The sequence below is a fragment of the Camarhynchus parvulus genome, chromosome 10 (genome assembly GCF_901933205.1).
Source record: "Camarhynchus parvulus chromosome 10, STF_HiC, whole genome shotgun sequence".
Taxonomy (NCBI): domain Eukaryota; kingdom Metazoa; phylum Chordata; class Aves; order Passeriformes; family Thraupidae; genus Camarhynchus; species Camarhynchus parvulus.
This window is the reverse complement of record NC_044580.1, coordinates 10,783,193-11,030,092: the sequence shown is the minus strand read 5'-3', so window position 1 is coordinate 11,030,092 and position 246,900 is coordinate 10,783,193. Positions and strand designations below refer to the sequence as shown.

The 246,900-nt window shown below is 40.6% G+C and overlaps 6 protein-coding genes across 14 annotated transcripts; 4 read left to right on the top strand and 2 right to left on the bottom strand.

Annotated features, from left to right (window-relative positions):
* The first annotated feature begins 90,275 nt into the window (after positions 1-90,275).
* BNC1 (basonuclin 1) lies at positions 90,276-111,586 on the top strand. 3 transcript variants are annotated; one of them, XM_030955667.1, is made up of 5 exons: positions 90,276-90,439; positions 102,676-102,778; positions 102,940-103,175; positions 104,392-106,313; positions 108,355-111,586. In XM_030955667.1, the coding sequence occupies exons 3-5, from the start codon at positions 103,029-103,031 to the stop codon at positions 109,034-109,036; spliced, it is 2,751 nt and encodes a 916-aa protein (XP_030811527.1). In that variant the 5' UTR covers positions 90,276-90,439; positions 102,676-102,778; positions 102,940-103,028; the 3' UTR covers positions 109,037-111,586. The 3 variants fall into 3 exon arrangements, with proteins under 3 accessions (XP_030811527.1, XP_030811526.1, XP_030811525.1); XM_030955666.1 differs by having other exon boundaries at positions 90,276-90,458; XM_030955665.1 differs by lacking the exon at positions 90,276-90,439 and adding an exon at positions 90,469-90,719.
* A 101-nt stretch (positions 111,587-111,687) lies between these two features.
* HDGFL3 (HDGF like 3) lies at positions 111,688-178,440 on the top strand. 2 transcript variants are annotated; one of them, XM_030955673.1, is made up of 8 exons: positions 111,688-112,056; positions 112,181-112,237; positions 131,437-131,469; positions 158,563-158,639; positions 161,851-161,989; positions 163,240-163,398; positions 164,962-165,105; positions 172,169-178,440. In XM_030955673.1, the coding sequence occupies exons 1-8, from the start codon at positions 111,889-111,891 to the stop codon at positions 172,172-172,174; spliced, it is 783 nt and encodes a 260-aa protein (XP_030811533.1). In that variant the 5' UTR covers positions 111,688-111,888; the 3' UTR covers positions 172,175-178,440. The 2 variants fall into 2 exon arrangements, with proteins under 2 accessions (XP_030811533.1, XP_030811534.1); XM_030955674.1 differs by lacking the exons at positions 111,688-112,056; positions 112,181-112,237; positions 131,437-131,469 and adding an exon at positions 136,382-136,824.
* Positions 173,015-194,786, bottom strand: TM6SF1 (transmembrane 6 superfamily member 1). Of its 4 annotated transcripts, XM_030955669.1 has the most exons (11): positions 194,559-194,696; positions 192,530-192,633; positions 191,965-192,062; positions 190,625-190,728; positions 189,691-189,773; positions 188,218-188,339; positions 183,671-183,775; positions 181,546-181,638; positions 180,475-180,594; positions 175,448-175,503; positions 174,860-175,049 (listed from the first exon to the last, which is right to left on the bottom strand). In XM_030955669.1, the coding sequence occupies exons 1-11, from the start codon at positions 194,648-194,650 to the stop codon at positions 174,962-174,964; spliced, it is 1,065 nt and encodes a 354-aa protein (XP_030811529.1). In that variant the 5' UTR covers positions 194,651-194,696; the 3' UTR covers positions 174,860-174,961. The 4 variants fall into 4 exon arrangements, with proteins under 4 accessions (XP_030811528.1, XP_030811531.1, XP_030811529.1 ...); XM_030955668.1 differs by lacking the exon at positions 175,448-175,503 and having other exon boundaries at positions 173,015-175,049; positions 194,559-194,786; XM_030955671.1 differs by lacking the exon at positions 175,448-175,503 and having other exon boundaries at positions 173,015-174,929.
* An 8,487-nt stretch (positions 194,787-203,273) lies between these two features.
* Positions 203,274-214,889, top strand: BTBD1 (BTB domain containing 1). Its single transcript, XM_030955512.1, has 8 exons — positions 203,274-203,789; positions 208,066-208,222; positions 208,469-208,574; positions 209,992-210,189; positions 210,450-210,642; positions 211,167-211,254; positions 212,736-212,882; positions 213,759-214,889. The coding sequence occupies exons 1-8, from the start codon at positions 203,707-203,709 to the stop codon at positions 213,915-213,917; spliced, it is 1,131 nt and encodes a 376-aa protein (XP_030811372.1). The 5' UTR covers positions 203,274-203,706; the 3' UTR covers positions 213,918-214,889.
* A 381-nt stretch (positions 214,890-215,270) lies between these two features.
* On the top strand, positions 215,271-218,095 carry C10H15orf40 (chromosome 10 C15orf40 homolog). Of its 2 annotated transcripts, XM_030955392.1 has the most exons (5): positions 215,271-215,385; positions 215,465-215,591; positions 216,297-216,424; positions 217,284-217,425; positions 217,803-218,086. In XM_030955392.1, exons 1-4 carry the CDS (start codon positions 215,314-215,316, stop codon positions 217,374-217,376), a joined length of 420 nt encoding a protein of 139 aa, XP_030811252.1. In that variant the 5' UTR covers positions 215,271-215,313; the 3' UTR covers positions 217,377-217,425; positions 217,803-218,086. The 2 variants fall into 2 exon arrangements, with proteins under 2 accessions (XP_030811252.1, XP_030811251.1); XM_030955391.1 differs by having other exon boundaries at positions 217,284-218,095.
* A 16,659-nt stretch (positions 218,096-234,754) lies between these two features.
* Positions 234,755-238,925, bottom strand: RAMAC (RNA guanine-7 methyltransferase activating subunit). Of its 2 annotated transcripts, XM_030955254.1 has the most exons (3): positions 238,883-238,925; positions 237,420-237,594; positions 234,755-235,897 (listed from the first exon to the last, which is right to left on the bottom strand). In XM_030955254.1, exons 2-3 carry the CDS (start codon positions 237,584-237,586, stop codon positions 235,708-235,710), a joined length of 357 nt encoding a protein of 118 aa, XP_030811114.1. In that variant the 5' UTR covers positions 237,587-237,594; positions 238,883-238,925; the 3' UTR covers positions 234,755-235,707. The 2 variants fall into 2 exon arrangements, with proteins under 2 accessions (XP_030811114.1, XP_030811113.1); XM_030955253.1 differs by lacking the exon at positions 238,883-238,925 and having other exon boundaries at positions 237,420-237,604.
* Between the last annotated feature and the right edge of the window lie 7,975 nt (positions 238,926-246,900).

The following is a 246,900-nucleotide window of genomic DNA, read 5'->3' as shown; positions in this document are numbered from 1 at the left end:
AATAAGAAGCATTTCTCCAGTGCATGAAGGAGACTATTTGGCAGACAGCAAATGAAAGCCCCTGCAATTACAGATTACTGCATTTAGCTTCTGCTTTTTTTTTTTTAACCAAAATATTACAGCTGTGTGATCTCACGCAGACTTAAATTCTCAAGTTCATAGGTAAAAATAATTTCACTGAACCCAATCCTACACTTAGATATTTCAGAAGGAAATAGGTTCTTTTTGGTTCTGCCCATCAGTTTCCTTACTGTGTCAAGTATAACATGGCAGAAATAGAAATGCAAGCTGCCAAATCACTTACCCTTTATGGGGACACTGGAGTGCTTTTAATTTGCCAAATCTGTGATTCTAATATTTTTTAATGTTGTCAGATGGGCAGTAATTTCAAGAATTCAGCACCTATTGAAAGAGGTTAAAAAATAGTGAATGTTGTGTCTTAATAATGGATATCTGACATGTTTGATAAACATTTTTGTTACCATTAAAAACTTTCTATCTAAATCCAGAAGATACAGGATGGAAGTTATGAATTTTATTATTTTTCCTTTTTGTGGTTATATTAATTGCAATGTATTTTGATAGATTGCAGATATGTGGTTCTTCTACAATAATAACATGAAGCCTTATCAATTTTCTTAATCCCTTCTTTGGAGGAAGAAAATAAAAGAGTTTAAATTGAGATTAAGCTGTATCTCTGCTGTTCCTACAGTGCCATACTTGCTTGTCTTTCCTGATGTGTCACCTTGAAACCATGACCCAGGCAGTGGAACGTGGAAAGCAGGTACCCATTTAGTCAATCCATCTACACAAATGCTCACAGAGTTTGCTATTTCTCTCAGCTGCTTTCTGAGTAAGCTGTAAGAAGCCATTTATAATTTTGACATGTATACCAAATTTTGACAAATATAATAAGTAATGGAAAGCACATTAGTGAATCCTGCCTTTTTTTTTTTTTTCTTTCAACTTTGACTTAAAACATTACAGGGCTTCTAAGATTCTTACGGAACCATGCTTTTTCTTTAATGAGGGTGATTATGATCAGGGTGCCAAAGAAATGATAGCTTGTGTTGGGTCACTTTGTGGGGTATTTTAAGAGGAAGGCAGGGTTGAGGAGACAAGTGCTCAAGGGAAAAAGAGAAAAATGTTCCAGCATGAAACTGTTCCAACAATTTGCTCTAACATTAGTGATACTATCTCCTATCTGTAGATGGCAGTGATCTCCCACTGCCTGCTTCAGGAGGAAAGGGGGAATGGTGGTGGTGAAATCCCAAAATTAAAAACCACTGTGCTAAACAGATGTGAGGAAGAGGAGTCATAAGGTATGGGAAACTATATGCCTTATTGTATTTAATTCTTGTGATGTGTCATGTCATTGAGAATTTATTAATTTCTGAACCAAAGGATTTTGACAATAAATTCCAGAATACTGTGTTTTGAAATCTATGATTAAAACCCTTTGTTGGCTTTCTGGACTTCTTGTACGCACCTTAGACACATTTCATTATTTTAAACATGTTTATTCAAATAATAACTGCTGTTTTCCTTCCAAACCCCTCTGGGTACTTAGCTACCTCCTTCACCAGTTGTTCAGCAGGTCTATTATCCATTTAATTTTTAGCTGTTTTTCTCTTGACACTTGCATTATTTTTCACTTTCATTCAAATAAAATGCAGTAAACAGTGTGTAAGTCTATCTGGATATACTTCAGTGAAGGGTGTGATGTGAAGCTCACTGAAAGGAAAGAGTTTTTATTAATTTCAGTAGCCTTATGAGCTTGTCTCACAAAATCTACTATGCTTGGTCACCAGCAGAGAGAATCTTCAAAATACAACATAAAGTCACTATTTTCAGTTGTGGATTGTTTTTATCTTAACAGTTCTGCCTGAAGAACTTCAAAATATAATACTTTTCATAAAGATCAGACTATAAAAACTACATTTTTGAAGTTCTATTTCAAGTGTCACATAGACTTCTAGCATCAGATTTTAAATGGAATCTAGACACACAAATGCAGATGAGGAGCCTGAGAGGATTTCAAACACCATCTAAATAGCATTTTAAAATCTGCTTCTGAAGTCTATAAATATCAAGGAGATTTTGGGTATTGTGAGGCTGAAGATGCCTCCAATGCATGTATATGCAAAGTGGACACAGAGAAGTACCTGAGACAGTGATTTCTTGTGAGCCATTGTTTTCAGTAGAAAGTGAATCACTGCAAAGAGGAAAAAAAAACCCCAAAGTATTAATCTGCTTCTAAGGCAGCCCAGCCTAGTGTAAATGGCATGAGCATTAGATACCTTAGAGTGACTTTGAGACATTCCTCAGCAAATCATGAGCAGCTATCTGTTTCAGCTCTTTCCATTTAACCCTGAGTCTCATTCCTTGCTGCTGAAAGAGGTTTTGCAATATCAGCCCAGCTCATCTGCAGCCACTGCTGTTTCACTGCAGTCGAGCAGAGGCTTGTCATTAGTATGACCAGTGGCAATTTTGACCTCTAGTGCAGAAAGCCAGCATAAATTACTGTGCATTGCCTAAATCCTTTTTGGAAAGCTTAGCTGGGAGTTTTGTCCTTGTGCACAGGAATGTATCACATCCAGTATGCTCTGGAATAAAAAGGACACACACTCCACATCCCAATGGCAGGATTTCCACACTTTCCAGTAGTAAAACAAAACCATCTACATGGCATCACTGTATTAAAACTTTCTATACATGAATCCTACATTTTCTCCTCTGAGTTTTGTCACCTCTTTCTTGTCATGCCAAATGGCTTTTACTCTTCTTTACTGACAACACTCTTCAGTTCTTTGAAAAGCAGTAGCAGTTTCTCTGCTACTGCTGATCTGTCATATTTGCTAAACCTGCAGTTCTAAAATTGAATTTGTTTTTTTTTAATGAAAGAATGGTTAATCTTTATATTCCATTGTCTGAAAAATAATCCATTAATCTGTTCCCAGTATGCAGTTTCATCATAATACGCACTCTCAAAAAAAAAAAGGAAAAAACAAAAAAAAAAAAAAAAAAAAAAAAAAAAAAAAAGTAAAAAGAGCAGCTAAGGAATTGTGTATGGCCTTATTGCCTATCATTTACAGATCCACACATGTCTACATCCAGACTTGCCTTCTCCCTCACACCACTGGCAGGGCATAGTATAGAAAACTAATTTTCTTAGCACGCTTATATTGTTCTCCCTCTAAAAAAGACTATTGTGAGATAGTAAATAAAACCTAGGTTTAATATCTCCACTTATGCTCTAAATGCACACAGTAAGATCCCTTCTTTGGGAGTTTCCTTTGGTCACTTCACAAAAATGTCAACACTGGAATTTTGCAAAAAATCTCATTTACTAAGCTGTTGGCTCAGTTTGCTTTATATACACTTGCAAGAATATTTGCAGTTCGAGCCCAAAGTGTGCAGGACTCAGTGTAATTCTCCCATAGCTTCCAGTGACACTTGCAGAGTTTCTGTCTACCCTTCTTCCCTTCTGCTTCTTCCCATCCTCATTCTTTTGCTCCCTCTCTTCATCTTTCTAATTCATTCCACATGCCCTTGAATATGTACCATGCAAGCTGCTGTTTTGCATTCAACATTTGTTTATCCTGGGACTTATCACAGTATCTGAGAATCTCATAACTTTCACAGATTTTTATCCTCCTGAAGCCTTTGTGAAACAAGGAAGTGTGTGTCAATTTACAGGTGGGGAGTGGTCACACTGCAGATTAAGTGAGGTGCTCAGAGCCCTGCTTAGCCGTGGGAGCTCTGTTCAAGTATTTCTTGGCTCCTGATCTGCTGTATAGATTGAACATTCCTGTCCAACTACATCTCCTGCAGTGCACCACAGTCTCCTTTCAAAGTGAGGACAGGCCATCACTCCAGCATTTTTGGCTTCTGGGAGATACAAATTGGATGGGGAGGCTCTTCTTACATTAGAACAGGGACTTGAGACACAAATTCAGAAATTTCAGAAAATCCCAGGGCAACTTTTCCAAATCAAAATTAATGGATGGATAGAAAAGAGAATGTGTGTGGGAATGGGTTCAAATGTCTGACCTATATTTCCATTCCCCCAAAAGAAACCAAAGCATCCCAAAAAAACCCCCCAAAAACACATGCAAAGCAGATACTTTACTCATAAACAGGTAATGATCTAAAAATGCTGGCTTCTGAAAAAAATCCTGTAATGGCCCTAGTTGCATCTCCTAGTCTGGGAGAAAAGCACATATCTAAGATTTCATTAGACTTATCTTGTCTTTCTCATTTCAGAGTATCTGCTGTAGATGTACCCAGCATGCTTTTTGCAATAAAATTCACCTACCTGTACATCCACACAGTAAGTCTCTTAATGCTGGTTCTAAATTAATTTTTTTTGAGTTGTCAAAACATAGGACTGTGTATCCATGTTTTCCAGCTCAAAGGGGAAGCTTCCAAAGCAGTGAAAGGAAGGCTCACATAAGGACTGAGGCTGGCAACATGTGAAATTTGGGTGCTAGGTTATTAAGTATTCTGATTTAGCCATGATGTGAAACTCCACAGTGAGCTCTAAAATAGCTTTGCTGATACTGAGGTAGTGACCTCTGAGGCTTTCATGTGACTGTGCTGCCAATGGGTTGTCTGGTCCACCAGGGTGCCACTTTCCTTTGATTTATTTTGAGTCTGAGGAATTTTTTTTTTCTGTAGTAAGAAAATCCTATTTCAAATTCATTATTAGAGCTGGCCCCAGTGGATAAACCCTAGTAACTGGATATTTATTTTCCACGGCTATATGTACTGACTTTAGAACAAGCCTTATGCAGATAGATGTCTGGTTTGCCTTATTAATTAAGGGAGTTGGGGAAGGGAAGAAAAAGGGGAATATAAAATAGCTCACTTACCTGAGAAAAGCTGTGCAGCTGGGTGTGATCTGTTGTATAATTCAGAAAATATGCATCTAATCAATTGTACTTTCTTGGAACCTAAAAAAAAATTGGTTTATAGCAAACATTGTCATACAAACTTGGTGATAAAATAAACATTCTGATTACTTCTGCACATTTCTGCAGACCAAATACAGTCACTATAAATGAAGTTTAAAAAATAAAAAGAAAGAACAGAAAAGTAACAAATTAAATGTTTGTGTAAAACTACTCTGGTACTGAGCCCACATCTCCTATTCTTGGGATTCAAACTGCTTTGCCTAGTGAAAATGTTTCAAAACTGACATGCAGAAAGAGCTTGCATTCTGCTGCAAGCATAACTTCCACTGAACTGTGCAAAAATAAGGCAAGATACAATGTCAACACCGAGAAAAAAAGGTTAAGTTACAGTCCTTGCAAATTTGATAGGTACTGCATAAAAAAAGCCTTTTTTCAGTAAATCAGTTTAGAGCTTTTTTCTGTTCAGTATTAAAAACATTTCAGCAAAATCAAAAGTTTCTAGATCTATCACAGAACTGTGAAAGTAGCATTTCTACAGGCTACAAAAGACATTTTAAATCTTATCAGAAATCTCATCAGGGGACTTATTCTGCCTCCTGAAATTTTGCAGGAACTGGCTCTATTGCCTCTATGCCCAACTACCTAAAGTCACCCACAAAACTAGAGATTAATTTTTAGAGATGCTCAATGTTTCATGCAAGAGAGACAGTAAGGAAAGGAGTGTCACCTCCACCGTCCCAGCAAATCCAGCTGCTGACTGCACAGTCAGACGCTGTGCCAGGAGCTCAACCCAGGTAGTTTCAAGAAGTGTGCTTCATGCTAAGCACTAACAAAAAATAACCAGTATCAGCTGCTCATACCCTGAATATAACACAAAGGCTATTGCACCTTACTGGATTTTTCTCCAAAACTTCCTCAAATTTACCTTTTGCACAAAGGGAATCAGCAATGCAGTGGGTGTGCAAAGGCTGAGAGTCTCCCACACCAAGCTAGCCTTGAGACGATGCCAGTTGCTGCCATGATGGGGTTTTTCCTTACGTTTTTCTCGCTCTTTTTCAACATTTTTGTTCATGTATTTTCTGCTTCATATTTTCAGATACATAAATACATGGAAGCATTTTACAGGAGTTCCAAAGCCTCCTGAGAAGTGACTGACCTTTCCAACTCCTGGAGTATGTGCACTTAATTGAAAAGTTCTCCCCTCGATATATTTTCTCTGAACAATGGAAAAAATATCTATGTTAAACAGAACTCCATCGAGGTATGTGTGTAAACTTGAGAGAAGAATGCAAGGCAGTTATTTATAAAAGAATGAAAATATGAAGTATTATTTATTTAGTGCCAACTATATTCTTGGTTCTTATCTGTTCTTACAAGCAGCACCCTGTTCATATGGAAGATGCAATTTGAAGCCACAGCATCTGAGCTACAGTAATTTTGATGTAATGGCAATGAAAAGATGCCAGCAAAGTACCTTTTATGTGTGAGTTAAACTTAGCTTTGGTTGACAGTGTGCCCACTGCAAAACATACACAATACCTATAGGAATGATAAACAGAGCTTTCGCCAAAGAAAGATTTTGTTCCCTGCTGTTGTAACTTAGCTATTAATTTAGTGTATAATTTAATCTATCAATTCCTTATCTATAAAAGGGATGCATCAGGACTTCTCTGAGTCTTGTTCAGGCACATTTCAATGTCTTGTGAGAGGAGCTACCCTGCTACAGGTGTTGCTCCACCCCTGCTACTCCACAGTCCTAGTCAAGACTGGGGGCTCAAACTGTAACTGTTATAGCCAACATTAATTTTATTATGGTAGCTGCAGGCATTAAGACTTTAAACAAGAAATAAAAAAATTACTACTGTTTGACACATAAAGAATAGCAAGGAAAGAGTTCTGGAAATGTTTTAAAATACCTTAGTAATATTTTCTGAAGCTCTAGACGTACTTACTATGATCACATCTCTCTTTAAGTATTGTAAGCTAACACCATCTTATTAACTTTTAATATATGAAAAATATGCACTACAGGAAATGCAATGTTACTAATGAGGTAAAGATCTCCCCCCTCACTGTTATTTCCTGTCCATCTCCGTGGTAAGTAACCATGTATCTTTGTATATGGACATGCACAAGATAAGTGAGATAGCTACTTACCCATCTCCAGTCCCAGTGGACCTCGATTAGCCAGTGGAAAGGCAGAGGCCACATCAAACCAACGCTCTGCAGAACAAACCCAAAGAAGTGCATTAAGATTCTGCCCTTGTAATGCCAGCTAGTGAGATTTTCACACATGGGGAATACTGAATAGGACCTTCTAAAGCTAAAAGATCCTGCAATCACATTTTGTCCCATCAACTAGTAGTTCCTGCTAAGATAAATACAGAGAAATCTGCAGTAAGAACATAGAGAAATACTCCCAGAAAATAACTCAAACTTTTAAATCACAGCAATATTGCCCTTGTTAAAAAGCAGACGAAATGTATTTGCTTGTTAAACATTGCATTCATAAAAGAAAACTTTTCTTTGCTGAGGATTGCACACAGATTTCAAGTACTTTTCTGCAAGCCAAATACAGACATCATTTTTTTTCTGATATAAAATGCAACCCTTCTGCAACCTAATCAAAAGTTAGACTGCCAGATCCCAAATGATACTCAAAAAAAAGGTCACATTAAATTTCTAAGGGTCATTATTAAAAACATGTGGAATGTTCCCTCCAGTACCTTTGGAATTTAATTGCATGCTGTCTGGACACAGAGTATTCCTCTTAGGCAAGGAACAAAACACGCTGATGTTAGAGGCCACACTGAAAGCACACCCTTGCTTCCCCCTGCCCATCCTCTTGTTCCCAGACCTCCCTACCCCTCTGGCCAAAGCCTGAGGACAATCAGCACAAGAAATACCATGATCATGGAGGAGTGCTTGAAAGTACTGTTAAAACCAGATTTTCTCAAGAGTAACAAGAAAAACTCAAGAAAAAGCAGTTTAACTGATTGGTCCAAATTTAAACAAAACCCACCCAAAGCAGCAAACCAGGCAGAGCAAAACAGGCTCTGAATTAAAGCCAATTCCTGTGAACTTCAGGTCAACCAATGGCTAACAGCAGCTCCACAGGGATTAGGAGCTCTGCCTGCTACTAAACTGGGCAACCCTAAATGTAAACTCACTCAGGCCTTGTAGCCATGTTGAACATCTACTGGAGCGTGACTCAAATCAGTCCATAGAATTCCAGTAGAATTTGATTTAAAGGGGTTATTCAGATCTCCCTGATACCTCCTCCTGTTCCAACTTTTCTGGAAAAGCTGATTCAATACAAAACTTGCAGCACTTCCCTGAGCTTTAGATTTCCTGACCTCCAGCAAGTGGGAGGCTTATTGCAGTTTCCCTGGAAGTCTCAAAACACATCCTTTTTTGGAGGGGCACACTGAGCATTTTGTCACTACGCAAAGTGCAGTGCCGTGCTGAAATTTAGTTTCCATAAATGAAATAACATCTGAAAAGTGCCAAGAATATCAGGGGATGTCCATTCATGCAATGTTACAGCATCCTTGCTCTGATTTACTGATACTTAGTTCCCCAAGATTAGCCTGTTGGAACTATTTAAGGGGTATGGAGTTTATTTATAAGCTCTAGTATACCTGCTCATAATTTATTTAAAAAACATTCCAATCATTTATTTTATAAATCAATTAGCTTCTACTGATTTCCTTCCAATTTACAGTGAAATATCTTCTGCCTGTTGTTATTCAGCTTATTCAAGTTGGGTAAATGTCCTTTAAATCTAGTTCTTATGCTGTAGGAAGATGCCCTGAAATAATTTTTCAATAACAAATTTATTTTAAAATTCCCTTGAAAAGTTTAGTAAGAGGATGATGAGAAACCAATTAGGACAATGCTGATGAATTAGGAATTATTATTATTATCTTAGCTTTGCTTTGAAACAAACAGAAAGAATATGCAACCAAGCAGATAAAAAAACCATCCACAAGGAAAACAATTTAAAAAGGTAGAACTAGTACCAATGTACAGAGTGTTCTGTGAAATCATATTTCTGAGCTTAAGGAAACTCACTGGGATCTGGGTCACTGGGTTAGAAAGAACTGTGTTAGCAAAAGAAAAATTATTGTCTTTCTAATTTGGTTTGCTAGACAACTAGGGGAATTGATTTCAATAAAATGTTTCTGATATTATATAGCATGAAGTTATGCACACTGCAGCTAAAAGCAAGTTAAATTCTTAGCAAATAAAAGGGGAGAAATGTAAATCTGTCCTCTATGCCCTACTTCTTCTGCCTATGTACCACATAGTGGGAATTCTGCAAGGACATAATATAAAAATGTATATATCTAGGCTCTGCAAAAGCACTACATAGAAACAATACATTTTTAAAATTCAAATAAAATTTGCTTTTAATATCCCTTTATGTTTCTTATTAAAAAGAGGAAAATTTGAAGTCTTCAAAAATTAATGTAATGACATCTTAGAGAAAAATTAGCTTACTATAAAAGACTCAGTTGAACTTTAAAATGTATAGCTAAAAGTCCTGAAATATTTTATGGTTTACCACCTAACATAAAACAACAACACAGAAAAACAACAGCAAACACACTCTGCTGCCTTAACAAGCAGATCTTTTCATGTAAAATAAACCCATGCAATGAGTGCTACACTGCATTAATAGACATGAAAATCAACAAGTTCTCTTTTCTAGGCAAGAATTCCTTGTAGCTTCATGCTAAAATCTACTGCAAAGAAATTAATACTCCCATAAGAAACTTCAGATGGCATAACAGTAGCATTGCAAGGACATTTGAAATAGACTGGAATGGAAATTTATTCCCAATGATAATACTGGGTATTCCTACTGCATGGAAGGCTTTGACTTGGATTACCTTGTATTTGGATTATGTTTTACCTTGCAAGACTCTGATCTCACAGTGAATGATTACAAGCATTCCTAAGTGTTAAGGATGATGTGAAATTTAACTGATTGTGTAGTTGGGGAATATGAGCCATACCTCACCAGTAAAGGGATTGAGATACAGACTGGTTAAAGGGTTTGACCCAGAAAATTCTTCAGAAATGGGCACAGAACATCTCTGTCAGGTTCCACAGCTGTGCCTTAGCCAGATGCTGTGTGTCTGCCTGGTGTTCAGACCACACCTCACTGACAGAGTGTCACAGGAGTCTTCTGTCACCCTAAATACATGTGAAATTACAGGTAAAATTCTCACATTTTGAGTCTGCAGAGACAATTTTGTAAGGCATTTTGCCTCAAAATTCCTTTCACTGATATTTAAACTTTTTTTAATCTTTTCCCTAGAGGGGAAGACAATCCTACTTCAATATAACTTGCTACACAGGACAAAAGCAATAATTTTTCTTTCTCTGTGTTTGAAATCACCTCTGCTTGGATATTCAGATACAACTACTATAAACTTACAGACCTAAATAAAACTATATTTCAAACAAACTGGTAAAATTATTTTGATTTGGCTTGTATAGACATGAAAATCAGATGCACGTGTAGTTCTTCTGCTCACTACAGGAGAAAGGCTGCAGATGGGTGTATGTTTTAAAGCATTCTGAGATTATAAAAAAAAATAACGATTTCAGCTCTCACTAGATCAAGTCTGTGACCAACAGGGTGCGACTGAAGGTATTCAATTTCTGCAAAGCTGCAGGGACACAATCACTAATGAACAATCTGGTCCACCTTGGGCAGCTGGGAATTTTGTAGTAGCCCTCACCAGGGCCAGCATTTTTTATGATTTCTCTTTTCTTTGGTAAGGTCCTCAAAACCTTACATATTTTGATATAAACCCAGTCCCTTCTGCATCATCTCACATCTGAATCAGTCCCTCAAAGAACACTGCATTGGCAGTAGGTACTGTGCACAGAATAATCTTTGTTCTCTGCCATATGCCCCATGTGGTATTTTAAAAAATGACTGATTGCTGCATGATTGTTCTGTTTTCCCCTGTAGCTCTTGGGCTATATATCTTCAGGTGTGTTAAGGTACCCATGGTACAATGCCAGACTAAAATTTGCCTTAAACAAACTCCCAATAGCTCTGATATCACTTTTAATTTATATTATAATTTCTAAATTCTAGCTGTTCCCTTGTGACCTTTTTTTTTTTTTTTTTTTTTCCCCACAAGCACATCTGGAGCTGAGAAGCAGTTCTGTGCAGGAAGCAACCATGTGTATTAAATGACACCCTTCTGTGGGACTTGTGTCTCAGTGCAATCTGACCTCTTTCACCAGAGTGGCCAGTTGAGTCCCACAGGTTCTGGGCAGTTCTTACTGTTTTACCTAAAGCAAAAAATTCCTGGGAGTCTCCACAAATCTGAACCAGCATCTGTTCTTTTCCTGTTGTTTCTTCTTTGAAAATATAAACAGAATGTTAATTACCTTGCCATGATTTTATCCTGCTGCTCAGTTTGTTTCCTTTTAACTTCTGAATCTATTACCACCTGCCAATTTGTCTAATCCTCTATTCTGGCAGAAGTAAGGTTTTAGCTGAGATTACTGCAATGATCCTGAAGGAAAATGAGCCATATTCCACTAGGTCAACAAGACTCAGAAAGACAAATCTGTTACAAACATTACTTCATCATTTGCAAGAATTGGAATCTACACACAGAAACTTATTTCAAAATTTTGTTCATGAATGTATTCAGAGGAGCTTGATGATCTCTCACATGAAAGAAAGTCACAAGATTTGTGCCTCCAATACTTTAAGTCTCCATTTTATTTTTGTCATGTTTTGTTCTTAAATGAATAATAAAATAAAACTTTAAATACTTGGAGATTCTTCCCTAGTTCTCAGCATACACAGAAAAAAAACCTGAATCAGCATTTTCACACGTGCTTAACTCCATAATTATGTGCTGTGCTAAATTAGAGAGCTGTGCTCAGGTTTCATATTACAAGGATTACTTTAATTCTGTACGGGAAAAAAAGAATATTTTACACTATATTTTAATAAATAATTAATATTAACCTGCATCTATTAAATAAAGGTTCAAACTTGCACAGTGCCTTAAGCTCCCACTGGATGGTGTTTATCGACTTGCAAAATCAGGACCTGGTACAATGGTATTTGGAGAGAACTTCTGTTTCATACTGTGCCAGTTCAATATTGCTAACTACAGGTGTTTAAAAAGCATAAAGTGGTCCATCAAATATCAAAAGATTAGCTTATGCTTGCCAAATCTTCAAAAAATAAATAAATAAATTTTGGGCTCTGCTTATTTGCCTTCTGGTTTTTGACACTCCAGGGTTCAGCTGGCTCATGTTTTCATGTTTTATCTCTAGCCATAAAGGCGAGAACTCTTTTTTGATGGAAGCTGAAGTTTGCATCTACTCACTAGCCTGCAGGAGCAGACTTTAGGAAAACATCAAATATCATTAACGCTCATGGGAAAATCGTGAAAATGGGCTTTGCTGGTTGATAACTTACTAATTTACAAATTTTAGTAATAGGCATTGGTGCTTTGAACTACTGATGTGAATTAGCCAGGTTCTACAACTTACTTAATAGTCTGTGTTCCTTGTGGCATTGAAATTTCTGTGGCTTAGAAACCTACTCTACAACTGAACACAGAGCTGCTTGCCATGTGAATCTGGAACAGATTTGCTCGTAGAGCAGTGGGGGGTTTAATTTTATGCTGGAATAGAAACAGTATTTTAAGAGTTGATGGAGTATCTTCAGACATTTACTCCAATTGTTTCGATAATGAAACTGCTGGTTTCCCCTCCTTTTACTGTTCTTTGCCTCCAACAAGAAGCTCCACAAGGTGTAATTTCATCCCATGGATTTTCATTGCTTGCTATTTGATGGATGAGACATAGTCAGAAGTGTTTTGTGAGCCATTTTCAGGATGGAACTCAAAAACCCTGAACATCTACATCTTTTGGTCTGTCTTAAATGCAGGAGCTACTGAAACAAGGTGCAGATTGGTTAGAGGAATGAATAACTGAGTAGATTAATACACACTTGGGTTCTATTGCTGATGTATCACAACATTGTTCCAGTAATGAACTTCTCCAAAGAATTAAGACTGCAATTTGAAGGCTCATTCCCCTGTCATTTTTGCACCTGCCTAAATTAATTGCCTCAAGAACTGAAAACAAATACAAATACCTAAAAATTTTGGACCCAATTTTTACCCTATGTGCTATGACAAGAGTAACTGAGTTATTTTCTTGTATAAATTCTTTAATTGGCTGTTGGGTGACATAGAAAATATAAAATCTCATTCTATACCTCATACCTTACAACCTATGAATCTGTCAGTTCAAACAAGACTGCCGTGGTAATCACAAAACAAGATTAGCTGAGAATGAAAGGGAAACCTTTTTCTCATTATCTTTTAAAAATCTCTTGTGTTGCTCTGTAGGTGTAGTAAGTAGAGAAGAACTACACATAAACCCACCTAATTCAAATGTGGTGCTTTTATGAATTGAGCTAATAACAAAAAGTATTTCAAATTATGAGTTAATTAAATGTCTAGATATTCTCTTTACTGTTGCATTCATTTTTACCCGATTTTAGGATTAACAAACTGCCTTGCTCAAAATTACAATTGAGGTACCAAATCACTATTTATGTACCTCATACTGTGACAGTGCTTTGTGAAGCATTCTCAGTATATATTCCTCTATTGATAGGTGTAGCATATTTGTTTCTAATCCTTTGTAATTACTATTAGCAGCTGAATAAGCAGAAAACTATTCACTCACCTAATAACTTGCAAATATTTAGTATTTTAAATATTAAGTATTCTAAGTATCAGTGACTGAAAACCCCGGTACATTCAGATCATGCAGAATTATTTCACTGAGGAATGAATAACCTTGCCTTCAGTTCACCTAATTGCCTCTGCTGGACTCCCTGGCTTTGCAGCCAGACATCTTTAGCAAAATGTGCCATGGTCCATCACTGCAATCACACTGGAATTTCTGTTAATATGCAGCATCTTTTGTTGCTTATTTCATACTATCCATGCTAACACAATTAGTAATTTTATATGAATATTGAATTAGTGGGATTTATGCTTCCTTACAGTATTATAAAATCTACATTTATTATTATACATAACATTCAAAATATACATTTATTATTATACAGTATTTTAAAATCCACATTTGTTCTTTGTAAGAAAGTAGGACACTTTAGAACATTTTTGTTTGCATGAAGTCAGCAGTAGTTTGGAATGGGCAGAATGCAGGTTTGAATTTTTGCTTTAGTAAATGTTAATTACACAGGCATTTCCTGCATGAGGAATTACTCTCTCAGAAATACAGAGCTGTGTTTTGAGAAACAGTATTTTTAAGAACTTGTTTTTTTGCTTTCTTAACTAAAAAGGATTTTTTTCCTCCAAGTTTATTTATTGCTTTGGTTTTTTTACCCCCTGAAGTACATTCCCAAGATTTTGATTTTCAATCTGGAGTCCTACTGGGTTTAGAATTTCACTGAATATTTGAGAAGTGTCCTGGCCAAGGAAAGATTGCAGAACTAGACACTTTTAAGCATGGAAGTATTTTTAGTTGCAAATATTAAAAAAATGCACTCGCAGCTGTTCACACAGCAGTGATTGGAGTGGTTGGAGTACTGGAGAATGCTGATACCTTGATCTGTTTTATGAGTGTAATGTAGCTGTGCTTCAGGCAGAAATTCTTCAGAAGAATGAGGAAAAAGAACATGAAGGGAAGCTGCTTAAATTTTTAAAAAATAGAGTTACATTTTTGTTGTTTTTAAAAGGAACATAAATAATACTGGAGTTCAAATACATATATACTAAAATGGAAATACATTTTCATTAGGGTACACTGTGCAATTCTGCTTTTATTAAAATTATCTCAAGTAAATGCCATAACATGAGAATTACATACAATACTGACTTAGAACTGATTTTGGTTTTTTTTTTCCATACTGCTCATGATTATCAAGCTGTCAATTGATTGAAAAAATGAGTGTAAGAACACAGGCAAAACTAGATTTTCCAGGGGGTTTAGAGAATGTAATCTGCATGTCTACTTGCCCAGTGCCCCCTTCCACCTTTCCTTTGACCCATCCGAAAGGAGCATCTGCATTTCAGCATAAATGTGTTCTACCAAAACCCAGCCAACCCAAACAGCAGCCTTGTTGTGCATCTGATCAGTGTCCCATCAAGCCCAGCAGCCAGAAAAGCCAGTATTGACTGCAAGGTTTTGAAGCCAAGCAATTGATTTCCGTCTGCAAAGACCTCCTGAACTGAAGCTGGCAGTATCCATGAGTCTTAGAAAATCTGGTTTCAGACTTTAGAGATTTAAGACAGCAGTTGGTTCAGAGAAATTTGTTAACATTTGGGTACTTTACACAAATAGAAGTCTCAAGTTTAATTTATTTTTACTTTTTTTGTTTGATTTCTGCAATACCTGCTTGGAAGAAATCATGACTGCCAAGACTGAGCACTGATACTAATTAATAACTTCCAATGCAGTATATATCAAACACTGAATTTAAAGAAAATCTTCTAGTTTATTTGCTTTTATTTCAGGAAGAGAACACATAAAATAACTGAACCCCGTAAATAAAATAAAATTATAAATTAAGATAAAATACCATCCTTTTTCTTTTTCTCTATAGCCTCATGCATTCCCTTCAAACATGAAATAACTTCTGAAGGAAGGATGGCTGTGGTGAAAATCAATATTTTTCCTCTAGCTGAGCCTACTTCAGAGAAAAGTCAGATCCTGCCTATACCCTCTGCTTGCATCTAAAAATTTTAGGTTTCATTCCCTGTGGTAACTATCATAACTATACAGCTACTTCATACAGTATATATTGACTTTGTAAACTGTGGTTGTTCTGTGGTGTGGGGATCAGTATTCTGGACTGAGCATTCAAGTGTGGAAACAGGAAAATTCTGACATGTTATTAGATGCGTCCTTACTCATGCTCTTTGTAAGACTTCCTACATATCCCTGGATAGAAAATCAAGGGTTACGTATGAAGTATCTGTGGTTACCTATTGGAAAGCAGCAATATGCTTCTTGAGCTTGTGAAAGAATCTTGGCTTTCTTATTTAGCAGTGAAGGACTGCAAAAGACAAAAATAAAGTTGACTAAAGAATATCATAATCCGTAGTTTATTGCAAGAAGCACCAAAAGACACAATGAGCAGGAAGTGAAGACCTACATGGCAACAGTCCCCTGCTAACCACAGCAGAAAGGTTTGCCTTTGAGCAGAGCAGAATCTACTGCTTCTGCAAAAGAAGAAAAAGTTAATGAGGTAAAATAACTGAAGATGAAAGAAAAGTGACCAAGAAGAAAATTGGAGAGAAGAAAGGTATTTATGAACAAGAATTAATAAGCCTCAGAACTTAATATAAGCTATGAACATTGTTTGCACTATTCTAAGTTTTTAAAAAATCATTAAACAATCTAATAAATTTTCAGTAGAACATTAGTTAGGAACAGGGCCTCATATAATTATCAAGTAAGAGATGATTTCCTGCTCCAAAGAGCTTTCTATCTAAGTTTCAGTCAAAAAAGTCAGACAAAAATATACTGCTAAGTGGTCAGTTGGGTTTGTTTAAAGTTCTTAAATCATACTGGTCTTAGCATGTGCAGGTTATCATGTACCTCACATAGAAAGGTCACAGAGTTGGCAATTATTGCTTTGTAACACAAGGTCTACTCCCTCACATTTCAGATGTAAAAACAAAGCAGAGGATGTGCCCTTACAAGGCTGTAGTGTCTAGTTGAGGAATCACATCCTAATAAACATGATAGGCCAGATGCTGCCCCTGGTTATGTGCCTTTGTCAACCCACTGACAACATTAACTACAAAATAATATAAAGTGACACAGGGATTAAGCATTTTTACAGCTTAGAAAGCAGCGAGCTCACCTTAGAACATCCAGGTATTCTAGGCTTAATGTACTTACATCTTGCAGCTGCAAAATGTTCTTTCTGTAGAGGATACACATTACACAGCATGCAGGTGGCAGTCAGATCCTATCACTGTTGGAAAAGCAGTTTATTAAGCATACACAGTGTGACAGGGAAATGGAAGATAGCCAGGAATTTGATCTTACCTGGTGCTCTGTGCTGCTGCTTCACGGTCTCTTGCCATGCTCAGAAGTCCTATGCTCTGTATTTGCTTCAGGCCTAGAGCGTCAAAGTGTATCAGTTCTTTTACAAAGCCACACAGCATCAGTATGACATGTGAAACTAGCCAGTTCTGCAGCTCTTTACACTTCAAATGTTTTCATGATATTGAGCCTTACAAGAAGAAATGTCAACCCAGCCTGATCTTTAAGCCTTTCACCATTGAATCAACACACGTATGTCACAGATATTTAACAGTAACTGTAGAGATGGATGAATGAGTTTGTGGAAAATCCTGACCCAGCATGCATTTGCTCCAAAAGCCTTCCCAACCCTCTCTAAAGTTCCTGTCACATCAGTGGAGATCTTATTTCTATGTTACTCCTTACTAATTTCCTGGTCATCATGCTGCTTGCTGCTGATGTGGTAAAACCACATCCATCATCATAACCAAACCCTTTAGCTGAGTCTACACAGCTTAATTATAAACCCTCATTTTGGTAAGGTAGATAAGCAAATACATACTGTAAGGAACAACAGGCACTCTGCTGAAACAAGCAGAACATGCTAGAAGTGAAGAATGTGCCTAAATACTCTGCTGTATTTTTGATCTTATATAACAAGCTATTTTTTCACAGGAGGTAGATGAACTCTGTAAATGAGGCAAGAAGAGGAGTCGTGTTTTGGGAAGCATGGGCCAGCAGTGTATCTGCTGTCATTTCTCTACATTCTCTATTTTAGTATTACATATCTTCCCTTTTCCACTACTTTTTTCCTCAGGTTTTCTTCCCCTTTATTTTCTGCTTCTCTCCTTTTGCTTGCAGACTCTGGATCTATAAGGACTTTGTTTCATCACTTTTTCTTGTACAGAAATAATTTAGTACTTATCCATTATTTTGTGCTATTCTGCTTAAAATGTGTGAGTTCCACTGTCCAAGCAGGAGCAGATGACCTGAGTGAATGCTGGTGAGCACCTTGCTCTCTGTGGTTGACAGGGTATAAAGCCCGTCACTCTTAATTGCCACCACAGATGACCTTTCAGCCTGAGTTTTGAAGTTCAGTCATGAGCTATATGGTATTTCCCAAGCTATTTGCACATGTTTTAACTGAAGGCTGTGTGTGTGTGTGTGCAGCCATGGGTCATTACACAAAGTGAAACCACCAGCTTGTGTGTCGTAGGCCACCAAACAGCCACCAGCTGATAACAACTCAGTTATTACTAACCAGGGTCAAATTCATGCCAGTGACCGAGGAGAAAAGGGCTCCATATCTCATTACTAACAGTCTGAGCTCTCCAGTCCCTCTGACCACTGCACTCAGGTCTTTAAGGAAAAAAAAAAAAAAAAAAAAGAAAGAAAAAAAGAAAAAAAAATCAGGAAACGGAGCCAGGTATTTCAGTAGAATGCATGTGTGGTATATGACCACATTAAACACCATCCAGAGAGTGAAATTCTTCCACTCACAATCTGATAATGCATTCTCAGCACACAGATACCTTCCCATACAAAACAGCTGAAAAATTACCAACTAGGAATTAGTATGATAGAGAAGCATCTCCAGTCTGATGAGTGAATAACAGGCATTTAGAGGAATCCCTAAATACTTTTTTACTTGATAGCCCCTAACTTTTCTGAGTCACTCTGGTGTGCTCAGTAAATAAAAAAAGATTCACAGAAGCACCTCAAGTGCACTTTAACAGAAGAAAAGGCATTTGAAAGTCTTCGTTAACTCATACCAAGATAAACTGTAAAGTTTAAAAACATTTCTTTTTCTTAAATCCTAGGACATTAATGAAGTGCATTTCCAAATATCAAAATAGGATCCCATTATTCAAAATGGAATTTTAATTATTTTCCCCCATTTCAGGTTCTTGTGCAATATTTTTGTTTTCTATTTTGGGATCGTAAGTAACTGTTGTAAAGTTTCAGGATATTTAGACAAAAAGGACTCAAATCTGCAGGACACCCTTAATGTTATAGTGATCCAGCAAAGAAATTGCGAAAGCATGCTTCAATTCAGTTAAACTGCTGATTGCCAGAACACATTTTAGGATTAGTTCTAATAGATCTAGGAATTTGAGGTCTTTAAAGCCTAACTAATTTAAATAATGTATACACTCAGCTCTTTACTTTCCTTAAGATGATAAATAGTACAAAATTATGAACTCTCTTTCCCACGTTATCTGTACTACATATAAAATATTTCTAATGTAAATGTCCTAAAGTTGACAAGATACTCATTAAAGTAGGAGAACTCATAGCCCCTAGCATAGCAGTTATGCTACCCTTGTATTTTTTGAAATACTAATTCTAAACTCAGGCTTGGTATGTAAGTAGAGAAATTAATTTTTAATATTTTAGTTTACTATAGATTTGCATCATTTGGTCCATGAAGAGCACATTATTCAGCTATTTATTTGGGCTTTTATATGTATTCCTTCTGTAGCAGGCTATTAGCCACCTTCAGTGCAAAAAAATGTGTTCAAATATTGTGTCCAAATTAGTTCATTTGCCTGAAAGGGAGTGGGAGGGGAACAGTGATAGTAAGAAAACTCTTTGTGAGTGTTGTTCCAGGCATGATAGCAGCCTTGCCAAATCCAGGTGTTCAAAAACCAGAAGACAGTTAGCAAAGCACAAAATTGGATCAAACATCACAAGATTAATATCTGTTTGTTTTTCTTTTGATTTACTTTATGGCTTCTGAGATTTAATTTTTAAATGAAAGCGGAGATTCTTACCTAACCACAGAATTTTGGAAGCCGTGAGTAAAAGAAGAAAATTATACTGAGAAGCTCATCTGCTCCTGCTTTTTTAATGATACGGCGCCCACCTTCTGTTGCTCAAGATCTACACTAGAACTGCAAGGAAGGGACTACACGAGCCTTTTCCCCAGAGCTGCACCACCTGGACTCCCCAGCACACTGTGAACCTCTGGGCTGCCACTTAATGTAGCATCAAACCTGCTTTGTGTAGAGGAAATGAATGAAAATTAATGGCCCAGTGAGTTTGGGCCTGCAGGAATCCAGTAGCAGTAGCACATCCTGAATCAAGTGTGCTTATTTGGGTTATTATATTAATAGATAACATAATTATAGTAAGCGTGATTACTTGGATTATTCAGAGATTTCATTCTATTTCTTCTGTAAAGGACAGTCTGTGAATTCTGAGTCTAAATTTCACATATTTGAATGATTTTGCCTCTACATAAACTAAGCTGAAGGAATAGGCGAGACTTCCCATGAGTTCAATATAAGCACCTACGAGTTTGTGATCTGCCTAAGAGAATTCCACTGCACATCTCCACAATGTCAACATTTTTCCCTGGATGCTAGTGAAATTAGCCTTAAACACTGTTCCAGATTCAAAGTCATTTCCATGATGCAGAATGTGGAAGGAGAGGCAATGTGAATATGCTGACACAAGCAGGTCTCCTTGACCCTTTCCTGGGATAGCATTATTTACAGCATTTAGGAAACTATCTGATCTCTGAATCTGTTTGTCTCCTTCAGTCTAGTGAGTACACACCTAAACAGTGCACTAGTCTAGTCTGGCACTCAGAAAGCATTACTTTGTTCCTAACCTGATCATCCCAAGCTTATGCAACTCTGTTTTCTGTCTTTCCCACTAACTTTTGAATCTATTGGTCAATGTCAAATAAATTCGATAGAAGGGCAGTGATCTCAGAGATATTAAGTCCTACCCAGCTACATGAAAACTGATGACTAGATAGATGATGACTGGCCTCATTAAGAGAAAAACTGCAACGTGAACTTAAAAGTTCTGTTTTGTCTGGCTCACCAGCTGGACAATCAACACACAAGCAGCCACAGGACATGCTGCCTCTTGCCCTGCAAGTAATTAGGCACAGCAATGAGACCTCAGGATACTGTGTATGGACAGCAAGAGAGGACAAGAAAGCACAGGTGGAATATTTGAGGTCCTGGATAGAAGAATCATAAGGTACATGAGAGGAAGCAGCTGATATTACTATCATGGAGCCTCACAGAGACATAAGATTGAAAGACCAAAGTGTAGGTGTTGACTCATAACATTCTTCATCACCAGGAAGGTGTGTAGTTGGTGCTTATCAATAACGTGCAACTCTTCCTTTCTGATTTTTAAGACAAGAATGCATATCTGAAAATCAGGTCTGTTAGATGCTCAGTCAGAAGTCAGTGCATCTATATCCATCAGCAGAAACCAAAGATGGCACAAGTGGAGCTAAGACAATACCATCCACAAAACATTTATAGCCTAAACCAGGGATTTTCCATGGTGCACTTTAAAGGCAAATCTGCACTGACCATGCTATGTCAACCCTGCTACAAACTACCATAGCAAAGATGTCACCAAGAACAGGACTGGAGTTTAGAACATTTTGCAACTGCAAAATAGGGACTTTACACTGGCATTCACTGTGTTGGACATCATATACACAGGTGGCATAAGTTACCTTCTAGGTTAAAACAGATGCTTGAAGCTACAGTAAACCACCTATCTGGGTATTTTAAGAGAATAAAACAGAGTCTACCTGAAGATCGTAGAGCCATAATGTTCTGTGATAATATAGATGTTAACACTATGGAACTTAAGAGCTCTTCAGCAATATGTGACTTATTAAGGTATTTGGTGTATAAACTAAATACAGGAGTCACAAAGAGAAAAATAAATTTCCCTCCTCAACTATTAAAGCACTGTGCATTTTCATATTATTCTTTATTCTCTGACAACTGTGGATATTCTTATCTCTAGTTAGTTTTGAACAGGACTGAGGAAAATGTGCTAAGATCACAAAGGTGAAGTTACATTTTCAGTTGTTACCCTTTCGCATCCAAAGCTTCAGCAAAATGCTTCCCAATAGAATAAGGAAAAATTTAGAACTATATTCTTTTATTTGCCCAAAGATCCCAGGATGCAGATGAACTGAAATATGAAGAGCAGAGCCACCATAAAGGAAGTGGTCATGCATGGGGTTTCTTCTGAAAATAGTTCTAGTGATTTTGAGTGGGGCACCCAAGTACAAAACTGGGTACTGTAGTCTCTGAGTGCTCTTGAAAAACACTTCTGATACACATCATGCTTTGGTAGACCCATTATACTACATGATTAAACAGCAGGGATAATTTTCTTATGATGACTTTAAAAAATTTGTTTATCATCATGCTATTTTCTCCATGTAGAAGGAAAGCAATGACTGTACAAATTCTTCAGCATACAGTAAGAGAATAAAGGCAGGAGTTTTGATCTACATCTCTGACTCATGATCATGAATTCATTAACCTCAGTGGACTCATTCACCTCTGTTTTCAGAGTAAAAACCATTCTCAGTGAAAGATGAGTCTGCAAATGGTAACATTTCCCCAAAGTCGTGGCTGACAAAAGCCATTTCTTTGTCTGGTATATATTAGAGTGCCGCTAGGGTTGCTGTGAATTCAATCCCTCTACCTATAACCATCAAAGGACTGATGCTCCAGCTGGAGGTCAACAGCCATGCACAGCAGTGACACTGCTGGAAATGCTGTACAGGAAAAATTCTTATACCAGAGGAATTGACATCTGGAGGTACCTACAAACTCTCTGGTCCTTTGTACCCCTGGAACAGCACATTCCGCTCAGAGCTCTTGAGCAGGAATTAGCCCCTGATTAATTTATCCATCACAGTATTTCTAGTGGGTTCATCAACAAGATAACTTGTTAAGAAGTGTTTAACTGCCTATTCAGTTGAGCATTATTATTGACATCAACATTTCTCATGGATCTTTCAGTGAATTTACAATTAAACAGTCCTCAGCTTGAATCCACAAAATCTTGGCATGTACCAATAGCAATGGGGAACAGTTCAAAATCAACAACATTAAACAAATATCCAAATATCACTACAGTGCAAAAATCTATATTTTCGCAGAGCAGAACAAAGAGCATAACCTACACATTTCTTTTTATAGTCCATTAAGTCTTATTTCATGTACTTCCCTATACTAAAAATATTATCTGGTAACACTTTCCCTAATAAATAGCAGCGCCCTCAAGAGTCTTTAATAAATTCAATGTCTGTAACAAACTTGAGAAAACTAATAATGCTATAGCTTAAACACTAGTGGCATTGGTCACTTCAGAACTGGTTTGCAGCAAAAGCATCTCCTCAAAGTATGGAGCACCACAACTCCCACTGAGCTCAGTAAGGTTGGCAGAGTTTTAAAACTTTTGTGTATGTGTAGGAGAAAAATAGATCAGTCTAACCCACCCACAGCTTATATACTGTTTTCTTGAGAAAAGTTCAGCTCACACAAATAAATGTTTAAATTTGCAGGCTCTTTTCTAAACCGTGTTAAAGCAGATCATATTCTGACATTTTGCTCTTGGTGCTTCCTGATCTTTGAGTGTTATTTTTGATACACAGCTGCAGATCTCATTTATGCAATCTCAGTGTTTTGGGTTTGCATTAATGAAAGCTGTTAGAAGTAATCACCTGCCTTTTGCTTTTCTACATCTTGATCTTGTAGATTATCAGCATGAAAGAGAAAATATTGACGCAGAACTACTGATGCAAGTGATTTTTGTCATAAAGTGGTTTTTTGTCATCAAGAGCCATCGATCTCTTTCTCTGCAATGAATTCCTGTTGCTTTCTAGATTGTGACAACCAGGGCTTGTCAGGACTATTCCATGTATAAAATATTTGTGCCAGCTGGCAGTTCAAACCAACATAGCTCATTGTGAAAATGTTTCGCCTGGATTTTAAAATCAGATCTAGGGTTAAACTAAAGATTGTACCAACTGTATGTCTTAAATCCATTCATTCCATCTGACCTGCAAGTACACATCTGCTGCATGTTAGCCTTACCCTGCTGTCTGACAGTGGCACACATTTGAATCCTCATCATTTTGATTAAAGACTTGGTTTTGTTAGGATGTCATGTACAGTATATCAAAGGAGATCAGTAACCAGTCTGAAAGTCAGATGACAAAGAAAACAATCAGCACATGCACAGTTAAGCAGAGTTTCATGAAAAGAAGGCTTAACATAATGAGTCATAATTTGGAAAAGTGTCTGTAAGTGGTCTCAGTACTCCGAGCTCACAGTGGACAGTTTAGGATTTTAGAAACAGTTACTAAGTACAGAAAATCACAAGAGGTGTGCTGTCATGGGCTCTGTACTACTCTTAGTACAAATTGGTTACCTCAGATCATCAAATTGTACAACATTCAGACTTAGGACAGGCAAAGCACAATATATTTCAACACATTTGGTAATAATCTTTCTTAAGTTTTGGAGATTTGTCCAGCTGTTCAGTAAATTAATGTAGAATAGAAAACCACCTTTCCTTTAATCAATGGATAATGAAGAGCATTTGTCTCTTACTTGTAAGAGTATCTAAAATACGAACTCTGTCTTTGTTTAGTGATTTTTTTAATTTTTTTTTGCCTATCACATTAAAAAAAATGGCTGGTCAGCCTTCCCAACTGATTTCTGGTTTAAATATCCTAACCTATTATGTTTCCTATTTGTGTTTATTAGTGTATATATAAGTGTATATGTGCCTGTGTGTCAAGATCATTATTAATCATAGTAATGGCAGGGAGAAAAAAGAAAACTTCTAAGCCCAGTGGAGGAGCAATAGTGTTCCAGTAAGTTCAAGGTCTGCTAGGATTAAGGTTTGGCTGATCTGAGCCACCTGTTCTTCAAGTGAATACAAAAAGATGTGAGTGCAGCTCCTGAAGAAGAGAGCATGGATTAGCTGGTCTTAGGAAAAGACAAATCCAGATATTTGCTGAGCAGAAATGGTCAGTGTTAGCTGCCAATTCTACCAAAACAAAGTTTAGGATCTGCTGTTTGTAACACTTCCTTTGATGGTTACCTCTCTGCACGTCTTTATCTGGTATTTAAAAGGTAACAATTATTTATGTAAGCTCTTTATAAACATATACTATTTTTTTTTCTCAAGGTATACAGGATAATGGGTTAGAAATCTTTCAGCCAACTTTAAAACTTTATTATTAAATGCACTAAATTGTTTTTAAAACAGAAATCAGGGTTTTTTAATGATTCACCAGTCCTTTTGTTTATATCACTCCAGGATTTCACAAGTGAGTAATTCATAATCACTTGAGCTGTCCACTGAAGGATCAGGCTTCCATCCAGTGTACATATGGCACTTGTGCCTTCAGGCTTAGGGTTTTAAAGCCTGTAAAGAAATGCAGTCAGGCATAACGTGGACTACCTGTGACCGAGAAACATGCGCTCATTAAAGAGCACCTCTGCAGGAGAGGAGCAGCACAGAGGCTGGGAAAGCTGCAGCAGGGTGGATTTCCTCGGATCACTGTGCTAAACGCATTTGGAAGGCAAAAAAACACAAGCAGAAAGATATTACAGGAACACTCCTACCAACTGGGAAATGTTGATCTTGAACATATGATCAATGCATTTCCCAGATTTCCTTTTAAAATCATCTGTGTTCTTTTAATGCACTTTAAGGCATCCTGTGTTGTATCTTCTGCACTGACGCCACCAGAAAATTTTCCATGGTATGCCAGTATTTGTGCATGATCTTCAGCAGGAAGCTCTCCTTTGGTCTCCTAAGCCATGTGCTATTTATTATAGATCTAGGATAGCAGCTGATATTTTCCCAAGCAATTATGTGAATGGGGACCACAAACTCTTTTGACTTTCAGTAAAGCTCATCTGAAACATTTAAATATTTTGAAAATTTCAGCAACCGAGTTTTGAAAAAGCTTTTAAAATAACATGAACACAATTCTGTACTTAATCTTTACAAAATAAATATTTGAATTATTTTTAATACCCAATCCCTCTGTATTTTAGACCAGGCTACAAGCAAAGATAACTTTTACTTACCAATTTGAATTCACAAGGATTTGTAAACATTAATTTACTAAGACAGTTATAGTTTAACTGTGATTTCCTTGTAAGGACTTACTGAAAGTCTTCACAGTCATAAGAAAACTGAATTGCTATATTGCTGAGACCACCACATCATAAGTGATTTTGACTTGTCTTGTACATTTCATTGCCCTAAAAGACACTCAGTGATCTTATCAGACCAGAATCCACTGATTAATAGGATGGCTGTAGTAACTTATTTTTCTGTTAGTGCTTGTTTAAGCTCTGTTAAATCATTCTCTCTTCAGTCACTGGATTAAACACTGGGAAAAGACAAATTGCTCTTATTCAGCATAGTTTTCTTTACTGAACATTGCAAAAGAATTAAGGTGATCTTTATTGCAATGGACAGCATCAAAAATTATAATACAGTTTAGGCTCTTATTCACTGTACTTTCATTAGCACTTTTCCCTTCCTCCTCAAGTTTTTGTTTCTTCATAGTGACCACAATCAGACGTCTGGTATACTCCCCCAACATACATCCTCTCCCAACATTGTTTTTTTCCTTTCCCAGGTTGTTTGAAAGGTTTTGTAGAGAATATATTTTTATATGTAAGATATTTTTAAATATCATTGAAATCTATTAAAGACATTTTGCTGTATTAATAGATAAATCACAGGTTTATAGTAACAGAACATTTTTAGGACAATCTGCAGATGCAATATCAGATTTGTGTTCAGTTTCAGTGATGCACAAGAAGCATGTGCTCATAATCTTTAGCTATCTTGTAAGCTACTTTCTTTATATCCCTGTAGAACAAGTAGTACCATGGCTATACACGTAACATCAAAAGCTTTCCCTCAAAAAGCAGCACAGAGTAGTTCCATTTAAAAAATGAGGGGATGAATCAAGCCTCCCTCATTATTTCTGGGAGATCTGTCACATCTATTTCCATTAAAAGAACACTAGAACATGAAAATGAGCCTACTGAGCCACATCAAGAGTCTCTCCTGCCCTGTATCCTACCTTGTACACAAATGGATGCCTAGGGAAGAGCAGCAATGAGACAAACTCCAGAACACAACATAGTCTCAATGCTACTGATGCACTGCATCTGAGGGCAAATCTTTGCTTAGTTCCTTTCTCAGTGAGCACTTCCATTTACATTTAATCTTATATTTTCTTCCAGTTTCTACAGTTTCACAACTTTTTGTTTTAGCAAAATGTAAATTGTTTCAGGAAATTAAGTTCCTACAACAACAAAACTCCATCTTTATCATTAGCAAAAGCAGACTGACACGGGCAGAAATTAAGAACTTTGCAAACACAAAATGAACTCCACAGCATTGTGAGATAATATGCACCTATAAAATGCAGTTTTCCATTTTTCTCTCTTTTGTCTCACTTAGGAAAAAACCAGAACATTTCAGCAGCAAGTTTATGGAAGCCCTGTTACAACAAGAGGTTTTCAAAGGTACATGCTCGTTCTCGTACCTGGTGCTCAGCCAGCAGATGGGGCTATTAAAGTCACAGGAATGAACCAGAGAAACACTGTAATTTGCAAAATTAATGAAAGTCTCTGAGTACTAAAGGTCAGAATAAAGTATACTTTACAGCTTAGAAGAGATCCAAATGCAGCCAATGGTACAATAATTTACTGTATTTTTTTCTAATGTGTACACGTGCCGGACAGTGAACCAAAGGTACTGTGCATATTAATTTCTTTTGAATGGGTGGAATTTCATTGCATGTGATGAGGCCCACTTACATCAATGTGACACTTCTAAAGATAAAAATAAAAAAAAACAAAAACGTGTCATAAATGCACACCAAGTACTAACTCAGCATAATTTCAGTGTTTTCAATTGCCATGGGAATAGCTGAGTTCCCATCAAGTTAAGTCTTGCAGAGGTAGCAGTCATGCTTCTCTTTTCCTAATGGCGCTACCATCACTCCCTTCCCCGTTGACTATTGTTCATGTATAATTATAATGTGCCTGCAGAAATCCCATTAAATGTCTAGCTTTTGTTTGTAAATTATATGTATTGTAAGCTTTATGAACTGATTTGTGTGTTAAAAATTCACAGAAGAATTCCAAGTCAAGAGCCTTAGAGTATTATTTTTCAGTAAATGAAAATAGTATGTCAGTATTTTAAAACTGAGATCTGGGCCCTTTTCTCCAGCTCAACTGAACCTGCCTTTCAAATATTACAAAGGAAAAATGGGCATTGCCCAAAGGCTGTTTGCAAGCAGCACAGCCAGTGAGCAATTTATTTATTAAGGGCACAGCAAACATTTCATTCAGCTGTACACTTTGCCCAAATCTAAACACAAAGATCCTGCTGCAGATCTTAAATTCTTGAATTGCTCTTCATCCTATCAAAATATATTGCTAGAGTACACTTTTTAATCAAAATAAATCTGAAAAGTGATATAAGCAGAAAGAAGTTTCTTGTTTAAAAATAAAATTTCATCTGCTCAGAGATCTGAACTCACATAGGATGCTGAAGAAAAGCATTAAAAAGAAAGCAGCCAAGGAGAAATGAAGGGATGTATTTCATAAAGTATGAGGTCACCCTGCTGTCTCAGCAATCTTGTCTGTCTCTTTTTATCACTGTACTTAGGTATTACTTTTCCACATATTTTATGTCTGGAAGGTTAGGATTAATATTTGCTGAAGGATGTAGGGTCTACCAAACATTCAGACTGCCCAGCTGCACAGTAGTCTGCAGCTGAGATTTGGACTTTTATAAAATTTAAGCTATCAACTGTTACCTGCTTTCTTAAACGACAAGGAACACACATGACAATTTTAAGCTCTGCTTCTAATGTCTTTCCCTTACATGAGTTTCAAAACATTTGGCTTTTATACATCAATTAGTCTTTGTATATTGAGATGGAGAATTACGTCCAATAAATCTGGAATTAGTACATTATTAGACATAAGACAAAACCCTGGCTTTACTGTAGTGCTCTAAATTTTACCTCACTCTAGAGCTGAGAAACATGGAAATGCTAGCACTGGTACATCAAAGCATTGGAAAAATTTAATCAACGGCACCTTCAAGCTATTATGCATATCAAGTGGCAAGATAAAATCATGAATAACAAAGTTCTGCAAAGTGGTTGCACAAACAGTGTTGAAGCAATCTTATAAAAGCGTATTTCTGCTGGACTGGACATGTCCTTTGCATGGAGGACACCAAGCTCCCAAAGGAAAAAACGTGTAGTAAACTTTTAATGTGTGAAGGATCAAGAGACCAACTCAGGCAGAAGTAAAAAGACGCCCCGGAAAAAAAGAAAAATTACCCTCTCCCATTGTGACACAGGTAGCAGCACATGTGGCAAACAAAACATGTTGGCGAGACCCACTAACATCTGCTGCAGAAAGCTTGGAAGAAAGACATGCAAGCCAAGAGGAGAATAGGGTAACTGGCAAGCAGAGAGAGTGTGAGAGTAGGAGCACGTGCAGGGAAACTGCAGAAACAGCCAGGAAAACTGATCCCAACGTACGGAAGCTGATGTCACACAAGCTTGTGCTTCTTTCATCTTCAGAACAACAGGCACCAACCAACGATGACAAACTCACACTTGGACCTTCATGCCAACCCTTAATCTGCGCTGCAGCAGCTAATGTTATTCTTGGAGCTAGACACAGCCTTGCCTAAACAGCAGTAACCTAAAAGAGTGTGTTCACTTTAGCTCCATTAAAAAATGTGGGTGGGGTGAAATACATGGGAAAGAAGCAATCATGAAAGCGATCCATAAGGAAGTTCATTTCATGCTTCTCAAAGGGTTTGGCAATAAGCAATTGGGGATTTTTTGATCAGGGAAAGGTCCTTGTACTAAAAAAAAAGAGAGAGTCCATTTATTACAGTAGATTTGAGAGAGAAAGGGTTCCAAGGCATCCATTTTTATAAAAGAAATCATCTAATTTTTGTATTTTCTCCTTTTCCCCTGGCAATGTCTGCTCCAATTCTTTGTTGCCGAGCTTAGGAGACTCTTACTTTCACAGGAGACATGAAAGAAGGACATTAAGTTCACGTCACATCTGTGAACATGTTGCCATGTCAACAGGCAGTACTTTGTGGCTTAATTATTGATTGACTCATGTTCCTTTAGGACATAACACAAGCAATAACAGCACACTGAGCAGCTTTTCTAACTTAGATACCTCTTTATGCCATCTAAGAGGTGTGGCACTTCCAACTTAGGCATGGGTAAAGTCTGTATTGGAGCTTTAGCATAAAAGACCCTACCACAGCCATCCTGCATAGAGAATATGCAAACACACATAATTACATTAATGACATTGATAAGGAACTGGGATTAGAGCCTTTGTTGTTTAGATAAAAATCCTCAGCATGCACAACTCCAGCTAAAGAAGAGATTTTATAGGTAATGCATGGATTACCTCCTACAATCACTCAGTCATTCAGCAAGTCAGATACAGCAACCAGAACAAGCTATTTCCAGGCATAAACTGTGAAGTAAGAGAAGGTAAAAATTACAGTGCATTATGTAATCCATGGCAGCTATTCATGCACACATTGCTCTCCTGTGGTGGGTACAAGGTTGATTAGCCCACTTTCATTGACCATCAAAATGCCTTAACTTACCTTATGTTTACCAAGATGTAAAAGCACATATGCTAATTATTAGGTACACAGTATCAAATACTACAAACTACCACCCTAACTTGCCTCACAGGAATTTGTTCCTACAGCTACATTCCAGTTAAGTGTCTATATGCACAAAGCAAGGACCTATAAACAGGCAGAGAGGAGCCCTGAGTAGTTCCAAGAACTCTCAGTAAAGTTTGAGGGAGATAAGCAGAATGGGAAGAGAGATGAGATATTTTTAAGATTAAGTTCTTAATAGTTCAATATGTTCCATTTCACAGTTGGGTAAATCAGTATTATCTATGCTGGAGTCTTATGAAGCTTCCTTTGCAAGAGTAAATTCAGATCTTGTATTGGAAGGATAGTCAGGCTGGATTCCTAGGGACTCAAAAACAAAGCAGAAGAGTAGGGTCTTGTTTTTTGAAAGAGGATATTTAAACTAGGAGAAAGACATATAGAAATGCAAGACACATTCCTAATCTAAAAAGAGAATTTTTTTTTTTTTTTTACAGTATAAGTAATTCCTTTGAAAATTTCACCTATCACTTACAATTTTAAGCTTAGCATCCTGGGAAGTGGATGCACAGAAAGAGGTGGGCAGCATCTTGGAACATCCTTTTGATGTGTGTGGTCATGTTCACATCTTGCTAAGCTTATTATTTCAAACCCAAGTTGTAGACACAGTGGTGCTCACACTCCATTTGTCACCGCTGTACCATTACATACATCCGTGGGCCAAAATAAGTGCTCCTTTCTGCTTAGTTCTTTTTCTGTAACATATAGAAACAATTAAGATATGGATTTTATTTATAAAATTATATTTGAACTAAGCAAATTTTAATTAGGAATGTTGCACCATTTTTAATAAATCATGGAAAGAGAATTCTTCTAAGTATGTTCTTTGAAGTAATTTCTATATAAAATTGTATTTCTTACAGATACATAAGTTATGCTAAAAGATACCTTTTACAAAAAACTTTAAATTTCTTTTTAAACTAGATTGTATATTTATTTGGAGATGCATTCCACATTTGCTGACCAGCAATATTTGCTTTTCAGTACTTCAGTGATTATTGGAATTTACTGTTGTTTCCTGTGAAGTATCCTCTCCCAGTCAGAAATCTCATCTCATGACTAAGAAAACACATTCACTCATCAGATCTACTGATTTTCCTCTGTGGCTTGGATCAAGTCTGTCCAGGCCTCAGAACCTCCCCTGTGTAATCAGGAAAACAACACTTGCCTTCTGCTTTTGTTCCACAGTGTCTAGAATGGGACTGGGACAGTCTCAAATACAGCACTCAGTGTACTGGGATTACAAATGCAGAGTTTCTTAGAGCAATAAATGAATAATAATGAGCCTGTTTTAGTTCCAGAGGAATACATCCATCCAAGCCATTTATGTAAATAAGTTAACTTGATACACAGAAGCGCTGCAACCTTACAAATTCTACTTCTCCCCATCTGTAAACATGACACTTCTAGCTCCTCACTGCTCTTGCTTAGAGCTACTTTTCAATTTAATGAGCAAACTTTTCTCTTGCCCCTTAACTCCCCTCTCTTTAAGCATTAATCTCTTGGGTAAAACATTGTCAAATGACTCCTGAAAATCTAAAAATATAATGTCCATGCTACACCCTATCTTGGCAGTGTTATCTTCAAAGAGTTCCAGAAGGCTAGTGAAGCATGACTTTTTTTTTTTCCTAAACCATGTGTATACAACTAATCAGGCTGAAGGATGCTTTTACAAGATACTCCTTCCCCTAATCTGTTAAAATTCTTTCAAATGTCATTCCTACAGATGAAATTAGCCTAACTGGTCTAATGCCACATGGTAAGATCTTTATTAAAGAAAGCTCAAAGTGAAAGAAAGTAATGATAGGGAAGAGCATAAAATTTGTGAGGGCTTGACATACACTGCTTGTGAATCTGTAACAGTCAGAAAAGTCCTCCTTTGCCTCAGAAAGTGTTACCTGAGTTATCATGTCATGATGACTCAAACTTTCTTCTGTCTTTTTAAACACTGGAATTACCACGACTCCTGGCCACCTTCAAAGGAGCCCTTTGACTGCCTGGGCAGAGAGAAGCCCCCCAGGAATCTCAATTGTTTTATATAACCTGAAGAAAGCAATATTCCAGAGTACTCCTTTTGCTACATTTGTTACAGAGATAACCATTAGAAAGGAAAAGGGTTGTGGACTTGTTAAAAACTAATCAGTAGAGTCAGCAGCTTAAATGCAAAATGCCTTCTGCTTCCTCTGAATTGACACACAATTGACATTACCCAAGTCAAATTAGTAGCATTGAAAAGCATATATTCATACACCTTAATGAAAAGCACCATTCATTCATACTTTCTTGTTATGCACCTTTCTTCTGCAATTTGTATGGCCCACTGTATGATGCAGTATTCCATCTGCCAACCACTGAATGACAACCCAAAATTCTGTGTTCCTGCAATTCCAATTTCACCACTGCCACATTAATGCCCCCACACGAAGAATCTCTCAGCTAGCTCAACACAGTGACTCTAGCTGGTATGGCCTTTCTAATGAATGGTATCATAGCCTGACATGTTCACTCCTTAACAGAGGTACAGAGGAAACAATTTGAACCAGAAGTGAAACAGAACCATGTCATTTTCAGCAGAATGATTAGATTGCTTATTTCTTTACAGCTGGACATGTATCCTTCTTATCTACTCACTGTGCTGAGCCAAAATGCCAAAAACATAAAACATAGCTGTATGAGGTCACTGTGGCCTTAGTCAATTTTTTTACTGAAGAAAAAGAAAGACATGCTGTTCATTCTATTGAATTTATATATTGATGCATGATAAAAATCCAGCCTCAACCAAAGATTCATGCAGGGAGACTGAACAAAAACATGCAGCTGGCACACACCACATGACTTTTTCCCCTAGTGGTTAGAACTGTGATTACTCTTAAATGCATTTTCCAAAGATTCTAGAACACAAATAACTTACAACTTTGCTTATCAAATACTATAGCTGAAATTTATAATAAAGTTACAATACAGTAATTATTACATAACATGGCTAACTGATTCCCAACAGAATTACCCCTGTACCTTTCATTCTTCTGATAAGTACAACTCCTCTTTTTTCTAAAGCAGTTCTAAACAAATTATGGACAAACGTTGCTTCTCCCATATGTAGTAGGCAATAGCATCTGAGTGACTATGATTGAGTGAAATCATCACAGCTGGAGAACAGGAAATTATCTGAGGGTGAAGGGAGTCAGAAAGTTATCTGTTCCAGGGCCCAGAAGGTCTCCTTGGCTGCTGGGGTCTGCAGTGGCTGAGTATGAATGAATTAAACACAAGAGTGAGAAAAAAAGGCAATGCTCTTGAACAATACCAACTAATGAAACCTCTGGCCTAGGTCTTATATATCTATGTGTTTGTACTTCAAAGTCGTATTTAGTCACACTTAGAGTTCAAAGACCCTGAAAATAAAGAATACTTTATCCAGGATTGTATTTAGTATTGTGTAATTTGAATCCCTACATGACTGAGAAAAGTTCCAAGTGATTATTGATGAAACTTGGAGTATAGTTCCTCACATTTCTTCCTCAGCCAAATATAAAAATGAACCGTGAAGTTTGGTTATTTATTTGATATTGAGTGTTATATTAAGCACTCCACTAGGCCCAGCTGTTCTCTCAAATACTTTTAAATGGGCTTTCTTTGGCTTATCAATTTACTGATTTAGCAGTCAGTTAGTTTACTTGTTCATGTCTCTAGGTGTATGACCATGTTATATCAACAGCTGTAACTGTTGCCTGTGGATATTTTCTTGGACAAAATGGATGACTCAATGCCTCTTCTCACATGAATTCAAGGTGTGGTCACCTACTGCAGTGTGTTTCTGTCTGGAATAGCAATCTCTCATGATATGCAGCATAGAAGAACAACTTGTATAATACTTTTATAATGGTCTTTCTGACCATTCTTTCACATTCCAAATATTTGTGGTATCCTATGCCAGCTACTTCTGACTAAGAACATCAGTTAAGATTATAATTTACTCACAGTTTTGCTTAGGAAAAAATTCCTCCTTCATCATTGTTCTTCCTGCTCAGTAATCTAGCAAGAAATCAGTACACCAGAAGTTTTTAGCTTCTTTTCCAGCTGCCCCAGAAAAGGTATGGAGATGTCATCCTCTTCACAATGAATGACAAATCAGAATTATCTCAGTAGGATGACCCAATATACAGATTCTGGTGGTACAATCCAATATACTGAACCAAATACCTTCAAGTGATCAATAATAAAAAAGCCTGAGTTTTGTTTGGTTGGTTTCTTTTCTTCTTTTCTTCTTATCCAGAAATTCATTCTGAACAGTCAGCAGTGAGCTACAGGAAAACAAAAGCCAATTTAATAACACTTTTCTGGAAACTTTTAAAGAAACAGTTTTCAAAACTGGTCTGGAACTCTTGAGTGTCCTCTCCTAACCACTGCTGGCTAATGAAGCTTGCGGAAGTAGATTCACTGTCACACCTTCACTCTGTCTCTTTTTATTGATCAGGATCCCTTGAAAAGTAGAAATAACACATATTAAGATTACACAGAACACTGTGGAGATTACAACTGTGACTGCACCTCAGGCAGAGCTCCCTAGTGAGGGGATTGTGGTTGCTAGCACACACCTCTCCATTTTAATACATGCATGTTTTGAAATAAACAGAAATGCTCATAACATATTTGCATTCCCAAATATTCACATTGATTTTTGGCATACCAGCACCAGTATTCAACAAAACACTGGGGGAAAAAAATACAAGTAAGCATCTCAAACATCCCATTTTGATTTACTTTCTTGTGGACTAACATCTGTAGGTGGTCCTAGTGCTGAATTGAGACTCTCTGTTGTACAGGCTAGCTCATAACTCCAGGGTTTAACGTTACACTGCACCATGAAGGAAACTCCAGTTCACATTCCAGCCCTTTCACAAAATAGCATGGAAACTGTATACACTCATTCCAGGTATAAAATTAATCTCTTCCTAGTGCTCACTGGACTATTAGCTTGGCAGCCTTTCAGCACTATGTTTTTAGAGCATCGACACATTTCAAAGAGGAAAGTAATGTGTCTTTAAATTCCTGTTTATAGAATTGAAGATTCTTTGATTCTGTTTCAAAATCATGATGATCATGACATAAAACAGGAGAGCTGTGTGTAAAATTAGTTGTCTGTAAGATCTCTATTCTTCACATGCATTTTAAGCCTTCTGAATTTGAAAAGATCCATTTACTTGAAGCAGCTTAGTGAACTTCAATATTCTGGTAATTGTATGCTATGCATTTACAAAAGATTCATTTAAGAGACTTTTTCTGTTTGTATATCCCACATTTTTCTTGCAAGACCAAATAGAGAGTAGCAGTAATAAGTTCATGCATAGCATTAAATCAGTATGATGTTTTTTCCCCCAACCTGCTTCCTTTCTGAATAGTTACAACATTTGGCATTAAAGAATTTCAGTATAGAAATTATACATATCAAAAAACTCATATTATGTTCTCAGATTGCCTGCTGTAATATGCTTCATTTATTTAATTATTTGAACTTTTTTGTCTGATTAATAAGTTCGTTCTGTAAACAGTTTCTTATGTGATTAACTGTGGACAGTTGGCTGACATTAGTTATCGTTTCCACTAAGACTCAATGAAGATTGCAAAGGGCACAGAGTGATTAAAAGGTTCAAACGCTATACATCATATAAGCATTCAGTTATATTTGCTTGTTGCTATAGGAAGTCATATACAGTGGTAATAATAGAACTGTAAAGGTGTAACCACACCTTTCAAACTGATCTTCCAGAACTGTGTAACAACCTTTTAGCCTGGGTTACAAGATGCTAATTATTTTGGCAAAAAAGGTGCTAAGGCATTTTTCCCCTGTGTTTTGCATATACAATATGCACAAATATAGTTTGTGTATGTCGCACAATGAATGCACCATAGTCTCTTTTTCATACAGAGTGATTCATAGGATCCCCACCTTTGAGTCACTACTTTTAAATGAGTTTATCTTCTTGGGAAGATAAGTTGAATTCAGACAACTATTCAATTTTCTGTTTCTGTCACTGGTAGCTCTTAGCTGTGAAAGCTTCTAGAAAAAGAGAAGGAAAAGGTCCATTTTCTTGTCACTTGCCCAAGTTTTCCACTGATGTAGCTTTGCACATTGCTGTGGGATCACTTCCCCTTTCCACCGTGTTAGAAGTTTAATTCAGACTTCCCATGGAACTCTTGCCATGCTGGCTGACAGCAAAGGCCTCCTCTTGGCTTCTTGGAGCAGCCAAGGACTGCGCTCCTCTCGGCGTCCGAGCTGTGGCCTCCTCCAAGGCCGGAGCGCTGCCTCCATGGGCGGCGGGACTCCCCAAGCCTGCCGGGGCTCCCCAAACCTGCCGGAGCTCCCCGGGCCCGGCTCCTGCCCCTCAGCCGGCGCTGCCAGCGGCACCGAGGGACGGGGCGGACAGGGGGCCGAAAAACGCGCCCTGGTGCGGCAGGGCGAGCGGGGTCACAGCCGGCAGGTGACAGCCCCGCAGGTGACAGCCCCACCTGTGACAGCCCCGCAGGTGACAGCCCCACTTGTGCCCTGCCCCTGGGCCGGGGCGGCGAGCGTTAAATACCGAGCGGGCAGAGCCGCCCGCCCCGCAGCACAGGGGGCGCCGCCGTCGGTTCGAGTCGCCTCAGGGCTGGCCCCAGCGCCGCGTGCCTTGTGGTGCCGTCAGCCATGGAACCTGTGAGTACCTTCCCGGCGGGCGGCTTCGGGACCGCGGGGTTGTATGGTGTTGGGATGAGGGGCAGCCCCGCTGGAGCCTCGGGGCCGGCCGGGCGGCTGGAACGGCGCCTTGCGGGAGGCTCCCGGGCTCCTGAGGGGGCCGTGCGGCGAGGCCGGGCCTCCGCCGCTCCCCGGCGGCCGCACGTGGCAGCGCCCGACGCCGAGGAGGCTCCGCGGGGCGGCCGGGACCGACTGGCCCCTCACGGGGAGCGGCCGCTGCCCGAGCCCCAGCAAGGACGGGGCGGCTTTTGGCCTTAACTTTTTGACTTGTTTTTGTGTGGTTTTGTGTGTGTTTTTTTTCGTAAGTGCCAGAGGGCACGATTTTTTGCCCTTTCTGTTAGCAGGCTTGGGCGTTGCGCATTGAGGTGATGGTTAATTGCAGCCTTGTAAAGCTTTTGATAGCAGTCAGGGAAGTGTTTTTGTGGTTGTGACTTATTGAAATATACATGTATGTTTACAAGATCGCTGAGAAACTGACAGCAGTATCACAATATCCTCTGAAGCCTTCTGGAATACTCTCTGGTTTTAACTTTGATTGTTGAATTTTAAGTGAGTTACACAAACTGTGTTTTGTGTCATGTGAGTTAACATTTTAAGGTTGATTTCCTCCTCTGTTTAAACCTCCATACCAACTTGGGTTTTGGCAATGCCTTTGGTTTTTCAACTGCCAAGAGTCTGGGACATGGTGGAGCTCTTGAGAGCAAGCATTCTCATAATGCTTCTTACTTACAGGTGGACGTGACTTTTTCTCAAGTGTAATGATGTCTACAAAAAGGCAGCTCTAAGGGTCACACAAAAATGTGTTAATGCCTTTCTTCCTTTGCACCATAATACATTTGTTCATATAGTGTTCTCTGCAATTCTTCTTGTGGCCCAGTTGAGAGTAACATATCATTTTCAAAAAAATGAACTGCTTATCTATGAAATAGATTGTCTTAATTATACCATTTCCTTTGATGTGTGTTTCCATGGGACAGTTCTTCAGTTGCTATATGTTTGCTTTGAAGGACAGTTTTGAAATAGTGAATGTTTTTTCTAATCTTTCAGGGATGCTGGATGCTTCTAAAAAAAAAAAGGGGGGGAAGAAACACTCCTTTGACTCTGTCATTGTCTCATGTGAAAAAAGGAGTGGATAAAAGACACTTAATCGGCTGTTGGTGTGTATAACGGCTGTTCTCATTCTAGGTTTTTCTCCATTCTTTATTTTTAAACCATTGTAATTAGATAAAGAGAGATGGTATTAATTCCAGTTGGGATAGCAAACAAAAAATACAAATATGTGTGGGATTTAAGTATTTTATGTAACAGAGGAGTCTGACAGCCATATGTGTAAACTTACAGCTGGACTAGAACATATGACAGATGAATCACAAAACTCCATTGTTCAAAGTGAGAATGCCAAAGATAGCTTTGAAGGCCTTCAATGAAGGAAATTCTTAGGTGGGATAGAAGACTGGATGTTAGTTTAGAGCATTTTGTGAATGCCACAGCCCATTCCAAATATGTGACCATCTTGCTAATGCAGAAAATTTTGCTTGAGGGAAGGCAAAAGCAAAAGGCTGCAAAATCAGGTTCTCAAGCTAGAAATGGTGTTTGCCTGGGCAGTCTTGAGTCTGTTACCCTGTGTATTATGGAATTCATTTAATTTTTTCTCATTATGTGCTTTTCCAGGCACATGGTTTGCTCATCTCACATAAAAGGGTTACAGTGACATGCTGGGATCTTTGGTTTGTCTTTTGCTCTCTGTAATGGGATAATCAGATAATCTTACTGTAAGACATAAAACTGAGCTGTGGTGCACACATCCATGCAAGTGCCTTGGCATTCCTTAATGGGATGTTTCAACTTTTCAGTCTGCTTTATGTTGTTTTGGTTTTTTTTTTTAATATGTATTTTGATGTTATTTTTCATGCAAGCAAAAAAAACTACAGTAAAACTCATAGAACCATGCTCCTTGACAATATGGAAGGATTCAAAGGGCAGGGCCTGTTGAGGGATCATCACACATTGGATCTTCATTTCACTGAGCTTATTGGTAACAAAAACCAGACTACTAAAAGGATAACTGGGAAGAGAGCAGACTTCTGTTTTTTAAATGGATTTTGTAGCTGTTTGCTGACAACTTGTTTGAGAAATCTCTATTCCTGAGCTCTTTACCCTTTTGCATTGGCCTGCATCTGTTCTTGTCCTTCCTATCTCCCTTCAAATCTGTCACCTAAGTATGTTTCTTGTCCTCTGTTCCCCAGGGAGGCGGGAACTTGCAGAAGGAATTTTATTTTTCTTCTTCTGCGCCATCGGAATGTTTTGAATACATGGCGTAAAGGCATTCATTCTCCTCTCTGTTCTGGTACCTGTTGTTACACTGGCCACTTCCTTCAGCTACTAGAAATATTTTGATTAAAATTTATGTTCAGTTGTAGCATACCCAGCAGTCCAGAGCTTCTGCAGGCTCTACTCCTTTATAAATGTTTATGACTTAACCCTTGCTGTACCATGGTGCCAAGGAGGCATTCCTTTTCCCACACAGGGAGGAGAGGGAGGAAGGTGCTCTGATGATTCAGAGGTGTGAAGCCCTGGCAGGACCTGCACATGAAACCCCTGGTGTCTTACAAACAAGTGTTCTAAGATCACAGAGGGAACTGGGCCAGGGGCTTGGATGCATGTCTTCAGCTTACATCTAACAAACACTTCTAGTGCAAAGCACTCAATTACATTTGCATTTCTTTCATTCTAGTCCAGTTGTCACTCAGAATATTGATCCTCACAGTTGGTCTTTTATTCGTCTTAATATGCATAGAATTTTTTTATATATACTGTGCCCATTTTTTAAGTACAAGAATATTTATAAATATATGTATCTCTGTTTTGGTATAGACTATTTAGTAGAGGATGATGTGATTCATTTTTTTGGTCTATCCCACATTGTTTCATACTTCCAAAGTCAGTTCTTACACCATGACTGGAAACAAATGCTGCTTCCTAGTGAAAAGTAATGTATGATACATGAAGTGTCAGGCAATTCATCAGGAGTAAGGAGGAGATGGCCCTAAGGCAAACAGTTTGCTCTTTAGAATATAATGGTTACTTAACCCTTTAACTTAGTGAGCACGTGTATGAAGAACAAACTGGGGGAAAAAATCCTTCTCAAGAAGAAATACTAATTCTCTGTCTTGAGATGTTTGTAAATGAGAATAAACCCTCAGCCTGTCTGTGCTGATATTTATGAGCAATTGATTTAAATTATAAAAACTGCATCTGAATTTCTTTCTTGTGGACTGTGGATAGCTATTTCAAGTGGCAAGTTTTCAAGTTTTTAGTGGCATGTTCCCTGAATGAAAAATAGTGGCAGGCATTTTAGTGTCTTTCTGCCAACCTTGTTTATTGTATGTTTGTTTTCAACAGGAGCTGCAAAAACTGTATTGCTTTCAGTGTGATTTCTTCCACAGATGGAAACCTAAAGTGTTTTCTTTAAATTGTTTAAAGAAATACTGATGGTCAACTTGAATCCTAACCTACTGGAAAGCAAATTGGAAGTAGTTTTAGGAAGTGCAATATTAATAAGTACATTTGTTGATAGTGCAAGCTTTGCCTTATTTTTTGCTGCTTTACTTTTTTTATGAAAAGCCACACACAGACTAGAAATTTGAACACATTTTGCACAGGAGAAACAAATGAAATTGCCTAGATGTCTGCTTTTAAATCCACAAAATAAACCTGATAAAGAACAGGGACCAGCCTTACTCTAAGAGCTGTGACCATTTGCTTGCTGTTATAGCCACAGATGCTTTTACCTGCAATAGTGTACAAAGAATCTTTGATACATTTCACATCTACTATTGTTATTATTTTGAAATAAAATTGATTCTGCCTTTTTGTATGAAGTGGCATGCATTTATATTTGCTCATGGCTTTTTAGCTGCTGTTTAACTACTGGTAGGTCAGTATGTGCTTCTAGGAATCAGTATGTTTATTTTGTTGCCTTTTTTTTCCTTTGGTACAATTTTTACAAAGGAAAAATATTTTTAACCATGTTATTCTTTGCATGGCTGCTGTTTTTATTTTGAAGTAGCTGGTTTAGACCCAGACTGAACAAAGTACTTAAACACATGTGCAACTTTAAGCCCGGGGACTATTCACAAACTTAGAAGTTGCATGCAAATTTTTGTCCCTGGGGCCAGATCAGACCCAGAGAAAGAGTTGTGGAGTTTGCTGTACGGCTTTTGGATTAGAAATCCTGTTGATTTAAGGCCTGAATAGTTTGTTTGGCTGAAGGGCAGTTAATGGGTATTCTGATTGCAAGAGGGTAGAGCAGTGCCCTGGGTCTGCAGACGTGAATATAAAACTGTTAAAGTTTTTACTGTCATTTTAGGTATGGGACCACAGCATGGTATGAAAAGAGGAATGTTGTCTGATGCTAACCCTTAACTTCTAATTCCTGTCTTTAAGGAAATACAAGAATGGATTTACTAATTGTCACTGATAGCCCTCTGTCTGTGCTTTAGTTAGTTAAAGTTTCTGGAAGAAGAGCGTTGTATTTTTTCGGTCCTTCCACCCCTACCACCCTGCAAAAAAAAAAAAAAAAAAAAAAAAAAATAAAGCAGTTACTTAAAAAAGGTTCAGCACAAAGCTCTCAGTTACTCCTGAAGGGGTTAACGCAGCAAAACTCTTGGAGACATCTGGCAGAAGCTGTGGGTGTTGGGTGTGGCAGATCCCAGGGCCGTACCAGTCTCTACAAGGGAGCTGTCATCCTCCTTGATTTATCCTTCCCTAATGTCACGGGGTATGGATGTTGAAACTGTGGCTAGAATGTGAAATACGAAAAACATGAAGATTATGATTTAGTGTCTGGGGAGGCTCATTGTTGGCCTCTGTTCACAAGTTGTAAGCATCGGAGGTAGCTTGACACAGGTTACAAAATCTGGTATGTAGCACAAAAAAAAGGCAAGAATATTTTGGCGTTTGGAACTCCTACATGTGTTAGTGCACAAAAATGAGTGACGGCAACAATTAAATCAAAGGCTGTGCTGATGATATATTACATTGGAAACACATTGAAGGTGCTTGTAAATAACATTTAAATAAATGTACTTTCTGGTCCTTCATTTGCAAATAAATATAACAGGAACAGTAGATGAAAAAATAAGGAAATTACTGTCTTCAGTAAAGACAGTTTTGATAAATAACTGATAAGTTAATAGAGCTCAAATATAGGAATATTGTGTTCATGGTTTGGCATGAGCACATTGATAAGAGGCTACGTTTTAGTATAAATTTACATGCAGTTTTTTGAAATTGAAATAATGAAATTGGTTTTGTTCTTTAATTTCTTATATTCTGACACAGTTAAATATTCTGTAATTACAGTAGTTGGATCAAAGTGACTACCATGGGGTTTTTTTGTCAAAATATCCTGATATAATAAATGTTAACTAACTGAAACAAGTTTATTGCATAAAATTGTTTTTCTTGTTTCACTTTCTTAAAGCATAATGATGAATAGGACTGTGCTTTCATGATGGTAGAATGCAGATGTCTTAGTCATAGAAGCTGTTAATACTGAAGTATCAATTTACAAGTATCAGCTACTCATATCTAGTGTGTAAAATGTTTTCTGATACAGTGTGATGTATGTAAAGTTTCATGGGTGAAGTTCTAATGGTTTGGACATACATGTAATATTTGGTTGGATGATAATTTCATTATTATCAATAAAAGTAGTGTATTTTGAATTAAACTCCTCTCTACAATTCAGTTTCTAAAACAGCACTTTCTTGAAAAATATCTAAGAGCGTAACGTAAAATCTGTGCTTGAAAAAGCTGTAATTTGGCCAGTTGGTGCAGAAATTTATAATAAATAAGTTCCAGATTGGGAAATGCATTTTGGTGGATTCAGGTATGAATGACCAAAGGAATAAAGGGTATTTGTGCTGAGGAGCAAAAACAGTGCTAAATTTATATTGAGGGAAAAAATGAATCAGGTTTTTAAAATACTAGTATAGCATATAAAACAATATGTTTTTCAAAGCCATATTTGTGGTTTTTTCCTGTTTGCTACTTTTTGTTGTAGTTTGGGTTTTTTGTCATCCGATTTGTTGAGTTTGCAGTTATTTTAAAGAACAGAAGTAGTGTTGTGCTGTTAATGAGGTATTTTAAATTGGTTGGGTCTTTGCCAGAGACAGTTCCTCACATTGACAGCTGGGAACTTGTTTTCATCATAATACACCTGGATGTATGAGGGAAATGCTACAGATCAGTTTATACACTCAGGAATATTCGTGAAACTGCTGGTTTTAGATGTGCTTTATCAAATGCGCTAAGAAATTTGCAGGATTTTCTGAGGTTTGGAGTAGGCTTGTGTTTTGAAACGTTGCTGACATTGTATTCCCTAAGAAGATCCACAGCTGGAATTGTTTTGGGATTCCATACTAACTTGCTTCAAAGCCAGAAGTAGCTGCTTTTCTGATACCTTTGTACATTAGAGTCTGTCTTGGCGTTGCTTTGTATTAACTTTGCACAGATCTGGGTGATACAGCTGGTGCAATAGAAGCTGAGGGATGGTGAAGACTTAGGTATCAAATATGTGTTACTCAGTGGATTATCTTTCTGAATATCTCTGCAGTCTGAATCTTGTTTGGATTACCAGGTCATTTTGTTTCAGTTATAGTGTTGGGATCTTTGTATAATCTTATCTTCCCTTTTTGTGTTGTCATGTAGTACCATCTGTGCTCATCAGCTGTAACTGTCTGAAGAAGTCTGGAATAGTGGAATATGGAGCCAGTAAGATTTTGTTAGAACAATGTACCAGTAGTAAAAAAAAAAAAAAAAAAAAAAAACAAAAAAAAAAAGTAGGATCACAATATTGTAGGTATTCTCCCTAAAGATAATGTATGTTTAGACTAGTCAGGATATCTGGAGGGAGTTTGAAGCCAGAGAAAATGGCTCAGCTATACAAGGCTAAATGAAAATATGAAAGGCAGCTACATGGATTCATTATATATGCATAGACCAAGAAATGAACCAAGTGATGATCTGTAAGATCAGACAATGATGTGCTAATAAATGTCAGCCTACCCAGCATCTTTCATAAACATAGTATGTTTATAAAAACATAAGGATTGGCATTTTTCAGAAACAAAAGCCTTAGTTTTGGTATCCTGCTGTCTGCATGAAAGTAAAAGGTTTGAGAAACCCTTTACCAGCAGAGTCTTCTGCTTCCTTGTTTCCACAGTTGTTTGTATGAATGGCACTAGTGTGTATCAGACAAAAGTTGTGACTCATGTCTTGTCATGATCAGTCAGTTGCTCTGTTTAATGCCAAAGAGAGTTTTCGTGGTAAATACAGGTAAGGGTTTCCAAGAACCAGGCTTCTCTGCTGTTGTGCATCATACCAACCTGCAAAAATGAGATCAGCTGCTTTTCCACTTATGGATGCCTTCATTGAAGAGATACATTGAAACAAACTAAAAGTTGTCATAGAGAGAAGGATTGTTCCTAATAGGTGCAGAAAGTCCATGGGCTCACAGTTTGAAAGGCCCTTTTAATTATAGAAAAGGATCTAGGCACACACAGAAATTCAAATATGTTGGAAATAGGTTTCCCAAATCTTTGGATCTTTTCAAAATTGTATTTCCAAAGTGAGTACACCACCTGAGGTAGTTTCATGCATTTATTAAGAGCTTAGTTTCAGATTATGAGAAATGTGTTTTTGCTTCATCTTTCACTGAATCGTTTTTGTTTATTTAGTCCACTCACTATCTTACAAACTGGTAATGAAGAATCTAGAAATCTAAAGTGAAGTTGTCTTAATTCTTATACCTATCTTCATACAGATATGAAAACTTCAGAAGGATGACAGCTGAGAAGAGCTTTTCATTTGCAAAAATATTGCACACATCTCTGAATCTTGCTGTACTTAGCAAAGCAGCTTTATTTGTGCAAGGAAGGGTAACTTTTTTTAGAACACAGGTCATTCAAGACCATGAGTATTACTGCTGGCTGTGAATAGGCTTTCGATCATTTGAGTCTTAAGAAATTAATCCTGTTTGGTTTATTCATCCTTTTTTCAAAGAGACTGAATCACATGGTTAATTTGGAACATCCAGTTATTTTTTCTCATAATGATGCTAAAAACAACTTGTTTTGTTGTTGTTTAGAGTACGTCTGTGGGAAAGTATACAGGAAAGTATAGTATATAGCCTGCTTCAAGTCTAAACATGATTGCAAACGTATATACAGTGAAATGAAACACCTTCAAGATTTGACTCTAACCTGTCTGTCAGTTGCCACATTACAATAATCTAAAATCCATCGACCTTTCTTGGGCCAGTTACTATTAATAATCCAGAATTTGCTGTGAACTTAAGCTGAACGTATTATCTTTGGTTTTTATGGGGTTATGTATTTTAAGATGAAACTTCACTGTAGCTGAGAATTCCACATTTCAAGCAATAACACTTTGAACTTAAGTGCAGGCATTTGGGAACTTCTGGTGAGCCATGATGTTCGTGACCACTGTGATAAATAAGATGCAGGTTGGAAACTACTTACTCAAACTGGAACTGTTCCTCCATTAAATCAGGGAAATTATTCCTTGGAGTAGCTGTTCAGCAGTGTAGATAAGAGATTCACAATCTGTCCAAAAAACCACATGCATATTTTCCAAGAGTGTTACACGTTAGCTTCTGTTCGGTCAAGCAGAAGCTAATGCTTTCTCTGTAGCTAAATCCTCCTTGGTTTAAAAACAATATTCTTTGCTTTCTGTCCTAAATATTATGTAGGAGTTCTGTCTGCTGTTAAAAAGCTCTCGTTCTCCACCCAGATGTAGCTGCATTTCAATGGAGAGGGAAAAGATCGCTGTGTATCTCTTTCCTCGCTTGCCATGGGGGCAGGCAGGGGGGGTACTGAATTGCTTGTAGAGGAGTTTGCAGTGCTTACATGAAGTGTGCCGCTACGGAAGTTTGAAGTTATTTACTTTCAAGATGAATAGTTCTTTAAGAGATGGGTTAAACATTCTGGCTAATATGCAAGACATTAAGTTTCTAAGAAGTCATTGTACATATCATTTGAAACAGCATAACCCCTCCCTCCATCTTAAGTTTATAGCAACAATAAGCCTTGCAGATGCTTTTCCTGGGAATTAAGGACCAGCTGGGGTAAACAGACCTCAAACTATCCTCTTAGCCAGTCATTAATCTTCAGGGAAAGCCTTTGCTTTGATCATTATTGCTAAAATATGCCTAGTGCAGCCTGGGCTTACATGCCAGTAAAAGCAAAGTAGTATTTTGCCAAAACATGAATATTCTTTTGTTTGTCAAGTAGCCCTATGTCTTGGACTCATTTTTGATGTGTATAAGCATGCTTGTGTATATGTGTGTGCACACAAACAGACATGAGGGCATGAGTTTCCCAGTTAAATTATTCATCTTGCCTTTATAGCACTCTAAATTAAGTGGGGTGTCTGACTCAATGCTGTTGTATCGATCAGTTTTTCAGTTAGCTTTGCTTTGCCTCAAAACTTGTGAAAAGTCTTGAATCATGCATCTTTGATTTTGAAAATTAAGAAATTCTTTGCCCCCCCGCCGATTTTCAACCTTATGAAGACCCAGTTTTAATTACCCCAGGGTATCTCACTGAGAACCAGAAGGAATCAGGAACTGTGCAGCATAATCTACCCCAGCCTGGCCCTTCTTGGTGCAAGGTGATTGAGAGTTGTGTTGGTGCTCAAAATTAAATAGCTGACAATTAACAAAATAATTTTTTTCTTGCCTTTTTGGAAGGGACTTGTTGCTGTGCAGTGTATCTAGTAAATAATCACAGGTTTCAGAAGTCAGCTGTGGTACAGTATTTCTGTATACAGGTCACAGGGCTGAAAGTCCAGCAGGCAGTCTTCCTGACCTTCGAGGCTTTAGATTTCCTGAGGTGTGGCAAATACAGAACTGAGATTGGAGGTGCCATGAATCACTCTTTGCTGATGAGCTTGCCATGTGTTATGTGTTAAGCAGTGTCTTCTAGTCAAGAACTAACAAGAAAACAATCTGCACTTCAGATATTTGCTGCTTTTTGCAAAATTACCTGTATTACTTGTATATACTTAAGCCTGGATTAACGAAGATATTCAGTGTTAAAATGTAAAGTTTCACCAGAGATAGCAATTCTTTGTGAATTTCTACAAACTTCCCTGAATTAAGAAAATATTGATATTTGTTGAAGGAAGAAAATTCCCAAATTCTGTAATTAACTCTGCTGGTGGGGTGGGGGGTGTTCGTTATTTTCTCTTGTGTTGTTCTCTGTCAGAAGTAGAGGTTGTTGCATGAGACATCAGGCACTGTAGCAACATAAAAGGAGGTGCATGGAGTTGACAATTGGATTGTATTGAACAGATCCAGAAGAAGGGAGCTGTTTCACAACCTGTGTCCTTTGCCCTAAAAGACTTTTGGATCTTCCCGCTACCGCCAATGTTGATTTTCTTTGTTCTGTGTTCCCTAAGGGGAATCATCAAAGTAGCAAGAGAAGGAAATCATTCTTATATCTTCTTGCCAACAGCATTTTCCCTATTTTACTATAAATGAGCACTGTGGAGGAAGTGGAGCAGGGGAAAAAAATAATTCTGCAGACCTTAAACACCCTGAGCAAAATCTCAGCTGTTGCAGAGTGTGAAGCTTATGGTTGCTCTTGAGAGCCCTGATAGGCCTTCTTGCAAGAATCAAGCAGCTGGAATGAAGGCTCTCACTGGTAGAGGGCTGGTTATAATCAATTACTCTATGGTCTGATCAAAGATAAAAGTGTATTATGTACAACATATGTAATGTGAACTTAGAATATTTTTTTCTGTGTTTAAGCCATATATTTTAAATTACAAGAATTCACCTCTGTGATACACTGCAATGAGCTTCAATGGGCAGAAACCCATTGTGCTTCATTTGCTCCCCAGTGCAGTTGCCCATGCAATTTTTCATTATTGTTGAGAAGAATATTTCGGAAAAGCAGTCGATACAGTTGCTTGATCTTGTGTCTTGGTATCAGATTTTTTTTTTTTCACAACCTCCTCTCCCAAAAGTACAAAGCAATAAATAGCTAGGCATGATGCTCTGTAAAAATAGGTTTTTGACCTCTCCATTTATTGGTATACCTTTAACCTTGCAGGTTTCTAACAGTCTCTGCTTGGTCCCACTTTACACTCTGTAAAAAGTGAAGTTACTGTTAGTGTAGCAGCAGTAGTGTTACTTTATTTTCTGAACAGTTTTTAAACTGTTTCTCATGTATTAAGGGAGTCTTTAATTAAAGGTATTGGTTGCAGTTTCTCTCTTTGTTATTTCTGCTCAGGCTGACTATTTTCTATTTAAAAACTTGTTTTTGCTGTGCATTATAGATGTGCAGGCTATTAGTATTTAAGTAACTTCTCTGCCTCTACAGACACTTCAACTACAGTAGGTAAGTAAATCCAAGTGTCCAATTTAAATTCATTACAGAAGCTGCATGATTATTGTTTAGCTCATTCCCATCATCCCTTGAAGTTACTTTGCTTTTCTTGTTTATAGACATCCCTGGATGTCTAAAGCCTGAGAAGTCACTTGAGAATTCCTGTCTGTTTTCCTGTGCTGCAGGAAAACTGCCTGCATGTTCCCCAGTTCCACAGAACCATTGCCAGCATTTTTCTTTTGCTTCCTAGCAACTGCCAATTTGGCAAAAATGAATGTGTGGGACCTGGAACTTTCTAAACTGCAGGAGATGCAGAAACAAGGGTCTGTTTGTATTGCATGAATGTGTTTTATAGTACTTGAATAGCAAAGAGGTGTCAGTGTCACCAGTCTGCCAGCATGATAGATCAAGGAATAAATTTTCAGGGCAAAAGATATCCCTTCTCTGTAAGAGGTGTTTGTAGAAGAGAGCGAATGCAGCATGGGGAAACCACGACTGTGCAATGTGTGATACCATTTGTGTTTAACTAATGGCCTTCAGCCTGGGACAGTGTGCCCTCACTGCAGTCAGAAGCAGGGATGCAAATTTAACGAGAATGGCTTTAAAGAACTGCATTACACAGATACAGCATTTTCAGATAGCCATGGCAAGATAATCTTGTCACTATAAAACAGCCTGCTCACTTGAATTTTGCAGCCCACACTCAGCTTTGTGCATCTTCCACTACATTATTTTTGGTTTAAGCTTAGTCTGAGGAGTGTTGACACTCACTGCCAGTTGAGCGGAATACAGTGTGCACGTGTGAAAACTGTCACACCTGTGCCTCATCCCTCATTCACTGTGGGAAGCCTGTGTTGTTCTTGTGGTTCTTGTCCTACTTTTCATTTCTAAAAGGTGGCTTTTCCTCCATCCTTAAAATTGCATAGATCAGTCTCTTTTTGATCAAGCTTGTTGATTGCTAAAAAAAAAAAAAGCAAAAACCTGAGCAGTACAAAAACACCCCCAAACATTTGGGATTTCATTCTCTGCATTTGTCTTCTCTACTTGCCCAATCTGCAGACATTCTTCTGTGTAGTACTTCTGATAGGAACTGGGAAGCAACTTGCTCTGCACTGCGAATTCTTGACTAAATGTTCTTTTTTAGTGTTTTGCTTCTTTAAGCACATTTAAATTCTAACATTTGAAGCACCTGATTAATTTTTTCAGAATGCTGGAAACAAGTTATCCCCTGGCTGAGATCTTATACAAAACATTTCAGCCTGCAGCAAGCTTTTCTGTTTAATCTGGAGTTTTTGTAAACCCTCAGAAACTCAGGTTTATAATTGAAGTGACAGCACAACCCTAATTGTAGCACTACTGGCACACCTCCACAACTAAAAGCATACATTGCTGCCATTTTTAAAAATAAAATTAAGCCCTAGTATGTTAGGCAGTGGCCTTTATGCTTCCTGCAGTTTTCTGCAATTTTAGAGAAATCTGAAAGTTGCAATTTGTTGCATTGAGGATGGACTATCTACAATTGGCATAAGGCAGTGTGATTCAGTTGGAGGCAGTCATACTGTGTAGATTAGCCTGAGGTGACAGAGCAGCATAATAAATTTTAAAAGTGTGTAACGTGTAGGGAACTTGTGTTTTCTCAGGTGGAATAGCTGAGTATTTTTATATGTTTTGAGGGCTTTTTTTTGTGTACAATAACACTGAAAGTGTCTTGAAATTTCCAGTCACATTTTGTACTAGGAAACATCTTTTCAGAAAAAAAAAAAGGAGCTGCTTTCTTAACCACATTTCATGCACAACTTATTCTTTCTGTGAATTGTTGAAGAAAAATAAAAATGCTCTGTAATCTTACATCAGACCTAAGGGGCCTGAGCTGCTGGGTGGTCCCAAGGACATGATATCCTGCCAGGCACATTTTGCATTGTATAGTGACAGATTTGGGCGAGGAGAATAGACCAGTGTCATCTTCCCTTCTCATGCATGTCTCATAATTCTTGTTAGCATATGAATGTGCAATTCTTTATATAGTCACCTGTAATTCTCTGTGGTGTAACACATCTAGCCTTGGGACTCCAGGTCCTTGGCAGGCACATAATTGCACATTAGGTACTGCCTGTTACTTTCAGTTGTCAGGAGTGACAAGTGGAGCAGAGTATCAAAACAGTCATATCTTAACAAGTGGGAGGATGAAAAAGCACATTGAAATGGCTTGTATTCAGCTCAACAGCCAGAAGTCATGACTGTGTGGACAATTTAGGGCTCTCTGCTAACAGTTCTCAATTAGCTGAGGTCTACCCAGACAAGAAAAAACACTTTTCACACTTTTCCAGGGCTACTGAACTTTGCCTCGCACTTCTGTCACTATAAACCTTCTTTGCCCCTGCCAGCAAAGCTTCTGCTGCCCCTGGTTCAATGTGAGGAGAAGGTGCAGCCACCCCCAGCCTGGCCCCACGTGAAGCCAGCACAGGTCCAGCAGGGCTGGCTGTGTTTGGGCTGTAAGGGCACAGCAGAAGGTGCCCACTGCACAGATGCTGGATTTGCAGCTCTCCCAACCTGTGTCCCAACCCTCCCTCCTGTTTTTCCAGAGATGTGCCAGAGACACAAAGGCACAATACTGTGTTAGCAGTTGGACACCCCTTCTCCCTGTGACAGAAGGGAAGCTGATGAGTGAGTGTTTTACAAGATAAATGGTGACCCTGTCTTGGAGGAGTCTTCTCTGACCCAGACTGAGGTCTGCCTGTGCAAAGAGAAACTTAAATCACAGATACTATTGCTTGTACTACTTATGTTGTAGGGACTGATAAACAGTTTGTCATTTAACATCTGTTAATCTAAGACACCCTGCAAGTATCCTCTTAAAAGGGCACATAAATGACAATATAAATTTATGTGCTTAGCACTTCAGGCAAGCCTGCATGTATTTAATAGCTTAATTGTACAATTATGAATTTAATATTGCATTGCTTAACATTCTTGATAGTTATGCAGTAAGAGTCCTGTCCCTCAGATCAAAGAGCTCCCTATTTCCCCAGAGTCCCCATGGGGAATTGTTCAAACCAAATTTGGTTCTTCCTTGAAGAGTAAAGGGGGGATGCACATGGCAAAAATGACTGTAAACATACCAGTCTGCATCACTTCCACCAGCAGTTCTCACTGGTGTTATCTCTGACACTCAGGCTAACTTTTTGTAACCATCATGCAACATCATGAGTAATAATCTGTTGTTAACACACTGTCCATCAGACATGTTTACTCACAGAGTGACAGCTAACACATCTGGACTACATACCATGTTTGATCTGAAATACCAGACTCACTCTGCTGTAACAATGACAAAAGCATTCCATGGCTGTCCAGTTTAAAGCATAAAATATAAGGACTGTGTGATGTCTGATGTAATTTAAATATTTAGAAAAATACTGGCTACTCTAAAATACATATTAACAAATATTGTCTAAAAATAATTACAGTTTGTAGTATGTCTCATAAGTGCATTTTTATGGTGTGATTGGTACTACAAAGTTAGAAAAGCCTTTTTTGAACCAGGTTTTCTAAGTGTACTGTTTAGTGAATGTGCTGTGCAGTAGAGCATAAAATATATATAAAATCTATCTTAGTGCTTCTAGTAGAGGTCTTGTGTCAAAGCACTCAGTTTTGAAGCCCAAGTATCTCCATTGTCATCAAAGCTGTACTGATGTAAATCAGGGATAGGAATTGCTGTATCCCATGCTTTATTGCAGTGAAGGCTTTTCAGATGTGGACTAAATCTTTTGCAGCTGTAGAAGGGGACTGTAGAAAGCTCTCTTACCACCTGGGTGCCTCACACAGGGCTTTCCTCAGAGAATATTGCATCCATCCTCTGCTCTAGGTGCCTTTCCAGGTGACTTCAGCACCTAAAAGGGAAGGGCAGCTCAGCCCCTGCCTGCCTCAGTCCCTCTTAGAACAGAACCAGAGCAGTTCACTTTGCCAGTGAAAATTACCTGTTGTAGGCTTGGACCAAACAGAAAACATTTGCCCCCAAGCCTATTGAGTGGATAAGCCAACCCTGAGCATTTACCCTATTCTTACCCCTAGTACAGTCAGAGCTGCAGGTGCATTTCCTCTGGGAAAGAGCCACAACCTGTATCTTTCTAAGCATAACCTGTATATTTTCCAGTAGGCTATTGTACCTACAGGATACAGGTGTAATACTTGACTGTGTATACAAAAAAGAGCTTGCAGTCTAGTAAGATTTGTATTTGAAGAATTTTTAACACTCAATGAGAAGATCATCATCTTTGATCAATTAATTCAGTAAATTGTTTCCTAGGACATAATGGATTTGTTTCCTTCCAAAAAACTAGACCATTTATATGCTTCAAACTGAGAGTTTGTGTGACTTCTCCTTATTAAAACTCACAGGCAATGAGTTTTCCTTTTAGATTACTCATGAAGTTTTCTCTCAGGATTCCCTATCATAAAAAAGACTCCTAAACTAGATATTTGTTTTCAGAATGTAAATGAAGGAGATGACAGTAGGGATATAGCAATAACTGACATGGGACAAGATGGGAGATAATGACTATTTCTCTGGATCTACTTTAGCAGGATACTGTTTAATGAGGTTTTTTTGTAGGCTGAAGAAGTCTGAGATGCAGATGTGTCTTGTTTAAGGTGAAAAATCAAATAGTGCTTGGTGGTTTATTTAGAATGATGCTGTAAGGCAAGAAAAAGCACTCTTGCATATCACATGAAAAAAAGATCAAATAGACATTTCATGACTGGAAAAATGAGTACTAAAGGGGCTTATAAGACAGAAAAAGTGGTTATGCAGAGTTTTCTCTCAATTCTTCCTTTAATGATCACCTGATTCCTTTAATGAATCCTCCTTGTGAGAGGAGCTCCACCTTTAGACAAAAATAATCATTAAAAGACTGTAATTGATATAAAATTATCCCTGGAATCTACTGTTCTTCATAGGCCTAAGCGTGTCTTCTTGCAATTATTATTAATTCTAAGAGGAAAGGATATTTGGGTTTTTTCCTTTGGTCTTTTACACCCCAGGGGAAGAGCATGTTTGGGGATTTTTACAGCACTCAATGGTTTACAAGGTGCGCAGGAAATATTACAGAGAAAAATTTTAAACTCATTTTAGCATCTAATGGAAATTAGAGCCTTACTTTTAAAGTGATTCTGAATTATTAAATAGCAAGGAAGGTACTTCAAAATTAAGAAATGGTGTGTAGGTATTCCCTGGAAGGACCTGATTCATTGTCACAGGCTGAAATGAGATCTTTGGAAAACTGGAGCCCTCTTCTCCTAAAGAACCTTGAAGCAGTGTCATGGGTTTCCTACCTGTAGTCATGATTGCTCTGGCAGGAACTTTCAACCTATCTGCCTCCTTCCAATTAGTAAATAGAGTTTTCTAGAGTGAAAGAACTGGACTTGTGGATTCTCCTGCATCAGAGGAGCCAGTTGCACTCTAGGTTGTCTGCGGGTGATCTGTTTCTAGAAATTTCACCTCTCAATTGCTGTCTTAGTGTCTTGTAGTTCTAAAATTGTAGATGACTGCATGTCTTGTACTTTCTCTGGTTTGTGCAAAGTTGATTGCTCTTATCTGTGAGAAAAGACAAAAAACAGCGAACACTTTGATCTTGAAGTTCCTGATTCTGAATTTGCAACATTCAAAAAAAAAATGGAGCACTGCCACAGCATTTTGATGACCTCTGACTTGCTTTCTGCAGGTTATAGTGGTTAAAGTAATGAGGAAGCTGAGAGATGCTATCTTTTATTTCTCTGCACAGAAGGTAGTCCTCATTTTTTATTCAGCTGTTCACTTTATAAGTAGGTGAACAATGTATGCATTAAAGGCATACATTTGATAAATGTAGTAAACTTAAAACTAGTCTTGAGAAAATGACTGAATTCCCTGGGCTAACAAGAGTCCTCTTGTTTATGTTTTCATATATTTCATTGGACAGTTTTTATTTTAAAGCCAGCTGTCACAACCTGATGTTTCACAGCCTTCACTGTTGGAATGCGCGTGAGTTCTGGCATCAGTCTACGTGGAATATCTGTTTGAACAAATGTAGGATCAGGGCATGCCAACTGTGGCCAGTTGCATTTAGTTATAGCAGTTGCTGAATGTACCTGGAGGGTCGGCATTCAGAAGGGAGTGAAGTCAACTTTGGCATCTCTCTAATAATGCTTTGACTTCAAAACTTGTACCTCATCATGTATGTGAGGAAAAAATGACTTTTCTCTCAAAGCTGAGATAGCTTGCTTGGCTGTGGGACAGCATAACTGTGAGGACTCAGTTTGCACTTGGGTCATGAAGGACACTGCAAAGGCTTAAGTGAATTGCAAGTCAAACTGAAACACTGATCCCTAAGGCCACTGTAAAAGCCCCCAAACCATTATCTGCTCCCTGACTTGTTTCCTTCCACAGATTCTTTCTAGTTATAAGAGCATGTCTAAGGCAGCAGGACAGTTTCTTGTTGCATACAATGCAATTTTGACATTTTGAGGGAGCAGTTTGTATATAAGGAAGCAAATAATTTATTAGAAATACTAAAATATATATTGGGCCTAAGTGCAGCCCTATAATTCAAAAATATAGAAGGTTCCCCTAAAATAACCCTGTGAAGTCACAGCTTCTTTCATAGGAATTAATGCAATTTATGGTCCTTTCTGAAATATGCAGTGTGTTCATCTTCTTTGCAGTTGTGACTGTTGGAAGTGAAAGAATCCAATAGTCTGTACTAGACTATTTGCACACAAATCAAGCTGTCATTAATCACACTCTGAGTGTGCCCTGTGTGGAGTGAATTATTGTCAGAAAACTACAAAGCACATCCAGATCATTGTGCAGGAATAAAAAAATCTAAACAGTAACACACACTAAAATCTAAAGAGTAACATGTAAAGTATTTGGAAAATCAGTAGATTCCAGTCAGTGAGTTAATGTGGGTTTTAAAAGAAATACTCTAATTAATTAATTGAACCTGTTACAGATGTTATGTATACGGGTAGGATAGGTAAGAAGTATTAGAGAAAAGGAAATACTTCCTTCCACAAATGTAGGAAGGCTGGTCCTGACAACTCCCACTGACCTCATGGTCATGTTCAATGAAATAATGGATCACAGTTAATTTGGGGACCTGTCTGGTGCTGGGAACAATATGGAGCAAAGCACCTCAGGGTGGTTCTGCTGAGTGTTGTTTGAATACTGTCTGACATTCCTGGGAAGCACAAGTGTTGCTCCATCTTCTGTCTACTTTTGTAGTTCTGGTGGGATGAAAAATTAGATATATTTATATCTGATTGTAGCACTCCTCTTGGGGTGCAAGGAAGGAGTCCTCAGAAGAGTGCAAGGGCTGTAAAATCTTAACTGGTCCATTAATGTGACAGAAGGCTATAAAAAGTCCTTTTTGTTTCCTTCCCATTCCAAATGATAAAGGGAAATCCATCTTCATCTAAGCATGTTGAATATGCTGAATCATGACCATTGTCAAACCACTGCAAGGGAAAAAGCTGAAGCTTCAAAGCAAGCTCTGGAATTGCATGCTGCAGGCACCAGTCTATATCCGAAGATGCCAAATCTACTTTGTGTTCTGGCAAACACAAGAAGGACCACTTACAGCAAAGTTACAAAATTCTGCACAGTTATATATAGATAAAATCTTAATTTGAATACCAATATACTGCTCCTTGATATTTGGCACTGCCTGAACCAGTTTGGGGCTGATTTGCTCTGGGGAAGTGGCATAGCTACCTTTGCATAGCTTTGTCCTGGCTTAAACCCTGTGAGGAAGACTCAATGCAAATGTGACTTTACTGCTTCCAGGCTTCAACTGGTACCTGCAGAAAGGTCTGCAGAGCTCTGTGAAATCTTGCTGTGTGAGTCAGCACTCTGCCCCATGCACTGCTATGCACTTTTGATATGAGTCAACATTTATGTGGACTCCATGGGCCAGGAGCTATCTTGCAGGAGTAATCCCACCAGCTGTTTGCTTGGCACTTGTGCTGTAAGTCCATCCTCAGAAGTATTGTTCCTATGTGAGTGGAGACCTCCATGGTACACCTTTTGTGAGCAGAGGTTATTCATGGAAGAAAACATTTGGCAAGATCAAGCCCAAAGACAGGAAACTGTGTGGTCACACTGAATGTAAGCTGTGAAGGGTGTATGTGTTACACTAAAGTTGTATTGGATATGGCATTACAGAATGAAAGCTCTGGGAAACAGAGCACTGAGAGGTTCCAACACTGGCAGCAGTTGGGTCTAATGTCAGTCTTTAAACTCTTTCTGTTCCATTGCCATGTAAAAATACTGTTTTACATCCACGAGTAGGACAGGCACTTAAAAATATTTATTTGGTATATTTCAGAGGCCTCTGAAATAATGTGGAGTTGTGTACACACGTTACCAGGTTTTGACTGGGATGCAAGAGAGACAAGTTTTGAAAGGACTTTTTTTTTCTGATGAATGGAGAGAGATTTCTTGCACTGCAGAGTTAGAGGATTCTGGTGGTGGATAGAACATAGTGATACATAATGGCTTATTCTGAAGAAGCAGAAAAATTATGGCCATGTTTGGTTTTTTTATTAATTTGTGTACATTGCAAATAAAAATTATATAGTGAAATTGTGATGGGAAAGTGAAGAACTTTGTCAAATACAGTTCAGATATCTTTTGGCAGCCATGTATTTTCCCAAGTTCAAATGACAATGTTTTGTCCAAGGAGAAGTCTTTAATTTTCTATCTATCTGATATGAGTGATTTGCATACAAAGGATCTATGGCAAAAAAAAACCACTTAAATGTTGGTATTTTTATTGGTTTAAAAAGACTTGCGTCTGCACCCTTCATTTCAGAAGATCAACATCTCTCTCAAGATCTGTAGGTAGATAGCAATTACAAAAAGTGGTTCGCCCACACATACAGTGGCTTAACTCTTTAATTACAGTCATTTTTGGAAAAAAAACCCCATGAAAATCTCTCAATCAATACACTTTTGTTGTTCTGCAGAATTTCTTTCTTAAGCTCTTCAGAAGCATGAGCTGATAGCAGGGTCATAGCAGTACATCTGTGGTGCTCACTCACTTGGGGAGGAAGAAATAGTAAAGCCTGAAGAGCTCTAGTTTATTCTCTCCATTTTCACCCCAAAAAAGAAATGAGCAGTGAATGCTTTGACAGCACATAGTAAAGAAAAACTATTAATATATTATGAATGAATAATAAGTTAATTTTACCCTAGCTAATACTGAGGGTAGCATATGGTTTTATATGGCTTTATATGGTTTTATGTGGGTTTTTTAATATGGATTTATATGGGGTTTTAATATGGTTTTATATGCTTTATATGAGGCAGCATGTATGGTTTTACATAAGCCATGAAAACAAATGCTATCATGTGAGCTTTCAGTGGTATTTAGGTAGTGCAGAAGTATAGTTTGTCTTAAACTACAAGAAAACTCAGCTTGATAGCTGCTATTTCTTTGTGTTGTGTTGTTTCACTGCTGTCTTTTCCTTCCTCTGTTTACACTTTTGTTAGGTTGCACAAGTATTGATATTTTTATTTTGGCTCCTGTGGAGTCCAGTCTTACCTCAACAGCCAAAGACAAAACCTTCAAGCACCACCAGGGATGTCTTGAGCACCCTTCACTTTCATTCCTCTATTAGTCTCCAGTTACTCCTCTGTAGGAGTCACAGCACATTATTTATTCCTCTAAGGAATAAAAGCTTTTTGAGTAGAGAAACTAGCATTCAGCAATTTTTTTCACAAAAGACATCAGAAAAGAAGTTGTGAAAAACCATAGTTCTGGAGCTCTACTTATGTTTTACTCATTTTCTCTTGGAACGTTCAACTGTTCTCTCCTATTTTACTTTTTTTTTCTCACTAATTTTCCAGCACCAGAATCAAAGAATTTGCCCTGAAACCACTCCAAAACGTGCTTTGGTGGAGGAAAAAAAGCCTCTGAAGCTGTGGAAATGTCAGATGGGTGCTATTGAGGTGAAAGGGCAAATTTGCTAATGAAGGCTATGGATGATGCAAAGTATTGCAAAGCTGACATGCAGAAGGTATTTGGTGTAAGGGCAGTTGCCAGGAGTCTTTTTTAGCCCAGTGTAACTTCCAGGTGAGCACAGCAATGAAAAAAATCAGAAAACTGAAAGAACCCCAAACCCCAGCCCAATTAATTAAAAACCTTTTTATAAACATAGTTTAAAACATTCTTCATTATCTGGATAGGATCAATACAGGGGGCACAAGTGTGTGTGTGTTTATGTTCACTTTTTTTTGCTTTTTACTTCTGTTCCTGGCATTGCCATCTGCGTCCTGTGTCTCTTGTTGCCTTTCATCCTGTACTTACGTAGATTTTGGTGTTGTGACCTTGTTTTTGTCATGCACATATTTGATTCCTGGTGCAGTCTCAGGCTTAGTCCTGATCTTAGGTTATGGGAAGCCCCTGCTGTGAATCAGTGGTAATAATCAACACTTGTAAATGGAGAAATGGGGGGGACATGACAAAACCTCAGATACACTGTGGGTGTTTTCCCCCTTTAAGCTAGCATGAGTTTTCATATTTTCATAGCTCTTACCTGTAGTGGTTCCTAAGAGTTAACTTTTAAATGACCAGCTATCATGTTTTGCAAAGTGGATTGCAAGATGGACTTTTCTTAAGGCAGAAGAACCCTGCCTTGTTGTTTGAACTGAATATTATTTGAAGTTGGGTTGGGTTTTTTTTGGCCTCTTGGGCATAAATAGAGCAGGTGTGTGTTTGCCACAGGCCACAGCTCAGGAAAGCTATGTCAAAGCACAATGAGGTCATTGTGAAACATCAGTATTCTTCCAGAGACCTGGCTGTTACAGACAGGAATACTTAAGAAAGATCTGTAGACTGGATTGCAGTTGATAGACAGAAAAGACTTGAAGAAAAATCTTTGTCTGCCTAATTGTGTTTGCCCAGTGAGAACTACATCTTATCACCCACCTCTGAACAAGCTGTTTGAAGCAACTGTGTTGACAGTGAAGTGGGTTTGCACACATCCAGTGTTGGGTTGAGCTCTGAGTGCTAAGGAGATCTGGTTTCTTTAAACAAATCATTCTGCATGTGAACAAGGTGAATATTTTTGTGAAGTGTGCTTTGACTTTGAGTGTGTCGGGAAATACTGTACCCACTAAATGATTATTAAATGGAAAGGAGGGAGGGGTTCCCAGGCATTATGGAGCCAGGTTCTACAGCTGGACTCCTAGCTGACACCGACAGCACTTAGCCAGGAGTGGAAGAATATGTTGTATAACTCACTGGCTCTACCAAGTACGTCGTGGTACTCTGCAAATAAACTTTCTATCAAGGTATTTTTGGACTTCTGCCTCAAACCAAGCGGATAAGGAGCATTTATAGCTCTAGCAATAAAATTCTGCAGATGTTCTTTTTTTGTATGTGCAGTTCTAAAAAGGAAAGCTGTGCTATGCTTTTATCAGATCAACTTGAAATCAGTACAAGTGTAGCTTAGGGTTGGGATTTATGTTTTTGCAGCAACATACCTTTTTACTCCAAGAAGTCTTTCAGTGTTTGTGCATAAAGTCCCACATTAAGGCCCCCAAAGTGACAACAATATGGTTTTCTTTGTGAGATTTGAATGTCTGGATTAGGTCACTTCACTCTTTTATAGCTTTAACCAGCTTCAACTTGTACTGTGGTGACACACATCTGCTGACTCGATGGATCAGTGCATTAAGCTTCAGGCTGACTGGTGGGCCATGCTTGAAAGACTTTTGGCATGTGCTGGTGCCTGCATTTTTCACCCTTGACTGAAAGCATATGCTTCATACAATTGAGACAGTGTTAGCATGTGGGTCTCAGGCAGCCTCCTACACATCTGGCAGAGCCTGGCCCTCCTTCCAGGTGAATCATCTCTCCTGGGAGGGTGGCTTGCAGCACTGTGGCATCTGCAGAGTGGCAGGAAGTGTCTGAATTCATCTGAGAGTGATTTTTATCTTCACATGCTTTTCCAATTTCATCAGGCCCCTCATGCTACATTCCAAGTGACATGATTAAACCTGCCAAAGACAAAGGGAGGCTGATTGATAAAAATTATCTCTGACCCTTCACAATCTGTCATAGCTTAAGATAGTAGTAATAATAGCGGTAATGATGGAATGAAATAAGTGTTATGCAAAGGAAGTTATTATTGTTTGAATAATATTCTGTAAAACAGGATTACTTCCTTGCTTTTGTTTCCCTTTTATCAGCCAAATTAACTTGTCATCAGCATAATAGAAGAATGGACTCTATAGGATTATAAACTTTACATTGACTTTAAGTGGCACTTTACTGTGATTTCTATTGTCTTGTTTTTTTTTTAACATTTAAGTTTGAAAGCACAGTAAAGATGCAGACCAACACCAAAGGATCAGTTTTCACAGTGGAGGTCAGACATTTAGGCAGAGATGTTTTTTAACAAGGAGTGTATGGATCTATTTTTCTCAATATGAGAAGAAAATCTTTGAAGGATGGTTCTAAACATAATTGGTCCTACACAGCAAATAGAATATTTTATAAGCACAGAACATAAAAATATTTTTATTCTTTAGTCTGGTGTACTAGACCAGGCACTTGGATTATATTTCCTTCCAACCAAGCATCTGGACTGATACAGATGATCTGTAAGAAAGGAGATTAACTCTTTGTACCCTGAGATGTGTTACAGATCTGTTGCATTTGCTGCCATTTCAGTATTGCCAGCAACAAAAAGTTCTTATAGAAATATCGTCGGTCTCTTGTCTTCTTTAGAAACTACCCTTAATTTTGCCAGAGGAAAATGAAAAATACTTAGGCTAAAAAGCATATAGCTAATTTGAAGTACAAAAACAAGCACATCTGTGTAAGTTACAGTGCAAAGACAACAATGCAAATTTAGTTATTGGCTACGGTAGTGTTAATGATGGGTAATTCTGTTGATTTCATTTGAGTTATTCTGAATTAATGTATCTTGTGGGGGCAGAACCTGACCCACTCGACTTTGATGTGTGCTCTGCTCTGTCAGGAGCTGCGAGGTTCTTTTGAACAGATGCCTGTGTTCCGCTGATACGCGGGGTCATTAAAAAGATCAAGATGACCAAGGCTGAGATGGTCGGATGGTTGCAGACAGCTGTGCTTTGCGTCTGCTGGCTACACGGGCTGGATTCTCTATGAATTTTCCCCCTGAGGTGAAGTGTGTGGGAGCATTTTTCATACTGACCACTGCCAAGCCCCAGCCCCATGTCTGGATGTACAAATCCGGGTGAAGATTACAAGTGATGGATCTTCCTGAGAAAGCAGTAGGTTCCCATGTGTCATGTAGGAGGAAATCCATGCAGGGCTTTTGCTAGGCAGGCTATGAGAAAGTTGCAGGGCTTTTCCCAGAGAGACAAGGTAGCAAATAAATAGTTGCTGAGTGTGTTGTTTCTGTGCCGAAAGTACTTTGGTGTTTAGTGTGTTCTGTACGTACAGGACTTTGCAGTTTACTGCTACCACAGCAAAGCAGGTGGTCACCGAGTAGCTGAGTCAATGTTAGCCTGAAAGGCTTCCTTACAGATATTTTTATGGAGGAGTTAAAATTGCCCAAGATTCTAAGGTATGATCAAATGATTGCAATGAATACCAGCTATCAACTAAATCAGGATATAATATTTCAAATCCTGCCAACCTGCTAACAAGAAGCTTCTTTAGGGCTCTGATGGTCATACCTTGCTAAAACCCAAAGGTTTAATTTTACCTATTCAGTGTTGTTTTCATGACTTTTTATCTGTCTACTGCTGTAATAGGTACTTTATTGCAGTGTATGCTTCAGTAGAGTGCACCAGTGTGCATTTGTTCATTTTTGGATTTTTTTTCTTTCTTTCAAAGCCTATTGGAGATAAAAAGTGAATGATGTTATTGCTTATATACAAGTACATATGTAAGCAGAATGGCATCATCCAGCATAATAAATACAGGGTTTGTTTCTCAATGCAAATAAAGTTCTGCAGCTAAATTTAGCTCAAAATATTGAATGTTTGAAATGAGAGTAGAATAAAGCTGTACTTCACTGTTTGGATAGTGAAGCACAACCTGCCTTTTTTTTTTTTTTTTTTTTTTTGGAAGTCATTACACACTTGGGATCTTTCCCAAACATGTTTCTGATTCATAAACTCTGTTGGTGAAGGCATTGAGATGGGCTCTGGAGAGCAGAGCTAGATGTGGCCATCATCTGGATATGGGTTGGCAGAGCTCCTTAGCTGTGACTTTTCCACAGGAGCCCAAACACAAGCAGTGCCCTCAGCAGTGCTGTGGGGTGGGAGGAAAGGTTGTTGAGCTTTCCCCCAGCAAATCCATTCCAGCTGAGGAGTTAACAGCCTGGTGATGAAACAGGGCCACATTCAAAGCACTGTGGTAGGGTCCTGTGGCAGGGCAGGTAAAGAGACTCTCATTTCAACCTTTATGGTTTTCCAGAAGAGAAGAAGGACAAAGTTGGCTGACACTTGATCCTTGTCTTGGAAAGCCTCTTTCATTAAGTAGCTGCTGATAGGAAGTGTCATTCAGCAGTTATGAAGGCTGGCAGTTGCAGATAGGTCTCTGCAAAGGCTGTAGGCCAGAGGGAGCCCAGGAAGGGATGCAGGTGCAGGCGTGCTGAGGCAAAGCCTGACAGGACAGCCCTTGGCAGTCTGACCCGAGTGCCACTTGCCTCTCTTGTCCATTCTGCAGCCAGGCATGTAAAACTGTCTGATCTTCAGAAATGCTGCAGTAACTTGCATTTATGGCAGTCTGTCCATGTAGTAGTAATTGCCTTTTTGCCCCCACCAGTTATGGTGCAGGGGATTTTTTTAATGAGTCAGTATTTCTTGCCAGTCAGCTTTTAGCAGCTTACACAAGAATGTAAAGACATACAAGCACCGTGCTTCTTGCATTCATTCAACACTAATTCTGTTTGAGATAATTGTAGTAAGTCATAGAGATACACTCCATTGTGGCAGAGTTGTTCCAACCTGTAATAAAAGAAGTGGAACTCCACTTTTTTCTCTGAAAACAGATAGAGTTGTTTCAGAATTCCTGTTTCCAGTGTTCCTGACCTGGCTTTCTGGGTTTTTTTGGGTCTTACATTCAAACTTGGAATCTCCGTTATACAACAGGGCTTTCCTTCTTTCCTTGTATGCTTTAAGATGGTCAAGGTAAGGTATTTTAAATTAGGAATGTTGGGATATATACAGTTTTTCATATATATTTATGTGTGTAAATTTAGATGTCCAGTACTACATGCTATTAACAATGAATATGCTTCTTTTTCTTAGTCAGTTGCATAGGCTGAGAAATGAGTGTTTGTGAATGTGTAATTGTGAGGTAATGGAGCAAAATGTAACATTCTTGCCTTATTTCTTGGCATTTGTATTTAATTGTAACCATAACAATGAATTGATTAATTTGCTAAGTGCAAGGACTGTGCTAAAACTTACTCCCCCATGTCTCTGAGTGCCTTTGCCACTCGGAAACAGTCTTTTTCCAGTTTGTCTTCTCCTTGTCTGGTAAAAAGGTCTGACAAATAGGTGCTGGGTGTGTGTGTGCATGCATGCACATGTGCATGTGTTTATTTTACTCTCATTTAGAGCCATTAAGAACTTGATCCCATACGGTTCTGAGCATTTTTATTTCCTGCCGGCTTTTCAGGGGGAACACCTTGTAGAAGGCATTTGGCCTTGATGATAGCACTCATTGCAGAAGGAAAAAAGAAGGTGGGGAGGATAAGGGTAGGGGGGGAGATGGGAGAGAGTGAGAGAAGGACCAAAAGCACTCAATCCACCATTTTCTTTCTGCCTGCCTGGTGTGTTTGCTGCCATTAGATTCATGGCAGCCAACCAGCTTGGAGACGGGACTTCACACAGTTTCATAGGTGTGCATGGCTTCTATCTGCCACTGCCCTCTACTGAATAGAATACAAGAGATGATCTTTCATCTATCTGCTTCTGTAATAATTTCAGTCTTGAGGTGTCTGAGCCTTCATTAGAACAGATGGTAGAGGTCACGTACTTCTGGACATCTTTAATTTTTTGCAGGAAGTGATATACAGCCTTCTGTCATGTAATGCAAAGGCGTGGACCTTGGAGAAAACACTCCTACTAATGTTCAAATCACAACATCATTTAAACCCCTTATATCCTGCACAAGTAGAATTAATAGCTCTCAAGTCAATGCATGCCATGTATGCCTAGCTTTAGGAAATGTCACCAGCTCTTGTTACATAAAAAACCAAAACAAAGCGCTAGGCAGCCTGGAAGTAGAACAAAGTTTAATTTTCATGTAATATTCCAGTTTGTAAGAAATTATTTTAATAAATTAAAAAGAGAAAAAGCAGCAGTTGTAGCTTTTAATTTCTTTGCTTTAGAGAGTTCAAGACAAAAAACTGTATTTGTGTTTTTTTAGCATCTGACATGGAACAAAATAGTGACTGGAGCTAATTGTGGTCCAGGCCTCTCTCAATTACTGGGGAAAAACTCTTTTGGGCTGTCTCACTATTTCATCAGCTTTCCCCTTAACTAAAGCAAGGGACAAAGTTTCTTGGTGAAACAACAGAAAGCAGTAAGAGCTTAACAGGGCCCTCCAGGTAACATGAAAGAGTGCCTCAGTCATCCTCTGTCTTGTTACTCTAAACACCAACTGCATTGTCTCGAGTCGTTTTCCCTTGCGGGAACACTTAGCCTTACCAAACACAGCTCAGCCTTACAGGTACATTCCCACCAATTAAAGAGGAGGGGTTCCTCACAAGTGCTGCCAATGCACCCACCTAGCTTGAGTGAGGATTGCCAAGTACAACAAACAGTGCCAAAGCGTGTGGTGGTTTTGGGCTCTGCTCCAACGGGGACCAAGATGAGACACTCAGTCACAACTTAGCCTTTACAGAAAGCCAAATCTTTGTGTATTCCCCTGGATTATACTTGGAGCCATCCTCATAATGTGAGGTATAGCTGGGCGGCTTCTGGCCTCATCTGCTGGCAGAGCTCCAGCCTGGGGTAGACTGGGCAGTGGTGCATGCTTTGAGTTGAGGCTTAGTTTGGGGCTTACCAGTTAGGTTAGCAAGTCTGGTTTGTGGCTATCAAAATTGAGATTCTCTCAAGGTTTTCAGCTGTGAAGCATATGAATTTGGGGCCTTGCAAAACACCAGCCTCTCAGAAGAGAGAAAATAGGTACCTTCCAGTCTTGGATCTAACAAAGAACTGAGGGTGGGGTTTGGATGAAGGTTCAAATCTGTGTTCTCTGTTTAGTTTTCAGCATTGTGGTTTTGGACCATCAGTAGTGGTAACATACAAATGATTTTTCACTCTAAAGAGCACAGTAAAATGCTATTATACTTGTTAATCTTCTTTTTTATATCTTGCCAAGTGAGGACTGCTACACTGCAGCTGGCATAGTGGAGGTGCCTGTGTTTTTGCCACTCTTTGTTCATGGGCGAATGAGGACAGTTTTCTGTACACAGTATTCTGCCTTTCCCTTAAAACATCTGAGTCACACAGCTGTTTCCCAGTTCAATCACAGACTCAATCTCACTGTACATTAAGTTGTGTTATGCAACACAGGCTGGCAAACTTGTCCACTGATACAAACTGCACAGAGGAATCTGAAGATGGACAAAATCCCATTCCTCTCAGGGATTTACTCTTTCTTCTTTGTGTCAGTGACACTTCCCTTATAAGCCCCTACCTTGATTTGCAAGAGGTTTGGTTACAGTACGCTCTGCCAAAGACTGCCTTAAAATCTCCTTAAACCTCTGTAACAGAGCCCGGAGTAAAAGATGTTCCCACGTGCACACCATGACACCTCGGGCTGCCACAGCTGTGAACCTGCCTTGCCAGGCCTCTCCTAGTGCTGCTGCCACTGCATTTAGACCCCCAACAAAGAGGAAGGCAGTGGGTGCTTTCCACTGCTGCTGCCTCTCCCTGCTTTGCTGGCAGAGGCCACGTGTCCTGGTTTACATTGGCAGAAGCCAGCATAGCTCAGGGATGAATTTAGCCCTTGGCACTCCTTAGAGAGCTGACTCAGATGACTGCACTTGAAAACTACAAGCTGGTCTCTTATTTAATTCTCCTGAATGTCCAGATTTTATTATTTTAAATTTTACTTCTTGTAAAGCTGTTTTTGTGTTTAGTGGGACAGCTTTGCTGTTTGACTCCCTGGGCTGTCCTGGAGTTATTACAAGAATAGAGTAGTAATAGTTTTCACCTATACAGCACCTTATCTCAAAGGATATCAAGTTCTTCACAAAAAATGAATCCAACCTGATCAGTGGGCCAGATGATAGGTAATATCTATTATTTTTTATACGAGAAAAGGAAAGTATGGAAATTTTAGGTGGTGTGCTCAAAAGTGCATAGCAGATGAATTTCACAGCTAAGATAGAAGGTAAAATACCACAGTTACTTCCTCTGAAATCCATGGGCAAAAGGATGACCTCTGGATTTCTTTTCTTCTGCCAGCTGCTTCTGTGAATCACATTAAGGTGCAACTAGATCCGTTTGTGCCTTGTACTTATTTTGAAATTGAGTGATTGTCTCTGAATTTCAGCTCATACTCTGAATTGAGTGTCCTTCTGGTCTTTGCTTTGAGGGGGAAAGCTTGAAAATGCATCCTGAGTATAGATTTGGAAGGTGTGGTAGTTTCCATAGCAGCAATTCATAGGCAGTAGCTCTGGAGCATACCTGCACTGCTCAGTGTGCTGCTGGCAGTGTCCAGTGCTACTGAGGGCTTGATCCACAAAATCCAGCAGCGGGAAGAAGTGGTTGGAATTTGGCCAGCCTGAACAGATACCCTGTCTGAACAGATACCCTGTATCTGTTGTGCCTGTGTTAGTCAGGGCTCTCAGAAAGGACAAAGGAGCCCCTGCTGACAAATCTACAGCTAGAAAGGAATCCTCAGTTAAGTATCAAATACCCATAAGGACAAGCTTGGGAAGACTCTGCTGTCCCAACTAGGTGCCAGGGTCATGTTGTATGCGTGTTTTGGGAGGATTACACATTACATGTTAGGAGGTGTCTTTTCAGCAGCCAAATGTTATCTGTGCCTGGGTCTCCACAGAAACAGAGACTCCTTCCACCGTTTCTGCTCACTTGCAGTTTTGCAGCATGCAGCACATTCCTTAGATTTTGAGGCAGAAAAACTGGAGTTTCTTTCATACTGTGTGAATTCTTTGGCTTTTTAAAGAGCTCTAGACAAAGACAGGAGGAAATAGAGATTTGCTTCAGAAATAAAATTCTGCTGTCCTTGTTGCCATTTTCCTCTGAAACTGCCTTCTGCCAACTCTCTGCCTGACGCACAGTTTATATCGGATGCAGAATTGGTTGGGGCAAGTTTGTGACTGTAGCTGGCATTTCTGTCATGCCATGTGCTGAATGCACAGCCTCTCCCTTCATCCCGGGTGTCTGAACACATTAGGAGCACTGAGGGGAGGAGGGCTTTGGCAGCGAGTGCCGGAGAGGGAAAGCTGCAGGCACACAACTGCACAGCCCTAACCAGCGGAGTTCACTGGTGCTCCTCTTGGAGGACACTTGTTAGAGCTGTGGTGGACATGCCTGAGAGACACCATTGGCTAATACAATATATGAGTTAAATCTAGCTACTAATATGAGATTTCTGTGAAGCTATAAAAGTTTTTTTTATCTAAATTGGTCTTGCATGCAACATGTAAGCACACCAACTTCTTAAGAATCTTAACAGAGGAAACAGAAATCGCTGGATTCGTTTGCAGTATAGGGACTCCATTAATTGTTCTAATAACATTTGACTGAAGAATTACCCTGCTATTCAGTAGTGCTTGGCTTTGGTTCTTAATCCAATTGCCTCATGACTGCTCCCTAAGCTTTCCCTTTCCTTTTCTATTCTTAACATGCAATTAAAATGAAACTCTCCTGTATTACTGTAAACAAGATGGAAGAGAACATACTTTAAAAATGTCACTGCTTTGCTCGCTCCTGTTAGCTGAACTGTATTGCTTTGATAATTTAGTTGACTTAATTGAACTTATGACAGCACATGGTTTTTTCCCCTTACTAGTAGAATTAGTAAGTGTTCAGTAATGAATAGATCTAATTTTGATTGTCACTGACATAAAGATGCGGTTTGCTCTTGCTTTAAATAGCCATGCGGGTCTCTTTGCTACATCTACTGAAGAAAACATAAACAGGTATGGGGAGGCTGCTAAGCTACAGAAATCTTTCCTTTCTGGAAGTTTCCAGGTTTCTACCACAACTATTTCTCAGTATTAAATATAATATATAATATAAAAGTTCAAATTAACTGGGGGAAAAAAGGTGCTTTCAAAACAACATTTATATTCAAGCTAAGCGATTCATTCCAACTTGTCAGTAAGGATGTCTGATGTCATGCTGCTAAAACATTTGGTTTAGACTAAGTTCTGCTAAAACTCTTGCAGTTTAGAAAGTTTTTGTTACTTCTGTGACCTGCTTTAGAAACTTACTGAAAAGTTTCTGTAATTCTAAATTACAGAATTCTATTGCTCATGAAGTTTGAACAAATGACAGTAGCTGGATCGTAGGCAGGCCATGCTGCCAAACTGCATAAATGTCTTCTGAGCCCAATAAGCCGTGACTTGGACCTCCATGGGCTCTGGAGCAGACTCTTTATGTGTCTTAATTCAGGGCAGCAAAGCCTTTGCAAAACTCTGAATGGGGTTCTGTAAAGATGGCTGTACACTATGACGCTGGCCAGATGCTGTGTTTTTTGTGATGAGGGTAAATATCTGGGACGAATTAAGGTGGATTAGTCAAACTACCTTTATACAGTTGCCAAGCTTACAAAAGTGAAAGGCTGCCATTAAGCCACAAGACCCTTACCACAGGCAGCGCCATGCTACAGTAACTGTTTTTTAAATGATTGCGGTGGGATGTGTCTCTTAATAACCATAGTAGTACGGAGTTGCTTAATGACTTCACATGCAAATAGATAATTAAACCATTAAACGCTATAGAACTGAGAACCATGTCCCCAGCGAACTTGAAAGTTGTCTGTCTTCTTAATGGACTGTAAAAGCCAAGCCTGGGTCTGAATCACAATGTGAAGTGGAAGGAACCATTGGAAAATATGGATTTAGATTTTAACTTGAGCATTCTCCTGATTAGTCAGGTTTTTGAGTTATCTGCTCTGTAAACATATACCTTTAGATGTTTAGACAAGAACAACTATTTCCATCAAGTATTGCACTATGAGGGGGCTTCTGTGTATATAGCGGTTTTTATCTTTGCTTCCATGGGAGAATAATATAGAGTTTAATGGGAAGAAACTGTGAGAGAGAATTCTAGTGGAGTCCTACTTCTGGACTTAAGGGCCCAAGATTTCTAATACTGTAGAGTTTTTGTAGTTTTTGTTAGCTGCATTTGTATTCTGAGATTAGACAAAAACTGTGTTCTGAAACTGGCCCACTGAAAGGAGAGGTAGGGGTGTCTCTGTGTGTGACATTGAGAATGGGATGAGGGGGACACTTTAGTAAGTACTTCCTGGAACTTCAGACATATGTAATACTTCATCTTGTAAACATAACACAAATAGCAACTAGAATGGCAAATGGCATAAATCTCAGATTACAAGATTTTCAGTAGTAGGGATTTTGTAAGAAAACAAGAAGCCACACATTTGGTCATGTCATTGGAACACATTTAACGGACGCTTCTGTTCTAGTATATGCATGCATCTTTTTTTGCAGGCTAAAATTGAGCATTTTGATACAGAGCTTTAGCAGACCACAGTGTTTGTAAGATTAAAGACAAGGTCATCAGGCCACAGGGCATCTTCAGTTTGATCCTCTGAAAATAGGCGAACATAGAAGAAGTTGTAGGAGAGTTTTTATAAGTCAGTAAATTTTACTTGTGTAACAAGACTTTCATTTCTTGTCACTTGCTTTTATTAGATATTTCAGTTTTCAAATAACATTAAAAAAAAAATAACCTGTGAAAAGGACCCTTGCCTGTAGCAGGAAGCATAATCTCCCCATTTCTCTCCTTCTCTCTCTTTCTCTCATTATATGCTGGCATGAACACTCTGACATTGCTAATTGCCTCCACATTACGCTGGCTGAATTCCAACAGTAGTGGCATAAAAATTAATGAACAAGACCGAGCTCACACATAAGGAACATATGGTGCAATAGCGGTCAATTGCATTCGAGTTTAAAATAATGTCTTGAGAGAATCATGATCAAAGCAGTTTCACAAAATGAAAAGGGCCAGATTCTACTTGTGCTATGTATCTATGCTACCTCACTGTCCTCACTGAGAGTGTGAATGTGAACAAGGAGATTACCCAAACTGTAAATAGAGAATGCCAAAAAGTTGTTTCATTTGAAAGTGTAGTAGGAATTTCCCCCACTACTCTTACTGTGAAAAATAGCGTGAGTTAATTTTCTGCTGGGGAGCAAAGGTAGGGAAAAAATGTTCTTTGAAATGGAGAGAATTCTTCAAAGATGTTATCACTGTCTCTGCTAACAGTGCCTTCACAGTGCAAGCTATGCAGTTTATAGAAAGGTGACACAGTTATTTCCCATTATCCTAAAATGTGCAATTTAAAGTTAACACAAGTCAGTTTTATCTGTGTATATGCTTCTCGCAAAATCCAGATTTCAAGGCAATTAAGATAGTGTTAATACAAGGTACTCTCAAGATTCTTTCAAGTTGAAAGCTTCCTTAAGATTAATGTTAAAATTCAGGTTTTATTCTCTTGCCAAAGTACATGCTAGGTAACCTCTTGTTAACATTAATGGGAGTTAAATATTTGCACTCAGAGGAAAATAGACCCCAGATATGATACAAACTGCTTATATTACATAATGTAAATAAGCACTGCTTGTTTAATAGCTTTTACTGCCTTACTGTGGAAAAAACTGTTACAGTAGTATTGCAAGGTCCTACAATATAAATTATTGATTTTTATTATGCCAGTGATTTCCTACCATGTTCTTTGTCTCATGAGATTTGAGCACTAACTTTAACTTATATGGGACAAGTCCTACAAGAGTTTAATGAATGACCCAAATAAATCACTCTATCAGTGCAGAGTTCATATACATGGAAAGGAGCTGTGTATCCCTTCAGTGCCGGTTTCCTCAGCCAGATGAGGTACTTCAGCCCATTCCCCAGGTTAGAGCAGCCTGGGTGTTGCCCAAACTGAAATGTGGCTGCAGATGGCCCCGCTGGGTCATTACAGCCACTGGAGAGAGCTGGAATGCAGAAATGCTCAAGCCAGTCCCCAGTATGCCTCCTGCTACTCTGCAGGAATTTCCTTGGGGCTAACTCACACTGGCTCATAGCCATTTCTACTTTAACTCCTAGCAGGATAAAGAAGAGTTAGAACAGCTTATTGGGGCACTGGGAATGACTGGTAGACAGCTCTTTACCTGTCTGGATATAGAGTCTTACCTGTACTTGAATTTTTCTCTGCTACTTAAAGAAAGTGTTTTTCAAAGAATTACTTAACTATCCTTGTGGTAGTCTAATACTGAAGCAGCAATTTCTTCTCATCTGGATTCTCAGAAGATGATATAATGTTGATTTCATTTACTTATTTTACAGTTAAATAAAACAGTTGATTTTAAATTTTGAGCATAGTTTTGGGTTTTGCTTAAGACACCTTACAAACGATATTTTAAAGGACAAATCATGCAATAGTTGAGAGCTGAGTTCAGTGCAGTATAGTGGCTTCAGCATAACTATTTGCATTTACAATGCAATTAGGTGCTATATTCTCCCACAATTAATGGGCCAAATGACACTCCCACTTACTATAATAAACTTCCCGATATGAATCGGAGATAACTGAGATTGATACTGAGACTTGTGGAAATGCCCTGTTCTGCAGAGATGCAGCAGGGAGAGAGCAGCATCTGCTGAGTTGCTGTTTCTGCTGCTCTTACCACAAGCTGGTTTTGGCCCACTGTGTCTTGGGCTATACATGAGGAAGCAGCCTTTCTCTCTTCTCTCCCTTTTCATAAAAAGAAGGCAAAGGGTACCAGATGGCATGTGTTACAGAGCTTTTCCTTCTAGCACAGAATTTATTTCCAAGATGTAGAATTGTGAGGATTCCTTTAGTCATCCCCCCAGAGTCACAGGTTTGGTATCTCGCCAATGGCATGTAATACACTTCCTGGCATGCTGTAGGAGAAGTAAAATTAGTTCAGAACTTCACTTTACTGTTGCGGCTTTTTTTTTTTCTGTGCTATTTGAACATGCCTGGAGAAGGATCAGTGTTTAAGATTTATTAACCATTTCGTTTCTGAGTGGGCCATAGCCTCTCAGCCTGGTTGTAAACTTGGACAGTTGTCAAAATCTGTGAACACTGAGTCTTGTTGCTTAATGCCACGTGCAAATATCTCTCCTGCTCTGTTCTGTTTCCTTGGTATGGACTAAAACATTGAGAGATAACTGAGAGTGACCTTAAAAAGATCCTTCTTTTATGCAGTTTTTCTTACAAAAATATTACTGGTAAAATTTATTTTACAGGAGTTGGGACTTCCAGATGTGGTTTCAGGGTTGCTTTTGTAGACAAAAGAAAAAGAGAACAAACCAGAAAGTTCAAGTCATTATTGTAGGTCCTTTCCCTTAACAAAGTGAAGTGTAGTTAAAGCTACATGAAAAAAATCCTTGTGAAATAGTTATTGCAAGTCATTGATTATTATATACTAATAGATATTTCTCTGGTTTGCTAATTTAGTTGCAACTTAACAAGTTGAGTGTCGAAAAGTTTATTTCAAGGGACTTAAGCAAAAAATTTCATTTAGGTATTGGGACATCACAAATAAATTCTTTAGCAATTTGCTTGTTTTCTTTTCTTTAGACAAAATTTTTTAATTATTTAATCGGTATGCGTATTTGTTTAATATTATGAGGAAAACGATTTATGAATTTTTTTTTTTTTTGCTATCCCTCTTACCCATTCTGTTGTCATTTTATGGTGTGCTGCACTGTTATCTCAAGAACAGCACACATCACATTGTATGCATGTAGTTGAGGGCATGTTTATATGAAAAAGGAGATTGTTTCTGTCTTGCTATAATCCATGTTTGTACAATTCTTTCAATGTCTTTTAATTGTTTTGAACTCTAAAATGAAATGACTTCTAGATAAAATGAGCTTTCAGCTCTCTCCTTTTGTGACAGATTCCAGAGCATCTCTACCTCAAGGCACGTTTGGTCACCATTTTGCCTTTGTGACCCTTTCTAACCTGTACCACTCAGCAGGCTAGCACTAATGTCAGTACTGTTTACTTGGGCAAGACTGATAGCATCCAGGTGGAGTTTCCAGTCCTCTTTTTTTTTCCTTTCCATTTTTTCCCCTTTTTCTTTATACAGCCGTGAAATACATACCCTAACCAAAGAGTCAAGCAGCAGAGCATTTTGCAGATCTGCCAGGTTTTTACTTTACAAATTAGTTGACATTGTCATTTTCTTTTGCACAAATGCAGGACAAAACCCCCACTCAGTGGGAAACAGCATGATTTAGTTAACTTCAGTGGTGTTACACCACTCCGAGGTGTACTAAGGATCTGGCTTTTAAATCTGAATTTTTCCCTTTATTTGACCTTTTCTAAATACATTTTCTTTACACTTTGTGGTCATCTTGTAATCCTCACTTCTCACTGAAATACTGACACCAGCACACTTCATTGAGTTAATCACTTGTATGCTGGTTTAGTGACACCAGTTACTCAAATGCCTTTTCCCTGCTTTTGTTTCATTATTTCATCTAGATGTTGTTCAAATTAGTATAAATCAGTCCACTTACAGCTTTTGACACTTACAATTTAGGTACTGAATTACTGTCCTTGACAGCTGAAAGTTGCACATTCTCTGAATTTAAGACTGGAATGTAATTCTTGGCAATTAATAATAGATCATTAGAAATACTCTGAAAGTATCCACAACTGAACTGTAAAAGCAGTGTGACTGATCAGAATCCTGCTGAGTGCTGCAGCAGCGCCTGTCGGGGAGAGAATATTTAACAGCGAGAGCTTGCCTTCCTCTGCAGCAGCAGCTCCTCCAGCCAGCATAAAAGCAGGGTGGGAAAAGTCCCCGGTCACGTCTTCAGGGACCAACCTCTGCAAAGAGCTGAAATACCATTAGTGTGGCAAACTGTGCCCGGTACTTCTCATAGTCAAGTACAGGAAGTCCAGTCTAACCCCAGTGCTCAGCTGAGGTTACATTTCTTTAATGCACAGAGATCAGGAGCCACTGGAATGCAGCAGGAGGCTCCATCCTTTGGCTCCAGCTGCAGAGCTCGTGATCTTACCTCATTTCCAGATAACAGCTAATGTGGTGGTTGCTTTTCCAATGCTGATACCTGTGTAGGTTCCTGGAGGAGATGAGCAGATGCAGCCCCCACTGAATTTTAGAGAGAAGTTGCTGAATGATTTGCCCATTCAAAAAAACACAGATTTGTCAACAAGTGCAAATCTCTAAAGATGAAGCTTTGTAAACATATTTTACTTCCACCCCTTTGGTCTTGAAAGTGATTTCCTGATTGCAGGAGTGGTGTGCGGCACTCCTCTTGCCTGTGCTCACCTAGTAGCGCTGCAGCATCTTTGTAACTCTGCCACTGAGTGTTTGTGCACTGATGACCTAGGGCTGATATGTTAAACCTAAACAAAGAACCCCAAAAATAATAATTTGCTGTTCTCTAGTTTTAAAGCAAAATGTCTGAATTTACTTGCGATTAGTATTGCAGAGCTGTTTTACACTTAGGTGAGTCTTTCATTGTCTGTTCTACATTAGCGTGGTGGTTGGTTTGTTTAGAAGCTGGAGGTCTTTGCAATAGGAGAAAAAACCTGTTTATTGTGCATATTTTCTTGTGAAAGTGAGTCACATGTGCTTTTGTTACATTTATGTTACAGTTGATTGAAATGCAGAGCAAGAACTCATTTCTAAGGTTTGTAGCGTTTGTGGACTTGTTATAAAATACCTATCCAAGAATATAGTCAAGATTTAAGTCTCAACCTAAAATTTATTTACCACAAAATAACACTGTCTTATTATTACTGACTGTGTCTTTGTGCAGGTGCACAGTTGCTCTTGCTGCTTTTATTGCTGATAACATACTAGGAGGTAATTTTAAATAATTTTGAAAGGGAATTTAAACTAAGAAAGCTGAAGTGTTATGCTATTGTCTTGATCTGCTAGTATTTTCTTCAGTATGTCTAGAGGCAAGAGAGAAGGAAGGGAGAAAAGATGATGCTTACTGAAGCTAATCTTCCTAGGCCCCATGTATCAACATTTCTGTAGAGTCCTGTGCAGAACTAGGCAGAATATCTGCTTTAGGCTCCTGCTTTGAAACACCCACAGAAGAAGCCTCTCCCTCTGCCCTGAAGATAGAGGAAGCCTGGACAGAATAAACTTTCAGAATATCCTCTGCTGATGCTTACTAATTGTTAAAGAAGTCGGGAAACTGTTGTTCTAAAAAAAGATTACTCAAGTTGCATTCATTTGAACGTATGCTTTTCAAAACTTAACAAGCAGTTAAGCAATGGCACAACAGCATGAGGCTGGCTGGCTCTGAAACAGCCCTTAGTGCAGCCCAAGGTATTTCTTGCTGCTGCAATAGGGCAGATCCCTGCACAGGCAGTAGGGTGGAGAGAGAGGTATCCCTGCCTATAGTCGCGCAGTTGCCTGGCAGAAGGTTGGGAATATGGTCTAAAGTCAGCATTCAGCCCATTAGGCCAAATTCTTTGGAAAGCTGTCTAATAAATAGATACAAGTCCAAAGGTATTTAAGCTTAAACTTGCATTTAAAATTCTTCCTTTGTTATGTAGAGAAACATTCCAAAATTTTGTAGTTGACTGCTGCTGAGGTGAGTTACATTTTCACATGTAAGATGGATTCAGACAATGTTTCTGCAAGTTAGGTGGTTACTTGCTATGCTAAAATGGACATTTGCTCAAAAGAGGAGACATTGTCTAGTTTCCTTGCTACTTCAGAAACTAAAAAAAAGAAAAAATATAAATTGCACCAATAAAAGGTCTTGCATCATGCCTAAGGTCATTAGCATCTGGCTTTGGGAAGCTGCCAAAGGGAATGAATTTCAAAGACTGAGACTATTAGCTGAGAGCCTGCCAGTCCCAGGAGGTCTTACCTCAGTCTTAGAGCAAGAGCTTCCTGGCAGATCTTAATAGCTGTGACAGTACTTTGAGTGCGGGGATATCACTTAGGAGCGAGCCTAGGACAATGTGGGACTTGGAAGGAACTTTTGTAACACAGTGAGTGGCTCCAGGAAGTCACCCGAGCCCAGCAACCGGGCCATGTGCAGGTGTTGCCTGCTCAGAGGTTCTCTCTGCTCCGGGGAAAACAGATGCTTTTCTGCACCTGCTCTGCTTTCAGCCCAGCTCAGAGGAATGCACTGCATTAATCTTGTACAGAGGTGACCAAGGCAAGGTGAATCGGCAGGGTCTCTTCCCAGCCATGAACAGGCAGCTCTCTGGATGAGCACTGCTGTATATAAACCCTCAAGCCAAGAAAAGGCAGTGCATATGTAGAGCAGGCACTGCTACTGCTCAGTCCTCCAAATACTTTTCCAGCCAAAAACCCCAATCTCTTCTAGCTAACCTGAAACGAGTCACAGTCAGGCTGTTTCATCAAGTCCCCAGTCTTTGTCAGGCACTGGAAATGGATCTGTGGTTGCACATTATCTGCCTGTTAATGTGACACTGCAGATCAAAATAGGTGCCCATCCCTTCCAGCAGCCTTTAACAGACACAGTAAGGGAGGTCAGAGGAATGCAGGCTCTTCTGGGGCATAAACAGCTGCCCAGGAGTGTGCTTTGGAGCACATGCATCCATTTTAAAAGGGGAGAGAGTGTGTGTGTGTCTGTGTGTGTTTTAGCACATCCATAAAACCAACAAGAGCTTGGGCTGAGCCATCCAGAGAGTGAACTACCAAAAAACCCCCAAGAAATAAACCTCCCAAATAAATGAGGCAAACCTGCAAGCCCAATTCATAATTGGTGTAATTCCTTTCCTTCAGTGCTTTGTGTCCCTTTTCCAGTATGCTTCTCTACTCAGTGTCAGTTATTGTCCCCAGACATTAAAAAGCTGATTTTCTCACCATGCTACTGATGGAAGTGATGGAAGTATTTCACTGATAGTAAAATGAGTGAGCAGAAGCACAAATGTTCATCAAAACCTGCCTTGCTTCACTTTTGAGTTTACCCTCCTGTTGTTCTCACCTATTCTTGATAGATCACTGGCAATCCAGGTGTAATAGAAAGAAGTGCCTAAAATCACTTGAATGGCTATATTAGTGTACAAACATGAGGCAGTTGTTCCAATAGCATATTGGTGTTGCAATACATAAAGATGAAATGCATCTTCTTCAAATAAGAACCATTGTTGTTCCACAGAGAACCTGTGGCTCATCACTCTTCTTCTACATGAGATCATTGCACAGCAGAATGAATTTTGCAAAACATAGTGCAGGTAACTCTAAAATGGGATGGATTACTGCCTTGTTTTAACCTCAGTAATGATGGCTGGTCTCAGTTTAGTTCCCATATGGATTCAGTTTAGTTCTCACATTGCTAAAACTGGCATCTTTTTTCTTGGATTTTTTTTCCCTGATAAATGGAATCATATTCAACAGGATCAGGGAAAGCAAGAATTTGAGTGAGCTGTGAAAAGAAAACATGCTTTTCTACAGTTGATCTCTCCAGGGCTAGATTTGGGTGGTAGATGGGACAGGGTGGGAAAGCACACGCTGATTGCAGGCCCCTCAAGTGTCTGTGTGATGCCTTTCCTCAGTAGCTAAAATAAGACATAATTTTAAATATCTGCTTGTGCTGTCGTAGGCCTGGTGGATTTTGTTGTATGAGTAGCCAGAGAACTTTTTGCAGGAAAATAGAGGAAAACTTTTTCATATGGTTCAGGTTTGTTCAGTTGGGTTTTAATTGCAGGTTCAGTGGCATCCTTCATGCAGTTTTATCTGTAAAGTGAAAAAAGTTCAAAAGTGACACACAAGTCACTTAAGTATTTTAGAAATGTTAGCAATCTGTTTGTGCTTAATTTTAACTTCAAAGAAACCATCTGAATCTAAAATAAAATATTTTGACAAAAACTAAGCAGTTTGATCCAAAATAAATTTGTGAAGAGCTGCTCAAATACTTTTTCCAAACTGTCCTTGAACAATAACTTGTCCATGTTTTTGCTGTAAATATTAAGTGAAAGTCTAGTTCATTGTTCTTAAAAACACAATTTCTTTTTTTAAATTCTGAAATACTGATAGGCTATCAGTAGGAGAGATCAGGGCTCATGCCACTCCTGCCACAGCTGCTTGGGGCCAGGTACTGGCATTGCTAATTGGGTGTGTTTTTGCCTAAGGCAGCACAGCAGGATGCTGGACCTGGTGTCCCCTCCATGTTCCCTACATGTGGGCTTGAGTGATGCTTGTGCTTCCTGGTACAGAAGTGTTTGATTTCAGAGAGGAGGAGCAAATGCTCTTTAGTGTGGATGTCTTTCTTTGCCCAAGATCACAGTTCCTTTATTGGCTCATTTATTTGTCAATTGTGATTCAAAGTCCAGCTGAGTGTTCAGAGCTTGGTAATTTCCAGTCCTGGTTATGATTGTTAGACACCTGAGATTGCAAACTGCAGCTCTTTGGTAAACACTTGTTTCAAGCTGCATTTATTTAGTAGAGAGATAATAAAAGCAGGTATCTGCTGTACTCCTGGTCACAAATGTTGTTTACATAGGCTCCTTGGGCCAGTTTTTCTGATTATAACTGGCTAGATGTGATGCAACACTTTAATTGGTACATAAAATAAGCAGTGTGTTCCACTGCTAATGGCTGGACTGTATAGAGCAGTTTCTAATTAGGCTAAAGAAGCTCCAAATACTGGCATTGTCACAAACTGGCTTTCCAGCTGCTTATTTACATCACAAAATCTCTGTAATGAAAGTAGCTTGCAAACATGTGTTTCTTATTCTGTGAGACAGATGCCTCAAAATGAATGTCATCCAGGTAATGTAGTTTGGAGAAAGCATCTTGATAAACAAAATATGAGATTTCAATGGCTAGAAATGAGTTTTTAGAGCTTTCTAAAGAAGCCTATTTTTTTAAATAGACCTGTTGCAAAGGCTCTTCTATTTTTCTTTACTGGCCAGTATAATATGATGTTTCAGCACAAACCCAGCTTTTTCTAAGTGTATTGAGCAAGAGTTTGTAAAGGCAATGGGAGCTATACCTGTACTCTGCTGGCTTAATAAGCAGCAGTTGCCACTCACTTCCTAAAATGGAGCTCAGGAGAAAGTGCTGTTCTTGGGAAGAGGATGAAGCCACAAAACTGACTGAATGACAGGTTGTCTCTGTCCCAGGTTTATTGCATAATTTTTGGGCAAATCGCAAATTTACCAGATTGATCAAGGGAGATAATGCTTTCAGTGAAGGTTGTGATGTTTTATTGGTGGGGTTTTTAATAAAATGTGTTGAAATTACTTGAAAAGAATGGTGTCAGAGGTATATGGAGTTTATTACAGATCTGGTATAAATTGTATTTCTGGGAACTAAACATTTATAGCAATGAGGATTTGAATGTATTCAGAGGATGCCCTTTTAGTAGTCCTTCCTTACTATAGGGAAAAATTAAAGATCACACCAAGTATTTAATTTCTATTTGAAATTGTAACATTGTTTTAATAGAGGTTGTGCTGACAATACCACAGCTTCATTTTACCATGAGGGATTTCAGAAGAAGATAGCACTAAATGCTCAGGCTGAATTTAGTGTTTCTTCCCTCTTCAGGTTTTTGTCTGTGGAGTTTTAGTGCTCCTTTAATCAGAAGTCACAGAGGCTGGATGCCAGCTGCATCTCCTGTTTGTGGAAGAGACAGTTCAAAAAGAATATTCTCTAAATAATCTGTTGGACAAGGAGCTTGTGTTAGAGCCATATCTGGGTGAAGAGTTTAACACAGAAAAATTTATGACAAGCTGAGGGCTTTGGAGCAAAGCATGTGGCTGGACTAATAAAAACGTCTCACTCCAGTTACTGCTGGAGGGCTTGATCCTGCTTCCCTTCAAGCAAGCGACACAAGTCACGATGGCTGTGCAAAGGCAGGATAAAGTCTTTCAGCTTGTGGACACCCTCAGCAGGAGGGAACACCTGTCCCAGCCATTGAGAAAAGCATCAAAAGTAATCCTGGGCTGCCATTAACCCCCTGCTGCTCCAGTATGGGCTGTTCCAGGGTAGTGGCCTTAACATCTTATAGGGCAGTGACCATTCAGCTTCTCTCTCCAGGAGCCCCAGGCTCCTTCTTACCACCACTGTATGGTTTATTTAAATATTAGGACAACATAAAAGAGAAAAGGAGGTTTGTGAAAAGTCACACAAACAGTGTGTGTGTTTAGTATACCTGAAGGCTCGTTACTTCCTTGTGCTAATCCTGCCAGGCCTCCTCCTTCAATCACTTCAGTGTCGGTCTGGCAGTCAGCTTCCTGCAGATATTTTACCCCAAACCACTGCTCCATAAGAGACTTCTGTTTTACACCTGCCACCCTTCTTATGATTGTATGATTTCGCACCTTGTTCTAGCCCTGGCACTCCTCCAAGCAGTTCCCAAACGTGCACTAAAAAGTGGTTGGTCTTGAAGCACTTTTCTTCTTTTTCACTTTTTATGCTATGCATACTTCCCTATTATTTTAAACCACGGTATTAATGGAGGGAAAGCCCAGGTAACCAGTCCAGGGCTTCAAAGCTATTAACAGGGCAGCTCTGGTTTCACCCTAAAATAGGTTTGTGCTTGCTCAAGTGCATTTCAAGAAGCATCAGTGATAAAATTTAAGGGACTCGGTAGCCAACACAATACTTAATTCCCATCAGCTTTGTGTTTCTTGAATTGCTTCTCTCTGTTGCAACGCTCAAACGTTCCCACAAGTTATTTACTTCCCAAAGTTGCTAGCTGTCTGTGGCATCCCAGCCACTTTAACCAAGTGTCCAGATCACCCAGATAGATACAGCTTGAGCTGACAGTTTAGCTCCAGTCTGAACACATTTAAGCTGATAATTTCTAGTATGCAAGTCTGTTTCTAATGCTGCCTAAATACCAGGTAGGAGAGGTTCTGTTTTTTCTATACAGTCTCCTGTCAGAAAGTTGAGACAAGGATTGGCAAAAGGAAGGGAAGGGGCTGGAAAGCCTGTAAGCAGAGAAGGGCTCTGTGCTGGAAGTCTGCTCTGGGTTCAGAGGAAGGCAAAGTGGTGAGGAGATGAGAGGAGGGGAACTGCGGAGGCTGCCTGGGCAATGGGGCAAGGCAGCGTCGGAAAATAAATGAGAGCTCACGGCAGATGCCAATTCCGCAGCCAGCTATTCTTGGCATTGAATATAAAGCTTAAAGCAAGGAAAAGTTATATTTATTTATATATGTGTGTGCATGTATATGTATATATGTATTTTATTTTTAAAAGGTTTCTCTTATTTCCAGGTTTTAAATTATTTCAGATGCTGCCTCTATTGGAGGTGCCACAATAATTCAAAGCTCCACAGAGACAAATCTATTATAGCTTATATCACAGGAATGCCCAGAGGCCTCTGGTAGGGACAAAGCCCCATTGTGTCAGATGTTATGGAAACATTGTGTATATCTTTGATTTATAGTGGATTTTGAATCACCCTTAATAGTTTAATATTTTTTACCATAGTAAGTTTCAGTTTTCATGCTTTGAAAGGGGCTTTGAAAGGACTTTCCTAGGTTCAGGCAAAAATTTCTGTAGATCACTACAGCCACGTCTGCATACAATTTCTATATACCACCATTTCAAATACCAACAGTAGGCAAAACATTAGATATAAGTGATTCTGAAGATGTATCACAGTGGTAGATTTTAACAGTAACTGTAAAAAGAGTAGGAAAATGAGAATTTTACCTTTTTTGTAAAGTAACCTTAGAATTGAAATGTCACTTTGCTACAGAGTATTTAGACATTCTCTGACCAAAAATGGAGGCAGAAATGTGATGAAAACACTGAAGGATCTTTTGGAAAAACTTGGTGTGATATTTTCAGTTAAGTATTGTCAGTTTTGTTTTTCCCCCAGTAACAGCAGGATTTATCCTAGCTGTTTGTTGGTAAGCTGTTTCTTTGGATATGATAATCTTACAGAATCTAAGTTGGCTGTATGTATGGTATAAAGTTGTTCTATTGAGCATACCAATAGTGGGATAGTTGCTTGCACAATTTAGCAGCAAACTCTGCAAATAATATTTGGAGGCTATTAAGACTGTTAATTTATTTTAACAAGTGCTTCTGTAAAGTTATAGCTTTGACCAGGAATGGTAATTTTATTCAATATGTGAACACAGTAATTTTGAATTTGTTTGGCCTAATTAAGTAGCATCTGCTATGCATGAGTGTTGGAAGACATTTGGACTGTGACTGCATAAAGTGATGGTTTGTTGTAGCCAAAGTTCCAACATTTTTGCTAATGCCACTCACATCATCAAGGTATATCCAAAGCTACCACCAAATAGCCAGGCAGCTTTCACTGCAAGTTTCTCACATATTATCCTCCTGAACTCCACTTCTAAAGTCTTATCTCCCTTGTCCATAGCCAAAAGCTACTAACTTGGAACAAAGTTCAATCAAGACCCAAACATAATGAAGAAGGAGAAATCACAAAAGATGGAGTTAATGGCTGCAGCTACCACTGTGGATCCTTTTGCCACAGGCTCTGAAAGTCTGGAAAATTAATCAAAGTTCAATCAAGGATGTATGATATTGCGGCTGCTGCTGCAGCAGTGTCTGCTGTCACCTGGGAGCTGTCCATTAAAAACAGCTCACTGCAAACCGTCCTGGTATCGACGTCTATCCCGGTCGGAGGGGGTAGTCAGATGCTACTCCAGGACATTGCTATGCCTTCTGCTTTCACTCCTGGGTAAACTTCAGAAGTTTAACACATATTCTAGACATAAAAAGAACAGGCACATGTCTGGAGTAAGTAGAAGAGGCAGCTTTGAAGAAATCTACTAATGGAGGATGGGTAATGCTTTCAGGGAAGTTTTTTGGAATGTCACTGTAAAATAGGAACTGAAATTTTCTCCCAGTCAATTAGAAGAGTATGTAGATGGGAAGAGAACTGATAATTAAGGTTTTGGTTAAAGCATAAAGCTGTAAGAAAAGTCTTCAGCAGAGTGGGAGACCTGGTAAATAAGCCTCTATGACAAGCCTTGATCGTCATAGAAGTGACAGTACTTTAAGTATGGTTGTGAAACTCAACCATTTGGTCAGATATTTGTAGCTGATGAGCTTGCAAAAGAATCTTCAGTAGATAAATTAATAAATTTTTTTGCAATAATTCTTCATCCAAAATTTATTTTTAAAAATACAGACTGTTTGCTTTTTATTTCATTGCCTGGGAAAAGCGTGTCCTGTAACTTGTTTGATGTTTATGATTAAAACTTGGCAAGAGTTGTAGGCAGGGAAAATTCATCTTTCATTTTATCAGTCTGCCACTGAGACATGTCCTAGTCATCTCTCTAATACTCTAACACTCCCATGAAACAAAGCAAAATTGCCACCACTGGTATTACTGCTGTGTTACTCATCAGTTATTATATGCCATGGTTTAAACGGTCAAAAACCACTACCTGGGATTACAGAACAAGAAGGGCAGAAAAAAGAGGAGAAAATAAAAAACAAAGCCATAACCAAAAGGAAGGAAGAGGCTGGAGGCTGTGAAAATAAATACAAAGCTCCACAGAGTAGGTGAAGGATCTCCTGTATTGGTAGGATTCATCATCTTTGGGGAAAAAAGGAACAAAGAACGTTACTGTTTCAGGTGTTATATTGCCAACTCTCTTTAACCATGTGAATATGAGTGGCTACCAGTTTTATGGCAGGCATTTTATTCTGTCTGTGACACACCTCTGGCCCAATGTCACACCCTTTGGCCCCAGGGCACAGTCGTGGTTCCTGACTGTTCCTCTTATGACAACACCAAGGCTCTGGAATTCTGTCTCAGCCCTTTCAATCAGATAGCATAAACATGTCTGTCTCCCCATTGTATTTCTGCCTGGTTCATCAGAATGGCTTGACTGAAATTACTGGTATTCTTTTGATAAACCATTAGTGTTAGAATGGGGTTTGAATTTTTTTGTCAATTACTAAATCTTGGTGAAAGGCAGAAACTGCCTGTTAAAACTTGCATCGTAATTTGAGGATTAAATGCTGCTCCTCTGAGAAACATCAGTATCAAAACTGATTTGCTTTAAGAGACTTAACGTTGTTAGGAGCTGCATTCTGACAGGGTAGATTCCTTAATAACAGAGTTAGCAATTAAATGTTTTAAACTCCTCACAGGACTTGCAAGATTAGAGGGTAGTTGGTAGACTTGTGCAGAAAGGGACAAGTGTAGCCAATAGAGCATCCACCTTAATCCCTGGCAGTGAAAGACTTCAACTCCCATTATTGTTTGGTTATTAGATAGAATTGGAGAACTGCATTTTGCTTGCTAACACCTTTCTCGTCTTTGGGAAGTTCTCAAAGAACTCAACTTTGCAAATTCTCATTTTTTGCTAGCACTTTCATGCAAACCCACCCCAAACTAGACTGATCATGCAAAGAAAGATGGACAAAGCTGCCAGAAATCTTTGGGGGTGTTCTTGCTGCAGCATTCCCATCTCACTCTTTATAGCCCTATCTCTAGCAGGGTGGGTGTCTCATATATGTATATAACATGTATATGGAAAAATGATGCAGTCTTTTGCCATCCATTTAGACAGAAGCTGCGTGTCATTGTAGGTAAAAATGTTTAGAAAGGTAGAGAACAGAGCCAGTAGTTAGCTAGGTTTCTATCTCAGCCCAGAGTGGGGAGCAGTGGGAAGAAGGAGCAAAGTAGTCTTTTAGTGCATACTCTCCAAAACTATTTAATAAACCTAATTTGGAGATTTTATAAATGCTCTCAGGTTCTAGAATGAAATTGTAAGCATTCAAGAGCAAGCCCCAGTTATGACAGAATTGGGTGAACTCACCACTGTGGCATATGTGAATATGCTTTCATTAGGAGTGATAAAATGCTTTACTTGTTTCTCATCAAGTGTATGCTAAATGTCTTTTATTCAATGCAAAGCAGCTTTGAAATGAAGAAACTAAAAGACTAGAAAATGGAAGAGTGGAGTAGAGTAATACTTCAAGGTTAATGCTATCAACAGGTCAAGTGGGGCAGTTTATAATTCTGGTGATCCTAAGAAACCTCCAAACATATTTACACAAATAATGAAGAATCCAAATTGGAGAATCAAAGTACACAACTACAGAAATCATTTGGAGTGGGGGAAGGCTTTGGTAGGAGGATCATCAGCAGGAATATCTCAAGTAGTGAATAATAATTAGCTATGACATGAACAAATGTACTGATTAGCTCAGAGGAGTCAAACCAAGTCCTTTGGTTTATTATGTTTCATGGTTTAAAGCTATATGCTTTAACACCTGTATACTAAAAAGCTTTTGCTGTGCAATGCGTAATTAAGCCACATTGTATAAATATGCTACTATTAGTGCTGAGAGATTTACCTTTAAAACAGCTGTAACTTAAAAACACCAAACCTTATTAGATGTAAATGTATTACATAATCAAATTTTTGGCAGCAAATACACTGTGACATAAAGCAACCATTAATAAGAGTTAAAAAGAAAATTACTGTTCAGGCCAGTCCTAATTGTTAATTGCAGTTTCTTGATCTTAGTGGCAGTCAGTGGAGAGGCCCCATTTCACAGGGATGGGTCAGTGGTGCTGGTATTGGTGATATGTCTCTGGGTTTGCCATATACGCTATTTTAATCGTTAGCATTTTGTAATGACTTCGCTACTGGTTTGGGCTACAGAAAAGTAATGCAATGAACAGTTAGGTGAAAATTACTGCTGAAGCAGGGGTGCAAATGCAGAGAGTATTCAATAAACTTAGCTTGCTGGGTTGAATTTGTCTAATTACCCTAAAGGGCATGTAAACAGCAAGACAGGGTAAACATTTAAACTCTGCTGAAACTGTTAGCAGCAAACAGTTTTTGACACTATAGTTTGGGCTACCTTACAAAATCAGCCTATGTGGAAATACTGAATGGGAAATTTGAGTTTCTCTGTTTCTCAGTGAGAACTGGAGAGATCTAACTGGCCTTCCACACATCTTAGGAAACCTTATCTAATACTTTATGCCTTTAGCAGGCCTGTTTGTAGTTTGACTAGTGCTCAAAATCTGTGCTAGACTATGCACAGACAGCACACTAAGTTTAAATCTCTTTTCCTCTTCATGTGCTAGATTTTACAAAACATTGAACTTGCAAGTTGTTTGAAACCCACAACTGTCTTTGTCTTGCTGACACATTATCAGTTCTCCTCATTTTCAAAGTCTGTTTCTTCTTTCCCCTCCTACTTCCCAAAATCTTGTGTCCCTGTAGTTCTGGACAGCAATTCTTACTCTGTTGGCTTTTCTCCCTGAAAGGTGACCTGGGGCCCAGTGGTACAATCACGGGGCTGACCACTGCCTCACATTTCTTCTGAGAAATGTTTAATCTACACATCTCTCCAAGGCAAGTGAGCAAAGCATTAAATTAGTAGGAAGATCTTTGCCAGCACCAATTTAAGTAAGAGGGACATAGTGTATTATGTGATTGGAATTTAGGCCAAGCAGGCAGGACATGGACGTTAATGTCATTGTGCAGCCAACTCTGGGAGGAATGGCATGAGGCAGCAGCATGGGTTTGGGGAATTTACATGCCCATTTGCGTAGAGAACATGGTGGCAGAACAAACCTACTCCCAGTGTTTAGTCAGTGCTTGGTTATTTTCCTGATACTCTTTAGAATGATTTTTTTGAATCAAATACCAAAATTCAGGTCATGATTGAAATTTAAGACTCAGGAAAAATCTTTTATTAGGGATTGTATTGCACTTCGTGCTGTATGACTCAGTTTTTGTTTGTAGTGATTCCCTACAGTTAATACCCATTTTTAACATACCCTAGAGAATAAAATCAGTTAAGAGCAGCAGCTTTTTGTTTATAGTCAGTTCCATGTGTTGGAACTCTTCTCAAAACCATGAATACTCTTGCATTTGCTTAAGAAGTTTTAGCACTTCATAATCTGCCCTACATCCCCCTACATTCATGCTGCTCTGAGCACACAGGCTGGGACATGGAGGAGTAGGAACAGGCTGGGACAGGTGGGAGGAGAAAGCTGCTTTCATTGGGCTGCATTGTTACACTGTGATTTTAGGTATTTGTTATGACATACGCGGAGTTCAGACCTGGGGACCCTTCTCCTTTGCCCTCAGCACTGTCCCTGTCCCTAATGAGGCGCTATAACTTCTTCAAAGAGCTTAAAATTTACATACATTTAAAACCAAAAAAAGTAACTCAGAAGCAAGGAAATATAAATCAATTTAAATCACTTGCCTGAGGTCAAATAGCAATTCAGTGGCAGAGCCCCAAGTGAAGTCCAGGACCTCTCTCTCAAGGCTGGTGCTCTGTCCCAGTGTCTGTTTCTTTTCACAAGAAGTTGGTTTTCCAGGAAGCTGGAAAGAAGCTTTAGGGAAGTCACCCTCTGCTTCCCATTTTTTCTTAAGATACATCTCAGTAACTGCTCTGTACAAGTAAGCTTGACCATGAATCAGCTGAAATTACTAAAAATGCTGTTAATGTACCAATATTCCTTTAGAAGTTGACCTGCGGATACAAATTGTGCCTTGCACATGTCACGTTATGCTAGGGATCATTGGATTCTGTTAAAAGACACACAGGTAGTAAAACACTGAAAAATTGCTAATCAGAAATTGTGAACAATTTTAAAAGAGCATGAATATGCTTCCATTAAATATTCATTGAAAAAGCTTGAATAATGAAAACAATGCTTAAAATAAAAGACTGTTAGTAGATAATTAATTAAGAAAACAGTAAATTGGTCCTAAATTGTTTGCAATGGATAGTTAGCCCATTTAATAAGAATTATCATCTACCAGGCAAATTGCAGATAGCTGGTAAATAGGTTTTTCCTGGGAACTTGCTAGAGGGAAGTGCAGCTCTCCACACATCTAAGTTTTAGTCACTTATCATTTTGAAGTCAATTCAGAGCTTCTGGCAGTTTATGTAATCTTAAGCCACTCTTCTCACCTTTGTTGCAGAATTTTCAATCATGGTGAGTCCTTTTTAACATCACTGCTTTTTTCATTAAGAAGGAAATATAATTTTAGTAACAAGGTGTGCCTTTGGCTTTGAGTTAACATCTTGAGAGAGAAGCTAGGTTTTGTGCCCATCACAGAGTAGATGCTTTTAAAACACTGCTGTTAAGAATCAGTTCAAATAACACCTTTTTGGCCATGACTTCTTGGGCACTTTTTCCCACAGTTTACCAGACCAGTGATAATTCACGTGTCCTGCCTTGTGTCCCCAAGAGAGAAGTGCCTGGGGCATCTTGCAGGGCCCAGAGGTGGCACTGGAGCCTCCATGTGGTGCTCTCTTGGGAATGGACCAAGTCACCACTGGTGGTTGACTCTTGGCACACTTGAGTGCTTTTTGCCAGGAGGATCTGGCAGACCATTCTAGGAAACTCCATCCCCCTCTCTGTTTTCCCATCTGGTTCAAGAGCTTAGCAGGAGAAATAAGGTATAGATGGAGAAACCTAAGGATTTAGGAAAGCGTGTGCTTCTTGTCATGCTCTGTAGGACCAGATTCTGGGATCATGTTGGCCTTATCCTGGTCTGATTCCAATTACTGCCATGCACTTAACATTAACTCTATGCCAGTATTTAGCTAAAAGTAAATTAGGTTCTCCTTAAGCCTTGTGCGTTTATCTAGTGAATAGTAAACAGGATTAGCAGAAGACAACTAATAAACTAACAATAATAATATGTTAGCTGTCTTCTCCCTACAGCCATCTTATTTCCTACTGCCTTTCCTATGAGGATTACAGGTACTCATCTGGTCAGATGTTGTCCTGGTATGTTCCTACAGGGATTCCCTCTGAGTTCACTGCAACTTGCTCATGTCTCTGGTCTACTACAGCGTATTCCTGAGTTAGCAGAGTGCAAAGAAATTATCTACAGGAGTTAAAAGGCGAGGAGAGGAGAAGTGTTTTGTCCTGGGGGTTTGTTTTGGTTTTTTTTAAATAGGTGAGAAAGGACTATGACAAAAATCCTGCTCTAGCTCATGAATGCAACCCAACACCTGAATAACTAAAACCAGATTTTGACCCAATTACTAGAAAGTAATTCTTCTCCTGTCTTTATGACCTGTACTGCTGTTAATAGGAAGCTTCAACTTAATAAAAAGGAATAAAATTCAGCCCTAGCTCAAAAGTCAGTTGATAAGGGGAAATGTTTTAACTTTAAAAAATACACACCCCACTCACAGAACCTTTGACCTGCAAATGTTTAAAAAGAAAAAATAAAACCTGCAGCAGCTGCAATTTGAAAAACAACACTGACGCTAAAAATAAGTAATTTTACTCGTAAGTACCTCATAGCTTATTTGCAGATAGTTGTGCACTCCGAGAAGAAGAAAAAAAAATTGTAATAGGCCCTAGGTCAGCTGCATTGATTTAATGCATTACTTAGGCTGCCAGAGCAGAGGTAGAATCTCCTCGCACTGCATTAGGAGCGCCTCAAGCCTCCGTGACTCCTTTTGATCAAATCTCTGTGAAAGATGAGTGTCATGCCCTCTCCAAGCCAGCTGTGAGGGGACTGCCCTGCGACTGAGGAGCGCGCTGGAGCACAGCACTCCGGGGCAGCGAGGTGAGAGCTGGCTGCAGAGGTGAGAGGCAGACACAACTTCGTACTGTAGGTCTGGAGAACACCAAGGGGGAGGATCTTATTTCACTCCCCTGTGCACAGCCTGAGCATACATCAGACCTTGAGGTGCTCAGAGTCAGACAAGAGTAAAGAGGCGTGTGATGGTTCTGCCTTAGTACTTGTACAGGCAGGAGTGTTTCCAGTACTTCTTTGTACAACTCACTGAGGGAATGGGAAACTGTTTTATAGCTCTGGAAACATAAGCACAGTAAGAATGTCTGAGGTAAGGAAAGTTCTTTGCAGTTCTCTATGAATGTATGTTTTTACTGTGCAACTTTTACTTGTGGCTATGCACTGTGGAGATATAAAAAATGTTGCAATGGTGTTGTTTTGGGTAATGAACAATGGGGATGAGAGCTGTAGGGAGCTGTGCTCTCTATTTCTTAATTATGAAAAAATACTGTAAAAGTAGCAAACTAGTTTCTGTAAAAAAATAATCTGTCTTTTCTTTCTGCTGTTCACTGTAAACAACTGTGTGACTTTCCTGTTCTACAGTAAGTAATGCAGAATTGCAGGCTGATTATAAGCAGCAGAGCCATCACTTGTGTAATTGTTTTCCAACTGAAGTAGTAGCATGTAAATCATAAATACTTGACAATGTTTAATTGTACAAGTCCTCAATATGCATTAATAGCAGTAAAATCTGTGATTTGTGACTCAGATGTGTTTTGAGTCAAGTGCTTTAACCAGATACATTATCATTATCATGACGTATAAATGCACTAGAGAGCAGACAACAATGTAATTTCACTACGAAGTTCTTTAGAAATTACCACTAAAGTGGAGTGTAATGTATGCCCTTTATGTACAGTTTATTTTTGACTATTTAGCATCCAGAGAGTAAGGCAAGCAATTATTTTCTTAGGATCAGTCTGTTTGTGTTTTAGTCGGGGGGAGCCAGGGTGGGGGGGAGGAGGTGGGTGGGTTTAAGTATGAGAGAGAGTAGGGGGGTCTGGGTTTTTAAATATATTGTGCCAGTTAAGTGTCTTGTGATGCATTTCATTTATTTATTTGGATTTTTTTCATCACATAGAAAAATAAACATGGTTTAATTGTTAGCTCATACATAATGAGGTTTTGTTAGATGTGTTTAAGATGCAGCATTTTACTTTCTGGTTTATTAATTGGTCAAATATTTCCAGTTGTCTGTGTAACGAATTCTTGGTTTAAAAATGACGAGAGGGCAGATCACGAACCCAGGGGAGGACTACTGATATACACAGGCTGTGGTTTATCCCTCTGTAAAATCCTATGGATAAAAAGCGACACTTTTTTCCTCTTTCCTTTTCTTTTCTTTTTTTTTCCCCCTTTTCATTTTTAGATATTTTTCAGTTTGAATAACCTGGGAGCCAGGCAACATTCTGGTGTTTTGGGGATGTGGGAGAGAGAAAATAAAATAAACTAGTTTTGTTTTAATTTAAAACAAATCATTGTTTGAAAGGCATTTAACAGTTTTCACATCTGATCTGAAGTTGGATTTTATTGTGCTCGTTTAGTTTAGATTGTTGTTCAAGCAATTCCATATAAATTTTTGTAATTCATGTAACTACTTGGCTTCTTGAACCTCAGGAGCTGATTGTTTGTCTTATCTTTTGGTGAGCTAACTCTGCGTTATGTTGCAAAACCTTGGGGCATGTTGTGTTTCTTCGTGTTCCTGCAGTCTGCAAGTGAAGTCAGCTTCATTAGTTTCATGATGGCACATCAGTACATGGCTGGTGTTGCCGCTTCCTTCAAGCTACTCCCGGAGCATGATCTGGGCTGCCTTGGTTTGGATAAGCTTGTAAGGATTTGTCAGCCAGATGTGACAAGATTGTCAAGAGGCAAGTAAAGAAGGAGATCTGATATTAATCAGTGCATAGCTTGGAGCCAAACTTTCTCAAATGCAGTGTAGTAACATGTTCTTCTCATTTACTGCTTCTCTTTGTGGCTATAGAACTGCCACTGTCTGAGTTTGACGGTTAAAAGGGATGCCAGCTAATAGTCTTTAATTGTCAGGATACAATTCTAGGTGGGAAAAGATCATATGCTTCTATTTTTAACATCTTTTTGGAAAATAAGTGCAGTTTGTTGTAAGATATGCAAGCTTTATGTTAGACAAGAGTTTCTGTTTCTGTCCTTTGGTTTTAAAACAGTGAAATTGTGGCTCACCTCTCAGTGCTAGAGGAGTGGGAGGTGGGGGAGTCTCACTCCACTCCAGGTCATGGGGCAAAGTGGGTCCATCATTATTTTAACTGCTAACAACAGTGCGTGTTGGTTTGCTTTGTTCTAGTGATTAGAACAATATACACTGAAGAATACCTTTCTAATTGCTCCTTTTACAGAAAAGGGAAAAATATGGACTTATGAAGAACGTATTAGATATTGAACTAGATTATTTACCATTATATGCTGATAGGGTTTTTTTTAATTATCAGTGTAATTGTGCAATTCTGTTTGAATTAAGCGTTAGAATTTTGAGCCGTTTGCAGCTTTATCAGACTTTTAACAATAAGTGAACACGTAAAAAAAAAACTAATCTTATGGAAAATACATTTTTGTTATACTTAATATATTATATAGACTTTTGCTTGATTGATTTCTTAAAAGTAGTTATCTGTTTATTCTTTGAACTACTGAACCATCTGCCACCTATTCAGAACCCTAAGAATAATGGTATCTGCAAACATATACAAACATTTGGGAGAGCTGAATCTTCACAGAAATAGGAGAAATTATTACAAATATCGGGTCACTTCACGGGTTTTTCTTTGAACTTCTGCCTCCTAAGTCTGAGGTGAGCTTTGGCCTTTTGATACCAAATGTCTTGACTTCCAGCTTCCGTGTCTGTTTGTGATACTGTTAAAAGATCTGTTCCTACATATTGAGCGTGTCATTCCATTTCCAATCCAACAAGCCAGTGAATTATTTGGTTTGCAGTAATAAAGACTTCCTTACAATGATGCTAAATACACCTCTGATAAAAGTAGAAATGTTCTTGTTTTGGTTTAGATTGCAGCTTTTGTTCCAGGTACGTGCTCTAAAAGCATTTTGGGATGATTTGGCATTTAGCAAACATTTTTAATGCAGATTTGAGCTGAAGTTTAGGTATGGATCTAGAATTCATTATTCCATGAAATATCCACCAAAAGTAAGGGATAAAAATTGATTTTGCCCTCTGGGTCATCTCCTGTCCTTTCTGGCTTCAGTGGTGCAGTAACTCTCACAGTTCCTATGTGCTGGAAACGAGCAGGTTTTGTCCTAGCAGATGCTACAGTTGAAGTTTTACAGCAAATGTCATTGCCTGTCTTCTTTTTAGTTTTTATTTCTTATTATTTTTTTGCTGTCATTTAAAAAAATCCTAGAGATTGAAATTTCAGTATTGAGACTCAAAAAAATATTATTGAGGGAATGAGCAAAAGTGGCAGTTTTTAACCGACTTCAGTAATTTTAGTAAAAAGAACAATATTTCATTCCACACTTTAAAATCATTAGAGAATTTAAACAAAGGAGGAAAAAAATGCTATTTTTTAACTTCAAATTTCAAATATAAAAGATGATCAATGAAAAATAGGTATTTTTTCATGTGAGAGAAACTGATGTCTGAAAGCCAGGTGAAAATTTCCTCACCTGTGTTCAATAAAAAGGAATACTGAATTTTAAATTGTGAAATTACCAATGGAGCTACACTGTTGCGTAAAATATTGCATAACTGTAGCACCATAGATAATATCGTGTATGTGTACAAATAGTGTTTGGGTTTAAAATTTATGAAATTGCATTAAATGGAATTGTGTAACACTAAATATTTCAGAGAGCTGTTATTTCACTTTTATTCTTTAATCCCTGTATTCAGTCCGTAACAGGAAAAAGGAAGAGATTTTAAGCATGTATATTTTATGGCTTTGAGACTTAAGCAGCGGTGCGAGGAGCTGAAAAATTTAGGATTGTCTTTAGAACATTAACTCATCCACATTGCACACATGCACCATTTTATAAAACACATGAAGAGTTAAAGACATATTTTAAAGGCCTTGAAATTGATATATTCTAATATTCCTCATTTCTCTGATACTTGTGCATTTGTGTTAATAACACTTCTTGCTAGCACAGGGCTTGGAGTTAAATATTTAATTCATCTGCAGTTCGTGGCTAGATCTGTAGCTTCAGCATTTAGTGTGGCATGCTTAGCATGTCAGTATGGATAAGCAGTATGTACACAACTTACTTGTTAGATTAAGTAGCTTTATTGCATAAAATTTCACACCCTTTCTGTCCAGTGACTCACCTTTACCCCTAAAGTCTGACCAGTTTTTCACATCAATATGCAGCAATCTGTTACTTATCTTTGAAATGCACTAATAAGAACGATTTTTCCCTTAAATTTATTAAAAGGGGACATTACTTTAGTATCTTGTGATAGATACACTGCTTAATACCAGCAAAATGTTTCTGACCTATGCAGGCTAGGGCAGGTATGCTGTGGGAACTGTAGCGTCGCAGTCTGTTTCAGAATCAAAAGTAAATAACTCTAAGATAACGACAGCATGATGGTTTTTCCTTCCTCAATTTGTATTTCTTGTTTTCATTTCCAAACTAAACTGTAAAAGAGGCTCTGCCTATGTCCCTGAGGTGGACCAAGCTGTCTGTCAGCACTTACCTGTTGTTAACAAGTGAGATTAATTGCAGCATAAGCCAGTCTATCTACAGCCATGCTGCTGAATGGCAAAATGAAGTTCTACTGTCCGGTGCTTTTTGTTTAGAGTAGCACTCGAGTGTGTGTGCTCACGCTCACATACACACACACACGCGAATTCTTCTCTCTTTATAATTATTTTGACAGTGCCATTAACAAGAGTTGCCCTAAGGGGCCCTGTAGGGTAAGTGACATGCATGAGGAGTGATTTTCATCCCACAAGTTATGCTGTGATTAAAGCCTGGCCTTGCAGCGTGGCTGCCTCTCTCAGAAGCAGCTCCTTGTGCTTCCTTGCCTGCCGCAGTGCCCGGGCTGCCCCGAGCTCCTCTCCCTCTGCCATGAGAGCTGCCACGGGGCCCCAGCCGGCCCTGGGTTGTGAGGAGTGTCAGCTCAGTCTCTTGTCTCAGCTCCTCACTCCTAGGACTCTTCTCACATATCAAAAATTTTTAATGAAGTGGTGACATGTGGACTGTCTTTTAAATCCGCAAGAAAGGTTGCTTTGACAGAGTGGTGCCATCCTGTGAAGGTATTGTCTAATTTCACTTCTATCTTACTGAGCTCATTCACTGTCCTCACATTTTTGTCTGTTTTTTGAGGACATTTTAGTCAATTATTAAAAGGACAATTAAACATTCTCAATTTAAAGTGCTCAGTTGCCCCCACAAGAGAGATTTGGTCAAATTCTAGGCCAAAAATTGTTTTGTTCAGTCCCACTGAGGGGGAGGGTAATGGAGTAATGCAATTTGCTGCAGGCTCAGGGTTGTAAATATCCTGATTATGTGTCGTCTTAGGCTGTGGATGTTTAAAAGGAGGTCAGGTTTTGGTATCTGACCCCAAATAAACAGTATGGATATATACATAAGGATCCAGATAATTAATGGGTTGTATTCCATTGTCTTATCTAGAAAATGTATTCAGCTTGTGGCCTTTGTGTACTTCCAGAATAAAAATCATAACATAATTCTTCCACAGAACGGGGTAGTGGGAGTTGAGTGGTAGCTACACCAGCCAAAATTTTCAGTAGAATAGGGTAAGATCAACTTCTAAATCAATGGTTGGCCTCTGAAACAAAAGCTTTTTGTCTGGACATTTCAAATGTTCTTGCACCTCCTAAGCTTGGTAGGAATAAATGGTTGGTGTGAATGAAAACCAGCCAGATTACCAAGGAGCCATTGTCAGATTAGGAACTGAGCTGTGAGTGTAACTTTGTGTTTAGTGGCACTATAAAAAGCAAATTATGGCCCACCTCCACCTTTCCCATCTGTCTCCTAATCGGTCTCTTAAGCAGGAGACAATTTTCCTAAATTATTTTACTTATAAGAAGTTTGTCATATGAATCATCTCAGGCCAGAATTTTTAATGTGTCTGAATGGAGGAGGTTAGAGCTATTTGGGCAGCTCTTTACTCTGTCACATCTATGTAAAACTTTTCTCTACTTAATTAAAAGCTCAAAATACAGAAGATATCTGATATGTTTTCTGGATACAACAGGCTGCAGAGCTGGTTTGCTTTTTAGGAAAGTTATTTTTTGTTACTTATGTTTATTAAATAAGTATTAACAGCAGCTGTTACATTGTAAGAAACAGGTTTTTGATATAAGACTGTGAAAGTAATGTGTGCATTCAGTCCAATATAATTAGAAATCTTATAAGGACATTTTTCTTATTTTAATAATTTTTGTGTAATTATTTATTTTAAATATTTCTAAGCTTTAGTATAGAAATAATAGAGCTTGCATTAAGCAAGTGTAGTGGATTAGGTGGAAATGTACTTGAATGGAAATCCCTTTGTTTTGGGGGCTCAGACTGTGAAAGGCAGGCAGTGTTTCTGTGCTGTGGTGTTGAGGAACTTTCCAGGACTTTAAAGACATGACAGAAGGAGCCACCACAATCCTGAGCTGAACACGTGCAAGTTGTAGCATGGGCCAAGTCTTTGTGCAGAGTAACTCTCAGGTGGGCCTTGCTGTCAGACCTGTGCATATCAGTGTGCTGCAGTGCACTGTTCTTGCCTTTCCCCATTCCCAGTGTGTCATCCCAGCTCCCCTTACAGGCAGCACAGGGCTTCCATATTCTGTCCATCCTCCAGGCATCTTGTTACCTCTTTGAAGTGAGCATGTCAGGAAGAAGAAAATGGCCCAGAGCCTTTCCTTGAAGATGCTGCAGGGGCCCTGCTAATGGTCTCCACAGGCAGATGGGATTCACAGCCTTTCTAAGCTGGCAGTACATTGAAACTTTAAAGGAACAATTAGAGGTACAAGGTGCTTAATCTAACAGATTTAATATCAACATGCATTTCATGCCTAATTGTTGGGCTATGTCTTCAACAAGTGCTTCCACCATCTAGAGCAGCCCAGCACATTTTTTAATTGTATGTGAAACACACTGGCATATATTTTAGTTCCAGTAAACTACGGAGAACTCAACAGTGTGTTGAAAACTGAAGTCTGTCTGCAGGAAGAACAGACACAAGGACTAAATATGCACTATAGAGTGGATGGGGGGATACAAATACATGTGGGATGGATAAAACCCCAGATATTAGTCCGATATGGGTAAGCTGGATTGTGATATAGTGAAAGTAAGGTGAACAAAATGTAAATTGAGAACTTGTTTTAAATCATGACAAAACTGACAGACTGTGTTATTTATCAGCAGAATATATCCCAAGGGAAAGTGGCAGAAGTTGCCTGACAAACAATGGACAAAGCAAAGCTTTGCTCATTGTATTGTGTGAAAAAGGATGGCACTGAGAGAGCTGCTTATGATAAGGGATTTTTGATTTGTCTCTGCTTTCAGTGATTGTGCAAAAGATTCAAGCACAAAAGTAATCAAGTGTAACTCAGTGAGGAAAAAGGAACTTATTTAAACTCTGCAAACACAAGAAAGCTGGTGGGTTATAATAAAAACTGGGAAGAAAAAAATATGGACCAGAAGGGCAACTTTGCACTCATTTATAGTTACTGTTCTCTGTGAAAGGTGCACGCTGATTTGGATTTAGCCTTTGAGGTAGCTCTGGCTGTACTTTCAATTTAAGAGATGGAAAGGTCTCTGTCCCTTTACTTCCTTTGCAAATATTTTACAAGGAGCAAGCAAGAAAATACTTCCAAATAACCAGACATATGTCCCATGTTTAATTTTATTTCTTCCCCCACTGTAAATCATGCCTTTCTCCACAAATGTTGTTACTGTGGAGCCACTATGGGTCTATTCTGCATATATGGCATTTGTCCCACTTCTTTCCTATAGGATTAGTGCCCACCAGAGCACATACCATGGTGGCTTACACATATTCAGTGGGATTACCACTGATGATGATGAGATGGCCGTAGGAGATGCAGCTTGTTGCTAGAAACCCTCGAGAGAGGGCAAGGAAAGCAGTATCTGCTATAGCTCATCTAATGAAAGTTTCTCTCGTGTATTTGTTTCATTTAGCTCCTCTTCCTTCTTCAAACTTGCATTTTAAACTGATAAAAATTTCTAAGCCCTGCCTGCAAAATGTATTCCTGTACTCTGGCATCAATGACACCATTTTGTCGGTAATCCTTGTAGCAGAGCAGGGAAGCTCTCAAGCTCTTGATGTGATGGCAGTGGCTTGAAAAAAAGCAGCAGTTTTTAAAGTGGGGAGAAACTTAGTGCAAAAAGACAAGGGTTTTTCTTAAATGCCAGAAAGTGCCAGAAGTGAAGGTGCTATCCTGTGCATTTCTGTGGTTAAATAGCACCAGGGTAATGTGGGACTTGCTCTTCCATGTTACTGGTGTCTGCACTTGCAGCCCTTGCTGCATGCAGACACCCAGAGCAGCTTAGCAGCATGAGCACAGATCACCAACTCGGTCCTGACAAGGTCTTCAATATTTCCTTGCTTCTTAATTTATTTCCCAAGCCAAAGTGCTGTCAAACCAGAACCCTCTTAACACTGAATGAGATTGGATACACTTATCGTGCCCTTCTTGTCTTGCTGCTTTTTTTTAAACCTGTTGTATGTTGCAAGTAAGCATAGATCCCGGGAGACTTCCTCAAACTTGCTTTGTGAAATGAAGCCTGATTATATACCCAGAATCAGCATGAGTATGTCCCATTAGCCTGGGCTTTTCCTTAGCTCTGAGGGCTGTGAGTGGGTTGCAAAGAAACATTCAGTAACTTTTGAAGCATAATTGAAGCCACATCAATATCTGGCAAAAAAAGGATGTGAGCAGGCGTGACTTTCAGGCAGCACACGTTAAGATGCAGTGATTAGTAGTCAGATGCTTTTCAGTGACCAGTTCAATGGTTAATGTCTGTCTTGTAATGAGGGATCATTTTTATTTAAAGTTCAGCATTCAGATTCCCACGGTCATGCTGGTAAAACCACAGAACATTTTGATCAGTCTTTTCAACTCTATTTTTTAAATGAATTAAGAAAGTAGGTCTGCTAATGGATTAGGAAAGATCCATTTGTGAAGGAGAGAGTGACTGGAAAGCAATACCAAGATCCTTGATGATAGCATAAGATTTAGTTTTTTAGACCATCTGCCTTCTGTTTCTAGAAAATGAAATGAAATAAATAATGATTGGAATGAAAGGGTTGCACTTTAAAAAATTTCCACTGTAATTTCCTTCTACATTTCCAATCCTTTAATTATAATTTTCAAGTTTTGCATCTATGCAATAGACAAAGTTATTTCTTTGTTCTGCAGAATGAAATTGTGTGTACATTCCACTTGTTGGGAAAATAAAGCTTATTAAAAGCCTTGATATAATTACAGTACCTTAGAAGAGGCTATTAAGGACAACAGGATTAACGGGCAAAAGACAAGGGTATTGTTTTCATGAAGTATTGCTAAATTTATTTTCAATAAAATCTGATATGTGTTAATTTGGAAGATAATCAAGGTGCATATTTTACAAATACCTTTTGAAGTTGAACAGTGACAATTAATTGTTATTCACTGATTATTTCAGAAGTTGATTTTGCTTTGTTATATATTCTGTGTCTATATATATGATTATAAATGTTGCTAGAAAAGCTTTAGGAGACATGGACTGTGACAAGCACAAATGGAGTGCAATGCTAAAAACCTGAAAAATCAGTTGTTTCTTTTCAGGGATTCTTTCAAGTAATTTAAGTCAGCACAGATCCCCCATTCAAGGGTGCACCTTTGATATGCACCAGGATGCAAGCTAACTCCTTCTAGTTTCCAGAAGCAATAATGTGACTTGAGAGAGCTTCAGTTCAATATTTGGAATAGAGGGGGAACTCTACTCCCTTTGTAACAGCTGCTTTCATATATGTGAAACAAAATGCCCTCTTTTTACTTGTTCCTGTTTTGGCATGTGCAGTCTTCTACATATACACAGGAAAGCAAAATAAATACGTGTACCATATAGAAGAAGACTCTTACAGAAAGCTATGAAATGCAAAATTTGATGTGGTGTATCTTTCTTGTCCAAGTACACAAATTAAATAGAAAAAGTAGTTTTAAAGGTCAGTGATTTGTGGAACATGTCCAAAGGAAAAGGAATGAAAAAAATTTTGAAAACCTCAATTAACTTATCATCATGACAGCTTTTTTCATTGTGCAGATTTCTGCTACTTCTTGCAGAAAAAGGAAGTACTCTTTTGTAATTTTGTCTGAAGGGAATGTAAAAGATGCGTTTATGGAATGCGCTGCACCTTACTGAACCTAGCAGGGTTGCCTGTGGAAAGGCGTCAGTCCAGGCAAGTCACAGAATATTATGTATGGAGAGAGGCAGAAGACTCAATCTGCATTATTGTTTGATATCTTGTGGTAGAAATGAATCCACAGTCAACTACACCTTTTCTCCCCCCAACCTTTCCATAAGAAATTTATGGCGTTTTATTGTTATATGGAAGTGTTTTAGGATCTAAGAGAAAATACATCCTCCATTAAAATGAAGCAATACTGCATAGGGTATTGATGTGTATTTTATGACTTTATGAGGAGCAAGAGCTTTTCTCAAGAACACAGGATTTTGCAACAGCTCCTTTAAAAGATTAAAGGCAAAGTGATTCAGAGATTTGAAGAGCCCTGTTGCCACTTGTTCCAATTCTTCAAATAGAGGCAAACCTCAGCATCAAGTCACTGCAGTTTGGAGATGTGCATGTAAGGCAACTCCCGGATAAGCCGGATACTGAGATTTTTAAAATCTCACTCCAAATCCATTACTGTGAAGTACCAGACATCCAAATGTCATGAACATGCTTGTTTATATGTTTTATATGCAGTGTCCTCTTCTGCCCTGAGTCAGCCAGAGGCTGTAAGTATAAAGAAATGCCCATTGCAAATCTCAGTGAAATTAACTTTCTGCCATGTACTTTTGAGTTCAAATGTTTCTTGCATCCATCTTTCATAGCAAGTTTTCAGACAATCAGGCTTCCTTCTCTGTTTCCTGAAGTGCCAGTGCGGGAATGCAACATTTCAGTTTTTCTTCAAATCTTATCTTACTTTCCTATGGGTATTTTGAGGAGTGGAAGTCCCCATTTTGCATAAAACCTTAGGAGAGGAAACATTAATTTAAAAGAAGAAAAATGCCAACATTTTACAATTGCATGAACTCTTTTTCTTTATTATTTCAGTGAAGATATTCTGCACATCAATTTCTTTGCTTTCCTTCCCTCAATAAATATTCTGTTTATGCAGGAACTATTCTCAGTGCCAGATTCAAGCAGTGCAGAATTCTGCAAAAGCTTTGCTCTGTAGCAAATCCCTCTGGAGCTTTAACTAGGACCTTCAAGTTGTCTGTTTGCCTTCTCCAGCAGATGGGCACATACAGAAGAAATCATATATTCCAGGAAGCAAGTTTGTATCACCCCATTGATTAGGGACATCTGAATACTAATTTGATTTGCATTATAGATGACCTTGGTGAGACTAAAGTGATGTACAAATTGAACAGTGCAACTGGTGTTCTGTGTGCTCTCTTTTGCTTTCAAAATGTGATTGTTTAGACTTTGAAGAGTTTGGAGACTTTGGAGTACTTTTTGGTGAACTTTGTCACTGAGGAGCATTGATGAACTCCTTTGTCTTTGACAGAATACAAATATTCCATGTGAATTCTGAGTGTGTAGGGCATGGCATCTGTGCAGAGCTCATTAGAATTTGCTATATTGCAGTATGGAGTGCCAGCAAAACTGCGAGAGGGGATCTTTCCTCTGTACAGCTTTGTTTTCAAACCTTCCTGAGAAAGTGATCATACATGAGGATCATAGCTTAGATGAGTACATAATTTATAACAATAATTGTTATGAAGGTGCTTCAGCCTAAGTAAATCCACAGAAGTGTTGCTATGTATACTGTTCAATATTCTGCTTCCATTTTACTGTAGTGTTTTTGCTGGTGACTTGTATAACTCAGGCTTTGCCTGGATTATTTACATTGCACATTGATAGGTCTGTGTTGGTATGTTAATTCTGTCTTCATGTGGATTTTATGGGGGTACTGTGGATGTATAATCTGCACGCTCTGAACAGTGCTCATATATTACCTATCATGCTTTCCATTGATCTCTAGGCTATCCGGTGCACTCTCGTGAACTGTAGTTGTCAGTGTTTCAAACCTGGGAAAATAAATCAGCGACAATGTGACCAATGCCGGCATGGATGGGTAGCACATGGTAATATTTGTTTTTACAATCTATAGAAAACCATTTACGATCCTCATAACTGTTACATGCTTTTTGTGTCACTCCTCACCCCCCACCCCAATATTAGTTGCATTTCATTTTCTCTTTCTCGGGACTCAAGCTTATTTACGTTTTGTGATTTTTATTTACAGCCCTGAGCAAACTAAGGATTCCAAACCTCTACCCATCAAGCCAAGTAGAAATAGTTCAATCCAATGTTGTCTTTGATATCAGTAGCCTCATGTTGTACGGAACCCAAGCCATTCCTGTGCGCCTTAAAATTCTGCTCGATCGGCTTTTCAGTGTTCTGAAGCAGGAAGAGGTGATACAGATTCTCCATGCTCTGGATTGGACACTGCAAGATTATATACGTGGATATGTGCTACAGGTATTTAGTGGTGCTTTTAAAATAGAAATATGACAGTGAAGTAGTTTTCTATCTTAGTTTTCTCAGTGGTTCACAGTGTTAAGAGCGTGGCACATCTGAAAGGCAGTAATAGACATGTACGAGCTTAATGCCTGAAAAGAAAGGGTGGATTTCTGGTGATTGGTCTCTTTTTTTAGTTGGACTTAATTGAAATCTTTCTACTTGCTCAAATCTAACAACAAAGGTAAGCAAAAATAAAAATCAAAAGTTACTGGTAGTGTATCAAAGTAAAGGCTTTAGAAGTTGTTCCAGTATTATTTAAACAGTGAGTTTGCTTTTATACAGCAGAATAATACATCAAGAAATAAACTTACCATTATTTAAAACACCAGGGACAATATTAATCTCTGGTAGTGCTATCGACCTTACTGGAGCAGCAGCCAGAGTGTATTTGGCCTTATGTGCTTACACTGATGTTAGTCCTTGCTGCTGTGGAAGTTACCTTTTATGTAAAGTAACATTATGATCTTACATTATGACATGAATCAATATTTAATGGTCTTGATAATCTTGCTTTTTAGTGTTAGGATTAAAAATATGGAATCAATTACCTTGAACCTCTATCACATGAAAAATTTATAATGTTACGTTCTTCATCGTCTTAGAAACTCTTACATGCACTGTGAAAAATCTCAGTAGGCCATCAAATACATGTTCTGTGATAAAATATTTATTGTAGTTATTGGGAAAAGTTAGGCATAGCTAGAGTTTGAAAGAACTCCAACACTAGTGTAATTACAGCTGTGCTCTGTGAAAACTGGCAATAGATCAATATAGGTTCATTTGTTCTCTGATCTTAGTTGCTTGGAAGATTATTAAACTTGCAATGAAAGAATACTTGACTTAAATGAGGAGCTAAATTTTGGTCTGATTGCTCCATCTCTCCTGTCTGTACTTACAGGATACTATCTGTTGTTCAAATAACGTGTCTTAATTTTTGTGAAAAAAATAGTATATTGGAAAGTATTACTGTCAGTTCAGGAAGAAGTAATATGACCAATGTGATAAAATTTGCAAGGAATTATCACAGAATTCACATTAATCTCATTAAATTGAATGTTTTTAATTTTTGCTAGAGAATGAATTTTAGTCCCTGAAAAACATTAGAGATTTGAGGGGAAGTATTTTTTGTTTGCCTTAACTAATGTCTAACTCATTTTAATATTTTTGGCTTTAGGATGCTTCAGGAAAGGTGCTGGATCACTGGAGCATAATGACCACTGAAGAAGAACTGGCTACTTTGCAGCAGTTCCTTCGCTTTGGAGAAACGAAGTCCATTGTAGAGTTAATGGCAATTCAAGAGAAAGAAGGGCAGTCGATCATAATACCACCACCAACTGCCAATTTGGATATTAGGGCATTCATTGAGAGCTGCAACCCACACAGTCCTAATTTTTCTGCTTCCTTGGACAAAATGAGTCCCACCAACATTCATCCTTTTGAGAATCTTGTAAATAACATGGCTTTCATGCTGCCGTTTCAGTTTTTCAGCCCAGTGCCTCCACCTTTGATAGGTTCACCACCAGAAAGACATTTGATTGAGCAAGGTCAAGAGCATAGCAACGAAACCAAACAAGATCTTCAGATACCATTTTCTGAAAGCAGTTTCTTAACTTCTAGTTCTGCACCATTTCAAGTGGAAAATGAGAGGAGCATAAATGGTCCAGATATCACTAAAACAGAAGATGATGCCCTTTTAAGTGATTCCAGTTCACACAATACAGCAGCCAAGCTTGAAATGACAGCACTATCTCCAGAAAACAAAATGAAATCTGTTGAAAAAAATGCTGGGCCTAGGAAAGGGCGTGTCTTCTGCACTGCATGTGAAAAAACATTTTATGATAAAGGTACTTTGAAAATACATTACAATGCTGTTCATCTGAAGATAAAGCACAAATGCACCATTGAGGGCTGCAATATGGTGTTCAGCTCTTTGCGTAGTCGAAATCGTCATAGTGCGAATCCTAACCCCAGACTCCATATGCCAATGAACAGAAATAACAGGGATAAGGATCTAAGAAATGGTTTGACCATTGCTGGACCTGGAGATAGTAAAAGGACAGAATTCACAATTTTAACTCCAGATAGCAGAACTATTTCCAGCTATGCCAGCTCTTGTACAGATTCCAAAGGCCAGGCTGGATTTTCCAGTATTGGACATAATGGTGTCCTCTTTCCAAACCTGAAGACAGTACAGCCTGTTCTTCCTTTCTACCGTAGTCCAGTCACACCAGCTGAGCTTGCCAATACTCCAGGTACTCTTCCTTCTCTGCCTCTTGTTTCTTCGTCCATACCAGAGCAGCTTGTTTCCAATGAATTGCCATTTGACATGCTCCCCAAGAAGAAGTCTCGTAAGTCCAGTATGCCCATTAAGATAGAGAAAGAAGCTGTTGAGACACCCAATGAAAGTAGCGATGTTGCCAGCTCTGAAGATGAGTCACGCCTGCAGGGGGTAAGCGATGGAGAGCTTGAGACCTGTGAGCATAAGATAGAGAAGCGGGTGACCGACAGGGTGGAAAAGCACCCCCATTCAGGTAATTCATGGAAATCTCTCTCTGGGGTAGAGGGCCCAAAGTATTTTGAATCTGTCTTTGCACCAAATAACAAATACATCGAGGATATCTCTGAGAATGAATTGCAACACTGTGAGAAAGAGGTTAAACCAGAAGAAAACCAACCATTAAAAATAGTTTCCCATGAGATAATGTATGAAGATCCAAAACACCACCACAGTGATGTTATAAAACCAATGACTGAACCCCCCATGTATATTAAAGAGCAGTCAAAGCACGGGATTCCTAAAAATGACTGCCCTGAATTGCAACACCACTTGCTGACCGGGGGCTTTTTCAGCACTTTGTCAAACAGGGGTGCTGCCATTCCTTGTTTTGAAGACTCTAAAGATATGGATCATGTCAGTCAACATGCACTAGGGATTCAGAAGGAAGAAAGCCGCTTTCATTGTGACATCTGTAAGAAGACTTTTAAAAACCCTTACAGTGTAAAAATGCATTTCAAAAATGTACATCTCAAAGAAATGCATATTTGCACAGTTGAGGGCTGTAATGCTGCTTTCCCTTCTCGTAGAAGTCGAGACAGGTAAGAAAATTATAAACAAAATTGTATTTATTTTACCATCACAATGGAGCCTAATTTGAAATTAAAATGAGTGTTTGAGGAATGGAGCCTACAAATATTTTCTGTGTATCCTCGTATAACAGGTATGATAACTTATCAGAACGTTCTTGAAATGAAAATCCATTGAAAGAAACATTTCCTTTCCACAAGACTACAAGGTATTAAATAAAGCCATGAAAATTTCATAACTGATGAAGACTGCAGTAGCTGAAAGAATACTTTAGTACATAAAGGGAAAGCCATAAGGGTATGAATTCAGCAATTTTCCAGTAGATGCATGTGTGGACTTACATGTTTAATATGTACTTTCACGTATATTTTAATGTATACAATGTTTTTAAAGAAAAAGCAATGAGATCAATTTAGGAATCTTCACATGCCCTTGTCCTTTCTTTACTCAAGGATTTGGAACAGACTGGTGAGAAAAAGCCCATAAGAAAAGCAAGATTAGTCTTTGTCAGCCCAAAATTAACCTTATGCGATGGTAGTCAAACTAACAGAATCTGGTGTTTATCCACATTAGTAGTGCTTTTCTGTGAGATTAAATACTAATTTCTAAACTAAAGCATGAGCTTGATTCAGTTTAATGCTCATTTCAGTACTGTATTGCTGTAATTATTTTATTTCAGCCTATTATGCACATAAACTGAGCAACAAGTGACGAAGCTTTGTTGTTGACCATCAGTAATGTATCTGAAGCAGTCAGTGATAGGTAACTAACCTATTGAAGTGTTACAAGTTTTCCAAGTGTGCAGCGGTGTTAGAGCAGCTTTTGGCTGCAGGAAGCATGCCTGGATAGTAGTTGAGAGTGACACGAGGTTTAGATTGTCTGTAATCTGCTAGGAGTGCTGGAGCCAGCTGATGCAATCCAGAGAGAGGATGAGCTGGTCTCTGAGGACTGGCCTCTGCATCTGAGATGTGCAGATTCATCTGCTGCTGGCAGGGCTTCATACCCTGCTGCCTGCATCTTTCCAGATGTGAATTCCTCTCCACTGGAATTGCGATATGGGCCACAGGAAAGAAGGCCAGCAGTAAGATTTGCATTCACATGCCACAAATTCCTTCCCACACCAATATGTTGAGATAAGTTTTCACATAGGTGCTTTTGGAAGATGGGTTAAAAAAAAAAAGGCAAGCGAGTTCAGAAGTCATTTCACAAGCTTTGTACAAAACAATAGTTATTTGTAACAACTTCACAGAAGTTTCTAGACATTAACATAGAGTAGCATGACTACAAGTGCTAAATATTTCTGTGCCTTTTTGAACAATTCATGGCTCTGTTTAAACCATGATGGCAAGAAGAAAGACAGATGTTTTACCAGTATGACAATAATACCTTCAGCCTTCTAGACAGAGCCTGTAAGTTCCCAGTGAGCTGATTAAAAATATTCAGTGAGGAACAGTGATTCTGTATGTTTTAGTGGTTTTAAACTGAACCCAGAGGTGCCCATTTGAAAACTGCAAGTTGCATATATTTCAATTTTCCTTTTTCAAGGAAACTCCTGTCAAGAAAAGGCTCTGTACTGATGTGTACAGCTGCATCCTGGACATGGTTAGAGTACATGGGGTCATCAACATTTTTTGCAAACTCAAGTGTCAATCCTTTCCTGCTTTGTCCATTGGGAAAGAATCTTGTTTCTTACCCACCTTGGTCCATTCTCTGATCTCAGTTCAGTTTACAGGTTTTTAGTCTGCCTCCACCTCTATTAGGCTTAGCACTGGATCTAGCAGAGCAGACAGCTACCCCCAAAGCAAGTGAGAATCTGAAACATTGATTGTTGTAGAGTTCTTACATAGAATCTGATATATGCCAGTGCAAGCAAGTTCAGAAACCCAGTCACATGTGTAAATTGTCCGTGTGTGGTAGTTGGTCAAATCTGAAGTATACAAGTCATGCATGCTACTAAATATTGATTTTCCATGTTTTTGTTTAAAGTCATTGTGAAACAGCTGCTAAGTGAGGTGAAACACTTTCTTGCTAAGCTTGTCTTTGTTCTTCTAGACATAGTTCAAACCTAAATCTTCATCATAAACTTCTGACTAAAGATACACTGGAATTCAACAACCATTTCAATGCAACATACCTCTTGAAAGACATGGCTAAGGAGTTTTGCCAAGATGTCTCTTTAAAACAACACGTTGGACGTACTTCTGTAATCTTCAAAGGAGTGAACAGAACAGGCAGCTACATTTTTCCAATGAGCAAAATTGCAGAACCCTGTTCTGAGAGTTATGGATACGATCCATTAAATGATGGAGCTGTTCTGGATCTAAGCACTACTTCCAGCGTTAAATCTGAGAGCAGTGCTCATTCTTCTTGGGATTCTGACGGAGGAAGTGAGATATGCACCATGCCCTTGGATGATAGTGATGAAAGCTGTGAAGGACCCAGCCTAATGCCCAATGATGAACTCTACCAAGACTGTTCTCTAATTGAGAAAGCTAATCAAAACTTTATAAACTTGCCTTCCAGTTTGCCAATAACTTGTCACATATGTCAGAAAACATACAGTAATAAAGGAACTTTCAGGGCTCATTACAAAACTGTGCATCTCCGCCAGCTCCACAAATGCAAAATCCCAGGTTGCAACACAATGTTTTCATCTGTTCGCAGTCGGAACAGGCACAGTCAAAACCCCAATCTGCACAAAAGTCTGGCTGGGTCACCAACTAGCTTACAGTAAGATCAGACTGATCTAATTTATTTCTGCTAAGAATTAATCATTTCAATTAAGGAATGTGTTAACATTAGTTTTATTTAAGCTCATTTGACTTCTAGCTCACTCAACAACCACAGTCAAATTCTTTTCTCCTGTGTGCTCTCCAGCAGTTTCAGTTAGCAAAGCTTGGTGCTGTAGTTTTTGTGCAATTGTTTGATGTTGAACAGCTAAAACTTCTGTGAGGAAAAGAAGACATCTTAGAAAGGGGGGTAGTAGGGAGACATTAATTTAAGTGTTTCTGATACCTGTGAAGTATTACTTGCCACAATAGGAGCTTCAAATGAGAACCATCATTGCTTGTGTTTACATGTTAAATGGATTGTTGTGTTGTGTAAGAAATGAGTAATGATTGGGATGAGTTTCCTCTGGTTGGATTGAGAATTTTGAGGCTACCATTTAATTCCTGAGACCTTAGTCTGAAGCTGACTTGCAGTGTTAGTGGGACAGAGTATATGTACCTAACTATATCCCAAAATCCAAAGGAGAAAATACAAATTTGGGAAAACTGCATAAAGTCCAAATCTTCTGAAAATCCTGCAGTCCTTACTCTTTAAGTTTGCATTTCACTTCAGTAAATATTACAGTATTTTGGATTTCTTAGAATTTAATACCATTTGCTTTGCAGGAAAAGGGGCTATTTAACTTGTTGGCAGAATAGCCTGAATAAATCTGAGACATTCTGATAAATTGTAGTGGTAGAAAGAATTAATAGGTTAAGCTAAAATTTCTAAACTGTTGCAAATGCATCCATAAAATAAGGGGGAAAGTAAGCCCTTTAATTTAAAATGCACTTTTTGAGTTCTACTTTCAGAAAGAGAAGTTTTGTTAAAAATAGGAGGGGAAAAAAAAAAGGAAAAAATCCCCAACCAAATATCCAAACTTCTTAGGAGTTTGAGGGTGCAGTTCTAAGCCTCTGAGAGAAAGTGATTAAATGGATGCAGTAGATAGATACATCTTTGATGCAGCAGTTATTTTCTCTTACCAGTGGGGGATAACATGTGTTGATCTTTGTAACAATGGAAGAATGCTTATTCTCATTCACACCTCTTTTAATAAGAACTTTGTTCAATATCTGTTAAAATGTTTCATATCTTTGAGGTTGCCCCAGTAATTAACAGTATTCTGCATTACATTCTATGCACTTAAGAAGACTGGCCTTGCATTGTATTTAAAAACACTTTAATATTTAATTTGTAGTCACATCATACAAATGCTGTGTGTGTACTTGTGGTGTGTCCTTTTTCAATCATTTGCAAAGAGGAAAAGAAATAAGAAAGCAAGTCTTTTACAGTCCCTTTTTTACTTTATTCCACCAGTGGAATTCTGTTGATCAATTCTAGTATGCAAGCATGACATTGACAGCACAATCTGTACATATTATACCAAAGTGCTTACAGTATTTGTGGTTTCTAGAACTAGCCTAGTTTTCCAGTATAACTGGATCTTAGTCTTTATTCATTTTTGTGACTGAATAAAAATAGACTGAAATTCAGGATTTGATATGTATGTAGAAAGAATAGTACAATGCTATTGCCATATGTCTTGATGTTTAACTTATTCTAAAAAATACTATGGTATTGTAACCATTTCATATTGTATAAAAGAAACAAATGTGGACTGATTATTTCACCAATTCTTTTGAAAACTGGTTTGTGTGTGAGTATGGGTTATGCAAGGAAAAAAACATGACACAGTTGTAAATGTTTGTGCTCACTAGAAATGGTTTCCATGCGTTCTGTAAAGTAATCTTCTATTTTTTTAATTTACTGTAGGTTTATGTGATATTTAAAATAATCCATTTGTGCTTGAAGCCGTCAGGAAAAAAATATTAGCCTGCGGAACATTGTGCCATTTCTTTGAGGTTTTGTGTTCTGGGGGAATCGGTGTTTTGGTTTTTTTGGGGCGAGTAGAGTGGTGTTTGTTTTGTTGAGGTTTTTCATTGTTGTTTTCTTTGGATTTTTAGTAGAAACTCATATCAGTGGGGGTCATAGTTTGAAAGCTAAGGGCACAATCACAGGAGACACAATTGCTCCCAGCCTTTTGATAGTATAAATCAATTATTTGTTATCCAGCTATTTCAAGCTCTTTTTTTTATACATATATATATACATATATATATAAACCTCTTTGTTTAATCATTAACTGGTTTTTTGAAACAAAATGTGATGTAAACAAATGTAATGCCCATTTATTTAGTTTTCACTGTGTCAAAAAAAAGAAACACATTTGTATACCCTAATAATTTTGTATGTGTTAATAAAATCCAATAATAATGCCTCTGGTTGATTCAGAAAAGTAGGCTTTTTTGCTTTAAAATACTGCTATTCTTAATTTTTATTAAAAAAAAAAACAATTTCTGAGAACACATTCTGTCTGTAGAGAGCACTGGTTTGACAATGATACTAACTTATTCCATAATAAGGAAGTGTCATTATATTAATGAGCCATTAGATGTAATGCAATAAATGTTGTCAGATATTTTATTGGTTTTTTTTTTCTTTGTGCAGTAGGCAAGGGTAGAGGTTCGTTTAAAAGCTGTCAGCTAAACGGAAGGTAAATATCTCATCACTGAGAACTACACTGAAAGATATTTTGTGCTCTCTTTATTCTATATACTTTGGAAGGATTTGGTGGGGGTTTTTTGTTATTTGTCCAAAATCTGGACAGGATGGGAGATTTCTCAGAACAGGCTAACCCTTAGTACTCCTAGAGCAGCATATGTATCTCATGAAGCGTTTGTGTAGCTCCCTCCTCCTAATGACCACAATGTGGCTGGACCAAGCCTTGACATCTCCTGTTAGTTTTAAATACGTGTGATGCTTATAGCAGCCCGTATCACATATTCACCACAGATGTTGAAGGAAGTAACCTCACTTCAGAATAGTAGTACCATTATTTTTGGAGCTTTTCAGAGTCGCTCTGGAGAGCTGAAGCAGCTTCCCCTGGCTGGGGCTCAGTTCCAGAGATGTTCACATCTGCAATCTGTGAGTATGTGCAGTTGGGGGATCAAATCTTTGCCTGAGACTTGAACTGGGCCTGGGCATGCCCACCCTTGCTACTTGAGTATGTTGCTCCTTTTTTATTGTTCTCTTTTTTCTTCTCCCTTAGAAAACAAGAACCTCAAAAACTAGATCCTGTCGTCTTTCTGTGGCTCCAGAGGAGAAGGTACGGGTGCACACTGTGGGGTAGCCACTCCGAGCATCCAGTTTCAGAACACAGGTATTCTGAATAGTTTGTGGTAGCAAATCTATGTCCCTCTGGAACAATGAATGTCCTGGTACTTACAGGAGTATTTGCAGAAATCTATTTTGAATGGAGTGTAAGGAATCTGTTTTTACAGCCCCAGTTTTCTAAGTACTTTAAAAAGAACTGTGGCAAAACCAGAGGCTGTTGTTTCTAGTGAATCTTTACTGAATTTATACACTGCAAAACCCAGCAAAGTGGAGAAACAAGTTCTGAAAATACCTGTCTGATGCCTTGCATTGAATAGGGAAGCCTAAAAAACAGCTAAACTACTTGGACTTAATCCAGGGATTTTTAAGTAGAGTGCCAGGTCCTTCTTGAAAAAGGCTCGAGCAATTTCTGATTAATCAGCAAGCATAGATTTAAGAAAAGCGACTAAACTGAAAACACCTTTAGAGTTTGAGATACAGCCCATAAGGATTCCATTCAGCCTGCAAGTAAGCATTCATTTCCAAGCTGAAATGAGAGTTTGAACTGGGAAGGAGACAACAGTGCAATAAGAGGAGGAAGGTTGGATCAAAGGTTTTGTTCAGAGCAGCATTTACTGGCAGTCCCCCTGATTTGAGGGAAGGGCAAGACACGGTTTGAAGTAGAATTAAGTATGCATAGCATGACCGAGTCAGCTTTGAATGACTTGGAAAACTCTCGAACAGATTGCTGGCTAGAGAAATTTCCACATAACCTCAGCAAGCATGTTTCAGAAGGTAGACTGGCTTGTAATTTCCCCTTGCCTTCACCCCTCACCCCCTGGCTCCCCTTGCCTTTTGGCACTCCTTGGATGAGGCGAGGTTGCTAACTTGGAAATGTACTGTTGAAACGTCACCCTGTTAAACTGGAGTCCTGTCAGCTCAGTTGCCTGTGAGCACCCTCCAGCTTTTATGTGTGGTCTGTAAAGAGGCAAAGGAAAGGTAACACCGTGAGGTGACAGTCCCTCTCTGGTGAGCACTTCATCTAATTCTACACTGGTTTAAAGCTTCATGGCAGCATTTGTAGCCTTTTATATTGTGTCTCTGTAGCTCCTACCCTAAACTGGTAAAACTTACTGTGAATTACTATCCATTATTGCCTGCAGATGCTTGTGTTTAATAAGCAGAGAAATTGCTTTGACTGAGGGTTTGTCAAACTTGTGCTTGCCAAAGTCTCTAGCAAAACTCTTTGTAATTTGGACTGTGAGGAGCACCATATATCAGCATCATTCTACAATTTTTTAATTTTTTTTTTCTTTTCAATAACTTAAGGCCAATTCAAACATGTCTTAAGTGTGAGCTGATTCTTTGCTTCAGTCTTTTAAATCTTTGGTCATTATTCTTCTTGTTCTGTAGTTTCTGCTCATTCAGTGTAGCGATTTACAAAATGTGTTATTTTTACAATATTGCTGCTATTGTTAACTGTCCTGCATCTGTCACTCTTTAGAAGTTTGCAAATTTAGGTAGAGGCAGTCATTGATGACTGTATGCTCTGCCAGTGTTTTCAAGTCTGAGAAACTGTCAGGACTGTGAAATTAGTTACCACTTTTTGGAAAGGCATGTTGATGGCTGCTTGAAAAAAAGTCCTAGATGGACATACCATGTACTAGCAAAAGCTCAAGCTTCCCTGTCATGTGATGATATGAGAGAAAGAACTCTGTACTTTTGAAGCTTCTTTGCCCTTTTTCAGTCTTTGAGTCAGACTGTGACACATTTCCTATTCACTCCCTGTCTGTACATCTCCTACCCCAGACCAGTGTCTCTCAAGAGCAGAAGCCCAGTCTGCCCTTCTCACTGAAGCCTAAAGCCAGTGAGGGGACTGTCAAGGATGAACTGAATTATCCTGGATTGTTCTCACCTCCTTTTTGTATCCCTTCAAATTTAGAAACAGATAGTCCTAACATTTGTTCAGCAACAACAATAAATTGCAGTGGCTTCCTGATTTTTTAAAAAAGAGGATCCCATAGTTGTAAGTAATATATTACTGTTAAGGTATGTACTGAGCAACTTGCACTGCAGTAAAACTGAGCAGATGAAAAGATTTCAACTTGAGTTCTCATTTTAATTCCAAATTTATTATTTTTAACTATAGTCATTATACAAGCTGTTTTCTAGGAAAATATCTTATTTGAATCTGCTGATTTATAAGAATGACAATATGTATATGCACTTCATGCATAGGTGATTTATGCACACATATATATCAATACATAGTAAAATTGCATATGCATAGGGCTGCATATTCATGTTAAACCTCATTCTGTTCTCATTTATGGTAATGTAAGTTGGGAACAGTTTCAATGAATTTAGTAGAACAGGGCTTATAATACTGGAATCATGTCTCAACAAGGATCATTAGCTACATGTGTGAGTAAATAGGCCCATGTTGGCTGCTTACAGTGCTTTATAACTGCTAACTTACTAAAGCAGGTCAAAATATTACACTATGAAAGAAAAAACAAGTTTTTACTCATTTCTACGCCCCCATCTCCACAATAAATTATTAGTTTGCGGGCAATATTTCGACATGACCAACATAACAACTGTACTAGTGTTATCTTTGCTGGTAAGAGAGCATGAAACAGATCCTGCCTAGATATAAAACACTGACTCTGAGTGAGCTTGGCCAGTTTAGTCAAGTTCAAAATATGGACAGATATGCCTTATGACATTCCGACAGTCTCCAGCCAAAAATTCTCAAAGAGAACAAAATGTGTGAGTGTATGGAGTGTAGAGATGTGGAGGAACCAGGAGCAGCCAGAGTGACTTCAGAGGAGACGCTAGGAAAACAACATAACTTACTGGAGAGGAGACGTTATTGCTGCTCTGGGAAGCCAACATCTGCACCTCTGTGTGGGATGATATAAACCTTACGTTGGATTCCTGAGCACAGAGAGGCCATGTGCAAGTGAGAGGTACACACAGGCTTCTCAGGCTGTGAGCAGCTCCAAGGGAGTGTGCCCCAAGCCAGCACTTGCCTAAAGCTATCCTGTGCAAAGTTATGCAAGGCTTGGGAATGATAGCTACAAAAATGGGGGCTTCTCTCTCTACAGAAAGGGCTGAGCTTCCCCTTTTTGCAATGGCCTGTAGATTGTGAGCCCCTTTGCCTTCCTGAGCATATCCAGGAAAACCTCCTTTGAGTGAAACCATCTACTTGGCTTTCCCAGCACTCTGCCTCCTGCTTTAGCACAAAACACCTTCACCCTCTGACTACAAAGGGCAGTGTAGCTGGAGCTTCTGCTGTACCCACTTATCCTTCAGCTGTTTCATCTCCTTCCTCTCCAGGGGAGGTGAGGGGCCCTGGTGCACCTAGGTTTTTCTCACTTCTGTGGAGTTTGATGAAAAACTCCAGTCTCTGTGTTTCTTTTTCTCTGTTTTACCTTGCACAAACAAGAATGAAGAAGAGCAGTAGCTGAGCATGAAACTGAGGCACTGTAATTTTGAGAGCAGCCACAGGATGGTTCCCAAGGGGGAAAGAGTGCATGGAGCACTCTTAATATTGTGGGTGGCATTTGTGCACTTTTTTGGTTACCACCATCCACAGAGAAAGCATCTTTGATGAAGAGCTCCCTCTTGAATATTATTTGTGGCAGAAAGGGAGAAGATCTTTCTTTGAAACAGTAGGAACTGAATGGAGGAAGAACCCATTTTGGAAGCTATGCAGGCATGAACAGCTACTGCCAGTGAGTGGATGATGCCAGTGTGTGGGAGATGAAGCAGAAATGGAGGAATATCTGCATGTTGAAACGAATGGGAAAATTTCTGTTTTCTCTGTTCCTACACTTTTCCCTGTTGCATTTGGGAATGCTCCTCTACCTTATTTTTCCTGTATTCTGCTATGATTGTATGAAGAAACCTCTTTAAGGCTACAATAGGAAAGCAGTCTCAGTTTCCCACTTGTGTCTTTGTAACCTGTATCTAACCTATCTCTGTATCTTTATCTTTTTATGATAAAGGGATGGGGGTTTCCCCTGTATTCAGACCATGCAGTTCAGCTGGAAACAAAACTCCAAGAAGCAGTGCCTGTTCTCACATGGAGCTGCCAGCACTGCATTACACACACTCTGCTCTCTTGCTAGAGCCCTTGAGCAGATGTAAGATTGGTCTTTTTGTGTCCCCATGGAGGATTATTGCAAATGTAGTTTTTGCATGATGTTATATTCCCCAGTCTAATTTATTCTTTAACAATCTTCAGTATTCACAAACAATCACTTCCTCCATTACTAGTCTTTTGTCTACAGCAATGTAAATTACTGGGTTTAGAGTTAAGGAGCAATAGCCATTGTTTGGTCAACTATCCTCTTTCTATTGCCCTTTTCTGTGACTAAAAGAAATCAATTTGTTGTTAACTGACATTTATTTTGTTTTACATGTCAGGCTATTATTGTAGGGAGTGGGTGACATTTAAAAATTTTTTGGCCATTTTCTAGGTCTGCCCTGTGAGGACATGTTCAACACAGGTATGTCCTGCTGCACTCTTCTGGCTGGAATTAGAACTGGCCAGAGCAACCTTTTCATTGCTAACAGCAGGAGGTGATGCTGGTTATGCCACATGGTAGATGCCTGTGTAAAATCTAACAGAGGCATGCTTTAGAAAACTAAAATCTAAATTTTCTCTCCTTTTGTTTCAAGTGGTTCATACAGTCATACCCCAGGCAATGCCTCATTGACATGGATTCCTTACAGCACCCTGCATTTTGTCCCGTGAGGCCTGTTGGTCATGGGGACCAACCAAGGTCATGGAGTGGGCAGCAAAAACCAACTGTTACTGCCTCAAACATTGGGATAACAAATACCCATGATCATGTTAAGTAATGGAAATATATCCAGTGTTGCACATCTGGTTTCAGGGATGCATTAACCCAGACAAAAACAATAGTCAAATAGGGAAAGTAGAATAATTTCCAGGTCAATAGTAATAACTGTTCACACAGCACTCAGGGGAAATCAGACACATGCATTTGCATTCAGATATGTACTACAAACACAAGAAGTCTGCATATTCTTCTAGAAAAGCATGCCAAATTTTCTTTGAAGAGTTGTGGTTTTAATCACATTAATTACATGTTGGATTTGGGCAGAAGACCACCATCATGACATTACATCAACAAATTTTGCACTAATATAAATACCACAAAGAATCCTGCAAACTAAAGGGAGCACAATCTATCCCAGAAATCCCTGCAGAACGTGGTTTAGCAGAGCAGGCCTGCAATGTCACCCTGCTTGGCACCCTGCTTCTGAAATTTAGAGTGCCTTATGATGCTAGTAGTAGTGATGCTTTTCTAGAAGGGAAGATTTCTGATTTCCAGTTTCTTGGTTTGTATTTACACTTTCTATCTTCATATTAAATCACAGCCGTTTCTTGGATGTATTTCTCTTGTGCTTTAACATGGATGTAAGTAGAAAATCCCAAAATTGCACAAATTCTGTGAGCAGCAAAGAGTGCACTTTTTTCCTAATGTAACATCACAGGAAAGTCTCAGGGCATTTTAAATGAAGATGAAAATGTTTAATTCTGCATACAGAAAATGCTTTCAAGTGAAACATAGAATGCAAAGAAAGTGTTCCTTCCCCAGAGTTGTGGCCTTGCAGCCTCTCTGAAGGCCCAGGAGTGAGTCACAAGGACAGTTTGAATGATGTTTTGTTGCTGTATTTGTTAGAATAATTATATGCTGCCATGTTAGCAGAAGGAGGTTACCATATGGAAGAAGCAGCTAGGGGTAAGTGGATATTCAAGACAGTTGTAAGCTTTATAGAAGCTGTGTTTGACCTGCAGGATAGTCTAAGTTTTTGGATCCAGGTGGGTGACCCTGTGTCCATCCTGGTGCAGGTTTCAACTTAGAGCCTTGTTGTGTCTTAAGGACTAGTGCCTTAATGCATACAAGGGCACTTTCATTGCAAACTTCAGGGCTTAAAGTGCACCCACAGTGTGGTTGGATTGGTTGTACTTTGAGGTTTTTTCTGTGTGGTACAATGACTTTTTCATCCCCCTTTTCCAACTTAGGATCCTGGCACAAATTTCTGTACTCTTCTTAAGCAAATATGTGGCTTCTTGGCACCAATGCAAAACTTCAGAACTATAATTTGATTAAAGGAAGAAAAAGGGATTTTACTTTTAGTCCTGAGAATTCTTACAGAATCTAAAGCTAAGTGGGGAAGAAAAATGTGAGAAAAGGACCCAAACTTAGAGAAATTAGCGCCACCAGCTCCTTACAATAAATGTGATTTTGGAAAGTTCAAATATTCATCATCATATTCCACCAAGCAGCCAGCCCAAAACATAATGCATTATAATTCCAAGTGTTGCTAGTATTCCATTTTTATCTGTTGTTTACAGTGTGAAAACCAAGCCCAGTTTTGCATCCTTACACAAGGACCATGTTGCAACATCTTTCTCACGTGCACTGTGACATAAGGAATTATTCACATAATCAGATGATGGCCTTCCTATTTCCTCAGGCCTTTTTGCCCTGAAAAGGTGACTCTCACTTTTAGAGTGCTAACTTTGAGTAGCAGCATACAGCAAAAATACATTATTTTTTAATTTTTAAAAATTAATACTGTCTGTGCAACATAATCATGCATGAATTGACAGGGACTGTTAGAATTACAGTGTCTCATCAGTCAGAAGCCTTGAATTCACACCAGCAGGTAACTGAATTAATGGACCTCAGTTTTGTAAAACAGTTAAATAATGGCAGCATTGTGCCCAATATCTGCAGGTAGAATAAATATGAGTTTTCTTCTTCTGAAAGTATCGAAATATTTGCTGAGATCTTAATGTCTGTGGCTTCAAAAGCTGAGAGTAAAGAATTTTAATCTCATTGCTCACATGAGAGCAGTGAGACAAATCTCCAAATTGTTTGGCAATGTTTTTGCTATTGTTGAGCTTTTTGTCTTTTGTTTTCTTGTACTTTGTTAAAAGCTGGACCACATTCCAAGTTTATAAGTGAAGCTCTTGGATAATTTTGCACTTCTGTCTTCTGTTATTCTCAGATTCTGCTCTCACACAGTAAGTGTGTATTTCTGCTGAAGTCAATATCTTGGGGGGGAAAGTCTTTTTTTCCCAGGCCAATAGCAATCTCTCCCAACAAAAGGACACTTTTAAATTTTTTGCTATAGCAGATGCAAAGCAAAAGGATAGATGTTGGGAAAAGATATATGGTAAGATGAGTTTGAACTTCTCTGGTATGAAAGAATATTCCTAAAAAGACAAGGGGAAAATACTCACAACCCCTTTTCACTGGTTAGATTATGCCTCATCTTCTGCTGGGTCCCTGGTCCATTCTTGCCCTGTTTTATTTTCTTGAAGGTAGCTGTAGGCTACTGAAAGGCCATAAATTTTAGAGCAGCAGGAAAGGAGGGACCTTACTCTATTTAGAGACTAAAAAAGGACAGAATGTTCCTCCATCTTTCTGCTTCTTTCACATGAAGTGAACATAAGAGTCTCTTTTGGACACAAAACAGGACCAAAGCATCTTTTAGTCGATACATTTCTTCATTCTGGTCCATCATATGGGTCAAAGCTGCAGAGCTTTCAAGCTGTAATGAAATAGTCTTTCAACATTGTTGGGCCTAAAGCAGAATATTGATGTCCTTGGCTTTAGAGGAGGGAAGGACAGTCTCCTCAGATGGAATCTCTGATACTGTTGTGACTTTTAGATAATTTTTAGAGATTCTCTACATCCATAGCTTCAAGTTAAATCCCTGTGTTGTTCCCAGACAATCCTCTCTCAGTCTGTAGCTTCTTCCAGGGCTTTTCAGTTATAACATGCTCTGGCAGAGCAGAAAGAGGAGGGAGTTGTACCTTCAATGTCATCCAGGCCCGCAGCAGCTGTGGAGGAGGAAAGACTCAAACTGCAAAGTATCAGAACTGGAATTGAACCCTGATAGCCAGGTCTGCCTGTCATCTCACCATTATTGTAATCACAACACATTTCTGCAGCTGAATGTCAGGTAGAAGGAGAGGTTAGATTAAGGTGCATTCCCAAAAAAAATGAACACACCATCTTAAGTTAGAGACAATACTGACAAAACAAGGATCAGCTTTAGCTGGAATGTGGGTATTTGCTGGAAAAGAGTGAATGAAACACGAATCAAATTCTACCCAGAGTTTGCAAATCAAAGAACTACTGAATTGCAAGTGATTTTTTTCAAAGGACTGCAAGAATTTCTACCAGATTACCAAGGGACTTCTGTCTCATGGTGAATTACAAGCAGAAGACAGGTGCAGGCATTGATTTGACTAAAATATTCAGTTTGAGACACAGTGGAACTTCCTGCTGTTTGGTTAGAATTCCTTGTCCTAAATCACAAGCAGTTCCTCCTCTTTCACTTAATCCCAAAGGGATTGTTACAGCAGTGGACACTGAGTAAGTGAGCACATTATCAGTCAGTTCATCCAATAAGTACCCCTTCTGCTATCTGTGCATGAACAGAAGGGAGTGAGTCAAAGCTGAACAAAGAATTACAGTGCTCTTGGAATTCAGCCTACAATCCTTCCAAATAATGCCACCTTTACTCCAGTAGGAGTTCTGTTGTAAGTTGGAGTAAATTTTGCTCCTCCGCTAAGGTAAGCTGCAGGACTTGTGCCAGGTGTTGCAAAGACCATTAATACATTTTCTCATCTTGCAACTGTTGTTTGTTGTGTTCTAAGGCTGAATTTGTTTTCAGTATTTTTTTCAGTGCAATATTTGCAACTTCCAGTACTGCTTCAATGCCCCAACTTGTAATATTTTGCAGAAATGAAGGGGCTGAGAGCAGGTATGTATGTATATGGCATTAGCATATAGTAATGGTATGTTTTATGACATGGGTGAGAGCTACTAAGAAATTGGCTTGTAATTCTTCAGGCATTCCCCACAAAGACTACTGCTGTGAGTCACCCCACTGAGATGGGCAGGATCAGACCTTGCTCCCATGGTATTTGTCCAGTTGTCTTCTCTTTAGAGAAGCTGCTGGTGGTGACACAGATGTGCTGGACTGGTCACTGGCCTTGTTTCAATTTCAGATATGGAGCTGTGGCTTTCAGACAGCTGGAGATGAAAGGAATGTGCACCTTTCACATCTCAGCTGAGAGGCTACACCAGGATATGTTTGAGATGATTTCAGGGTGAGCAGCCACCAGCAGCATTTTGTTGCCTGTAGTGTGCCACACAAGCAGGTGGTGTGGTTCTACTCTGAGCTGGGGAAATTGTGTTGGTTCTGCTGCAAGATTCTCATGTCACACCATCCTCTGCCACAACAAAACACCAGCAAATGTCTTGGCACAGAGAAGGATAAAGTTCTTTCCTGAGGTGAGGGAAGGGAACTTGCCCCACCCTGATGATATTGTTTGAGCTTCAAAAGAGCCTCTCTTTGAGACTTCTTAATGTTTCTTGGTAAATTGAGGTGCTGCACAGAGCAATTAGAGACCAGACCTCAAGGCAGAAATGTTTAATCCTTATTTTTAGCACCTTGCATTTTTTGAGTGCATCCCATAGAGTGAAGTAGGTTAGTAAATAAAATAAAGACAGGAGAATGTAGGCATAAAAATAAATAATTTTGTCATAAGCAGATGATACACTTGTATTAAAGCCAGATGAGATGCAAAGATATTGTAGCATGAAAGCTAAATGTCTCTTGGAGCAGTTCCCCCTGAGCATAGTTATATCTGAATTTAGGGATCACAGTACACTCTGAGAAGACAGAAGTTTCTTTTCCTTGCTTCAAATGAACTTACCTGTTTTGCATGTAAAAGCAGGATATTTACAGTTTCTGCACTCTGATGAAGTGCTCTTAATTCTTAAATCCATTGAAATGTTGGTTTTGATAGATAGGCTACATGTGCTCAAGAGAGTTATTTAAATAACTTATATAAGGAGACCTTTCTTGAAAATCTCTGTGTATGTAACAGATGGATATTACTGCTCTGTAAAGTAGATGATGATTTCCCAGGCACTCAGATTTGGGAAATCTTGCTTTTGTTCCTTATTCCTGTGAAGAGACAAAGCCTAACACTGACTTGGGAACCCTGCAGTGCATAAGCAATCCTACCAGACTGGAATTATTAGTAGACAGAGACCTCTGGTGGAAATTGTTCAGTACTTCAGGGAAATACAGATCTGTATTTTGGAACAAAGCTTGGAAAACCCCCCTGGTGAGAAAGGTCAGAGGCCTGGGAAGGACTACATTAACAGCAGCATTGATATTTTTTATGTGGCTTTTCTCTCTGTCCTTTCTAGCAGAGCTGCATTACACTCTTTAAAGAAAATAAACAACCTAACTTGGATCTGTAGACAAGTACAACAATGGCAACCCTCCAAGCAGCCTATGGGAAGCAGCAGTCCATTTGACCCAGCAGTGCCTTGGCAGACAGCAGTGTGTCCGTGGTGTTGGTGACAGCTGTGCTGGGGCACACCTTTGGCTAACACAGGGACCCTAGGGAGAAGAGAAAGTCCAGGTGGCCAAGTCCTGACATCTGCACCATGGTACAGCACCAACACGTGCTGAGGAGCTTCAGAGAGAGCCATTCCCTGCATCAACAAATGATCAGTGAGATGCTGAAGCCACAATTCCTGTGCTAGTCTGTCCTGCAGAAGCTTCCTCATGGATATTTTCCTTTATCAATAGTTGTGCTTTTGGACACAATGGACAGATTGCAGTACAGTGTCAGTGCCTCAGCTCACAGCAGGTTCAATGAAGCTAAAGCAGGGCTTGACCCAATAGTTTTTCCCAGTAGTTTGCAAAATTTGGTAGCTGTCATAAGCATTGGCCTCCTCTTTCTGAAAAGGAAACTGCTTTTGCTGTGGGACAGCAGGAGAGCAAAAAGAACAGCAAAGCCCTCAAGGTTCAACAACTGTCCACCACACACAATGCTGAAGAGTCCCAAGTTCATCTCTTTACAACAGGATTCAAGCTTAAAAATACAGGAACTCTTCTGAAAATCCAACTCACAAGCATGTGCATTATTTTCTCCCCAAATCTATAAGAATTTACAACAAAAATGTCTAGAAGTGTAAGCTGATCAGTCAGTACATTGGTACAGAGCTACAAGCAGTATAATCAATGCAATTTGGAGTAAATTATGCTGTAAAATGGCCCCTGTGAAAAGTTTAGAAGTTAATGGAAAGATTTCTACTGCCTTCAAGTTTTTGGTCATGCTCAAAGAGAGCATCTCCACCAGCTGCATAGTACACATACATTGTAGATGCATTTCAGCAGTTTCCCTGGACATTTACAACTGCAGTTTTCTCTGCTTTAAACTCAGCAGAGTGTAGCTGGTGGCCATGTGTACATGGAATGGTGGTGTACTTTTCAATGTGAGTGACAGTTTGACAGACATCTTATAGAGGTTGGGATATTAGTTTCTAAACTTAAGCTTCTCAGTGGAATTCCCATTTTTCTTTAAAAAAAAAATCTGCAAAAAGTTTCTTGTCTTATCCTCAGACCAAAGCCCAGTTTAGGAATCTCAGTTTGGTAGTATTTTATAGTTCCCTTGGTTAATGTTTCTATCAGTTAATTTTCATACAAACACATTCTTGCTCCTGCTGACACAGTCAATACTGAATACTTGTGAACTAGTTCAGTTCACACACGTCTTTATTTAGAGAATACCAAGAGTCGCATACTTTCTTCTAAAAGAAAAAATCAGATAATCTTGGCCTAAAGCTCTCTCATCCAGCAGCCAACCACAAACTCCAGCCTCTGTATGTAACTGCTTGTACAAAATTCCTTCTCACTCAGTTTTCGGACTTCAGTTCTGCCTCATTATTTGAGAAACCACTTCTCACACTAATCCTAGATATATCTTAGGAATTCCTGGGCTGCTTGACTTGATTTTCAGAAGAAACTATGGGTTTTACAATTTTTGTCTTACACAAAGAGGCCATTGACCCAGGTGCTGATATTTAATTATGTCCTCTAATACCTCCTTCCTAAAACATTGTTTGACTTTTCATGGATCTACACTAACACTAGTTTTCTGTGGTAGATAGAATATGCAGCCTGGAATACTTAAAATAAAAAGAATGTATTCCCTAAAATACAGAGTTGCATTCATATCGATTAGTTTCCCTGTCATGCCAGAATAAATCACTCAAAACTATTTTACATTATTTCTCACTAGTAATAAATAGAATTCACACTGTGATAATGCTTGCTGTGATATTCGGCCTGAATATTGTTCATTTCTCCAGATACCATCAGTTTTTATAACCTGTCTGTACTTAAATTTTGTGACAAACATTTGTCACAGACATAGGCTCCACTGGGCTGTGTTACACATGTGCAGAACAAATTTTTTAAATTTTTCATATACTCCACCATAACATTTTCAAAACCATGTCTTTACTGAGTTTTCTACTGCTTATTCCTGTGAGCATTCAGATCTGCATTGACATTTTTGGTAACTTAAGTACCATGGTGGCCATTTTAGTGTCAAAGGAGAAAAATTAATATAAGATGTTCCAAGTGCTTGGTTTCCATGTCATCCTCAGAAAATATTCTAAAAGGTTGAGTAATTCAAACTGAAAATAATTAGAGCATTTTTTGGCATTACAATCAATGTTCATAAAGAAACATGTGGCCAGCTTAGGATGTCAGTACAAAGCAGCAAATTGGCTCCATTATTTTACAGAGGATCAAGCACTAGGCAGAAGTTTACTTACATCATTGTGCTCAACTCTGATGAAATAATTGAGATTGCAGATGGAAGGAACATGTAGCCCATCAAATTCTTTTAAATACCCATTTTTAATAGTATTTTTACCTGTTATGCACATCATTAGCATTGTAAGGAAAGCAAGAGTCATAGTACATATATTCCTGAAAGTAAGCCAGCTTTAGAGAAAGCCAACATTATCTTCCTTTCACCCTACAAATAAGAGGATTAGAAGTACAACGGAAAGCAAGAATGTTTAGAAAGCCTTGGAGGCCACTTTAAAGTGTATGTATGTTACAAATGATCACAGAAGTGAATATTAAAAGATACATAGCTGAATTTCGAAATTGTAGAGGTTTTGGCAAGCAAGTAAGAAGCCCTTTTCACATAGTGTCATCTGTTTTTACTTTTACACTAAAACAGCCCTGCAGTATCCTTTTAAATAGTGCAGGAGCCCTCAGCTGGGCCTCCCTGACTTATAGTACAAAACCCACCAAAAGGTAGGAAAACCTTACCCTCTCCATAGCAGGAGCCATGGGCCAAGAGTGCATGTGTGTATGCCATAATATAGGGCGGAGCTGTGGGATTTGTGTAGGTTTTACAGATGAGAAATTAAGCCAGTTTTGTCACCATATTGGCACCTTCTCCTAGATGAAGAATTCAGACCAACCCAAAAACAAAAGCCCAGCACTGGAACTTCAAAATTGAATAAATTAACATTTTAAAAGCAAACCTATCCCCAGCAGTCTTGTTAGCCAGGAAAGGGAGGACTCCACTAAATCCAGTAGAGATTCAGCTGTTGACACTGCCCAGCCATATCCCAATGCACAGTGACACAAAGTCAAGGGATGGCATCTTCAGCCTTTTGAAGTAACAGTGTCTACATTGTCTCCATGGGCTGTTTCAAATGGAGATGTCTCTACTGCAGCATTCATTCTACTCAGTCATTTATTTCTGGAGTTTCCTGTAGGACATCTGAGTGATTCAGTCAGTATATGGATAGACAGTGACAATACAGCTCCAGGCCTTAGGGGCATCACAGCATAACCCAGAGTCCCATCAACTGCAGTAATAATTGTACATGTTCTGACCTGGCTTCTGCTCACTTCTGCAGCAGCAGCTCCAAATGCCACTGCCCATTCCATGGAAGACTGGAGCTGACCATGCTGTGTGGTGAGGCAGCAGCCTTTGACTTGCCTAACAATGAACATGCCATGAATCTGAAAGCAAATATTTAGTTGCTCAAAGCCCTAGTTTTTAAGTGTTTGAATCACAAGCTTCCAACAAATGAGCTTGCATGAGTGCTTCACTAAAAAATGAGGGAATTGGAGCATTTGTCCTTAATCCAAACCAGAGTGGTTACTGACATAAGGACACTTGTAAAGGATCAAAGCTATTGCCAAAAAAAAAGGGGGGGATGAGGGGTGTAGTTAAAAGAGAGGGTACAGCAGTATCCTTATTCCAACTTTTTTGTCTGGAAAACAGTGAGAGAGACTGCACATAAACATTTTTATTGTCATGTCACACGATAGTGCTGCATTGAAGGTGATAGATTTCCTAGCAAATGTTTTTGTGGAAAGGCAAACATGCGGCAGAGTGAGCTACTAGGACCTTTGGACCTTGCCAGCCCCCCAGAAATGCTGGGGATCTGTGAGGACCAGTAGTTTCCTTACAGTGTGAGTGTGTGAGAAAGTGAGTTCACATGCAGTGAAATAAAGGAATGTCTGAGGCTTTACATGTGTGTATATACTTCACTGCATACCACTTTACATCATATATATACACACAGTTTAAACAACATGTAGTATAAATTTCATCTACCAGTTTTTCATTAGTAGTCTATAAATGTGCAGGACTACATAGTATTTTTAAGGCTGGAATTCTGTCCAGAGAACTCGGAAGCAGGATCTTGCTGGTTGTGCAAGAGTGCAGTGAGCATTTATGGGAGCTTTGCACTCAGCAGGCTTGTGTGAGTGTGTTTCCTTTCATTGCCTTGTGCAGCAGAGAACTGGGTACACCAGATACACAGTGGCCAAATTATTTCTTGTATTGCCCTCAGCAAAGTTGCACCAAGACAGGGCCATTTGGTCTATTGACCTTTGTTACAACTACAATTATTGTAAACTACATATTTGCTGAAAAATTAATTCCTTGCTTTAATTTGACACTTTATTAACCTGAGGAAATTAACACAAACTACAACCATCTTTTTCCTGTTAATTTGAAGTCCCATTGCTGAAACAGACAAACAAATTGCACAAAGTTTATATAATGGCCAGTACTAGATGTAAAATAACTTACAGCTTGTGGTTATAGAACAGCCTGCTGTTACTTGTTTATATTACTGCCTTGAATCTCAATTCTTCTTATCCTCTGTTAACAATGTTAATTTTATGTTATGTGGACAATACTGACATGCATGTAAATAGTTTATATTGGTTTGAATCCTTTTATATTAGATGCTGAATTCTATATCCTATGGGTTCCCTAAGCTACAACTGTAAGGTAAAAACTGTCCTGGAAGACTGGGAGTGAGAAGAGGACACTGCATGGGAAAGCAAACTGCAGCTCATTTCAGTTTCATACTATTGCTGCCTGAGATTTTTCCTTCACACAGACGTATGGAAAAGTTGATCTTTTCCTGTAGCAGGTCAAAAAAAAAAAACCAAAAACATGTAGGTCCAGAGCTCTGCTTAAACTGAGGCTTGTGGGGCAGCACACTTTAACTAGAGGTCTGTGGTGCCTAACCACTTGTATCAACTCTTGCCTTTCTACCCATCTTCTGCTAGCCATGCTCCAGAAGTTCACTGTTGATCACTGGATGGCAAAAAGCAGCTGTGAATGTTTAGACTACTTCTCCTGTTTAGGCACCATGGCCCACTTGGCAACAAACTCTGACTTCTATCTTCAGAGGGCTAGCAGCTGCCCAGCAGAGAAGCTGCCAGGCCCATGAAGCTGCAGAGGGAGGATGCAGACCAGCAATTAACAAAGGCCTTACATGAATGGACAGAAGATTTGGGTTTCACTTTTGGTCCCAAAGTTCCTGCTCAGCTCTGGACTGGCATTATGCCCTTTGAAAGTTTTAGTGGGAGGTTTGCCTGATTAAGATAGGAGAATCATGTCCAGTGGGAGTAGCAGTCTATTAATACCTCTCCCTTATAAGACTATCCTTGCCAATTCTGTTTGGCTGCTTCATCTCATGACATTCACTTTGACTTTCTTAATACTAACCAGCCTAAATATTTTATGTTTGTCTTCCAGCAATATACTCAGTCCTTTGCTGTCTCTATTCACTGAAGATCGGTTATAATTTTTCTTCTGAAACATTGTATTTCTCTGAGCTGCAGTGGGAAGGTTTGAACTGGGGTTCATGTTCAGTAAGATAGCATCCACTTAAATGTGACAGCTAAGGAAGAATATAAGTAAATGGACAGAAACAAGCCATTTCCTTATGAAGCCTCTTAGTTCTAATTACATAGTAATGCTGTCACTTGTCTAGAAATAGCTATGTTTCCTGGCTTATAATGTCATCTCTCCAAATAATCCACATCTGCTAGGATGTGTATTATTTTGCAATATTTATAATTCTATTTTAATATTTATATTATATTTATATTGCAATTTTACATTTTAGCAACTCTGTTTTTCAGTGATACAAATCAAGAGCAACTTCACTACATCAAATTAGGTAAAGTGGCACAAACAGCAGCAGAAAAGACCTCTGACTTCCAAGAGACCTAGTGCATATTGGCTGTTTGCTAGCAAGTGCAGTAGCCCTGATTTTTCATTGTAGTATTTATTATTTATAAACGTGTAACTTTTCAAACTCAGAAGAAGAGGCCTTCTTTGAAGAGGGCAGTGTTGAAAAAAACAAAGTCAGACTGTGGGGAAAAAGATACATTATACAACAAAGGCTCACTGAAACACTGGGCAAGGTAATATTAATTATACATTTTAATCTTAATTGTTATTATTAAGCATACTAACTAACTTCCTTTCCTCCTCCACAACTTACTCCTGACCTTTTAAGCCTCTGTACCACTTAATTCCAGGCTCTGATGCCAACCCTCACTCATTAGAGGTGTGGTAGACCTAATCAGCTATCCTAGGTTTTCTGGGAGAGATGGAGTTTTGAGAAAGGAATTCAAAAGAAATGAGGTTACAATTCTTAAAAGGACGTCATGAGCAGGAGTACAGATCTCTGAGAGACAAATAGGTGAGCAGGATATTAGGTTTGGTTAATGGAGAAACAATCAACATGTGGCTGCCACATGACAAGATGTAAGTAGGAAGGGGCAGACTCACAGGCCATCACAAGAAACATGATCTGGAGGTAGAGGCTATGTGGAATGTGTGAAGAAATGTGCTTTTAAGAAGTTCTCATGGGAAGCAGCTGGAACCAGTTCTTGCATTGTGCAGGGTGGTGTGCTGATCTTTAAGGGTACACCACAAGGTTTAAGCAATAGCATGTCAGACAAAGTGTGGTGGTGGTGGTGGTGGATTCAGCCACTTTGGTCCCTGCATCCCAGCTTCCCATGTGCCTTGGAGAGGAAAGGAATGGCTGCCCAGGGAACTGTGTCTTTATTTGTTGGGAATGATGAAGGGAGAGAAGGTAACTTGCCATGTTTTCTGCCTGATCAGTGATGACTTCCCTTGCAACCCATCAGGTGTAATATCATCTATATCCACTTCCCCGGGCACTTCTTCATGCCTGTTTTCATCCTGGCACCCAAGGTGGTCATCATCCTCAGCATCACCACAACGACAGAGCCTGAGGACTCTTCTCAATGCTTCAAACCCAGCAGTATCTCAGTCCTTACCCCCAGGTCCCCTTTAGGACTCATCATCCAGGTGCCAGAGGGATGATGTATTAAGTCTGGGCAGAATGGCGCTGGTAAGGTGAAAAAAAGTTCTGGTTTTGGCTGGGATATAGTTCATTTTCTTTACAGTAGCTTTACAGTGCTGTGTTTTGGATTTGTGACCAGTGGTGCTGACCCCACAGGGATGTGTGGGACTTGGCTGCCTACTGGAGTTAACCCACAATGAAGCAGCAGCAGGATGCTCAGTCCTGTGGAGCCAAGGTGTAAAACACAGGTATGACAGGGAGAGGATGTTTCCAAGTGACTCTTGAGCAAAGCAAAGTGTTTATAAAGAATGGCCACATCCTCAAAGGCACTGCTTCACATGAACTGGAGAAAGAGGGCATGTGGATGGGAAAGGTCAAGAAAGGTCTACAGAGGTCATCTCTGGAGAAAAGTGCCTTCACAGAGATGAAAACTGCTCATGGAAAAAGGAAGACAGTGAGGTTTGGATGTGGCCTAGGTAAAAGACATGGAGGGAGATGGGCATAAGACCCAATGTAGTGATTTGAGTCACTGAGAGTTTGCAGATGTTGCCCATGGAATAGAGAAGGATGATCTGAAGAAAGTTTCAGAGGGCACATGCTAAGAGTTTTTCTGCTGATTTCAACACGTTTGGGATCATAGTCTTGTGTCATTTAGTTTGCCTTCTATTAAACTCTTGCTGATGCCAACCTATCCAGGAAGAAACTCCTGACAGATATTTTTTATTTTTTTCCTGTGATAACACACATGTATTAGACTGCAGCACAACACATGATATTCAGGGCTTGGGTTCTGGAAGTGTGAATTCTTGAGCAATAGGCACATCCCATCATCAAACCCTGCTGCTCTTGAGAGGGGTTTTATGGTGCAAAGCAGCAGCAATCTCCAGAAATTGCATGCTAGCTGCATTATTTCTTTTTGTTTCCTGCCTTCTGACACTGTCATTCAGGTGATACAAAAGTGAAGTTACAAATCTCCTTATATAAATATGTTCTGTTGTCCATGTTGGGATGTAATTATTCATTAATTCACATTTCAAAAGGCATTTTGATGAATGTACCAGAGGGCATGTGATAGAAATCCTTTTCTCCAGTATTTATGAGGGGAAACTAGGATGGGGTAAGTGTCACGAATCTGGCACTAAATTTATTGTTCTTGTCAACTCTCAACATACTTCTCACCCAATAAATCTCTTAGACTTTAGACAGCACATCTGAAATATTTGTCCAGAGGAGAAATATCTGTTGCAGGTTTTCTTTCTTAGGTATTATGGCTTTATAGTTTTAAAGGTGAAGTGTCTCACCTGGTCATTTGAAGAAGGATTTTATAGATTAGCAATCAAGTGGAAATGAGAGTCACTAGTTTCATTGCAATGAATAATATCTATAACAAACACATAGAATTATGGGAACAGCAAAGTAAATTGTGCAACTTCTGTCCATCAAGATAATCTTCATAGCATGCAAAATGCTTTTGGAAGAACTAGAGTTTTATGAGTGTTTCTCAATAAATGGCTGCTAAAACATTTCACATGCCACAAGAGAAAATTCAAGCAGTGAAGTTGCAAAGTCAGGTAGTTAATGTTGGGAAATACTCAGGTTGCTGGAAAGGTTTGTGATACAATCTTTAAAAACTTCCTTCTGATTTGTTTATTTTTTTCCCCCACAGAAAATCTCAGGCTGGTTTCCACTGAAGAGACTGGTAAGTCATAAAGTCCAATACCTTTGAATTGAGTGTGGATTTCCACATAAGCTGATGAGCTAACTGACAGCACAGTGACAGGTCATTAGTCTTTGTATGGAGAACTTGCCAGCAGAGAATGAGATGTACTGGGCTACAGAATTTTGTTAGATGATGTGCAGGTTTTCTTGATTTATACTCAGATACACTGAAATCTTTGTGTTCTTATACACATGTCTGCTTTTACCTTTCTTTCTTAATCCCTTTCTGCTTTTCTCACATCCTTTCCAGGCTTTAGTTCCTGTTTCCCTTGCAGCTTTCCCCAGTTCTCTCATGGAGAGCCATTTTTTCCTCTCATGAGCTTTGCTTCCACAGTCATCTCCAGCATGAGCTGAATCACATTCACTTTAGCCTAGAGCATGTTTAGTCCAGACAGAACATGAGGCTTGTTTATTAATCGCTGTTGAGTGTGTACAAATGCTTTTCAGACACTTAAAACTCAGCTATGTTTATATGGTACCTGGAAATTTGATAATTTTACAATTATTTCTTTTACTGTCATTGTCAGAAGAGTTTTGATTCATTGAAAATTTCAATTCTAATAGTTAAATTATGAAAGATATGCTAGAAACTAGAAACAGAGGTTTGAGTTGGAACATGTTAAGCAGCACTGACTGTAGGCATCTTTTGCCTGCTGTAGCTTTAGCTGAAATGCCTGTAGAGAATAAGGAATGGCAGCAATGCATACTTGCTAATAACATTTCCATCCCATACAAACCTTTCCATCTTCAAGTGGAAAGCTCCCAGTCAGAGAGAAAGTTAATTTTAACTGAAGTACTTCTATCTCTTCTGCCTCTAGGATAGGTGTTCACACCTCTGCAACATGTAAAGCAATCACCTTAAAGATTGTCTAATTTAATATGATTAGGAGTGTATAACATAAGAAGATTCATGAAACTGGGTATAGATAACTTGCTCCAGCTATGATACATGCCCTTCTCCCTTCTAAGCTTATTAAAGAGAAAGCTTGAGATCCCCTGGTGAGCTTCTTATCTCCAGTAATTAAGAATATCCTAATGGGCATGGTAAGTGGCTTTCTTTGCATGTTGGGATGGACATCAACCATCATGGCCTCTTTCTGCCTCACATGAAGTAGCTCTGTGATTTCAGACAGAGCTCTCAGACATGTCTTGCACAGGGGGATGGTTCAGTTGTGACTCAGAACAATTTCCTATTAAAATATTTAACAGAGAAGCACTACTTTACCGTGGTCTCATAGGCAAAATACTAATCATGGTAATCATTACTGACACATTTTTACATACAGGAAAAGGAAATGCAGAAGGAAAGAGAATTATATCAGCCACAGGTAGGTAAGTAAAAATAAATAGTTTTATTTCATTATCTAACAGTAAAGTTGATTGTACAGATGGCCATGCTGCAGAACACTTTCAGTCTGATCTCAGAAGATATTTCAGCAGGGAAAGCAAAAATTGTAAGGTGGTCAGGGACAGAATGTTAGAGGCAAATGTAATAATCCACATGGCTTCGACAGACACAATATAGGCAGCTTCTCAAAAAATGGCAAGTGCAGGAAACCAGCATGAACAGGATTCACATTCCAGACTGTCTGCATGCAAACAGGTGTGTGCAAAACCATGGTCATGGAGTATTTAATGCATAACTTAGGTATGTTTAAAAATTTATTCAGGACTTTGGAAGGTTTTTTTGAAATTAGGTCGTTTTTGTCCACATGCTCTCTTCTTAAAGATTGATCTACACTTTCAAATCAATGAAATCCTTTTACTATGAAAGTTTTCAACCAGGAGTGTATAGTTATTCTTTTCCTCATGTGAATTGGGGGAAAATTATCAGAACTAGCTGAAAGATTCTCAATAGCTTAAGAACACTGTTTTCTGGAAATTATGGGGAAATCAAAATTCAGTAGTGTGGTGATGACTTCAGAGCAGTTATCTCAGACTCCATCTGTCCTGGGTGACTCAGGGTTTCGCTGCTGACCACACTGCTGGCCCTGCCATCTCCCTCATGGTCCTGCTGGGCCTGTCATCACAATCTCCCCTGCTCATACTCGTGTATACTGCCCTGCTCTGGGAATAGAGCACCTGGCTGGCAGAGGGGGAAGTGAGAGAGGACTTGGTATGGTCATGCTGGGCAGTTTAGGGAGAAGGAGACACCCATCCCTGCTCAGGTCTCTCTTGCTCTGTAAGGACACGGCTGCTGCTGCCTCTGTGACCTGCTGATCTTTGTGCCCAAAGCAGACCCAGCTCTTGGCTTCTGTAGACTTAGGACCTGGCCCATGTATATGCAGTACATCTATAAGCAAGCCTCTGCACCCCTCCACTCCCTGTTATGATCTGAAACTGCTCTTGAAGTGTTTGGAAGAAACTCTCGTCACTCTTCTTTTCCACTTCCATACGGAAGAAGTAGATGAACTCTCCTTTGTAAGGGAAGAGAAAGGAACAGAATACAGGTGAGCTAGCAGGAGATCTCAGGCTTTGTATGCTGTGATGAGTGGCTGAGGGGGTTATGCACACTACCAAAATCCTTTGAGTTTCGTGCCAATGTTCTTTACTTTCCTCTTAATGTGTGGAACATTTGATTTGCTTTTTCATTTGTCAGCAAGGAAATTTGCTTTTTTTCTTCTCCATCTTTTCCCAGCATCTTAACCGTAGCTTGATGGAGGAACTATCTGCAGAGTGTTTTAAGAGTTTTCAGCTGGCCAAACCTGAACAAAGTTTTTACCTTAGCAACTCATTTATTCTTTGCAGTCTATTCACAAGAAAAAGAGAGCTGCATCCTTGCATGTCCACGGGATGAATTCTCTTTGGAGCTCTAGTATATGATTATCTTCCCTGCAGACTGGAAACCCTTCACTGCATTCTCTGCAGACACCAGTGTTGGGACAGAAGGAAATACAAATGTGCACATTGCCATGAGATGTTTCAGTTCTGTATCTAGTCACTTCAAATGTTGCTATTTTGACATTAGCAATACATTGTTGTTTGGGTGTGTACATAAAGTGCAGCGTTTCCCTTTTGCAACTAACTGGCACACATCCTGCTCCTTTCTGATTTAAGGTCACTAAATAAGTTACTAGAAAGAGCTATTCATATGAGATGAAAAGCAAACAATGCATTAAAACAAAAGAAAAAAAAAGGCAGCTCCACCTCTCTAGTAAATATTCTGGAGGGAAGACTGAAGGCTGGTTTGGGGAGGTAATCCTGTGTGTGTAAGACAGCACATAGAATTATTCTGGAGAGAGTCAGATCAGAGTCCCAGCTTCTATAGTCAGAGATTTTATATTACATTTTTCTGAAGGGAATTAGGTATCAATTTAAGAGGATACAAAATCCTATTTGATATGAAAGTGAAAGTGAGCTGTTTGGCCAGATGTATATACTGCAGGTGGCTGCACTGGCAACCCTGTCACTGATCAGTATTTCAGAATAAGTAACAGCACTGAGCACAGTGCAGGATAATTATCTGAATGTTTATCCAGCTTTTTGGAATTCTTTTTCCATTATTAGTCTGCTACTGATACCTGAGCTAATGATTTTACAGCAGTGCTTCCACCAGCAGTGAAGTGCTTATCCTTTTTTATGACCCAGAGTGAAAACTTTCTTGACTTACATACTAGCAGCAGCAGCATTTGGGCTCCAGAGCCACATCTGGGGCTACCATAAAAAACAAGTCTTCTTGGTCCTGTGCCAGCCCAGGAACAGGTGCTAGAAGAAGCATTTATTTATTTTTCTGCCATTACCAGCCATTGCAGACTGGAAGTGCTTTCTGTGGTCCATCTACTCCCTCCCCAAAATGTGACCCTAGAGTCTTCAGCCATCTATTTCCTTCTTCATCAGCAGGAACTGCCTGTGGCCAGGTGCTTTCCTTGGGAGTGGGGAAGTGTCAGCCAGAGCTGTCTCCCTAAACCCAAAGAGGACAGTTGCCATCTTAAATGTGGGAGTGGTTGGGGAACCTATTGCTAGAGTTTCAGCCAGACCTGCAGAAAAACCTTTCCTAAACTTTATTGCTTGTGACCCACCTGGCAGGTGCTTATCTAGTTTTACTAGATAAAGTACTTGAGTATAATAAATGTCAATAATAATTGATGTTTGAACATTACAGCTGAACTGATAACATTATGGTAAAAGCAGCAATATCTGGGATTTGTGAGTTACCAAGGCTTCCCTTCCACGGGGAAAAACTGGCATCACCTGGCAAGCAAGAGATCCCAAACACCCTGTGAGGGGACATCACCATTGTGCAGCTCCTAGGTCCATGGCTTGGTGGATGTGGGTTTTCGTTTCAAGCCGAGAAGGCAGGTGGAGGGTCAGGCAGTGGAGGAGAGGCTGGGTACAGAAACTGGGACAACCTTGTGCTTAGGAGCCAGGCTGCTGCCTAGGGTGTGCTCAGGCTGCTTGGCATGGGGAGGGCTCAGGATGGGTGTGCAAGTACCCGGAGGGGCCGGTCCGTGCTGGGCCTGGGCCTCCGTGACAGCGGGGCCAGGGCACTCCCAGGCCCAAGGGCCGGGCCCTTTTGCCCGGGGGAAGCGGGAGTGCTGCTGCCAGCCCCGGCCGGCTTCTCCTCGCCGCCCTGCCTCCATGTCGGGCGCGCATAAAGAACCATGTCATGCTTCAGCGGGGAAGGGAGGGCCGGGCGGGACTGGAGCGCTCTCTGCTCTCCTATTTTCATAGAAACCGATCTGTGTACCTAGAAAATAACAGGAAGGGAAAGCGCGGGGGGAGGCGCGGGCGGGGTGGGGGGGATAAGAAGATCCTGTTTTCGGTCGCTGCCCGAGGAGTAATTCGTCGGAGACGGCTCCATATTCCCGGGGCCGCGGCGGCTGCGGCGGGGATGGAGCGGGCGGCGCGGGCGGCGTAGCCCAGCGCGCACGGGGGGGCCGCGGGCAGCGCCGCGCCCGCCGCCGCCGCGGGGCGAGGGCTCCCCGGCCGCCCCCGCCCGGCCAGCCCGCTCCCTGGTACCGGGGGCTGCTGGGGTTGTGTCCAAGGCCTCCCCCTCCCCCGCGTACACACTCACACACACAGACACACGCACACACACTCACACTCACACACACACATACACACACCCCATCTCCTCCTGCCGCCGCCGCCGCCGCCGCCGGAGAGATCGGGGATCGCCCGCGGGCCCGGCCCCGCTCCCGGCTGCGCCCCGTGCCCGGGCGCATCGCACCCGCGGGGGCTCGCCCGGCTGCCCCCGGGGGCGGCGTGCGGGAGGGCGGGGGACACACGGCGGCTCCCGCGGCGGCTCCCGATGGCTCGTCCGCGGCCCCGAGAATACAAGGCTGGAGACCTGGTGTTCGCCAAAATGAAGGGGTACCCGCACTGGCCGGCCCGGGTGAGTACCGCGGCGGGGGCGCCCGGCCCCGCGCCGCCGCCCCCATCGCCCCGCGGCCGGGCGGGCAGCGGCCGGGCCGCGGCCAGGAGCCGCCGGAGGCCCCGGCTCCGGCCCCGCCGGACGGGGGCCGCGGTGCGAGCCCACCCCGCTATTATTGTGCATCTTTTCTTTGATCTGTAGATTTCTCCCCGGCCCCCGGGAGGAGGAGGAGGAGGAGGTGGAGGAGGAGGAGGAGGAAGGGGGAGGGAGGGGGGCGAGCGCGGGCTGTACCTGGGTTGTTATCGCGGGGAGGAGGCTTGGGGAGCCGGCAGCCCTGCCTGCATGAAAACGATGCTGTTTATTATGCGCCCTCCCTCGCCCCGGCCCGCGGCTCCCCGGGAGACAGAGGGGCCCCCCGCCCCCCCCGCGGCCCGGGCAGGGCAGGGCGGCCGCCGCCCCGCGGCCCAGGGACCGGCCGGGACAGCGCTGCGGGCCGGGCCGGGGAGCTGCGGGGACGGGCACGGCCCGGGGCAGGGACAGCTCTGCAGGGGGCGAGGCCCGGGGTCAGGCTGTGCGTGTCCCAGCGCGGCGGAATCAGCCCGGCCCGGGGAGCTTGGGTGAGGTGAATCGGGTCTGGCTCGGGGGCAGCCCCCAGCCCTGGTGCCACCCCACTGCACCCCGGCTTTTGGGTCTCCCGCACCTCCCGCCATACCTTGCCCTTTACTGGGTTGACTTTCTTTCATAGGCCTTTGTCATTTTTTGTTTTACACTGCTGTGATGCAACTGAGATGCAAAGGCACCGTGGTCATTTGACGGTCAGATAAGCGCTGATTGTACTTGAACATCCATTTCTGGTGCTGCTACAATAACACAGGGCAGAGCTTTCCGTGGGGGGTCTGGTGCTGGCACGCTTACATGGCCTGTCCTTTCCCTCCTCTTTGGTCACTGTTGTGTAAACTCACTAAGTAACACATGTTGTGGGAACTCTTGGCAGGCATCAACCAGTGAGTCTGTATTTACTTGTCTTCCCCGGCCTTGCTGGGATGACTGGGGAGTGCTTCATGCCATTTCCTAGTCAAGGAAAGTTGCTGTTCTTTACAGACTGTAAAGAGCATGAAGATAGTGAAGAGTTGTGTGCAACCTGCAGGGAAACGTGGATGAGCAGGGCAGAGATGGATGACATTTAGCATTAGCCTTGGCAAGACAGCCCTGGAAAAGGATGGGTGCTGGGAAGGTGTCCTGGGCAGAACTGGGAAGTAGAAGTGTTGTTGAACAGCAGACACTGTGCAAGGAGGGAAGGCCAACAGAGCAGGCTTAAGCAAAGGTCAGTGAAAAAAGAATAGTGACAGGGTTCTAAATATCCAGAAGCCTGGTAATGAGGTGGTGCATGCAATTATTTTGGCAGAGCAGGCTAAAATTAGCATGCAAAAGGCCGAACATAATCAACAACGGGTTGTGGTTTTGTAATTCTATCATTATACAGGTTGGTGGATATACTACCTAAAAAATGGCAATTTATGTCAGCAGAACAGCATGAACCATTGAAAATTGACTTCTTTCCTACCTCTGTCATGGTTTAATTTACTGTGAAAATTTTAATGTGAACTGTTGAGACCATTACCATGTTGAAGCATGTTAATCCCTTTCCTTTTTGAGCATTTGTAAAACTCCCATTTGTTTACTCAGAAGCAGAACAGGGCCTTTTGTTTTAATGGCATTTTCTTTCCTTTCAAAAAATCATTATATGCTATGCAGCTGGTCATAGTTTTTGACTGGCTCACTGAATAGGCACCTGAATGGCAATAATATCCAACAAAGTACATCTTGACTAGGAAAAAATAGGTGTGCTGTTCACATAACTCACTTCCTTTGCGCAGACTAACAGAATGTAAAGTTCAAGTGAAGACAAAGCAGTCTCTAGTTTTAACATGACTTAGCAAGTAGAGGCAGAACCTGCAGAGAGCCCATAGTCTACCACCAGGTAGGAAGAGAGCTGTCAGGAGAGGGGAGCATTAGTGCTGGGTGTTAGTTCAGCAGAGTGTGCACAGAATGTGCTCCTGTGACTTGTGATGCCATTACATACAACTCCATGGTAGATCAGGCTGATGTTTGCCTGAACCTTGTTAAAAATATAGTTCATGCCATGCTAGGACTTTTCATCATCTTGGTTGCCAAGTTTTGCCTGATGCACACTTTCTTCAATGAAGGCAAAACCTAGTCTTTATTTTGCTTATGGCATACAAATAAGAAGCAAATAAATATTTGAGTTGAGAATGCAACTTCTGATTAACTGAATGCCTTTTATCCAGGAGATTCACTTGCTTCCAGATCCTTGAGTGGTTGCTAGCTACTTCTCTATTCATTATGCAATTAGCATATTTGATCTTTGTATTCTCATAAAAACTTCTATATTTCATGCTAATATAGTAATATAGTAGCTTCAGTAATACGAGTAACAATACATTTAAATGGCAGTGTTATTGCCCCTATCAAGTGGTGTTTGGCATCAGTGAGACCTTTGGCATGAATTTCCTGTCTAGGGACAAACTTCTTAAACTGTGTTTAATAAACCTGTGAAGTGTTGGAGCAGGACAGAAGTGATCTGCCTGCCCTTTAATGAAACACAGACATAACTGCCCTGGCTCAGAGTCAGCCATGTATTTCTGTGCACATGGGTAGTGTCGTGCAGAGGAGGTTCCTCTGATCCCAGAGGCCCCAGCAGCAGAGTGCAGACAAACCCAGCACAGGCAGCCCTCTCAATCCCTGCCTCAATTCCCACCCCTCTCTTTGGAGCTGTGTTGATCCAGTGATCAGTAAGAACAACCCTGACAAACCATCTCTATGAGTAAAGAGAGAAAAAAGATGCAAAAAGTGGCAAAATAGTGATGAAATTACAGGGCACCATGGAAAAATTGTGTCTTTTAACTGATGGAGTGCTCTAGCAGTCAAACTGCATTTAACATTTCTTTGTGGATTGGTCTAGAATTCATTTGAGAAGGACTGGATTTGCCACACTTGGCCAAAACAATAATGGCCACATACCTGATGGCTGAAAGAGGTTACTTAGGTCTTATTACCTGGATGGGCTGCTTTGCTTTTTGGTATCACATTTTCTTGTGCAAAGCCAAAGTTTCCTTTAGCTTGACTGGAGGACAACAAATAGGTTTAGAATTGTATTCAAGTTTAATAATAATGGTAAAGGAAATACTGTTTGGTTAACATGGTTTTTATGTTTGTCTGTGATGTCTGTTGTCTTCAGATGCTCATCAAAAAAGCAGAATAAATATAAACTGGCCAGGTCATCAATCCAACAAGTAAGCAATTGTGTATCCAGAGAGCGTGCAAAAACAGAGGGAAGATGCCATTGTGGTTAAAATGTAGAAAATAAGAATTTAATTTGTTGTACATTTGATGAGTGGTCTTTGCCTTTGAAGCACTAAATCCCCCTGTATCTTACTTCCTTGTTTGTAAAAGACAGTTAACAACTCTTGTCCCTTTAAAAAGGTGTTGTGGAGACAAAATCCCTAAGGGTTTATGAGTTTCTTTGATACTGCTGTGATAGGAGCTGTATTAGTACACATAGACAGAAAAATCTCTTCCTTCAGATACCCTAGTTTATCTAGGATAAATGTCCTGGTTTATTGAGAAATTGCCCCTTGAATAGTCACTCAGATGAGATAAAAAGGAAAACTAGTGGTAGATTCAGAAAGATCAATAATGGTGTTTGTTTTATGAGTGACCCTGAAGAAACAATAGGCACTTAGTTGCTGAAATTAGCTACTGATTTAAAAATAGGAAGGAAGCTGTTAATGCAACTGTAGAGAGCAAAGAAAAAGTCTGGAATGACCTCAATAAAATAAGAACATGCCCAAATAAATGGCTGATGCCATTATTGAACAGAAGTCTAGGATTGTGCAGCTGGGGAGACAAGAACTGTATTTGGATAAGCAGCAGGAGTTTGTGTAGGGATGGCAAAGTTTATTTGGGATAATACAAGAGACTCAAGCAGGTAAGACAATGTATTTTAATGTAAATAAAATGGATTTTAATGTAAATAATGGTTGTTTAAAGCTGTTTAGAATGTTGTGCTGGGAGGAGAACACAGCCTTTAAAGTGTTGGTGTCACAGCATTATGAAGGTGTATTTGCCATCTTGTCAGGGTGAAGTTCCCATTTGCTGGACTCCTGTTTGTCTTGTCCAGTTCCTTTATTGCTACTCTGAATTAATATGTACTTTAACTCCAGATTTGCTACTTAGCTAACAATGAATGAATGCCACTCTTATGAATGCCACTGTGAAAAAACATCTGCCAGTAGCAATGGCAGAATGGGATTTGGGGCACTTCAATGTATTAGTTGCAAATGGATGTGAAATGTTCAGTATATTGCTTAGAGTAATACATAGTAAATGCTGTCATTTTAATGGGAACTAGTGTCAGTGGCAGGCAGAGCCATCATCATGTAGTGATTACATGGGAGTTTCTAGCTCAGTGTTTTCAGTATTGTTGACTGTGTCCCCCTCCAACAGGGCATGAAAGTAAGGCACCTCAAAGTATGAACTAAAATAATTCAAGGGAAAGGTTTAAAGGTAAGCTTATGCCTAAAGACTGTGTTAGATGACAGCCTAGAAAGGCTCATAACGCTGTGGTATCATAATGTAATATAATGTTAGACACTGTTAAAAGAAATTACAGAGTAACAGAAGACATTCAGTATCAGCAAAAAAAATTCAAAAATATATTTTGGACACTTCTGTGCAGACATTTTAGTAAATAAGCCTCTGTCATCCAGTTCAGTGAAGTGTGGATAGAGCCAGAGGGTTGATTTTGGTGCAGTTGTAGAAATAGGACCAAGGCTTATATTCTGACATCATTTTATAAAGTACAAGGTACAGAAACAACTTTGGTCTGTTATAATGGCCAGTATGACAGCTTGCAAATATTGAACTCTCCAACACATCGTAGAAGAAAGGTTCTGTGTTTTAGGTGTTTGATATTTAAAACAGACCATTTGTTTTTGTATTAATATAAGAATAAGGCAAGGTGGGTTTTTCCCTGGCAGGGTTTATCTTTTCTGGCAAAGAATGACAGACAAAAATCAGATTAGATCCAGAAAACTTCAAAGGGTCCATCAAAATAGACAACAGATCTTTCTCTGTGTTTTTCTGCCAAAACTTGGTCTGCAGTCTTTTGAGCTTTTCTCCTTGGCCACTTGGGACCTGTCCAGTCCTGCACCATGTGCTTTTCTCCTTTTCTCCTTTTGGTTGCTCCGGTTTATGATCTCACTTTTGCCATGTTACTAAATACGAGTCCCCTGTGACTTCTGCTTTACCAGCTCAGAGCTTCTTCAGTCTCTCTCCCTCTTTAATTATGGACCTCATCATACATCAGTCCTTGGAGATCTGCAAGCAATTTTTCCTGGCAGGTCTGTGTTTGTTCCTTTCTGAGATGAGACGTGATTTGCTGATCACTGCGCAGGTCTGGTTTATCCTGGGAACTGATGGTGAGGCCGTGGCTTCTTCAGGCAGCACTTCCATGAGTTCTGCTGTGGTGCATGGGAGAAGAGCACATTTAAGGCAATGAGTCCTTTATGGAATTGTTTGGACTTTCTAATTCCTCTGCACCCGTTGACACGTGTTGTTTAGACAGCATTTAAACTTATTTGCAGATACCTGGTCATATCCTAGAGTACAGGTGAATGCATTTTCAGTGACTTAATCAGTTCATTGAGTAATGATTCCTTCCTTTCCTGAAACAAAAACAACAAGGAGTGAAGTATTAATTCTCCCACTGTTTGGAAAGTAGGGAACTTAAGTAGCTGATGGTCTTTTTCTGTCCTCCTGCAATCAGTTTGAAGTGTGAATTAAAAAGCTTTCATCTGAGGATTGTAGCATAAAATGTCATCATTTTTATACATGAAGTTGAACCACATCTTACAGTAAAACCTTTGCTCTTGTTTGGCAAACAAATCATTTTGGGGCCAAGATGTTCCATGTTTGTTGTTAGCACAGCAGGGGTATAAGGGGAAACATCTTTAAAATTCAGTTCTTTAAGTCTCTCTGCTGCTTTTTTCCCCTCTTTAATTAGTTTAAATAATTAGCCCCAAATGTGCAAGTCTGATCTTTTTGTATAGATGACAATAGATGTATTCATCTTCTCCTGCAGTGTCACAATTTTAAGTCCAAATGAAGCTAACAGTTGTCTCAGAAGTTTTGAAGCAATAAGCAAAAAAGTTTTTCATACCCATACTCTACAAATTTTTTGTTAGAGGCTTTCCTTATTACTTTGGAGCCACTGAATAATTTTCATCAACTGATCTCATGGAAATCATTGGATATATATTTTGGATGAAGGAATAGTGCCCCTTTCAGTGAAATCTGTAGCCTGTCAAGTCAATCTGTATGTTGCTTCTACAAAAAGATAGGAGAAATATTAGTTTCTCCTCATTAAGTGACAGATCTCTTTTTTTATTGGGTAAAGAACCTTTCAGGATTCCCAACTGGAATGAACTTTTTGTAGGCAGCAAAATGAAGGCAGAGTTTTCAGCCTTAACTCTTCATTTCCCGATTTTCCTGTCATAATAACACATTAACAACTCTTCCTGCATTTAGAGTAATAAAAATCTTGTAAGCAAGTGGTTGCTGACAGTAAGTATATACAATTGTCATTTGAGGATAGATGAAAGGACTTCCTGATAATGCTGGAGAAGGGATAATAATGGGGAGAGGTTGGGCATTTTAACTGTTCCAAATGATGGTGCCTGAGCAGTAAAAACCTTTCCACTGTGTACTTGAGAGGCATAAGGGAGAATGAGGCTGCCTGAGGCCTCTCAGTAATACTGCAGTTTGAGTGGTAAATACAGCAACAATCACTGGGAAGGAGTCTGTGTGGAGCAGGCAGGAAGAGGTTGTGGAGATGAGGAGGAGATTGAGGAGATTAGGTTAGGGGTTAGCTGAACATCAGCGCTGTGCTGTTTCTTTAGGCACCCTGGTACTTTTCAAGGCTGCCCCTGTGCCATCCATCTCTGATCCCAGCTCCCAGGATGGGTCTGTGTGTGCAGACACACCTGCCCTGTGCACATGCTCCCCTGGCAAAGAGCAGATCTGAGAGCACAGGAGGAGCACATGGGCAGGGCATCAGCTGACTCTGGACTCCAGCAGAGGCAGCAGCAGCAGCCAGTGGTTTGGCTGAAGCACAATGGAGCAGTGAGAATGAACCATTATTTGAAAGATTCCAAGAAATATTTGGCAAACAAGGCAGTATCATGAGGTAAAGCTTTTAAAAGTTAAGGAAGGAAACAGAGCCTTGGTTCCTCCTCTTGGGAAGGTCTCTGTAGTACTGGCTTTGCACATCTGAGATTGTTTCATTCATTTGTGTAGCAGCCAGTTCTAAACCTGATACTGAAATTGGATATAAACTGCAGATTCATTTCGTTTTCCTTTCTTCTGCTCAAACTGTTTGACATGAGAGGCTTGATAATACCTTTGCCTGAAGGGTGTATGAGACCTGGCTTTGGGGATTGGTTTTGTTTGTTTGTCGGGTTTTGGTTCTAGAAAACAAAAGGAGAGTAAGAAATTTGAGTCAATACTGCAGTATCTTAACAAAACAATGAACTTCCCATGTTATGAAGTAGTCCCTGTCTGAAGTTCCCCATCCTTCAAGTGGTCTCAGGTCAACCCAAATATTATCCTTGGCATCAGTGTTTCTCCAAAAAGACACGTAATGTCCTTGAATTTCAGAAGGATTTTATCTCTGCCTCCTGGCCTTTTGTGAGGCTCTGCTGAAATCTGAAAATGCCTTCAGAGTCAACATAAAGGGAGGACATGACGTACTCTGCTCTGGGCCACACAGAGCCCAGCATTAGAAAGGACAGGTGTCCACAGACTTTGGTCTCTGCCTTAGAAAAGTACATTTAAATCTCTTTCAGCTTTCCATCAGCAGATTGAAAGGTTAATTAGCATACATCTGTAGCCCTGACAATGCAAACTGGAAACAACTGTTTATTTTGCCTTGCAGCAATGTGTAAAAAACCTAGAGAGAGGCTGTTTGCCAGCTCTGGTTTGGCTGCTTGAATAGAAGACATCATATAACAAAAGAGGAAAAACAGAGCAAGGAATATCATTTACCAAAGAATTTCCTTAAGACAATCAGTTAACAAAACATCCTACATGCAGCAGAGTAAGTAGGGCCAAGGAGGAAGGAAAAAATTCTGGACTGTAAGGACCTTACAGATGTCACTGTGGTGTCACTGATGTCAACTAGGAAACAGTGTCAGCCTTTAGAGTCAGGAACTTTGTCCTCCTTGGCCTTGGAAGGCACCTACCTATGAAGCCACTTAAAATACAAAGAGTAAAACTAAACCAAAGGCAGAAGAAACTCTTAAGTCTGGGAGAGCTCAAGATACAATTGCACAATAATGCAAACCGTTTCTGGGAATCAATCCCATATCAGACTGGATCACTGAATGTACTAAATATAAGTACATATTGAAACTTAATAATAACACAGGGAGTGACCTTACAGAGATGTGTAGCATCAGTCTGGAGATTCAATCCAGGTGGGAGAAGCAGGAAAGTGCAAAGAGAAGAGCAAAAGCTATAGTTGCAAAGAACAATTCTGGAGTTGCTGCTGTTTCCTTGATCTGCTGATGTGTTTTGCATACAAAGTCATTGGAACCAAGCAGGTCTTTCTTGCTAGTTTCTCTTCTGCTTCGCAAAACTTATATTTTACAGCATTCACACCTCCATAAAGGGTTACTGTCAGCCCTTTCTTTTAATTCTTGGAGGACAGTGTACCTTCCTCATCTGGAATCTCTTCCGCATGTAGAAAACAATAATCCAGGTCTCCATCCCTGACTGTTACCCCAGTCTCTGACCTGTTGTTTGGTAACTAGGAGGCAGCTCCTGCTGCTCCTTTTCTGCTTAATCCTCTGGGAGATGCTTGGATGTAGGGCACTTACAGTTCACCTTTTCCATGGCACTGTGGGGTGGGAGCAAGGGAGGGGGGTGCCCGTGGAGCAGGGTTTGGACTCACTTGTGCCTGGGTTGTCTGTCCTGGCACAGCAGCATAAGGGGGTGCCAGAAAGCAGAGCACTGCACCTCGAAAGGAGATTTGTCTCCTTCCTCCTCTTGAGTTTTGCTTTTTCCTTTCCTACCTCTGAACACTAAATCAATCCCACCAGCCCCACTGAATGCTTTTGGTGTGTGCATTGCCCTAAGCATTTAAGATGTTCCAGGCCGTCCATCCATGTCCTGCACAAGGGCTGGACCATTCTCCCAGGTGCAGTTCCACCCTGTGGGGCTCTGCCCACGCTGGCAGGATGTGTGTTTGTGTATGGGATTGCTGCAGAGCGCCTTGACCTTTGCAGCACACTGGTTATTCAAATGTAACTTGTGGTCCACTATTGGCTTCCTGTAGTATTGCTGCTTCCAGCTTTCTCTCTCTGACACTGCCAATCCTTTTTCCCAGCTGTGTTGTGTTTTTCCCTGTGCAGACTGAATTTCAGTTTACGTGCAGCTCGTATTTCTCACAGACCCAGGGCTGTGAGTCAGTTGTCACTGGGTTTACAATCCCTGGGTGTAGGGAACTGACTGCACACCTACGAGCCTGAGACTATCTTTGAATATTTGCAAAGGTTCCTACCTTGCTGTCCCAAATGCCACTTCCAGAGCCTGGAAAAAGGAGCTGAGGGAGGCAGATCCTGGCAAGAAATACACCTAAACAAGGCATCTCATGCCAGGCACTGTGTCCTACTGTAGTGGCATGTTTTTGTCATCTTTTTCTTAAACTAATTAGTTGCTTGTTGGTTTTCAGCCCAGATGTCGTAGTTTCCATCTGAGCCAGTGTAAATTTGTATTTCTGTAAGGATTTCTTATTATCTGGAATCCAATTAAGTAGCATTCATTCAGGATTAATCACATGTGGAAGTGTTTGCAGAATTGAGGTTCCTGTGTTCTTAGCAGCATAGTATTGCTGCTGTATTTCTTTATCCCCCAGTAGGAAAGGGCTGTGGAATTTCATGTGTTAGTTGCCCTGCACAGATCCACTGCGTGGCTGTCCTGGGTGTTATGGAATAGCAGAAGGAAGATGATACCTTATCCCAGTGGTTTGCTCTCTAAAGACCATGTCCCACAGGCAGCGAATGAGTTTGATTGCATAAAGATTCCTTGATTTCAGTAAAACTGCTTACATGTGTGCTGACATGCCTGTAGAAACATAAAGTAGGACCACAGCCTAAGGGAGAAGGCAGACATTCATCTTAAAAGAAGAAAAAATAAAATCTGACATTCCTTACTGCAGTGCCTCTCCAGATACCAAGACTTTTGAAAGATATTATTGGTGCAGCAAACTCAAAAGATAATTCTTTTCATATGGTGTCTGGATCAGGTGACTTGCATGTGTGCAGGTACCCCTTTTGCTGTTTTTTATCAGAAGTTCTTTTTCAAAATCTTCCTCTTGTGCAAATTTTATTTTCCTTTGTCACAGTCAGTATTTCTGTCACAGCTTGTAGAAGAAGGTAGCATAAAGCTATTAAGCCTCATGGTTAGAATTTTAATGTCTGCAAAGTAGTAAGTTTGCTTTATCTGATAATATTTTGTTTTCTTTGCATTTATTTGTGTGACTCTGCTTTAGAGCTTTTTAATGTTTGTAAGGTAGTGGGTCAGTTTTGTGAACAGATTTTTTTGAATTGGTACTTCTGGTAAAATGACGAGAACTCCTTGTTAAAAGATTAAAACATTAGAGAAGACACATTTGTCAGATGGGGCTCTTCAGCATTAAAATGCTGTGAATGTTTGCTCCTTATCTTTTAGAGGATGCTTTATGCCATCTCCTGCCTTACAAATGAATGGATTCACCTGTGTATATAATTGCCATGTCATTGTGCTGGATGGGATCTGATCATACAAAGACAATGGCTTTGTTTATGCTGCCAAACTGTATGCCCAGCTGTGCTCGCAGGATCAAGCCTCTAGCTGTTAACTTTCTAGAAGGCCATAATAATAAAGATTTTAGTGGCAATATGTTCAGAAGAAATGCCAGCTTCTTTAGCAGATGTGGGAGCAAGGGGAACAAATTTTTACTGAGAAGTTTATACTTTTTCTGAAACATTTGCTGCTAGATGATGGTGTTAGTTTGCTTGTTTGTCAAATGTCAGCCAGGCAGTGACCTGCTGTAATGACAGGGGTGTCAGGGTTGGAACCAAGGCAGATTTATGGAAAATGATGCCATCCTGAATGCTGCATGTGAGGCTGAACTGGGGTGAGCTAAAACAGTGTGGTTGTGGAGTGTGGTTTGGAGACATCATGTGTCATCACCTGTGCATTAAAACTAAAGGCAAGTGACAGAATTAAAATTTTCAGTACTGAAAGAAAGGCTTTGGGTTGGATTTTCTTGATTTGTATGAGGTCTGTATAAACAATCTGTCTGGATCCCAGTATAAATCTGTATGTGCAGTGTTCCCTAATGCCCTTCCTAGTTCCAAATACATGTATCACTAACCAAGTCCTCTTTTATTTGTAATTGCCTTTTCCATTTATTATTTGCACAACATGAGTTAGAATAGTATGCTGTTGCTTCATAGTTGCTTTTTAAAAGAAAATAGAAACCTGATTTAAAACATGCTTAGTATGGATGCCATCCCTGATTCATAGGTTTTAAAAATTTAATATTAATGCATGTGAGAAATAGTTAGTACAGTTCCACACATGTAATTTGTTCCTTGACAGGCTAGATCCTTAAAATTAATCTTCTGGTTACCTCTCCCATTCTGGGATAGAAATGAGAAACAGTGATGGGCAGAAGGTATAGAGATGGAAAGTTAGAGAAAATTAGAGGAAGAAAGCAGATTATGGAGTAAACTTTGTGACATAACTGCAGCTGAGTTATTGGGTTTTGTAGGTAACTTGTGTTCATGGCAACACCGTATTCTGAGAGGTTCTTTGAGGGTAACACAAAATACTGACACATACTTCATACATCTATTCAGCTTAACGTACTGGATAGAAACAATGGATATTAAACAGTAACTCTTCATCCTACACAAATATAAACATATAGGCAACTTCAAGCCCATGATTAATCCATGTGAATTAAGAGTACTCACATGCTTAAAACTCCTATTTAGTGGTTTTGATGTACATTTTTTCTTTATAATTATGGGCTTCCACCCTAAGAAATCTGGTCACTACCATATTGGTGTATTCATCTTGTCTCTGACATTAATGCCACTTATATTTCTAAAAATACATCTTTTTGTCTTTCATGTTTTCATTATTTGATTTATTTTTTTCTAACATGGATTAGTAATTAGGATCTTTCATAGGTCTACAGTACATAATGGAGTGCTTTGTATATTTTAACATAGTTTCATTCCTGTAAGCTGCTGCTTGAGTTTGAGGAGCTGGGTTTGGGGAAAATTAATAAATAAAGTTGTTATTCTTTTAGGGACTATCTAAGTAAATTTCAGCAGCATTATATTTAGAGTCAAAACTAAATGAAAATTCTCATTCTGAGATTTTGGAAGCAAAAAAATGGGCAGGTGGGGAGGGGTATGACTTGACTTGGAAAAACTTGTTCCCGAGTCTCTTTAGGTAGGAGGATTAAAATTCCTAAGAGTTTAACCTAGGCTGGGGGACTTTGCAAAGGAGGTATTTGGCACCCCAATGGCAGCTCCTGGAAATGCGAGCACAGACTGAAAGCAAACGCAGTAAAAATACCAAAGCTGGGTCCAAGTGCTGCACAGAGACCACTGTGACTCCATGGATCTTTTTTCATTCCATGGTTTTAGCAACCCAGTTGATGCAGGCAGAAGTTCCATCTTAGCAAAATATTTTGGGGGTTTAATGGTTTGTTTTGTGCCTTAGAGGGTGGCTGAGGCTGTGGGAGTAAAGGAAACAATTAACTACAGGCAGACAGTTGTGAGGTTTAGAGCAACCAGGGTCTTCCAGAGACCCTGAGCCCTCCTGCAGGTAGGAGTTTGCAGTTTGGCAGCAGAGTAAACAGAAAAACCTGCCTTTGCAGAATTATTGCAAATCACTCCATTTCATTGCCTTTGCAATTAGATTTCATTGCTTCTCATTTCCCCAGCCTGCGTGCACGTTGCTTTTTACGTGTCACTTGCATCACAGCAAAACAGCTGCCCTGTGTGCCAGTGATGTGAGTGATCAGACTTATCCAGAGCCCCGAGTATGATGTGAGGCCTGTGCACCACGAGCAGGTGCGAGCTGCCCCTGGGGGCTGTGATTGTGGCAGTGCCACTGTGGCAGCCCTGTGCCTGCAGATGTGCCACAGCTGGGGCAGGCTGCCTGTGCCTGACAGGGCACATCAGCTCATGTCCCAGCAAACAGAGCTTGGTGTTCGAAGGAGTTCTGAAATCCTGTAAATAGGTGTTCTGGTGTGACACATTGAGGCTGTGAGGTTTTATGTTCTGTGAGTCCACAGAGAGCAGCATAATGCAGACAAATACGTGCTTGGCTGTGGCTCCGTTCCCTCTAGAGGACTGGTGGGACACTCATAGTCCCATCTCAGCTGCTGCACCTGAACCTCAAAGGGTTGCAGGGTACTAAAAATGCTCTGTGTTTTCAAGGGACCAAGATTTTGTGTTCTTTTCCCAGGTAACAGTAAGCATTTTCTGTATGAGGCACTTGTTCAGTGGCAAGGAGTGTTTTAGGCCCCTGATGTTACCTCCCTTAGCTGCAAGTAAGAAAACAGGTCACAGAGGAGACAGGAGGGTTTTCTGTACCCAAAATCCCAGATAGTATTGGAATCTCCAGAGTCTCGAGCTTGAATCCTCCCCAGCAGGAGCAAGTGGCTGCAATAAGTGAAGGAGACTGTTCCTTTCTTTGTCTCAGGTGTGTGTCCACCCTGGCACAAACTGGAGAGTTGTGTTCTCCATCGACCACATTTCCTTACCCAAAACAATCTTGGGCACAAGTTGTAATGTCAGTAAGGTTTTGTGTATTTTTGGGGAACCTCTGTGTTCTTCAGCCTAGAAATACTCTGTACATGTGATTTTTTCAACTGAGTTTTTGGGGTAGAAAATTATACTGAAAAATAAATAGTAAATTAAGCCAGCCAAGTCTGGGAGACTGCAGTCTTCTGGAAATTTGCTTACCTTTTGGCTTTAAGTGTGCTGATAGGAGTGTAAGGAATTGCAACACTTCTTTTAATAAAAGCTTGGACTGGAGAATATGGAGCTTTGGGTGGAACAAATGAGCCTCAATTATAAATTCAGTTGTGTGTGTTTGACCAAATGTCAATGCTCTAGGCTGGCTGCATCTAATTGAAAGTGTTTTGATCAAGTTAACTGGCAAAAAAAGTCCTACCTCATGAATATAACATTCTTCCTTAAAACCAAACAAAATCAATGAAGTAGTAACATTCTAGGGTAAATATTGGGAGGCAAAAATATCTTTCTCAGTCTGAAGGGTTCTTATACCATCCATGCACTCTGAGGAGATGAGATACAGAAAGTGGCAGGGTTTATCTGAACACTTTGGAGAGGAAGGTTATATGACTCTTCATGTATCTTTGGTTTTTAAGAAGAGAGTAGGAGGACAGAAATACAGTGTTTGTAAATGTCCAGTCCCTAAAATTTCTCACTTATTGATGTCTTGACTGGTTATTTAATTTTTATTTGCTGTATATCTTCTAAACACATTTTGTATGTGCATTTCTTTCACACTTGTATATTTCAAGACTAAGATATTTGAGGTAAGATGGTAAAATAGGATAACCAAATTCTGTCGTCAGAAATTGCTTTCATTAGGTATTAGTGGGCCCACTCTGATTTTCTTTGGTGGATGTACATTGCAAACAGTATTTTGATATCTGAGGAATAATTCAGATGAAGGGGAAGAAAGCCTTCACTGTGCTTAAAGGGAAGAAAAGTAAATGTTAAATGCCTCAGAGCTGGCATTATTTGTTTAAAATAAACAAGCTCTCCCCATCCATACACAAATAAAAAGTAATTTTGTGAGCCATGAAACTTAAGAAGTTTATTTTTCTCTGGCTTGCTTTTGTGTGGATTTCCCAGTGTCTGATGTTTTGATTCAGCCTGCATTGCAAGCTGTCTCTCAGCGTATGGACTGCTTGTCTGCTCATCTTCTGTTGGACAGCCTATTTATCACAAAACATGGGGAAACTTAATATCTCTCTGGCCTTTCTCCTTTTGTCTGGTTTGGCAAAATTGTCTGACGTGTCCCTGAGTTATTGCAGGTAAGAGTCAGGCTGAAAACAATGTGATCACATCCTTTTCTCTCCTTGGGGAAGAGACTGGGAAAAACAGAATCCTAGTGGTAGCACCACTGCTTCATTCACAGTAGCAGGGAAACACTTCATTGGAGAAAAGAGAGCATTTCTGCAGCAGCCTGGCTTTGGGGTGTGCTCAGTGGGAGGATTGCAGTTTCGTAACCTGAAATGCCACTCTGACAGAGCTGGAAGTGTGCATTATTAGGAATTCCTCTCATTTTAGCGGTGGACCTCAAGTGCTTTACAAGAGCAGTCCCATAGTCCCCATTCATAAAAGTGAGGCTGGAGGAGACGCAGTGATTCACGTGGCCAAGGTCATCCCAGGGGCCAGTGGCAGGGAGAGGACTTGTCTTTGTATTCCCCAAGTCTCCTCCTCTGCCATCTTCCATCCAGCAGCCCCAGCAGTGCAGAGAGGACTTGAATCACATGAACAGATCAGTTATCTACAAAGTCATGCATATAGATACCAGTCACGCAGAACTAAGCTCTGGCCCCATTTTCATAGTGGAGATTAAAGCAGCTCTGCAGAAAGTGTATTTCAACTTTCTGTCTTAAAAATATGCTGCTAATTAGGGATGTAAAGGGGCTGAACTCAGCTGCAAGACTGCTGATCTTTCCTAGTGAGACATTGCTGCCAGCATTGTTTGGACTCCAACTAACCCTTCATTGTCTTCTATCTCGTTGAGGTCCTGAGCATGCACAGGAAAAAAAAAAGGAGGATTGATGTCTTTATATTGTCATTTCTGGCTGTCTGCAGGATACCCTTCAGCCATTTTCAGCAGTGTTCAGAAGTATGCTCTGCTGGTTTTAATCTTGTTTTGCTTTTTGTTTTTGCTGGTGGCACTCTTCCATGCCCAGAGACTTTTTTAATTTTTACTTTTGTAGCTGTGCAATTCCACCTTATTAAGTTGGATTCTGCTTCCAGTCTCACCCTTCACAGGGTTATCTTTTTTAATGGGTGAAAAAGTGCATATGCCAGCATTCTACACCAGGAGTTCAGGTATGTGATGTACATTGGGGAGTAGTGCTCTGCTTCAAATATCAGTCTTGATACATGAGAGAAAAAGTCAGCAGTCTCCAATCAGCTTTAGTTGGATTGCTCTTCAATTTTAGCACTATAGAATTTGAGTCACAGGTTTTAGCTTGAAGCAGGTTGGATTTTTAATTTTTTTTTCTTTTTTTTTTTTTTACATTTTAGGATCCTCTGGGGAAAAAAATTAATATTTTACATCTTACAGAACAGTATTTCAAATAATGGTTTAGAAAAGATGCTGCTATACTGCTGACTCCGAGTAGCATTAGCTATTAAAAAGCATAATAAATCCATTGGAATAAAAATGTTGTAGTAAAGCAAAATATCCTATTTTAATAATGGATTTTGAAGGCTATTGCTTTTATCCATCTAGAGTTCTGCTAATAAGCTAACTGCAAAAGATCAAGCTGCTTGCATGTGTTGGGCAATAATAAGCAATTTAAACCACTTTCCAGCAAATACTATAGGCCTCTGCTCCACTGCTGTGCAGCAGCAGCTCCAGGGATTTCAGTGGGAGATGCGGATCTCAGCAATGGCTCTGTGTGCTTTTGCCAATCAAAGGCATTTACACTATCTCAAAACAATCAGTGATTACTGCTCTGCAGTTTTAATTCCCTCTTTTTTTGCAAAATAAAAGGAAATCTTGTGGTTTTTGCTACCCACATAAGCATCCCTGCATGCTGATGTAAAGTTTTTGTTTCTGTAAATGAGGACCTGATAGGTATTTTGCATAATACCTTTTTTGTGTGTGTGTAAAATTCTGCTGGAAAGCAATAGGACAGGGTCTGGTGGGAAGCCACCCTGACAGCCTGGAATTCCTGAGCAGCAGCTTTTCCTCAGCACGGAGGTTTTGTGATGCATGGAACAGGACACCTGCTGCCCCCGCAGCGGGAGGGAGATGCCCCTGGGATGCCCGTCCTGCCCTGGGGGGCAGCGCTGCCCCTTCCCGGCCCTGCAGGGACATCAGCCTGCCCGGAGCGTTGTGCCAGCCCGGCAGGGACACAGCTTTGTGCCGCTGTCCCCTGTGTGTGTCACAGACACGGTTCCCGTTTTGCAGGGAATGTGGAGCTCTGCAGAGCCCAGCGCCCGGGAGGGGGTGCAGCTCCCTCTGCCTCTGCACCAGCGCTCCCAGCGAACTGCTCAGCCTGTCAGGAATATGGCACGTTATCCCACGGGCAGGCACGGCGATGATGTGTGCTTGTGCTGCCGTTGTCCTTGTCGCTGGGCTCTGCTCTGCAGCGCCAGCCCAGCCCAGCCAGCCGCGCTCCCCAGGGTCCCCGAGCTCACGGAAGGGAGCACTGCGGTGCCAGGGCTCTAAACCCACCCGACAGACAGCGGGGACACTCCCTGAGAAGTCAGAGATTGCTCGGCACCACCGAGAGCAAAATCCTCGGGCTGCGCACCCATCCTAGCCAGTAAAGCACAGTGTAAGGGTCTGACGGGCTTCTTGCCTCCACATTGGTAGTCAGTAGCAACACGGCTTGATAAAGCCCTGCTCTGGTTGGAGAGGAGCGAGCTGAATTTTCTGTTCGGTGTTCTTGACCCTAGAAGCCTGGCGTTTGTTTACTGGAAAAAAACCTCGCAGTTACATCTTTAAAGCTCTGCTGCTTGGTTGGCAAACAAACGCTGGGCAGCGCAGCTCTGCTGAGGTTGTGCAAAAAGAAAGCAATTGTTATTCATTAAGCAGATGACAGCAACGGGAGCTAAGGGGATAAAACTCGAAATCTGAAACCACCTGCTTTAATTTTAGCCATAATTGAAGCGGCTGCCCATGGTGCTGCTGATGCACATGTCAGATTTGCACCCATGTGCTGCTCACACTGATTTCTGTGGCAGCAAGCTCCAGCCCGCTCTGCTTCAGGCAGGGATGGAGCCGTGTTTGATTGCAGGTTATAGTGGGTACTTGAGAATCTGTTTGTTTCCTTCCAGGAGCAAAACACAGTCGCAGTCTGGCTCTCTGATAGACAGATGCTTTAGTCATTAGTGAGGTTTCTGTGACTACAACACTGTGTTCTAGTATGGGTGCTCTTTCCTCTTTTGTTCCTGGTTCAAGGCAGCGATGCTTTTTTCGCTCTTGTGCTCATGCGCTCACTCTCTTCCTCTCCCTCCCTCCCTGCCTCTGTCTTTGATCTTGCTGATATGGGGAAAAATATCGGATCCAAATCTGCAGCATATTTAACCAAAACATCCTGTAGAATGGGAATAAATTGTGACTGAGTGCAGCAGCAGGAGATTGCAGTATGGATGCTTGTACTGCTTGCTTTCTGCTACACCAAAACAACAGCAATTGTCATGGAGTGCAGGGGTTGTTCTGCAGCTAAATAAGCACGAAGGGACTTCACATTCACAGAGGGCTAAGGTGGCTTTACTGGGAATGGGGAGACTGGGCAAAGCTCTCCTCTTGCAGTCTCTAATGCAGGGATTTGTGTGAAAGAGGTGAAACGAGATATTTCCTAATGGCAGAGAGGGTCTCATCCTTCACTAAATTCCCTGGAGTTTCTGCCACAGAGTTCAATGGCCCTAAGATAACACTGTCACTTTATATCCAACCTTGTTACAGTACTAGCAACATAAGCCCCAGAGCTGGGGAGCTCGCAGCAATATCAGTGAAGGCAGGAAAAGTCTTGACCTCTGCTGCAGAGTGAAATGTTAGAGTGGGAGCATTAACAGTCTCTCCTTGAGCTGTTTGGTGCAGATTTATACTGCATGTGTTTGTCTGTGTATGCCAACTCCCAAAAGCTATGAAAAGCTTTTTTATGGTTTCCTGTGATGATACATAGTCAGAAGGGATACTTGGATGAATAAAGAAATATGCCACGGAATGGGGAGCAGGTGAGCTGCGTGACAGATGTGTGTTCTGCCCTTTGTTGTTGGTGCTGCTCCTTAGCTAACAGCATTAAGTGCTGGGAATGAGACAGAAGGCTTAACTCCACTTGGGATTCTGCTTAGGAGATCCTCACTGCTTTAGAGCATAGCACATTGTGTGATGTAAGATCCCCAATCCCTTCTGATCAGCATTCCCTGCTAAGCATGTCTTCATTCCCCCCCTTTACTGATCATTTACAGCTGTTTACTTTATTTCATGAGAGATTCTGAGGGGGCTGAGGCAGTGACTGGGCTGTGCTGCTCTGTAATGCAGCCCAGGGCTGGCGCCGTGTTTCAAGTGGCCAAATGAGATTTGCACTCCAGTCCCAGCAGACACTGTTTGTCTCAGTCAAAAGAGTCCACATTTTCCTGGGCTCTGGCATCTGGACATCCTCCTTGTCGCAATAAAGAGGAGGATGGCTGTGGCATCCAGACAGTGGAGGTGTGTTACCTCTCCCTGCACTTGGTAAACTGCCAGCACAGCCTTTTTTGCTCTCACATGTGGATACTTCCATCTTGAAGGAGGCATAAAATATTTTGCAGACATGCACTATCTCCCTGACTTGCTATCAGTTTGGAAAGGGAGTTGCAGTGGTTTTGACCTGCAGTCTTTTTATCACTCTTAAAATAAGTCTAATACCTGTACTTAAATAATGAATTGTGAGCAAATAGCAACCTTTCTTAAAAAACAAATAGTTAATGTCAGAAAATGGTGAGCTCTAAAGTAATATAACAGCCTTTTCTCTCTGTAGTCCTGATGATAAAGAGGACACCAAAAATCCTGTCATGTTGTTTCAGTTCCTCCTTTCACACAGCTGAGCTAAAAGGGAATGCATGTGTTCATCCTCCACCAGTGTGTGTTTTCCTTCTATGTGCATTTAAATAATAGATTCTCCTTTTATTTATCAAATCATTAGCTTTGTTAAGTACAAGAAAGAAGTAATTGCTGTGCCCACAAGACATGTGACACCTGTGACAATCCCGGATTGTCTCCTGCAGGCTGTGCTGGGAGGTGGGTGCATGGTGACACATGACCCCAGTGGGTGACACCCAGTGTGCCAGAGCCCCACCATGCACAGCCCCGAGGGAATGCTTTGGAAGTGCTCTCAGATCTCCAGATTTTGGTGCAGCTTCAGAGAATGTTCCAGTTAGACTGAAAAGATAAGCATCCATTTCTTCTGCAGAGAGGAGTCTTGTGATGTTACAGTTCCACATGTGGCTCTTGTTTCTCCATCCCCAAGGGGTGTCCTTGCAGAAAGACCAAAAGGGTTTGAATTCTTACCAAAGCTCATGCTCCTTTGAAAGCTACAGAGCCAAGCAGATGCTTTACCGTGAAAGAGGACATCCTTTGAAAACAATCTGGTGCTTATTAATCAATAAGAATTCAGTGTTAGGGGTCCCTCAGCAAGAACGGAGAAGGAAAGCACATGTGGGTCTGGCCTCCTGAGTGAAAACATGCAGGTTGCATCCCTGTGCTCTGCTGAGGAGCAGATTTTGTATAGCATTGTTATGTCAGCACTTTGCTCTCGGTTGCAGTGACATTTGGCAGGATGCTGATGTTGAGACTGAGTTGCCTTAGAGCAGGCACCAGGCCACTCACCTGCTCACTGGTGCTGCCCTGTAGATATCTAGATTCATTAGGCTCTCTCTCAGCCAGAGAGTTCTCTGGACACTTAATTTCACACACCCACATATGCTCAGAAGTGCCATTTCTGGGAAGGCAGGCTCTTGGATGTTATTTAAAGCTTTGCTGTGTTTCTGGTTTATGTGGGTAGGCACCTGGACTCCCTTATTTCTGTTGCAGAGGACTTCAAAATTAGGCATAGACAAGATTAAGTCCTGGGCCTCACCCTCTGCCTCACAACCAGTGCTCTCACTCAGACATTGGGAAAAGGGGTCTGGGAACTGCTCAGCCTGAGGGGTTTGTTCCAGTACAGTTTGCTCTCTATCTCAGGAGAACACCCTCAGCATCCCTCCTTTCACTGCTCTGCAGCTCTATCCTGAGAAATACCAGGCCAGGATTAAAATGTGAAAGAAGAGAGAGGGTAGAGAGGGGAGTGGTAACCAAATCCAGTTATCAGGGTGTTGCAGGGGAAGGAGAGTCCCTGCCCTCCTCCCTGGTGTGCATTACACATTTTACACTGTGTACCACCATCACCACAGGAAGCACCACTGGGAGATTGTCCTGTCCTCCAGCTGCTGAGTCCCAGAGTCCCATCTGTTCCCCATTTGTTGCAGAAGTTATTGAGGTGGCTGTGTGAGACAGGCAGGATTACCCTCTGGGCTCTGATGCCTTTGATGAGGCAGGATCTGAAGTTAACACTTAAATTAAGCAGAGTTGATTTTATTGCCTTTGTGTATTATAATGCCCATGAAATCATTAAAACTTTGTGCGTGCTCCTGGGTCTTCTGCTGTCTCCCTGCAGTATTTCAGTCATATGCTGACTTTGCCTGAAAAGCCAGCAGCTGTCTTCCCTTCCCCACCCCAGCACACAGTGGGACCTCCCAGGGCTGCAGGATACCTCTGCTAGCACCTCCATGGCTTGGTGGGATGCTTGGATGAGGGACACCACTTTTGGGAATAATCTTTTTTCCACTGCTTTCTGTCTTACAGATTGATGAACTTCCTGAAGGAGCCGTCAAGCCTCCAGCAAATAAATACCCCATCTTCTTCTTTGGGACTCATGAAACGTAAGTGAATGACCTGTTCCTTTGGAAATGCCTTTTTCCAGCACAGCTAACATAATTTCCTCTGATTTCATTGGGACAAATCCTGGCTGAAGCCATTGGGAGCCTAGAGAAAGGTCCTGCAAGCCCAACTCATTGGTGTTAACAAATGGGAGTGAAAGCTGAGAGTAGCTGGGAATGCTGCTGCCTTCATGGTCTGCCATGAGCTAAACATAAAATCCTGTGTATCCTGTAAAGGAATGTGTGGGCATGAATTCATTAAAGAGTCTGAAAAAGCCCTGAACTCAGAGGCAGGGGCAAACATTTTTTGCTTGGATGTCCATGATAGCAGAGATGAGGCTCTTGTGTTTGGACACCTTTGAGCTCATGTCCTGTGTGAGAGCTCACTTGGTGGTTTGTGATGTGAAAGGAAGCAGACCCCAGAGTCTCAGCAGAGCTTCCAAATATGTGCATTCCTGGGAGATCTGTGCTGGGATATTGTGGGATGGAGCTCTCAGAAGTGATAGAAGAACTGAGCTGGCTGAGCTGATAGGGAAAGAAAGGAATCAGAGCACAAGAGGTAAGTTAGGTCTCATCACAGAGTTTCAATATTATAATGTACATGTCTCTGGTTTAAACTATGTCTGAGATAGCTAAAAAACAAGCCACATTCCATTTTGCAAAATATTTTAATTTTAAAGCTTTTCCTTCCCTATTTGCAGGTAACATGTTCTCTAGAATTCCTTTAAAACTGGAAAAATGAAATTCTGATGATATTTTAAATTCAATGTTAGAGGCTTGAAGCTTTATTAAAATTTTATTGTTTCTTTTTGAATTTTAATATTATTCCAGAATATTATAAGCTTCATAGCTCATACATCACTTTTTTTTTTAATCTTTAAAGGCAGTTTCTGCTTTATAAAGTTCATAATAGCCTCTCTTTAGTTAAAATAGTTCTTCTATTTTTTCTAGTTTCATTGCTAGAATGAAACAACTTGATGTTTTGATATATTGCGGTCTACTAGTACTGTCACAAAATAATCTGAAAAGAATAAAATTTAAATAAACTTGCAATGTTTTCAGATCAGAAACCAAAATGTAATTCTTTTTTGAATGGAATGTCATTTTTGAAAAACATTTAAGAAAAAAACTGACCACTTTTATTCCCAAACTGATAATCTTTTTTCATTTGGACTTTGTGAGCTCATGATCTTACTGTAGCATCTGAAACAGAAAATCAGTTTGTAGTTCCTACGTTATAAATGTAAAAGCCTGACTGTTAAAAATGAACTCTAGATTGCAGCTCCTTAGTTTTATAGCAGAGCAGTAGAAAGTTATACTCTCCCAGTGGCAATGAATGCATTTCAAGCAAAGATGTAGACAGCTTTTCAGTGTTTACATAAAAGGCTGTAGAAACATTTCCCTACATTACTCTTGAGCTAAGTTAAGGGAGCTCATACTAAGTTTCAAACAGTTTTCCTTTGTTATTTGTGTTAGAACTGTTTGCTTATATTTTTGACAACAAGGAGACATCTCCTGGTATTAGCAAAGGCATAGATAAGATAATTTATTCAGTGTAGCATTTAATATTAACATGACATCTGTTAGTCTGGAAATCACTGTTTGGCTTTCAGGTAGAAATGCATTCTTGGCTTTGTAATTATATAATAAAGATATTTCTCAATATCCAACGGAGTGTGGATCCCATGCTGTCTCAGGTGGGGTTAGAAGGAAGCTCTTTCCTCAGGGATTTGTCATCTGATGACTTTTTAGCAACCAATTGGCTCTGCACTGGCAAACTGCTTGGCCAGTGGGATGATTTAAGTGAATGGAGCTTTGCACATTCATAAATGCTGGGCATAAATCAGGCATTAATCTGAAATAATGATTGCAGAAAGGAAGAAATATTATCCTGTGATTAAGATATCAGACTGAGACTGAAGAGAGCTGATTTTTCCTCTGTACTCTGCTGTCAGTTTGAGTTTGACCTTGGACAAATCTTTGTGCCTCAGAATCCCATCTGCAGAAAAGGGCAAACTCCCAATGTCATGGTGAGGTTACAACAATAAATGTGTTTAATCCACATTCCCACAGTAATGGAGACCAGAGAGTTAACATGAATTGCAGCGATCATCAGGAAAGTAGGACGGTGATTATGGTGAAGGACACTGGGACTTGCTCAGCTCTGGTCATTGATGACACAGAATCTTTACATCTGGGAATGAAGGGGTCTTTTTGCCTTCATTGTTTTAATTTGACTTGTGATTACAATCTCAATGTCACCATGCAGAATAGAGTAGATATAGATATCCAACAAAAAGAGAGTTATGCTTCCTTCAGTTTAGGAGTTAAGAAGACGTTAGAGTTTTACTGTAATGTGTGTAGAAAAAGCAGGACAAATCATCACTCTTCTTTTTTGTATAATTATTTTTCCCTGCATTGTGGTGCTTGTGCCTGAAATTAGTTGGCCCAGTGTGCAGCTGACTTAGGCAGCAGCAAAGCACAAAATCCCTCCTTTGCTGTGCTGTCTAAAAAACTATTTGGCCACAAGCACCCTGTGTGTCTCATTGTTTCCTTGTATTACTCATCTGCCTATATTCATCCATTGTTTTTTGTTCTTATATGAAATTATAAGATTTTTGGAAAAGAGCATTCTTATTGTGTTTGTGCAGAATTTAGTATGTGGGGGGCTAATTCCAAGAAAGCAGCTCCCAGGCTTACTGGCAGTATGGATGATAATAAATGCCACTGCATTTTCTATCCCATAGTACAAGGGACAAATTTTGGCTCGTGGGTCCTAAGCACTCCTTACATGCTTAACTTTTCATGTGGCATTTTTGAGGCCTTTCTGGATTTATAACTCTAGGATTGGAAGTAAGTTTGGTCCCTTGCTATCGCAAGCAATGACATCATAAACTGTTTTATAAACTTTCATAAACTGTTCAAGTGCCAGTTCCCAGCAGTAGTTAATAAAATAGAGATGTTTCAGTTGTTTCTAGAGATACCCAGCATGATTTTACTACATCAAACATCAGGATGGTGAGCCAGTCCATTAAATCAGACTCGCAGCAGTAACTCAAAGCCAGCGTGACCAAAAAAATAAATAAATAAAACTAGAAAATAAATGCTTCAATGAGCAGAAGAATAGGGAAAGCATTTGCACTGTTAATGTTATGATTTTTTTGAAGAGGAGAGTGATAAATCCTTTTTTGACTGTTCCCTCTGTTAAATGCAGTGCGTTCCTGGGGCCCAAAGACCTTTTCCCATATAAAGAATACAAAGATAAGTTTGGGAAATCGAACAAGCGAAAAGGATTTAATGAAGGCCTGTGGGAAATAGAAAACAACCCTGGAGTAAAGTTTACTGGATATCAGGTAAATGACTTTCACACCTATTGCTCCTATCTTTCTTGTTTTCTTCTTTTACTGCTTGTCAAAGTGAGCATTTTAAAAGTGACGTGTAAGGTTCTAGTTTTGATGGAGCAAGAAAGTTTCACAGCTCTGGTAATTGTGTAATGTAAAGACAACTGTGGTCTCACACTCTGTGACAAATGGAATTTTAATCATACTGCAGAGCCTTTTGCTTTCTGTGACATTCTGGGGTGGCGAAGTGGAAAATTCTGCAACACATTTAGCTAAATTAAAAATGGATGGTTTTATTTACTCCTGTACAAACATGAATAATTTCTGACTTCTTCTTTCTGTTGTTTATTTTTATATCAGGCTCCATGTATTTTACACAGACCTTAAGGTCACTGCACTTTTGATTTTCACATTTGGCAGTGCCAAAGCTAAGAGGAGTGAGGAGGTGGAGGGTTAAGCTGCTGTAGGAGACAGTTGCTGCTGTACAACAGCTCTCCCTGTTGGGTGTCCAGAGCAGAAAGTCAGTGAAGCTGGAGGGGGAGCAGAGTAGTTGGTGGGCTGTATAAAACAAAGAACTTTTCTCATTTAAAAAATGTGGTCCTTTGAAGGCAGGAATCACCTCCAAAAGCAGGCAAACACCTATTACATTATTATCACAAAACACTACAAGCCAGAGATACAGACCACCTGCAGAAAAGCTGCTGCCTCTCTCAGTTCCTGTTTCATATTTTCAGCCCTACACATGTTTTGCATACACTTGGGGATTTTAAAAAAATCCAGTGAATAGTCTGTGGGAGATGGGCTGTCAAAGAGTGCTCAGCCTGCTGGTCAGGGTTTGCTCTTCCAAAACACAGAGATCTTGCCCTTTGAGGGGAATGTAACAGCCATCTTCTCTCATAAAAAAGTCTCTGCTATTGCAGCCAAGTCTGAAAGTTTCAGTAGTTTTTCCCAGAGCAGAGCATGCCAGGTCTCTGCACTGAGCAGCCCTTAGTTCTCCTCCAGCAAACACATTTTTGTTATTGGATCTTCTGATCCTAGAATCTGCATCTGATAACTGAGTTTAATTGGTGACTGAGAAAATTGCCTTTGCAGCCCTTTTTCCTGACAATTGCAAAAATAACCTGAGCTCTTCCTAACTATAGCAATTAAAGTGTAAGCTGTCCATTTCCATCTTTCTATCTTCAATGCAGAACAAAAATCAAGTAATAGGTATTACTGATATTTTTATTGTTGATGTTATTATTGCTGTTGTTATTTTAAAGGCAATTCAGCAACAGAGCTCATCAGAAACTGAAGGAGAAGGAGGAAATACAGCAGATGCCAGCAGTGAGGAGGAAGGTGATCGGGTAGAAGAGGATGGAAAAGGAAAAAGAAAGAATGAAAAAGCCGGCTCAAAACGGAAAAAATCCTACACTTCAAAGGTTATCTTCTGACTTTTCCTGTTGTTATCCATGGGCATTTATAATTGGAATACTGTTCACCTCGTGGAAATTTGTTCTTCCTCCTTTAGCATTTTGATTCTGATACCATGACAGTGGTGTTCAGACAGGCAAAGGGGAGTGCTCTTACTTTGTAGGCAGCCTTGGTGAGACACCACTTGAAATACTCTGCCCTGTTCCAGTGCCCACACACTGAGAAGAAGGTGAAATTATGGGAAGGAGATCAGTAGGGCTGGGAAGAAAATCCATGCAAAGATGGATTGATAGGTTTGATCCTCTCAGATAGGTCTCTCCCCAAGAAGAAGAAAAAATCCTTATGAGTGGGCCTCCTGAGAGTCATGAGCTCAGGTTTGGTTCCTGTCCAGGAGAACTGAAGCTTCCCCCTCCCATCTCCCAGAAGGATCTGGTAGGGCCAGATGTGCTCAACTGCTCCTCTTGGAGCTGAGTGTAAAATACTTCAGTCCAGGATACAGAATGGGAAGGTGGAAGAACTAATTCATTAAGCAGGGAGTAGGATGTTCAGTTTGTGGATATCAGACCTGCATGTAGTACCTACCAGCCCTGTTAATATCTCAAGTAACAGTGTAGATCAGGAAACTAAGAGTGATGTGTCTGTCTCACAGTGGCTGGTGGACAAAATCCCCCGAGAAGTGACACCTTTGGGTTCAGACAGACTTCTCACTTGTCACCTAGGGTGAGGGGCAGCAACATTATAGTCACTTCCTCTAGTTCTGTGTGTGCCTCCAGGGCTGCACTTCCCCTGAAAAATTGTGTGAAGTGTGGCAGAGTCAATTTAGTCACATTCATGTTATTCTTCTCTGAAAGTGAAAACTAATGGAAATGATAAGAAGCAATCAAACAATCTGATCCAGGCACGGGTTGGGGGAGAGTGTGAATTTTGTGGTCGATCCACCAAACAAAATGTATTTTCACCCCTTTTGTGTGTTTTACATAAGAAATTCAGGTCTGGTCTACCATCTTCTTTCCAGAAGACTCTGGACAAACAGAGGATTATGAAAATGGTGGCTTAATGCCACAATTTATCCTTTTGTACTGTAGAATTGCATAACATAAAGGGATGTAAAGGAAAAGATGTATTGGTTCCACATGGCTCTAATGTTAATATATTAAAGCTGACAACACAAAAAAAAAAATGTATGGAAAGCAGCTCTGCTAATGTTATTCTCATTTTACATCTCTGTATTTAATCAAAACTTTTGCCAAGCTGGCACCATCTGTTTCATTAACTAACAAAACCTACAGGTGACCCGGCACTAATACCCAGCTCCTATTACTGTGTCTGTCTTTCAGTCAATTGAGCTGCCAACCTGTGCTGAACACAGAATTTCAGAGAAACTTCCTTTACTTGTGACAGTAACTCCAGCGACTTCACCTGAAAATTGCTTTTCACCCTATGTATCCTCCCCAATATTCACCTTGACCAGGGAAATGCATGATCAGACAGCATCCCACATACATTTCAGAAGTGTCTTTCTATGGCTGAAGCTCAGGTTTTAATTTTCACTTTGTTGTTGATCATTTTAGAAATCCTCCAAGCAGTCACGGAAATCTCCTGGAGATGAAGATGATAAGGACTGCAAAGAGGAAGAAAATAAGAGCAGCTCTGATGCTGGGGACGCAGGCAATGACACAAGAAACACTTCAGATTTGCAGAAAACCAGTGAAGGGGTAATCTTCTGTTCCTGTCATTCACTTCCCTTGCAGTTTGCTCCTGGGGGGCTTTGGAGCCAGGGGTGACCTGTGTGCACCATGTGCCACCTTCTTGGGTTACTTTTCAGTGCTCAGAATGTGTCTAGAACAGAAACATGGACTTGGTGCCTGCAGTGTACAAATTTTGCTCTAGAGAAATGACTGAAAAAGAGCATTATTTTTGTTCTGACACTTGCATAGATGTCAGCTGAGAGGAGCTACTGAAAACCATGAGCTGGAATGATGCAAAATTGATGTGAGAGCAGAATCAGACTGTTTGCATAATGCATGTTGGCTCACTAACAGAGGGAGCCTGCTTTCTCTGTCACACTTGTTTAATTTGTGGGGTCCCAGTGTCTTCTTTGGGATTCTTGAGGGTTCATGTGCTCATGACAGACTCTGCATTCTGCAGGTTGCAGGGCAGATGCTGCCCTGGGCTAGGACCTTCCAAGGACTCTGCTCCAGAGCAGCTTCATACAATCCCCTTGTGTGTTTTGTCAGTTGTGTGTTCATCTCAATATTACTTTGTTGTGACCACAACAACAAGAGGGGAAGGCTGAGCAGGGGGATTAGCATGGCAGCTGGTTCCTCAGCCACCTTTAGCAACCCCTGCTATTTCTGAGCCTTTGGAGCAGCACAAGCCTCTCTGCTCCAGCACTCAGAGCTCCAGCTCAGAAGCAGCCCTTGAGCAGTGCCCATGCCAAGGCTCTGCCACGTGGGCAGCAGCCGGGCTGGGCTGTCACAGGAGCTGAGTGACACAAATCCCCAGGTGTGAGAGGAGGCCAGCCAGCACAGCTCTCAGCTGACACTGCTGAGGTGCCTTAGCACCCAGCTGCGTGCTCAGCCAAGCCCTTTCTCACAAAACACAACCTCTGGGCAGCTGCTGCTGCTGGCTCCCACTCAGAGACTCCTCCCAGAGCTCCCTTTCCCTGTGTCTCTCTGCAGTGCACTGTAGTTGTTTTGTGACTCTGCTTTATAGAGACTTTGACAGGTGGCTCATGGGGTCACAAGGAAAATTCATACTCCCATTGACTCTGGACAAGCTGCTGGCTTCAGCCAGGGACTGATGCAAGGAGGCACTGCCCAGCTGTGCCCTCCCAGCCTCTCACCCACAGAGTGTCAGAGGCTGATAAGGGTGGCCCACATTCTGCCTGGTGAACCCAGTGACACTTCCACATCTTTAAATAGGTATTTGGGTGAGAAAACTGTTTGTAAGATGCATCAGAGGTAGAGATGCAGGCCGTTCTGTGTTTCCCATGTTTGTGGCAGTGACGGGATATATCTGTGGACTTCAGGCACATTTTCCATGTAAAGACAAAATGCTCACTGAGTTAGGTCAGTCACAGACTAAGTGGCTAAAACCTCACACGGGATGTTGGCTTTGTGGCTGTTGACATTCATATGGCTCTTTCTTGTGGGTGTGACAAGCTTGTGACATGCTTGGGAGGTGGAGTCCAGCATACTACAACATCATGGTGCTTCTCAGCATTTTCAGGATTACAGATAGTTTAGCCTCTGTGCTGAAATACTGTCAATAGTCTTATCCTTCCTGCTAGCATGAGTTTGAAGCAATATCTAGAGTCAATATTGTCATACCCATGTGGGGAGGTGGCTCTGCTCTGACTTCTGCAGCTCCACCATGCAGCCTTGAACTCATGCTTGAGCAACCAGTCTGTTGCTAGGTCTTGGATGCTTTTTAACGTTATGGAAAAGGTGGAGTTTTAGTAATACGGATTAGAGAGACAATGGGGATGTGGTTTTAAGGGCAGCTTGAGATAAAAGCACTGATAAGTTTGGTAAAGTTCACATCCTGATCCATATATTTCACCTTGGCCATTTCTGGTGCAAAATCGTCATTTGACACCTGAATCTCTTCAGCGTTTCATTGAGGTTTTGTCAGTAGTGCAATTCTCTTGGAGGACCAGGAGGGGACACTCCATCTCCTGCTGCTCCTCAGAGCCAGACAAAGTGTCCTTTTAGAAGGTCTGCCTTTAGAAGACACGGGGCATTTGGGGGAAGAGTAGCAGGTTCTTTTTGAGTTGGTGTTAAACAGCCAGCCCTGCAGTGTCCAGGCTGGCGAGCTGGGGCACGGGGCCAGCTGTCTGCTGGACACCCAGACTGAGGCTCTGCTGCAGGGCACCGAGCCCCAGCCCACACTCTTGGGCTTCTCTGCAGTAGGAAGGAAGGTTGAAAAAGACTGACATGCACCTGGAGAGTTGGGATGTGATCCTTCTGTTCGCACACATAAATTCAGACAAATGTCTCGACCTGCTAAAGACACCACCATAGATGAGATAATGGTCTCCTCAGAGTCACTGAGCTGGTGAGCAGAGCCTGGCCAGGCAGTGTGCAGAGGATGGGGTCCCTCCCTGCGGTGTACAGAGCCCAGTGCCCCGCTGTCCCCAGTCAGCCACTCCAGGACATTGGTGTGGCCATGAGATGGCGCCAGGAGCCTCCGGAACGGGCGCGGGTGTGAACCGCTGCTCGCTCAAAATAAGGTGTAGGAAGATAAAAGATACCCTGAGTCAGACACCCAACACAGGGGTTCAGGGCCCTGGTCTCCAGGACAAGTGTGATTCATTGCCATGGTTTGCCACTGTGGCCAGCTGCTCAAGAGCTGCCTGCTCATGGAGGCTGGGCCGCCATGGAGGCACACATGGCTTGGCCACCCCAGCCAGGGTGCTGCCCTGGGCTGAGAGTGCCTTGGGCCGCCATGGAGGCACACATGGCTTGGCCACCCCAGCCAGGGTGCTGCCCTGGGCTGAGAGTGCCTTGGGCCGCCATGGAGGCACACATGGCTTGGCCACCCCAGCCAGGGTGCTGCCCTGGGCTGAGAGTGCCTTGGGCCGCCATGGAGGCACACATGGCTTGGCCACCCCAGCCAGGGTGCTGCCCTGGGCTGAGAGTGCCTTGGGCCGCCATGGAGGCACACGTGGCTTGGCCACCCCAGCCAGGGTGCTGCCCTGAGCTGAGAGTGCCTTGGGCCGCCATGGAGGCACATGTGGCTTGGCCACCCCAGCCAGGGTGCTACCCTGGGCTGAGAGTGCCTTGGGCCCTCCTGCTCTGCACCTCCCAGGCCTCAGACTGTGCAAGAGTTGCCTGAAGGAGACAAGCTTTTCTCTTAATAAAACTACTAATAATGAGGTAGTAATTGCCTTTTCTAATGCCTGGACTGCAGGCTGAAGACCCATCTCTCCTCCTCAGATCAGATGGAATCCTACCTTTTAATCACACTCTTACCCTCAGCATTACAGAGATCTTCTTGAAAGGCTAACAGGCAAAGTCAGATGATTGCAGGAGCACCTTCACCTATATTTTTTAATGAAAATTCTAACCTCCAGGTGGTAGAGGTAAGCTTGAAAATGTGAAATGATGGCTTCCTGAAGACTCAAACCCAGAGCAAATAAAAGTACTTTCAGAGCTATTATATTTTTTTCAACCAATATCATACTGTTCAAGGGCTCAACTTGTGATTTTCTTTTTATCCCTTGGGTAGACAAAGGTGCTTTCTTTTTTTGATCTCCATCCCTTAGTTTCTGAGCTATTCTTGAGTACTACAGGCACTCTCAAGAAAGAGATGTTTCCTCAGTCCCAACCATAGCTGGGTATTGTGTCCCATCACTACATGTTTTTCAAGCTCTTTCCCTAACTGCTGTTCTTTGTCTGATTCCTTCCCCAGAAAGATGCAGAGCCTGAACCTTAGGGGTTAATCATCCCATATTAATTAACTAATAGTGTATTAGCTAAGACAGCCCATCCCAGAGTTTGCTCAGATCTTGAGTCACAGAATCTTCCCAGAACTGTTCCCTGCTGTTAAATACTAAATTGTTTTGGCTTTCTCAGAATACCACGTAAAGAGAATTTTCTGGTGGAAAGGTATTCATGGCTCTGTGTTGTTTACTTTCATGCTATTATATTAGTTCATAAATGAGTGAATTCATGGCAGCAGATTTACATTCCTCATTTAAATCTCTGATGACTTGTGTCTTTAGGTCTTAGCTGGCATAACTCTGAGTCTTTGTAACTGAACATCTAAACTGCTTTTTACTTTACTTTCTGGATGGCCACGTACTCATGTTCAAAAGCTGGCTGTGGTTCTGGCCTTATTAGAGAGTGTTTGAAGGTCAGGCCAGCACACAGGGTATGTGGCAAGTTTTCATGTTGGTATTCACTGGTTTAGTGACAGTCTGGGCAGTGTATTGGTAAAGGAGGCATTTGCTTGGTGTTCAGGTGCAGGAGGTGAATGATTTTACTGTCTTCAAAGAATAAATTTGCTGGAAATGAGATACATTTTCTTGCTCCTGGTACAGCCTGAATATTAAAATGGAGTAAAGGACTGTGATCCTTTTTCTCACACTGACAATCAGTTACCAACTGAGTCAGTGGATCTATTTGTGGAGGCAACTGCCAGCATGAATAAGGGGATCAAAATCTGGTCCAAAATTATTGCCATCTGACACCATTGCATTTGGGAGAACATATTTAAAACAGCCTGTGTCCGGGCTTTTTTGTTGTGGCATTCTTGTGGGGTAGCAACAATCCCAGTTACTGCTGTGAGGTACAAGTGGAATGGCCAAACTGGCCAGAGAAGCACAAGTTCACTGTGTCCTTCTGATGGGGTTTTGAGATGTTTCGTTCCTTTGCTCTTCTTTACTTATCAGGAATAACACTGGTCAGGCTGCATAACAGGTTTGGGGGCCTGTCAGCATTGAAAGCATACCATTTAGGGCTTGGTACAATGTAAAAGCATTTTGTACAAAAAATGAAAACAGAGTATGTTTTTCTGTCTGATTTTCTTTTCCTGCAATTTGAGGCATGCTAAAATTTACCCTTCAAAGCAAAAGATAATATTTTTTAGAATGTGTCTAAGTATTGCACGGTAAAAAATCCTATGTAAAAATCAAATAGTGCCATAGTATATGGTGTAAGGAGTTGTGTTGTCTGCTGCCTTCAGGATAACAGCACTGCTGGCTAAGGACATGGGATATAACTCAGAGGAAACATAAATGTCTGAATGCAAGTTGAGATTAAAGCAGCCAGTACAGATGAAATATTTGCAGCTCTGTGTACACTGAATCCTGTAACCACTTTGACCTCAAAGGAACACGGAATAACAACTATTGTACAGAGCAAGTAAACAATTATCCTTCTGCCCATGCAGTTTTACAGTACAGGATGACTGAATTAGTTGCCAGACACTGTTAAGGAAGTAATCTTCAGTGCCAGAAAAACAGACAGCAGTTTGTGGGTTTAGTTTTGTTCCCTGCTCTGTTTTCTGTGTGCTGCCACTGATAACAGAAACTTTGCACTGGAATCAGTCAGATCCTGCGCGCTCTCCTTTGTGTGCAGCACAGCCCACGTTGTACCACAGCTCACAGTGAGGCTGAGAGACTCGTTCAAACAAAGATGTTTGAGAGTTGTGTTTCTGGAGAGACGTGAAACCATGGAGACCAGGGGAGGTGCTCGGGCTGCCGCATCCCCGAGCTGCGGGCAGGGAGGGCTCAGCCTGGCCAGAGCCCCTGCGGCTCTCCCTGCTGGGGACAGCGACCTGCTGCCCTGGGGCACCTGGCACTGCTGCCAGGAGGGGAACATGCCGCTGGAAACTGAGAAGAGCCTAGAGGATCACTTGCATTATCTGCCTCTTTGTTGTCCCTCCCGTGCCACAGCAGCTGTGTCTGTGACACAGTGTGGAGGGGAGGTGTTCACGTTCCCAGCACCCACGTAAGGATGATCATACCCAATCTTCTGGACCTAGCCCAGGAGAGAATTGTGGTTAATAATTGCAAAGTTTCATGCTCCAAAAGGACATCTTTCTGTACTGGATCTGAGAGTTCCAGCACAGGAAGCAGCTGTGTTACCCCATCCTACCTGTCAGTGCTGGGCGGCCACTGCCAGTGGGAACCTCAGCAGAAAGCAGGGTTTGATTGACTGATCATGTGTAATTGTTTAATTGGGTGTCTGAGTCTGAAGGGAAAGGAACAGCAGTGAATCCTCCCAAAGCATCTCTAAGATCTCCCTGACTCTGAAACAGGAGAGAGGCCTCTGAAGGGTGGTGTGCTGGATGGGCAGCACATGCTTTCCCCTTTTGGGGGAGTCAGGGCTCTGGTAGTTCCTGTAAGCCTGAGCACTTGATAATAACCCCTGATTGTGTGTCCTTAGCCAGGATATACCAGGATCTCCCACACAGACAGCACAGGTTTCCATTTTTACTCTTGACAAAGCACTTGTCGTAGGAGAGAACTGCACTGACCAGACAGGGAAGGCATTGTTGTGTTGTAGGAGAAGGGATGCCTTGCCCAGAGGTGGGTGGTCATGGTGCACTGCATGCTGTCATGTTGCTGGCTAATGTAACCTGTCCCAAGGCCATCAGGTGAATTTTGCCATCTCTGTTCAATTGGAGGAAACCAAGACTTGTATCTCTTGCCGTGATCATGTGAGGACAGTCTGATCCTGATCCCACTAATGTCAGGGAAAGCAAGGGCTGACCTTGACTCACCCGTGGGAGTTCCTTTTCTGTCATCACCTTACAGTGAACTGGAGCCAAGCCGTTTCCTTTTCAGAAGCAGCACTTGGATCCCTTAGAGATGAAAATGTTTATCTTTGCTCATGCTTGCTAAGCTTTCCTGTATCTGAACAAGAGGGTGTTCTTGTGGCTGGACATCCAGGAATGCAGCAGTGCCTGAGCTCCTGCATGAAGCCCCTCAGTGATTTTGTGCAGTGGAAAAAAACAAAATGTGGTTGTGCCTCAAGCGTGCTACAAGATTTGTAATGGAGTGACTGGGGGAAAAACCCACCCACATATATTCAATATTACTGAATATAGCCCTAAATGTTTACTTTTAAACTGTGCTCATTAATATTTGTAGTGGTATGTTCAGTTGATGTAACAAAGCAGTTTTCTCTAGAAAAAAATTTGTTTGAACAGACCAGGTGGCTGCTTGTACCTGTGACTAAGTCTGGAAATATAACATCAATTGTATCAAGTTTGATGCAGCATGCTATTTCTTGCATTAAATGTGACTTCTTTCTCTTTCTCTTTCAGACTTAACCAACATAATGACTGCTGAATATTAAGGGAAAACACAAGAAGGTTACATGTTTGGTTGTCTAATATTCTTGGATTTGATATGAGTCACCACATCTGTTCATTAGTACCATCAACAGCATCCCAGTTTGTATGCACATTATTCACATTCCTATCTGTTGTGTTTGCAGAAATGACATTTTTACCCTTTTTTCTAAGGGTTAATTTTTGATTTTCATATTATTTGGTTGCATGAAGTTGCCCTTTTCCAGTGGCTGAGGTTTATGAAGATATCGCATACTTGAACGTGTTTTAGATTCCTTTTCGAGACAGAAAAGGCATAACTCCAATTTATATCATTCTAAATCAACATTTTTTAAACACAACTAAATCTTAGAAATGAGTCCCCTCCATACAATGCTACAATAATCTTCCACATACAGACATAATTTTAAATTTTCCTAGATCCATTCTCTCTTGGGTTTTGATCAGTTTACAACATGAAAGAAAAATTCTTCTTCAGTTGAAATCACCACCAAGTTCAATAATGTAATAAAATACCTTTCCTTATTAGAAGTACCTAGCTAGTTATACTCTTAATACTTCTCCAAACCATGATGTAATGTACACTATCTGACTTAGTTCCTATATGTGGAGTTAGTGAAAGTCTTTTTGTGTTTCTTTAGATTAATACAAGGATTTTTCCAATGCCAACACAATTTGAAATCATTCATTTGGATGCTTTCCATTTTTAAGCTTACTGTGATATACAGCCCTATGGGAAACCAAAACAAAACATCAATTTTAAATAATGAAAGGCTTAAAAAAGGATGCTGTCATTCTGGCTTTTTTTTTCCTTTTGGAAATAGAACTAGACTAGTAAGTAAGCATTCCAAATCCATTACTCTGTGTACATTATTGTTGCTATTGTGATAATAGAGATTTTTATTTATTTTTATGCCAGCTTTTATTGTGAAAACATATTTAGTCTGGTTTTATCAATCCTTGTTATGCTTGTCCTTGGAACATCTTTTGCGTATTCAAGGTTTGTAGTTGATGAGTTTACTGTAAAAAACTAAAAAAAAAAAAACACAAGGAAAAAAACCAAAAAAACACCAAAACAAAACAAAAAGGAAACAAAAAAAATGTATTGTTTTTACAGAATAAATTTATTGGAATGTGTATTGGGAGTAAGGTTTGAGGTTGTAAGCAACTAAGTTAGCGTCATATTTGGCTTCATACGTGTAATAATGTGAGGTATTAATGTAAGTCAAGTATTAAAGCAAAACATTCTGTTAACATGAGTTGACCATAATAGATACAAGTGCAGGTGAGATCTTTATTTTTTCTGTACTTTGCCTTTTCTGGATAACAGGAAGTCATTAAATTCACCTTGAATGTATTCAAAGTTTCTTTCCAGACATCAGAAGTAACATCAGAGGCTCAGATACCTGTCTGTGAGCCAGCACGTCCTGTGACAGCCCGGCTGGGTTTGTTTCCCTGGGAAGAGGCACTGGGATGGAGCTGTCCCAAAGCCTAAGGAGCTGCACCAGGGATGCTGGGTGCCAGCAAGCATTGCCTGAGGTGTGCTGTGGTTGTTTTGGCCCTGCCCCTTTGGCTGGAGGTGTAAAACCTGGGGCTCTCCTCTGACATAGCAGTGTTCAGCAGGAGAGTGTTACAGCCTGCATTTCTCAGTGCTCTGAAGGTCCCTTCGTGCAGGGTGCAGCACACAGGCATGTCAGCTGCTTCCTTGTTACTGATTAGACTTAAAAATAAAATTCTTTCAATCGAAACACCAAGAAGTCAGCAAACCCAAGTAAAGTGTTTCCAGTTAAAACGTATCAGCTAGTTTCATCTGTGAGAAAGGCACTAGGTGTACTGCTTTTAATATAAATACACATAGAAGGCATAGAAATAGCTGTAATTGCAAATAGAAACGTAAGCTGCCCAAACCAAGGTCGCTGTGTTGGCTGCTGCTTGTTTCTGAGCCAGCAGCATTAGCAAAAGTAGCTGCAGAGACACAGCCAAAATCCCTCCTCTGAAACACACGAGCTCAGAGGCTCAGAGCCCTCTGTGCCTAGCCCACAAGTGCTGCTGAGCACCTGCTTGGCTTCAAGCAGGTGAGCAGTCCTGGCAGAAGTGAATCCTGAAGAGAATTAACAAAACTATATGATTTGCTTATCATATATGGAGTCTTACCATAAGAGTTGATTGCTTCTTAAAAGATTTCTTGGGATTTTTAACAAGGTCGACCCACAAGACATACTTTTTGACAAATAAAACATGTGCATGTGACAGAGTTATGTATGTTAATTTTTCATGCTTCACAATGCTGACCTTCATGTTGTGCAGTAGCTGTGTGCAGGGACTGCTAGCACTGCTATTCTTCAGCGTGCGGAGGCTAAACACTGACATCATTATTATTATTTAACTTCATGCAGTATTTCTAAAACTGTCAAAGCAGCTTACTTAAAAATAGCTGTGGGAACTGGCAATGCACTGCAAAGTCACAATGTTGAGAAGTGGTGCTGAAGGCAGTTGTCTTTATTTTCCCTTTTTCAGTAGGATAAACAGAGCAGCCCGGCGACTACACAGTTGTGCAATTTTACACATCTTACACGCCTCTTTTGGGTTCCATCTGAGCACTTCAGTTACATCCCAACCCAACTATATACATAGCCAAGGACAGGAGCTGGAAACAGTTCTGCTATTCTGGTTTTTCTTCTTGTTTTGGTTTCATGAAAAACTCTGGCTTGTTGACACACCTGTAAGCGAACAGCTGAGGAAGAATCCCATACATTATGTTCAATATCAGGAAAAACTCTTTTGCTTCTTCAGGGACTCTGTAGATGTAAGGAGTTCGAGCATGAAGAGAAGCACCAATATGGGAAAATTGAGCCTGTGGTGTGTATATAACACATATATTAAAAAAAGGTAAAGTTGATGTATATTTTTGGAAAGATGGCATAATCTGCGTGCAAGTCTGCATCTCCAGTGACATTTTCCAAGCCAGCCCTTATTCTTATTCCAGAATTATCCATAATACTTTTGCACAGTGGTATAAAAATACAGTCTAAACTAAAATCATTAATATCTTGGTGTATGAGGCATAACTGGAACCATTGGTGGCATGGTAGGAGGTTTGTTTTATGCACATGGTGGCACTGATAATTTCATCAGGTACAGGATTCCACCCTGGCTTTCTGGGTCATAATTTGTGCTAGAGGGTCCCCAGAAAAGTGGCCACTGAAGGGCACATCCCTGCAGAGCCCAGTCAGGGCAAGGGCTCTCACCCACCTGCCTGGGAGGGCTGTTGGGTGTTTGGCATCACTGGGGGCAGCCAGATACTCGCTCTGAGTAAAGTTAGAAAGGAGAACCTATGTTAGTTCTGGTTTGGACTTCTTAATCTTAAACCCAGATTGTTCCAGATTCTGATCCCACAACTCCTGGTGATTTCAGAAAATGTCTGCAATATTTGGGTTTCAAGCTTGGGCTGGTTTGAAGTATAAATTGAGCATACAGTGAAGGTTATAGGCACAGACAGGCTTGCTGGCCTGAAGCATATTTTTAGCATAAACAAACATTTAAAGATAGAAGTGTCAGGATAGTCGGTGTCTTTTGTTTCCATCTGTTACCTGCTATTTCAAGCCACTGCTCATTCACATTAACTATTGTGTGTCTGATTTTTTTATTACTATTTAGTTAGCTAGCAGTGGAGGGGATCTGAGAAGATGAACATCAGTTTGACCATAAGGAGAGCACTGAGACACCAGGATTTTAGGAACACAGAGGAGTACACTATGGCCAAATCACATCCTCTGTTCTGGAGTCAGTTTGGCCTCAAGTAGAACATGGTTCTGGTCACAGCAGAGCAGAAGGGGAGATAAAGTGCAGGTGTTTCAATACACCACCCCAGCAAAAGGTTAGGCTGAGACCATCCATCAAAACAGAAACAGAAATTGGTTTCAGGTGATTCCAACCACCTCAGCTGAATTGGGAGAGCTCATTGAGCAAACCTGAGCCAGGAAACAAAGTAATCAACGAAATCAAATACAAACACACTTCAGCAGAGTGCCACTTAGCATGTTTCTGTAAATAGCTATTGCACTGCAAACAGATGTTCAGGGGCACATTGTCAGCAGCCTTTTTCTATCGGCCTGGTAACTCACTCTGTCTCTTGCAGCCCATTTGTTCTCACCTGCCCAGGCAGGCCCTGCCTGTGGCACCTGGGTGGGCCCGGTGCCACCCCCTCGCTGTCACCCCTCCCTGCCATCCCCTCTGCCACCCCTGCTGGGGGAGCCTCCTCAGCCCAGGCAGCCAGAGCAGCCCAGCAGCAAAGCCCCCTCATAGCACAGGGCAGCAGACTCCCAGACAGACAGACAGACGGACAGACAGCTGCCAGCAGGAGGTTTGGGCTGTCCGGTGGTCCCTCAGACGCTGAGAGCCCCTGGGTTGCATTTTAGAGCCTTGTCTGGGGTGAAGAAGCTGCAAAGCTGCTCCTTCTCTGTGAGGATTGTGAGGCCTGCCTGCCTGCGAGCGTGGCCAGCTGTGCTTCAGAGTAAGTTGATTGTCAATTTCTCACAATCCACAGTAATCCTTGTCAGAAGGAGCTGTAAGGGGATGCTTCTGAGAGACCCAGAACTCCCAGAGCCCCCAAGATGCCTGAGTATCTAAGCCTTACTGTGTGGTCTTGTCTCTTAAAGGAGTTGTGGCACATTAGTGAGCTTTAATTGTTATAAAACCAAAAAGCAGCAACATGATGTCCTGTCTGTAGCCTACAAAGATTTTTGGTGGTTAATGATGCACCATATAATGAAGTTATTGTTTATTAGACTTGTTTTTCACTGTAACACATGGCTTCTTCGTTCATTACCAAGGAGGATATAATTTAGGTCTGTAAAGTCTTTTTTTTTTTAATTTATTTGATTTGCCTCTGTGAAAATTGTGTTATGTCTTTAATCTCCTGTGTTTCTCTTCCATGACTGTTCTCTGCTGCTACTTTTTCTTTTTTCTTTCCTCTTTTTTTTCTTACTTGGAGCAGGGGATATGTCTTAAAAGCAGATGCCTCACTCACCAGTGGCCCAGTGCTGCTCTCCCTTCAGGCAGACTGGCACCAAACCCCTGATTCTGAGCTGTCAGTCCCTGCAGAGCTCTGTGCCTGTGTGCAGTAGGCTGAGAGAAACCTTGAGTCTGCTGTGTTACCTCGCTGTCATTGGGGTCTCTCAGCAATTAAGCCATTCCTTGGTGCTTTCTGTTACTGATCCCCTCTCTCAAAGTGGAGAATTTGGAGGCTCCAACAAACTCCTGAGCCTTGGCTGAGAAATCAACCAGATGAGATGCTGCAGGTAACCTCCTGAGGTAGCCTTACATGCCCAGCATGTCACCCCTGAAGCCTCGGCCACTCTGCTCCTGGGCACCCCCAGCAGGTGGAAGCTGCTGGCAGCTGCAGTCTGGGTCTGCCTGCTTCTCACTGACCTGCTTGTCTCTATGGAGCAGTCTGCACTTGGGATTTTTACATTTTTTGCCTTGTTGCCTAATGATAGGCAGTATTTCAAGTATTTTTTACCTTGCAGTTAAGGACAGAGGAAAGACCCAGAAAAAGGTTAGGAGTCCTTCTTCATTCTGTGCCTTCTCTCTAAGACTGACTAAAATCAGGCAAAGACTGTAACTTTGGAAGGGTTTGGACCTGGTCTCATGAGCCTAACAAAGCCATCAAATAGAAGGGGAGTAACCTAGAAAAATACATCCCTTGGGTTTAGGGTCTCTGGTAGACAAGAAGCACTGCAGAAAGTAGCCACAAAAAAAGCAGGGTTATGGAAAACACTAAGAGGGAGTCGAGGTAAACTTTCTACATTTGCGAAAACAGAGAAATGGGCTGCAGAGAGTTGGTGAGATGATTTTGGCTAGTAGGGCTGTGGCTCTTCATCCTTCTCACATGGCTCACTTGCATAGGGAAATACCAATTTCATTAAGTTCAGAGGCTGTTCCAACCCTTTTGTATAATCAAAGCTCCTGGTACTTCACTCATGTGAAATTCAAAGAGCTCCTCCTGAAGCTTCAGAAAGTCTAGTAATTATTGGTTTTGGAGTCTGAATGTTAGTAATGGAGTTGTTCCAGCTGAAATTTTCAGAATTTGTAATTCTGAAAATCAGTACATGTCTGTCTGTGTGAAAGGCTAGTAGGCACTTTGGAGGTTCTTAGTTTAGATGCATCACATGGTATTTTGTGACTTGTTTTTGTAAAAAGTACATCATAATGATAGAAATAAAAATAATTCAAATCTCCATGTTCCCCATCTGTAGGAGCAGTGTTCATTCCCAGGGAGCAGTGCCCACTGCTTCCACCATCAGACTCTCATCTTTATTGGACCTTGTGTGTGAGAGGAAGCAAAGTGTGTTTTGGTAACTGCCTGTGTTTTAATTATCAATTAAGTGTTTGAACTTAAGGTAACAGTAGGCAAATCTGTAAATGTGGTTTTTGCCTCAAAATGACAAAGCACCCAAATAATCAAGAAAGAGCCCTCAATTCTTTGTAACGTGCATTTTACATCCCAGGTTGGTCACACTTTACCAAGTCGAATCAATTAAATCATGTGCACTTGGAGGATAACTGAAGTTCATCCTGCAGTGCATTAAAGTCAAAGTGACAAAAAAAAAACCCTCCTAAATGTCAAGAACTGTTTTTTGAAGAAAGATAAAATATGAAGAGAGAACAGCAACATAAAGTTCTCTTAAGCAGTTTCTGTCAGCCCACAACAGTTGCTGGTGCCAGGATGAGCTTTAAATAGTGAAATGGGAAATGTTGGGTGTTAGTCTAATGTGTAAATGAACATCCTGAGGCAGAACCACAAAGAACAACAGAGGGGTTTTAGACTTCAGCAACAAAGTTTAGGTACAAAAGGTACAAAGGACTGTTAAAAAAAAAGGTGATTATTTGTGACAGGAAATATACAGAAGGGGGAAAAAAAACCCCAAACCAACCAGACTGGGAGGCTGAGCTTTCTGGTAAGTTTGCAAGGTTGTGATAGTAAATCAGAAGTCAGAGTGTGGCAACTTTCTCTTGTGTTAAAAAATCTTTGAAGGAGTGTTTTTTTCCCTGATTGTCTGGGCAATTTATGGACCCTGAGTAATCTGTCAGTAGAGGAAGTTCCCAACACAGCCTTGCCTACTTGGCTAGCTTGTGCTTTTTTTTTTTTTAATTAGATTTTGGCCAAACACAGTTGTACAATATTTATGGTACCTTTTGAGCATCTAAACTTCCTCATTAATGTTTGCCACATTCTGTTTTGATATCACATGATAGTTCAAGATTCTCTATAAACTGGTAGAGAAGAAAAAAGGAAGTCCTATTCTCTGTGATAACTGCTCCCAAATAGAAAATACCACTCCACCCTTCTTATTGGGCAGTTAAAGTGGGTTGTAGTTTGTATCTATGATTATCTCAGACCCAAGGAACCAGGTGTTGGTTTGTGTTTGTCTAATAGTGGTGTTTGAATTACAGTTGTTGCTGTGTCCCTGTGTTGTCGCTATTGTGGCAGGATTATCGTGCTTTTGTTGTCTGATGTTCTGAGCACACACATTTCATTTCCTATGTACAGAACAAACCAATTGTCCCTGTGTCTCATCTGTTTAATGCTCATCTGTCTGTCATAAGTCATTTACTAGTTCCTGTTGAATTGTTTTGGTCAGTCTTCTCATAAGCATCAGCCCCATTTAGTAATTAACTACAGTTGTTTATTTAAGAGAACCAGGATGGAATGAGTAAAAGAAAAATGATCATTGTCTGCTGTTGGGAACACAAACACTTCTGAGTGTTACTGTGGTTTGTGGCCCAGGAGGTTCCCCGAGTTCTCTCATCATCCCCTGATATTGTACATTTTGTGTGACAAGGAGATACTTTTTCTCTTTATATATTTCAAACTACCTACTTGACCAACACATATTATGGAAACAATGTATTGTGCTGTTGTGTTGTGCTTGGGTTTTGTTGGGTTTTTTTAGGATTGCCTGTCACAGCTTTAAGATGGGCTTCCTTCATGATGCCCACTAAAGAGTGCATGGTGCTTAATAAGGTTTAAATGAGCCCAATAAAATCATTGTGTAGAAGGAGAGAAGTCTGCTAAAGCAAGAATGTGGTCATTAGAGAGTAGTAGATTTGATTATTCATTCCCTTAAATTTAGGGGTTTTTACAGATATGAAAAGTGATCTGGGTTACATCAGCACAAAACCTACATGGGAAGATCAAGCCCTGGGCCCCTTATTCATTCCATAGGTCTCTACTTATTATAATGTAATTTAAAAGTGAGTATTTTGCAAAGAAATACCTGAGCTAGTCCTCCAGCATGTATAAGGGTCAAATCAGGCATCCAGGAGCAGCCAGGCACCAGCAGGCCATACAGAGCAATCACATAGTATGGCACAGAGTAGAACATGTATGCCAGCATCTGCAGTTCAAACACAAATATCAGTTCCTTTGCAATGTGAGGGAGGTGCATTTAAAAATCAGTAAGCTGCTCACTGAGAAGTTGAGGCTACTCAAAACTACACTTCTGGCAGCAGTGATTCCCAGGCTCTTTTGTCACACCTGGATGCTATTGACTGGACCCAGCTACCCTAGGGTCTCTGCTGATATGGGTGGCTGTTGTCTCCTTGCCCCATCCACACACCCTTCATCCAGGACACGTATTCCTGCCCCTCACTATCTGAGACCATGCCAAAGAGCACAGCCTGGCTTAACTCCTTAACACAGGCAGCCTTTGTCAGGCCCTGCTGCACTCCCAGCTGGGAGCTGTGGGACACAGCTCTCCCATGCCCTCCCTTTCCCAGGAAGAACTCATCCAGCAGTGACACTTGCTTTCTGCTCATTTCCTCACCCCGTGTCCTCTGACTGCTTTGGGCCCTGTCCCCATGCAGCAGCCAGCTTTGCAAAAGAATGTGAACATCAAATTCTGCAGAACTAAAGCACAACATCCCCTCATCTGCAATGATTTTTGTATGCAGTGCCCTTTTTCAAGAGTGTGTCCCTGGGGATGGAAGTGCAATGTGAGCCTAAGGAATCTAGTCCTACTGCACCCCTTCTTGCTCCATAATTCCAGACTGAAAGTCTACTTTGCCTTTCTAAGGACGGGAAATGAACATTAAAAGCACACAGATCATGGGCTGTGTTAAAAGAACCCTGAGTAATTAGGATGTGTAGCTCCATGTAACCAATTTGAACCTAAGTTAAACTTATCATAACAAGGAGTTGGTATCCTACAATAGCTAGAAATGGTACTAGAAAATACCCTTTAACTTGCCATGAATGATAATTCCCATATTGATCTTGTCGTCTCTGAAACCCATGGCTTCATCCTTGTTTACAAATCCCTCCTCCCCAGTCCCTGGCAGTGCTTTACCTGGAGCTTGGGGTAGGCAGCAGGATCCTTTATGTAGGGCTCGTGCAGTTGGATGTACATGCGGCACAGCTCCGCCGGGCAGTCCAGGGCAATCTGACAAGAGGTTTTACAACTTCCAGTGATCAGTTTGTTCTGAAACCAACCAACCTGGTGTTACCAGCCCTAGGGTTTGCTCTGCAGCACAGAGCTTGCAAAGGTGATCCATGTGATCACCAAAAAAAGGGGAAATGCAGCCTCCGCTCAGCTGCTGCTCAGGGGGTTTGTGAGGAAGGGCTGGCAGCCTGCTTTGAAGATTTTGACTGGGAGAGACTTTAGCCAGTTGGCTGTGCTGTTGCAAAAGTATAATTGCTATTGGTTTGATCTGATGAATAGCCTTTGATCCCACCAAAGGAACTTTCCAATGGAAAATTGCTCTAAGAGTGGAAACTTCAGGATAAGCACCCAGTTTTAGGATAGTAAGCTATAGATGTAGTCCAAGAAAAGAGGTGCACTGGGACAAGGCAGCAGTGCAGAGCAATGCATGAGACAGGTGTTACTCAAAGTAATAATTTTTGAAAGTAGTAAAGGAGGGGTTATTGGATTTTACATTCCTGTAGGAATAAAAAGTTCCAAATAAATATGGATAAATTGCAAAAATAGTTCCTTTTTGTGGTAGGCCTTAAAACTACTACAAAAAATTCTGTTCTAAATTGAGCTAGCAATGCATGTGAGCAGCTGCCCCTGGGCTTATCTGTGGCATCATTAATGCCTGAGCTACAGGGCTGAGCAGGAAGTTCTGCACAGCTCAATTTCAGGTGCCTTTGTTGTGTGACTCTGAGAAGGCAATGCAAAACTTTACAGTCAGTATTCCTCCCTGTTCTTTTCCAACATGGGCATCCAAGAAGCAGGTCTGAGTGAACTATAATGGATTGTGTTTTATGAACTTCTGCACAAAATTATGGTTCCTGCAGTTTACACAGAGATGTTCCGTTGATCTCTGTGTGTACAATCAAAGGCCAGTAAGCAATTCCTACTTGGTGAGGGAAATATATAAGGAAATTACCACAGTCTCAAAATCAACAAAAAAAATTCCCTGAGAAACAAGTGGGACTGCAGAACCAAGTAAGACCATGAGACCAATATTTTCCACAAATGAAATTACAGGTAAACCGCTTATTTAACCTGTATCAGTGGTGCTCTGAAGTAACATGATCTATAGGAAATAAAGCAGTCTGACAAATTAGAAGAAAAAATATTTCTGAGAGGCAGGTTTTAAGAGAAACAGGAGGTGAGAGAGGAATGTGAGTAGCACAACTACAAAAGGACAACTACAAAAGGACAATCTGCTCTAGGTAAATAAAATGTTGCTGGGTATTTATCATCACCTCCTACTTGAATTATTCTAGAAAGGATCAAATCTACAAATCAAGCAAGCAGGCAGTTATCTGAGATGCCTAAACATTTGAGCTGTGCTCATTGAATGATACACAAGTTTCATTTTGCTTAAGACAGAAAATGCATTAGAGCTGACAAGGGAATAGATTTACCTATGGCTGGATTTACTCCTGAAGGCATTTTCAGTTCTGCTTCCTTCCCTCAGAAATTTTGATTCAATCAACTATGCTTAGAGAGCAACCATTTTTAAAAATTGTCTCTTGGTAAGTAGAAACAATGTGTGTTGTTCACAACATGGATCTTTTTCTTTTCATTTTAGGTGGAAATGTTCTCCTCTATCTCATGCACTGTAAGCTAACTTGGTTTTGTATATAATTTTAAATATGCCTTACTGCTTAGTACTACATGAATACAGAATTACTTTAGTTGCTTTGTCTCCATGTTCTGGGCCATAAATGGAACAACAGACCAATGAAAACAGTTTTAGGTCATGTTGATTTCCTCTTGGGATGCTATTTACTCTGGTGGTTGTGCACTTCCTTTTGAAAAAGCATGCTGCACACAGCACAAAATGGAGAAGCAAAGCACCAACAGTTATCATATATAATTTATCCTTTTATATCTGAGGCCTGTTTGAACCCAAATGTTACAGGATTTCCCCTGACCACAATGTAAGTGCTTTTTCATACAGAATCAAATTTAAAAGTTCGACTGAAAATTGGCTTAAATTACTCAAATATATTCAACTCACCATGCCCCTGAATATGCAAAACCCCGTGGCCAGAATGAGGTATGCAGCTAACATTAGATCTATTGGTCGTCTTAGGAGTCCTTTCTTCTGCACTTCCTGAACCACCTGCAACACAGAACAGGGCTGGTGGGTACATCCTGCTCCCTGGCACTGCATTGCACTCCAGAGCAGCCACTGCAGAGAGGGTGGAGCGGTGAAACATCATGCAACATCACATCTATCCACTGATTTCAGAGACAGAAAGATTTCCACCTAAAAAGGCAACTGCAGACTTTATAGGATGTAGTGAGGAAAATTCATCTGAATAAACCCTAGAAATGGATGGATCCAACTGAAGCCACTCAATACATTAGTGTCATTTCAAGCAAACTAAATCAAATGAACACTAACTCTGCGATCACCTTAGGCTTTAAAACAGCATAACTTCTTCAAAATTGTCTTTCTGTAATTGGAAATAATTTGTTTTCCTGAATGTCCCCATGTAGAAAAGCCTTGGAAATGTAGGTTTGTCTCAGACATTTGAAGTTCAATCTAGTATGCTTTGTAAAAGGACTGGATCCATCTCATTATTAAATGCTGGTTTCCAGCAGCTTGTGACACTATTAAAACTAATGGACTATCACTGGCATAAAATAAAAGCTTTTCTGTGCCTTGTTGAGTCCTCTGCTGAGTTCAGTGAGCAGATATTGTATGTCAGTGTGCAGTGCAGAAATAGAGAATGAAATGTGTGTGTATGGAGTATGAGGAAACCCTTCCTCTTCTGTCACTGAACCCTGGGAATTCCTGGGGTGGCACTGAGGCAGCTCCAAGGCCTGGCTCTGACCTTGTGCCTCCTTTTCTCAGCACAGGAATCCCCCTGCTGCAGGGACAGAGAGGAGGGATCACATTCTGCATTTCCATGTCTAATGGGGAAAGTGCCTTGGTGCAACCAAAGGCCTCTCTTTGCCTACACAGCAAAACCTACGTGGAAATCATTTGAGCTACACTTTCTGTGTAGTCACAGACAAAATTATAAACACATCAGAGTATCTTTGTGTAGTTCAGAGGGAAAACTTCCCCGTGTCTATGTGTTACTCATTTCCTCTTCCTTTTTATTGGCCGTTTGTTGGCACGCAGGCAGCAAAAGAAAAACCTGATTTCCTTCCTCTTATACACTTGTACAATTGTCTCCAAAGTGCAAAACAAAAATTAGGATGCAGGGGCACAGTCAAAAGCACACAGGATCAAGATACTCACAATAAAGTTATTGAAGCAGGAGAAACAATCTTGCAAGCACAATGTCTGAGTAAATACTACAAGATCTGGATTACAGATTAACAGAAATAAGGCTGTGGCAAACATAAACCATCCATTTCATAACAATTTTTTCTCTGATTTTCTTTTAAAGGATCTTTTTCAGAAAAAAAGTGGCACCTTTGATTTTCTAACACAAGTAACAGGTTTTGGCAGTGTGGTGTCACTTCACAGTATTCAGAGCACTGGTGTAGGAGTATTTTTAATATTACCTGCCAAGAATGCCTATATTCAAATATTTCTTCCTATGAATGAAAAAGGTCACTTATGGCTGAGTTGCAAATAATTTTCAATTGTAGACTACTTAGGATAATGGAAAGCTGATATATTTTCTTTCCCTTTTGGACTATGTATGAAGCTTATAGATCTATATCATCTCCTCTTTTCAAATATTTCAATATTCCTCTTCAAATATTAAATGGATGTGTGTATTCACTGTGATCACAAAGCTACAACAGAACTTTGTGCTTAGAGGGTTTAAGACAAAGCCACTGTAAGTGGAAGCAACCTTGGGTGCAGTACTAGTTTGTGAAATTGCCAGGGTACAGAAAACTCACACTTTTTTCCTTTATGCATGCATGCAAACAAATTGAAAAGGCAAAGCTTAAAAAAAAGGAGAGAAAGCAGAAGCAAGAATTTGAAAGACAGGTTGCACTTTGCTGACTACTGAAGAGTTGTTTTTCCTTACCTTTCCTTAACCCAGCAAAGCCCCATCACCCCATGATAAATTGAATTACATGTTAAGAACACTGGCCAAGCAGAGCTGGCCTGCCACGGGCTCCCCATGCTCTGCAAACAGCACTGAACTCTGCCCAGATCCTGCAGCCCCAGGGGTTCTTTTGTGCAGCAAGGAAGTGGCCGGGCACACTTTGCCATTCCTCTCACTTCCAGGAAAAAGCTGTTTTCCATGACTTCTGAGAGGCTTCTCACGTCATCAGTTTTAGGGAATTGGAATAATTTCGTGTGCTGTCTGTAAAAGTCAGTCCCTTCAGAATTCATGTATAAATCTGAATTTGTGCATCAATTCTGTTAAAGATTTTTAAATTCCATTAAACTTTTCTGAGCTGATATACTTGCAGATAAATCTGTTGGGCTTTGTAAAGACTGCAGCAGAGCTGGAACTGATTCCAAATGAGGGCATAGCTCCATCCCACTCCCCTGCACCCCTCTATTAGAAAGCAACCAAAACTTGAATACCTTTCCTCTGCCCCCACAATGATTATTTTTTTAACTTGCAGGTTTGTAATAATATTATAGCAATGTATACCTTGGCCAACAGGATACACTTTGCTTCTGTTATTTTCATGTAAGTATTTTCCTATATACTAATAATAGCATGTTTAAAACCATTGCTACATTTTCTTCCTAAATCTTTTAATGCCAACTCTGAATAATTACAGTTTAAAAAAGTTTAATTTTACAGCTAATTCCAAATGATCTACTGATATGTTCAGGACTTACAATGATTAGCTCACTGATTAGTAGCATTAAACACAATTATTTCCTGGAAACAATTCTTAATTTGGGACTGAAAGAGTTGCATGAAAAATTCATGAGTAGTCACATTAAGATTTGAAGGCATGCTCAGATATGGAGCATAATTTACCTGTGAAGACTAAATACAACTTCTGAAAAACAAACAGCTTGGGTGGGCTATGAGGTCCCAGTGAAAGGAATCAAGGCTTTTTCTATAACCTTCTAGGCAGGGAAGTTTAGGTTTCCAAGAAAGGATTCATTAAGAAGTGCAATGTTAAATTTTCAGGTCACCAGCTTTTCCTGAACTCTCTTTTTGAAATAGAATATTAAATCTAAGTTTCTCTGAAATATATACTAAATTAAAATATCAAACCTAGGTAAGCAGTTTATCTCCTGGTAAGCCCAGGAGACATGGCTGTATTTCAGCAAGTAATCAGTCCATCACATATTTTCTATAATGTCTATTTCTGTAGTATTCTTAATACCAGGAAAACAAACTGAAACCTTCATCCATGCTCCACACAAAGGCTGCTCTCACTGATGTGTGCAGTAAAAATCGCCATCACTACCTTTAACTACACTTGATGAGTCTAAAGAAAGTGTTTCTGGCCAGGAATAGAGGCTCCTTCAAATGAATCACTCAAATGGCTTTGGGATGGGGCAGGTGGTTCCTGTGAGCCTGTGCAGGACAGCAGGAGGTTTAGCACCTGAAGATTCCTCCAAGTTGCCTTCCATAGGGATTTGCCCTCAAACCTGTGATTCTGTAGGTGTTCTTCAGCCCTGAGGAGAGATGAACATCCCTCTGTGCTCCTCTCTCCTCCTAAGAAGGGCTGGCTGTCTGGCTGTTGTGTTTCCCAGCTCTCTGGGCAGGTCTGTCCTGTCTGTCCTGCTGTCACTCTGTCTGTGCCACTCACACTCTGGCTGCCTGCTGGCTCTGAGCAGCCACCAATGCTTCACCTCTGTCCCTGTTTGCAGGGACAGAATGAACCTGACCGAGCCTCAGGAGCTCCTGTGATGCAAAAATATTAATTGATTCTATTGCTTACAACTGATGGGGAGTGCTGCAGCAACAAACTGGCTTGCCTACAGCAGCTAAGGGCTAAAAGATCTGTTCTGTGCTATGTACTGCAGGGGTTTTTTTAGCCTTTTTTCATAAAACAGTGCATAAACTATTAATGCATTATTTTGATGGCTCAGTTCATCTTATTACAAACCATCTAGCTATTTCAAAGGCAAAAGTCTAAAAAGTTTTGAGTAAAAATTTTTACGAATTTTTACAAGAAATGTGTAAAGAATTTTTGTATCCATTTATGTACAGGGTCTCACCTGTAAAATCTAATATTACAGAAAGCATATAAAATTTTTTTAAATTACATGAGATCTGTAAGCCATCTGCAGAAGAGTACTTTCATGCAGTGTTTCTACAGGATTTTATGGTGCTTTAAGAAGCTGGTAAATACCATTATTTTCAGCAGCTAAGAAACTGAAACAGACAGAAATTGAATAGGTAGAGGTTAGAAACACAATTACACCTATGAATGGGTTCCTTACTCCAGACATGAGATTCTTTTGCTTTTTCTTTATTCCACCATGATGAAATATCCTGCAGTATAGATATTTTTGCAGTTTTCAAAGCCAGACAGCAATTGTCATAAGAGTGAGCAGTCACAGCACATTCCATGCTCACCAGGGACCTATAAAACCCACCAGAAACAGGCAGCTTGTTTCAGCTGCCCTAAGAGGAGCCAGCACTGAATTACCTTACACAACAGAATTACCTTGACTGGAGTGTCGTGAGCCACTGAAGGTTGGTTATAAATCCTGAACCCAGCCCATATGGGCAGGCAGACATATGGTATACTTAGGAAAATAGCAGGACACACTTTTGCTCCATATTTGCCTGTTAAAAAATTATTACAGGATTTATGAGAATTTGTAAGCTCTGTTGCAGAAGAATTGAAAATTATGCTACGTAACATCAAACTTGAAGCAACTGTGTTAATGTAAACAAACATAAAACATTAGAAATCACTGATGTTAACACAGAAATCCTCTTGAAAATCACATCCTCAGCAGAAGTAGAGACACAGGTAAAAGAGCCCATGAGACAGGAAGCCATTTCTGAATTAGGGAATTTTTGAGAAGACAGGAGGCCACATCTGCATTGGGTATAGGATGGGACAGCTTTCAAACCTCTCAACAGAACCTGCTTCAAACAGAGACCTCGTTCTTTTTAAAATGGGAGATAAAATGTATCAGTTTCTTTATCTGATATTGCATTTATTTTCCAAAGGGCAGATTTCTCCCACAAGCCTGTACTGTGGACAAAACATTCAGAGAACTCTCCTCAGCCTCAGGTAAATCAGGAAAATGTGTCTTTGACATTGGCTACTCTGTGTGCCAGAAAGGAAAGTGGCAGGCATGCTCTTGAGAGGCTTTCTAAGAGGAAAGAGGACAGGAGTCACATTAAACCTGCTTTTCTCTGTGGTGATCTATCCTCAGAGGAGGGAGGGAGCTGGGCTGGCCCCAACCTGCACCATGAATATTCCTCCTCTGGCATGAAAAGCAGGACCAAAGTGACCTTCCCCAAAGCTGACTACAGGATTTGGACACATCAATATTTTTCTCAGCTGAGCATTTGCCAACTTTGCAACAGTTTAAGCTCAGCTAAAAAGGAAATCCTTTCTTGAGAAAGGTTTCACCCTTAATGGACCACCTGCCAGTAACACTGATGTCAATACTTTTATTGCAATCTTGACCTGTAACAGCACAGATTTATGTTAGAAATCTAGGAATGTTAAATTTTGCTTGAAAACAGAATAACTTCCAGATTTGACTTTTAAATGTGATTTGGGTGCCTCTTGTAAGCTGTTGGAAAGTCAGACTTCTAAGCAAATTGGAAATTTTATGCAAAGTAAGGTTTATATTTTTATGATACTAAGAGACATTATTGTCTCATTACTTAAACCTGGTTTAGATGAAAACATAATAGATATATCAAAACACAATTCTTGCTTTTTTCTCCTTGAAAGCAAAGTAAATTTAAAGGGGTTTTTTTTTTCCCAGTCTCCATCTTCTCTTCCTCATATTTAAATTTTAGAATATCTTGTATCTCTTTACTGATATACCTAAAATGCCTCTTTCATATTAATACAGAAATGAACCAACACTGCACTAAAATATAGATAGCACAATCTGAATTTAGAAAATGTTTCACAGGAAAAAGCTGGTCATATAAATTACTTCCTTACCCACAATATTTCCAGGCATAAAGACAATGATGCTCATGATAATGGAACCCAGCCAGTAGAGACCAATGGTTCTATAGCTTTGTCTGTTAAAAAAAAAGAAAGACATAATTATTGAACTGCTTCTAAAAATTCCCTACCCTAAATATTACAGTCATTGCTGGGGTTGTGTTTTACCAAGTGGAGGCTTTTAAAACCTGTACCACAAGTCAAGAGTGGATTGTTGGCTCTAAGAGGGGTCATGGAGAAATCCTGCATTGGTGTGGGACAAGGTTATCACAGGGACAGCATAGGCTCTGGGCATACTCAGTTATTTACTGTTGTGTCACTCCTCTGAAGGCTGACTGCACGAGTTTGCACATCACAGGCTGTACAAAACTATAAGACAATTAATAATTAATTTCATGCTGTTAATGCTACTGTTACCAGCAGGTACATTTGTCTCTGGAATTTAAGTGCTTACTCTCTGAAACTCTTTATTCAACAGCAAGAAGCATAATAATCTCTAGAAATAACCTCTTTTTCCCTTAAACTTCATGTCGCTCTCTAACAGGGATGAGAGATCATCATGGCGCTAAGCAATGCATTTTTGCTATAATAAATTTTTTATTTGAAAAACAGTTTTTTTTCACACATGCTTTAAATGCGAATCCTCTTTCAGCTTTTAGCTAACACAAAGCCATGTAGATGTGCTACAGTCTGCTGCAGGGTGAAGGCAGGATGCATCTCCATGGGTTTTCTGGGCTTAGTCAGCTGAGAGGAAGGGTAACTTGGCAAGGGCAGAACCCTTGAAAGTAATGCAATTTCAACAGCGCTGCTTTGGCCTGCAACACGAAACCAGCCCAAAACAAAAATCTAAGTACTGCATGGAAAAGAAAGGCCTTTGTAGATGATGTGAGAATGCAGGGCAGGTGAGCAGGGGCCAGGCCAGACTCACTCCCAGGCAATGGCTGCCACCATCAGCAGGTACATCAGGTAGTGCGCGGAGCCGTCCCAGTAGCAGATGACGTGGCCGTAGGCGGTGTTCAGGTAGGGCTCCCCCTGGAATGGGGTAGGGAGAACACACAGAGCTCAGAGCAAGAGAAACAGCCCAGAAAGGACAGCAGCAAACAAGTTCAGAGCAGTAACCAATGCTCCCTCAAGCAGTGGTACAGCTTCTGACTGACAATGCACATCTCAGCTTCTGACTGACAATGCACATCTCAGCTTCTGACTGACAATGCACATCTCAGCTTCTGACTGACAATCTCCACATCTCAGCTTCTGACTGACAATGTACATCTCAGCTTCTGACTGACAATGTACATCTCAGCTTCTGACTGACAATCTCCACATCTCAGCTTGACTGAAATGTACATTCAGCTTGACTGACAATGCACATTCAATGACAATTCATCTCAGCTTCTGACTGACAATCTCCACATCTCAGCTTCTGACTGACAGCACACATTTCCCAGCGCAGAGCTGACCCAGGCAGGATCAGGCAGAACTGAAGGAGTTCCACATCTGCAATAAAGTGCGCAAGATGGAAACTCCTGTGTGTAACTGTCAGCTCTACTCTGCCACATTATGAAAATATGACTTTTCCATATTTTAGTGATAAAAAGCTACAAAATAAAGACAGATTTAGCATACAACAAATGCAGATATATTTAGCAGCCTACAGATCTACAGCAGTACTGAATATATGGATGTCAACACAGAACCTTGTAGGGTCCAACTCCTTTTACACTTAAGTTCATGGAATCTTTTCAATGACTTCAATGACTTTCCTGTCAAGCTCTTACTGAGCTATTTTTGGTGGATGTTGATATTCAGCAGCCAGCAGATTCTGCTGAGTAGGTATCTGGCATCATCATTTTTTAACTCTACTTTAATTCCTTCTGGTAAAGTGATTAGGCAAAAATAAAGGAGCAATTTTGTTTTCTTCTTGGTAACACATTTTGGTGTGGTAACTCATCCACTCCTGAGTGCTCTCTCTGGTTTTCTGCAGTCATATCCAGGCCCTTCAATTCCCACAGAAGTTAACACAGAACTGGGTTCCCGAAGTTAACTGTAACAACAATGGAGCTGGAAAGCTACATTATTTCTGCCAAATGAGTCAGTAGGTTGCAAGTCAATGAAGGTTCTATCCATAACAATAACAAAGCAGGTCAACTACAAAATTCAAGAAGGCTGTTTTGAATGTGTGAGTGGCTATTTTTCTGTGACAAATACTACACCAAGTTATTTATACTGAAGATTTTATTTACATTTGTAAGCCAGACTACTATTTACCTCTCTCAAGTAATGAGTCATGAATCCATCAATAATTCCATCCTGTTCCAGTCCAATTATTAGATTCACTACACTGGTAAAGGCAAACACAGCATAAACTGTAATAGGAAAAAGGAGAAAAAATTAAATTAATAAATACTTGGAATCACACAGTTCACTAAATTGTCAGGCAGAGATCTATTGAACTGGATGTGTCAACTTTGAGGTCACAGCTATTCAGCACACAATATGAGTTTCCCATATAGCTCAGGATTTTTAAATTAGTGGTTGGTTAACACAGCTCTCAGGAAGCTTTTCTGAGGAATGTGAAATTGTGTGGAGCTGCAGGCACAGCCTCCACGGAAGGTCAGTGTCTGCAGAAAGGACTGTGCAGCCTTTCCAAAATCTTGGGCACATGGAGTTTACAGCCTTGACTGTGAATGGAAAGGAGGAAGGACAGCAAAAAGGAGCAGAGAGGAAAACATGACTTGTCATTTTTGCAGGTGAGCAAGGCAAAGTGCAGGAGCCACAGCAGCCTAGAGCAAAGTCATGGGTGAGCCAGGCCACTCAGCTTTAGCACACATACCATAGAACAGGGGGTCTTTGGGCGGCTTCCTCTTGACAAGGACACGAGCTGACAGAGCAATGAGAACCAGAACCAGCAATCCAACTGCAACGATCACCCAGGAACTGCAACAGTATGGCGAAAAAGAAAAAAAAAAAAGAATTTAAAAGAAAAACTGATAGAATTTTGCTTTGTCAGCTAGCTGTCCTCAAACTCACATAACTCATAAAGTAACTTTTAATAATTTAAAATACAGATCTTTAAAGTTTGTTGCATAGTCTGCCATAGTATTCATCCTATGGTTTTGCAGAATTTATGTGCCGCTCTTTGCACGTATGATCAGCTAAAAAAAGAAAATACAAAAATAACTAGATAAACAACATATCCAGAAATCTAGATTTGTCTGACTAAAATCAGTTTTCATACTAAAATAAACAGAAAGTATGGGAAAATTAAAGGGAAAGATGAGGATCAAACCCACAGAGATTTCAAGGCCAAAAAGGATCATTTGGGACATTTTATCTAACCTCAGTAATAAATTATCTACTCAGGAGATTACAAATTCAAAAATAAATCACATCAGTCTTGTGGAATAGCAGTAGCAGTGTGGGCACCTCTGATGGACCTGGGCTGATGTTCAGTTATGGAAATGCTACCAGAGAGCTCTCTGGCCCTACAGGGCAGGACCACTTGAGCAGGTTCAGTGACCAGCGCAGGTGGGCTCAGGCAAAAGGAACTTTTCCCTGGAGATGGAGCTATAATGTCACTGCATGGACAGCGGCAGTGGCATAAAGCACAAAAAATCTTTGTCACAAAGCAAATTTGTCTCCTTCTCCAAGAAAATGCAAGCTAGGGAAATCAGTTTAAAATTCTTTCATAGATCTAAGGGTGTAAATTATCTTTAGCTCTCTTTAAGGTAAGATTCTCTTCCTCAGTCTTCACTTGTGCAAGAGAAAAAAAATTAACGGAAAAATTAGGTAAAGTCCAGAAGCATAAGCTAAAAATATCCGGTACATCATTTTATACATAGTACCACCCTGCATTAAGAAAACAAGTTGTGTACAAACAAATTATATTATGACAATATCAACCTTAGTGAAAATTGACTTTAAATTATTGCAAAGAATTTGCAAGACCAAATATTTCAGAAGATATACACACATACTTTCTAAGTCAGGATGAGCAGTACTAGCTTGTTGATTTATTTTATGCTTTGAATCTTCTGCTAGTCTGTTTTCCCAGTGATGAATTTCTTCATACCATTACAGCTGTTAATATTGCAGCGACTTTTCACTGCAGTCTATCAATTTGAAATAAATATTGGCAGTTAATCAAGTAAGTCACCATGTGTTATTTGACATTACTCTAGCAATGAGAAACAAAAATTCAGTTATGGGCCAGAAGGAGGGAAATGGGGAAGGAACAGATGTAGCAAAAAACAAGAAGCAAATATTTGTGCAGTAAAGTTGCAAAACACCCCGGGCTGTGGGATCACAAAATACCACGCAGACCTTTAAGTGAAGCAGGTTTTGCCATGAGGAGAGGCTTTCCTTTTCCAGACCTGCGGTTTGTCCCGGGATCCCGGCGCTTGGCAGGGCGAGGGCGCAGGGTCATTCCCAGCGAGGCGCGCGGGCTGCGGGTGCCGCGGGCAGCCCCGGCTCGGGAGCGCCCCGGGGCTGGCGGCTTCTCCCGCTCGCTTTGAAGCAGAATTGGGTTTTGGCGGCCAATGCCCGGGGGGACGCCGCGGTCCCGGCGGGAGCGGGCGCTGCCCCGCGGGGCACGGCCGGCCCGGGACACGAGCCACGGGGCACGGGACACGGGGCACGGCCGGCCCGGGACACGAGGCACGGGGCACGGGACACGGGGCACCCTCCGGGGATGGCCACCGGCAGCGAGCGGGTCCCGGGGCCGCTCTCGCCGCATCCCGGCTCGGCTCCTGTCACAGGACGCGGGCAGCACCCGGCAGCGGCGAGGCCGCCCCGCTCACCCCGCTCACCGCGCTCATCCCGCGCCGCCCGTACGAAGACCCCGCCGGGCCCGTCCCGCTCACCTGCCGGTGGCCGCCAGGCAGTTGAAGAGGTACGTGACGGGGATGGCGGTGAGCGAGAGCACGAACACGCCGGTGGCCGCCGAGGCGCTCATCCCCGCGGCGGGAGGCGGCGGCCGCGCTGCGCCCCAGCCCAGCCCGGCGCCGAGCCCCAGGCGCCGCCTCGCCCCGGCCCTGCCCGCCCCATGGCCGGCACCCCCCCGCCCGCGCCGCAAAGGTTAAATCCGCCTCGGAAACCGGAGCCGCCCGCCGCTCCCCTGGCGGCTCGGGGAGCGCCTCCGCCCGCCCGGGGCTCGCCCCGCGCCCCTGCCCGCGGTTCGGGACTGCCCGCCGGGCGATGCCGCCCTCCCGGGACAGGGTGCGGGTCCAGCCCCGCGGGGACGGGCGCTCCTCCGGTGACCGACGGAGGCGATGCGCCAAGGGCTGCCGTGACAGCCGAGCTGAGCGCCGCGGGCTGAAGGCACGGCGAGAACCGGGGCGCGAGGCGCGGGGCACGAAGCGGTCCCGTGCCATGAGAGGTGGTGGATGGAGAGAGGGTCCCTTGGTCCGGGTAGTCGGAACTCCCTGAGAAACCCCTAAAAAAATAATGCATCCCTTTTGCGTCACTATTTAGCTGAGTAATTCTGAACAAGGACATTAGCGTTTTAAAAATGTTGGGGGAAAAATGAGTTCATCTTTTCCATTTAAGTACCAAAAAAAAAAAAAAAAGAGCAAAACCTAGGTATATGTTTGACCTTTTCTATCAGCCTTTTCTTCCTGGCTTCAAACTTTGCCTGTACCCCAACATCAACACAAGTTTCAGCGGTGGAACGAGCTTCGTGTGCAAGGCAAACAGAAATGAAAACCGCTGTTCCTAGAAGTTACCGAGCATTTAATTCCAGGACGTTGGCAAGTGAGACTGTGTTGCCTGAAGAAAACAGCAAATGCACTTCCAGCGTGCCAGGCAAGCTCTTTCTGGAAGAATTAACACAATTTTTTTGCAATAATGGGCACAATTCAGACTCCCTCCTGTTGAAATGATACAAAGGAGGACTGCTAAGGTGGCTGAGCAAACAGGGCACCTGTCTGCGAGGAAAGCACGAAGAGCTTGGCTTAGAGTGCTCTCTTGTAAATACTAGAGGAGTTAACACCAGCGAGAGGAAAGAGCTCTTTAATTTGAAGGACGAAGCTGTGAAGAAACTGTCACTAGTTTCCGGAAACAGCTATGAGCAATAAAGGGTATTCTCAGTCTTTTACAGTAAATTTGGCCAGTTTAAGCAATAGATTGATATAATACCTCTCACAGAAAGGAACTTGGTGACCCAGAACATATCAATGTCCTATCTATTCTATACAAACAAATTCTGGCATAGTTATTTCGAGTGAGAAAGATCTAGAATCTGGCCATAGGCATACAAATGGGTTAAACCATGCTCAATCAAACTATCTGATAAAAACATGATGCAACTCCTAAAAGTAATTTAGTCCACCCAAGTGTCAAAATTGCCATTGGATGAGTCAGGGCTAAATTTACCACCTCCAAATGCCTACCTTTCAATGCACAGCCGTTCACTTCTCAAGCTTTCAAATGTATAGGCTGCTTATTTGTATGCAGCTGCCACAGAGCAGTCTCAAGATTCATGTCTCAAGCTTGGCTTCTCAGTTCCCGTGTCTCTGAAGTCAAACACTACACGGGAAACTTCTTCCTTACCACCCAGCCGCATATTCCAGCTCTGATTTGCATCCAGCTTGTTCCTCAAGTCCTATTTAAACTTCTGAGTAGAAAATGTCAAGGCACATCCTGTGGTTATCACATAGCAACTCAACAGTAGAGATGCATTGTTTGAGTCTTCTGTGTTGAGATCTATCCACTTTTGATTAGAAAAATAATTATGAGCATCTGTTAGCAGAAGAGACCCCTGAAATGGGATGTTTGAAATGTTTGTCCAAAGGGCATGTTTTCCCCTTTCATTTTCATCTCTCACCTTATGAAAGAAATATTAGTGACCTTCCAGCTCCATTGTTCTTTTCCATGTCCTGACAGAGGAGGCCCCCAAGCCCACCCATGATAGAACTGAACATGTGGATTCTGGTGTGCCACACTTTCCATATCAGAAATCTTTTTTTTCTCGCTACAGCTCCTTCTAACTCTGGCCTTCCTGCTCTGTGCCAAAATATCCTGGCTTCTATTTCAGGCTTCAGGAAGAAAATAAAACCACCAGCATTCTTGTTGACTTTATTTTTACAGATGAAACCAATTCTAGAGAAAAAGGAAAACTTGCTCGGTTGGCACTGTCCAAAACCACTGACCAACTTCCCCAAAGGCAAATAGTTCAAAATTTGGCTTAAATTGGAGATTAAGTCAAAGAGCAAACAAACTCACTGATCAAACAACACCCTCACTTGAAAACCAGGAGTTCTCAAAAACTAACACATGCATTTTTGACAACTCTAAGTGTTCTTGTGGGGGAGGAAGGGGAAAGAAGAACTTCAACTTCAACTGCTTGTAACACCACCCTCTATTCACATGTACCAGAACAGTGATATAAAAAATGAAGGTAGGAATAGGGTGTCTTTAACAACACAATTACTAATCGAAGTGTTATATGAAAGCAGTGTTGATAAGCTGCTGTCACCAGAATAAATGTAACCTCCCAGCTCCCTGTCACATACTCAATTATATTCATTTCTCGATGTTGCAAAATCTTTTTTTTCCCCAGATTTTATAAATGGTAACATCATCATGAGACATATGAATGCCCTAACTTGTAGAGAATCAAACAACTATTTAACTATTTAGCAATATTAGATGTCAGAATAAGATTGAAAAATGCAATTACATGCACAAACTGGAGTGAAGCTTAGGAAAGCAAAACAGAGTAATGAAAACATGGGCATGGAGATTCCTTCCCATGCAGAAATTGTCAGAGGATGGTATTTATTGACAGCAAGAGATTCCTGGAGCTCTGAACTTATGTTTCATGTGAAAGACAGTCCCTTCAGCAGCACAGTGTCAAAACTGGTGATCCTTGACCACACTGCAACATTCTTATGTCAGAAGTTTTGTAATTTCTGTCTAAATAGTCATTTTAAAATAGGCAACCCAACTCTCTGTCAAATCACAAGTATCAGCCTTATGTCAGATTCCTCACCAGGAATCCTGGCCACAGCAAGAAGCCAATTCCACTTGTGGGGCCCCTCAGCTGGCAAAGCTCAACTCACGAGCCATGAATATGCTTGGGCTGATGTTTGTTGGCTTCTTGATTAGAACATTAATCACTTCTTATCATATGGAAGTTGTTCCTCTCCAGACTCTGTACTAAATGGTAGCAGATCAGTTCTGATGTCAGGACTGAGAAGGCATTTGTAAGTGTGCCAGCAAAAAAATACTGTGGAGAATATAAAAATAGGTAATTTATTAATGGTCAGCAACAAAGTAGGAGATTAACTGGCCCTTAGGTCTTTGTGTCCACTTTTAGCCTGAGAAGCAGCTCTTACCTTCAATAACTGCCCATGAAATCACGACTACTTTTAGGATTTAACATTATAATAAAACATAGTTGTCTTAATTTTAAATCCACAGTAATCTAAACAAACATAGGTAGCTGAACCTTAAGCAAGCCCATGAAGATCAATGCAAGGATTAAGAGACACTATTTATATCACTTGGAAGCACTGCTCGTCTTCACACAGGGCTCTGCCAAGCAGCAAGCCTTCCTTGCATTATGATGCCAGCTACAAAATGCCATCCTGCTACAAAACAACTTGTGTCATTCAATTTTTATGGAACTGAGCTGATACATTTTGGAGGCTCTACTTTCCTGTATATGCAAGTGAGTTTTTAAGGCAAGAGGAGTCAGTAACCAAGAGTCCAGATAAGATGGTGGATTAAAAGTTGAATTAGGAGAAGAATTAAAAGCTTTGTGTTTGGGTCTTTTCTCAATGTGTTCATTTGCTAAGAGAGCATCTTAGACCACACATAACTGCCATCCTCTAACTTTAAAGCCCAACCCCTTCTGAATTTCTGAATTTCTTGTGAGCTGAGGGTGCAACAGGTAATAAGTGGTGCTGTGTTGTAAATCTCAGACCGCATGGTGCATCAGAGGCCACATAAGGCAGCTCACATGGGGGGCAGGAGGCCATGTGCTGATGGTCTGATGAGGATTTGGGGGGATTCACCAACAACAATCACAGCACCAAAGAAGAATCCAAAGAGGAATTAGTGATCCATGACCATTCCACTTACAAATCTGAGTATCAGTACCTCAAAAGCAGAGCTGATTTTTGTGCTACAACATGTCTATTCACCAAACAAGAGGAAAAGAGACATGCCAGAGTAAAATTAATAGGCATTATATCAAAAGGGAGCATGTCAATTGTACTGTTTGTCTTAAACTGGAAATGGCAAGTGTGAGTTCTCAGTAAGAATCTCGTTAATTATGTGGAAATTAAGCTGCTAGCTAAATACCCTGGTAGAAGTGTAGGAAATAGGGATCCTGTCCTGAACACTGCTGTGCCTCAACACATTTAGCAGGGATTGAAAGCTTAATAGCTTCACAAAATAGCCACTGGCCATTCATAAAGACATGATGGTCATAACAAATAAAATAATTTCCCCTCCTTTGCTTCTTCAGCTATGCAGCAGCAGAATATTTTTAATTCTTTCAAATATATGTCAAAGCACAGGATTTTTCATAGAAACAGCCATGTCAGTGTTTGAAATTATATGTAAAATAGGTATGTGGTGAGTAGAATCTTCTATAGCTTAAATAATTTCTTTTGTTTTGTAATTACTTTCAGAGAAAAGATGGGATGAATGTTGCTGTTGACTCTTGCTGTATGTTTTTGAAATGCATAAATTGCTGAATGAGAAATGAAAGAGAAACTTCCACAACTGGAGTCCTCAAAAACTTCCATGACACATTGGTACCATCTCTAAGCCACAATTCTGAAAAATTTCACAGAAATGCTTTAATTAGCAGGAATGTTTATGGTAACAGTGTATTGTGAGTAAAAATTACTATACAGTAATAGAAATTAAAGCACAAATCATTAATACTGTCACTAAAAATGAGAAAAGTACCATTATAATAGAGGGCACAAGATACATAATTAACTTAATACTCCAGGACAGCTAGCCAGCACAGGTAAAAATGTGAAATAAAATCCTCAGATATGAGAATTACTTTTAGAAATTATAGTGAAAGAATTATTATGAATTTTAAAAATTCTGAGAATGTTGCATTCTTATGGTCAGTTTTTGAATACAGGTGAATTTATACCAGAGAAAAAATACCAGTTTCTCTTATTACAGCTTTTTAAAATCAACATTAAATAGACACTTTACAAGACATAAGAATAAAACTTAATTCCTGCCCTTAGCATTACTCAGATCTAAGACTGAGTTTTCTGAGCCTGAGTGGATCCTGTGCTCCAAAAACTGGATCTGTTATCTACAGAGCCCACATCCCAACTGTACAGGGATGCAAGCCAGAGACAAGATAAGCACAAGAAAAAGCCCAAAGATACAACATTGTTTTTGTGGTTGTTATTAACTGTAGTTACAAAAAATTAAACATTTGAGCAACTGTAATGCTACTGATAATTGAAGTGATGGGAACAGTAATATGCATGTCTGTCATTCACAGCAGTGGCATGGATCAGAGGTAGGGGATTTTTAGGGTTTAATTGAGCATGGAAAGGAAAATATGTCATCAAATGGCTCCAGCCAGGAAGCTTAATCAGAAACAAATCTGTGATTTACTCTGAATTATTCCCTTCCCTCCTGAAGCAGAGAAAGGATGCTCACTGCTTATGAGAACAATTGCTAATCACTGTGAAAATATGAGCCAGCTCAAGAACTCTGATCATAACAACAAACAGCTCCTTGGAGCACACACAAAGCTGAGTTCATGTGGGGAAAAGAAGGAAAGGGAGGAGAATTTAAATCATTTCAGGAACAAATGGTTGAAAACAATAGTCTTAGTAACCTAAACCTTTTTGATGGCTCTCAGAGAACTGGCCCAGTTTCAGGGGCAGGGAGGCCAGGGCCACCGGGCAGGCATTCCTGTGTCTCTGGGACATCTCTGGCATCACAGCTATCTCAGAAATCCCTGCAGTTTGATCACAGCATTCTCTGCTTCCTCCTCAGTCTGTGTAAACACAGTGTCCTCTGTCTCCCTGCTGACAGGTGAGGGAGCCTCAAGCCTTGGAGAGCACTTCCTTCATGAATTTCTGCAGAAAAAAGGCACCAGGTCAGCATGGGCTTGCTCAGGCTGTTATGGAGATCTTGAAAATTAGCTGCTCAAAAGTGCAGACACTCCCTGACATTCTGTTTTCCTGGCTAGAGATCAGGACAACCTTCACAGCTACATAATATAATACTGTTGAACTTTTGTTTGCAGCCCTTGATTTGTAGCCATTTTGATGTGTGAGATCAAACAAAGCAATGTCTTCTTGAGCTGCTTATATAAATATTTTTTTATCCTATACTAATTTCTGCTGTATTTCCTAGACAAAACCTGAACACACTGAGAAAGCAAATAATGGGATTGCATTTTAGTGACATTCATGTGTAGCCCTTTTGGGAAAAGCATTGTATATTATTTCTGATCTGGACTGGCAAATACAATCCCATGACATCACATTTAAAAATGGCTGTGATCCACCCACTGAGAATGCCAAAGAAAAGCTGGCTGATTTTTTTTTTTCAAGGAAGCTAGCACATAGATTACAAGGTGAAACAAATGTCTGAGGCTCATTGTCTACATGAAGAAAAGCCCAGTGTCAAAAGGAAATATGTTACTTAATATTTTCTTAGTTCTCACTTTCAAAACTGTTTCAATTAGTGCATTTGGCATTTAGCTGAACAGATCAGATGGACATCCTGGTCACATTTCTCTTTTTCTTTGTCCCCTTTCTTGTTTTTTTTTTAGACTTTTATTTTGTTTTATTTTATTTTACTTCTATTTCTTTCCCCTCATTTTCTCTCTCCATTTTCTTTTTCAGACCATCACACAGGTCTTTCCATTCTTTTCCTATGTTGCATAGCTTTACCTTCTTATGACTGATTTCTCATCCCTGAAGCTGTCTTACACACATTGTCTGCCCCAGCTGACCTCCTTTTACATCTCTGGTGTACCTTTTCCTTTTTCCTCAGCCCTCTTCCATCCCTGTTAACCTCCTCTAGAGTGTTACTGACACTTTTTTTGCAAACAAGGTTCTCTCTAAGCAGAGCAGTCTGTTGGCTCTCAGCTGACAGATTAACCTGTGAGTGAGCACATAATGATAAAAGCAAAGACAGCAGCGACAGAAATGCTCATTAATACTCATGCCATCCCATCACTGAAAAAAAAAAATCCCATTTAAATTAACATTCTCCATTTGTGCCCAAAGTGTCAATGTTCCACATCTCCATCCCTAAGCTATAAAGGGAATGTGAGGCTCTCCTTTCCTCCCTTCTTTGTCCACCTTGGGAGAAGAAAAGTGCAGAGCTGATACCTTCATTCTTCTAAGTCAGCAGTATGATTTTATTTTTAAATATAGCCTCTGTGCAGAGCTAGCTGCTGCTTTCTGGTCGGTGCACTGTATCTTCTGATGCCCTTTCCCACTGTAGTTTACCCTGCTGAAATTGCTTCCATCTCGCTAAAGGCTCTCAAAAACTTGTTCTGCGAAACGGACCACACTTGCTTGGTCTCAGTTTTGTCCTAATTATAAACCTGAATGCAGAGCGGTGACATGTTCTATTCCTCTTTTAGCCACACGCTTCCATAAATGCTGACAAGCCGGGAGCGGTGACAAACAGCTCCGTGCAAATCGCCGCTGTGCTTACAGCACAGCCCCAGCAGATGGCAAAAGGAATCGCCTCCCTTCTGCAGCGGTTTGACAGGGCTGGGAAAACACAAACACCTCGTGTTCCTTTCCCCTCTCTTCCCTAAAATCTGAGCGGGACAGTGCCCGGGTTAATCCCCCGCCTGCACGCTGAGTTGTGCCAGCGCTGCCGGGGCACAGCGGCCTCTCTGCTTTGGCTCCTCGGAAGATAAAACACCAAATGTCGGGACACACACTACGTGCAGAAGGACTGTAAGGTGTGTGTGCCTTAAAACCCGCCGATGTTTCCACTTTACCTCAGAAATATTTAAAATAGGTCAGGGGCCCTTGTTCTGCCTGTTACCACAGCGGAACGGGCGTTATGGAAATGAATATGCATTTCACGTGCCCGAGCACAATCGCTGCCATTTATTCGCTCCCAAGGCTGGCGTTATCAGCTCCGTGCCCTGCCCGTCCGCTCGCTCCCTCTCCGCGCCTTGGGAAGTGCATTCCCTGGGCACGGCCGCTCCCGGACGCTTTGACGGGCCTGGCGAGCGGCGCAGTCCCGGGGTACATCCCGAGCACATCCCGGGCACCTCCCGAGCACATCCCGGGCACCTCCGGAGCACATCCCGAGCACATCCCAGGGTACATCCCGAGCACATCCCAGGGCACCTCCCGAGCACATCCCGGGCACCTCCCGAGCACATCCCAGGGTACATCCCGAGCACATCCCAGGGCACCTCCCGAGCACATCCCGAGCACATCCCGGGCACATCCAGCACATCCCAGGGTCGAGCACATCCCGAGCACATCCCGGGCACATCCCAGGGTACATCCCGAGCACATCCCGGGGCACATCCCGAGCACATCCGGGGCACATCCCGAGCACATCCCGGGGCACATCCTGGGCACCTCCCGGGTCAGGCCGGGCCGCGGCTCCGGCCGGGCCTGCGCGGGCAGCGGCGCGTGCGCGGCGCGGGGCGGGGCGGCGCTGACGCCGGGGCGGTGCTGACGGAGCGCCCGGCGCGGCCCGGCCCGGCGCGGCCCCGAGGGCGATGGCGGCCGCGGGGGCGGCCCGGGGGCGCCCGCGGAGACGCCGCCCGCCACCGCCGCGGGTGTCGCCGCCGCCGAGGCGGGCGCGGTGTTGCAGCGGGAGCCGCTGTACAACTGGCAGGCCACCAAGGGCTCGCTGCGGGAGCGCTTCGCCTTCCTCTTCTCCAACGAGCTCCTCAGCGACGTGCACTTCGTCGTGGGCAAGGGCAGTGCCCGCGGCGGCGGGGCGGCACCCCCTGGGCCCGGGCAGCAGCGCATCCCCGCCCACCGGTTCGTGCTGGCGGCCGGCAGCGCCGTGTTCGACGCGATGTTCAACGGCGGCATGGCCACCACCTCGGCTGAGATCGAGCTGCCCGACGTGGAGCCCGCCGCCTTCCTGGCGCTCCTCAGGTCAGCGCGGGGCGGGGGCGGGGGCGGGGGCGGCCGCGCACGGACGGGGCTCCGCGGCCCCGCTTGGCCGCCGCTGCCTTTTCCTCGCTCCGCGGCCCCTCCCGGCTCCTGTCCCCTCAGAGCCCGGCCTGTCCTACTGCCCGTCCCTGGAGGGAGATGCAGGGAAGGCGCGGAAATACCTTGTGGGCTCCACGCAAGGTCACATCGCCCCTCCAATGTGTTTTGGTCCCCTCTTGCACTTTACCCTGCACTGTTTTCCCGAGAGAAGTGCCCTCATTCCATGGCAGCTGACTGTACGTTTAGGGAAGCACTGGTGGGTGTCTGGTTGGGCACTTCGATTCAGTGTTTTGGTTAAAGTAAAATGATGGGAATTAGTGGGTCCCCTTGGTGTTGCAACTATCTAGCCATCTTCTAATAGTGACTAAGAAGGGACAGAGGCTGTTGTACCAAGCTTTTCTTTTCATTTGACACTTACCTTGAAATTTGATACTTACTTGGAAGTCTTAGTCATCTTCCTGTTCGCTTTTCTTTGTCAGTGATGATAATAAGTTGTTACATCTTTTTGCCATAATAACACCCATTGTAGTCATGCTTGGGCAGAGAGGGAACGTGCAGCAGAAGGCAATAACCAGCTGATTTTCACTCCCAGGCCATCTGAGTGTGACACTTGGGAGCGCAGTGATAGCAGAAAGGATATAAAGTGTGTTAGTGATTTCTAACTTGGGCAGAGTAGGATCTGCTAGTTCCCGTGCTCACAAAACTGATGAGTTTACCTACCATTTCTCTTTACTCGGTGTAGTGGCAAATAAAATTGATTGTGTTCATAGAAACAATTGCTAATAGTTTATTTGTGCCTTGGGCTGTGGTGCAGTAACACGACTAAACTGTATAACTTTAAGGTTCTTATTGGAGAAACCACTTTTCTAGGCAAAAAACATAAACCATAAAATATATAAAACAGTTCTCTGTAATGAACACTTGGGAAACAAGTAATACTATTTCCTGGAAATAAATATGTAGTGTCTTAGAGTTTTTTTGTAATAGGAAAAACTCCAAAGTCTTGGCAAGACTTTCTTCTTTTGCTGAGGCCTAAGAGACAGGAACAATTAGAAGAATCACCTGGTCCTTAGGTAATCATGGGCACAGGAGATAAAGCAGGTGATATGCACAAAAACCACATGAGCAGCAATCTCTTTCTGTTGCTGTTAGCAAATGAAGTGTTCTTTGTGGATTTTTTGTGCAGAGGAGCAAGAGGTAGTGGGAAGTGTCTTTCAAGCAAATTGGTTCTGAAGGTTGAAAGTAAATGACAGTGCACATGTGTACGTTCGTGTCTGTATATGTGGGAAAAACGCTGGACAGTGAAAAGTGGGTATAATAATGAAAATAGAAACACAGAAGCAGAGATTTCTAAGAGATTCCTAAGTAAAGATAAGGGTGGTATTTGAACACTGAGGAGTGAATGAAGAGATATTGTTAGGAGCAGACAAAGCACTTGTGTTGGTAGGGCTGCCAGTGCGTAATGGCCAGGGAAGCTGCGTCAGTGAGCTGACTGTGCTTGTGCCTTGTCTGAATGTCACCACACTGGTGGCCTGCTGAAACAGCTCGGCTTTGCTGTCTGTGCCAGCTCTTCAGGACATTCTCCCATGCTATGTGTGTTTCTTTGAGCCTTTATTGAAATAAATACACATTGCAGTACCTTGTTAAGAACATATCTAGGGAGAAGTTCTGTAATACATGCCAGTAATGGACTTTTTCCATGATGGAAACAATATGGGGTCTTTTCCTTGGCTGAAAGAGGCAGGAATAATACCTTGCACTGTTGACCTCTTGTATCTATCATTAGTAAATCACTCAGATAATAATAATTACATTTCACAGGACATTTCTTTAATATTTGAAAATATCAGTTTGAGGTACATTGGCTAGAAATTAAGTCAGGATCTTTGAATACACATAGCAAATGGACATCAAGTAAAGGAAATGTTTAAGTAATTCAATACTTTCTAGACATAATTTACTAATTATTTAATGCTCCGCTCATTTCCATTTTATTTACTCATGGTTTGTTAAGTCATGTCTGTAGTTTATGTGTTTCATAATGATCTACTGGCAAATGCTACTTGTAAATTAAAGGAAAAGATTTTTTAATTAAAAAGTAATTTGACAGATAAATCCTCAAGATCTGAAATAATATCAAAGTCACAAAGTTTGAATCTATTTCCCAATGAAGCAACTTTTGTGTGTGTTTCTTACTACAAAATGAGTAGCAATGATCAAGAAAATTCAGGTTGTCTCAGTAGGTGTCTGCTTTATGGTTTCTTTTTGTTGGTTTTACTAAGATATTTTTTTAAATTTTCATTCATATTTTACAATAAGCTAACTTGTCCTTTGATCACAGAATAAAGGAAAGTGATGATATGGCACAAGTTAACAGTCTGTCTTCCAAAAATCTTTTCAGAGAATTTTGGCAAGCAGTAAATAAAGGGGTAATCAAGACTAACTTGAAAAAAGATTCCTGTATGCTTTTATAATGGTGAAAACATTTCAGCTACTGAGAGGATTCCAACACAAGGGGAGAAGGAAGTGCTAACCTGAAAGTAAAGAAAAATAGCATAAAATGTATGAGAGGCTTATACAGAGTGAATGATTGACTGGTCACTTGGAAAAATTGTTTGTTCTGGTCACCAAAAATGTTCTTCCACTGTGCACATACATCCCCCAGCTTCCCATTCCCTCATCCTGATGCCAATAAAATTAGTGATTGTCATTCCCACTGAGTTAAGTGGAGGAGGAGCAGAGGTGTGAACAGAAAGCTGTGCTAGTTCAGGCGTGCCACAGAGGGGCGAGGTAACACAGACACAGCTCTTGGCACACAGGACAAGGGGATTTGTGCAGGGAAGACACACCTAGAACTGCACCCTGTTTCTTTGGAAGGTACAGCAGAAAGTGAAACACAAGCCAGATGAGCCCCTCTGGCGTATCCCTTCACTGCCTTCAGATTGGATTCACTTAAGGAATAAAACCAAAATCATGTTCCAAAACCAATTTGGGATTTGGTTTTTTTTTTGGTTAGGTAAAATGCATACTGTAGTTTGCTTGGCAATATTGCTTTTTTTACAGCCTGTTAATCAACTTTTACATGATTTGGACTCTAAGCTCCTATAAAGTCATACAACAAAAGTTATGGTATTTAAAACTGATTATTTTAAATCTTAGAACCAAAATGGAAATGCACTGTTCTAGCGCTTCAATGAAGAGCTTGTCAATTTAGTATGTAAAAGTGTACCTTGAAATATTTGTTTCTTAAAAGTAAATTTGTCAGCAGTTGTGACAAAAAAGCCAGCCCATCATTTTCATCAACAGCTAATAATAGTTCTTAGCTTTCATAAATCAATTCTGATTGAACTGATGAAACTTCTACTTAAAAAAGGAGTTTTCATTGTGGAATTATTGCATTTGTATGTATGCCCTGGTTTATTATATTTAATTACCTATGTGTGTTGGGGACAAATGTATTTTTGTAAATCACAGACTATTCTTGATTGTTATTTGAAAGGCTGATGAAATTTTGCTAAAATTATCTTAAATGTCACTTCTAAGAAAAGTTATTTTTAAAAAGACAACAACTGCTCAGGAAACAGGGTTTTTCCTGGTATTGGTGGAGGCTCCTATATTCTGGTTCACAGCTTATCCTAAAATCTCAACCAATCCTCTTGCCTCTGGCAGTGAAGACAAGCCAGAGCGTGGCAGGAGTAGAAGAGTCAAGGTCATGTGCTAGAATGTACTCCCTTTCCTCTCTGAATACTACAGAGGGGTAACTTTGACACAAGATGTTCTCACAATCTAAGTCCTTGACACTATTCCCTCATGGACAGGAAGTCAGTCTGCACTGTCAATAAATGAATTTCAGGAATACACCCACAGAGGATTGTGCATTGATATTTTCCTGATGAACTGAGAGCACACATTCGTAGGTTAAGTAATTCTGCAGCTCAGCTGTTGTTTACAGTTGGGGAGCTATGTATAACTAGTACAGCCAGATCAGTCCTAGGGAGTAATACATATTTAAAACAAATGTATGCCATTAGGTTAACATAATAGCCTTTCTTGAACCTTTTAACTTACCTTCTTTATTTATAAAGATGCTATGAGGTCAGCTGTTGCGCTGTTCACAGTGCAAATCTTTGGGCTGTTTTCTAAATGCAAAGAGATGTTGTGTTTGGCTGCCCTTCTAAAGATATGTTTTTATGATCTGTATTTGTGTATTGATTTATAGGTTTCTTTATTCAGATGAAGTTCAAATTGGTCCAGAAACAGTCATGACTACTTTATACACTGCTAAAAAGTATGCAGTCCCTGCCCTGGAAGCACATTGTGTGGATTTCCTAACAAAGCATCTCCGAGCAGATAATGCCTTTATGCTGCTTACTCAAGTAGGTAAATTTAAGCTTAGTTTTGATTTAATAGAAGAATAAATTCCCAACTGGAGGAAAATTATTAATTCTCCTTAATTATGTTCTCCTTTGAGATTTTAAGTGCTCTTTAAGTTATAAACACAAAGAGTACTTAGACAAATCAACTTATTTCAGTTTATGTCTATACTAGAGGTAAAATGCTTGCTTTTTAAGATTAGCAGTTTGTCAGCTTTATGCTTAAGATATATTTCTTTATCTTTCCAGGCTCGTTTGTTTGATGAACCTCAGCTTGCTAGTCTTTGTCTTGACACAATAGACAAAAGCACAATGGATGCCATAAGTGCAGAAGGCTTTACTGATATCGACATAGGTAAGTCACTCTGTGTGTCCATGAAGTGACAGTGCCCCAGGATAGTTCCTTCCCCCATCTGAGTGTGCAGAGTCCCAAGCACTTCTTCCCTTCTTGGCCATCCACCCCTGCAGTGCTTTCCTTTGAGCTTCACTCCTGAGCTGGGCTCCACTGCCCTGTGTCCCCATTTCAGTCATGGTTGGTGTCCCAGGGCTCCCACTGTGGTGACACCACACTTCATTGAAGCCAAAGCTTTCACTTGCTGAGGTTGTGCCTCATGCCTGAGGCATCCATAGCTGCTTTTCATGTGCAACAGGAATCATACTGTTCTGTTGCCTCATGGTATTTATCTATTCAGTTGCACAGATCAGGTACAATTAATGAAATCTGCTTTAAAAAATGAGTACATGAACTGCTAGTTTCTCTGTTTAATCTTCTATCAAAAGCTAGCAGTTGTAAATTTACTTGCTCAATTTCATTGCTACTATATGTATCTAAGGTTTTACTCCAATTCAGCTAGATTGTGGGAAAAATTCAAACTGAAAGAAAGTTGTTTCACTGCATAAAGAAATTTTAAAGCCATTGTTAACTCACGTTCAATAGGATTTGTACTCTGATTGAGTGATCTTTAGTTTTGGTAAGTCTCAATCTGTTTTGACTTTCCAATATGCTATTTTCTATAACTGCAAACATGCCTTACTTAAATTCAAGGCAGATAAAAATTCCCAAAGAGAGAAGATTCAGAATATAGAAAGCCATTTATTTTTTTACTTGTATTCAATGATAATTTGTGCATACCTGTTATTCAAAGAAGGCCAGAAGAAGTAATAAGTACAGGATAAGTTGCTTTTTAAACATGTACCTTGCCTCAGATCTTGTGTGGAGCCTTCAGGCTTTGTAGAGAGCAAATATGTCAGTGCTTAAGATGACTTTCATGTATCTTTAAACTGGTTTTTGTGAACCACTGCTGCTTGTTGATCCAGATGGGCAGGTGGCTGCCCAGATGAGAATATGACACTGTCATTGTGAGCAACTTGGTTTTTTAGTGTCATCATGAGTAACCTGCTTTTTTAATAGTGTGCATTCGCTGTTTGGTCACTTTCGGTTTAGATCTTGCCCTAGCAATGGAAATCGTTCAAGATACTTGTTACCACTATAGAGATTAGTTACACTCTTAGGAATCAAGAAGAAAGCTCATATCCTGTCTTCATAGCAGGAAAATGAACTTTTAGTTTGACATCTATATGTCATTGAGAGGTTATTTTTTATGTAAGATAAATTATGTGTAATATATGTACACACATAACAATAAGACATAGCTAATAGTCTTGTTATGAATGTTCTTAGTGTGTGATTAGTATTTTAAGCTTACATAGTGTAGCACTGTCACTGGCTTGGATGAAAACTGACCTGAAGCTGCTAACATTTTTTTCTTTAGATACATTATGTGCAGTTCTAGAAAGGGACACTCTCAGTATTCGAGAAAGTAGGCTCTTTGGAGCTGTTGTTCGCTGGGCAGAAGCAGAATGTCAAAGACAGCAACTGCCTGTGACATTCGGGAACAAACAGAAAGTCCTTGGAAGGGCTCTTTCCTTAATCCGTTTTCCACTAATGACTATTGAAGAGTTTGCAGCAGGTGAGTTTTGGAGTTCTTTGTTTTACTGTTAGACCATATCTCAGTGCTGTTTAACTGTGTTTAGATGCTTAACACTCAATCTTGTTATTAATATTGTACTAATAACAGTTGTGATGCACAAATGAAAGCAAAACCTTCTGCAGATTATGCTCTGGCCATTGGAAAATATTATTGTTGTCTTCAGTTTGTGATATGTGTGGTTTAAATAGAACAGCTGGAGTAATCCTTCAAACCATCTTACAAGTTTTATGTTTTCACAGGCCCTGCTCAGTCTGGAATCTTGTCGGATCGGGAAGTAGTAAATCTCTTTCTGCACTTTACTGTCAATCCCAAACCCAAAGTAGATTACATTGACCGACCAAGGTGTTGCCTTAGAGGAAAAGAATGCAGCATCAACAGGTTCCAGCAGGTGGAGAGTCGCTGGGGCTACAGCGGAACGAGCGACCGCATCAGGTGGGGCTTCAGAAACTCTGTGAAGGAGAGACAGAAATGGGTGGGGAGAAAGGGAACAAAGCATTCAACTTTGACTTTTTGGTATAAGATACAGTAGCAAACATGCCGGCTCTGTTGCACACATTTGATCTTTTCAATTTTTTTTAGCTATTACACACATGAGATAAAAACAAGAATGACGTTTGGGAGGATTGGGTACATTCCAGAATGATTGACTGTTATCTGTATATTTCTTTTTGAAATACCAAATCTTGATCTGTTTTAATTTTGGAGATACTGAAAAGAATCTCGTTATGTTTTGTTTATTAATACTGAATATCTTGAGGAATTAGCAAAGCTTTAACATGTGAAGCTGGCAAAGCATTTTTCTTAGTATTGAAATCTAAAGAAAAAATGCTATTTAAAAAAAATGCAATGCCATTCTCAGTTTACTTCCCTACTCTTCAGTGGGAGTCTTTTTCCTACTTGAAATAAGGTAACACACTCACTAGAGTTATTTGAATTCCTTTCTTGTGTCTTATCAGGTTCACAGTTAACAGAAGAATTTCCATAGTGGGATTTGGATTATATGGATCTATTCATGGACCCACAGACTATCAAGTTAATATACAGGTACAGTACATTATGTTTAAATAGGCTTGTACACTTGTAGGAACTTAAAAAAGGAAGCTACACTTGTAGCACTTGCAGAAGCTTTGGTCTATATTTGGGAGGGAGCAATTGACAGGCTAGGAGTCGAAGCTGTGTTTTGTCACAAGTGGGCATAAGTGGGTGATTAGGCAAAAGAACACTATGTAACTTTGCTCCCTTTCTCCTGTATTCTCCTGTCCTCCAATCATTTTCAGTGTAGGTGTTTCCCAACATCCAGCTTTTTTCCTCTTTTCTCAAGCCTTTCCTAATAGGAAATATGTACTGATACTGTACTTGGGTGTGTTTTGTTCTTCAGTAGCCTGTGTGCTTCTTATAAAGATTTGATTTTCGTAATTGTTCCTTTTAGTTTCTTTTGAACAAGAATTCTTGCTCATTTTTCTCTTTTTGAAGTTTAGCACAGCTGTGGGGGATTTGCTTTTGTTGTTCACGTGGGAGTGTTGACTCTCAGTATATTACGGACACTGTTACATAGTGTTTCCATTATGAAATTTTGAATCTGATCCTGCTCATCACTCAGTACCAAATCAAGGGTTGCGTTTCTTCCTGCTGAGCAATTGGTTAGCAGGCTCATGAAGTGGCCAGTGATAGCATCTAAAAATGTCCCCCTGCTTCATGTCCTGATGTGACCCTTGCCTGGTTCCAGCAGGCAATTGAAGACACCACTCAAATCATATTTCCTGCTCTTGTAGCCTGTTAGATCCCTTAGCATGTTGTGGTCAGGATTTTCTTCTAGTAGGATTGATCCAGCACTATATTTTTTCTTCTTTTTTGAGTGTGGAATTTCAATCTATTTAAATTATTTTTCTTGTAGAGATTAGTTTTGTTTAGATTCTAAGCTTTTTAGCAAGATATTAGGATTACATGACTGGCACAGTTTTACCCTGTGCTATTATTACACTGGAACTAGTGATTCTTACTGGCCGCTGAAATTGAAGGCGAAATAAATATTATCTGAGTAGAATTTTTATACTGAATCAAGATTAGAAATAAATTGTATAAAACACAACAGCACAAGCTTTTGTTTTCTTTTATGAAGGTGTCATTGACTGCCGACATTATCTGTAAAACTTGTTTTCTGAACTAGCCACAGGCAGCAATTGAGATTCCCTCATGTGGGCTGTGAAGGTGGACAGAGATCAGCAAACCTCAGCACAGGATTAGATGTTGTATATGCAGGTCAGGAGCTGAAGGTGTGAGAGCTGTTCTCCATCTCCCAAGCATGGACTTTCACCTGGCTGGAGCAGTGCCCAGAGCCGTCGTTCCCAGCTGCTGTGTCAGCTGCAGCGCTGTCAGGAAATCACAGCTCCCTTCCAGCTGAGATTGCACTGTCCTTGCAGTTAGGCTGGGTGGGGTAGGCAAGTGTTTGCTTGTAACCTTCTCGTGTGCATGCAGTCAGAACCTTTCTCGTGCCATAAAGCTACAATGTTCCTGCTTTTGCCCAGATAATTGATTATGAGAAGAACCAGACGCTGGGACAGAACGACACTGGATTTAGCTGTGATGGAACAGCCAGCACCTTCAGAGTTATGTTCAAGGAGCCCATAGAGATCCTGCCCACGGTTTGCTACACAGCTTGTGCAACCTTGAAAGTAAGAATGTCTAACAGGACAGAAGAAAGTGTTACTTTGATGCAAGAGTTTTTCTTTTATCAGTCTTCTGATGGGAGAGTGTCTTCTACATCTTGAATTTATTTTAACTTTAGGGCTAAAGAAGGACATAGTTAGAACTCTACTGTAATTTGTAAGACTGTTACATCTCTTCTGGGCCACAGCATGGAATTCATAACTGGATCCTTTGTGCCTTCCTACTTTTTTGCTTGATGTAGGAGTTAGAATAGTTCTAATGGAAGTCACTGGTTCTGTGTGGGAAAAAAGCACTGTCTAGAAAATGTAATCTGGCAGCTCTCTATCAAAATTTAAGTTTGATTTCTTTTATCAAGGCTATTCTAACCACTAGCTAAATTCAAGAAAACAGCTGTTTTTTCATCTCTTTTTATATACTGGTGCTGAAATAATAGCAAGAATTACTTGTTCTCAGAAAGTCTCCTCTTAGTGTTGTGGACAAATTTGTTTCTCAAAAATATTTTAATGTTTTTCTAAATATAATTCCCTATACAGAAATGAGAGTTTGGTGGGTTGGAAAAAATACTGCACATAAAAAGCAGCTGAGTCAGGGAACTAAGTAAGAATACAGACAACATGTGTGATAAGGAGAAATATTAGAAAGTATTCATTACTAGTTGGATAAAATCAACTGGTTTAAATCTGCTGTCAGAGAAATATATTTTTGTTATTTAAACATAGGCCCTTGCTTCTGTTGCCTGTGATTTTGTATATAATTCATATGATGTGGGTACAGAAATTTTATACTACTAAAATAGCCCAAGTCAGTTGTGTTTGACCATCAGCAATTTTTGGGTCTTGCTCACTTCCATTCTGTTGCTAATCTCTTGTGATGCTTTTCAGGGTCCTGATTCCCACTATGGAACAAAAGGTTTGAAGAAAGTGATCCACGAATCTCCTACTGCTAGCAAAACATGCTTTGTCTTTTATAGTTCACCAGGTAACAACAATGGTACATCAATAGAAGATGGACAGATACCAGAAATAATATTTTATACTTAGTTCCACATGGTGATCTGGAATGTGTTGGTATCTCAGTGGACTTCAGCTCACTATTGGCAGCAGTTAAAAAATTCTGTTAAATTACTTTAATGTGTAAAAAAAACCGAATTTGTTTGAGGGGTACCAGAAAACCTTTTTTTTCTCCGCATTGTTATTGGTATATTGTAATTTAGCTTTTCCTCTAAACCAAATGTTAATGGAATTAGTACTCTGTATATTGAAAAGTTTGTTTTAAGTACTACCTTGTGGCTAATTACTTTGTGTTTTCACCCCTTTGTTTCTCATGTAGTAAAATTCATTCTTTGAACTGGAAAATCCTTACTTGTTATGAACAACTTGTGTATGTTTTCTCCAATCTGTCCTTAAAAGACAGTAAAGCTGCTGCTGTAGTGCCATCTTGCACTTCTTTCCAAAATGACCTTGGGTTGACCCTATGGACATGGATTGCTACTGTATTTTTTTGAAGTACGTCAGCAAAGCTGCATTCATATTGCCATCATCTTGACTTTTTCCAAGAGCCATGGAGAATTAATGGACTTTGCGCTGCAGAGAACATCTGCAGCAGCACTGAAGAAATAAATATTAAGTCAAATTCAGCAAGAAACAGATCTTTCCCGAATCTCTCTTAATTCAGAAGGGCTGTTTTGGAAAATAGAACTGGTTATGCAAATAGCCACTGTATATATACATATGTGCCTATAAAAGATGTATAATGTGAAAATGAGAATACGAGACTTGTCATGATGTTATTTTATCATTGGATATTCTAATACTAAAAAAATTGAGTATAAACTCAATTATTGGTGTGCAAAGAGTTTTACAGATTGCATACGCTAATTTGATGCAATTGCTGTATGTATATAGTATTCAGTGCTTTGTAGTATGTACCATGTAGTAACAGAATGGCTTTTTACACCAAGACCTGTACCCTCTCCCACATCATACTAAAATTTAAGAATGCAGGAGAAAAAATAAGAAATTTTCCTTTCTTAAGGGGGAAAAGGGGGACGTCACGCAGGTTTGGGGTGTCCAAAGGATGTGTCTAGAAAAAGTGTCTGTCAAACGTCCAGCTCTGTGCACACTCCGCCAGCGCTCTCCTGTCCCCGGGCACGGCGCTGTTCCGAGACAGGGACGGGGCTCGGCCGGGCCGTGCGGGAGAGACAGGGAGAGGCTATGCGGAGGAGCCGCTGCGGGCACAGGGCCAGCCTGGCCGGGCCTTGCGGCATCAGCCGCTGAGGGCACAGAGCTCGGCTGTCCCGGAGCGGCCGCTGAGGGCACAAAGCTCGGCTCTGCCGGAGCGGCCGTGAGGGCACAGGGCCGGCCGGGCCGGGCCGTGCGGAGCGCGCAGGCGCCTCGGGGCGGGCCCGGCGCGGTTGCCGGAAGGGCCGCCCCGGCCATGCCGAGCCTCGCTGGGTTCCTGCGAGTGCGGGCGGCGCCGGTGCGGAGCGGCGGGGCCATGCCCGGGAAGGTGCGGGCAGGGCCAGGAGAGGGAAGGGGGGCAGGGGCGGGTGGTACCCGCGGTGACCGCGCCTGTTCCTCTGTTTCAGGGAAAAGCAGCTGCCAAGGGCCCCGCGGAGCCGGGCGCCGCCGCGGGACCGGTGGCGGCGGCGGGCGGCGGCTCCGTGAAGGTGGCGGTGCGCGCCAAGCCCGGTGCCCGCTGCAGCGCCGTCACAGGTGGGTCTGCGGGCCGGGGCACCGGGCCCTGCATCGCTGCACCCTGAGGAACAGGGGCGGAGGGAGGGAAAGTGCAAAATCCCACCCGGAAACTGAGGCGAGGATTTCGGCTCTCCCCCCTGTACAGCGCTGGGTGGCGCGGTGAGCACGGGTAAATCCTGATCCTAAATCCTTCCGTTTGGCTTCTGTGGTTTCGTGCCGGCCGTTTGTGTCTCAAGGGTCTGTGCGGTTTTATTAGAGCCATAAAAGTTGGGTCTAATAAAGCGTGTTCTCCCTCTACAGCTCTGGCCTTGCTCCTGCACTCATTGGGGCTGCTTTGACATCCCCCGTGTGTGCGATACCCACGGGCTGTGGCAGTGTCCAGGCCCCTTGGGAATTTACTGGGAATTTACTGACAGCCTGTCTCTCTGAGCGGACTGATTTTCAGGCTTTTGGGGTGGAGGTGGGGGGCTAACCTCATTTGAGTCGTGTTACGTGGTGCCAAGCAGGACAATCACTGCTTGTATTGTCAGGAGCTTATATTTGATTGTACTGGCCGACCGTCAAGGGAATTCATGAAATGTGAAAATGCTTCACCTGCTAATCTATACATTTACTCGGTTTTAAATTAAAATGCTTTCCAAAGCATAAACGCTCATTTTTAGGAAACTATGATGTGATGTTTTGAATATTTTGAGCATAAAATCCTCCAACTATTTGCTATAGATGTGACAGCAGAGGCAGTAGGTGTAGCTATTGCTGCACCTCCGTCGGAAGGGGAGGCAAATGCAGAGCTGTGTCGCTACCTCGCTAAGGTGCTCGAAGTGAAGAAGAGTGATGTTGTTTTAGAGAAGGTACTTCCTTTTTTTCCTTTCAGCTTTGCCCTACTGCAGTTGAAATTCAGGATTTTGAAGCTTACACATTGAGTACAGAGAGCTACTCCAAGTTCAGTCTGAAAGACACTTCAAAAAGTTTAGTTGAGTTAATGGAATGATTCATTGAGAACAAACTTGGTGTGGGAAGAACTATGGCTGATCTTGAGATCTTTTAACCAGAAGGGTTGTCATGATAATGTTTTGCAAATCTCTGTAGTTCATGTTTTCTGTGTTCTTCAAGATTCTCTTGTTTTCATGTCAAATGAGTTCACAGAATTTGTGTTCTGCAGAGAATGCGCATTTTATTAGTAACTTTCTATTTTTTTAAAAATAACATGTATTTGAATCAAAAGATTCTGACATTTAACTGTCACACATGAGCAAGAGTGTATGTAAGCACTTGGGTTGTAGCTGGGCCTCAAGAGTTTCTCTGTATTAGGATTTACATCTTGATTTTGGTGACCGGAAACTCTTTGTTTTATTCATTGCACTGAATAAATAATTTGTTTTATTAATTCATTGTACTTGAAGTCAGTTTTTCCAGCCATTTTCATTTATAGTTTATAAGCACAAGAACACAGTGAAAAATGGTGCTTTTTATTTTTATCTGTTGGTTGAATGGAGTAGTTATAGAAATCTTTTAAAGACTAATAGTAAAGGATAAGATGACCAAGGAAATGTTGTGAAAAGGTAGAGACAAAGTGATGTGAGTCTTGCTTTTCCTGAACCATGGGCAAACTGCTTCATTTGTTATCAGCATTTTATAAATTGCACTGTTTTCTTACCTTAAAGGGTGATTCTCTGAAAGATGGGTTTTTTCTGTGTTTGTCTAAACCAGGGGGGTAAATCACGTGACAAAGTGGTGAAGATTTCGGTATCAGCGACACCAGATGAGATTTTAGAAAAACTGAAAAAAGAAGCTTCCAGTTGACCTAAAACAAGAGCAGGAAATAGGAAAAAGCAGCTTGGTACATGGAAAGGTATTCTTTTTTACTTCATGCAGTGCTGTTGAGAGTGTGGGTAATGACTACAGGAAGATACTTCCTTCCCCTCCCCTTGTTAATATAGGTGCTGTACAGTTGAAGTTTTTCTGTAGGTTTGGTTAGAAAACTGAGACTCTGTATCTGCTCCTGACACTACAGATTTCCTTCTGCTCTGGGTGGTGTCCTGTGGGTAAGATTTGTCCTCTTTCCTGGTCCCTAAACAAATGGTTTAGGAAATGTGTTTTTAGTGGAGCAAATGTTGGTTAACAAAGTGAGGGGTTTGGAGTGACAGCCTTTCATGTGGGAAGTGGTACAAAAGGACAAACCTGGATGGCACAGTCATAAAAGAGACTCTTCTCTCTGATATCTCACAGCAGGTGCAGCTTTTCACTGTGGGCACCTACAGATATCTAAAATAAATGTCTTTTGAAGCCAGTGTGCTGTTGTTGATCACACAGACAAACTGAAAGTAGAATCTCCTGAGCAACTGAAAGAAAACCAGAAGATTTCAGGATGAAAAACCAGTGCAGGACGCGGTCATTGCACACGTGGGGTCACTTTGTAATAATCTGTAAATAGTTTCCTTAAAAGTAGAGATATGGTCATATATATCTTTGCCAATTGTATGTCACCTGTAATGATTGTTTTTAATAAAAGAGGCAAAAAGTATTGTCAAGCTTTGGTTTGTGTTTATATTTTTAACAAAGAAAATAGTTGTTTCCTAGAAACATCTTCATAGAATGCTACTTTGAAGCAGCCGTTTTTTATAATCTTTCCTTGGTCTAAAAATGAGAAGTAGTGCAACCCCTAGAGAACAGAGCTGAGTCATTTGTAGAACACAACAAAACAAGAAGTCTGAAACAAAATGGGCAACTATACTCCAGTTTCAAGGCTGATGAGAAAAAGGCTGAACTTCTCTATTTATCATGCTTCAGAGGTCAGAGGAAGATTTACCTGAAATTACCCAAAAATATGTGTGAGACCACACATTCTAGTAGGACTTTTTTTTCCTCTGCATCACTGCTGATGTCTGAAATTGTCCTGTATTTGTCCTATGGTTGTCATGTTAAAAAGAAAGTAATGGCTAAAGGAAAAAATATAAACTATTCTGAAGGTTTGCTTAAGGTTTATCATGCATTCTTCTGGAAAACAGTGTTATGAATGCATAAGCATTTATGCTGATGCATTGCCACATTGATGCAGTAAGGCTTCATAGCTCATAATTCAGCTTTTTCATGGACAAAAGTCTTTCACTTTAGGGAACTCTTTCAATGTCCCGTTATTCTAAATATTGCAACGGTTGCTTTTGGAGTTAGAGAACTCGTGTTTGTCAAGATGGCAGTTCCTTCAAGGTGACTAATTGTAAAGATGTTATGAAAAATGTTACTTTCTGGAGAAATAAGTCTGAATTCTGAATTGTTTGTTTAATGGTTCACACCTGAGCCCCTTATTTTCTCAGGCATTTGGGCAGCCATACATTGCCTCAGTCCTCTTTCCTTGCACATCTTTTCAGTCTGCACAGGCTGATTTTATTTTACTGTTCCATCAGTTTTGGTTCACCTCTCCCTGCTGCTAGATCTGCTCTTGCCCAGCAGAGGGGTGCCGTGTCTTGCACAAATTAAGGCCAAGCAAACCAAGATGAAGTGTTAGTGGTTTGTTGGTGGGGGTTTTTCCTTTTATTCCCTGAACTTTTCTACTTATGATAAGGAGAAAATGGCAATAAAAAGACTGAGGAATTCTGTATTTATAAATTACATTTGGAATTGGCTGCTGCAACAGCCATTGTACATTTTTTTTAACGCTTATATACTCTGTTGAAATAATGTATTTCATTACACTTCCCTGTGACTTCAGACACAGACTGAGGGAGGAGCTGTGTGGACAGATACAGTCTCTGAAGCACATTGATCTTCAGTGATGATTACCTGAAATAGCCAATTTAGTTTTTCAGTGCCCTCTCTGCTTGTCAGCATGTTCTGCCTAGGCTTTGCTGGCTTCTGCTTGGCTTCTTCACCTTTCCTAAACACCTTCAGCTGCCATTCTGCATCTGTTCTGCCTGATCAATGAACGTAACTTGAATTCCTGACAGTGTGGCAAATAAACCCTGGGAATGTGCAATTTATGTAATGTGAGTAACCAAAATTATTTTGGAATGGTTGTATAACACTGGGGTGTTGCCATATAGAATCATACTTCATAGCGTCTTATGTCAATGTTTTTTGTGCTGTACATCCCTATATCAATTGTATCCCTGATACCTTGGCTGTGGATTTAGGTAGCCTGGGAGGGTGGAACTGCTGCTCCATTGCTGTAGGGCCCCAGTTTGTGGTGATTGGGAGTGGGGCTGGCCCAGCCTCATCCCCAGTGGGCACAGCTGTGAGCAGCACTGACAGCAATGAGCCATGGAGTGCCCAGGGGCACTGACCAACCACACAGGGAACAGGGCACACAGGGGCAGTGCATGAACAGGAGGGAATAAAAGGTTGGGCTGAAGAACAAGAAGAGCAGACACTGGAAGCCTTCTGAAGTGGAATGATGTTACTCTGCATGGGCAGATGCTTGAAGCCTTCTGAAGGGGTGAGGTGTTACTCTGCATGGGTTGAAGCTTTCTGGAATTTTATGGTGATACTCTGTGTATTGTGGCTGTCTCAACTACTGCACATTGTATATCCAGAGAGGTAGAGAAGAGCTAAGAAACTTGTGTAAACCAAACAATGCCAAAACTGTGATTTAAGCCCCAGCTTCTGCAAGTCTTGCATTGAAATCCTAACCTGTCAACTGTCTCTTCATGAACACAGTAAAATAGCTTTCATTCTATTGAAAAAATTGTGGTAGTAAGAATCCCTTACTCCAGCAGAATATGTTTTTATAGAGCAGAGCTTTGTGATATTGTAAGAAGCTTCTTCCAAGAATGTCAAGATGCTTTACAAATCCCTGCTCAAAATAAATTCTTATTCCTGGACCAATTTAAAAACATTGTCCCTGTTGCTACATAACTTACATACCTATTGGTACCTGCTTTATCCATGTGCATTAAGCTACATGATTACTCAACTATTGAAATCAAGCACTGTCCTCTTTCCCTAATGCATGGCCTGACCAATTTCAGTAAAATCCATCTAATGGTGATTTAATACCTGACTGCTTGCAGACCTGCACAGTCAGTGCAATTTGAAAGTATAATTATGTTATTTAAACATTAGCAAAATAGAAGTTATCTGAATAAATTCTATGCCAGTCTTATGGCATAGAAGGGTCTTAGTCTTTCATCCACTCAGTTATATTTATTTTCTAAAATCCAGCTTTGAAGGTTGCTTTCATTGTAGTAGTGTAATATGCTAATTAAGGATATTTAATTATACCCTCTGAAACTGTCTCTTTGCTCTTTTTCTTTCAATCCACTCCATTTATCATCTGCAGGGCATTCCTATCTCCCCTTTTAGTCCCAAGTGTTTCTAAATCCTCATTTCTTCAGGTATCATCAGTCTAAATAATCCTGGATAATTGACAACTTTGTCAATAACTGGCAGCAGCAATTTAGCAGAAAGCACAGTTTAATATCTTCCAGCTTCCAGGAAGATAAATACACCTGATCTTCCTGCTCAGTACTTCACATCTCATTCTTGTTTCCCCTCTCATGATGTTTATTTGCATGTGTAAAACTTGAACCAGCTCAGTTTATAAAATTGTTTCTGCATTACTTCTACCTACTGTATTCCCCTCTTAATGTTTCAGTCTTTGTCTTGGGAAGATGATTCATTGCCAGATGGGTTTAAAAATGGGCTCCTGTCTCCTTTGGGGACCACAGCGCTTTATCCTCCTGTGAAAGCTGTCCTGGTTGTTACTCTAGGAAGGGGCTGTACTTGAGGCAAAGTGCTCTTAATACAACTGAGGCACAGTAAAAAAGCTGCTGAAGAAATTAAATGCTTGCCTGAAAGGAGGAGTCTGGTACTTCTCTGAGACATTGGGAATTTGTTTCTTCCTGATCCCTTATATATTGGCTTCTCAAGTAATTGTTACTGAGCTATGATAACTTTTCTTTTATCTATAAATGGTGCATTTATTCGCTTTTTCAAAAGCCGGGGAAGTTAGAGTGATGAAGTATCCGCTGTGCCATCTCTTACTACAGCCTGAGGGTAAGTTTTTGGAATATTGTTTAAATAACATTCTGAGTTTCCAAATCTGAAGTATGGCAGGTGAAAAGTGAAATATATTGAGTATCAGTTCAGCAGTTGGTCACTATAGAAACGTCCTGTAAAGAAAGCAGTTAGCCATGGACTCAAGGAAAGAGGAACAAACAACAGAGGGTCAAAGCCTCATTTCATGCTGCTCAGATAAAGCAGTTGTCTGCCTTTAGAGAGCAACCAGAGTTACAAACTATAATTCTGGGGTGATTGTCATTAAGTTGTTTTTTTCCTAATACCTCGTAGGTGTGCAGTGCATGTGGGAAGGGCTGCAGCAATGCTGTTCCTTTGGGCAGCTTTTGTTGCTGTAATGCTTTGAAAGCCAGGATGCACTGGGGCATAATTTATAACAAATTTCAAAGCTCTCAACGTGTAAGGACATACTTTGTGCCCAGCTGTCTGACAGGGGCATTACCAAGTTGAATTTTATAACACAAGCAATTTGTGTGGAACCTCTTTTTTTTCACCAGTGCTGCTTTCCATAGCTTGTCTTAAAATCTGTGAGGTTTTTTGCTTCCCTTCTGATGTTCAGAAGGGGTGTGGTGTTACCTTTGATGGAGGTATGAGCACACAGGTCAGCCCCAGCAGCACCTTCCTGCCACATCTGAGTGCTCCTGCAGCCTCTCACCTTCAGCTCTGCTGCTGCTGCTGCAGGGAAGTGCCCTCCAGCAGGACCAGGCTCTCTGGGGTTGTTTCTGCTCTTTGTTTGTCACATCAGCAGTGTTGCTGATGCTTATCTCCTTAGATGCCACCACATTTCTTTTTCTGTTTTTTGGGCCTGACAGCCCTTAGAGATGGATTCATTGAGGAAGGAGGGAAAGACCTTGTGATACAATCTTTGCAATCAGAGGGCAAACCTGTCCCTTCCAGTGAGGCCCTGTGGCAGCTCTTTGTAGCCTCCTGGCATTTGCCCTTTAGTGAAATATCTCCTTTTGTCTCCAGTAAATCTGACAGCAATCAGCCAGCATGTATGTGAGGTCATGCTCCTGCTCTGAGGAAAGATTGCTGGTAGCTACTCAGATACACTTCTGAACAGGCAATTTTCTTCCATTTCTTAACTGCCTTTTTACAATGGAAGTGCAAACTGTTACTAATAAACCTGATAGGTTTATGGGTTTTGAGGAGATTTTTCCTTTTTGTTCAAAAAACCTGATTATGCTCATCACAGACTGAATATAAATGCTAATACATAGAGGGAACCAGCCAGGCAAATTGCACTTGGCTAATTTTACTTAATGAGAATGTCTGATTCTGTTCAGTCACTTCCTCACTGAGTTCAGGTTCGGCTGCTAAAGCAGACCCAGGAGCTTTTTGTTAAATATTTTTGAAGGATGATCAGCTTATAATGATGTTCTCAAAGTCTATGACTTCTGTTTGTGATTGCCATGACATATCATCTGGAATAATTTTTTTCCTTTATTTAATACCATGTCAGACAATGTTTCTGGCAGAAGATAAATGTGAAAATAGAACATCTGAAAACATTCATTTGAAAATAGCTGTAGTAAATTGTAGGGTGTGAGGCAAAGCCTATCTTTCAGCAGTCAAGTACCTGTGTATGTAAAAGCAGAGAAGTTGTAAGATCTGATTAAATGCTACTATATAAATCCTAAATACACAAAAACAAGCAAAGTGCCCCTGTCAGAGGAGGTGTTGATACACATTTTATGCACCTAAAGACAAAAAGAATGTGCAATACCAGAGCTTGCCATAAGCTGTTCTGCCAGCTTTATGGGGCTGCCTTTGCAAATCTGAATTTGAAAGGTTTTTTTTCACTGATCTTGCTGTTAGGTAGGCCTCCACAGGAAACCTAGAGAAAACCTTTGGTTTCTCAGCTGTGTGTAATTCCTGCTCACTTCAGTGAACCAGCTTGGTCTTTTTACCTGCGGAGGAATTTAGTGAAGTGCTCCAGGTTTTACACACTTGGACTTCCAAACTTAAGTAAGCAAATCCTGTTAGCTCATTTTCAGGATTTAGAGATTTTCAGGCTGGGTTTTAGGCTTTGCCCTGTTATTATCCAATATTACCTTGATCAAACCATCTGAAGAAACAGACCTTATTTGTTTTACTCCTGGGTTTATGTGATAGGTTAATGTCTCAAATCAAAAAATAAAGAAAATAAAACATGATGGGGAGAGATGGAATAATTTTGTTGAAGGGTAATTTATTGGGCTAGGAGCAATAGTTGGCTTGTGGACTTAGCAGGCTTGTCCTGCTTGTCCTTCTAAAGTCTGCTGGGAAAGAAGATACACAGAATAGAGGGTGTGATAGACTCTTGATGTTTTATAGCACCTCCTCTGCTGTTTAGCACTCAAGTCAGAATGGGGAAAAAACCTGTCAGGTTTTCAAAGGCTGTAAATCTAATAATTTGCAATATAAATTTCACAGTTATTTCTTGCTGGCAATCTGTGAATCTAGGTGGGAAAAGGATATTACCTATGGCCTTCTTAGTGTGACTCCTGAGTCCTGCCAATCTGAAACTTTCAAACAGGAAAGATTCATCTTCTGAAATGATAGGTTCATGTGAGGGCCATTGATGTGAAATATAAAAAGAGTATCTATTGATGTGTTTGTTTTGAGAGTTGTGTGGGTTAACATGCAAATTCAGATGAAAAAGTTGATCAACTGCTTGTAAGTAGTTCATCTATTCTGCCTTCCCATCTTAGTTAGGTAACCTGATTCTACAAAGGCAGCTACATCTAGCCAATATTTTTTGTGTTGGTGGACTAACACTTTGTAATTGCTGTGAGAGGCTGGCACATCTCCTTGACACCAGGGTTGGCCAACTGGAGCTCCCAGCTCTTGTCTCATCTACAGAGCTTTGTCCAGAGTGTTGTGAGATCTCCCCCAGGTTCAGCTGAAGCCGAGGTGGGAGCCCTGGGAGCCTCCTGCCTTTTGCACCAGGGAGAGCTGCTGCCAGAAATGCTGTCAGGTTAGTGCGATCTGGCTCTGCAGGGGAAGAGAACTCTGGACTGCACTCAAAAATGTTTCAAAATATGAGACATGCTCTCCTATGTCAGAAAAGAAAGTATGAAGACGTTAATTAAAGATGAATTTTAACTTGGATAAATTCATGCCCATCATTGGGACCTTTCATCTCTGAAGTTCAGACCTGCCCCTCTGCTGCATGGATTGTCACTGCTGGAAAAAGTGCAAATAGCAAAAGAGGATGACACTTCACAGTTTAAGTGAAATCACTTGAGAATGGTTAAATCGGGTTTCTGATTAACTGACTCACTTGATAACGTAGTGCATGAGAGAGTGAATCAAACACTTTTCCTTTGCTCTGCTGTCTATGAGCAGCATCAAGCAGGAGAGACACCCGTCTGTCTTCCAGATTATGTGCTTTCTCCACAAAGGAGCCTTTGCTCTACTGCTACGTGCTTGTTCAGATTTAGAGGATAAATACAGCCCACAGTTTTAGAGGATAAATAAATCTGTGACTTATTAGTTGCACCAGAAAAGTGTGACTGGAGGCAGGTTTGGCAGCAGAGAATAAGCTATCGAGGCTGTCGCAAATGTTGGATTGGCAGCAGAGGAGATAACTGTATTTTAGGGTTTTAGAGAAGAGCTTGTCCTAAACAATAAGGTTTGAGCCAATTGTAGAGAGTAGGACTGCTGATTATCCTATATGTCTTATACTAGGTGTCCATTTTCATGAAGGAAAGAATCTTTTCAAAAGAAAAAATGTCAGATTTCTAAAGTAAGAAAATAAGAGCATAAAAACAAGGTATACCAACCTGTGTATTTTGCCCCTTGTCTCCAGTCTTTTCTGTTTATAATAACCTACAAATTCTCATTCTAGATTAGGTGGGGGTTCTTGGAGATACACGTTCAGCTGTTGCTTTGGTAAAGCTCAACATCTCTTGTTGCCCCTGTAATACAAATAATAATATGAGCATAATCAAGGTTGTATTTGTTTTGTGATTATTCTGAACACTGGAGAATAACAGTAATTATAATACCATTAAATAGTAATGGAAAAAGATTTAAGAGTGGATCATGAGACTCTTGGAAGGAGATGAAAATCTTACTCAGTTCTCTTCAGTACTGCATTGCATTCCTCTCTTTTATGGCAAAAAGAGGAACCTAAAATGACTTCCAGAGTGGTAGGGGTCAAGAGTGCCATGTAAGAGACAGGATTATGTGGGAAAAACTTAACAGACATTAATTCAGTTTTAATAATTAGTTTCCTGTAATTTTAGCAGTGCAGTAGTGGTCAGAGAGAACTGCATTTAGAGCTCAGAGACAGGAATACAAGTGTGAAGAAAACAATTCTTCCATATATCTCTATACCTCTCACCGTGCAATCTGATTGCTTTGTAAATCTGCGCAGCTGGTGTTTTCTTGCAATGTGTGGATGTGAAAGCAGTATGTGACATGGCTCTATGACCCACCTCTTTGCTCCATGAAACAATCCTCATTCCCTACACCATGATTTGTACAAGGCAGTGTAACATGGTATTTGTCTCCAGTCTTCTTTCATAATGTGTTCACAGTGTAAAGCTCCTTGTCACGTGCTTGAAACTTTGTGTAATCCCAGGGATAAGGACACAGTCCATCTGGAAGCCAGGTAATAGAATTTTGTGATAACTCTTGGAGGCAGGATCCCTCAGGGCCAGAGGTGTCTGTGTAGGGTCTGTGCTTTGCATGTAGGACAGACCAGCTGCAAGGAGCCTTGCAGCAGCTATGACACTAGTGCCTCGCCCTTGCTTTGGAACGAGTATGTTTCAGGGAAAACCAGATTTCTTTTGTGCAGTTTAGTCTGTCTGCCTTCTCATGTGTGAGCCACAATGTGTACATTGGGCCCTGATTATGCAGTGTCTCTGTGGCTGTTGCAGTGTTGACAGTGTTCATTTATGAGGGAGAGATGATGTACATGACCCTGGTTAATGATCCTCTAACACACAGTGCTTCCAGTCCAAACTGGAGGACAGGATCCAAGGAGGAGGACAGGCTATGCATGATAAATACCTCTCCCACTGCACAGCCAGAGTAGGCTCATCTCAAATGGGAAAAATGGAACCTCATTTTCCTTGAGCTTTTCAATTTCTTCTTAATACCTTTCACAGAGGAAAAAATGGTTTTTGTCAAAATCATTACTATTTAAAGCCATTTTAATTTGAAATTTTAAAGCTCTTAGAAAGTTACAAATGTAAATTAAAATACCCATTTTAGTTGTTTCTTCAGTATACGATCTTTGGTTTATTCTTTTATTTCCTTCTGTGTCTAGTGAAGTTTCCTGACAAAGAGTCAATGAAGAAGATTTATAAACTGAGTTTAGTGTAACCATGTTCTGGCTCGTATCAATATTCAGGATGGATTGCTTATCCTAGTCTGAAGTGATGTGTTAATTTGACTTGGAAATGGAGTAAGATGAGGACACAGAGTAAACAATTTAACGAATTAAATAAAATCCTAGCTACAGATCAGTGATTCTGCTATAGTGTTTTGCTATTAAGTTAAAACAGAAGGCCCTGCTGTTAGTGCATGTGAATCTGCAGTTTGTCAGCTGCTGGCAGATCACCAGCCCTGTGAGCAAAGTGTGCAGGGCCCTGCTCTGCCTGCAGGCTGGCAGTGTCACGGGGACACGGGGACACCGGGAGCGGCAGCCCCAGCGTGGCACTGCCCCGCACCAGTTGTGGTGCAGGTGCTGCACACACGAGATCCTTCATGCCTCATAACATTTGTTTGGGCTCTCAGCATGCTGCAGTGCACTGACTGCTCCTATGTATTTATATCTGTTATGCTCATAGGAAAAAATGTGGTTTATTTAGCAGCTTAATCCATAGAATTTGAATAAATTCTGCTCTTTGACCCTTTTCTTGTTTTCAAGTCTGGAGTGTTCTCCACCCTGTCTGTATTAACCCAGGCAATTCCCATTGAGGTGTCAGTGATTTTTATTACCTACAGTAATTTTCTTTGTTTAATAACCTCCTCTCAGCTTTTGAAACTGAGGCACTCTTGTGTAATTTACTGAGACTGTCATATTAAACTCATCTTGTCTCTTACAAGCAATGTGCTCCATAGAGATGCTGGTAGGTGCTGTAAGGATCCTGAACTCAGCTGGGATCTCTGAATAAGCTGCTTTTATCCCAAGTGGCACAGACAAAAATACTACAAAGTCACTGCCACGCACTGTTCCACAATGAAGCTGTCCTAAAATAACCAATCCATAGCTGATGATAAACAGTGTAGTGGGTGAAGAGCTCTCAGGCTTAGCTATTGTTGAGAGAAGGAATTGGCAATGAGCTCCAGGGGTTCAAAGAGCAGCTTCCAGAGGGAATACTGAAAGTTTCTATACTAGTAGAAAATGGGAAGAATCTGAGAAGGTTTTCTGGGTGACATGGTTAGGGACAGGTTTCCACCTTCTCAAACGTAGCATGGGAGGTGTGGTGAAAGAGACAGGAGCTGTTCATCAGCCCGTGTTCCTGGCACTGCTGTGTGCATTATGTGCAGCCAAAGTGGAGTTCAGCCAGAGAGCAGCTGAGTGTGTGGACAGCTTTGAATCCAAAGTCACGACAGGACCTGCTGGGATGTCTAGGATCCTCCCCCAGAGCATTAATGAGAAATAGATGCCATATGGAGGAATTCTCTTGCCAATGGTCTGTGATGCCATCTTTGTCTTCCAGTTCTCATCAATTACAAATGACTTTTAAATAGATTTTTGTTTTACCTTCAGTTATATGGTTTCCTCTTCTCAGCTACTAAGGGCACTGATCTTTCAGTAGACTCTTCTAAAATTAAACTTTATTTCTGATAAGACTTTTTTTGCAATAGTTGATCTACCATTCTTTTTGTTCACCAGTACATCCCCTCTTCCATCATTGTTGGCTCATCCATTTCTCCCCTTACCGCTGTATTTTCTTTTCTTTTCCTGTAGGTGCAAAGAACAACTTTGCCTTTTATGTTTTTTGAAACTCCGATGTTTAACTATGTAATTTTAGTTGTTTGCGTTAAAATTTTTGCATCTACTTGGGGTTTTTTAAAAAAAACTGTACTGTAATACTTCTAAGGCTGGGATTTTGCTCACCCTTGCTATGACTGTATGGTGTGTGTGAGAATGTTTATAAAATCAATTAAATATACATGAATAGCGCATTCAATACAGTAGCTGTCACAAGTTTTATTGATGTGAAATCTAGTTTGAGTAGATTGTCCCCATGTTTTTAATCACCTCTATATAATTCAGTTTTTAATCACGTCTGTATAGTTAAGTGTTGGACTGCCCACATCTCTTAGCTATGATAATTTAAATGTCTTTATGCCATTTAAATTTTTAAGGCTTTTTCTAATGTACCGATAGTATTAGAATCACTTAGTGTTTACTGCAGGTCTGGCTGAGAGAGCTTCCTAGGCTGCAGAATCCCATATATATACATATATATATATATATATATATATATATATATATATAACTATGGAGTCACAAAAAGACACTGTTTAAAACAAGTCACTGCCTTCACAGTATATTTTGGGTTTAGTTAAAGAATATTTTAAAATCAACAAACAAATTAATTTCTTCACCAGAATGTTTCTAATACGTTGTGTTGCAACATACACACCCCAGCTGAGATTTATACGCCATACCTAAGCTTTATATGGAGTAGCTGCTGCCTGGTAGGTTTTGTGGCCAAAATGCAGAGTGTAGAAGAGGAAAACAGGGCAGGGAACCACAGTTTTACAGATGGAAGCTGAGACACAAAAGCATTAAATGTGATTTGTAGCTGAGCATGTAACACGCATGTCTGGTTCTATTTTTGAAAACATCCTTTTCACTTTCTTTGTAGTTCTGGAACTGTGGCAAAATTGTCTTTTTAGAATTTTAAAGTAGCTTTCAGAGTTCTTGTCTTCAGAAGTGCTGAGAATATGAGAAACTAGTAAAACAGCTGTATCTGAAATAAGTGGCCTGGTGTCAGGAAGTGGCAGGGATAGGAAGGAAAGAGTAAAAACAGTATCAGGTTTAAAAAAAAAACATTTTTAGGTTAGTAGTAAGAATATGTTCAATGCAGGTGTGGAGAGAAGGAAGATTAGGCTTAGCTTATATTATCTAGCACTAAATCCATTTTGTCTCTAACAACTAAAATCCTACTGGGTGGGGTCTAAAGAGCTCCTTCAATTGGATTTGCCCAGACTGCAGGGTATGTAATAAACAGTGATTTGTTTATTGTCCCTTGCATCTGTCCACCTTACTTAAGGACTTAAGCCTGCCAGTGTAATGAGGCAGCTGCTTAACTGCTTCCAGATTCTGCATTCTGCCAGCTTGTTCTGTGATGGGGAGGTCCCTGGAGTCTGTGGAGGGAGGAATTTGTTTTGTTGTTGAGGTTTTTTTTATTTGGTTGGTTTTTGTTTGTTTCCCACCCTCCAGGCTGCGATGTGACCATAAAGTCACTTGATGAGCAGCAGTCAAATCTCAACACTTGCTCTCCTTTGCTGGACACATGGGGAAACAGCCAGGAAAGAATCCTTTAGCTCAGCCATTGCCAGCACTGTAACAACCTCTCCACTCCCATTTTCTCTTAGAACATAAAAAGCAATTACTCCTCCTGATGGAAGTATCCTCTGAGCCACAAGCCTGGAGAAATAGGATTTGCCCATGTTGGCAATTTAAGGTAAAGCTCCTTTTCATTCTTACAGGAGTTTAGCTGGGGTTTAGAGGAGCATATGTACCCCAGGCTTGATGCTCCCTCAGCTCACTTCAGAGCTTGTGTTTCAAGTGTGTGGCTTGTAAATGAGTAATATGAGCTTGATCTGAGGAGAATGTGTGTCCCCACAGAGCTCTTGCACTAAACAGATCTAAACTCCAGAGCTTTTCTATGCTGTGTTTAAATGCTCATGCCATTAAAACCACTGAAGCAGTATTCTTAAATGTACTTTGGTTTAGGTCTCAGTGGTGTTCATAAATCAAGATGCCATGATGACTGAAAACCAGGCCTTTGCTGTGGAAAAAATAATTTTCTTTATATGTAAAAAAGAATATGTAATTATTTGGGGCTGGCTGCTTTTGGTAATTATTACTGTAATTTTATTTTTCTTGAGCACACTTTCAATAGAAAAATGTATCATTTCAAGGTTTTCTTCAGAAACAAACTTCAGGCATGACTTTGGACAAAAAGCATCCACTCTCTGATCATGCTAAACCTGGCCAAAAGCTGTGTGAAATGTCTTACAATATAGTTGAGCTTTTAACTTTTACCTCAGCAGTACTTTTATTAATGAAGCAATGTTTGAATTATACAATATACAACAAAACCCCCCAAAATAAAAAGGAGTCCATAGTTCAGGGGGAGGGGGAAAGCCAGCTGCTGAAGTATGATTTGATTTTTAAAAAGGCATCCCTTTAGGATAAAGACAACATTAATTTGTTTTTGTGCTAGTCACAAATAACACAGAAGTTATGCATTGAGGATGGTGACAGGATTTCTTCTGCTGTGTGTTTATTAGACTTGGAGTAAAACATAGGCATTAGCAACTTCCACCATCTCTCGTAGTAAATGTGCATTTTAGCAGGGCAGGGTACTTAGGGGCGAGCTGTACAGAAATAACACTTTAGTGTCACTGTTTCACACAAGCAAATGAGGACTGACAGCCACTAAGTGCAGTCCAGGCTTTCTGAAGAAAAATATAGGCCATGATAAACACAAAAATACATTCCAACCTGCAGGGCCTAATGGAAAAATAAGCCTCTTGAGAGGCAAGATTATTGTGCACCACCACAGCACAGCTGCCATTGACTCTCCTGGCAGTGCTGGAGCCACTGGACTTGGTTTTGATCTCTAGGTTTACCTCTGTGTCTGGAATCAGGCTGCATTTTCCCTAGGTGCTTTCAGGGAAACCTGATCTGCCCTATAATCTTGTTTATCTTCTGGGCATTAGAGCATCAGCACTGTGCATAATGCAGCAGGGTTATGTAGCTCTCTTCTAACATTCAGGGACAAGGGGACAGATTATAGCAATTTTTCCTGATTGGCAAATGAAAGGCAAAGGAGATGCAGTTTTGCCAAACTGCTCCCAAGGTGGTCAGCACCTGCAGGAGGGAGCAGTCCTGTTTTCCCTTCCTTCTTGCTTGATGCTCATACTCCTCTTGTTTGAGTGTTAGAGAAGGTGTGACAGCACAATTGGACCAGCCAGAAAATTCCCCAGTGTTGTGTAATTCAGAGATTTTTGTTTTACCTAAGGAGTAGGGGTGGTGGCAGAAAAAACCTTCTCTTTATTTGGTAGAAAAATCTTTTCCCTTCCAACATCTCAGTATGAAGCAAATGTGGACATGTTCTTAGTTAAGCAGAATATTTGTTAGCAAATTAATACTATAAGTTTAAATATATTCAAATGTATAACTGCTGCAATATATTAAAATATATTTAAAATGTAGATCAGGTATCTTCCTTGTTCCAGGAGTTGAATGTTGATTATATTTATATTGCAAATGGCATTTGTCTACCCAGTCTGAAATCTCTACTAGAGCTTCTTGAAAGTAGTTCAGCTTCTAACTAACCTTTCAAAGCACATCTGCACATTTCTGTTCCCAGCTGCACAGACAGAATTAAACAGAGGGTGAATAGCACTGAGAACTTGTAAAACTGGATCTCACAAATCACAGTGAGATTTTTTTTATTTTATTTTTACTGTGCATGTTCTTTTGTATTTGAGTTTCTAGGGGCTTAGCTGTGATTTTCAAACTCTTTGTCATTTTTTAAAATGCTAGTCAAGAAATTGTACAAAAGCTATTGATTTTTCTTAGTTATTTGCCACAGTACCTGTAATTTAGAATGATTATTCTTCAGTATCAATTAACAAGCCATGTAAAATCACTGTATGTGTTCAGGAATGGATTTAGAACTGCTGCAAAGCCCTATTCAGAACTTGGCATTCACACTCCTCGTAACATGGCAGTCATTTTTTTAATACATAACACCTTTGTTTTATTCATGATAATAATGATGTCTGAGCAAATGTCAGATGGAAGAGATGTCCTAAAGTCAGATTCCAGACACTGAATTTTAATGTTTACTCTGCAATCTCCAGCATAGTTAAAGCAAACAATCTCTGTAGTGTTTGAAGTTGCAAATATTAAAGTTACCCAGCTTCAGTTTTATCACCTGTAACACACTGTAATGCACAAACTGTAATTGCAGGCTATACTCAACTGGTTTTGTTTAGCTTGACAGAGACAGTAAACTGGACTTTATCATAAATACAATTAATCTAAGTGGAAAATTAGGTACTATATTTTGAATTTTATTTGTCTTTCTGTCTGGTGCACGTATTTAGCAATGCATTCCTCTCCCTTCACCTCCCCAAATTAGACTTTTGCCATAATTGTTCCAAGGAAAAGTTTTGTAAATAGTACAAACTCTTAAGGTTGAATTGAGAGCCGCTGGTAAGGCATATAGGAATTATGACTATAAAAACACAAGCTGGGAGGTTGCACTGGTCTCTCTCCTGATCCCAATCAAGGAACTCAGAATAAGAAAGCCAAGACCAGGAAATGTGTGACTATATTTCACAAGTTCCACCTAGACCATCCTCATCTTATCTGCTTCTACAGTTCACCCACAATGCTGAAGATTGGATTTGCCATTTTCTGGAATACTTCACCCCCTGGCATTTTTTTTTTGCATGCTTTGCTGCACAGCCAGCAAAATAGGATTCATGATGCTGTCATGAAGAAAGGGAGAGAGCTGGAAAAGAATTTGGGGAGACCTTAGAGCACCTTCCTCAGAAGAAGTGTTCTTTTCTTCCTAAGAGAATTTAGAGTACCTCCAGGGGCTGCTGGAAAGGGACTTTAACGAAGACATGAAGTGACAGGACAGTGGGGAATGGCTTCAAACTGAAAGAGGGCAGCTTTAGATGATACTGGGAAGAATTTTTTTCCTGCAAGGGTGGTGCGAAACTGGCACACATTGGCCAGAGAAACTGTGGATGCCCCATCCCTGGAAGTGGTCAAGGCCATGTTGGATGGGACTTTGAGCAACCTGTCTAGGGGAAGACATGGCAGGGGTTGAAACTAAATGATATTTGAGGTCCCTTCCCACCCAAACCTTGCTAGGACTCTTTATTCACCAGCTGAAAGATAATTAAAATAATAAAATAGTTATTGAGCTTGAGGAAAGGCAACAGATGAAGCAGCTCTGTTCTTTCTGCTGGGTTTCATTTCAACCTGAGCTGCTACTCCAGATGGTGTGGAAGAAGAACATCCTGGCACAGCCTGACTTCCGTGGCATAGCTGGCAGTATCAGGCTCTTTGCAGGAAGAGATGCACTCCCTCCTTGGAGGGGGAGCCTGGGGTATTTGGCACTTTGCACAGGATTCTGAATTAAATGGGAATTTCACCAAGGCTGCTGACTTGCAGGCTCTCCACAGAGCAGATGTAAGAACTTTGCATCATCTTGTATCTCCCTTTGTAAAGGCTCCACTGCATTAATGAGGGTTCAAAGGAGTGCATTTCATCCACTAGAACTCCTTAGAGGAAAAAACCTCTTGTGAAAAGACTTCTAACTGAATTCAAGGCAAATACTTCAGGGAGCAGGAGATTTAAGTCCTGTATCAGAGCTAACACCATTGTATGAAAAGCAGAAAACAAATCCTTAGCAGGTAGGTGAAGACACTTGTGTACCACAGCCTATGTAAAAGCTACACACAGTGACTGTTTCTGTGTAAACACACCCTTTAGCTCTAAAAGGCATCTGATGAGCTGGAGGACTCTGCTTTTGACTTCTGTACTTTGTCTTTAAATCAAGATGCACTAATTTGCACTCCTTATCACATAATGCCATGACTTTTACAGCAGTCAGCAGGGATGGGGCCCTGTTTCTGCACAGCAGCTGAAGAAAATGTCAAGTACAAAGACACACACTACTCCCTTGATACAAATTAGCTGATCATGTAAATGGGGAAACAGGGAACTCTGACCCTATTAGAGCAAAATGTGGATAGTGGATTAACACTCCAGACGTCTAATTAATCACAATGTGTCTCATCCTTCTGATTGCAGCTGAGTAGGCCATTCTTCTAACTTAAGCCCACAGCTGTCCAGTGTTAGCACTTAGCTGTCAGTGCAGCTCCTTCTTCAGCTGTTGGATGAGACGAAGTTGCAGTCCTGAATGTCTCAAAAGTAGGTTTCAGAAACACTCAGAAACATCCTTCCATGTGAACTATACTTTTATTGTGTGAATACTTAAAAAACCCCATACATCTTAAATTCTGAGAACTGAGTAACACTCTGCACTGTTTATCTATTTTCCCATACAGAAAAAAGTACAGACCAGTACTGATCATAGTTCTTTTTTTCTATAACATGCACAAAGTGTTTCATACAAACTACAGTAGCATTGAAGTTTTACAGCTTTACTGAAATGGGAATTCCAAAATTTATTACGCACACACTGAATTTATTTGAAAATGACACAGATTAATCTAAGTTTGATATTATTTCTCAGGTAAAACTTCTATATCACTGAATTGCTACAAGAAGATACATATTTAACTACTTATTTTTCATCCAACTTTTAGACCACATTTTAAGAAGAATACTGCAAATGCATTGAAGCCATTGTGTCAACAGACACTATACTGACCCCAAAAATATTTCAGTAATAGGATCTCTCTTCTCAGTTTTAAGGCATCTGAAATTCAAACCAAACTGAGCTTTTCACTGTCAAAAGCCAAACTAAGAAATTCTCTCCACAGAAAGACACAGCATGTTAGTTTCAAAAAGAGCTATCTTAAGGCAATATGCTACTGCTCCGGGCTGCATACAAACCACAGCTATCCTGTCCTTCCCTCACCTGTTTTGGTTTCTAAAATAGAACAGAGAAATCTCAGCGATGGAAGGAAAAACGTGCACAATACATATTCAGACAAAAGGAGGAGTTAAAAATTTAATCTAAAATCTACAGACTCTAAACAAACCCCATGTAATACACTTTTACTATTCATAAAAGGAGTTCCCTTTTTCTTTTCACACTACAGAAAAACAGCACTGCACTGTAACACTGATTCTTCAGTTATCTATAAAACAGTGGAAAAAATAAGAAAACTAAAATCTAACTGAATTTGTTACATAGCATCACTGGACTTTCAACCCACAAGGATTTCAGTAGGGATGGTAACGAGGCCCTGGGTTGTAGGAGTTGTAGCCATACTGTCCATAGTGGGATGAGTAGGATTGTCCTTGTCTGTGCTGCTGGTAGTTGTTACCCCAGCCTCTGTCTGGCCTCTGATTAGATCTGTAGTCACCTTGCCAGTTGTATCTGTCCCCTCTAAAGTATCTGCCATCTTGAAACCTGCAATGAGAAGATAGATCAAAGTCTGGCATAAATTATATCAAGGCTATAAAAATGAATTATAATGAACTCTTATATTTGGCAGTTTTCATGAAAACTATCATGTAACTTTTAATACACTCAAATATTTATATGTATATATGACAAACTCATGAAAACATATCTACAGTCATCTGAGATCACTCATGAATTTCTTACCCAACACAACATTTGGACAGTCTGTTTCCTAACACAAAGTACTCCCAGGCATTAGGTGAACTGTTGGAAGTTTTAAGAGAGGCTCAAATGGACCATAAATCTAAAAATCAACCCCAAGGCACATCTGTAGTGCATCAAAGCCAGGTTCCATCCAGCACCTTCAATGCTGAAAGCTTTGGCAAAGCAGGCTTCAGTAGTTACAGCCACCTAACAGCACCGAGTCCTGGAATTTGAATATTCCCTCAAATACTTAAAACTGCTGAAACACTGCTCCTTTATCAGTTGTACTTAGCCATTGTTGAGTCTCAATTTTGTCTTTTCAGCCCTATCTCAATTCCTATCAAGGCTTGAGCTGCCTCATAGTCATTTTGTTTGCAAATGGCGTGGTGCAGACAAACATGCAAGAAGTTCACTTTGTGACCATAGTGTAGGTGTAAGAGTTCATCAGTTCAAAGAGCCGTGAAGTTTTTAAGAACATCTTAAACTATCACCCGTTTTTAATCTGATGTAATTACAAGCTTCAAAGGTGAGAAAAAGTTACAATGTTGTCCTCCTTTTCTTCAGATGAGGCACAAATCCTATTTAGCTAAGGAGTTTTTCCAATTGTTGGCTGGACTGAGTTTAACTACTTTATATTAAAGGCTGATGTTAGTATTCCCAAATGTACTATATGCTGTAATTGTTGTTTTTCAGTCCCTCAAAAATCTGTCCAAAATTTAGTAAAAAGCTGCAATTACATCTTGAAGAAATAATTCAAAGTGTTTTGCTTTGGCAGGTAACAATGTACTTGCCAGACAGACTGGATGATTGATTTTACACTCACTTCTACTGAATACAAGAATTACAGGCTAATCTTGAAAAATACAGCAAATATTTAGTTTACAAATGAAATGCTTTCTGGACAGCTAGTAACAGATAATCACACTAGCAGCTTGTTCCTTTGCACATCTTCCTGCCAGTTATCATCCACATAAGATAGGCTGCCTAGTTTTGCAGAAGTCTCATCTTTCCCCTCTGGAAAAATGTTTCTGGCTGAGCAATGACAAACCCCAGGGCAATGGGTTCAGTGGTTCCCGCTTATTCTTTACTAAAAAGCAAATAATTTAGTTCTTTTATATACAATGCAAAAACTTTGCCAGTCAATACAGAGAAAATGTAAAACCTTATTACTTCTCAGAGAATACTATATTTCCCCTTAAACATAGTTACCTACAAAGTAACAAGGAAATACTTCAATGAACAGAACAGACTCCTAGACTTCTGCCATCAATTATCATTTAAGTGTGTCTGTGAAATGACCACGATTAAGAGGAAAAATCAGTACCGATCTCTGTTTCTCTGGTTGCCACCAGATCTGTTTCTCCATTCTTCAACTATAGGAGGGGGGTCTGCAGGGCGTTTTAGATATTCTTGGTATTCTTCATCATCCGACGTGAATCGATGAGCAAACATCATCTCATAATTTGGGGGCATGTCAGCCAAGGAGGTCATTCTGAAAACTTGAACCATGAACACAACAGAAGTGGCTTTAGCAATGTCTGAAGACTCTCATTGTAATAACTGCCAAAATCCATGTCGTGAAAATGAAGGACAAGGAAAAGTTACACTCAGATTAACACAGCTGTTGGGTTTTGGGAAGACAGCATAGATGCCTCACAGAAAAAAAGTACTTCAGAACATGTTCTCCATCTACTCCTGACACTGACTTTTGACAGGAAAGCAATTCCTACAATCCATTTCAAAAGTTTTCTAAGGTAGAATATCATGCAAAGCCTCCAGATACACATAACCAGCAAGACAGGCAAAATAATCAGATTTATTCACAGTAATTTATGTGTTAATAACTTGATTCAGGGAAAGGTCAGCACCTAAGAGGATGATAAATTACCTCACAATATGCCAGTCTGATGGGATCTGTGTTTAAGGCCTTAGTTTCCTTATTTTGGTATATATGTATTTGCCATTCACATGTTGGTGTTACCTGGTACTGTCCATCAGCAAAATCTCCTCTTAACAGTGAATCAGAAAGGCTCTAAGCCCACTGTTTTAATGAGCCCCACATAATTAAGAGCATTTACACTATCTGGCTCTGGACTCCCAGAATAAGCTCTTCTGTTGTCTCCCAAAGATTTGCTGGCAGGACCGCAAGAGCTAAAATACACAAAATATACACCCTCAATGACCAAGCCCAGCCTGGGTCTCAGGTCAGTGGGGTGTTCCCGGGGAATCCTGCGGTGCTCCTGCGGCCCCGTGCCCCGGCAGCAGCCTCAGCCATCGGGGTCTGCTGCTGCCTCAGAGCCCCGGGCAGCCTCCCCCCGCCAGTGACAGCGCACAGCTCCCTGAGGCAGGTGTAGGAGGCATTCCGGCAGGAATAACTCATCCTCCTTTCCTCTGCCAGGAGCTAACCTCGTTAGTTTTTTATTACGGGCTATCTCTAAGGAACTTCGCTCCTCAAGCCTGAGGGCGGCGGGGGTAGCACTGCCCTGGGGGCCCGCGCTACAGCTTCCCCTGAGCAGCTGGAGGTGCTCTCCTCCATAAATAACAGTTTATCCTGTTAAATAGCATCTTCATCCCGGGGGGCCCGTACCGGGGACTCCCGGCACCCTCCTGCACCCAAGGCCAAGCAGAGCGCGACGGAGGGGGCTGGCTGCCCCAGGGCGGCTCCGCCGGAGCCCCGTCCCTTCACAGCGGGCCGGACCGAGCTGAGGGAGGCCGTGGGGGTCGCTCCCGCTCCCTCCTCCCTCACAGCCTCCCTCCCTCCCCCGCATCAGCCCCGCCGCCCCTCACCGCGCCTCAGCCGCCGGAGCCGCCGCCGCGCGATCCCGCCTCTTCCGGGCCGGGCCCCGCCGCTTCCCGCGCCGGGGCGGGACGGGGCACACCGGGGGTTGGACGGGGCACACCGGGGCGGGACACGGGACACCGGGGCTGGACGGGGCACACCGGCGGGCAGGTGTGGCAGCAGCGGTTCCCTACGGTCAGGTCTGGACACCAGGCCCGTTGGCAGGAGCAGCATTGATTGATTGAGGCTTGTGTGGCGCTGTCCTTCGCTGCCACGCGGGTTTAAGGAGGTGACGCCTGAAATGTTTGGGTTTTCACCGAAAGGTGCAAATAAAAAAGGTGAAGTCAGCATGGCGTCTGTGCCTGCCAAAAATCTTCACATTGAAGACATATAATATGCCATTTAAGTCTATAATGCCATTTAAGTGTATTTCTGGTATAAAAAGGCTTCGGGATGTGTTGACTGCTACGTGAGGAAGGTAAGATGACATGAAGCTTTTTGGCAGGCAAATAACTCCGTGTAAACGAAATTAATTCTGTGGTGGCGCCTGCACCAGCAACACGTTCACCCAGTGCTGCAGGTAGCGGTCAGTCTTGTCGCCCTTCATCCAGATGAAGTTCTGTGTGAGCCTCAGAACTCCAGCCTTGTCACCTTTAACACGGGTGAGCTTTGGGCTGGGGGCATCAACACCTTCCCGCAGCAGAAATGGTGTCGGTGTCCGTGGTCCCAGTTTGCCTTGTTCCCACAGCGCCCATGTCTTTGCAGTGCTGACTAATTCCCACAACACTTAAACCAATGATTTTTAAACGGTCTCTTGTGCTGTGTATAAGAAGTGGGTTTTTTATGGACCCTTTCAGAAAGCAATGGTTTTTTACAAGCTCTGCTAGAGATTCTATTGCTCGCAGGCACTAGCAAAGCATAGAGTCTAATAATCAGGTAGATCACTTGAAACAAAATACCCCAGCAACCGCAATAGCAGTAACCCACTCTCCAAAAACATTAGAACGAATAAGTGCCCTTTGTTTGATACAAATAGCAATAATTACAATCTGCTCTCCTGTGAGATCTACGGCAGGGCTGTATTGTCACTTGCAGAACAGGAGACGCTGACCTCAATCCAAATAGCATAATGTGAACACCTTAGCCTGGACAGCTAGTTCTAAGCCAAACAAATTGTCATTGAGGCTGAAAAATAATATCTTTTCACTTAAGATTTCCCCTTACAATCCCTTTCCTACTGACTGCCTCTTTGAAACAGTCAGAGGTAAGTAGGATTTTATTTCTTCTCCAGACATGTTTCATTTTGATCACTGGATATTGCAGTTTCAGGTGCGTCTACAGAGGATTTCATGCATAAAGTTAAGAAGATGATTCTTAATAAAAGATACACACTTCTTTATTTCTGATGCTCTAGTGTGATGTTTCATGGGTGACATTTTTCATTAAAAGATCGAACTTAATATTAAACCTTTAATTATAGACTCAAGTCATCCATACATGTACATAATTTAGGCATAAATATAAGTTCTGTTGAAGAAATGGGCCCCTTGTAATCCTATAAGCAGTATATTTCACAAATTACAGTATTGGAAGGGTGCTCTCATCAGCATATTTTGCATAGAAAAACACTTCTAGGGAATGGCTAAACCAGAGTGGCACACAATTATATATAATATATATTTGTACATGATACTTTTGCTTTGGTTCTTTTTTGTCACGTCTCTATGGCTGCTTTGGGTTATATCAAGAAGGAGATCATGATCCAAGCAATATCCTAAGATTTCTCATAGATGTTATTCTGAAATTCAAACTGCATATATAAAATCTGAAGTGACAGATGATTTTTAAAGGAATAAAGGCACTCAGAAATTAGTATTGTCACCGAGCAGAACTTTCAACACCCACTAAATGCCTCACATAGCACATACCTACAGACTAGGTGCCTGCGCGCTTACAAGGTCAAGCTCCAAGTGTTGTCAAGACAGAGAAATTGATAATCCACTCTTGCAATCTTTCTGCTCACTTCAAGGCTCTCTGGGTAATTAATGTGTTGTTTTTGTGTGAACACAATCTCATAATCAGCATTTCTGAAGTCTACTGCAGAGTGATAAAACCTCAAAGGGTTTGCTTTTTTTCCTGTGGATTTCATAATGTTAAATAATGTGCTGTTAGACAAAGTCTTATCTTCTAAATTTTAAACTAAGACTTTTTCCTTGTAGCCTATTGGAAATTAATTAAGCTTTTGTAGAATGGATCTTCCTGGCTGAACAAAGGAGTATGTGCTAAAACTAGCAAAGTCTTGTTTGCCTTGAGACAATGGAAAATGACAGGGGTTTTTTTCACTATTTAGCCTTGATAACTCTTGCTGTTCTGTCACAGGATTTTGTATTTGATATTTTGCCTAAATCCACAGCTTCTGGACTCGTGTATTTTCGTTTGAAAATTAATTTCTAGCCCTTCTTATTTCAGACAGTTCTTAGGTAAAGAGGTAGGTCTGCTCGACAGGATAACCGCCTGTACCAAGGAGCAAAAGGAAAACACTGTTAAAAATTTGTTTTAAATCTTTTATATTTTGCAATTTTCTGTTATCTTTAAGACTCTGTTCATTGCTGTGTCTCAGTAGAGCTTGACAGCTGTGACATTTTTAATGAAAAGTCAGCCTGTGTCTATCTCAGTAGCAAGGGAAAAGGAGAACTAATTTTTTTTGGGGGGGGGGCATTTCTATATCTTTAAACAGGAGGAATTCTTTTTCTCTAGTGTTAATATGTACTTTGAGAAATCAACTAAGAAACTAACATCACTTGTAATTGGGGCCTGTCTGATTGAGGGAATGTTTCTCTATAAACAAATAAGCAGAGAAGCGTCCATAGATGGTTATGGATCCTGCTGGGGATTTTTAATAACAAAGTAACATTTCAGAAAATATTTTGGTGAAAATTTGTCTTCAAAACCCTGATTTTTTTTCTTAGCTTGCTGAAACTCCTCAGTGGTTTCCTGTCAGTGATTTCTCTCTGCGCCGTTATTTTTGAATGTCTCAGTTACTGTGTAACTGAAAGCCTGGTTTGTTTGTACAAGGAAACCTGATTTCCCCAGGTAATTTATTCTAGGAAATGGTGATGTCTGGCACAGCTAGGGAGAGCAAGACTTTGTGTTCTGGCCGCAGCAGGTACAAAGGGCATGCGTGGCAGCCTTGTTATTGATTAGCCATGAAGGAAAGCTGTGTTTCTGTGGGCACAGGGGCTGTCACACCACCAGGGGACAGCTGAGCAATAACGAGCGCCAGGTGTTTGCTCCATCATTCACTGCACTGGGAGAGAGGTAAGCAGACATCCTGCTTAGCCAATCTGCAGAAATACTGGGAGTTGTGCTCTTTCTCTAGGACCTGTGCTCAGATGATGAGTTCTCATCATGGCATTTTATCCCTTTGTCTGGAAAGGATTATTGCCTAGATGAACCTCACTTAAATAACAAGAAAGACGGAAATACAACAGCTGCTGCTGACAAATGCTCTGAAGCCCATGCAGCTCTTCTGTCAGAGCTCTGCTTTGCCTTTGCTGTTATACTGTACAGTATCACTGAGCTTCAGAGTGTCTTTCACACACCTCCATATGGTGTTGTAAAGTGAAGTCCATAAAGGAACAGACTGCACATTTCTAACGACTTCACTAAACTTAATACAAGAAATGTTTCCTTCCCATAACAATGACCTTTAAATGTTAACTGGCTAAAAAAAATAACATTGTCCTTTTTAAAAAAAGGGGAAAATGCAACTCTTGGTGCTTGATTGTGTTACAGAATAACAATTTTGGTGCTGTGGGGCCCAATTCCTTTGCATTAAGTTTACAAGAGTGCTTGCTTCCTAATTTATGCCAATATGAAAAAGGCCTTTAATTTCCCTAAGAGCTACTTCTGTTGTCTGTTTTTTGAAAATCACAGTCACATTAAATTATATTTCTAGTGTATTGCTCTTAAAATCTGACTGTCATTTATCCATATTTATAAACATATATACAAATTTAAAATCACTACATACTAGCTGCCTTCTTTTATTTTCACCTTTTAAACTGACTAAGCCAGCTATGCCCTTTGGGGTCTATAAGAATGAATCATTTTTATTATTTTTTTCTCTCTCAGACAGTAATTACAGGGTAGTATGCTGTCTCTGGTTTTTAATATTACGGTGCCATTTTAATCCAAGGTGCAACACCATTAACTTCAGCAGAGTTACACTAGCAATGAATTTGTCCCCAGGAGGCTTTTCCAAATGTTCAGTTCTTTCCTTGTGATTACCCAGAGGAATGGAGAAGAAGAAGGCAAGACAGAGGACCCTTTGATGGGAGGAATGTGGTTCAAAGTGAAGTCTTGCTGCTGCCATTCATGGTGCTCCATATGTTCCTCATTTGGGGTGGAGGTGGGTTAGACCCCGTGGGGCACACATGCTGGGGCTGGGGGGCAGGCAGAAGTTTTACACAGCACATCTGGTGCACAGGTTATGTCATTTCCTAGATGTAGGTGCTGTACAAATTGGAAAGAAAAAAGAAAAAAAAAAGAGAAAAAGTGGGAGGAATATTCAGGCACTTTAAATGTACTTCTGTGGAACTGTTTGAAAGTGGAGTAGCCAAATGTTCAGATATCAAACTCATCATGATCATCATGCTGTCTGAACTCCAACTCAGAAGCTTTTTAGATGTCAAGTAATTCTGCAAGTGGGGATGTGTGAATCAGTGCTACCATGGATTACCTATTGTTAAGACAGTTGCAAAATATAAAGAAGGTACTTGCAGAAGTTTCTAGCACTAGATTTTATTCATACTCAATTTTCTTTTACAGCTGGATATTTAATTTCAGTTTTGTCTCATTTCTTTTGTCCATATCCAGTCTAAAACATTCAAATCCTCTGCAGTATGGAAACACCAACTTTTAAGTTAAATACAAATTAGTAGCACCCATCTGAGTTTGGAATGGGAATTGAGAGCGTTTCCTCTTTGCTGTCAGGGAGCAGAGAGGGACAGGAGGGACATGGCTGGCAGGGCAGGGGCCCGTCCCACAGCCCCGAGCAGGGCTGGCCAGGCTTGGCAGCTCACGGAGCTCAGCGGGGCAGACAAGTTCACAGGGATGAGACAAGTCCAAGGCAAGGCAGAAATTCAGGTCAGCACGTGGGTCACTCCCAGATGAGCAGGCACAGCAGGCTGGGCAGGGACCGAGGGCCCCCATGCCTGGGGCAGGGGGGGCCCAGGGCTGGTCACACCAGTTAAGGGCTGTCAGTGTGTTCAGGGCCCTGACATGCACATCTGGTAGCAATTGCTGCTGTGTTTAAATCAGAAACTCAGATCCTTGCAAAGCCCAGGATCTAGCAGGGGGGAGTGGTTGTCCCTTTCAGCAAAGGTGTGGCGTTTCTCCTGGGCTGGACACTTGATGCAGTTTGCCTGTTGCACTCCAATCAGTTGCCTTGGATACAAAGTCAAATATTCAACCTCTAAAGTGGATACCTAGGTCTCCTGTTTAACTCCCAGTCTCCCTTCTCAGAAGGGTGACATTCTGTGGGCACTGGAGCGTTGCTCTGAGGCTCCCATGCTCACTCGGAGGCCCAGGTCTGAAACCATAGATGTGCCATGAAGCCCCTGCTCCTGCCTGTCCTGTCCCTGTGCAGGGGTGAGCACGGGTTCAGGTTCTGCTAAAGGCACTGAAATAAAACAGCATTTCAGGGTCTTGCTCCCTCTCAAGGCTGAGGTCAGTGGAACTGGTCTAAGTAATGCTCCCTCTATCATTTACTAAACATGGCTCTTCTCAGATGGCTTCACCAAGAAGCTGTTAGCACAGGAACTGATCTCCCTTCTTTCTCTTGCAAGGAGAGTTCCTGAATGTTCTTTGCAGCTCCTTTTAAGTTTAAGAGCCATTAGAGAATGCAAGGGCTGAACTATAGACCAGCTTTGTACTAACTGAAATTGAGAGTGTCTTTTTAGTGTTAAGTAACTGCTTTTAAAAGTTGCAAATCAGAATTTTCCAGACATGCCAATCAGCATTGAGAGAACACTGTGCTATAGTGAAATAAGGTATAAGTGAATTAGATGAGCTGCAGAGAAGCCTGCAGGATTTTGCAAAGCTGGGCTGAGCAGTCTGCTCCCTGTTGGGAGCACTCCTCTGTGCATCCCTGCATTGAGCCTTGCCCTCCACAGAACCTGGAAACTCTTTGACAAGGCACTGTCTCCTCAGTTTATGTCTGTGCTGTGTGGGGCTTGGTGCTTTTCTGGGGGTCTGGGCCAACACTGCTCAGAGCAGTAACAACTCTCCCTCCTGTTACTAAATTAGGACTTGAGATCATTCTTTCCAGCAAACAAGGGTTCCTAATCTTTCAGGAGATTATGAATTGGCTGCCACCCCTCTGCACCCCCTCCTGCTCTCCTGGGGCACCCGTCTGCCTCAGATGTCAAGGCACAGCATCCTTGCCTCCCTTAGTTCTGCTGTAATTCCTTCTCCCATCTTTGCCCCAGACTCCTGCAGCAGTTTCCTCACCTGGAACATTTCCACAGTGCTGTTGTTCCCGTGGCCCTGCTCACCCTCCCCATTTCAGGTCTCCCTTTCCCACTTTCTTGAGTTATGGCTGTTTCTTCCCTCTCCCACTCCACCTGCAGAGCTCTGCTGTGCAGGCAATCAGCTGCTTAGCCTGGCAGGGCTCAGCTGAACTTTCTGATACTGGTGGGGAACTAGTCAACAGTCTTAACTTAAATTTGGAGATATTATCACAGAAAATTCATAGTCTGATGGAGCTTCTGAAGGAGGCTCATTAAAAACAAGCTAAGAAAATCTCATATATAAATGAAAAGCACATAGTAGATTGTGGTGATATGCTGAACATGATTGTTTCTTATTATGCTATGGCTGCCCATTTTAAGAATAATACACAGTTATTTTCTTGGTCTTAAATGGTAGTGTGGGGATATCACAAACCTCTCCAGTAAAAACTTTAATTAAAAAGCAAACATTAATCTCCAAGCAGTAGCATCTGCAGCATATTGCAAGATAAGACTTCACCAACCTGAAGAACTAAGCATGATTCTAATTAAATCAGGGAAAAAAATTATGAACTAGATATAGGATTTATTTAAGGATAGCAGTTATATAAGATATCAAAGATCTCACGGTTGCTATCTGATGGGAAATGTTGCTGCCAGATCTCACAGACTATTTCCAGGGAGTGAAATCCTTGTTCCACTGGTTCCAAGTACTGTTGTGATTTTGCATTCCATGGGGTCAGGACTTTGTGGTGGCTCTCTGTGGGACATGGGAGCCCCGTTGGCTCTGTTGAAAGCTGCAGATGATCCAGCAAGGAAGCAAGGTGTTCCCATGGCATGAGGAACCACCACACTGCATGTGCTGCTGCTCTTCCAGTGAGACACCACTACAGAGTCCTGACTATTTATGGTTATTTAAGGTCCCAGAGAACCTTTTGAATATTAAGTCTCTTAATCCCTGTATGCTGGCCAAAATCTATTTTAAGTGCTGCCACTCAGCATTTCCTTTATTGTTCCAGATGAAGATAGTGTTGGCCATTGCATCCTGTTTCAAACTGCATGCTGGGCTCCTCTGTTTTGAAGAGCTGATATTTTCCAGAAACACCATGCTGCACTGATGTGTGAAGGCATCTCTGTGTATCCCTCCTTGAACCACAGGAATGGAATGAGGATTAATCAATTATGACCAAAAAAGAAGGGTTTCTTTCCATGGGTGTCATGGAGGCCAGTGCTGGCTTCTGTTTGGATGCTATTGCTTTGAGATGCCTGCATGTAAAAACAAAGGAAAATGCAAAGCATCACCTTGTTGAAGGTGTCTGTGTAGTGAGAATTCCTTTAGCTGGAGTTGAAAATGCATTTTAACAGCTGTTTCCTCAAGAGTTTAGTTACTTGTCACAGCAGGTGTTATTGTGCTCGAGGAAATTCTGGTGTGTTGAATGTGGCTTTAAGCATGTGGAGCTGGCTGGCATTTGTGGCTTTGCATGTCCTGTGCATTCAAAACATGCTTTGCTATG

Bases quoted from the DNA above. Each gene is read 5' to 3' on its own strand.
- BNC1 (XM_030955665.1), top strand. The intron at 102,779-102,939 runs GTAATATTTGTT...TTTTATTTACAG, and splicing joins GCATGGATGGGTAGCACATG to CCCTGAGCAAACTAAGGATT. The intron at 106,314-108,354 runs GTAAGAAAATTA...TTGTTCTTCTAG, and splicing joins TCTCGTAGAAGTCGAGACAG to ACATAGTTCAAACCTAAATC.
- C10H15orf40 (XM_030955391.1), top strand. From the start codon at position 215,314: ATGCCGAGCCTCGCTGGGTTCCTGCGAGTGCGGGCGGCGCCGGTGCGG. The intron at 215,386-215,464 runs GTGCGGGCAGGG...CCTCTGTTTCAG, and splicing joins GCGGGGCCATGCCCGGGAAG to GGAAAAGCAGCTGCCAAGGG. The intron at 216,425-217,283 runs GTACTTCCTTTT...TGTCTAAACCAG, and splicing joins GTGATGTTGTTTTAGAGAAG to GGGGGTAAATCACGTGACAA.
- BTBD1 (XM_030955512.1), top strand. From the start codon at position 203,707: ATGTTCAACGGCGGCATGGCCACCACCTCGGCTGAGATCGAGCTGCCC. The intron at 203,790-208,065 runs GTCAGCGCGGGG...ATTGATTTATAG, and splicing joins GCCTTCCTGGCGCTCCTCAG to GTTTCTTTATTCAGATGAAG. The intron at 208,575-209,991 runs GTAAGTCACTCT...TTTTTTCTTTAG, and splicing joins CTTTACTGATATCGACATAG to ATACATTATGTGCAGTTCTA.
- RAMAC (XM_030955253.1), bottom strand. From the start codon at position 237,604: ATGGTTCAAGTTTTCAGAATGACCTCCTTGGCTGACATGCCCCCAAAT. The intron at 235,898-237,419 runs GTACTGATTTTT...TTCTCATTGCAG, and splicing joins AACCAGAGAAACAGAGATCG to GTTTCAAGATGGCAGATACT.
- TM6SF1 (XM_030955668.1), bottom strand. From the start codon at position 194,650: ATGAGCGCCTCGGCGGCCACCGGCGTGTTCGTGCTCTCGCTCACCGCC. The intron at 192,634-194,558 runs GTGAGCGGGACG...ATACTGTTGCAG, and splicing joins TGCCTGGCGGCCACCGGCAG to TTCCTGGGTGATCGTTGCAG. The intron at 188,340-189,690 runs GTAAGGAAGTAA...ATTTTTTAACAG, and splicing joins TATGCCTGGAAATATTGTGG to GCAAATATGGAGCAAAAGTG.
- HDGFL3 (XM_030955673.1), top strand. From the start codon at position 111,889: ATGCTTATAGCAGCCCGTATCACATATTCACCACAGATGTTGAAGGAA. The intron at 131,470-158,562 runs GTAAGTCATAAA...TCTGTCTTACAG, and splicing joins GGTTTCCACTGAAGAGACTG to ATTGATGAACTTCCTGAAGG. The intron at 163,399-164,961 runs GTTATCTTCTGA...TGATCATTTTAG, and splicing joins AAAAATCCTACACTTCAAAG to AAATCCTCCAAGCAGTCACG.